General features: G+C 42.2%; 5 protein-coding genes across 9 annotated transcripts in view; 3 read left to right on the plus strand and 2 right to left on the minus strand.

Moving 5' to 3' along the window:
* Positions 1-4,170: 4,170 nt before the first annotated feature.
* MRPS33 (mitochondrial ribosomal protein S33) lies at positions 4,171-8,345 on the minus strand. Of its 4 annotated transcripts, XM_056482648.1 has the most exons (4): positions 8,213-8,276; positions 7,623-7,695; positions 6,127-6,382; positions 4,171-4,502 (listed from the first exon to the last, which is right to left on the minus strand). In XM_056482648.1, exons 3-4 carry the CDS (start codon positions 6,339-6,341, stop codon positions 4,397-4,399), a joined length of 321 nt encoding a protein of 106 aa, XP_056338623.1. In that variant the 5' UTR covers positions 6,342-6,382; positions 7,623-7,695; positions 8,213-8,276; the 3' UTR covers positions 4,171-4,396. The 4 variants fall into 4 exon arrangements, with proteins under 4 accessions (XP_056338623.1, XP_056338621.1, XP_056338620.1 ...); XM_056482646.1 differs by lacking the exon at positions 7,623-7,695 and having other exon boundaries at positions 8,269-8,345; XM_056482645.1 differs by lacking the exon at positions 7,623-7,695 and having other exon boundaries at positions 8,213-8,277.
* Positions 8,346-24,150: 15,805 nt separating this feature from the next.
* Positions 24,151-211,414, plus strand: TMEM178B (transmembrane protein 178B). The gene is made up of 4 exons (XM_056482649.1): positions 24,151-24,645; positions 76,311-76,424; positions 193,520-193,657; positions 211,164-211,414. The coding sequence occupies exons 1-4, from the start codon at positions 24,264-24,266 to the stop codon at positions 211,412-211,414; spliced, it is 885 nt and encodes a 294-aa protein (XP_056338624.1). The 5' UTR covers positions 24,151-24,263.
* Positions 211,415-241,225: 29,811 nt separating this feature from the next.
* On the plus strand, positions 241,226-273,560 carry AGK (acylglycerol kinase). Of its 2 annotated transcripts, XM_056482652.1 has the most exons (15): positions 241,226-241,379; positions 247,802-247,841; positions 251,388-251,467; positions 252,694-252,769; positions 254,134-254,226; positions 255,163-255,195; positions 257,157-257,251; positions 259,273-259,342; positions 260,094-260,173; positions 262,197-262,254; positions 264,597-264,738; positions 264,979-265,076; positions 267,257-267,327; positions 271,095-271,179; positions 273,084-273,560. In XM_056482652.1, exons 1-15 carry the CDS (start codon positions 241,279-241,281, stop codon positions 273,276-273,278), a joined length of 1,317 nt encoding a protein of 438 aa, XP_056338627.1. In that variant the 5' UTR covers positions 241,226-241,278; the 3' UTR covers positions 273,279-273,560. The 2 variants fall into 2 exon arrangements, with proteins under 2 accessions (XP_056338627.1, XP_056338629.1); XM_056482654.1 differs by lacking the exon at positions 254,134-254,226 and having other exon boundaries at positions 241,235-241,379.
* Positions 273,561-274,946: 1,386 nt separating this feature from the next.
* The window catches only part of DENND11 (DENN domain containing 11), a 15,319-nt gene continuing 1,907 nt past the window's right edge, over positions 274,947-288,358 (minus strand). The window contains exons 2-9 of the mRNA XM_056482651.1: positions 284,604-284,703; positions 283,426-283,584; positions 282,629-282,782; positions 282,250-282,388; positions 281,659-281,790; positions 281,318-281,468; positions 281,056-281,124; positions 274,947-279,975 (exon numbers count right to left, since the gene is read on the minus strand). Of these exons, the coding sequence (XP_056338626.1) occupies positions 279,780-279,975; positions 281,056-281,124; positions 281,318-281,468; positions 281,659-281,790; positions 282,250-282,388; positions 282,629-282,782; positions 283,426-283,584; positions 284,604-284,703 (1,100 nt within the window). The 3' untranslated portion in view covers positions 274,947-279,779. The remainder of the gene's footprint in view (positions 279,976-281,055; positions 281,125-281,317; positions 281,469-281,658; positions 281,791-282,249; positions 282,389-282,628; positions 282,783-283,425; positions 283,585-284,603; positions 284,704-288,358) is intronic.
* Positions 286,114-288,358, plus strand: part of WEE2 (WEE2 oocyte meiosis inhibiting kinase) — a 19,770-nt gene continuing 17,525 nt past the window's right edge. Inside the window, exon 1 of the mRNA XM_056482650.1 lies at positions 286,114-288,358. This exon is cut by the window's right edge and continues 1,078 nt beyond it. The gene's annotated coding sequence lies outside the window, so the exon portion shown is untranslated.

Consider the following 288,358-nt stretch of genomic DNA (forward strand, 5'->3'; position numbering starts at 1 on the left):
AAGTACTTTCAAGCAGAGACAGAAAACCTAATGGATATAAAAATCCTTTTTTAGCTCTTGGTGAGATTTGTTTTCAAAGACCCAGCTATGATATGAGAAAATGTATTAGGCCATCCAGTCTGCCTCCTCCTGTTCCAGGACAGAAGTGGTCCCAGTGCTATATTTTATAACACTTGGCTCAGCCCAGCTCTGCCTGACTCAGGCAACATAAACCAAACCCACTTATTGGGCATCTTCTCAGTATTTTTAAATATTTCACTTTGTGGAATTTTCCCCAGTATTCCAACCAGAACAATTCAATAGAGACTCTGATGTCATGATCATCACACTGCTGACTTCCTATTTATCCCCTTAGACAACCCTAAATAACTTCCCAGCCAGTGTGGTGGTGATACCCCTCTAACATCTGTCTAGACTTATGCTCCTCCCCATTTGAACACATTATTGCTATTGTATTCTGCTGTGACTGAGCCTTCACAAGAAATTCTTTCAGATGTTTTCCTGTCTGTTCCTTCCTCTTTGTATTCAAGACATCATCATCATGATTATTATTATTACACTTGAGGACAAGGAAAAGAAAAGTTAAAAGACAAACCCACATTTTTTCATGCTACCCCAGCTGTGCAGGCATAGAAAGATCCATTCTAAATAGCTGGCCTACACACAATTCAAGTTTTACCTCTAGGATTTATAATAAGGATGCTATTTTCATTTCTGCTTCCTCTTACTTGCCTCATACAGTCTTTTTTCCTCTTAAACTTTTATTAGAACTTTTGAGTTGTCCATTGTTTGGATCGTTTAGAAAAATGATGCTGCCCCTACAGGAGGCTAACCAAGAAGAATTCCTGCTCTTACACATCTCAATATCAAGATTATGAACAGAGAATGTCCCTTGAAGGACTTTCTTTACAGAATCTACTGCCAAGGGACTGCACAAGAAGTTCCACAATCACAGAGGGAAATTGATCAGAGATCCCCCCCAGCATTTGTTTTCCTTGCATATTACCCTTTCTGCTTTAAAAGAAAGTAAACACAAAATAGTCATTCCCTCATCAAAGCAGCCTTTCAAATTTGTCAATCTTTTCAAAAACAACCTTCATTGTTTGTTGTTTTTTAAAATTATCCTAAAATAGCCTTCAAACTCAAAGTGGTAGAGGATGTACACAAATGCATCAAATTTTCAAAAATATTTATAGATCAGGAAATAATGGTGATTTTTTTTTTTTTTTTTACTTTCTGACCAAATAAAGATTTTTTCAGCATTTGACATTTTAAACATCTAAAGCAGAACAGCAAACAAAGTAGCATACCACAGCTTATCTTATGTGTTAAAAATGTCCTCAGCTTTTGCATATAACCATCTCTCTAAAACACAGAGCTACAAGTCTTACCCCAGCCAGACTAAGCTGCCCTTCCCAGGGCTCTCCTGGGGTAAACTCCCATTCTGGAAGCAGCTTAACCTCATGACACTGTTCACTAAAGTCATCATTATTCTAATTTTACTCTTGGGGAAGCAAAGGCAAGAAAGACAAAGCATTTACCTAAAAACTTCGAGGTGCATTTCACTGAGCTGTGTAAACTCAGCATGCTGTTTTAATGAGAACAGACTCTTTCCACTTGAGGAGAAACTTTGTTCAAGTTATTACTTTTCTGAGCAGAGCACAGATATTTTAACACACTGGTAGCTCTACCAGAAAGCAAGACTGAGGATTTTTTCCTCCCCACTTCCACCATTACAAAGTACAGTCACATGCAAGTGAGCTTCTGCCTGTGTGCAGGGCTTGCAATAGTAAGAGGTTCTGGCAATAGCTGCACTCCCTATAGGATATATACAGCAACTGGGTCAGCCTGTTTACAAAATAGCTTGTGATTATCACAGCAGTGCTCAGCAGCTATGAATACATCATACCAGTCTAATTAAAGACAAGCATAGCTAAAGCACTGCAAAATAAACAGTGGCCATAAAGCTGCTCAGGACTGGGAAAAGGTTAATTTTTAGTCTCACTTAGCCCCTTGGAAGTCAGCTAACCACATTTATTCTGATCAAGAATTAAAACATACATCTTCTGAGGGCAGCCAGTTCACATCCTCAGGAAAAGGGAGAATTTTGTAACGAGACACAGCAGTTTCAATGGTGAACAAAATACTTTTAAGGGCAAAACAGAGAATAAAGAGCTTGTTAAACTTGGTGATTTGTACATAAAACACCATTATACCAATAGCTGTATAAAGCATAAGTGTTCCTGTCCTTGCCCTTCAGAATGTGGCTGCAACTCTCTTTCCTCTCCTAAATACATCTACTGCATTAATACCTTGTGTGATGCTTCAGGATTGACTCCCAATCTGTCTAGTCCCTGTGATTCACAAAAAGCAGTCTTCTTCAGGCCATGCCAACTCCTAAATGACAGAGCACAGGTTAGAAGGGAGGTAGGAGAGTGCCTATTTCTATCCCAGCTATGGAAAGGAGAAGGCTGTATTTTTCTGGAACAAAATAGTTATGCTAATGCTCCCAGCAAGCAATGGATTATACTAACACTAGGATAGCCAGTATTGGAGCATGAATCAGCATTATTTTAGGGTCAAGGGGAAAGGAAACAGCCATTTCTGGAAAGACCAAGTTCCAGCAAATGAGTACTACAGAAAAAAAAATAAGTCATTAAATAATTAGGCAGGACAACCCCTATTGTATATATACATTTTCAGAAAGCCATCCTTTTCTTCCATCCATTTGCTTTTGCAAATGCAGCACAAAAAATGGTAAAAAAAAAAATCAATGATTCAGTCAATTTGTCTCATGCCTACTTCACAGGCACTTCCATCAGTTTCATCATGTTGTACAAGTATTTTGTATATTGCTGTAAGTGTACTCATAGCCAAGTCTGCCCCCACACACAAAGTCTAAAGCCATTCATACTCACTTTACAGAACCACAAGTCCCTTTTTGATGCATGCACTTTTGGTCCCTTGCATGTTCACACTCTGAATGCTTTAAGTCTTTCACAGCACCCAAAGAGATGGTCTTGATTTTCATCTTAAATCGTAAGGAAAACATTTTTACCTACCTTGGATTTCACTTCAGAAGGCATCAAGAGCTGTGCAGAGCTGCTGCAGTGGCTCTGCTGAAGGCAATTCAGAATGGGTTTCTTTACACCAAAACAAGCAATAGATAATTCTCTTTCCTGACCAGTAGGAAAGAGCATGCTGCCCTTCTTCCCAAAAGGTGAATTCAAGGGAACCAGACCCTTCCCTTCAGCTGCATGCACATGTCCCAGAACCAAGAACTTCTTGGAGGACCATCACAGGCTCTGGGTACTTCACTACCCGACAGGTCACAACCCACAAACAATGCATGGAACACAAATGCCTTAAGCACAAATTCTAAGTTACTGAAAGGATTTTAAACTAGAATAAGAGAGAAACTTAACTTACCACTGCAGTACAGAGCAGTGCATATAAAATACGAACTTTTACAGCATCTCTTTGACTGTGGTAAGAACTCAGGTGCTTCTCCCACAACACTGCAGATTTCCCAACATCAGCTTCTTAGAGCTTCGAAAAACAGGTAACATGAAGTAAGGACACTGAACAACAAATAAGCAGCTCACCAGAAACACCTTTTAACACAAACAGCACCTCTTCAATTAATAATCTTAGTGAGGCAAAGCTGTTGAGGTGTTATAAATTTATCTAGATCCACTAGTGATAAAACCCTTACTGAAGGCAAATAAAAACATTCATCATCTTAGGTAGTGTTTCATACCAATTCCAGGCAATCATAGTAAGTTTACTGTAAAAAAATTACTTAAAATTTAATTATTGCATATAATAGTTCCATTATTATATGCATTTAGTTAATATTTCAGCCTCTTGTGTTGTAGTAACTAAGTTCAGTGTACAATGAGAGTGCTGTGGGCAGGCAGTGGTCTGGGAAGTATTGTCCAGTGAAAAAGAACAGTGTAACAGCAACTTAAACACTTGAAAAACACTTTGGAAAAAAAATAGTACTAGAGCTACCTGAAATTAATCGTAGCTGGTAAGACTGACAAGCAGCAGCAAAAGCAGGAATCCTTGCATTTTTGTGGCCACATGCAAAACAGTGTTGATAGTAAAACAAGACAATGAAAAGCAGACAATTTCCAGATGAAGAACAACTGAAACAGCTACAGGTGGTTTCAAGAAAAACACTGAGCACTTTTTTTATTACTGCAATAGACAGTATATTTGAAGTATAGAAACTCAAAACCAGTAAAACTTCGAAGACCCAAGTGCATTCCCAAGGTGGAGTCCACTATTCCACAGTGTGTTTCCTGCACCCCACAGGCAGTTCACATGCCAAGCCTTCTTCCAGCCCTTCCCCAGCATTTCCAGGGTAGTCAGTAACACTGTTCAAATAGTACTATTTCTTCTTGAGAGCCCTCTTTCCTTCCCCCTTCTTTGGTTTTTCCTTCCCACGGAGCTTTTTCAATCGCCTCATCTCATCCTTGAAATCCTGATGCTCATCCCTAGATGGGAAGAAAGAATAAAGTTGACTTTTTTCTTAGGATGCAGAGATATGAATAGTTCTTTGAATTAAATGCTAATGGAAAAAAACCCAAAAACCAAACCTTTTCTTGAACCATGAAGTCCATACTGAAGCTTGCAATGTATTTCATGTTATTGCTGGCAGTATCACTGAATAACATCATGAGATATTTCCTCTGACATTTTCAGAACTAACAGGATTGTCCTTTTCAGCAAAGGGTGTGTATGCACATATGTATCACTGCAATTGCATTTACTGATCCCCTTTGTTTAAATGAGCAGTAAAACACAAAAACCAGCAAGAGACAAGAATAAGATTTTCCCCCTTGTTACCCAGCCCAGCAGTGCAGCCACAGCACATTGTGTTCCTGTGTTCAGGTCATTAGCTCCCAGGGAAACAGGGCCATGCTGAGCAGTAATTACAGCACATGGCACTGCTCTCAGGTGACTTCAGCAATGAGTTATGAAGATGGCACCAGTATTGGTAGAATCTTAATAAGAGAATAAAACAGGAGGATGAAGGGGCTGGCAAAGAGAATTAATCCTCAATCATTTTCTAATAAGTTCTATTAATCTGTCCCTGTATTTTTTAGTGCAAAGTGATTTTCAAAAGTCATAACAGCATCCTATGTGGCCTAAGATTGCTGCACTGCTATTTTTGAACACAACTTCTCTAAATTGAAACAAAAAGCTTGTGATTTATTACTGGCCCCATTAGTCTGATTCTTCATTACACTTTTTCTTGTACCTACTATCTGTATACAGAGCAGCTAGAGAAGGAATTTAATAGTGGAAGGAAAAGAGTAAAGAACATTAGCATTACACTGAGGCTGTGTAGACAGCCAGTATACAAAGTGTTAGCATACTCACCTAAAACAAGAGCATCCTGGACACAATCCTAAATGGTTAGTATTGTCACACTATCAACAGGTCACCTGTCTTGACTATACTGAGGGTTTGCAGCCTCACTTTTAAAGATTTCTTTAGTGCTACCTGATGGAAGTAAAAGAACTGCATTTGACACCTGCTGATGTTCTTCAGCAGTACAATTCTCCCTGATACAGACTGTGGAAGTTAATTTAGAAATTAGACAACTGGTTTGGATTAAACTGAAAATACCAAGACTATTTAAAGTTAATTTAATTTATTTTGAAGAATAAAAAGGCCCTCTGGCCTAACAGACTTGATGTCTCTTCTAAATTTCACTTATTAGCTGTTGAATGACTGAGAAATATATGGTAAGCCTGGTGGTCACATAACCTGTTCATAGCACATTCACTTGCCATATTCAGAGCTACAGGCTCATCTCTTGTCTATCAGAAAGCTTTATTTTCCCCACAAAGCAAAAGCAGGAACTGTTTCTTAGGTAACTGCTTGTCCACAACTATACTCAAGTCTCCCACAAAAAAGTTCTAATTATGGTAGAAGTCAGATAGCAGTCTCTTTGCTCTCCGTGCCCTCAGTGCAACAATCAAGTGCCTATTTCCATATGTACCATATTCACAACTAAACATCTCTCCTCTTTCCCTTGAGGAGAAGAGCTGCAACAAGACTCCCACTGACCCCTTTCCCATCTCCAGCCCTGCTCCCAAGCTCAGGGAGTACCTGTAGAGGCCAAAGTAGCGGAGTTTCTTCATGAGGGCATAGTAGGTGTTGTGAGGGGGGTACCAGTTGTACACCTCCTCCCTCTTGGCCAGGGGCTGCTCGCTGAACAGCTTCACCACCTTCATGGATTTGGAGTCCGTGGGCCTGACAACATCCCCAAATATCTGAGCACTCAGCCGGGCCATGCGCAGGGCGTAGCTGGAAACGTTGGACATCTCCCCAGGAGGGGTGGGCACACACAGACTGGTGGAGCTTCCTGCAAAAGGAAACAGAAGGGCACAACTCTTCACACAGCTGAGTAGAACAAGCCATCCCAGAATTAAGGCAAACAAAGGTATCCTGCAGACACAATACAACTACAAAAGTACCTCCACTGCACCACAGTTTACCATGGCTAGCACAGTTTATTAGCAGAACCTACTCAGCCTGCTCAAGACAATGACAACCCTTAGCTCCAGCCACAGGAACAATTGCAGTGTGTGCTCTCCCAGAAAAAAAAAAAACAAACAAATCACACCCATGTGATACCACTGACTGCTACACAAGCACAAAGTAAAGCACCACTTGAATATACAAAGAAAACAACCTGAAGTTTCTCCTCATGAAAGTTTTTCACCCTATTTAAAACATGGTTACAATCCATTCAACAATGGGCTACCAAACAAATCATGTTTCTCAATATAAGTCACACAGATCTTTCCCATCTTAATTCCCTTCCCTTGGTCATCTCCATCAGCTTTTTCTCCATTCCCTTTACAGTTTCTCACAATACCTATTCTTTCTGAGATGAAACCAGTAGTTTTCCCCATGTCAGATTCTTTTTACCAATAAAATCTACCAGCAGCTTTCCATTCTTTCACCTAAAAACCTCTGCAACAAAAATGCCCTGATAACAAACACATTGGTCTTGGGCCACCAGACAACATCCACTCTGCTAAAGCAGCATGAGAAGGGTGTTCTCTCAGCTTTTCTAACCCTCCCCCATTTTAACTCTTCTTTACTCTTTCTTAGCAGAAAGAGTTGTAGTAGACAAGAACAAGAATCCCATAATCCTGTATTTGAAGCAGGATCTTGTTTGTATTTTGCCTTATTGAATGACTGATCACATAAGTCTTCAGACAAATTAAGCTGGTTCGTTCAAGAATGTAACACTGAGATTAAAGCTGAAAATTCTTGTTTTAAAAAAACCTCACAGCTGATTCCAGAATATGAGCATAACAAATTAAAGATCATGGATAAGAATAAGCATCAGGACAGCGTTAAGTCCACTTCAGTATGATTGCACAGAGCCTGTTGTTCAGTAACACAAATTTGAAGTATTCATAACATCACACACATACATCCGCCCATTGGAGGGCCTCCTCTAATTTACTCCTGTTAGCAAAGCACTCTAAAGGAAGCAGGAAATAAACCTCAAGCATGAAAACAGTACAAGTAATTTGAGAAGAGAGAATAATGGAAAAAAATAACAAAAGGGAAGGCAAAGCATCAGAGACCTTGAACTAAGGCAGTAGGTCTGGTGTGAGAAGACAGAAACTCTTAAATGCTTGCAGGACAGCACTTGAGCATCTGTGGCGGGAATAATCACTAAGTTTTGCTAAATCATGTTTCAGAACACCCAGTTCTAATCCCTACATTCAGAGACAAAGCAACAAATTGCCCCCCAAACTCTTCATCACACAACTCCAAAAGCGTCTTTATCACCAGACTCAAACACACAACTTGCTTAGTCTCTACTTACTGCAGCCTTAAAATGAAAGCACCTTTAGCTCCTGAACAATGCACACCTGGGGTCTGAGCAACCCGATCTGAATCGCTAAAGGATTTACAACAGCCTAAACTACGGCTGGGGACTCCATTAATCCTTGCCTAACTAAGAACACTTGGGAGAGAAGCAAAGCAAAGGCTGCAGACTCCCAGGAGCCAGAGCCATGCAAAGCCTGTTCCAGGGTGATCCTGTGAGATGAAAAAGTACTTTCGTTATTGTCACCTCCAGCAAGGACATCTTCAGGACGGCCCACTAGGAACCAGCACACCTAACCCAAACCCAGCGCTACCGCTCCACCTGCTCCCAAAGCCCACCCACCCAAAGCCGAGCCCGGCCCCGTTCAGCCCGGTTCGGCCCGGCTCGGCCCCGCTCACCCGCGGCCGGGGAAAGGCGGCGCGCACGGGTGACGCGAGCGGCGGGACGGGCGGCACGGCCGGGATCCGCCTCCTGCTCTTTCGCCCTCTGCTGTTCGCTCCCCTGTTGCAGTTATCTGGTGACGGACACTAGTGGCATCACCGCCAGTCTTTTATTAGAAAGCTTTTCATGCCTTTTTTAAGCTTCCTTTTCTTACAGACTCCTCTTCTTACAGGCAGCTCCACATAGCTCTGACTCCTTGTCTCCTTTCTGCATAACCAGCTAAACACCAACCTGTCCCTTACCCGGCTACCTAACTCTGTTTGCCTCTCACACAGCATCTTCTTACCTTGTCTATCACTTGCACAAGCCACACGTTCCTTACCCCCTCACAGCCAGCAGACTCCATCCCAAGCGACAGCACGCTCTGTGATGAACTAGCCCACTCTTTTATAACACCCAAACTCATTGGGCAGGCAAGGCTGTTCCCACTCCTCAGTAATCAGTACAGCTGTAATTTACTGGGAGTGATTGCCTTCTGTACTGCCCTTCCCCGCACTCAGTGGCGGCTCGTCGGGTGCTGTCCCCGCGGTCATGGAGTCACGGAATCACAGAACATCCTCAGTTGGAAGTGACCCGCAAGGACCATCACATCCAGCCCTCTGCACAGTACAACCCAAAATGTCACACACCATAACAGGGTCACACCCGCTTGCATCAAGAACGTTCTCGTTGTGACTCTTTGGTTTCCCTCCCTGTTGTAAGCAGCTTTGGAGTTACATGCTTAATCAAGTAATGAAATGAGAAAAGCGGTTATCCTCATTAAAAGCTGATGACAAGTCTGCATAGAGCCTTATTCTTTGGTGTGAAATGTCCACAATGACACGTCCAGTCAGCAGCCTCGCTCCATAAGAACTCCATGTGTTCAGGTTAATAAAACCGAGCTGGTTTACCCTTGGGAGAAGGCTTGAGTTTGCATAAAGAGCTGAAAGCCGGGTGTCTTCACTCATGGTCTTGACCAGGCTGCAAACTGGGACAAATGTCAAAATTTAGTTTTTGTGAAAGGAGATGAAAGGGAGAGTTTGGGAGCCACAAGTATTTGTTATTCACTGGTTTCCAAACCACTTTGAGAGATTGTTTCTTTACTCCTCAAATTCAGGGCGTGTCTCCTGTGCTCCTTGCCAGCCCTTACCCTCATAACTTTTGCTTCCCTCCTGCTGCTTCTTTTTAAAGATGGTTATCCAGCTGCATAAATATATCTGTCTGAGCAATCTCAGTCTTTCAGCACAGGTGTCCTCTTGGGCTCTCAGTACTGGTGAAGGTGATGAGTTGGCCACTCACCTTCCTGCCCCAAACCTGAAGTGGGGTGTGTGCCCAGGGGAGCCCCTGAGATGTGGGGATGGACACCTGACCCTGCTGTGCTTCCCCCGGCACCCTCTGGCCACTGCCAGTCTCACTAGACATGAGCTTTCCCAGCGCTTGATTTATGCTAATTTTTAATCAGTGCCAGGAGGTGCTAAATCAAACTCTGTGCAAACATCTGAGTAAATGACAATTATGTGATTGCATTTATATGCCAAACGTGTAATGCCATCGAAGGAGGAAATTGGGTTTGTCTGGCTCACCCTGTTTTCTAGAAGAGCAGATTCTGCCAAGCATTGAACAAATTGTTATTCTGTCGTCTTTCCTTGATTAATTTTCTGTCACCTTTTCCATGCCTTTCACAGGCAGAGCAGCCTCATGGCCTGGGCAACCCAGTCGCCTTTCTTGTCCTTTTTGAATATTGGCATGATCCTCTAATTTCTTTGTATTCCTGATCTAGTGGAAGGTGTCCCTGCCCACGGCAGGGACGGGTTGGAACTAGATGATATTGAAGGTCCCTTCTGACTCAAGCCTTAGTATGATTCTGTGATTATTAAGAATTAACATTCATGGAATTTCTTTAGCCAGTTATTTAAACACTGTCATATAAAAGTTCTCTAGATGTCCCTGTTTTAAAATGTTTGCTCTAGTAGATCTTGCCTACCATTTTCATCACTGACTAATGGATGGAAAAGTACTTCTTATTTCTTATTTTTTCTCCTGCAAGATAAGAAATGTCTCTTTCTTAATATTTCTAAGGAGGAAATGGAGGTTTTTAGCATTCCTGCCACTTCTGTGCTATTTTACCATCTCTAGACATACACATCTGCTTTGTTACACCCCTCATTTTACAGTCTGTGGTCACACTATTTATGCTTTTTCTGTAGTCTTCGTTGTTGTATTAATAGAACATTTTTTCCTATATTTTGCCTTTTGAAGCTGTTCTACACCATGCTTTTAACTTCTGAGTGTTTCCTTCACCCTGCTGCTGAGACAAAGTTGTACTTCAGCCAAAATTGGCCATTTTGTTAATTAAGCAATCATGACTTTATGGAGTAAGATCATAAGTATTCTCATTTACATTTCTATCTCTATTTTTGAATCGCAATTTTCTCGTCATTTCTCACATCTTGATGGAGAAGGTCTTTCTGAAGCGTCTGTGTGTGTGTGTGTGAGAGAGAGAGAGAGAGAGAGAGAGGGAGGGACAATTTCCCTGTCTGGGACTGTCCTTTGTCCTTGTTATAACAACTGTCCTTGCTATAACCAAATTATGATTGCTGGCTCCTAAACAACCACCCCTTTATTGTTCCATTATTAAGTTGTTTAAACATTATGAGTTCAAAAATATTTCTTCCATGCAGACTGGAATAACTTCCGTCATAGAAAATAAGTTTTTGGGAAGTGCAATGAGATGTGGCTATTGTGGCTTTTTCTTCACACAGCTTCAAACTGAGCACAATTCTGATACCTTGGAGGGATAAGCAGCCTGATTCTCTGCAGGCATCCCCACTCCATTCCACCTCTCCTCAACAGGGTTAGTTGGAACAAGTTACTGTCTCTGCATCCCTAAGATAATGATGGTGGTTTCATTTGCACTCTTACCTTCTCAATCTTCAAATTTCTTTGTTTATGTTAAAGAATTGGGGCAAAGTATTTTAATATTCCATTCTGGTAAATCATCCTGCTTGATTCAGTAATTACGTCAGTTCAATCTCATTCCTTTTCATCAATGAAAAATATTTAATTTACATGTGACCCACACTCTGAAAACTGGTGAAAACATCTTCCTCTTTACCTCAAAATATTTTTGCTGCCTGTATTAGCAGGCTCCAGCATGGCCTTTTTGATGTGATGGAAGCACAAATATGAAAAGGTCTGCATTAGTGACATTTTTCTGCTTTTGCTTAGTTGTTTGTCCTGCCAACCATTACTATTATTATTATTATTAAATCAAAGTAAAAATGTGCACTTACAAGAGCCTATTTATGTCACTGGAGCCCTGTTGTTGCTGTGGTTATGAGGAGAATTGCTTGCAGAGCACCCAGCCAGGGTTAGCGTGCCAGTGAGGCAGCATACAGACACTCAGGATGGAAAATCAGGGTCACATCAGTCAACAAAACAACAACTCAACACATCTGAAAATCTGCAGAGACAGACAAGGATCTGGTTTGCAATTCATGGACCCAAAAAGTCTTGCTTGCCTTATCTGGCACACTGTGTCTCCCTATATTCTGTCAGGGAATGTAAACTCAATATCCCCACTCTGAGGTCTTCACAGTCCAAATGAGACTTGGCATGCTAAGGGAATGGAAGGATGCAGCAGAGACTGACTGCAGGAATGGATGGGTCTGTGATGAGCTGAATTCCATGGACATGTTGTTAGATCCTTCTGAGCTTTTTATTGCAAGCAGAGCGAAGCGCTTGGATTTGTCAGCAGTTATTTACAAGAAAAGCAGTGGGAGATGGGTGAGTGGAAAAGCTGAAAACACTAGAAAGGTGTAGGAGAATAGTTTGCAGGTGTAGTACAGAAGGCAATTTTCCTCAATGAATTACAGCTGTACTGATTACCAAGGAGTGGAAACATCTGTGCCTGCCCAATGAGGATGGGTGCTATAAAAGAATGGACAGCTAGTTGAGAGTAATTTGGAGTTGGAGACTCAGGCTGTGCTGGAGTTGGAGTCTGCTGGCTGTGCTGTGAGGAGGAAGGGACAGGTGGTTGTGCAAGGGACAGACAAGGTAAGAAGATGCTGTGTGAGGGACAGACAGGGTTGGGGTTAGCTAGTCATGTAGAAGGAAACTTAGAGAGAGGAGTCAATACTGTGTGGAGCAGCTAATGAGGAAAGGAGTCAGAGTTGCTTGAGAGAAGACACAAAAAGTTTTTAATAAAGGGCTGGTGTTAGTCTAGTCTGTCTTGACACAATTACTATAGAAAGGAGTTAAATGAGAGTGAGTTGGCATGGGGTGGGAGGCAGCATGGGTATTCTCTGTACAGGGGCTTTGTGGAGGAAAGAAATGAAGAGAATGGAGAGACTGATATAACACGTACAAAGCAACTAAAAGAAAAGTAAGAGGCTTCATGGTAATGTGCAGTATAGATCTTTTAACAAATAGTTGACAGTAATTTTGTTGGGAGTTGTATTGTTTGATCAAGAGCAATCTGGAGTTTTTTATCTAGTTAATTAATCTTGTGTATGTGTTTTAGTTATAACTAAATGACAGCTTTAGGGCAAAATTTGGATGAAATGCAACATTTGATCCGTTCTTTGTCCTGAGAAGGCAAAGGTATACCCAGAAACAAAAAAAATCGTGGTGACAGTTTGCTCAATGGTTCTTGTGTGTTGATGTTTAGAGGAAAGAAGAGTCTGAACTTGTATCAGTTGATCTTGGAAATGTGGCATTTGAGCAGTACCTGTATGACAAACAATCAACTTCACTCCTAAATCTTATGCTTGGAGCTATTGTGCTGTAACATGGTCTCTACTATTTTCTTGTTATAAATACTGACATAAGGGAACAAAATAATCTAAGTAGAAGGACCCTCTGAGCTTCTGGTAAAACTGCATTGCCTACATATGTGTTTAGAAATCATTTGTTATTCATTATGTGTTTGTGATTAATTGGCAAACTTCAACTGTATTTTGTTGCACAGTGATTCGTGCTGAGCCATGGAGACATCTGAATTGCAAATCCCTCTGGAGAGAATGTGTAGTTTTAAGAGACTGACAGACTTTGGGTGGGCATTTGAAGGATATTTTGACTTTAAAGTAACTCATCAAGCTCATGCCAGAGTGGAATTCACAAAGATGTCACTATTAAGTACTGCTGCTCCAGCTATCTAACACTGGGAACACTTGGGAGGGAGATGCAGCATAAGAGGAAAGCAGAAATTATTTTTCAAAGCCATTTGGCATCTTGAGTTTATTGCTTTCCCCAACAGCTGAGTTGTTGAGGCAGCCTTCACTCCTCCTGGGAAAGAGAGCCAGTGCTGATTGTCTCTTGTGCAGTGCCCAAGTGATGTCTGAAATGATATTGGCAGTTGTGCAGGAGAACTGTGACATCCATTTTTAATGGCAGATCAGCTGTCCAGCTCAGCAGTGCTGCACAAAGCTGCACAGGCAAAGGATGCTGTGCATCTCCACACACCTCCATGTTTGTCATTTGCACTGACTGATTTGTAATTCAACAATGTCAGGATAAATGGTCAGTGATAACTTTCAATGAAGTACTTCAGACTGAAGAGAAGGGGTGTTTCTAAGTGGTTAGATGAAGAGTTTGGGATCTTGGGGGTTTTTGTTGTTTTGTTTTTTTGTAGCTCCTTTGCTAACTCACTGGATGACCTTAAGCAAGTTAATTAACCTATCTGCCATTTCATTCCCCTATAAACTGGGGAAAATAATGTCTGCTTCAGAAATGGGTTGTGAAGATGAATTGATTCTTAGAAAATGCTTCAGCTTTCCCTTGTGAAAAACATGCTACAGAAGTGTTGTTTTTACTTTACTAAGATGTGCATAAAACTTTTAAAGGCAACACTAGCAAAGTCACTTTTTTTTGGCTGGAACAGAGGATTGTGGAGGGGAGGAAAAAAATGAAACAATTGAAAATGACAATCAGCAAAAGAGAAGAAATAATGGAGACATCTGGCTCACTGCTGATAAAAGCTCTTGCAGTTTCTCTTCCATCATTCCTTGCAACACTCATCTGAAAGGACATCCACTAAGCCTTCAAATGGGGTCAAAAAGATGTTCATCCCTAATTCTGTTTGACCAAGTGTGAAAACAGAGTGAATAAAAATGTTCCAGCAATAGAATTTTCAGGGATACATCAGTCTCTTAAATATAAAATCCAAGGAGATTAGTTGGGTCAGTTTGAGTTCACATTTCTGTTTCTTCAAGCTCAACTTTTTTCAAGATACTGTCTTGGATCTAGACCTCTTGGGTTTGTGAGCTGCTGGTTCCCCTGAGTTTCAGCAGATTTTGATTTTGTATATCCCTTTTGACCTCTATGGTGCATTTCAATGCAGATTTTGCTCTGTGTTTTCCTGGCTTAAGTCCTTTGTTTTAGGGTCTCTTGACCAGTGCTGATCACAGGATACCTGGTTAGGACTCTGGGAGCACTCTGGATAGCCACTCTGGCTGCCTTGATTTGCAAAGTCAGCAGATTTTTCCAAGATCTGGCTGGATTCCCAGGTACCCATTCATTTCAGTAGTGCTCTTTGAAGACCTGAACATCATTGATCAATCTTTCCCTCTCACAGAGTCTTTTGAAGGCAAAGTTATGGAAACAGATAATAACTCTGGCTTTAGTTTGGAGTTCTTCACTGCAATCCTGGTGGATGACATGGAGCTGCTGTTAGTTTTGTAACCAGAGCTACTCTGTTTTTGAATTTGCCTGTCTAGAGACTCATAATCAATCCTGTATGCACTTCTCAGCCTCAGTTGCTTCAGCCTATAGAAGCATTCTGCAGAGGCTTTTTTTTTTTTTTTGGTTCAGCTCTTTTTCTCTCTGACCTTGCTAGTACCCAGGCTGAGTAGGTTGTGCCCCTATACATGGCTTCTGGATGTTGTTCCATTTTTCCTGAGAAAAATTCCTCCTTCAAATTTTGGTGGTTTTTTGTTTGTTTTTGGTCTTTGGGAAATTTTTTACCTTTGTCCTGGAAACATTATTTCCCTGAAAACGAGTACTTTCTTGCAGGCCAGTTTCTTTATCATGGGCAACCAAGGTGTGGTCACTGAAGCTTGGTACTCCCCATGGTTTCTTCTTTGGTGGGTACTTACTGGAGACCTTTGCAGCAAAGGGGTATAAATACTTGTCTTTCATGGCCCAGGAGTTCTCACTGGAACAACTTCAGAGTACAAAGTGTAATTGTAGTATCACAGTTCTAAAGCTTGAGGTAGGGAAATAAACTGCACAAATGCATGATCTCTGAATAACCAACTACTTTATTTTGATGCAAATATACTTGGGGATAAAAAATGATGAGAAGTAAATGGAAAACTGTGCTTATATCTAAATAGAGAATTTATCATCTTAGATGTCAGCTGGTTTTACAGCAGCATACAATATATTTTTATGCACCTTTTAAAAAAAATTATTTAAATGAATCTAGTCTGCTTGGGACTTCACTGCCAAATAGAATAGATGACAGCTTAAGTCTTGCTGCTGAGTCTTGTTCCATAACTGAGAATATAATTAGAGAATGTAGTTTTTTCCAAGCAGGTGCTGGCTTTTGTTTTGCTTACTGGTTTTCTCTCCAGTTGCTTCTATGATGGTTTCTTATGATGTATGAATTCTGATTTTTAATTAATCATTGTTTTTTCTTTTGTGACTAAAAGAAGCAATGAATTTAATTGGTAATTGAGAGCTAATCACAGATGTGATGCACTCACTATGAAACACCATGTTATCCATCTACAAAGGCTGTGGCACTGTCTTTCACTGGATTAGTTCACAAAACACTGCTGATAGAAACTATGTCTAAAAATGAGAATGAACAATGTATTCTGAAATGTGTCAGAAGTTTATGGGAGGTTGTTCAGTGTGTCTTGCTATGTCAGGCAAACTAACAGTACTGAAGATGCACTTTTTTTGAAGAAACAGAATTAATCAAGCTTTAATATATTGAAGATCAATGTGTTAGATGTAACTTTAAGAATAAAAGCCCCTTCTTATCAAAAATATGCTTTTTTTTTTTTTGGCAGACAGAGGTCTGAGTTTTTGCTCTCAGTCAGTATTCTTTGGCCCTAATATCTCATCTCTGCCATCCCGGATTCTTCTTGCTATTTCTATAAGAGTCACAAGATCTATGAATTTTAATGAAGTGATATCTCCTGTTTTCAGCTGAGCCCAATGGTGGTGATGCTGAGAGCCATCTTGCTTTGGTAGCTGGCTTTAGGCAGCAAGTGACCTTGCTGTGCAACTGCATTCAGAGCAATGTCACCTTCCTCACTGCAGCAGGCAATGGGTTTTTCCTGCGGCAGGATTTGGTCGGAGGCTGGGCTTGAAGTATCCAAAAAGTAAACAGCAGGAAGCAGAGATGGACTTGAATGAAACAGCAATCCTTATAGCAAGGCTTGTGTGGGAACAGGTCTGTTCATGTGGGAGCCTGTCCAGCTCAGAGGAGAAGCTGCAGGATATGGAGATGTTGACTACAAGCTGGCAAGGCAGTAAGCAGGACACAGTGGCTGCATATTGGAGCTGAATCTCTGCTTCTGGAAGATGGGGCTAACATCTGTTTTCTGTTGTAGGGAGATGAATTTGAAAGAGTCTTGAGGGCTAAATATTGTCCTTGTGCTGTAGCTCAGTTGTCTCCCAGCAGGACTTTCTTTCCATAGAGGTATATACCTGTGCAGCTTTGGCCTTTTCGTTTTCTTTAAAACTGTTTCTCCTCTGTTATTGGAAGCACCTGAGTATTCACCCAGGACTCCAGAGACAGGAATGGCTTTCCTGAGTATTTTAATTCAGAACTCAACATGTTAAATGTCACATTTAGATCATACCACATGGCTGAGAAAACTGAAGCTGTTTCAATGCCTTCAGAGGTGAAGCAATATCTCCCAAGTCCTGCAGTTTACCACAGTGCCCCTGGACCCTCAGGCTGTATGCAGGGGTTCAGGGATGATGTTTTCAGTAGGCTGAGTTTGCCTACCTGGCCTTGTTTTCTGTACCTTGCAGCTCTGCTAAGCTTCAACTGCTTGGGCTGAGATTTTCCAGTCATGATGTTCGCACTGGGAAGTTTAGGGAAAAGTTCTGGTTTTTTTTTTTTAAATGCTTCATACTTTTTTTTTGCCGGAGTTTAAAAGTTTTCCTGGAGATGCTCTCATGAGGAGCAGTGATTATCATGCATAGCCATGTCCACAGTGCAGCCTTAGGTTGTTAACAGTGATGTGGTTCTGACAGTTGACAGCTAAATAATGAAGAGTAAATTTTAATGGGAGGAAGCAATTTTAGTGAAAAACCAACAGCCTTTTGTTTTGTCTTTGGAAAAACAACACTATACTGTGGTTCATTTCATCTGTGTACTGTCTTTTACTAGTCTCTGTGTGAAGCTATTTAGTGTCAGCCATTCCCTCTGCTTTATTGAAAAATAAGGTATAGGACTTCTCACCTCCCTGTTCTCCTGCCCAGCAGTTCATTTTGCTTCCTCTAAAACCAAATCTGGTTTTTTTGATGCTATACTCCATCCAGCTCCTGACCCTTGATCAATTCTCCCTCAGCTCCTCTGTGTTTTCCCTGCTCATCACCACCTCAGGTCAGTAAATGAAGACTCTAAGAAAAACACCAGAATAAATATTGCCCATGGAGTGCCATTCACTTGTGACTTGTGGTCATGAGGTAAAATGTGTGATCACATCCTGCTCTCTGCCCAGGTTCTGTTTTCATTCACAGTAGATGACAGATGAACCAGGACTCTGCAGTCCTGAGATGGTGGCTGTTTGGAGGCTGAGTAGTGAGCCTAGCAGATGAGGACAGGTAGAACACTTGAATTGAAGTTGAAAATTGGATTTTGTTTTGCCCTTTGTGAAATTTACTGTTGTGAAGCTGAGTGACTCAAAAATAAGGCATTCTTCCCAACTTCTGTCTGTGGTCCCTGTTTTCTGTGTATCCAGTTACAGTCATCCATAACTAATTTGTGGCAATACTGCTGGCTGTGCCTAGAGCAAAAGGGGCTGTGAACTGTTCTCTGAGTGCTAAGGTGCTAAATACTCTGGAAGTTTAGTTTCTAAGTTGCTTTATTAGAGTCCCCAAAATACACTGACATGTTTGAAAATACTGCCTTTTATTTCTATCCCTCAGCAGGGAGCTGTGAAGATCTGTTCCTTGATGTTTACAAAAAAATCCCAGCCCTCCAACACCACAATTAGAGTACCACTATAGAAAAGCCCATGAGGAAATTAATCATTCTGTATGCAATGTGAGATCTGGATGCTCTGCAATAAATAGTACACACACCACACATTAAATGATAAGGATAGAAGAAAATTTGAATAGTGTTCATTAAGTGAGCAACATTCATCCTTTGCACTGTAAAAATTGAGAGACCCATGGAAACAAAAATCATGCTATTAAAGATTGTATCACAGTGTGTTTGCATGCTGGACAAATTAATGCCCTGTGGGTGATCTTAAATCTGGTGTGCACTAACTTGCTTAACTTTGTAATCCAAACACTTATTTTTGTTTTTTCTAATATTTTTTGTTAGAGAGAGCAAAACTAATCTCTTTGGAGAATTGCCAGCGAGGAGGGCAGAGGACATCCAGCTAGGTGCTGCTGTGTGCAGCTAGATATCAGAGTGTGCACAGCTCACATGAGTGTGTAGGCAGCTGTGTGCCTATTCTGTGTGTGTGGCCAGCCCATATTTATCCAGCTGGCTGATGCTTCCCTTTGGAAGGCTCCTTTTCTATTAAAAAATAATAAATAGAAGGCATCTTGACAACTGGTTAATGCCTGAGGTTTAGATTACAAACTTTATGGTGTTTTGTGATTTAGATCTTCCTTTTTAGAGCTTCTGCTTGGTTCTGAGTTGCCTGAACACCCAAAATCTGTTTGAATGATGGGTCAAGTGTTTGTGGGAGTTATCACAAGATGTTTTCATAGTAGCATCTTTTATTGCTGTGTTATTAGAAGGGCTGACATGCTGAGGATTCACAGAGACCAATATTCAAGGTGCACTGGAATGATAAAAAACATTAGTAGACATAATTTGTTATATCTATGTTTGGTTTGATTACTGTCTTGTGTTTGAAATCCTGTAATTAGGGCAGCAAACTGCCTCCAGAGCCAGTACAGCTTCAGGTAAAAGAACACTAGGACGAGTTCATTTGACTTCAGTAGGTGACTCTTTACAAAGAATGAAGGCTGGAGCCCTTGTGAATTAAACATCACCTCTGGGGAGCTGAAGATCACAGAGAGAGCAGGGAAATACTGAGGGTCATCTCTCCCTGTTAAATAACCAAATTAGAAGTATAGATCCCTGGGAATGGGCAGCACCTTGACGTGCTCGATCCCCTCCCCCACTAGATGGCACTGAATTCTTTATCTTTAAACGGAAAAAGAAAAAAAAGACGAAGGAAGGAAAATATGGTGGAGGTCATTTTGATGTAGAAAAGACACCAAAAAACCAAAACAAAAGACTTCCTCCCCCCACAAAAAAAAACACGATGAAGAAAAGCAAATTGCAATCGGTTGTGGATTTGCTGTGTCCATTTACTCTGCCCTTCCCCCTCCTAGCCCCAGACCCCACCTCTGTGTACCTTTGCACGGGCTCTCGCTTTGCTTTTGTGTCTGGAGCTCTCGGGAGAGGCGGTGGGCGATGGTGGCTGGAGGATGCTCGGGAGAGAGGAGCCTGGCCCTGGCTGGAGGGTATCCTGGCTGGAGGATGCTCCAGCAGCGCACGCCTCGTCCCCAGGAATTGGCTCCGAACACGCTCACCGGGCTGCGCTCCTCTGTCCCGTGCCTTCAGACATTTTTCCGTGTGCTCTGGCTTTGTCCCTGCATCACTGCAACCTGAAAAGAAAGCCTCGGCTTCCAATCCATCGCTGAAGCTGCATTTTCCCTCCCTGATTTATTTAAGACCCGTCAATTAGCTCCCTGTGCTGAGATGCCCTTAATTCACTGTTGGGAGCGGTTTCCATGTGTGCATCGAGGGGGTTGTGTTATTTTTCATTTTTTTAAATGTTTTTCTTCCAGCTTACATTCATCAGAAGATCGACAAGGATTGGCTTTTTTCCCCTTGTAGTGAGGTGGGAGGAAGAGAATTTAATAATGCTCTGTTTGTTCTGAGAAGGGGCTGTCTGTAATAATCCCGGTTAGAGACATAAGAAGGTTGCTAATGCCTGCAGCAAGTAATATTCCCCCCCACCCAAAAAAAAGGAAATAATGATGATGGAGAAAAATGTTCAATTCCCAGAGTTAAAGAGGGGCTAAAATCCAACAATTTCTCTTACAGTTATATGCTTAAGGTGACTTGCAGAAAGATACCAACTGTGTCTGATAAAGCTACAAAGGCAAGCAAAAAAGGAAAAAAAACATAGAAACTGCCACTGAAATGCTTTTTCAGAGAAAAAGATAAAACCTAGAACTGAATGTCAATTTTTGGCTTTCAAACCCATGCTTAAGAATGAGAAGAGGGAACAAGTCTGGCTTCTCCAGGTACAAAAGTCCTCCTGTCCCAAACTGTCCTGCTGTCTTGGAGAGTAATGGGAAAACCTGGCACCTGGACCTGCCTGGGTCCAACCAAATCTCAGCTCTTTGGAATGTAATCCTAATGTTTAACCAGAAATAAATGTAGGTGTGAATCCATTTATGATTTTCCCATCCTCTCACTTATCTTTTGGTCAGTGTCATGAGAAAAAACAGTTCTGGTAGCTGGGTCCTCTATCCTGCTCTTAGTCTGTCTTCCAGTTCTGTCTAAACTGGATGTTTAGACAAAAACCAGTTTTGATTTCCAGTTCCATCTAAGTAGAGAATAAACATAGCAGGCTCTTGCACTTAAACAGAAAATCCAACAATCAGCAAAAAAATATGGTTGGTAAAATTAGGCTTGTTCCCTGTTCTTGTCCTTCAGCTTGGGACTTGATGCTAAAAATTGACAAAGAAATCCAAGTGCACTTTCATTTCTGTGTAGGTGTGTTATGAGAAACCTGTTCATCATCATCTTATAGGAGCCAACAGCCACAAAACTCTGTATTTTATCTCTGAACAGACAACAAGTATGGCTGCTCCAGGCCCACTGTAACATCTAATTATTTTTATCTACTGACATGTAGTTACTTGAAAAATCCAGTTATAGAAATGGATCCATGTGTGCTGAGCTATTTTTAAAAAAAACCTGAGACCCTTAAATATTGGTGGTTATTATTAACAACAAAGGGAAGCTACTGCTAAAAAAATTGAACTAGTCCCTTTTGGCAGTAAAACTCTTAATTTTACCTAGAGCTTTCCAGTTAGAGCATTGAAATATTGCAGCTCTGATTCAGTAGATGCAGATGTCTTATGGTTTTTATGGTTTGGATGACTGACTTTTCCTTGCCAGTTTCATAATCCTGCAAGGTGCACCAAAAATGGTTTAATGACAGATACTCTTCCCTAGATGCAAATCCCAGTTGATATGGGCCCTGGTTTTGCTAGATAAAATGGGAGATATTTTGGTTTTTTTTTTTTTCTCTGATAATACAATTTGGCTTGGTGCCAAAAGTTATGATCAGCCATACAGATTAATTTTTTCCTGGTGCAGCTGTATTTCCCAAGACAGTCCAGGTATGTATTTCTGATATGCAGAGAATTATTACATCTGCTCTCCCCACTGGAGCAAATATAAATTGGGTGGCTCGTGTTAAAAGCCAGCAGAATCCCAGGACTCCCCTCTCGGGGCCAAGGACTGCCACCAGCCTCAGAGGCTGCTCTCATTGTCAATTCAAATGACACAGCTTGGGATTCAGGGGCCAGGAGTTGGTAGGATCCAGCCTGGGTGTAGATTTTTGCAGCCTACATCTGCAAAAATGGGGAGGCATTGGGCTGTGGACTCTGGTGCAGTAGGAACAACTACATTGTTTGCCTTTCATCCTGTGGAGTCAGTGGGAGCCAAATATTGGATGGGGATGACTTGGTTCCTCTGTCAACTCCAGGATGCTGTGGTACTTGCAGATCAGGATGTGCCAGCATCCAGCCCTTTTTGGTGCAAGGGAAATGACCAAATGACCATGTGGATTTCTTTTTTAAACAGTACAGTTCAGTCTGGAGGACTCAGCTTTCTGGATCACATAAGGTCTAGAATCCAGGGTTTCTTTCAAGCTTGTTCTCTCTATTATGTAGCAGGTTGGGATTTTTCTTTTTCTTTTTTTTTTTTTTTTTTTTTTTTTTTTTTTTTTGGTGCAGTGAGAAAAAGCTCTGCTTGTTTTGGATTTGGTTGACATAATGTAAAGGCTTGTGATCAAGAATGATCAGGATCCAGCTAAATCCAGGTTTTACGTTTTCCCCTCTTAAGAGAGTAAGGCTTCGACATTTCCTGCCTGGGAAGTGGTGCAGTTTATCTTTAAGGAGGATAGAGAAATAAGAAATGAGTCTCACGTTGCATGGGTGACATCACTGGCTTTTGGCTCAGCGCTCTGTATGCTCGGTCTGTAGGCTTCGGCCAAGGCTGCGGGGCTCGGTGTTTGAACACGGAAAGATTCCCAGGTGCACAGAAGATTGGATTTGCAATTATTTGGGTTAAAAACGGTGAAATGAGATTTCTAAAGCTTGGGGACTCCAGCTCGCCTTCTGTTGCATTTGATCTCTACAAGATGGGTGAGTTATTCCCATTAAAGAAAAAGGGAGTCAAAATTTAAGGAGGAAAAAAAGATGTCTGAATATATAACTATCGATGCCGGGGATACGATTCGTACGAAGCCGCTGAGCTAAAAAAATCTCAGCTCCGACAAGGAGACCGGTCCATATGGCAGAGAAATGGTGCAGCCCGCAAGCTGTTGACAACAGTTAGGGGCTGCTCTCCTCTCCCCGTGTAAGGTGTGTAGCCCCCCCCACCTCCGCCCCGGTTTGTTTTGGTTCGGTTTCCCCCGACCTCCCTCCCTCCTTCCCCTCCCCGTTCCTCAGCATCCTCTCCGCCAGCCGTAGCCCTGCCCGCCTTCATCTTGCAGATGGCTAACGTGCCGCCGTGTTAGGCAAGCTGTGCACAACACATCGCGGCGCCGGGGCCGGAGGGAGCGTTCCAGCTGCCGGCGGGAGGGGGGCAGCAGCGTGAGCGTGTGCGGCAGAAGGATGCCGGGGCCCGGGGCAGCCCCCCGCGCTGCCTAGCGGGCGGAGCGCGGCTCCTGCCGGGCTGCGGCTCTGCCCGGCCCGGGGCCGGAGCGCTGCCCGCGAGCAGCGCCACAGTTCCGCACCGAAGCGGCGGAGTGAATGGCGAGGCTGGCGGAGAGAAGCCGAGGTGCCTCCGAAGCCGAGATGCCAGCGGCTGCCAGCGGAGTCTGCTGAGGGAGAGACCCGTGCGTGCCCGCGCTCCCAGAGCCAGCCGAGGAGGGGATGCTGTAACCACGATTCCGAACAGCGGCAGCAAGAACAACAGATTGCTCCCTCCCTTTCGACCCCGCTTTAAACCCGAGCAAGTGACCGGCCGTCCAGACGACGATGCTCTTGCGGAGCCACTGAAAATGAAAGGACAAGTCACCCATTCCTGAAACCGGGACAACTGGCTGCTTGCGAGTGGGAGATGTCAGGCTGTTGAACTTTTGTCCTGTGATGCTGTAGTGAGCTTGCTGGTCTGAAAGCTATCTCTTCTGGATTTCTGAGCAGGCCAGATTGAGAAAGGTTAATGGACTCATCAGCCATCAGGTCTCTTCAGGGGGATTCATCCCTTCAGCCCCTGTCACTTGGGTGCTCGTGGTGAGGGGTCACTGGTGAAAGGCTGTATTTGTCCTCGACAGGTCTCCTCTGCAGAGGAGAAGAGGCAGATGAGACTCCAAGACTGCCTCCAGGGCAGAACTTTGTAGTGCTCTCAGCATCCCTCTGCAGTGTGGATGTGAGCCACGGGAGTTGGGGATGTTTGAGGCAGTCTGTGCCAAGTGACACCTAGCAGCTGCTCCGGTGGTTTTTCTGTGGTCTCACCCCCACGGCTTTGCCTGTTGTGAAGATGTCCATGGTGTTTCTGTGAAGCTGAGGCATGGCTGCTGGAAGGTTACTACTCTATGCTGGCCTCTCTTTAGCTCTGTGTGCCCTTGGCATGCTGGCTGTGGCAATCTGCTCTGACCATTGGTACGAAACTGATGCCAGGAAGCACAGAGAGAGGTGCAAGAGCATCACCACTAAGAGAAATGATCCTGGCTTCATTTATAACTCCAACAACAACCTGCCTCTCAGGGCCAGCAGGTCTAGGTTGGACCGCTGGGAAGGGAAACTCCTCTTGGCAAGAAACAGGAGGCAGATCTTTGCTATGAGCGCGGTTGACGAGTGCAACAGACAGTACAACTCCACCAACATGGGGCTCTGGAGGAAATGCCACCGGCAAGGATTCGACCAGGAGCTGGAGGAGCTGATTGCCAAAGGTAAGGGCTGGGGGTTTTTTTAATTTTTTTTTTTTTTTTTTCCCAGATGAACATGCCAAGCTCTCCTGAGATGAGCAGGGGCTGAGCAGAGCCATTTGGGCTCACAGATGGGAGCTGGCATCTCTAGCCAAGTACCTCTCCTTGCAATGGGTGAACTGGTCTGGCTGGGCATTGCTTCCAGAAGCACTGCCAGGGCAATTTCCCACAGGATCTCGCCTCCTGATACATGGGGTTTGGGAGCAAGAAGGCAATAGGGATGAGAACACACACAGAGCAGAATATCTTTTGCATGCCTCTCTCTCTAATCTTGCTGTAGTCTTCCCATCACCATGGTATCAGATTATTTCCACACACAAATACGTATTCATAAAGCAAACACTGGATTTTTTGTTTTAAATTTGTTTGACCCTGGTGGCTCAGGTAAAGTACATAGTATTTTATTGGAGGTTGCATATGTCTGTGCTTTATCACTGCCCTTCTGAATGCCCCATCCATCCTGAAATACACTGTTTTCAATGCTCACATGCAGGCTTTTTCTATCCTCAAATAGAGAGTAAACAAAGAAATGCTGAAGAGCAGGAGGAGACCCATCTTGCTGTTTACAGAGATATGCATTGGAATATTTTCAATATCTGCAAAACATTACATGAATTTATTAGGAAGGAATAATTTTCTCTTGGGGTGGAGATGCATCTGTTTGCCTGTAGCTTTTTTGTGCTATTTTTTTGCCTAGTCTTTTGGTCCTTTGTCTTAATTTTTCCCCAGGATAGTGGCTCACAGTGATGATCATTTTGCCCCAAATGTTTCTTAGATCTGAAGTGTAGGAAGAGGCCACATACATAAACCCCTCCCTAAACAGAAGATGCGTGTTTTTGGAGGATGATGAGGGTTTTGGTAAAGAATGACGGCATCTTTGCTACCCACAGCATGGTTCCTCTGTACTACAAAATAACATTTCCCTCCCATGGTTCTTGTGTTGCAATAGGAAGATTCCCCATTGGTTTATTTCCACTATAGTGAAATCATTGCTTCTCACACAGTGCCATCTTCCAAAAATATTCTCTGTCCCAAACTCTTTTAATAGCCTTCATTAATTCTCTCCTCAGACATTGCAAGTGGAATTATTGCTTAAAGCTACTTATTCAGGAGTGGTGATCTCTCATATGTTTGCCCATGTACACATTTTGTTCCATATATTTTATGAGTTAGCACTGGATGTGAGTAGAAATTTGTACCAAACTAGTCCAAACAGGTGATGTACCTGGACCACTATTTGGGATCCTGCCTCTGTTGCTAGGGATCCTTCATATCCAGCTGCCATTTAACATTTCCTAGGAAACAGATGGGTGTCTTCAGCCCATTTGTAAAGGACAAGTGGACATGTAAAAAGCTTGTCAGCACCCACCCTGCTGCTGGTTTCAGTGGCAAGGGAGTGATTGCTGTTTTCCATCTAGGTGAGGATGGTACGTGCTGGGCTGGCCGTGGTGAGCTGGATTGCTCTGCCACGTGTGCTCACTCTGCTCGGGGCATAAACAAAGCCAACCTTGACAGCGGGCAAGCATGTCACACAGAGCTCACCTTTGCAAATGGAATTGTGCTTATCAGAGAGGATTTTCATCCTGAAATAAGTGAGACTCTTTCCTCTTTCTCCACCTGCCGTGTCCTGGGATCAGGCGTGTCCATTTCTCCTGCCAGAAACAAAATGAGTGGTGCTGAGTTATGTGTAATGGCAGCTCTGCTAAGTGTTAACCATAGGGAAGATGTGATAATTAAGATGAGGTGGTTAAATGCAGAAGAAGGTGGTCTTTAAAAGATCTTGCTGCAGTCTGCTTGTGTTCATATACGTGTGAATAACTCTACATATACATCACCTGGCTGGTAGCCAGGGATTCCCTGGGCTCAGGTGCAGTGAGTGTCCCTGCACTCACACTCCTGGCTATGTGTGTCTGCAGGTGGCCAGAGAGCCACCTCACAAAGCCACTGCCCACAGGTCACAAGTGCAGCTTGTACACATAGAGGAGCTGTGTGCAAATATCTGGGTGTGTCACTCTTTGCCTGCTCTAAATGTTTTGATACACTTCTAACCAACTTCATTGTAGGATGAGGGAAATGTTAAAGAGGGAGACTCATAACATGGGGCAGCAGCATTTTAGGTCACTTGATGGCCTTTCTGGGTGAGGATCTGTCTGTACTACAGCTCTCAGCCAGGATGGAGAGTCACCCATCATTGCTGTAGAGGTGTGTTCCTTTGGCACCTCTACTCTGAAACACAGAAAAAGCAGGTTTAATGCTAATTCGATAAAATCAAGTGTTTGACTTGCTCAGAAATAAAAATGGAGATGTTTACTTTTTGATCCTCACTTATATGATGAAAGTGAACTAAGTGTTATTGCTGTCTAGTGTTGAGAAGAGCTGTGAGTTCAAAACAAGGCAGGTATTCCAGGTTCACACCAACAGGATCTGTCATGAAAGTAAAATCTAAAGGTAGTTTTCACTTCCATGACAGATAATTTTTTGGGAGTAGCAGGGATGGGTGTGAGGACAGAGTATGTCATGTGCAGGTATGAGGGGCTGCAGATATTCTCTATATGTAGTGTTCAAATAACCTGACTGGGGCACTTACCCTTGCACAGATTAAATCACTCTCATGGCATCCAAGGCAAATACCTTATAAAAGAGGATGTTATTGGGGCATAGAGCTTTAACTCTTTCCTCTGTTAATTTAATGTAATAGACCTCTTCCAGAAGTGGATAAACTAATGCAGATTCTGGCCACAGATATTGTGTGTAATGTTAAATATAATGGAATGTAAATTATTTTGTTTTTGTTTTTAAAGCTGGGCAGGATCTGTAATCCAGTCAGTTTAAAACAGATCCCACATTTTTCCTTAGGCAAAATTTTCAGTATTGAGAATGGTCTATTGAGATTTGTCTATCAAAGTATAACAAAAAATGGTCATTAAGAGCCTAACTAGCTTTGCAAATACCCTGCAGTTATTCTGCCTATGAACTCTGCTGAAATTAATATGAGCTATAGGCAATGGCTTGTGGCACGATCAAGAACTGTGGTACTTGGTAATATTCTCATGCAAGTGACTTTAAAAATTAGTTCTGTTCTTGAATAGGTTGGGTCACTTTTGTAATTCTATTCTGATTTTATTAATTTTTACTTTCTGGAAAATAAATCAAGGCCTTTATGTTGGGTTTTGCTAGAAAAACTGGAGATATGTTTCTTTATATATAGGTGTAATAGTAGCTCATATATAAAATAGTTGCTCCTGTTTTTATTTCTCCTATACTTCTTTTTGTATTTTCATAGAGCCCATGTGCATATTTCAAAATAATATAATTAGGTAAATAGTCAGTGAATTAAGAGATTGTAATTTCTGTTGTTCCTAATTTTATTTTTTTCATGATGACAAGGAAAAGAAATGAACCATCTAATTTTGTGGCAGCTTTAGACTACTCCTCAGGTCTCTGGTCTCATGCTTGTCTGCCACTCCCTGAGTATTCTTACTTGTAACAATCAGGAAAGAAATCATTGGAGCTGAATGTTCAAACTGAGGTTCTCAGTCTTGCTAACTTTTCCTCAGCTGAATAATCTATATTTCTGGGAATGGACTAGTTGGACTGAGGGAAAGCTCTCTGGTACAGAGGGACCAGTGAAAAAGGAAGAGCTAACAGAGCTCTCTGACTCTGCTTTCACATCTGATGAAGCCTTTTAGCATCTCAGGACCAGAGTTTCACTCCTGATCCCTAAAGCCTTGCAGAGTCAGGAAATACTGGCTCTGGGATTGCTCAGCATAATATTGTAAAATTCTTCAGATTCTCAGGTGTTTTTCTGGTCTCCTCCACCCACTGAACAGCCTTGCTGCTGGAGGCCCCTTGGAGCACAGTGTTCACCCTGTCCTATCAGATCCTGTGCTGGCATGGAGTTTCTAGCCAAGGCAGCAATCCCTCACCCAAGCAATAACTCTGACTGAGCCAAGCAGCTCCAGCACTGGGCAAGCAGAGAGCTGGAATGCAGGTGAGTGGCTGGGACAAGACAGAGTTTATGTCCTGCTTTGGCTACCAGCAGCTCACAACTCCTGTAGTGAGCCAGAAAAGCAAATGGGGAGCCACAGAGCCTGCCTGCATCCTATGGCAATGTTGCTCAGATGCTTTCCTGCAGTAATTGAGAGGAAAACAAGAAAGGAAAAGAGGGAATTACATCATTTAATTATAAAGGTACAATAAAGTAGATGAAGTTGCACAATAACCAGAGTCTGTTCCATTTTGACAATTACTACTCCGAGGACCTTTCATCTCACCTTTGGAAGGCTGCCAGTTAAACGTGGCTGGATGGGGCTTTGCTGCCTGCCATTGGAATCCAATTTTTATTTTAAAAACCTCCAGAATTTACAGTGACCTTATTATTTCAACCCTCCTTTTACCATATTTCTTCTCTTGAGATTTGTGGAAATCATAGTAAGTCCTATTTTTACAACATTTTATTGTGAGTATACTTAATCCATGCCACCACTAAAAAACCCCAAAAAACCCAAGTAATCCCTGTGCAGCCTACCTCCACCTGAAATAGTATGCAAGATTTCTGGGATGAAAGCATTCTCTGCTTTGGTTTGTCAGATGCATAGCTTAAGTGAGGAAGAAAGGTTTAACAGGACTACTCCAGCCGTCACTAGGGATTATTTATACACAAATGGAAAGGCTACTTGCAGCTACATCTAGGAGCAAAAAGATTTACTTTTGTAAAAATTCTTGCAATACCTTGCAGTGCTCTAGATTTGACTTTAAGTGCAATGGTTTTGACAGGTAAATTAGGACAGCTGGTTTTTTTCATGATCCTTATATGTTAAAGACTCAAATGGTTTGTTTAGAATATGTGCTTGAAGTCCCAACTGTTTTCCAAATGGACTCATTAAAAAAAAAAAGACTATATTGAAGTCATGATTCTGATCCTAGAGAAGTCAATAGTAAATGTTTTATTGAGCATGGTGATGCAGCAAGTTCAGGCCTTTGGTGTTTCCTTTGAGGTTAAAATTGTCCCTGGGTAGAAAGGCCAGTGCAAGGTCTGTGCTCCCTCCTGTCACAGCTGGAGCTCTGCTGGAGGCATCCACTGAAATCCAGGCAGTAGACAGCACTGGAGTTCAATCTCAGACTATCCAGGTATTCAGTTTTGGAGTTTTTGATGCTGAAATGATTTTTAGTCTGATGTAAAACTGGAAGTCAAACAACTAAGATACAGCAAAGCCATCCTCTGGTTCAGGGATTTTCTAAAATCCTTTAGTGGATGAAATCACTGGTTCATGTGTATGAGTTCCAGGAAGATTTGGCCCATCATATTGTGAATAAGCAATTTAATATTTTAATTGCATCAAATTTAAATAGCAATTCATTTTAAAGTTTCTTTGCCATGAGTAAGAAGAACCTGGCACATTCCTCTGACACATCTGAGGTAATTAGTTCGATAATATATCTGTTAAAAATGCTAACAACATATATGCAATTTAACAGAACAGCAACTGCTTTTAATAATGATTTTTTTAAAGGGCAAATTTCAATCAAGCTGTTGGCTTTCAAACAAATTTGCCAGTGAAGACTAATGGAAATTTTGCCTGAGTAAAAATGGCAGGATCATGCCCCTCTTATGAGAAACTGATATTTGCAGAGCTGCCTGCAGGACTGCATGCTTAATTCTAGTTCATTTAATTGAACATCTGAATCCTTGTGAGAAATGGCAGCATTTTTATCCTTTCTACTGCTAGAAATTTGTAAAAGCTGTGGTGGAAAGATTTAATATGAGTGCAGTTGTGTTCTATTCACTGTAAAAATAAAAATTTGGAAGATAGTTTTACTTTAATAGAGATTAAACGGTCTGAACTATTTTGTCATCTCCCACAGTAAAAATCCATATTAATATTGCTTTTTTCTCATTGAAATAGTATTTCTGTGCCTTTAGAAAAGCTTCAAGAAGGAAATGAGTTCATTAACCATTGCAGAACCAGTAGATAAGAAGCCTTAATGTTTTGTAGGTTTAGCAGAAATAATACTAGTCATTTATAATGTGAGTTACTTAATGACTCATTGCTCACAAACTGCTGCTCAAACTCTTAACTAAACATTCACTTCTTAAGTAGCAAAAGAAGGAAATGCAGTGGTGTTTTTAGTTCTTAAGGAATAAATAAATAATGTTGTTTCTGGAATCGAAGTTCCCCTAACAGATCATTTGGAATAGAATCCACTTAAAAGAATATGAACTAACATATTTTTCCCTGCAGGAGAGAAATCAGAGTTAAAAAATGGAAATTTGTCCATTTTCTTTCTCATTAGGCCTAATTCTTTTATAAATAAATATTCAGAACTGCCCAGCTGAGCCTGCTGGAATCATAATCCTTTGTAGATAAGTACTAAAATAGATGAAAGAGAGGTAGTACTGTAGTTAGGGCAGGAGCTTACAAAGCCAGAATTCAGTCCAAGCTCTGCCATAGTCTTTCTTCATGACCTGAGGCAAGGGGCTAAATCTCTCATACCTCAGCTCAGTAGCAGTATAATAGGGATTTCGTTCACTATTATTAATGCCAGTTAGTGTTCTACCCTCAGATTTACGAGCCTTAATCATGGATCAGAAATCACAGATCAGAAAAATGTCCCTGTCCTTTTGACATGTGGCTGCACTTTGAATGTTGGCAGGGAATGCAGCCCTATGAGAGAGACTACAAAGTAATTATGTTCAGTGTGAGTGCTAGTGGCTTTAGAACACCAGGAGGCAAACCACATTCCTGTGAGCACCACAAAATGTGGGGTTCCTACACTTGTAAAGAAGGACAATGAATAACAAGTGTGGAAGTTTACAGGATCGTCTTCCAAAAAAGACCAGAAAAATCATGTGTCATGTCTGCTTGAAATATTCATAAGTAGGTGATGGGGGTTGACCTCTTTGGTTGGCTGTAGGAAGAAGCTGACATTTCCTTGATGAAGACAAGTAGATCACACTAATGAGGTAGATATGGGGACAGCAGTCTACAGCTGCTAAGAGAAATGATGTGGTCAGAGTGATGTGTTAGGAAAATTATATTTCTAGCAGCATCCTCAGTGGATGCATAGAGGGCAAGTTCACATTTGTAAAGGTCAGAAAAAGAAATATTGTAGTAATAAAGGCATGGCGTGATGACAGCCTCCATGGTAAAAGAATATGTAAACCTCAGATGTCCCCTGGATCTATATACATAGCGAGAGATATGAGATCAAAGTTTTGCTCCAGTTCTTGACCAGAACAAGAAAAGTAATAGCATTGTCTATGGTGATCTAGAGGGGAATTACTGAAGAGGCCTTATAGTAAATAAGGAAGAAGACCATTAGGATCTCTGTTATCATTACAATAGGCTGAGTTTGTTATCTGCGTTTCCATTAAAAAATAGAGGTACTGTGGGTATGGACCTTGTGTTAGAGGACTGAGCCTGAAAATTGCTGCATGGAGATCAGAGTGGAATCTGTATTTGTGCTTGAAATTATCAGTGAGTGAAATACAGAAAGAGAAAAGCCCCATGAACCCCAGCAGATCTGGGAGAAGAAAAGAGGCTTCTGAAGGATATGCAAAAGGAGAAGATCCAAAGCTGGTGCAATAGAAGTAACACCACAGTAGCTGAAGAGAGACACTGCTTCAGGTTTAAAGAGCATAAGAGACTGCTGCAGCAGGTGAGAACAGAGCATTCAGACTGTGCTGAAGTTTGGCCAGTACATTTAGTAAAGATTTTAGTTGCAAAGGAGAGGAAGCTGCAGTGAACTAGTGGGGAGGACTCCAGGCAACGTTTGTAGCTGACATATTCAGAGAGGTTGGTGAGGAAGGGAGCAGAGGAAAAGACATGGTATTTATAGAGGAAATGTTTTGAGATGAAAGAGTGTTTTAAGATGAGAATATTCTAAGAGGAGATTGCATGATATTTGTGTTATGGGAGTAAAGAACAAGAGGGGTGTGAGAGGTCAAGATAGAGCAAGATCACAAGAGCAGCCATAAGGAAAGGCAGGAGTAGGGTAAGATTGGCTCAGTGGCAAATAAAAAAAGGAAGAGAGACACATAGCTTTTTTTCAGCTGTAGGAAAGAATGGGGAAGGAGCTGTAGGAGGGGAAGAGGAAGATCATAGTTTGTCATTTTCTCGTGAAAAAAACAGGTGAAATCTTATATGACAGCTGAAGTGGGAGCTGGAGGAAGCAGGAGGGGAAGAGGAATGAGCCAAATGTGGCAAAGAGGTGATTGTGAGTCTGAGATTTAACTGTACTGAGCTGGAGTAGCAAGTCTAGGAAAGAAGTAGAACTGAATTGGGGAAAAATGCATTTATAGAGGAGAAAGTTAGGCAGGCAGGAGGGTTCCCATCAGAGATGCCCTGCTATGTGAGACATAGCAGAGACCAAGAGGTATGGATCAGCTGGGATTTGGAGTACAGGGCAGGAATAGCTAGGGTAATGCAAGGCAAAAAGTCTGTGAGTGGAAGAATGCAGCATGGATAACATCTACAGGTGGGGAAAGGGAAGATAAAGAGGGTGACAAAAGAATAAGGGCAGGCAAGAAATCCTTAATGCTGATGATCTGAGGTGACAGAAAGGCCAGAAAAATTTGTGTGAAGAGGAGGCTGGTGCCTGTTGAAAGAGTCCAAGGGATTGTCCAGGTGATGGATGAGAAGGATGGGGGAAAACACAGGTTACAGTATGAAGCCCTGCCTTTTTTGTGGCTGAATCAGAGGCGTACATTGAACAGAGGAGACACTAAAACATAAGGCTTAAAGGGCACAGGAGTTACTACCACTGACTCTGCTATAACTTGCTCTTCCTTCTTGCTGTGAGTTTATCCTGTGTAACCTTAGAGGTCTAAGCATGGCTCCCCCAGCAGAGTTGAGCATGTTTGTCCAGTGCTTGGAACAGCCATGCTCCAGTCTCAGCATGAACCTTAAAGAAGATAAGTAAATATCCAGTATTAACTCAGGATATTTTTCACAAAGTGGTGTGTGTGTGTGTGGAGAATGATATTTGCATAGCTGGGGGCTTTTGAAGAAAAGGACTTCTAGGATGTCCCATATACAGCACTGTAGATTCTGTTAAGGTATCCCACCAGACTGAGTGAAAGGCACGCAGTCTCTCATTGCAGCCCTTATTTAATTCTGAGAGCTTTTGTTGGTTTTGAGTTTTAACAGCAGACATTTGATAAAAGCTGCCTACATGTATTTCTAGACTTTCTAATAGGATGAAAGTTATGCTAATTTTATTGGATAACAAAAGCTATTTGAAAAGATCTTTCTGCCTCAATATGAATGTATGATTCTTGTCTCTGTCTCTATTAATCAGTGCCTATCTTTAAATATGCAAAAGAGCCTTTATAGTGTAGATACTTTTCTTTCTGCCTAATGGCCATTTAATGACATAAATATTATAACAGAAACAAACAAAAGAAACAAAAACTTTTTCAGATGTTACAGGTGTAGATTAGGGTCACTAGACTGATTTTGAAGAGGTGGTGATTTATGGTAGCTGATGATCCAGTTACATTGCTTTGACTTAGGTACTTGAGTGGCCCTGACTGAGAGTATCCAATACTGTTCTTGATTTTTAAACACAAAGGAATTTGAAGAGTGCAATTATCCCTGTTTTACACAGAGGACAGTTGCTCAACAATGCAAAAGTTCTGCAGGACAACAATTTGCATTGGAAAGAAATTTGTCATTGTTGATTACTGATTACATATTTTATGTTAAATTTCATCCCCTTTCTATTTACCAACTCCCAAGACTATCTAATTTTGTTCATGTGATATTCTGTAATGGTTAAAGAGAAAGGGAGGAGTGATCAGAGAGACAAAGGAGCCAGCCAACAGGAACAGGGGAAATGGAAAAACTCAAATAACTTAATGGGCTCAAATTGGGAGGTTGGACAGTTTCCATCTCAGTCTTCTGAAAGATGTGACATTGCAAGTCCAGTAAAAAGGATTTTCAATAAATCTGTCTAATTAGGGTGGTACATTAGGAATGAAAAGTGGCAAATCTATATTTAAAGAAAGGAGAAAAAGTTGTCTGGGCCACAGTGGACCTTTTAGCTTGATCATAATAATACCAAACAGTGTTTAAAGTAAATTCTGAAGGAGGGATTAATTAAATGCACAGGGGAAGATGAAATAAACATGCAATGTATGTTTTCCTATTTGAAGTGTGCCAAACTACCCTGATATATTTTGCTAGGAAGATAACTGGGGTTTAAGATAAGGAAATGCCTTAGACCTAAATTATCAGGATTTTGGTAAAGGATTTTGTATTCTGCCCCTAAGGAAATGGTTTGTTAAAATGTTAAGGTGATTAGTACACAATTTACAGAGGTTTTAAGGAACTGACTGAGGGAAGGCAAAAAGTGCTGAGAGGGTAAGTACCAAAATGAAGTCAACAATAGAATTCCTGAAGTAGGGGATCAGTAGCATCTTTGCACTGAAGTTAGCAGGGCTCATTGGAAGAGCTGTGAGCTAGATTTGAAGGGGGAATGCAATAAAGTCAGGGTTGACAGAGATAAGCCTTAGGGTGGCAGGCTGATGTTTTAGGAACAGTGTGCTAGCAAGGCCCTTTGGTTTGCTGTTGCAGTGGAGGATGGAGATCCATGTGGCAGTAAAGACAACAGTTAGTGGTGTGTTGGAAGGAGAGACTGTGACCTTTGGAGAAAGAGGCAGGTAGCTCAGGAGCACTATAAGGATGTCATGAGGTTAGGCAGGAAGGAAATTAGAAGGGCCAAAGCCCAGCTAGAATGATTTGATGATCTTAAATGTTTCTATGATATGTTGCCTACTATGTAAGAAAAATGAGGAGAGTCCTTTCCAGTACTGTGTGCTTGTGAAATGTCCATAGGACTCTGAAGGATCAATTTACTATTACTGTTAATTCCTCTTTCTTATTTTTTTTCCCTCTGCAAGAGCTCTGTGTCAAGCTCTGTGTTGGAAGGAGAGTTTGTCACTGGGCTGCCTGACACCAGCCCCAGGTGTCTGGTGACAGGGAAGGGACCCAAGGCAAATCCAGCTGCACTATCCCAGCTTCTTTGTCTCTCAGATCTGAGCCAGGCTTTGTTTCATTCCTATGACACTCCACACATCCAGGAGGGACTAGAGATGAGGACTCTAAGCTCTTAAGGTGCATACTTCACCTTTCCTTGAAATAATGTGTTTAGTAGGTCTTTGTTTCCTGGCTGCCTCATCTGCTTTCATTTCAGATTGCTTTAGCTCAACAACAACAAAGGCCTATTAGATTCTCAGCTATTTATTTTCATAAGCCAGGAGAATGCAGAGCCTTCAGTTTCTTCATTAAAACAGTTGATGTAAAATAAAAGAGAATTTCCATACTATATTTAAATGTTCAGAATGGCTGGCAACAGCAGAATTAAACTCTTCTTTGCACATTTAAATTATCACAAGATGTATATTTTGTTTGTCAGACAATGTTATCTGAACTTCCAGACAGGAAGAGCACTTGTTTCACTCCATACTGATGCAATCATGCTCCCACGTTTCCTGGGAGCTGAACTATAGCCCCAAAGCACTATCCTAGATGATGTTTTCCTACCTTTTAGTGCTGTGGAGCCTTTATGTTCTCTGCAAGACCTTTCCCAAAAGCTTTTTTGAGTGTTATGGTCTCCTGCTTCACACACAAGTGAACAAGTCCTATAGTGAGTCCTTTAGCCTTCATAAGGTGGTGGATACTGGGCAAAAATCCATCCCACTATAAAGAAGCTCACCCAATGTCACCAGGCAAAAGGTTGAATATTTTGTATGTGTACACTGCTGAGGGTATGGAACAAGGGCAGAGATAAGTGGTTTTCTTGGCTCATTTGTGTAGACTTAAGCCATCCTTTTTCCATGAAATAATATTTAATGTCCAAGAGGAAAGAGGAATCCTTTCTACTCCATGTCCTGAGGAGCCTCCACTTTTCAGATGCTATTCCTTCTAACTCATTGATCCTGGTGGGAAGGATGGTCACAGCCTCCCAGGGCATCAACTCTGTGGGGAGAGGAGCAGGACCAAATCTCATTGACCCCTCCATAAGGTCCATGTTTATCAGTGATGAAGTAGCTGCAGAATGGGCCTATACAGTGTCTTGGCCCCTGCACCTGGGAAATTCCGTTTGGAGGAAGCATGGGCACTTGTTTCAAACATTTTTTTTTAAACAGAGGGTGTCATTGGGAAGAGCGTGGCAATTTGTTTAAGTGTCCTCCAGGGAAGGAGGGAGAGGCTACCTGACTGGTTGGAAGGAGAAAAGATAAATGTCAGTGTAAGATGTCCCTCACACTGGCAGTGGTGGCACTGCAGGGACAGCCTCTGCTTCTCCCCCAGTCTGTCTTGTCCCCTGCACTCCGTGGCACACCAGAACCTGTGGCACATCCTTCCCCTCTTGTTCATCAGTTATTGTTAGCATCCGGCCTGTGACACAGCACTAACTGCATTGTCAATACCATCAAATGAAGAAGCAGCAGGAGCAGATGAACTCTTCTGCACCTAAGTCCTCTTTGCCCATGTGTGACTCTAAGAATACAAGTACAGAGGGAGAGGAAGGGGAAAGAAGCAGGGCTTCCTTTAGTGGAAAGCTGCCCACAGTGCTGAGGTGTGAGCAAATCTTCAAACTCCAGCTCTGCTTCACCTGCTGCCAGCCTTGCTTCCATCTGAGGGTCTTGGTGTCCATTTGGTTGTGTCACCAGGGTGTAGTTTTGGGCTGGTGGCACTAGGATGAGTGGTAGGGCACAGCTTCTTTAAAGATTCTCTTTCCTTTGAATTTAATTGATGACATTTTGTGAGTTTCTGAACCTGAAATTTGAGGTGACCTGCACTCGATTGCTGTGGTTGGGCAGTACATTGTACCTGTCACCTAGAAAATTAAGTTGTTTGAATGTTCATCTTGGGCACTGAGTTAGGCACTGAAATACCTCCTCTGAGGACTAAGGCTCTTCAGGCTGCTTGTGATCATGTTTCATTGCATGTCTTTAGGATCTGTGTTTTGAAATGAGATCTGTTTAGCTCTCAGAAGGCACAAATTTCCCCGATTATATCTATCCTGGTGGCAATTTACACGAGGGTAGGACTTAATTCTAATACATGAAGTTCAAATATGAACATTCATTTCAATGCTTTCTTTCCAGGGTTTTGGTCTGTGCTTAAATGCAGTACTGTGCTCCTGAGTTAAAGTTTTAATTTGAGAAAATTTCACTCTCCATCAGAGATATGACAATGGTCTTCAAAGATGACATCATGGTTTAGGCATCTGGTACACACATACCTGAACCAAAAAACAGAGGCAACATGTAAAAAACTGGATGTGAGTAGAAGAAATAGGTCAGGAGTTCTCTGTATGGTCTTTAACTGTTTCTTTCACCATCAGGTTGTTCCTTTCCAAAGATAATACAGCAATTATTTTTCCTTTTTTCTAAGGGCCTGAGAGTGGAGAAGTGACTCCTGATATTTTAATATATCACTGTAGAAATATGGAGAAAGTTTTCACATGAAACATCTAAGAGCCAAAGTTTGCCCATCACAGATGCCAATCTGATTTCAAAGGATTTAAGGCTGTCTATTGTCTGCCACGCTGTTTTTTTTGTTTGATATTTTTCTGTTGATATATTGCCTTTGTAGCTTTTTCATCTGCTAATTTATGTATGCCTATATATGCTGGTCTCTCAGCTGTGCTCCAGCTTTATATTTGAAGCACTATTTTGTTTTTTCATTATTCTTATGGTTCTATTTAAAGGTATAGGAAGATAAGTCTGAAATAAATGTGTAGGTTTCATGGATTAAAGTAACTTCATTGAAGTGAACTAAGGGAAAGCAGAGATGCAGTGGGTGCCTGAGCCCTCAGGCAGCTTGGAAACATGACTTAGCAAAGTGATCCCAGTCATTTCACTGGAGCATCAGGTTTCAAGCCAGAAGGTGAAAAATTAAAATTTACTGATGAAGGTGAGGTCAGAGTGAGAATGCAACCACTGGGACTGAAAGCTTGGATTTGTGGAAAAAAGAAAAGGGTGGTAAAGTTAGAGAAAATTTATGCAAAGAGAGGAGAGAAAGAGTGTAAGAGAATGGAAGCAGCAGTAAGGAGAGACAGCAGTGGCTGCAAGGGGAGCAGGCCTTGTGTTGAGCATGAAGGTCAGGATCTGTCCTTGAACAAATATTGAAGTGACAAAAGGTACATAAAGACCATGTTTCCCCTTTGGCTGTTAGCAAACTGTTGTACTGATGGCATGTTTGTGGAATGTGTGGGAAGAGCCTGAACTCCAATCCTGAGATTTTTGTCAAAGATGCATTTGGGTCCTACTGTAGTTGGGCAGGACCAAGGTAAACCTGTGGCCATCTTTTTCATCCTGAAAGGTTAATTTTACCTGCCATTTCTGTCCTTGCAGAGCCTCCTTGGGGGCAATTCATCCAGCACAGAGCACTTTAGACCAAGTTTTCCTCCTGAAACTGGAGCAGGAACCAGAGTCCTTTGGAAAGCCCTGCATATAAATATCTTGTTTAGTTAGTCTAATAAAGGTATTACTAACAGTGCTGCTTGGAGGATTTATTGGGGGATTTCACTAAGACAGTGTTAGCAGTGGAATTATAGTCATTCTCTGGTAAGACCTTGTCAATGTGAGAGAAAATAGCATTGATCCAATCAGAGATTTTTTACAGGATCAATGTAATATTCCTTTGCATAATCACAACCAAAGGATTATGGGCCTGTGCTGGGAGTGATGAAGGATCACTTGACAGATCACAGCCTCATTTGTTCTCATCCTTATAACTGGTAAAGTACAGGCACTTTTTGAAAGTCTGCCTCTGTATCACTGTATCTTAAATACATCAGGGCTCCTTTGGTCCACAGACATTATATATGCAGTCTATTGCTTTTAAACAATATTTTTGGCTGCATTTTTCTTAGTTGAGCCATACTGAAGCATCTTGGTATGACCTTGAGAGGATTCCCCCGGCAATCAGGGAAACCAATGTACACAAAATGGGAAATGAGGCCCCTGAGGTGAGCAGGGAGGAGGAAAAGACAAATCAATATACAGCATGAGCCTTGTGACCAAAACATCATAAGGGACTCTCAATAAGTTTGCCTAATTGAGCTTTTGGATAGTGCAGCAATTCCTCCAAGGGGATATGAGCTTTGCAGATGGCAGTGAATGCAGGAGGCTCAAGAACATGCTGGGGTTTGCTGGGAATAACTTATCAAACAAGTCCTCCTCATTGTTTACATTGTTGTTTTTGCATTTTTTTCAAGATCCCAGGAGTGCTCTATTGCTTTAATGACAGCTTTGTATGCCTTGTGAAAACCCTAAATCCTTCTACTGGCTGCAGTTACCTAGATATCCCTCTAACTTTGGGCAGGCTTCTTCTGCTGTGGAAGAGAAGCAGTGTGTTTGATAGCTCCACCACATTTGATGGAATGGTTCCTTCGGATTTGCACGTACATCTCAGTAAAGGATGGAAAGGGAAAACAGTGGCTGAGGTGCAGAGCAGTGGCTCGGCTCACTGATAATATCAGGGACCATTCAAACTCCAATCCTGTGGTTTCAGATGACTTCAACTGCAGGGCTGCAAAAGTTATTTGGGGAAGAAAAACCAGCTATTACAAGTGACATTTAAAATTAGGTGGGCCATAGCTCTTGTGAAATACAGCAGGCATCAGCTTGTTTCCATCAGGACTAGGACAGATAACTGAACATGTCCCTTTTTCAGTCATGGGCAGAGTCTAGTCTGAATCAGAGCACACAGCTTTGCTAGGAAGCTGTGACTAACATGAAGCATGTGTACAGAGGAGTATGTGAGAGGATGCAGGAGCCTTTTGGAGTTAACCCTTTAAACAAGTTCTGTCCTGCCTGCAAGCCTTGGGACATTGCCATGGGTCTGGTGCTGTGGGTAGCACCACGCAGCAAAACAAACTCAGGTTGCTGGAATCATTAAGTGAGAGTGATTGTGGTGCCATTTTGTTTTTATTCCTTGCTACCTCGATAATCAGTGATCAGATTGGTTCTGCAAAATGCAGTGCCAGGAGGTAATTGGTGATAGTAATCATTCATTACATCAGCTCTGGCCACAGAGCTTCGGCCTTCACACAGTTTTTATATCCTTGCAATTCATGAGCACCTCTCATTTGTTCTGTCAGTGAGTCTGCAGAAAATCTGTACTAAAATGAGGTTAGGGGTTCACATTTAAACCCAGAAAAGCATGAAAAATCAGAGCAAATCCCTGCTGATAGACTGTACTTTGTTGGGTGAGTTCAGGATGGACCCTTATGTGAGATTTTCACTCTTCACTCACAGTATCCTGGTGCTGACAGTTAAGTTAGATCATGGATATTTCTGGACTGTGAATATTTTCATGTTAGTGGATCCATAGGCATATGATGAGCATGCCAGTGTAATTTGCATTTTAAAGTAGTCTTAAATAAGTTCTCATGTCTGCAGCTGGGCTTTGAGAAGATTGTGTTCCCTGGAGTTAGCCCAGGGCAATGTGCTGAAGATCACACATAGCTTTTACTCTGTTCTTGCTCAAGCAAAACTGCTTTTAAGTCCAGGGGAGCTAAGTCAGCCTTGCTGAAGTTGGAAGCAAACATGCCTTTGACTTCAGTGAGACACAGATTTTGCCCAGCATTAATTTTTGCTTGTGGAAAATCTTAAAGAAAAAAGGAGAAAGGCCTTCTAAACCAAACCTCCCAGGGACTTACTAATCACTCCTTCTTGCATAGGTTCACTGCCACGTGAGTCCCCTGAAATATTACTTTGAGTGGAGCAGGAGGTTTGCCTAGAGAAAATGATCTTTATACAAGACAAGTTCCCTGTAACACTTGCAGTTAACATTTTATTTGTTGGTATAATAAAAGCATGTCAACAACTCAGTCTTGCCAAATTCCATTTGCCTGTTTGGCCGGGATATGTTTTTGTTTTTGTTTTTTTGTTTTTTTTTTTCCAGAGGACAGGATAAAATTATGTTCATTTGTTTCTTTACTATGCTCCTGGCAAAGAAGAAGCTTTTGTGCCAGGGCTGATAAATATTTGAGTGAATTTTTTTGAGGTTGTTACTCTGAACAACTGCCCAAAAAAAGTTAAAGGAGAAGTAATCCAAGACTTTATACCAATTCATATAACTACTTCTACAAATAAAAATGTTAGGTCTTTAGTTGAATAATCCACTATACCTCTGAAATTATGGTTTCTTGTAGAACTCATTTCCTCCCTAAAAGCTGCAAATGTAAACGTTCCCTTTCAACCAGTTTCACTCACAAATTAATAACAGAGATCTTTCTTGACGCTCATTGTGTGGGTCAAACACTTTCCATTGTCTTAGGCTTGTTACATTTTCTTTTTTCCCAGAGAGATTTGCAATCATTGCGAGTCACTTTCTGTTTTGACTTGTAGCCCAAGCAATTGAACACAAGTGCAAGGCTTTGATAAAAGCTGCTCACTGCAGATAAGTGTGACCCCATTTATGAGCAGGTATGGTCAGGCCTTCCCATTTAACCTTTTAGGGGGGGATGCTGATCTTTCAGGCCATTACAGAGCATAGAGAAGCATACCATGACATCCATGTCACTGAAATTTTTATACCAGCCCATCACAGTAGCATCAAAACAGCAACATGCACAGCCCTGCTAGGAAATAACAGCTCAGAAACTGTCTGGAATAGATATGTTATGTATTATTAATTACCCAGCTGAAACAGCTGTAGTAATATTTGTACTATGAGCTCTGCAGTTCTATTTCCCCCCATCCTTTTAAGCACTTATTTGAATATTGTTATTTATTCTGGGCTGCCTGGTGCTGGCCAGGCTTGGGGAGCTGAGTTGTGCAGCAGGCAGGGGAACTTGGGCACTTGTGGGTGTGCGGTCCCTGCTGCATGCAGGCACGAGATGTGTGAATCAGGCAGTGCTGCAAGAAGAGCACTTAATTGAAGCTTTATCAAGAGCCTGCAGAGCTGACCTCCAGCAGCAGCTGAACCACAGTTGGGATGGGAGCGAGCCAGCAGCTTTCACTGATGACTAAGCCCGTGTGCTGGGAAAGGATTTGCTTAGAAAACTTTTCTGCTTTACCCATGGGTGGCAGAGCACTGCATAGCTTGGGTGACTTCAATCATTCTGCCTAACTCACTTAAATTGTTCCTTTCAGCACGGATCCAGAGCTTTGAGTACACTTTGATGACTGTGTAGTTGTGCTCAGGGGATTTAAGCTAAAGCCAGGCTGCTGAGTCTCAGGGTCAGCACGGTGCTAACAGCACAGGGGGTGTCAGGCCATATGGTGACATGATGGCAAATTTGGGTTTGTGAAGTCTTTCTGTGCTGGTCTGGTGTTGGAGGAGTGGATCCAGCACGTTTCCTTTCCCTTCTGCATGAGCATTTTCCTGCTCTGCATGTCTGCAGCTGTGTATGCAGAGACAGGTAAATATCCAGGAGTTGTAGATATTTGCCTGTTGAGAAATGGATCCCACTGAACTGCAAAGTGTGCTAAACAAAATGAAGCCCTGAAGGCTGAAAGCAGAAGGAGAAAGAAGTGTGTGAAATTTCACAAAGCTGAAAATAATGGAGGAGCAAATTAATTTGGAGATAAAATCTGAAAGATCTTGACAGGTAATTGGGAACTTATTGACAACATTCTATTACATGTCTGCAAAAAAACACAGTGCTACATCTGAGAGAGAAGACAGTATTGTTAAAAACTACAATAGTTTTGCTATGAGGGGAAGTAAAAATAGCAGGAAATAAAAATTTTGAATGGGCCTTTTCTCACTTACAGGAAGAGGAAAGGGCAACATACTGAAATATCTGGAAATTAAAATCTTAGAATGATAACAGCTGGGTAGAAGTACCAGAAGGAAAGCTACAGGTAGCTGTGTTGATACAGGAAGCAAAGCTCCAAAAGCTATTAAAACCCAGACACTTCAAGTAAATTATTATTATATGCTCTGTAATAGCAAAGCATATTAATGATAGAAATGCTAACAATAGTATTTGTCTTTTTCTAAATGGAAATGATTAAGAAAACCTGTGAAAGTCAAGGATATCTTTAATAATGTTTAATTCATAATTTTTATTTTTCTTTTGGCAAAATCCTAGATGAGATATTCTTGCCATGTGATGACAACAAAATACTTTCTTCTCCAGTAGTAATTTAGACTGACAGAACAGTTAATAAATTCAGTCATTTTAATTTAATTGATCTGAATAATTTGATTCCAAGCATTTTAAAAGACCTGGCTAAGGAAATGTCCAGGTTTAATTCATATAAATGTTGCTTCTTAGAATTTGAAAGAATACTTGTGAAATAGCAAAGATCTAGAAGAAAGCTGATATTATTCAAATTCTTTAAAAGTGTAAATATAACAATAGTAGGAAAAGTAATGTAGCAGCTAATGTAATTAATGAATAAATTAATAAAGAATTAAGTACAGATATGCTAACTAATGCTAATTGAACTGGATTTGTAACAATAGATCTCATTAAAGTAATTTTTGTTGATAAAGGCACTAGTGTTGATTGAATATTCCTTCTCTTTTTTTAGGCACTTGACAGGGTAGCAGATGACATTTTTATTAATAAACTAGAGAAATCAACATGATGCACATTAAATAGATTTAAAAGCTGGGTAAATTATGGAGTTTAAAATGAAATTTTCTATAGACATAAAACAGATTTCACAGGATGTTACAGGTAGCAGCTTTTTACATTAGGCTAGCTATCATTTTTATTAAAGAAGTAGGGAAAAACATGACAGAGTGATCCATAAAGTACACTAATAATAGTTTGGGGAGTGCTAAATAATCATGCAAACCAGGTAGCTCTGTGGAAATGGTTGAGGAGAGCACACTTGGTAATGCAAGGCTTATGGAGCTCAACCAGCCAAGCTTAACAAAGAGAGGATTGAAGGATGGCTTCATCATAGGCTATAAAGCTTCATATGGAAAGAGAACCTGCTCAGAGAGGACTCTGTATCTAGCAGACTCGTCACAGGTGGAAAGCTGAGGTTACACCAGCTGAATTTCAATGAAATATAAGGCCAGTGATGATCACTGCCTTCCCCAGTTAGTAGGGAAGATATTAACTCCAGGAACAGCTTCCTCTTGGAGGTGGCAAATTCTCCATTGAAAGCACTTTGAAAACTCAGATTGTATCTTCTGAACAGAAATGAATTCTGGACAGGTCCTGTGGCCTCTACGGGGCATGTGAGTGATCACAGAGCTGCCTTCTGCACCCATAATTCATGACTGAACATTGCATGGGACTCGTGGCTCTGGAAAATGGGTGCCTGACACCAAGAGTTCAAATTTTACCCGTCAGTCAAAGGGTTCCCTGGCTTTCCCAAATGCAAGACTTTGAGTATTTTATGTGTGTGAGTACACAAAGCCATAAATGTGCCCTCTTCAAAGCTCTGGGTAACTAGGTGGATCTGGTGCCATAGCAATCAGCCTAGGAGTGCTCTTAATGCAGGGCCACGTTCTGCTGCTGATCCAAGAGCAAGCCAAGAGGGTTTTATCAACATCAGCAGCATTTTACTGGAACATAACTCAGAACTGAGCTTGCCCAGGCTAGTCAGCACGGTCAGTCATCCCACAAGAAGGGATGTGGAGGGTGATGACAGGAGCAGGCAGTAAAAGAGGGAAAGAATACAAGGGAAAGTTAGAGAGGAAGGACTGATGCAGTAAAACCATTAGCAGCACAACAGAGGCTAGAAAGCAGAGAAATGGGAAAACTGCATTTTAAGCCATAATTTTGTTTACATAAGAAGGGACAGAAGTATTGTACAAACCAGGGAAATTTGGGAGTGAAGAGAAAGACCATGTACATAAAAGATGGAGAGAGAGAAAGGGAGAAGAAACAGAAACGTTTGTTAGTCTTTGTGACCTTCTGTTACAGTTACTGAATTATTTATTCTGGTATTTGCTGGTATCTTCCTGCCAGCCATTTTTTGTCACGATATAAATAAGAGCAGAACCCCATTACTGCTGTTCCTGGAGGGATTTTGATGTTGAATGGCAGCAGGCACCTCCCCCCTCCCCTGGCATCAGGCGATTATGAATTATGCCGAGTGCCTCTAATAACTAAAGGGAAAGGGCTGCTCAGCACATTTGGAATGTAAATCTCATTTTTTTCTCTTTTGTAGGTCATGAAACACAGCCCTTTTCTAAACCTCTGTTCTCAGATCACAAGCTACTGCTGCACACAAATTCCTCAGCCCATCCTCTGCAAGGGTGACATTTCCCCCAGCACTGAACCCCTCAGCATCCTGAGGGCTTGAGATAAGATTGTTATTATTGTTGTTTTAAACATGAACGTGCTGAATCATGTCACTTAAAAAGTGCTACGTAGATGTTATACCACATTGGAAAACAGACTATTTAAAAACCAGAGATTTGCTGTATTTCAATCAAAAAGCAAGAACTTAATTTATATCTTTTTCCATAGTCTGCAGGTAGTCATGGAGTACAATTTGCAGGGAATCTGCACTTGCTGGCCAAAACTTCACTGCCCAGCACCTCTCAAGCAACCCATAAAAGAGGACAAGCACTTTTGGGCACCATATTTAGTTCCTGAGCTCTCACATCTCCTGCCCTTGGCACCTCCTTTGTAGGAGCAGGTTTTGGGCTGCAGCTTGAGGAGCTGGTGGCCTCTGAAGAAGATGCATGGTTCTGCTTTGCAAGAAATGATAGGGAGGGAAGAATCACTTAAACACTGATAAGCTGAACTTTTTGGTTTATGATTGAAGTCCTTTAGTTATGATTCAGGTCATGGATGTCAGTTTTTGTTTATTGTACTGCCATTGTGCAACATGCAGTTCAGACCTTGTTTCATTTTGGAAGAGTAAACAAGTTATGTAAATAGTTAAAAGGAAGAGACACAGGTAAAAGGGAAAAAAGAAATTAAAATTACTTGGTGCTTCTTTTATTTTTGGGATAGGGAGTTTCTGTCTGTGGGGAGAATTTAACTTTTCTACACAACTTAAATCGCCCTTAAATCCTTAAAATAGAGCTCTGCAAGTGACTTGGCTCTGAGGCCTTGGTGCTGGCCAGTTTCACCTTATCATATTTGCTCAGAATATTTCCAGCCCAGCAGAGTTACTTTGCTGACAGCCCTGCACAAGCTCCAAGATATTTTCTTGCTTGCAAATTAAGTTTTCCCGGCAATCCACGCTGCTACTTCAGTTATCATCACTGGAGAACGGATGTCCTCAGGGACCCAAAAAGGACTATGAAGTCTCTCACCCATGGGTTTTAACTTGACCTTGCTCACATCACTGGTGACCAAAAGTCATTACCATAAGTGGCTTATGTGAAATGTATTGGTCTCAGTCAATTATAAGCAGACAGTTGTCTGCATGACTAAACCACCATCCCAAATGGTGCTTTTTTTGGGAAGTCCTAAGCATAGGCAGGGTCAGTACAGCTGGGCTGAAACCTCAGCAAAAGCACAAGGAAAACAGACTGAAAGTTTTGTGCTTATTCACTTCCAATAGAATGAAAATAACACAAGCTGTAAAATAGCTGTAAAAGGTCTTTCAGGTCTGCATAAATCAGAGCAGCCTCTGGAACTGCTCTGACTTACACATGGGACAGTCACACTCCCCAGACAGCCCCCATCTCCAGAAGATACCAAGGTGGCAGAAATCCCTTCTGGCAGCCTTTGCCCCCACCTCTGCTGAGGTAGAGCAGAGACCAGCTGTGCCCAACACATCAGTTTTTACCCAGTGTGCCAATGCAACACGCTCAGCCTTGTTCTGCACAGAATATCACACTGTGGACAAACAGGGATGCTGGCTGCCAGGCCTTTTTGAGCCACAGAGAACCATCAGAGTTGCTGTGACTACCCAGAGGTGCTCAGCTTAGCTGGGGTACAGATGGGGTGAGATGCAGAGCCAGAGCCATGGCCCAGGAGCAGAGAGAACAGTTGGTCCATTTTGCTTTAAGCTACAGGCAGCAGATTTTCAATCTGGGAAAGGCTTGCAAGAACTGATCCGGAAATTCAAAATAGCGGATTTTCCTCAGAACCGAAACGCCAAAGCAGACATTTAGTTTGAGTCAGCTGAAAGGCCCTGATTTAGTAACTGACATATTCAGTTTTGATTTTGCTTTATTTCTTAGTTTACCTTGGTAAGCACGTGTTGGCCACTGCCTGCTGCTAAGCCCCCAGGGCTTGCTCTGTTCCAGCACTCTGCTCTCCCCAAGCCGTGGCACTGAACCCTGCTCACAGTGTTCCTCTGCACAGGGAAACAGCTCTGGCAAGTGCTTCTTGGAGGCTGACTCTTTGCTGTTGCTCAATCTTGCCTTTCTGACTTTCCCTACTGTTGGAGTCTGAAAAACAGAGGCCTCTCTGAGTTCCTCAGAGAGAAATTGAAATGGAGAGTTGGAATTAAAATAGGTTTAGAAGAAATGCTTCAGATTCATGTTTTTAGCTCATTGAGTAATTTGTAAATAAGAATTCCTGTATTGGAGAGAGAGCTCTTTTGCTCTCTCTCTTCCTCCACCATCATCATCATCACTACCACCATATGAAGAAGAAAAAAAGGAAGAAGAAGAAAAGAACCAAAGGAAAAAAGGCAAGGGAGCATCTGCCTTTCAAGGCTCTGTACCAGGCTGGAGCCTCTGTCTCTGCTCAGAACTCTGAACTAGGCTGCAACTTCTTCCTTCTAGGGGCCTTGCAGCAAGAGCTGCTTCTACTTCTAATCAGGACTTTACTTCTATTTGGGACTCTATCTTGAAAGCTTTTAACTCTTAGAACTTTTTGTCTTTTGAGACTGATACACATTTACAATAAACAATAGCAAGTAATAATTCTCATCTCTTTTAAAGAAAACAACAATCCCAACACCTTACAGTGCAGGAAACTCTACTCTGTGCCTGCACTCGGGCTCCTTCTGCAGCTGTGGGTAGTCCTGCAGTCATGGGTACATTAAAATTCACCTCAAAACATTAAAACTGAGCCTCAGAATGAGATTTCTACCAAGGGGCCCAGCAGATTAAGAACTGTGTATCTGAGGTGACTGCTGTCCTGAGGAGAAAGACTGCCTCAAAGCATAAAATCTAAACAATGAAAGAATTACTGAGGTATTCAATTTTCCTTTTTTTTGCCAAGAAACTCAGGTGCTTTGTCTGCAATCTCACAAAAATCTGAGCTAGAGCTGGAAGTGTGTCCAAAATTCTTGACCCCTAGTCTTATGCCTTGGCTATAAAACATCCTTTCTTCCTGAATAGCTCTAGGGAACGAAGAGAAATGGAGACTCTTGCCTCCAGTATTATGGTTCTGAATAAAGCCTTGGGTCAATGTAATCAGACATATAGAAAAGAGAAGGATGATGTCTCTACGACATGGTTGAATTACTGGCATTCCAGAGCTGGTCCAATTTTTTCAGAAATGGTAAACTTATCAATGTGGGGAGAATCAAAGGGTTTTGTGAATTTTTGTCAAGCACAGTGATAAAATAATCACTGTAGTGTCAGAAGACAAGGAAAGGTCAAGGGAAACAAGGCAGTGAAAAAGTAATTTGTTTTCAGCATGACTGATAATTGTGGAAATTATGACAATTTCTAATATTCTAAAAATAGATTTCCATATTTTAGGGAATATTTCTCAAGGAAAAATTGGTTCGGTTAAAAATCAAAGCATTTTATTATTGCTTTGCCAAAACATTCTGAGTTGACCTAAAATGATTTTTTATCTTAACATTTCATTGAAAACCTTTAAAAATTTTATTTTTCTTGATTTAAATTTAATTTTTCCTGGTTTTTTTCTCATTTTTCCATCTGTTTCTGATGGATCTTTCTTTCCTAAAACAATGTGTTAACTTTTGCTAGCTTGATCTTGCACACTTGAATGTGTAAAAAGGCAAAAATAAGTTGAAAATTAAATGCATTAAATTTTCATAATGTGTAAGTTTCATATGGATATGTAAATATTTCATCCCCCCTTGGTTCCTTTAAAACATCCTCCAGCCCATTGACTCTAGTAATGGACCAGGTAAACATCTTGACCTTTATCTACTCAACTTAAAATCCCTATAAATAAATTTTATTGGTTTCTCTCCTCTGCAGCTATATGTAGTGTCACAGCTAAGAATGTCATTGCTCCAAACTGACAATTATGTTTTCCATTTTCTTATCTTTTGCTTTCTTTTTCTTCTTACATAGTTTATAAAGCACAAAGACAAGAAAAGTCAAAAGAAAGGTCTTTGTTCAAATAAAGGTAAAATTCTGCTGCAGTCACTGAAAAGTGACTTTGGAGAAAAACGACATCACCAGGCTCCATATTTATTCTCTTCACTGGCATCCAGATCAAATTTACTTGGTTTTCAAGGTGATGTTTCTAACCAGCCAGCCCTTAAACTCAAATTGGGATCTGAAAGTCAAACTGTGTCCTTTCTGACTCATGCATAATCATCCTTAATAAAGTTCCTATAGACAGGATTTAGCTGACAAGTTGGTGTTTATCATACACAAGACAAAAGAGATTAATCCAAGCCATTCATCCATAGCTAGGCTGACTTCATCATCAGCTGGTTAATGTGTGCTATCTGTACAGCAAGCCAGAACAGGATGATCCAAAGAGCAGATGTGATAATATGGAGTTTTTATGCAATGCTTTTCTCCACCACAAATGCATTTCATTTAAACAAAGTATTTCCCAGACAAATCCACTGGTGAGCCCCTGTGATAGGAGGCCTGGGAGAAATCCCTTTTGCCTTCCTTCCCTTCACCTTTGTGCCCATCTTCCAAAGCAAAATGTGTGTATGGGATTAAAAAGAGGGAGGGAGTGGGGGTGATGGGACAAGGTAGGAATATCTGGGGCTCTGCTCTGCAAAGGCATCACCTGGTCAATGGAAGATGAAGTCAGATTTGGGATTTCCAGCCCCTCATGGAGCATGACACATGATACTGAACACCCTCCTGAGCTCACTGACGTGCATTTGTGTGTTTGATGTACATGTGTGGCAGCCTGCTACATCTGTGACAGAAATCACCAGAGGTCTGTGCAGGAAGCTGCCATCTCACTTCTCTTTAGGTTGTGGTGATGATGCAGTTTGAGCTTGCTGTGAGATCTTCCCTCTTTTTAATATGTGTTAGGTCTTGTCTTAAATGTTATTTTAATGTTATTTTAATCCACTTGTCATGTACTCAGCATGCTGAGTAGTCAGGAAAGGAGGGGGGAGCTGGCTGAGTGCAGGGTAAGGTGTCTCTGCTTGGGAGGGCTCTGGTCCTTCCCCTTAACCACACCTACCTCATGTCTGAAGATGAATGCTTAAGGGAAGACTGGATGTCACCTGCCCTTTTTCCTCTCACCAGGGTAGCTGTAAGAAACCAGAGGAAACATAACCAGTTTGAAGAAGTGATGCCCTTCAAGCAGAGAAAGAGATCATGTTTAGGGGGCATTGCTTTGCAAGCAGCACAGTGGAGCAGAGGAGAGGTGGCCAGTGTCTGCTCCCTGATCTGTGCTAGACCAGTTTAGGAAACAACTTCATCCCTTGCACCTTAGACAGCTCACCTGTTAGTGGCGATGGAGATCCCTGCTTTGTAAGGCATTTGAAATCTGTTAGTAAAGAGTGTGCTATTAGAGAGAGGAATGTTACTGTCACAATGCTAATAGAATTACTCAGTTTCTGTCTGTGCAAAGATGAGATCTTTGTTGACTTCTCAAACAGATGGGTGGCCAGGTTTTGTCTCATCAGAAATGGCTGTTGGTTATTGCCTTCAAACACCAGCTCACCTACTAGGGGCTCAGTCTGGGGCCTGTTGTGTGTTAGAAATGCAGAGGTTGTCCCTTTGGAAGCTGCCAGGACTTCCTTTGGATCACATTTGTGTGTGACACAAAACTGCTCTTAAAGGCCTGATGCAGTCTGCTGCCCTGGGTTGTGACAGTCTGGGGCTGTCACAACCTTTCCTCTCAGCCTCCATACTACTGTTCTTCCTGCTCCTTTGATCCCTGCTCTTCTCTGCTCCCTTTCTTTCCATCCCTTTCCTTTGTCCCATTTTTTTATTAGTCTTGTCCTTTCAACTTGGCCTGTTATTTCTGGTCTTCATCTACTGCCTCTTTTGCATATATCCTGTGTCTTCCCATATGCAAATTGTCTAACTATCTTGGAAGACCCAGAGGTGGCCAGCAAGAAGCAATCATGGCCTCTCACAGCAGGAACTGTAAAAAGTTACACTTTTAAAAACAGGTAACTGTTTTTTCAGGGAGCCTCAGCCCAGTGAGTGGGCAGAAATCAGACCAGGTAAAAGAGGAGACTTGCACCTTGTCAATGAGGCAAAGTTGGGCTTCTTAGAGATATCTGGGGGATCCTCCTCTGTGAACTTATTCATTTGTCCCATGTATGAGTTGGGTGACTTTGAGTCCCTTTCTCCAGTTCTGTTTTTTCACTGTCTTCTGAATCTCCTGTCCATCTTTCAGCAAGATTTTATATCACGTCTTCTTGTGATCCTGTCAGTGAGCTTCCTTCACCATGCCAGTGCAGCTGCACATAATCCAAGGCTGTAAATTGTAAATAGTGATGGGTGATGGTCTGCAGTGGTGTCAGGATTGTGTGATTGTGGGATTTGGTGGATTTTTTCTACCCTAGAAGTAATCCCTGTATGCACAGAGACTAAACAAGAATTCACCCAAACCAATCCTTTCTCTAGGGCAAAATGTCATGGAGACTTTGAAAAATATGTTGAAGCCTTCTTTTCTGATTATTATATTCAGATTTTTCAGAACCTGTGTCTCTACTAATGGAAAAAACAAGATATGAAAATGATCTGGAACTCATTGTGGGAAGATAGGTTTGCAGGGATAGTGCAGAAGACAATCTTTCCCAATTAATTACAGCTGTACTGATTACTGAGAGGTGGAGGCAGCCTTGCCTGCCCAGTGAGGGTGGGTGTTATAAAAGAGTGGCTCAGCTAGTTGAGAGTGAGTTGGAGTTGAAGTTTGAGACTGGAAGTGTGCTGCAGTTGGGGATGGAGTCTGCTGGCTGTGCTGTGAGGAGCAAGGGACAGACAAGGTAAGAAGATGCTGTGTGAGGGACAGACAGGGTTAGGTCGCTGGGTTGAGGCATAGATAGTTGTTTAGCCAGTCATGCAGGAGGAAGAAGGAAACTTGCAGACAGGAGAGAAGGAGTCAGTGCTGTGTGGAGTAACTAATGAGGAAAGGAGTCAGAGTTGTTTAAGAGAAGCTCACTGAAAGGAGGCATGTAAAGCTTTTAATAAAGGACTGGTGATGATGCCAGTCCAGTCTCTCTCAACATAATTACTACAACTCATGACTCTCAAAAAGAATCAAAAGCTTGGAGATCAGCTCAGACTCAGGATAGGACATTCCATATTAATCTGCTGTCAGTGTTTGCACTGCATGTATAGGAGCATTATGTTGTAGTTCAATGTGGTAATAAATTAATTCTCTATACTTCTGATACATGTATATCTAATACTATCACATTAAACCTTGCACAAAACTTTAATAGCAGTGTCTTAACAAACTGAGAGGAGTTTGAAGAAAAGCAACAATAATTACCAGGATGGCTTCAGGATTGATTTAGGCTGAAAGATTAAGAGTGGTTGATGTGGGTAAGAGGTGCTGGTGGGCAGCACTGAGAGCAGAGGCGATGCCAGCTGTGGGCAATCAGGGCAATCACAGCCCTATTGGCTCCACCTGGGCCCACACCCATCCCGGGCCATTTCAGCTCACTGAGGGTGCTGGCACTGAGCTGTGCTCTGCTGGGAGGGGGTGGCTTGCACTTGGAGGGGTGCCACGGTCCTGGCTTGCTCATTCTGTGTTGGTGGATCCCATTACCAGCCCCTGCACTCCATCCTGTGGGTCTGTGCCCCTGTGAGGTTTTCCTGCCATTTGAACGAGGTACGTGCATGGCTGCTACAGGTGGGGCTGGTTTTGTGCACCTGGGCTCACCTGAGGGTGCTCAGAGCTGGTGCTGGGGTGTCCCTGTGGGTTGGGCACCAAGGTGCTGTGGCCCAAACCAGCAGGGTGGGCTTTGGTGGTCTCCTGGACTGGGTACAGCTCTTCTTGCAGGCAGATTGTGTGAGCAAGAGCTGGCTGAAGCCCCTTGTGTGCCCTGGAGTGGAGCTCTGTGCTGTGGAGGTGACAGGGGACAGGTGCTGCAGGTGCCTCCCCAGTGTCCTCATGGCTTGTGCAGCATGAGAAAAACAACTCCACATTAGTTGTGGGATTACCTGGAATCTTTTTCTTTCCTGGCTCTTCTCTTGGCCCAAGGAGACTTGGCTGTTGGTTTGGGGGATCATCACCTCTTAGGAGGAGCTGTGGGTGTTTGTTCCCTGAGCCACCTAAGGTAGTGACATCCACCTGGGGAGAGCCACTGCTAGGACTGGGTGGTGCAGGCTTGGCTTGTAGGACAGCTGTGTGTGATCCTGGTAACAAACCTGGCCTGTGAGGTTGTCCCCATGCAGGCTGGATGTTCAGCTTCTTTGTTTTTAATCGAAGGGAGCTGTAGCCTGACATCTACCTGTGCCTGGGAGCTTTCCCTGGAGCTGTTGCAGCCTGGCAGGAAAGGTTGGCTCTGTGCTCCTGGGTCTGAAGGGGATCAGGACTTGGTGTGAATGAGCAGTAAGGGAAAAGTACTTCATCTATGTTTGGTCTGTGTTTACTTAAGTGAAAACAGACTTAAACAGCAGAGCATTTATCAACACTTTGCCACAAAAGGTTCAGAGCCAAAGGGACCAGGAAAAATGGGTCAATTGAGTTAACAGGACTCTTCGTGTTCTTCAGCGTTGTGTTTTCAGTTTGAGGTTTTTGAATGTGTGGGGTTGGTGACTTGCAAGAGGGGATGGTTGTTAAAAGCTCCCAAGCTGCAGCCTGAGGTTGACACCCAGTGAATGCTGCTGTGAAGCTGAGCACCTGTGAGAAGTTTCCTTTCTTGCACTCACTCCCACTGGAGCAGCTGCTCACACAGGTCCCAGTGAGCTGGCACAGAGCCTTGGACAGGCCAGCCCCAGGAGTTTGTGCTTTGCTGCAGAGTGTGTAATTATTCACCTTATGACTCAGTCAGCAGTACTGGGTGTCAGCATGTAATTCTTCTCTGCCCTGAAGTAATGGTCTTCGACCAATGGCCCAGGAACTATTTCTATGGGTTTGTGAAAGATAATGAGAAAAGTGAAGCTATTGTCATTAGGCTTAAATTCATTATTCAGGAATCCATACCTCCATTTGGGATGCTTTATAGGTCCATGAGCTTCAATAGGCTGAAACCAGTGCTCTGACAGCTTTCTTACCTTCTGATGGTCCTTTACTTAGTGCACTATCAACACTTTTCTCCCCCCTAGAGTAACAAATAGGAAGAGTACTAGGTCACACTTCTGTAGAGCAAACTATTACCAGGAAGCTATAATGGTGGCAGTCTAATTGAGTTGACATTTTATGTATTATAAGTGATTATATTGAATGAATTTTATTATGATATGTATCACATTGTGTGAGATTTTAGGGGATAACTACTACTTTGTGCCAGATGTTGCTGAGAGGAAAATTATAAATTGCAAAAGTATTACAGAGGCTGTCTATTTCATGCAGGATTTATGTCTAAGATCTACATTTTAATGCTCTCATTGATATTTGAGTTTTGTTTTGTGCATTGTTTGACAACATCATTCCAAATGTGCAAAAAAAATCAATTTAGCTCTAAAAGAAATTTGATATTTATATGACATATGTGATTGACAAATATTAGCTTAATTTTAATTTTCTTCTGGTTATTGATCAACACCCAGATATTCAGGGTAGGTTTTCAGCTGTCCTCCACGAGTTTAGTTGCTATATTCTTGGAGCTGAGTCTTAACAGAAAAAATACTGTGGGAAGTGTTGGTAAAATACAAAAGGTTACTGCTCTGCAGTTGGCTCATAATGCAGAATTTGATGCTGCTCTTAGTAAGTGCTCTAGTCTTGTCTGAAAAGATTATTTGCCTGGGATACACTGCTAGAGATGGGGTTGGTGGGAGCATAATCTATACTGTGGGGGTTTTCTTCAGAAAACAGTCTAATAAATCCTTCTCTGAAGAGCTGCAGTAACTGCTTTTGGATTTCATATCTGTGTGACTCTCTTGTATCCAAAAGATATGAGGCCCATGTGCCTTTTCTGCTTTATTTTGTGTGTTTACATTTATCTTAAGTGGCACAGGCACAGTGATGGCAGATTGCACAGGGGTGTTTTTATTAGGAAAGCCCAGTAATATGGAGAGCTGTAAAATTTGTCTAGACAGAAGAATGGACTAAAATAGCAGTGGAACATGGGCAGGAAGGAAAGAAACCTGTGTGTGTATGTGTTGATGGGGGAAGTACACAGGGCTGTTTATACCTCCAGGGCAAATCATCAGGAACATGTTACCCCTGGTAAAGGAAAGTCTTGAGGACAGACTGAGTCCCAGGGGTGAGAGCTGTCTGAAAAATGAGAACATAGTTGTGGAAAGGTAGTACCAGACTTTTTAGATAGGCTTTTTTTTTTTTTTTTTTTTTTTTTTTTGTGTGTCTTTCAGCTCTTAAATTTCAGTGACCTCTTTAAAAGCTTTAAAGTTGTTATAATGAAATTCTTCTTTTCTAATTGTTATATTGATATTTTCAGTCGTGTTTTTGTAAAAGTACAGTAATGGAAGAAAAACCCAAAACAACATGGAGGACTTTGATTTTTTTTGGTTATGAAAAGTGTTTTTTTAGTTTAAGACCACTGCTCTGGGATCCAGTTCACCACTGCCCTATACAAATTGTCAAGAAATATTTCACACTTGAGTGCTAATGCCCTTATGGGGGGACCATGCTATTTCATTGTTTCATCCCTGGACACTGGGCAAGCTCTTGTTGTTGTTGGCAGAATCCTGTCTAAGAATTGCTCATTTTAGTTAAAAATAGGAGTTGTAACCTGTGTGAGACCAGAGCTTAAACTGACATGATTTTCACTTTCAGTGTGTTATAAGTGGGGCAAAGCATCAGAACTGTTGATAGCTATTGCCTGGCTACACAGAAATATTTCACTTTTCTATCAGAGTAATGCTGGGGGAAATCAAAGAACACTAAAAACTGGGACACTGGGATGATTGGCTCAGGAGTTAATTTTTTTTTTCTAAGCTGAATGAGTAGGGTCAGATTTCAGAGCTTTATTCATGTTCAGTAGTAGCCCCATTAAAGTCACCTTCCTTTTCCTGACTTAATACAAAATTAAAAGATTCTAAGAGACCTGTTAATGGTGTAGAAATCTGGCTTGTACCTTGGCACAGAAATGGGGGAAAGACAGGAGCTCATCACACTCTGTGGCTTTAGTAGGAGCAAAGTTTGGAGAAATGTACAGGAAAAAATGATTAATAATGAACTGAAATGTAAAATTTTAGTTCAGCTCAAGACAACAGAGTGTGGTGATAAACTGGAATTGGATTCTGAGGCAAATGGTTAACTTGGGTTGCCTGAAACTTTAAATTTGTTTGCAGAAGATGGCTTAAAGCAGTCCCTCAATGTTGTTTCATTTATTTAGTTTTTAACTCGTGGAGTGCAGCCCTGGGAAGAGAGGCAGAGGAGCACATGGCCTGAGTTAGTGTGACCCCAACCCTTGATGCAGAGCTCATGGGCACATCTCAAGGTATTAGGAGGAATGCAGTAGCTTCTTGCTAAATGTGCATTTCCCAAACCTTGCAGTACTGTAGAGTAGATTGTATAAATTGTCATTTTTTTCCTGAATTTTAAAAAAATCATGCTTAAATTGGAAGCCTTTTAATACTACTACTACAACAGCATAAGGATGTGTGGAAAAGCATTTATAGCTTGAAGGCTTGCCTTCTTCACTGAGTGTGGGCAAAGAAAGTGAGTTTCAAAGTGTGTTCTCAAGGAAAAGATTTGGTATTTGCAGCCTAAATCATATGGCACTATATATTTCCTGGGAGGGTGATTCCTCTAACCACCCAACTGTTAACTGGGAGTGTGCAATTAAAAATGTATGCTGTGTTTGTCAGCTCTTTAAACTGTTCAAGCTGGTTACATAAGGTGAAGAAATTCATTATATAAGTTACAGCATGAATTGCAAATTGTTTACTTAGTTGTGACAGCCATAGCTTAAGATATTTGTAGGCTGAGGGTTAGTCAGGGAAGATATTTATGAATCATTTTGAGTAATGCATAAATTTCAGATTTTATTTGCAGCCTGTTAGCAGACAATTAACAAGGAAAAAAGGATGGAACTTGTCAGAGTTGTATTTAAATGACTGTCTGCTCCAGATTACTGACTTATGCTGGGTAGCTGGGTTTGTACTGTTGACTAAATTTGGCAGTTCCTATCTTGCTGTCAAACTCCTGAGTCATCTAGGCTTTTGAATGTTTTTCTGCCTAACTGTATAATTACAGTGAGAAAATAGACTAAGTACATTAATAAGGCTTAATTAAACATGCATATGTACAAATACTCATGTATACAAATGAAAGTACCCAAATTTGTGTTCTTCTGATTGAGCATCAGACATAGCAGTACTCTGCAGTGCCAATTCTCTGTAAACTGTTTCAAGTCTTTTCTTCTACATGGTATAAAATTCAAACAGCCTAGTGATGTGCAATTTCTCTAATGATAAAAAATGTTGGTGTCTGAGTTTTATTTCAACTCCAGCTTTTCCAACAGAATAGCTTGTTCTTGTTCTGGAACAAAAATAAGCTATATTAGTATCAAGTGGTTTGCTTGTAATACAGTGTATTGGATTTTTTCAGGAAAAAAAAATCTTACCTTTATTACAAAAATAATGTCAAAAACCTTATTTTAATACAAGCTATCCTTTGAGTGTGTGTTCTGGGGTTCTGTTAACTCTAGTCAAGTCTTATAATCCAGGCTGTTCACTGAGAACTTTTTGTGGCAGGTGTGGGCAGTGACAGCCCCCTGCAGCCATGACAAAGGTCTCTGTCATCTTTTCCTGAGGTGTGAGTGACTCAACTAGCTGAGCTGTAAGCCTGTGATGCCATGGTCTGTGGGAAAATGTGGGATCTGGTTGTGCCCTTCCTTCCTCCCTCTGGCCCATGAGCTTTCCTTAGAGGTGCCTGAAGGTCACTTGTGCTGACAGTCTGTGCTCTGGCTCAGCTGCTGAGTTAGTTGGGCATTATCAGTTCATGGATGCCTGGATCTGCCCTTTCTTCTCTCAGCCAGAGCTTTTGGGATGATTGACAAATGCAGGGGTCCTGTTGCACAAAGTATTTCCTTGCAAGACAGGTAATTCTGGGGCTGGGATGGCTCACAGCAAGTTGGCTGTGTGGCAGCAGAGCAGCATGATGTTGACATGATATAAAATGGCCTCTAATTCTGACTGTGATCACCTATTTGATGTAGTTTTCATGTAGTTTTGTAGTGATTAATGAATGCTTATCATTCTGGAGATCTTCCTGTTTGAAAGCATTTCAATAAGTACACAAGAATGTTATTGCAATGCACTTCATTGCATAGCAGGAAAACATGTATTTAATTGTTTCTGTAATTGCTGGTGACAGGATGCCCAGCTTGGCAGGGGAATGGCTCCAGAACCTGACCCATGTCAAGACTGCTGCTGTGTGTGGGTGAGCTGTACCTGCCCTGCAAGGTAGAAGTAACCTCTGTTTCACTCTCAGTTCAGAGCCAGTGAACCAAGTCACCCTGTGAAAGAGGCAAAGGAAATTTGGAGAAATAAAGTAGTAGGTTTTCCTTTTCCACTGGGATTGTTCCCACTTTGACTGGCTTATTTTAGCAGGATAAGTGAAAATTTAATTTCCCTTAATGTTGATATTCCCTTCTCCATTGCTTTTGTAACATTTTGTGTAGCTTTTGTTGTGATAGAAGCAAATCTGTGAAACAAGACAATAAAAAAATTAAGGAAAGTACGTGAAGCAGGAATCAGTTTCAGTTCTCCAATGGTGTGAAAGATGCAGTTTGTTACCAGGCATAGTAATTTCAGAATATTTTTTTTACCCTTCAGAAGCAAACCCTAATTAAAGTATTCCCTGCTGCTCTGTTGTATGAAGCAGCATAGCTCTGCTGCTATTCAGAGAACTTTCAGTGGCTGTGCTTATGGATGGGTAATAGTGGGTAAAGTGGAATGGAGGCTAGAGGTGGTTTATTCTTAATAAAAATGTTAGCTGAGTAGAGAGTACTTCAAATATTGTAGTGAGGTCATAGTGGCAAAACTTCGAGAGGAGAATTAAAATATTTAATGACTCCTGTGTTTTTTCCCTGTTCAAGGAACACAGATAATTTTTCCTATCTTGTCCTGACACCTCTGTGCAGGACTAGGGAGCTCTGCTCAGTGCAGTCTTCTATTGCAAGCAACTGCTGTGTATAATCCCAGCCACAAATGTCTCAAGATACATATGAAGAAGTAAAATTTAGGCCCTTCTTTTTTGGGTGACTCCAAAATGTGGGACTGCACCTTTGGAGTTTTATTAGATTTGGCTTCAGTCTTAATCTCAGCCTTCCCACAGCTGATTATCTTGCTCTATTGATGTGGGTCTTCTTCATTGCAGCTCTTGCCATCAGCATGAGTTTTTTCATTGCCTTTCCACCTCATGTCAAAACTGAGAAGAGAATGTGGCATTTGTCAGTTCTTTAATACCTTTCCATACCTGCTGTTATCTATGTTTCTGCAGGGTATTTTGGGATTTAGCAGGGAGAGTGTGCTAGAGCCAAGTCAAGTTTGGCTACAGCTGCTGGAGTAGATCTTTCTTTGCTCCTAAAGAGCAAAGAGAAGCAATGGATGCACTTTAGGGGTTAAGTTGTCCATTCCTTTCAGGCATAACTCGTGTGCAAATATAGATGTTTAAATAGTAACAAGTCTTAGGAATCTGTTTCCTGTCGCTTTAAGAGGTGTTTGCTAACATCCCACATTTGGAGTGTGTTGTGAATTTGCCTGCTTTGAGATCCAGGTTAGTTGAATTTGGTTATCACAGTGGGACTTGCAGTCAGTACAGACAAACTCTGGTGAGGTCAAGCCTTGAGACAGAGCCTGTGCACCCATCCTACCCTGCCTGGGTCAAAGGCAAAACGCTCACATGATGACTGGGCACAAAACACAAAGGCCAAAATAGTTTGTCCATTGTTCCCCAGATATTTGCTTCAGTCTAGACTCCTGATTGAGAGTGTTTTGAGTGACCTGACAAATGTGTTTCTGGGGCAGTCAGAGTTCTTTCAATGTGTAATTTTTCTTTTCATGTTGCTCCTTCACTATTGTCACAACTTGCTCACTAGATGCCTCCAGCTGCAGCTCACTGGCATGGATCAAAATTGGGTGGTTTATAAGCTGAGAAAAATATAAGCAGTACACTCTCAAAATGATATTTGACAAGGAAGAGGGCTGAGAGACTCAGTAGTGGTGCTTGGAAATGTATGAAAAATCAGGCAGCCACCTTGAACAGAAATTTGTCATCTTGCCAGGGAGCCGCAGGGAGAGGAGCCATCACAAGCTGCATCCAGTCACCTGAACATCACTCAGCCATAGCTTAGTTGTGTGATAGCTTTGTGATACAACATTTTGGCTCCCTGTGGTCTGTAAACCATTCTATTTGGAGCTTTAATTCCCAGAAGATGGAATTTTTGACTTTGTGGTTGATGGTTACTTAAATACAGAGTTAGGCTTGGGCAAGGATGCTGGTCATGCTGGAGACTGGATATTGGAAATGGAGAGAAATGCAGAAGGGGGGAACCTTAGTGGTGCTGTGGTTTTTTTTGTTCTTAAACAAAATCCTTTGATCTCCAGATGAAGCAACTAGCACAACAGTTCATGTTAATTGATACCACTCAATCATCAATCCACTCAGCTTCTGCAAAGAACATTAGTTCAGCAGCACTGGCAGAGCATCAATGGAAGTTAATTTTAATGGTAATTTGGAGCCTGGCTTATTTCTCTTTTAAAAGGTTTTTATACATGAAATAAATTTTTATTGCTAATTCATTTCATTATCATCTGGTGTGGGTTCATGCTAAATTGTGCAGTTCACACTTCCTTTTCTGGAATAGGGAGAAGCCACTGTCCTTCCCTCAATACTTGAGTTGTGGTTGTTGTTTGTACTTCAGAGAGGTGAACTGCAGGGTAAAAGGACCAAAGGTTAAACCAATGAAAGGGATATTTATTTTTAATATTGAAAAGAGCTGCAGTTCTTCCGACCAGGTACTTCATGAACAGGAGTCTGGGCCAAGACACTATGGGCTCTGGCAGGACAGTGCTTCCACTTTGCTTCTGACTGATGGGAGCAGCATAGCCCTAACCCTAATAAAAGGTACTGTCAGAGCCTTCCATCGTGCTTTTGAGTGAGGTAGCAGAGCAATGCAGTTCACAATGCCTGACTGATCCCTGATGCAGCTCAGCTGTGAGTGTGCACAGTGCTGCAAGTGTGATGGTCCCCATTTCTGACAAGGCACTAGAGTGATTATCTCTGTCCTTTCTAACTCTGGGCTGAGGCTCCAGCAGGCACTAGCAATCTCCAGATACAGCTACGTAACTGGCTATATCTAGCATAGCTTAAAAATGGTTTTAAAATCTCCACATAAATACTCTACTAGTAGGAATATCTGTGGCAATGTGAGTCTGCTTTTCTCCTGGTAGAAGTGAGACTGGCATCCTTCAACTGCTGTGCACAACAGCCACGTTGTGTTTGTCAGATTGACTGTATAGGATTAGGAGCAATAGCTGAGGGAAATCCCGCTCAGCCTCGTGTCCCGGTCGGCATCCTCGGCTCCGCAGAGTCCTGGTGAGTGCGGAGCTGTCCAGTGCTGAAGCGATTCAAGCGCTGTTACTGCCACGGGGAACGAGCAGCTGTTTGAAGTAAACCTCTCTACTGGTTTTGTACCTCATGGCATGGAATCAGGGCTCCTGAATGATCAAGGCCTCAGGTTTAAGTTACCCTAATAAGGAGAAATCAGAAGAGCATGAGTTGAGGCTTAGAGGTTGCCACAGGCGATGGGCAGCTGATCTGGCTGTCCTGCTTCCTTGTGGGACCTCAAGAGTCTACATGTTCTTGCCTTTTGGGTACAAGATTCTGAGTCTCTTAAACAACCAGGACTATTTAAGACTGGGTTTTTTTTTTGTTGTTTGTTTGTTTTGTTTTTTGGCCCTGGTGTAATATGAATATAAAATTGCGGGCTTGGCCCCAAGTGACAACTCTTGTAGGTGACACGTAGCATCATGGGATCCTTCTCCTTGGTTGTGTCTTTTCTTGGATTCTGAATATTAGTAGTGTTTTTTAGCTCTTCCCCAGTACAGCTTATAGGTGTGATATGGAGACATGCAGAAGCACTTGGAATTTTTATAATATGGTGAAAAAATTGAGTTTAGGACAGTATTAATTTCACAATCACACAGTGTCTGAGCTCATGGGAACCTGGTCCAAGACTAACATTTCTATTCATTGCCACAGCACTGCTGGATTGCAAGAAATGTCACCAAGTCTATAGGAAATATAAACAGAGAACCAAGGTTTTGTTTTGTTTTTTTTTCCTCCCTCCTTTTCAAGGCAACCTAAGTGTTCTTAAATACCATGGTCTATATGTTGTGAGTACTTCATTTTCTTTAAAGAAAGTTATTGTCATGCAATTTTGTAGTAAAATCTGTATTGCATAGTTGAAAGTCTATAGAGTAACAGATGAATCATGTTATTTTTCATTTCTGAAGATAACTTGGCTATTTTCCAGTAGGAAAGATTTTTGCTGTAATATGGGAAATAAGACCTGGAAATGTCTATTTTCTGTAATTCTAGACCACTTGCTCTCATTTTGGAAAGATATTTATTAAGTCTCAGAAAAATAATAAAGCTCTGGAGCTGGAGGAGTTTCAAGACAGATTGGATGCAGCTTTGAGCAACCTGGTCCTAGTGAAAGGTGGTCCTACCTTTAGCAAGGGGGTTAGAATTGAGTGGTCTTTAGGGTCCTTTCCAGCTGAACCTATTCTATGATTATTTCCCAAGTAGTTGTTCTTTAGTCTATTATGAAATGTCAACATCCAGTCTTTGTGTGTGCTCCTGGCAAAGACTTTTGTGTTGATGAAATCACATTGCTGCATGTTGGAGAGCTGTTCACTTAGTGATATTCCAATTGATTACTTGAACTGTGACCCTGTGCTGAGAGTGGCTCTCTGTGTATCCTGCATCTGCTGTGGCAACATGCAGAAAAGCTGTTTAATTCTCAAAGTGTAAAATCTACCACATTTGCAAATGAGTTATACACACATATATAATAATGGTATCAACTCCAGAAACTGGGCTCTTTTGTCTTTTGTCACTCCTTTTAGAGCTCTGTGCTGCTAGCTCCTTTTTTCCTCTTTTTTTATGCCTGTTGCCCAGTTGTGTAGCTATGAAAGTAAACTCTGTAGCCCCTTTGGTTAACATCTAAACTTGGATGTTCTTTTTTTCTAGGCATGGTCAGGCTGCTCAGTTGCCTGAGGTGGACACATAGGTGTCACCTTTAGCTGATTCCAGCAATGTCATACAGCAGGCTTGGGTGTTCAGTTTGGGGTATTGACTGTCCTGCCAGTGAGTCTGGCACTTGTGCACCCTTCCTGTATTTCTACTGCAGTATGACATGGGCGTTTTGCTTCTCCTTCCTAAGTCTCCCTGTCATGGAAATGTCTCCTGAATCTGTTTGTGCCTGCCACCTCAATCTTTTGTTCCCTTTAAGGTAGGCTGTAACTGGAAATATTTTTGAAACTGATTGGCGTGTACAACTCACTGAGCTGGTGCTGCGTTTACCCCTTACCCCCGTGGGTGGAATCTCTGGCCAAGATCAGCTTGCAGCTGTATCCCTTTACTAGGATTTTTGTCACAATTGCTGCAATTATAGCAATATTGCAGAACCCTAGGAGATAAGAATATTAAGCTGCTGGCATATTTTCTTAAGAGTTTGGATGTTTCCCAATGAATATGTTTTCTGTTAGGCTGGCATGTTGTTTTCATCAGAGTGACTGATGATCCAGTGGAGGCATGTTTAGAATCATCCTGGATCTTCTTCACCTCATCCTACACTCAATGAACTGAAGCCTCATGCTCTTTTGTGAGGAGAATAGTACATAAATTAATGCTGGGCAGCAATATTGTTTTTAATAAGTGAGAAATAGTGTGCAAGGTAGTTTTAGAGTAGTAACTAAAATAGCAAGTCAAGTATTCTTAGACTACAACATATATAATAACACTTGGATTTAGAATTAATTGTAGAGATAAAAATGTGTCCAGAAGCACATAGGATGCTGAATCATGGAGTTTTTAATTTCTAAAGTCAAACATTGCAGTTCAAGACTTACCTTTACATATTATACAAAATTAACTATATGAGCAGGGGAGGTACTAAACAAGGATCAGCAAAAGTCTTTGAGGTTTTGTTCACTGTAATTGTACAGCTTTTATCCATTGGGTAATATCAGAGGCTACTGAGACACAAGCCTTTAATGAGGTTCAGACTAGGAGTGTAGAGTGAAAAAAGTAAATACTGAACTGACAGTGTCTGAATAAATCCCTGTTTCCATAGCCCCTTCTCTCTAAATCTGAATTTGACTGGTGTGGTGTTAAAGCCTGTTCTGCACCTTTCAAGTGGTGCTTGGAGGAGAGCTCTTCTTTGGTCCTATGTATGGTGATGGATCTCTTGGGATATGGTTGTCTCCTTCTCTGAGGATGAGGATCATAAAGCAGGCCCTTCAGTTGTAGGGGGCTGAATAACTCTTCAGGCCATAAACCCCAGTGGGATTCTGCTGGCATTTCAGGCATGGGGATGGTGGGATGCATTGGGTGGTGACAATGTGTTCAGATGTGCAGTGCTCACCTCTCAGACAGTACTTATTGCTGCCATCCATGGAGTTCTATTATCTAATGCTGCTCAGTGCACTTTGAATTGTCTTTCCTTCTAGGCATCTTTCTTGACAGGCAGCAGAAATATTTAGTCTAGCTTGTCCTGGTCAGAACATCTTACATTGCAGTGAGTGGGAGATCTTCAAGCTGAGACCATCTGATTGGATTTGACATTTCAGATGGGAAGGTACAAGAAGTGGTAGATGGCATTTATTGAAGGGCAAGAGGATATTATAGGCAAGGGAACATCATGTCACAATAGCCTCCCAAAGCAAGTTCCCATCTGCCCACCAATTTGTGCTGGCTCAGCAGTAGATAGGACAAGAAATTCTTATCCCACACCTTAATGTATTTAAGTATACACCAGCTAGGGGCCTAATCTAGGGTCACATGATTTTATAACAATCTAACTCGATTTGGCATGGAAAAAAATTAGCTTTTAGACCTATAGGGATTTTCCCTGCTTTTTTTCTGCTGCCCTGCTACATAAGTTGGGCTGGTTTCTGCTATTTTTTATTTCTGCATTGAAACACATCATATGCATGTCTTAAGAGAAATATAATGAATCCTTAGCTAAAGTGCTTGGATACTAAATGCCTTTGGGACTTGACAAGAATAACTGAATTCTTTGTTCAAGATCAGGATGGCAACAGGTCATCTTACTGCAAACTTTGCCATAGCTGGCAGCTATTGGCATACCCTGATTCTTGCAGCTTTGTACTGAGAATATGCAAAGGGAAGGTTGGGGCTGGAGACAAGTTGGTCCCTTCACAGTTTCTGGTTCCCTCTATCCTCATGAAGGTGCATTTATCCTTCCAGTATTTTCATCTGCTGTGAAACGTGTTGAGATTCTGGCCCTAAGTTGTTGACTGAAGTACATTTGAGTGCAGCAAGAACTTGATGCACCAGAAATGAATTATAGTAGCATTTGTGGAGAGGTGCTCAATGCCTGAGCCTTCTGTACTCAAGGGCATATGATGGTATTGCAAAACTCATCACTGGATAAGTAAGGGCACAGTCCAGTCAATTGGAAAAATATTTTTTTATCACATCCACCAACTTTTCTTATTTCAAATACTTCTTCAAGAATAATTTCCTTCTGGCAGGACAAACCACTTATGATTTCAGAGAGACTGACAATATCCATGGTTCATAGGCTATACAATGACCAAATTGTGCTTTTGCTCTTCTCGGATTTCACAGTACAGTTGTCTGATCTTCTAACCACCATCTTTATCTCCCTTTCCTTCTAGTTGTATTTCAGTTTGTTTGACTATTCAAGGACACCTTTTTAAACATCTACATAACATTCAATTTCTGAAGGCCTTTATTTGATTCAAGCCCTCGTAATAGTAAGTCCAGTTACAATAGTGCAGCAAACAGCCTTGCAAGAGAAGGGCAGTGAGCTGTGCGGCCTTTTGTCCCTCTGAATGCCTACTCCTTTACAAAGGAAGATGGAGTATCTTTGCAATTTAGTGATGGTGGTTCACCATTTAATAATTTGAACAAGGACAATGCAGGAGCGAAAAGAGGAGCATGGCCAAACATGAAGCTGTTTCTCACTTTGGAGAGACATTATACTGCCTGTATAATTTATCAGTCTCTTCTCATCAGGGGGAAAAAAAAATCAGTGTTTATTTCAAGGTAGTTTTAGTAGCTTTTATCCATCAGACTATATGATCTAAATAGTTATTCAGTTGGTGGAGTTTGAGTTGAGAGACATTATGGACTTGTAGGGAGGATCTTGTCTGATAGCTTGAATCTGCACATACATTTAATAACTGCTGGGGATCTTTGCCTCAGGAGTACTTTATACATAAAGTGATGTCTTGAAAATGTCTTTATTCCAACCACTGTACCCTAATTTTTTTCTTGAAATAACTAGAATAGGACAACATAAAAAAGATTAATTAATCTTTGAGAATCTAGAATATGTGGGTATATTTAAAAGTTGAATCTTTCTACCAAAGAGAGAATATGTCCAAAGTCTTCTGTTTGCACAATTTTAAAGTCTGAGACCTTCATGGATGGAGCTAGTCTGTCTCATCAGCACAGGATGTAGAGGGAACAGTTTATGGGAATAGCAGGGTGTCTTCTTTCTAGTCTATCCATGCTGTAGTCTGCTCATCAGGGGAAAAAGCCCAGCCTGGTTGCAAAGCTGATGCTGGTTTTCTTCCTTCTTTATTTCTCTGATAGGCTGTTTGCCTGCTGGTATTTCTGCCTTTGGAACTGAGAATTTCAAATACTGTGGTTTCTCCTAGTTACCTTTAATTTTCTTAAAGAGATTGCTGTAGTGCTGAATGTAAGTGTGAGATCCCCTGTAAGTGCCATCTTCTGGGACATTTGTTAGATCTCAGGCTTGTTTCCTTAATGTTGGATGCAAGCATCTGAATGATTGTGCTGTTTAAACATGGGGTTGAAGTGCTACAACAAAGCTGAATGCTTTCTCCAGCTCAGCTATTTGTGGTGCTTGCTGTAAACTAATGGGATACAGAGAAGTGCTCATCTTCCTCTCACTTTAAGAAGAGGACTAAATGTGTCTAGAAAGCCACATTAGCATTGCAAAGCAGCATGTAAAAGAGCTTTCCAAGGTAGAGCAATAGGCACCCTTAGACTTCAGTGCATGTCATCACAGATACTCAGCAGAATGAGTGATACCAGTGGCTCCACCCTCATCTTCTTCTTGGCAGTCTGTGACCCTGCTTCTTAGACATGGCTTTGAAGCTGGTTCATTTAACACCAAGCTTCATGGGAGCATCTTAGTATGAGAATCATAGGGTGTACATTTATATAGAAGACATGTCCATGGAATTCCTGACCATGGAACAGCCTTTGCTGTGCTTGTTCTTTGGCTTGACAGCAGTGCTGAGATATTGCTTTGTTCCATGAGCTATTGGGTCATCAGTGAGTTTTTACTGGTAATTGCTGTCTCACTGACTTTTTATTGATCATTTAATTTCTGCCTCCAAACATGTGGGAGCAAATATTTTTCAGCCCTTTTAACCTCCTTAACTTTTCATTTGTGCTCTGCTTCCCTCTCCCCTGTGGCCAGCCCAAAGCAAATAGGTGGACAAAAAGATTAATAGAAGCAAGGAGATGCCTTCCTCCTCTCAAGTGCCCTGTGGCTTGGAGACTGTTATTAATAGCTGAAGTAAAAAAGTGTTTCATAACCCTCTTCTTGCTCCTGCTTCCTTGCCAGCCCCCTTCCCTTGGTCCCTGGAGAGAAAGTGTGAGCTCATCACTTTCCAATGCAAATTCAGCTTTTGGTCTCATACTTGGATTCTTTTCTTAACATGGGTGGAATATTTATCTTCTGCCAGCTGGTGGCTTTAAGCAAGCTGCTATTGCTGGGCTATCCAGAGAGCATGTGAGGAACAGGCCTGGCAAAAGCTGCTCAAGCACTCTTATTTTTTCTCTACTCTGAAAATGTTGCTGTCTGCTCAGCTCATGTGCACATGTCTTCTGCACCTCTGTCTTTGCTCACACAGTGGTTGAAAAGAAAATCTAGACACTTTGGTGTTGAAACAGAAATTGAAATGTAGGTGTAAAAGTCTGAAATCTGTGTAATCTTGTCCCATAAAGCCCACACACAACAAAGCTGTTGTGTGTCTGGAGATTCATGATCTTCAGGGATGGCTTCCCTTCGTGTGTGCTCTGTATCTGATTTTTTTTTTTTTTTTTCTATATCTCTAGAGGTCTAGTGGGTCAGTACTGAAAGGGAGCTGGCATATTGCCATCCCAGATGACTTGGGAAGAATGGGAATGTCACAGTGTTGTCTATTACCCCATTTCTGTATGGATAGCACAGTATGTTGGATCCTTTCAACCATCTCCCTTGCTAAGTTTTTATAAGATTAATTTACCAGCTGAGCATTGCCTCACAAGTTTCACTAAGCTAGAGGCTCTGAGAGAGTCTTTATTTGGAAGTTAAGTGAGATGAGCTGTAGAAGAAAAATGGAAGGAAAAAAGAGCATCAGAGTTCTGCTTCTCACTCTGGAAAATGTTTGCTCACTTTCCTAATGAAAATCTTTAAGCTGTGCATTCTGCTAATGTATTTTCTGGGTATGTGCCATTTTGTGAACAAAATATTTGTTTTATCTCATCCTTTCAGTGGCTCTTAGCTCAGTGGATACAGGCAAGCTTTTTCTTCAGCTAAAACAGAGGATGCTGCTGTCTTCTGAGTACATTTTCCTGAAGGTCTGTGTTCATTGCATTTTTGGTGGTCAGTAAAGGCATCTACATCTAAAAAGTACATTGGAATAACACTGTATACTGAAATAGCCACTGGCCACCCAACAGGCTGCACTGCAGACTTTGTGCATTTTACCCCACAGGGACTCTACAGGTGCATAATGTGCTTGTAAATACCTTTATAGTCACACTTAAGTACAGTTAGGAAATTGTTGTTTGTTTTCACATGGAAAATTGTTTCTGAAGCAAAATGCATGCAAGGGAACAGAACCACTTGTGAAACTTAACCTAATGCTGCTGGTGGATTCAGCTGAAAAAAAACTATGAAATTTAGGAAAATGCTGTAGAATTTTCAGTGTGTTTTTTAGACTTTCAATTGAAATACAGTTTCTAAATTATTTTTTTAAAAGGCATCAAACTAAGTTATAGATTAATACAGTTTTGTGTCCATACCAAACTTTTCTGGTGACCTGAAATTTTGTTGTGTTTTTTTTTCCTTGTGTAGTAGGGTGGGGTTGAATTTAAAAGAAAAATTTGTGCTTAGGACCCAATGTTCACTTTGGGTTTTCATGGAATATTCACCAAACATGTTGATTAAGGTGCATATTCTTCTTAGGTTTTTAGCCCTTTACTCTGAGGTATTCTATTATTCAAAATAATCATGTGGCACCAAGGGAATTTCTGATTAGTTATTAGGAGTGGTCAGGCATTGGAATAGGTGCTCAAGGATGTGCACTTCCATTCTTGGAGGTATTTAAAACTTCATTGGACAAGGCTCTGAGCAATAAGAACTGTCTGGATCTGGTTTTAACTTTGAAGTTGTGCCTCTTTTGAGCAGGGCATTGGGCTGGTTGACATCTAGAGAACCCTTTTAACATGAATAATTCTACAGTTAATGTAGAAGAATAGTGTTCCTACATTTTTGGTATTAATCTGTTCATAGATCTGGAAAAAATACGTAATCAGTACTTTCATGGTTAGTATTATTCCAGAAGTAACAAAATAATCCTGTTAAAGGTGTTGCAATACTTTCTAATAAGTATCTGATTTCATTAAAGAAGTCATCCTGAGTTCATAAACTAGTCAGCATATCTGATTGCATGATTGCATCTGATTGCAATCTGATTGCAGTTATGTCATAGCAGCTGGTCAAAGTAGAACTTAATTTCTCCTTCTATTCTCCTCCAAGATTTAATTTGACCAGTTAATTCATGCTGAAATTGCAAGAGTCTTCCTATATTAAGATACCTCCAGATGAGTTTTGATGACTCATAAGGAATGATTAAATAACTGAGGGCAGCACATATATGAGGGTGACAATTCTGAAGTTGCACCAGCCTGAGTTGCCAGGGCTGGTTTGAAGGATGCAAAAAATGCTAACACAATAAACAATGAGGTTTTCCTGGTGAGAAGAGACTTATAAGACAGTAACAGAACCATATGCCACATGGAACAGCTTTTTGTACCCAAATCTTGGTCCTAACTATGATGATAGCCTCTGGAAGCCTTACTGAAATGTTATGCTAAGAAAAACAGCCCACTAAGAACTTCCTCTGCTCTACAGATTTTCTGAAGTTAATGTGAAACAATTAGAGGCTAAATGACCAATCTGCATCTCTTTGTTTGCCTTGGAGATAGTCACCCAATGAGGGAACAGTAACCAAACCACGGGATTAAGGCAATCTCTCATACTGAAGGCAGTTTCTCATAATGAAGAGCAAATATTATGTAGTGAGTGTAGTTTGTGAGCCAGAGGCTAAGATTCCTTTTACTAGGAAATGTTTGTGTAATAATTCTCAAACAGATTTGTGAAAATTAAAACTACACAAAGGGTGAATTTTGTGGAATTGCTTGTTAAAAAACAGTTCATCCAAAGGTATCTGCAACACAGAAGGAGGAAAAGCTGCCTGGAAGTAATGAGGGCTCAGAATATCCACACCAGTCTTTTCAGGCAAGCTCATAATATCAGAAGTTTTGACAGGAAATGTAGTAAAACAAATACTAGTTTTACAGCTGGATCCTTCCTAGAAACCAATATGCATAATAAAAAAAGAATGGGTACCCCCTGGTTCAGATCCCTGTGTGTTACAGAATGCAGACTGTCTGAGCTTGTGGAGTCTGGAATGGCTACACCATAGCTCATCCAGAGTGAGTGAGCTGCTGGCTCCCTGCATCTGGGATTGCTGATTGCACTAACCCAGGGGCTGCTGCAAAGAGTCTTAGTGTGGGAGAAACTTATCTCCATCTGCAAGTCCTTTAGCTACCAAAGGTAACTTATTCACAGGCATTGGGTTAATCTATAGTTGAACCTTTAAGGATGGTTCCACAATCTGCAGCCCTGAAAGCTGAGGCAGGGGTAAGAGTGAAATAGTCTAGTCCTCGAGAGAGGAGGGGAGTACTTGGATAACCCATGCAAATAACTCTGTGCCATCTTGGGCTGGATCTGCAGTATATTACTGTCACCTAACTGCTCTCCCAGGTTACCAGTTTGATGAAAGATCATGTCAAGGACTATCTTCTGTTTCCAGCTCTCAAATGGGTTGGTCTGCATTATGCAGAATACTAAGCTCTGTGATCACACTGACACTGTCAATTCATGAAACAGATATTGGAGCAAAGTGCAGAGCAAAGCTGCAGTTGCCTTTGGTCCAAGTTTGTGCTGGAGGCTGGAGATGCTCCATAAATTGCAGTAACCCTATTGAGGGTGTGGAAACTTGCCACCTAAGCAGAAGTCAAACTGACCAGAGAAAATGCCTCTGGGTGCTTCTGGGATCCAAAATTTAGGACAGAAGTAACTAATACCTTGGTGGCATTTTGAATTTCCGTTCTATTTAAGTTAACCATGGTAAAGAGTGTTGCTTGGAGTGGTTTGAAAGAGTTGAAATATTATGTTTAAGGGAGTGATGTGGGCACAATGGTAATGAAGAAATACTGGTCCCAAAGTTCTGAAAAAGTTGTGTATTTATCTACCAGACAAATCTGGCCACCAGCACTATGACCTTAATTGATCCCAGCCCTCTTCTGTATAGGGTGGGATAATGGTTCAGTAACTCCCTGCATTGCCAAGCACTTTTGAGTCCTCTACTGGGACAGTGTTTACAGCTCCAGTAATGCAGTGGTAGCTGACTTCTAGCAACTGAACATCAGGATGGTAAGGATAACAATCTGAAAATAGAACAAAAAAGAAAATTCATTGTTTTCAGGTGATATTTCTGCTGTTGCCTAGGTTAAAAGTTTTTTCCAATGGAGAGAAGAGGAAGTATTAGAGAATAAGGTGATAGTATGGAGCAATGATCAGCAGATATGGGAAGGAAACTGAGTAGCTAAGTGAGTCAGTAAGAGGAGGTGCATGTCTTTAGCTGCTCAGGATGAAGCTGTCTCTAGTTTCGTTATCTCAAATTTGTCATCTAACCTTTACAGGAACAGGGGGTTGCCAGCCACAATTAACAGCTGCTGAATCCCCTGAGCATCTGTGCTGGTGATGATGGTATGGCAGAGCTTTGCTCTATGTGGTTCCAGTTGCAATCCTTCTGCTGATCCTTTTCTTGGCATTCTATTGGAAGATGTCACTACTTTGCTTTAGGATTTTCAGCAAGCATTTCCCTTTGGTCAGAAAAACATAGGATATCTTGCATCTGCCCCAGAACAGCTTTGTGGTGGTTTTTGTGTTTCTTATGGCCAGCTATAACTCTTGCTAGGGTGGCTCATAGCTAAAAAAAAAACCCACTCACTGCTTTGCTCTATAAATACTGTTCCCAGATATTGGAGCAAAGTGCAGAGCAAAGCTGCAGTTGCCTTTGGTCTAAGTTTGTGTTGGAGGCTGGAGATGCTCCATAAATTGCAGTAACCCTATTGAGGGTGTGGAAGGGAAAGCTTTCACTGCTTCCTACCCCAAAGACTGGAGTGAGGATAGCCAGTAATTCTTCTGCAGGTAAGGGTTTGGTAGCATTTTTCTGAGAAGGCTTTCCAGCAGAGCAGTACTTCTGATCCTTGCTGCTTTTGTTCTCACAGGGAACTCCAGGACTTGGATTTTTGGGCATCTTGAACATTGTTCCCTTCTTGTGGAACAAGTAGGGAAACAACGGAAGTATGAAGTCATCACTGCCCATAAACTCATCTTTCTCCAAATTTTTATTGCCAGGTCCAGGCAATTGAAAGCCTTTTCCTTAAGTTCAGAAGATGCTTCTCACCTCTAGTTAGATATATGCTGATGTAGTTGACTCAGCACAGTCACCCTCCAGCACTTGGGAGAGTGGGTTTAATTAAGTAGTTCATGTTTAAATGCCAAGCAATCACGAGCATTGTCATTTTGGGCCATGAAAATCTCGAGTTTCTCAGTGACATGCTGCCTGCTGCTGCTGGGTGGACACCATTGCTGCCTGGTGGAGCTGGCAGGGCTTCAGTGCCCTCTGTGAACTGCCATGCCTGGGCTGTACCATGCCCTGTTTGCCCACCCTGGTTGGTAGTGGTCCCAAAGCTGGTTTTGTGTGCTGAAGTCTCATTTGAGCCATGGGAGGTAAGCATAAGCCCAAAATTATGGATATGGTCAAGTGATGGCCTGAATTCAGCCAGTAATCTTTCTGCTTTAGATTTTGGTGGTAAAAGTGATACTGAACAGCTTGCTGCATTGCCACCAAAATTCTTGGCAGAATTAGAAATGGACCTTACTAGAAATTAGCCATTTTGGTTCTGGAAAAGCTGCAAATAGAACAGGATTTTTTTTCCCTTCCTTCTGTAGGCTTTTATTTTGCATCTTGGCTCTGTAGCTCCTTTCTACTATTCTATATAAATCTCTTGTTTAGGCAGGTATCTGATAACTTCAAGATTAATTTCTGACAAATAAGCATTTGCTGTTTTCTTGCTGATGCTTCTAATCTATGAAAGCAACTGAGCAAAAGGAGATAGGAAAACCTATGAGAAGGCAAGGTTGTGATTTGGGGATTTTTTTTTTTTTTTTTTTTAAAGCTCTTTGCACACTAGCTGTCTTTTTATTTAAATACTATTCTTAGTTTGAAACTTTAATTCTGGGCGTACATTTTGTGCCCAGATGGTGCAGACTCACACAGAAGCCCATCACGCTGTCAGGGCAGGCGGATACATATGTAAATATTTTGCCTTTTCCCCCTGTAATATTTGACTTTGTCTAATCTAATTGCTGTCAAAGGCAGAATGTGAAGAATACTTAAGAGAAGCAAACAATGAGGACCTCAAGTGTTTATACTTCACTAACTCTGGAAGATGCTGGTAGACTGATGTAATTAACAACTTGGTTCACGAGTTTTTTCCTCATGCTGCAAATTCATGGTCCATGATCTAAGTTCATGCCAGGTAGTACCTTACAACCTTAGTAGAAACCTGTATTTGTAGTGGTTTAAAAGCATATTTTACCCTGTGGAACTGTCAATATAAGGCTAATGGGTCTGCCTTTTCAGTTCAGGCTGGCAGTAAGTGTCCTCTACCTGCCTCCTTGTGTATAGTGCTCTTTATTATTTATATAATTCATTGCTTCATTTAATTTATTCTATTGAGTGCTTGTCTTAATGTATTTTTAATACATAGAAGCATTTGCAGCATAGCTGCTTCTTTGACTAGTGGCAGCTAGTAACAAACAGCATGGCCAGCCACATTAAGGAAACCTATTTAGTTATCAAAGGCCTGAGCCAAAATAACATAATGTTAGTGGGAAAATGACTTCCATGAGCTTTGACTCTGACAGTTTAGTGAAAAGGTCTAATAAAGCCAGTGTTAGCTGAGAGTGCTGGCAAAAGCAAAAAAACCTGTCTGGCTTTCATCAATACATGAACAGTTTGTTACAGGTGTCTGATCAGATGTGAAATTTAGCTAGGCTATCATTCGTGGAAGGCATCAAACTAAACCAGCCCCTTTCTTCTAAGGACACTAACTATGCAGAGAGATTCCAGGAGATCAGATCCTGAAGGGGCAATTATTGTACAGGAAGGCAAGTATTTATGAAAGGAGATGTAATGATGTGACCAGAAGATATCAGAAGCAGCACATGGTGCTTTTTTTCCATGGAATATAGGTGAAATCCTGAGGAAAATAGAGGAAAAAAAGTTGCCCATTTCAACCACTGATGTTGCCATCTGAGCCTCATTGTTCAGGGATGCCAATGAATTGTCTCTGAACCTGCTGTAAAAGTGTCTGGGTGCCTTTGGGACAGTTTAGCCTGTCATGTGTCCCTGCGGGGTGGAGAGGGTCAGGAAATTGTTCACTATCTATATTATTTTTGTGGGTTTTTAAAATTATTTAAGGGAAGATCAAAGGTATTTGCTCTCTGTATTTTCTGAAGTATGGGCACTGAGTCATGACCATGACTGCACAAAAAGCTAAGACATGAATTTATAGTTTCTATACAGTAACTGCATGGCAGTTGCTAGCTCGTAGTTCAGAGAAGATGTGAAATAAGGGGTAATTTGCCACAAAGATATCTCATGGTGAAAGCAGGCACTGGCAGCTATTCCAGGGTCAGTCTGGAAAGTTCCTGGAATGTGTGAAAGAAACTTCCTGTATCACAAGTTTGCATCTGAGCTTACATGTCCCAGGCCAGAGCAGAGCGCTGGGTGTCGCAGCAGATGGCAGGGATCACTTTGCTTGTGGCTGTCAAACCCACCTGGCCTATGGCTGGCAGGAGATGTGACATTATTTAACCACTTTCTGCCTTTTGCCTTTGGCAGGAGCGATCGAGCGGTGCTCGTACATCAAGTACCACTACTCCTCAGCCACCATCCCCAAGAACCTCACCTACAACATCACCAGGACCATCCGCCAGGACGAGTGGCACGCCTTGCGTAAGTGCTGCTGCCTTTGGCACTTCTCTCTGCAGGTGGGAGGTGCTGCCTGAGGAATGAGAGCACAGGCTCTGAGTGACAGCCCACTCAGAGCCCTCATCTCATACACTTTGTCTCTGTAGCAGACACATCGATTTGTTCCTAGGACCTACATCTCTGTTTCTGCTGCCGACTGGAAATTCTGCTGAGGCATGAGAATGTGGCAGTGGGGGAAAGGCATTTGTATGCAGAGATTAATATGGAGTTAAATACAAAAATGAATAACAAAATCAATGCCCTATTTTTTAATTCAGTGGAATGCTCTGTACGTGAGCACATTCTCATGCCATTGCTGCTGCTGCTGAATTTCTTGCTTCCAGGAGAATTCATTGCTGGCTTTTATTGTAGAATATGTCCTACTGCCAGCAGCTCCTGTGTGAGTGTGGCATCGCTCTCCTTTGAAGATCTTGAAAGAGAGTTGCTGCACCCTTTAAGGCACAAGGAAGGAGCTTACCCCTCAGTGATAATTGTAGCCAGTGGTCACCAACTTGTAACGTTTGCTCAAGTGACAAGATCTGACATGGATGGAATTGCCTCGGGATGTATTGGCTGACCTTAAGTCTTGTCTCTCATCTTGGAGATGGAAAAGGGTTTTCACTGGTAAAATCCAAAAGGTAGCATTTCACAAGGAAGGATGCCACTGTGACTGCTCTTGTTACCACACAGTGGTGGGGACTGAATGTCCTGAGTGGCTCTGTTTTGGTGGAAGGAGATAAATCTCCATGAAGGTGGCAGGGGTTGAGGTAAGCCCTGATTGTGGTTGAGAACCTTGAAAGGTGATAGTGAGCTTCTACTCACTGAGAGCTGAGAGACCTCTAGTGTTCCCATGGCTTTCAGTATGTTTCACTCCTCCCTCGTGCACCTCTTGCTTTGAGGAGGAGAAGGTGCAATGTTATATTGATTTCCTGCATGGGTGAGGTCCAGCATGGTTTGAGAGTCATTATGGTCCTTCCTGGTTGACTCTCTTAAAGAATTAAGCACACTCTAGAGGGTCTTGTTAAATGCCTATTTTTTTTTTAAATGTGTCTATGTGGATAAATACAAATTTTTATTTTGACATGACAAAGAGAAGGAATAATTGAACTTATGCCTCTCAGCAGGTTGTAAGAGGCTGGTCTTGCAAAATACTGTGCTGTGCTGATTTGTCCCTGAAATCACAAGATTCAGGTTGCTTCAGGTTTTCCCCTCCCACCTGTCTTCTCTACTGCTGTTTGTTAATGTAAAATGTAACAATGCTCATCTGTGGGCAAAAGTGCACCCACCAGCAGCAAGGGGCTTTGGTTTATGCTTGTTGTGTATGAGTGGTTTTGCCACTGTTGTAACAATGACTTTTCTACTACTATCTGCTGGGAATATCACTGTTTAATGTAAGAATTTCCTAAAATTACTCTCTCAGCAATGGCTGAAATAATAATAGTGATGTAAGATTGTGTTCATCCTGTGGTAGGATCAGCAAGTTCCTGAGCTTCTTATGTTGGTAGGGCATTTCAGTCTCCAGAGGTGCAGCCTAGACACTGCTCAAACATTTACCTGTCTGGTGTGGCCTGAGGCACTCCCAGGGTGAGGCTGCTTGTCCCCTCCCTGTAGAGGGTACCTTGAGTGTGGGTGTGTATTTCTGACCCAAACTTTCTTGCCTGTTCTGAGAGTCAGATGAGTGTAGAGATAGAACTGACATCTGCATGTACCTATCTAAAGACAAAGGAGAAGATAAATACTTTTCTGAAGCTCTCTTCTCCTGAGCACTTGATGCAACAGGTGCTTTGGTATATGGGGTAATCTTGGTTTTGGAGGTCACTGCATTGAAGAATGAACTGGATCTGTATGACTGTTTGCTGTGCAGAAACAGTAACCTCTTTAAAAGATAAGGCCAATAACATCTCTGAAATTGTGATTTGCTTCTTGGGGGTTTTCTCCCTTTACATTGCAGTAGACCAAGTAGGGTAAGTGTCTTCAGAAAGTCCCTGTGGTTTTAGCCCCTGCCTTAGCAGCTGCTCTATGGCTCTAGACTTGTTTCATTAGTTTCACTAGTTTCACACAGGTACTTTATCTCAACACTGGTCAGTCTGATATTTCCAAGTCAACCTGACCATTATTTTCCTCTGAATATTTTCTTGTTCCTATCAGTGGATGTTGTGACAAATAGCAAAAGAAACAGGGCCTAGGCTTGCCTATCATCTTTTTCTTGCCATGGATTATTTTTCAGATCTGTAGTGTAAGAAAAAGAACCTATTTCATGAAGAAATATGGGGGAAAAATGGCATCTTTGAGAACTTATGGGGAACTGGAAAGGTGAAAGCAGAGTATTTGGAGTATTTGGTCACCCTAGTCAGCAAAAGTGCCTCTTCTGGGCTGAAGCCATTGTTATGATTTGGTGTATTTGTATTTCAGTTGTGTATTTTATTTATTTTGTCTATGGACAGCCAACTGCCTGTGAAAGAAATCTGTTGTTGTGCATGTTCAGTGGGTTGGGGATCAGAGGAGACAGGGCTCCCACAGTGGATTGCAAAATGGTTTTTTTTGGCCTGGTGGGCAGGACTGATGTTCCAGGAATTTCTCTTGAACTGCAGGAGTGGGTGAGGACAGTTAATTTGAGGCTGAGGGCCCCATGGCACCATTCAGCACACCAAGCAGACACTCCTCTAGCTGTGTTAGAAGAACCCAAGAGAGCAGCTGGTCCTAGAGGGATGGTTGGAGCTGACTTTACCATTTTTGATTTCATCTTTTTTTTTTTCTGTTTGACATTTTCAAGATGGAACCTTTTCTCTAAATTGATTGCCCATGGCAATATGAGCTGGGGAAACAGGTCTTTGTCTTCTCTGCAATTGCTTCCTCTCAGCTACCTCTGGTTAAACAGAGAGGGAAGGATGCTTGTAGTATTGCCAGCTCTTGCCTGTCAGGATATAAATGTTCATCTAATTAGACAAAACAGGTCTTTATATGATCTGGGAGGGGAAGAGAGAAGCAGAAGAAAGCAGTGTTCAACTTTGAGCACAAGTAATTGTCTTTATGAAGATGCTGGTGTAGTGATATGACTGAGTCACTATTAGGCATTTGTCTTGTCATTCTTTAGCCCTGGCCTTGACTGCAAAACTTGGTCCATAGTCTTGTTTTCTGAAAAATGAGACCAGAATCATTGATGGTCCTAAAAATGGAGGTGTATTATTGCAGTAAAAAGGCAAGAAAATATGGGCAGGTCTATATTTATTCACATACTGTTCCATGTATTTTATGCTGTTCCTGAAGGTTCACTTTTACTATGCTACAGATGTGTTCACAAAAAATGGGAATGTGCTCATGGCAGGGGTTTGAGCTGTAAAACATGGTGCAGGCATTGAGAATGTTGAGAAGTGTTTTTGGGTGACAGAATAAATACTTCAACTGGATGCTTGTGCTTTAAGGAGCCTGACAAACAAGGGAGGCCATGTTGATATCAATTTTTTTTTCTCCTTGTCCCAAAATCCTCAGGATACCTTTATCTGTTATATTATGGCAAAGCAGTTGAAAGGCTGTGTTTGTAATGAAAATGGCAGTACCTACAAGGCAATGAGGGCATGTGCTATATTCAGTTTAACATCTTCCAGGAGCCAACAGAACTGGTAGTTAAAGCCACTGAGGGATAAGGCACTGAAAGCCCAGGGAGTGTTCAGTCTGTTACTCTTTGGAGAACAACAAACATGTGTTGGGTTTATGCTTTTTTTGTTGTGGTGGTGTTTTTTTTTTTTTTTTTTTTTACTACCAGGAGGATTGTAGTAAGGTCATTTTGCTTTCATCTCTGTTTGGCTTTGTGTGGGTGTGTTTGTTTTCTTCTATATTTTTTAGTAGGCTATAGGCAACCCAGGCTCTATATTCATCTTATGCTGCACTCTGAGAATTTGCTGTTTCATGGGAAAGCCATCTTCTCTCCAAGGCAGATGAAGAAACTACTGTGGCTTCAAAGTGCTGCAAACAAGCAAGCTGCTGATGTGTGTTCTTGAAGAGTGAGATGTGGGTTTTTGTTTTTTTCTGAGAACAAGTGCCATGACTCCCTCTTCCCTCTCTCCTGCCTTGGTAGCTGAAAATGGGACAATTGCTGCATGGCACTCCCAGCCTCTGGCAGAGCTCCCAGTGGCTTGTGTTATAGTGCATGAAAGTCTCTACATCACAAGAGAAAAAAATTCTTCCTTGTCTCCTAAAGCTCTTGTTTTGCTGATTCACAGAGCCTGTTGTGTGAGTTAGATAGTTAGGTCTAGAATCCTTTTATTTTTCTGTCCTCCCTATATGACACAATTTGATTTTTGTACCTAGGATGTAACACTGCCACAAAAGAGGGAATTTGTCTGTTCTTCTCCAGCTTGCCATTGCCTCCTCAGCCTGCCTTCCACAGCAGCTGTGTTTTGTGTCCAGGAATGTGAAGAGTGCTGCATCTGGGCAGGAAGTGGCTAGAATTGCTATGGAAACTGATTTTATTTTTTTTTTCCCTTCACAGCTTAGATATTGTGTCACCAGACTGCTTTAGAGTGAACCAGGTAGCTGATGCCTCCTAAATGTTTAGAATTTCCTGGACTTATCAAAAATACTCCTTGCCTGGCACTGTAGGCTATCCTTTGCCTGTCTTCTACCACCATGATTCTATTGCAGGACCACAAGATATGTGCTCTGAATTTCAAGTATCAATGTGGAGAGCTGCATTGTCAGAACAACAGTCATAATGCTTTGTATTGGAATATAACATTCACCTGCACTCTGGAACTGCAGCACTCCTGTGTTTGTGGTGATCTAAAAGCCATTTGCATAAAAAATGAATTCTGAAGTCAAAAGTAATAGCCTGGCACATTCTGAGAATTGGAGTAAATGAATAATTTCTACAGGGTTTACAGTGTGGCAATATTTTAATTCATACAGCATCTATGTTGAAAGCTGAGTGAATTTTATTGGCCTTAATGCTCTGAATTTTGCAGGAGCCTACAAAGCACTCAAATATTTCCTTGTAATCAGTAAAACTACAGGAAAAATATCCAGCAACAATTAACACTCAGGGAAATCTCTGTACTTCAAGTTTCTGCAGCGTTGAGACTTTTTTAATTTCTACAGATTTCTCAATCCTTCATTCCATGGAACATGAAGTTGAGATTTGCACAGAAGCTCAGTTGATAGCCTGACAATGCCTTGGTAACACCAGCAGGTTTAAAGACGGCCCCATCTGCTATTATGAGCAATAAATATTAAATTGTTGTATCTTTTTAGTAAGAGCTGACACCAGAAAATCTTTGCTTTTGGTTTTTGGTTTTTTGTTTTTTTTTTTTTTTCATGGGTGCTACTGGAAACAGTGTTTGAAGTAAATAGGCAGCATCCCACTTTTCTTGCTCCTTTTTTTTTTTCACTCTCCTTTATTTTCTTGCCTCCTTTGATTGCTCTGTGACTGTCCAAGGAAACCCTGTTGGATTTTTAATCAGCTGCCTGGGCCCCCAGATGGAAGCACGCCCTGGAGCATGGCCTGTTCCTGCTGGTCAGTGCCATTTGGCTGGCAGGGTGATGTCATTGCTCAGTGCCTGGCTTCTGACAGCAGGCAGGGCAGCCATCCCAGAGGTTAGTCAGGCACCAGGTGCTCACATGCCTGGAGGTCTCCTGTTCTTGGATCTTCATTGTTCCCACAGCTAATGACCAGGTGGTAGTGACAGACCTTCTCATTTCCCTCTGTCTGCTGTAGGCTTTTCTTCATATCCTGTTATTTCAAGCTAAGATATAATTTAATTTTTTTTTTGCATTGAAGTTTAAGACCTATTTTGAAATCTACAAGGGATTTTTTGACTTCTGCTAGGCTTCATTTTAGGATCTACTAATATACCTGTGACCTTAATACCTACACTTTCCCAAATGCATATTACTTTTTATTTGCTTCTTAGAGGTGCAAGTATGGAGCAAGGAGGAGGTCAATAGACCCTCCAGTCCTGAGCTGGCAGGGGTTCCTGAATAGCAAATATGGACAAGATTTGGAGAGGGAGAAAGGGAGGACAAGGAAAGGGGTAGAACAGCGCTGGAGAGTTGGAGATGCGAGATGAGGAATTACTAAACATTGAAACTGGGAAAAAGGTCGGAGTGGATTGGAGCAACCTTGGAGAGAAGGTGCAAAAATGGTCAAATTCTGTGTTTGAGTGGAGTGAGGATCAAACAAGGAAGTCCAGGGTCCCCTCCAAAGCCCTGTTCAAAGTGCACAGGTCAGAGGTCTCACTGTACCTCCAGTGCTAACCCAGCTGTGAAACACTGGCAGAGGGGAGGTCTCATCCCTCAGCCAGCAGGTTCTTCCCCAGCTCACATAAAAATCAGGATTGTCTTATTCTGCTGATGACTCTTGCCACTCTCCTGAGTCAGTAAGAAACCCCACACTAGAATTTCTGGGTTTGCAGATTGTTTTCTTGAAGTTCACTTAAAACAAATGAGCATTTTTAAGGTTGCAAATACAAGCATGTGAAGAGATGACCCAGTTTGGGCTGCATGCTTGGCCTTAATTTATCTCCTCTAAGCACACTCATTATTGAGTCTTTTTAATAACTATAATTACATACTCCTGCCTTTTCCCATACATTTGGGGTATTCTGTTTCAATTCACTGATGCCTCTGTTTGGTTTCTTTTTCATTGCTGAATGTGTTGTTGTTGCCTTTTTAATTGCACATTACACAATTTCTGATCCTGTGATGGAGTTAACCACTTCATGGATTTTGTCATGTTTCTAGTCATTGTATTGAAGGGCATGTAAAGATAAATATTAATATCTAATAATCTCTTGTAGTTGGCTATGATTTTCATTTTAGGCCTGACAATCAAAGAGAACTTGTTTGGGTGTTTTGGGTGTCCTTTTGGATATAAAGAAAGCTTGAATTTTATATATTTGCAGAGCATAACTCCCACTGACTTTGATTAACTATAAGAGCTCCACACTATGTAATCAAACTCACACTGGGTCAGAGAAAATGAGGAAAACTCAGCCAGGGACTACCTCTAAAGAAATTTCCTGGACTGACCATCACTGAGGAGTTTTAGGGCACATGAAGAGCCAAGTGTTTGTGTGAGAGGGGAAGGAGATGTGGCCAGCTGACTGATCTCTGCTCTGATTCCTCTTTGCTGAGGAGTTTGTCTTCCCCCCTTTCACACTGACCCTTTCCAAGGGTCCCATTCCTGTATTTGATGGCTTTAGCATGCTTGGCTTGGTAGCCTTAATGTTGATAGGTTTTAGGATTTTTGGTTTTGTTTTGTTTGTTAGATTTCTAAGTGCAGACACTTAGATTCACTGTGGCTTGTGTGATGTTTTGTGTTGTCTCACACTGTTATACAGGAAAAAAGACATTTTTATGTTTACTGTTGAAGAGAGTCTTCAGGTCTTTACATAGCTGTTCTGAGTAAACGCTCGCCAGTCCCACCAGTGATTTTTTGCAAAAGAGACTTTTTGCCTGTTGCAGTGTGGAGATGTTGACAGGTAAAACATACCATTGCTAACACTTTCCAGTCATTCAGCCAGTCAAAATATAGCTTTATTAATATGCATACAGAGCTCTCTGTTTCCCTTCTCTCCCTCTTGAGAGACACAGGGGGAGAGATGGGCGTTCTTCTGTCTCTTGGCTAATCAAGAATGATGCCTTGTGCATTCTTAGGGTGAGAGAAGAGGAAAGAACAAACAGAAGGCTCTAATGGGCCTCATCCATCTGACTTCTATAATTTTTTGATTTATATACCAATTTAATGCCTGTTTTATGATGATTTATGTCCCAGTTTGTTTACACCCTGGTCCAATGGCTACCCTGCAATGTTAGTGAGATGAAATCCTGGCAGTTAAATATTTCAAGGTGATTACATGCCACATACAGAGTTACTAATGAGGAGTTAAGTGCTTCCTTACTTCAGTGCAAGAAGATAGACATAAGTGGAGCATTTTTGGAAATGAGCTTAGTGTGATTTGTTCACAAAACCCTGCACCATCCCCAAGGAAACACCATAGCAGCCAGCATGAGAGAGAGAGGGCAAGAGACTTGGAATCAAACAACCTGGCCCTGACCTGACAGGAGCTGCAGGCTGAAACATGAAGGTGGGTTTTAGAAGTCAGTAGCTACTAAGCAGTGGTTGCCTTTTGAATTACTGTTTTGCAGTGGTGCTCCTCATACATGAGGTTTGGGTTTATTCTGTGGTTCAGTGTCCAATCAGGACATCCTCCTGCTTTGGGAGAAAATATAAAATGTGTCAGTATTAATGTGCAGAAACAATAACACAGCTTTGTTTCCTCAGATTCTTAATGTTAACTGGGTCATTGTGATTTTGGCCCTGATGTCAGAGCTGAATGTAGTTCTGGCCCATGAAGACTTGGGTGAAGCTGAAGGGTTTGTCTAGGGGCCCATCCCAAGACTCCCTAATTGGCTGGGTGAATCACAGTTTAGCTGTTCAATTATTCCCCACCCACCTCCAGGAACTGATTGCACAGTTGGTGGGGGAATAAGAAATCAGGAATATAAATCAACTGCTGCTATCTCCTGTGGGAATTCAGAGTTCAGACTCACAAATCTCATCTGGCTGCTCTGGATGTAGGTTACACTTAATGGAGCTTGAGCCTGCCTGTCCCTCTGCATCACTGGAATTATGACAGCTAATTTGAGTCTGTCTGCCACTGGTGCATGCAATTGATCAATATCTCTTTCATAAATACAAACTCTCCCTCATCTCTGCCTTCATCAGCTTTGCCTTTTCTGGCTTGCCCTTTGCAGCCTTGTGTATTTTGTGGGTTTTTTTTCCCCCAAACTTGTTTCTCATATAGATATTCTCAGAGAAGAGAATCAATGAAAGAATATCAGTTCCTCACCTAAGAGGGGCTTCTTTGCCATGCATAACTAAGGTTATAAATAATTCAGTAGGGTCCCTGTCTTTTCTTTCCTCCCATAAGATTGGGTTTATTAAAATTTTATGGGAGAGGACATGGAGGTAGCTGAATTACTGGCTTAATCTGGTACAATCTTCAGCAATGCATTAGTTCAGTACCAGCTGCTCTTCACTCATCACAGGCAGACACTAAATCAGTCTTCCTTATAGAATCCATTTTGCTGCATGTTATAATCATGTATTTGAGCATGATGTAATACCATTCCTTATAACTTGCTCTCATGTCTGATGGTGTTGCCAAGGGAAGAAAAGTGTTAAAACTGCCAAGGCAAGGCCTCATCTTTTTTCCTCCACTGAGGAATTCAGTAGAGGCATGAATCCATATAGGGAAAGATCTAATCAGAGGGGAGTTTTAGGCTGGGGACTAAGAGTTGGGTCTGGCTTATATTCATAGCAAAATAATAATTCCACTGCAACAAGAACAGATATTCTAAGATGAAAATTGTGTGAAATCAACGTATTGGTGCTAAATACTCAAGATATATCAGGAAAAGAAGAGGGCTTTTTGGAATTTGAATGAAATGGACAGATCCCACAATTGGACTTTTAATGCTGCTGGTGTTTAGTGCACCTCCCATCCTAGAGTCTTGAAACACTAGGAAATGGTTTTCACTCAGTATCCCTTTAACAGGGTGCCATAGGAGGCATTACAACCTCCAGAGGAGGAGTCACAACACCCATTTCACACAAAGAGTTAGAGAAGTGAATTGACTTGTTAAATGTCATGTGGAGAGTGAGTGGGAGAGCCAGAAACAGAACTCAGGTCTTTGGACTCCCACTGCTCTAAGTGCTAGACAATGCTGTGTCCTGTAGTGCCAGGGATTATGCAGCCTATCTCCTAGAAAAGCCTTGCAAAACCAAATAGCAAGAGGGTTTTTTTTATATTAAAAAAAGAAAATTTTCAAATGGAAGTTTACTGGCCAAAACCAGAATCCAAACCAATGTATACTTTTTTGCCTAGAAGAATAGCAAAACCACGTTCAAAAGTTGCTAATGAATTAGGTTTAACCAAGTGGGGGATCCTCAAACCTGCTCAAACCCAGGTCCTTGGAGATGAGGGTGAGGAACAAAGATCCTTTACAGTATGTGTAGGTGCTGTGGATTTTCTGCCATCTGACTTGCACTATACACCAGTGTCCTTGCTGATTTTATGGCAACTGATACAGCACAAATAACCTACTGGTACTTGGTTTTGGCTGCAAGTCATCTTAACCATAATTTCATTTGAAAAATAACCAAATTAGTATATTTTGAGAAATAACAATCAATCCTATTACAGAGACAAAATCTGAAAGAAATGCACACTGAAAGGATAACTGTAGGCATATGATGTAAAAATGGCCTGGGCAGAACCTGTTATTTGTGACAGATTCTCTTTAGCTGGTAGATTGGCCTCAGCCAGCTCTGCTCCTCTTCCCAAAATGGCATGGGTCAGGAAAGGATTAATTGACAAGGGTAGTCCTGACCATAATTATGGCTGTGAACCATCTGCTGGAGGGTGCATTAGAGCTACCTATGATTTATTCCACATAAACCTAGGCTGGTCTTCAGCTTGTTTCAGGAATGTCTTCATCCCTCACAACACTCAGTGTACCAGGACCTATGTGTTGATTATTTCTGCTGTATTTTCATTGGTGTTTAGGTCTTTACATGAAAAAAGGATTTTTATTCCATAAATAAGCTCTGGCACTTAGCCCCTTGCTGGGACACCACTCCTCTGTACTGACTTCAGCTGATGAAGTAGTAAAGTCTGTGGTGTCATCACTTCCACAGAGGACCAGATATTCCATGTGGAAGTAATTGAGAATGAAAGTCTTTTGTAACAAGAAACCAGGCAGAGAAATGCAAGAAAAACCCTCTTGACATAGCAACAGGATTAGTATTTCAGAGTGTCTGCCCAGTTTTCCAGGAGGAATCAGTGGTTCTCTGAAAAGCTGAATTGACAGCTCTGCTAGGTGAAGCTTTTTGACAAGACAAAGGGTTGCACAGGCAGGAGCACTTTGAAAATCTGTGTGATGCATGGATGGATTAGATCATTTGATGTATCTCTGTCTGCGAGTTCATAGGATTCTCTGATTAATAGTTCTGGCATCAGCTTCCAATGGAAACCAATCCTCTATGCAAGTAAGAACAGTTCCAGAGGTAAATGAATCCTCACTTTTTGGCAGTCAGATGACAAGTGCAAGATAAGGATATTTGTGGATTTCTATCACATCTGGAGGAACCTCAGTATTTTACAATCCAGAGAAGAGAGGCTATTTGTCACTGGCTTGTTGGATTCATGATGAGTGTTTTGCTGTCCTTTCCTCAGAGCAGATGAGTTGATCTGTTACTGTACCAAAGCAGTGCTTAGACAAGGCATAGTAAATATTGTTGTAGGGCTCAGACCTGGAAGAAAGGTCTAGGAGGCTCCTAAACCTGCTGGTGCAGTCCTCAGAAGATGCATTATCTGAGAGAGGGACCATGGAGAGCCTATCTCCAGGCAGTGATGTCCTGTAGGAATTGCAAACCTGTCTGTGAAGTTGTCAGAAGGAACACCAGCCAAGGAGGACATGGAGAGGATGCTGGTGGGACCCCAAGTTATCTGCAGAGGGCTCTGGTCCACACAGCAATCTCAGTTTGGTGGGATTGAGGGGAGCTGGTTTGGGACAGAAAGCCATCTGCTTTAACAGCTGCCCTCATTTTGATGTTGATAGAAAGAGAAAAACATCTGGTGGTGGCTGTTTAGTGGTATGGTTGGCAGTTGGGAGGATACTGCTGCTTTCCAAGTTTTTTATTCCTGTGCTGTAGGCATGAGTAGAGAAAACATTCCCTGGTGTAGGAGCAGGCATCTTACAGCCTTGGGGAGTGGTGAGTGCAGAGAGGAACTCTTTGTATGCCTGGGAGGCTCTGTGTTTTCTGATTCCTTTTTCCAAGAGCTGAGAATGCAATTGCATGAGCTTTTAGTGGGGCCTTTAAGAATATGAATAAGGAAGCTAAGGTGGTGTGTGTAAACACCTGGGGAGAAGCTAAAAGAAAACAGAGCATAATGGAAAAGCTGCTGGGGGAAATAAAAATGTGATGCATAGATGCTCTTCTGTGTAGAGAGAACTTCTCTCCTCATCACTATTCAGTGATGTGGATGCATTAGATTTATGTGAAAAGCAAACAAATTCCTGACATTGCTGGCAGTGCTGAGACAATAACCAGAAGCTGTTGCCTCTGTCACTTTGCTTTTGCAGCAAAGTCTGATGGTAAATGAAACTGGCATGAGTTTGCTGTTGTTCACTCCTGACTTTTTGAAATTTACTTGTTTCTGTTTGTGTGTGTCAAGCTTTTGGCACAACTCTGATAAGCAACAGAAAGATGGAGCCTTTCCACAGATCAATAGAGATCAATCTCTTAATTTTGACTGAATGACAGAACAAAACCAGCTATTAAAAGTGTTTTTACTTCTTTTCTTAACACCTGCCAGCTGATAGCTAGCAGGCAGCTCCCAAAACCAAAATACCAAGGGATGCAGAGCAGAGCTCTTGTGTGTACATTATTTATTCTGACCCCATCAGAGGGTTGGGATCTGTCTGTACAGACTGGAGGATTATACAACAGGGAGCCTGGCTCCCTGACTTACAGAGAAGGCTGGGAAGTGGGATGATGATGAGTTCATTTGGGTGTCATTAGGACATTCAATCAAGCATTCAAGTATCAAAACAGAGGTCTTGGTGAGGTCTGTCAGTACATAGAATGATCAAGAAAATACTTGTTTTGGTAGTTATGGCTACTTAGACCACCAAATTTCAAATACTTTATTGTAGACACTGCTGTATATGCCCATCTTATAACCATCTGAATGTCAATGTCAGGGGTGGATATGAAACAAATGTCACAGGACAGCAAGTGCTGTGAAATACTGCTGCTAGTAATTATCAAGAGCTGGCAGCTGAATCCTGGTGGTTTTTGTTTTGTTTTGTTTTTTTTTTTTTTTTAATGAAGGAGCAGAAAACAGGTATTTCAGTTGTCCTGAGTTCACTGTATTTTGTTTCTCTTTCTGCAATGCTGGTCTCATCAGTAATTGTAAGAAAGATGTGTTTGGACATGGCTGCTCTGGTGGGCCTCTGGTGTGAACCAACAGGCAGAAAGAACAGAACATTGGCTCCTGCAAAGAGTTTTCTCTTTGTTTGGGGGTGTGTGTGGGGGAAGGCTGGAATGATGTATTGCTCATGAGAGCAAGAGGCCTGAGAGCAGCAGCTAAGCCCAGGCACACTGCAGGCAATTGCTGGGCGTGTTTCCCAGTTACAGCCACACCACTGTGCTTAATCACTCTGCACAAACTGTTGCTCTGGCAAGAGCTGATCCCTTGTTGGTGCAGGCTCTCTCTTGACTTTAGGCAGATGTGCTGCTGTGTCTCCAGCCTTCTCCTGCAGCACTGCCCTGCCCTTCCCAAAATGCTGCACTGTGGCAGCTGCACTGTGCAGTTTGGCTCCCAGGGCTGTGCTCAGGCTCAGAATCTCTTGTTCCAGGGCTGTGCTTTGCTGGAGGAGCTCAGCATTGCTAACTAAGGTATGAGTTCTACTCATGGCCTGTTCTTCAGGTTATCAGCTTTAGCCAGCTGCTGGTTTGGTGGCACAGAATCTGTGGGAGGCGTTTAAATGCTTCTCATCCTAGAGCTGTCTAAAAGCTCTTTGGCTCCTAATACAAATGTGTTGTATTTGGGCCTGACAGAGATGGTCCCAAGAACTTGTTGCACCAGATTTTACTAGAGAGCAAGAGCTTTGTGGAAGAGGTATTCAGTTTTGAAGAGGAAGAAATAGTTAGTATAGAGCCAATGGTTTTGGCTTTCTGTGAGCTGCAGTGCAGCTGCAGTGGTGCAGAGGAGCCTTTGGCCTTTTTCCAGCCCTGGGATGGGAATGCTGAGGTTTGAGGGCTGGCTGCATCCCTGTACTCCTCTTTTCCCTGATGGTTCCTCTGGGTGGGTCATTTTGGGGATTTTACCAAACCAGAAGCTGTGCCAGGGAGATGTACTACAGCTGAGAGGAGAGCAGAAGAGCTACAGAAAGGGGCAGCTCTGAAAGCTTCTGGAGAACATCACATGGAAACCAGAAGAGGTGGATATCTCTCACTGTAGCATGAAGTGAGACACAATCCCAGCTCCTCAGGCAAACAAGAACAGCACCTGAGTTGACAGAGCTGCTCTCCTGTGAAGCCTTATCCATTGTGGCTGTCCTGCTCTTCTAAAGCTGCTCAGAAATTATTGCCTCTCCTCCCTCTTTAGGGAAATCACAAGGACTGGGCTGTGGAAAAGGTGCCAGCAAGCAAGGGAAGAGAGAATAGAGAAAATTTGATGTTGAATGTATTCATCACCATCTATTTTAGGGTCAGTTACTGGGTTTTTTTCCTATGTTAATTGAGGTACTATTTTTAGATTTCCAAATCCATACATGGAAATTATTCTCAAGTGTTCCAGCTTTCATCCTGTATTAAAAAAAAAAACAAAACAGTGTCATCTTGATGGTGCATTAACTGCATTAATTCTATGCAATTTTTTTTTCTCTTTTTATTTCCTGCTCAAAAAAAATTATATCTGCTTGCTCCCCTACCTTACCTAACACTACTGGAAATGCAGCAAGAGAGCTATTTAATGCTCTCACTTGTTGCTTTTAGTGTTTTGTTGGAGTTATGGGGGAAGCACTGGTGGGTTACAAGTGGCTTAGCTGGCAGCCCACCCACTTCCTTGTGATTTTTCCTCAAAGAAGAGTCTGACAGAGGAAAGTTGTTCTGTTGCAGATTTGCTGAGTTCAAAGCAAGTGCCCTACAGATACAACTTTGTGATTACTCCTCAGAACTGGCACATAAAGCTTATGCTATGCTACTGCTACTAATGTTAATGGAAGTCAGGCAGCTTACTCACAGTGCACTGCTTTAAAGAGTAATAACTTACTCAGAAAAGTCCTGAGGCAAGAGAAGTGATATTCATTTATTAATTCTTTTGTAAATCCTTTTGTCTATGGCAGTGGCATTGCTTTGTCCATTTCTAAGTTGTTACATTTTGGTGAGCCTTGGGCCTTGGAGTGGGAAGAGAGCAGGGTGTCTTATTTTACCATGTCCTTGAGCTCTTCAGTGCAAGAGCTGCTGCATGTACTAGAATTCCAGGCTATATTTACAAAGAAGAGACCAAAACCTCATAAACATATTTTATACCCTCTGTTGCACATGCAGAATTAGCTGTAGAGGAGAATATGACCTTTAGGCAGCCATTGAAAAGCAAACAGAGAGAGCTGTGCCTCTCAACTTTCATAGAAAGCAGTTCTGGCTGAGCATAGCTGTGAATCCATGAGATAGTTACTTGTAGAAGCTTGGGCTTTTTCAGAGGGAAGTCAATTGGGGCACCTGATTTTGAGGTATCTGACATTAAGTGTTCTTGAAAGGGCCTGATGGCCAGTGGGAAGTGCCCAGCATTCCTCAGAGGCAGAGTGAGATTGTCAGCATCTGGCTGTGGTTATGTGCAGCATCACCTCCTAGTGTAGGCAGTTATTCAGCAAAGCTGTCTCTTTGGCAGATTTGGCTGTGTTTGGTATTTCTGTGCTAGTTAGGTCTGAGATTTCTAGTGAAGATGCTTTCTCAGTGAAGGAAATAATTTTGGCTGGGAACCAGCTCATGGAGAAGAGGCCATGTGCAAAATTGCACCATAGTACTGGCTATTTTTGGCTATGTGTGGAAAACTTCCTCCACACATACAGTGAATGGTGTTCCAAAAGCAAGAACTATAATTCTGAAATAAATTACCATACTGTGTTGATTTCTAAAAGCAATTGAGCTACTTGGGATCCCAAATGACCCTGAAAGCTACAAGTGAATCTTGAAAATTCTATGTTTTGTTCCCAGAGTAGATGGACTCATCCAATGGATGGATGCCAACTTTTGGGGCAATTCTGGTGGTGGAACTAGCTTTGGGAAAGTTATGGCAAATGGCAGCAGAAGTCAAAGGACCTCCTGAATGCACAGTTCACCGTGATGTCAGTCAAAATTACAGCTGCAGCTGTCTATTGCATTTCAAAAGCTTGAGTCCTTCAGGAATGCTATTTGAAATTATCATCTTGCAGCATGAGCCTGAGTATCAGTTTGGGACAGTGGGTCATTCATTAGTTAGAATTCCCTTTCTCTCCTGCCTTTCAAAAACTATTTTGAATTTTTTCTTCACCTTTCCTGCTTTTATCCCCCACGTCCTTCCCAAATGCATGAATGTTTTATTCTTTTTAACTTTAAATTATTGAGCTCTGCATATCCCTGTACTTTCTCTATGTGCCTATGGGATCATTTCCCAGCATTTTTTTTTCTGCCTGATTTTGGTTTTTTTTTTTTTGGTTTTTTTTGGGTTTTTTTGTTTTTTTTTTTGTTTTTTTTTTTTTTTTTTTGTTTTTTTTGTTTTTTTTTTTTGTAGCAATGGAGCTGATGCCAGGTATCTCTACATAAGAGAAATTGTTTATTTACACAATGCTATGTCAGGTTGAGGGTTCATTTCCTTGCCTTTGCCTGTGGTGCCTAAAAACAGATTGAGATTCCTTTGAGGTGAAGGAGATGAGAGTGGCAAAGGTGACTTCTCAGTGAGCTGAATGGGCCAAGAGTTCAACATAATTCTTGGTACAAATTATTTAAACTACCAGCTGCAGCTGGGCAGACCATGTTCAACCAGAAGCACTTAGACTCTTCTGTGTTTGCTTGCTAGAATGCTTTACAGAGGGACATGGGGACAGCCTGAAATAATGCATCCACTGTGTTGTAGTAGCCTGTGAGGAGACTGGGAGCAACATTTGGGGCCAGCAGCTGCTGCTGGAGTGTGTGACTGCTGCTCCAGGTAGCAGCCTGCCTGGCATCAGCTCTTAGCCACGACTCAGTTCTTCCTGTTGGGCTATGCAATATCATTTTTGTCCCCTTTCCCCATTTTCAGCCCTGAAACAGCCTCTTTCAGGTCACCACAGTTACTAGCAGAGGTCTGTTCCAAACTGAGTAGTAGAAAGCTCCAGTTTAGCTACAAATGGAACATGATTGTACTGCAGGCAAAGTCTTGTTTATTCAGGCAATGTAGACTTTACTGGCTTGAGTTTGCATGGATGTTTTATGTGCCCAGCAAAATGTTTGACACTGTCATTATCAAGTCACACCACTGTACAAAAATGTAATTCTTGAGTTTCATTTTTTCATGAGCATGTTAAAGAAATCTGGCATAAGCCAGAATTTTTAGAAAACGATGACTGCTTATTTTCAGAACTCCCTGTAGACCAAACACAGGAAAAACAGCTTGTCTTTCACAAGAAGATTGAGGATTGCAATTACACAAAATAGCATATACTTCCAATGAGTTGAATTTTCAAATTTATGCATTTACAAAGAAATCATATTCATCTGTTGTCTTTTCTCCAAGCCCTAGCATGAACTAGTACTCACTTTGTTTTTTCTATTGCTGACTTCTAATCCATAGCAATTAAAGAAACAGATTCCTCTGTAGCTCCTGAATAAGATTTAGAAGTTACCATGCAAAAGTCACAGCAGCTAGACTCTAAAATCCTTCCTTAAAAAAATCATTGTGGATGCTTCCTGTAGGAGACAATATAATTATTAAATTCTCACACTGCTTCCTGCCAGCCCTGTTCCTGTGCTTCATTGCCTTTATCACCCCTCTGTTATTTGGGTGTTGGGTGTTTATCCATCAGATATAAGGGTATTGTTCAACTGAAGAAATTCTCTCCTAAGGGACACAGGGTCAGCAATTTGCTACTAGAACAAGTAATAAGGCGTTTCTTTTGAGCTAAAATGTGGATGAAACATGTGTGCACACCTCATGTTTGCTCTGTCTCCCTCCTGTCCTCTCCCCATGCCCATTTCTGCTGTAGAAGGGCAAGCTAGACCTTGCTAATAACACCTGCAGCACCTGGGCTGGGGCGTTTTTCAGGAGGTTTGGTCAATGCATTTGCCCAACAGGAGCCCCTTACTTCCCTGGGAGGGAACAGGAGCCCTTTGGTCACTTGGGGTCAGCTGTCCTGTCTGTGTGCCCTCCCATTCTGTGCACCCTCAGCCCACCCACTGGGGAGGTGTAGTGAGGATTAAATGGAGCTGTTTAAGCACTCCAGGAACTCAAACATCCATGTTGTCAATGCTGTTTCCAGCACAAATCTGAAACAAAGCACCATAATAACTAATATGGAGAAAATTAACTCAATCCCAGGCAAAATCAGCAGAATTTGAGTTGTGTTTGTTTTTGGGTTTTTTTTGTTGGCTTTTTTTTTTTTTTTTTTTTAACAGCTGAGCTCCTGTGCAAGGTTTGTTCTTCAGCCATTTGATTAGATTTGGTTCAAAACCATCTCTTGATGTTGCACACAATGCAGTGCCAGCCCATCCCTTCTGTCAGGCTCAGGATCCTGAGGGCAGCAGTTGCTGCCTGGGCTGCTCAGGTGCTTCCTGTGCTGCTTTGGCAGCTCTGACTGACTGCACAACTCTATCTTTAGAGCTGCAGAAACTTCACCACTGCAGTGTCACCACAGAGCAGGTGGTACAGCTAGCCTGGGTTTGAATTTTAATTTTGGTCAAATTAATTCCTTAGTTAGGAAAATTTGTCTGAGTTCATGAATCACAGTTTTAGAGGTGTGTTAACTGTATGAGCTTTTGAAATGTGCTTGCTGCAGAACCTAGCAATGAGGGGGCTGTCTGAATTATGGAATTACTTGTGGTATTTTGATGCCATTTTCTTAACCTGGTGCTAGTTTTATCACAGGGATATCTTTTGTTACATTCTTCTTACAAAAGAGAAGAAAACTAGTTAGTTATTCTAGCCAAATCACAGAATAAAATTCAGACTAAGCTGTATAACAGTTCTAGTGTCTGAGGAATATCAGCATTATGAGCTGAATGTTATTAGCATATTTATTAACAGTGCATAGAATTTATTGTAATGCACAGATAATTCACTCTTTGTGTTTGCATTGCTGTTTTGATGCAGCTAATATTGGAAAAAGCTTGTGTTTTCAGTTTACATAAAAATATTGATGATAAAGATTGAGTTTGCTGTTACTCTGTGTGTCACCTCACACTCCCTCAGGGACAAATTTAAGGCTTCACTTTCTCAACATGCTTTAAGCATGTGGCAAGGTGGATGTTCTCTGCCAGTATTGATTATAGCTGCTGATTCTTGCAAATTTCAAAATACCTGCAGTATAAACATTAGATGTAAAATTTAAATCAACTTGTAAATGCTGAACCCAATGAAGACTTTTTCACCTTTATATTTTCAGTAACCAACATGCACTCCCTAGTGCAGAGCAAACAGCATGTACTGTGCTTGATAAATGTGCATCACAAACCCAAATTATTTTCATAATCACTGTGGATGCTTTTTACTGCCAGGATTATGACATAATGGCACAAGCTTTGCAAATACCCCTGGTTCCAGCTGTGGCTGCTCACAAATTAACCAGACTATTTTGGGCAGTAGCACAACCAAACTGATGGGTGGATGTGCTGATGCAGAATGTCTTTGGGAAGCCCTCAGCAGCAGTGAGCCATGCATCTCTGGTTGGGAAAAAACCCCATGTGTTTCCTTCTCCAGGGAGAGAAGCAGCTGCTCTCTTCCTCTGGGAATGCATCCTGCTCTGTCCCAGATAAGCTGAGATATTTGACTGGCAGCATGATTGCTCAGGATGCAGCACAATTCCCTTAATTGTTGACCAAGAGCATCTTGGTGATGTTATTCACTAAGTGCTGTGCTCTGTTCTTGTCAGGGATGTCTCTCCAGCATGGATGTGACTCTCTTGAAAGCTCTGTTCTGCAGTTTATGACATGCCTTTAACAAGAACAAGACAGATTGTCCGTCATCCAGAGTGTAGGAAAAGCTTGTGGCTGCTCTAACCTTGTGGTTATTGCCACCTCAAGGGTCTTAACTGGTATTTTCACATATGGAGAGGGGAGGGATGCTCTTCTTGGTTAGAAAGGACCATTGGAGAGAGCCTGTCCCAGCAATTTCACCTGTTGGGAATGCTGAAAAGGAAGTGTTTGTCAGAGAGGTTGAAAGGTTCTAGATGCTCTCCTGACCTCACACATAACTTCTAATATTTTGGGACAAGTATGTGTTTGGATCTTTTAAAACACTTCAATCTCACTTTCTAACCACTTCTTGCTGTTGTCCTATGAGGGCAGATTCAGCCCTCAAGAAAGCAGGAAAATCAGAAGGGAGTTGGTCAATTTTATGTCATGTCATATCTGCCACATGGGGCTGGAGTCAAGCTCTGGATGGCAGAAGAGAGATGGGGCAGTGCACACACACATTTGTTGGGGGTCAGTTGGAATTTTTCTTGCCTGATCCATTATACTAGAGGAGAAAAGGAATTTATGTGTACTAGTCTTGGCACTGGGGAGCTCCTTAGCTGGTTACTGCTAATGTAACTCTTGGGCTTTTTGTTAACCCTTTGGTAAAGGAAGACAGATCTTGTTTTACATTGACATTCCATGAAGAATGCATAAGCATAAAAACCAACAACTTGTAACCAGGGAGTGCCCAAGGGATTAATCTTGTAGTCTGGGGTTTCTTCAGGACACTTGATTTAAACAGATTGCTTGCACAAAATATCAAAGGTGTTTTATTTGGAATTAGTTAAGTGGCTAGAGATTAAATTTAGAAGTGTAGCTCCTTATCCACACATATCAGTTCAATTTTGGAAGTGTGTGTGGGGGTTGAGTGTTCTTAAAAAACAGTCTGGCTGAGGCATTTCTGGTCTATTCAGGCAGAAATTTTTAGTTACAAACTCAGGGGTTCTGGGCACAGGCTGATGTTACCTCTCTCACAGAGAAGAGCCTTAAAATATCTGGATAAACTCTTCTCCAGTTCCCAGTGATCTCCTAATGTTGCAGTTGTCTACCTTTTCCTATATAATGAATATTCTGCAGGAGAGCTCCTGGTTTTTTTCATTATTCTTCAGTACTCCATTTTCATCCTACAAGTATTTTCACGTGGTTTCTCACAGGGTAGTGAGACCAGAACCATACTGCTATCTAAGAATATTAACTTGGATTTTTCTGCTCACAGTTCACACTCCATCTTCCAGATGAGGGGTTTGTTTTTCCCAACTGAGCTGCCTTAAACTATTCCATGCAGAATGAGGCTCCCTCTCTTCTTGTGCTGTAGCAGATCCTCTTGAGTCCTAAATTCCCTCTATGACAGTGATGCCAACAGCATTTTGATGTTTGCTCCTCAGTCTCTGCTCAGTGCAGGACTGTGTTGTTGTAATTCTGTTGCTTCAAGCATGAACACAAAGGCAACAACTTTCCCCTTCCATGTGGTGTGATTGCCCAAGTTGAAGTGTAGATAATAAATGCTCCCCCTGCTCCAAGGGCTACAGCCTTGTTTTCATTCCTGATAGAACCTGTCTCTGCAGTGACCCATGCTTACTGTCTCCCTTACACCTGCAGCACACATGTGTATATAAATAGGACTGAGGGTAAACTCGTGTTGTTAATCCCATGCAGCAAGAGGTGAAGATAAACATTTGGTTGTTATCAATGCTGACTATAAACAGTTTTCTGCACTGAGCACTGGGGAACTCAATGCAAGTGGGTGATCTGAGAGTTGGGTGGTGTCTGTAACTTTGACCACTGCACAATTCTGCTGTGCCTGCTCAAGTTGTAGTGCCCTTAATGGGCACCTTGAGATTGAGATAGAAACACTGTTGGTGAGAACACTCTGAGTTTCACCCTGTGCTCAGACAGGAGGAGCAAGTGCCTCAGTGTGCAGACAGGCACTGTCCCTGCTCATTCTGTGAGCTTCACAAGCTTTCACACAGCTAAGAGAGGCCAAGAGCTGAATCCATCAGGAAACTGCTGGTCTCAGTCTGGCAGGTGAGCTCCCTCCTGCTCACAGCTGAGATGAGTTTTTGTTCATTTTAACTTGCAAGCTGCCACCCTGGGTGCTCTTTCTGCTGTGTAAATAAACTGGGGATTTCAGTACAGCAAATTTTCACCCATGCTAAACTATACAACAACAGTTCCTTGGCAATATTTTTTATCATCATCCTGTACTTCTGCAAGTATTTACACTGCTAGGAGAGGTTATCTGGATTCCACTGGCTTGAGAAAGGGGCAGAGTTTTAATAGAGAAGAGAATATGCTTGGGATAACTTTGCTTGAGCTAAACCCAGCACCTGGGCTCTGAAGAGGGTTCCTGAGCCTTTGCTTGAATTATAAAGAGCAGGCTTGAGCTGAATTTTTGTATAATGTTGCAGCTTTAGCCCTCTCATTAGCAGATCTCAGGAGGGAAAAGTGAATTTACAAAGTGTTTTTTTGCAAGCTGGGAAAGAGGACTGGTAATAAAACTGCACCCTCTGAGTGGCAGGTATGAGACACCTACATGTGTGGGCATATTAAAAATGTTTCATGAAAAGCAGATTTATTTTCCTTCCCTGCTCACTTTAAAGTCTCATAAAACACAGGTTGGTTGGTGGAAACAGGCAAGGGCATGCCTGTGCCATGCATATTGGATTTGGTCATGGGTACTTGGGTGCAGGATCCTGGAATGGCTGCACTTTTTGAGGCTTTTAAATTATGAGAAAGCAATACTGGAAGAACTACTTAAGGAATAAAATTGTGATGTCATGAAGGGCACAATCCATCTTTTTACTTGTTTGCAGCTAGAAAATGTCTCATCTGAAAGTTTTGGGTAGGTGCTCTGCTTAGTGCTTGTTGAAAAAGACATGTTCATGGGATTACTTTAAAAGATGAAATTATGTGCCTCATTCAAGCCTATTCATTGTAAACTGTTTCTGGGCCTTTACAATGACATGAGAGATCTTTCTGGCTGCTCACCAGTCTTCAGAAGCTGACAGCTCAGCCAGGAGGGGAGGAGAGCAGCACAGTGTGGTCTTGAGCTGCTCTGTGAGCCCTGCCTCACTCCCTGCCAGCTTGCTGAAGTTTCTCACAAGGAGGCAGAAAGGCCTTGCATTTGTCATGGTACAGATGAAGGTGTTTGTCACTGACATGACCTTTGTAGAGAAGGTGCCTCCAGTTTTGACACACAATGCTCTTTGGAGGAGGGTACCAGTTTCTGGTGTGTTACCATTTCCCTTGTAATTTCTTCATTATGAATATTTCTTTTCTTTCACATAAGTTTTTTTTTTTTTTTAACACAGAACTGCCTTCTTGCCTTCTGTGTTTCAGTGCTTCTTGCTGTGATTTCACAACCAAGCCAAGTTTGCATTTATTGACTGTCAATATATGTATGTAAAAGAGACAGAGAAGGTGAGTGTGGAATGCTGGATGAGCTGGTGGTAGTTTTGTTGTGAGGACTGATGGAAGTCAATATCTTCTCATGAAGGTTGTCAACTTCAGAGGATGCTACTATGCTTAAGAGTTCTTACAGAGAAACTTGGGCTCCTAGATGACCATACTATTTCTTCTGCTTGTTAGAGGTGTGAGCACCAGAAAGAGCAGCAGGACAGCTTTGGGATTTGTGAAGGGCAGAAACCTGGTGCCTCTATGTTCATAGGGGAAGCTGAGCCTCCAGGTAAATCAGGTCAAAAATTAATGAAAAACCTTTACAGTGTGATGCCTCTTTAAAGATTTGACATGCAAATATAGTTCACAGGAGGGAGATGTCCATAGCAAATCTTTGCTAGCAGCTGAGCAGAAAAGCTGGCACCACTGAACCTGCACAAACTCCAGTGCATTCCTGGCTGAGATGTGTGTGTGGGAAAGTGTTTGCTTCAATGGCTATTTCTGACCTATTTTGTGAATAAATAGGACTTGTGCCTCTAGAGCTTGCAATCTGGCAACTTCCAGAAGCACTGCATTAGCAAGGAGAAGAAAACAATTACTAATAAATACACTTCAATAGAAAACTTCTCCTGCCTCAGCTTTCTAAATTCCATATTTAAACTGATTTTGTGTGAAATGCACCTCTAAGATTACCTTTTTTAAACAAACCCTTATTATTCATAAAAAAATCTGATACCAGGGTTTTGTTCCTCAGTTCCATATAGGTTGTTAATGATAAGATAGGGGATGAAAGAGCTGTAAAGAGGGAATCTGTAGACAGAAAAGTACCTGTGGAAAGAGCAGCAGTGTTCTCTACCTGCTTAGATTTCCTATTGAATTTATTGAAAATACAGTCCAGCTGCAAAATCCTTTCAATCAAACCTTTGTTCTGAAATACAAGGTGGGTGTTTTTTGCAGGAAGAGATGAAGGAAAGTTATCAGAAATAGATTAGCTCATAGTTGCTTTGATGTGCAAGGCAGAATTCAGTTTATTCACTTTTGTGTTAGTGTAGTAGAACAGAATTTGTTTGCATGAATAAAATAAGTGGGTAGTATAAAATCATGTACAAGAGAAAGTATGAACTGGAGCTGCTTGTTTAAATGAATCAAGTTATGACTGCTCCAGCTATGAATAATAAGAGTGAGTGGAGAATATTTTTTCATTAAAAGTACTGACAAAAAAAAAAAAAAAAAAAAAAAGCTTGTTGGCGTTTCCCAGAAATACTTTTATAGTATTCAGGCAAAACTCTTTTGTGTCTTGCTCTTTTATAATTACAGATTCTCAAACCTCCCCAACTTCAGATAAATACTGAAAAGTCTTCAGCAATTTTTTCTCCAACAAAAACTTTTTTTTTTTCCTCAAGGAAAGAGAATGTTTTCCACATCTTTTTGTCAAAAATCTAATTATCTATTTTAAAAGATGTTTCAACGGAAATTATTTTATTATTTCTGAGTAATGTGGAGTTAAAAGGCTCCCCACTTGAAAACATAACTTTTTTTTGCATACTTTCCAGCAAGCTATAATAGAATGTATAAACAACCAGATGCTCTGAAGAGCTGGCAGGGGCTGCACAGATTTTGTTTCAGATTTATTTTGGTACCTTCTACTGGGATTTTGTTCTGAGGTGGTCAAGATAATCCAGCACTGTCCTGAATTCAGAATGGTGTGTGTGTTGTTTGGTGGGGCACAGTGTGGGATCTCCTGAGCAGCACAAATTCCATTCATGCACAGTGAAAGCCCAGGGGAAGTTTCCCCTTGCACCTGGGGCAGCAGGAGTTCCTCCTGAGGCACCTGCCAGCACTGAGGAGCTCCAAGCACTGGGAGCTGAGCAAATCTGTCCCCTGCTGCCTCCACCACCTCTGTGTGATGCTCCAGTGTTTCTATTTCTGAGTTTAATGGGGAGTTTCAGCTTCTCCCCAGCCCTGGGATGGATTTACCCTTAAGCCTTCTTCTCCAATTAGGCTGTTTCTAGATTGCCATATATCAGGCCTGTCAGAGCCTTTAAATCCCTCTTCTAGGTCACCTTCTTGCCTTTCCCCAGGGGAATATAGCAAACCATACCTCCCACTGAGCTTTCCTACACATATGCTAATAAGATGCTATTAGTGCCACCTTCTTCCCCAGAGAGCAGGATGAAATAATGATTTTGGGAAATAGGCATTTCTGGCTTCTTCCCTGGCTCTGACTTTCCTCTTCCAGTGGTTTTTACCAGCTCATTGCTATTTCTGGGTGTCTGTAATGCTAAAATTGAAATGATAACACTTCCCTACCTGACAGGCTGGAGGCAAGAAGTGGTTGTAAGGATTAGTTACCTAAGGGCTATAGCATGCCAAATGTTATTAATAATGCAAAGCAAGAAATGTTCTGGAAGAGAAATGAAATTCTTGCTTTTTGCTTCAAAGGAGAGGTTTACCAGAACACTGTAAAGACCCTGATTTCCAGTCAGGTGGATTAGCTGATGTCTTATGGTATTACAGATGTACATGAAAGAGTGGGAGAGTGGCAGGCCTGGAAGTGTCTCCCACATCTGGGTCACTCTGCAGTGCTCAGCACATTACTGAATGAGAGGAGGTGGCTCCTGCCAAAAGGGCCCGAGGTTGTTTTCTTCATTTGCTCAGATAATTACACACATCTTTCATTTTTAAGAGTATCTCCTAGAAGAGCCAGTAGAAGCATGAGAGGGGAAAAGACTTGTACTTCTGTGCAGTGTAGGGGTAGAGCAGAGATAAGAGGAGGGAAGGACAGCAAAGGGCAGAAAAGGAGCCAGTGACTATGGAGAGTGAGATAGAGGGGATAGGACAGATTTGGTAGCACAAGCTAAAAATAATCAGTGAAGGGAGTGAAAATTGGTTGCAAAGGATGGAGTGTCAAAGTGCAGGAGACAGCAAGGAAGAGTGAGTCAGGGAATAAAGAGGAGAGGAAGAAAATGCGTTTATTATCTCTTTTTATCTGACAGTGCTGAAAGTGGTGTAAAACAGCAATTACCCTGCTTCATGCAAGTCTCTGCTTAAAAAGTGGTGAGGAAATGAATATGATTTCTGAGGAGAGACAGTGCTCTGTTCTGCCATGGCTTCTCTGCTGGCTCTCCTCTCTCACAGCTGAGCTGCTAGCATGCCCATCACCTCCCTGCTAACAGCATGCAGTGATTAGAAGGGGTCTTATCCGTGCCAAAAAGGGCAGCACAGCAAGCACTGCAAGTGCTCATAGGAAGCACCTGGGAGAAGGTTGCCTGATTAATTGTTTCTGTTTATTTAAAAACCCCCAAAACCTACATGCTGCATATTACATCTCTGTTTAGTCAACATCTGGCAGCATAAGGGATTGTGTTTGTGCCTCTGAGCTACTTCCTTCAGCACTGACACCTGTGGACCTTGGGGGTTTTCTCTGGACAAAAGCTGGTTTTGCTGTGCTGCAGCCTGCTCGCTGTCAGGCTCATTAACACCCTGCAAGAGGTGCCAGGCACTGCCACCTCCCTGTGGGAGCTGCTGCAGCCATCTGTGGTCCTCGTGTTTGCCACGGCTGGAAGGGGGCAGTGCAGTGCCAGCGACCAGCTTCACTCCTCCCAAAGTCACTGGTGAGCTGGAAGAGTGCAGCACACAAGCTCCAACCAGGAGACAGCAGGGAAAATGACTGGATAGCCTGGCATGAGTTAGAGTAGTCCTAGGAGCTGCTCTGGGCTTATTTTCTCTCTTTCACCCCAGAAGCCACTTCTAGTGCAATTCCTTGTGTTCCTGGCCCATTCCTGGATGGGATTGGAAAGGGTTGGTTCCTCTGCCAACCCACTGGTTTAGCACTGGGAAGTCAGTCTCTGACTCCTTCATTTCTCTTCCATCACTCAGCAAAGCAGTGCAGCAATCTAAACATTCTGCAAGTGGGTGCCTGTTCCTTCTTTTCCAGCTGGATAGGCTTTGACCTTTGCTGGACACAGACAGTGGTGTAGTAGAAATATGGTGTGGCTATAGGGTCCAGCTGCTGATTCTATAATTTTATTTAATTTTCAAGCATGAGGAATTTTAGCTCCTGTTCAGCCCTGAGGTAATGGGTGTCAATCACTAGCACTTGATAAACTGGACAGATACTGTTGCTATCAGATCCACTCATTTTAAACCATGCTGATAACATACCTTGCTGACAACTAGGATACCAGGCAACCAGGATCATAAAAAAGAATTACCTTCCTAGAAATGAGCTGGAAGGAGAGGCAGTGTGCAGGCTTGATTTTAGTGTTGGGTTGCAGATTTCATCACTGCTGCCTGCCTGTGTGGCTGTGTGCAATCCATCAGCTGTTTTCTGCACAACTGGGATAGGTGCTGCTTCCCTGATTGATGTTATTACAAGGTACTGAAATACTATGTAAATGAAGGTCCTGTAAATAATGCACAAGTGTAGATGAGCAGAACTGGGGAAGGATGAGTAGAATGAAAAGAAGTTCAACCTGAAGCAAAACTCCAGTCTGCTGAGTGAATATATATGGGAAAGTCCATATATATGTATACATGTAGTTATTTTCTGAGTAGAGCTAGTTGATTAGACATAAATCTCTAGCACTAAATAATATTAAATGTTTATGAAGTTGGTTCTGTTTCATTTTCTGACATTTGAGTCGTTACTGAATAAATCTGTGTCTAGAAGCATGCCTTGGGTTCAAACCCTGTCCTGCTTCTGAATAGCAGTGACTGAGTTCTGCTGTCAGGTACATAAGCACAGCTCTCTAGGATGTTGATCAGAACTCGAGCTGGAGAGCTAAATTTGCTTGAAATATTGAAATAACTAAACAATTTGCTCTAAATTTGCTTAATATATTTTTCATAGTGGTAGACTTGTGAAAATAACATTTTAAAAGTGTGTTCTTATTTTGTTGAATACAAACAGTATTTGGTGATAATGCACAATTTTTCTGCTGAGGGAACTCAGACTGAAGAACTTGAACACTCTGTTGTTTCCAGGACTGCACAAACAAACACAGTCCATCATACAAAGGCAGCACATGAAGGGGGGAGCATCCTCTGTGAAAGCTTCCACTGGCACACCAAAGAGAAATCCAAGTTCTGCTGCTTTCATGTTTCACTGCAGGATCTGCCATTTCATTGAAAATTTCCCTAAAGGGAAGCTGGAAAAATCCAGCTGTGAATATTAAGGCAGAAGCAAGTGCTTAACCATGGGCAGTCCTGTGTGAGCTTGATCTGAGTATAATCTATGAACAGCACCCAAATACTCTTGATATGGTTATTTTAGGCATGATGGTTTCAGGATATAATTGCATCAATTCTTGCAAGAGATGATGTTTTTAGGAAGAGGTCATGTGTGTCCCTTGGGGAAGGGATTTGTGTGGCTGACTGCACCTTGGTGTTTCTGTCCATTGCTCTAACAAAAATCTGCATTTTTCCATCAAGGCTCTCATTGCTCTTCTGCTGTCACAGGTACTTCAGAAAGTGCCTGTGATAGTAATACTTATGTATGGCCATGGCAGAAACCAAACTGGAATTACACTGACATTTAAGGATTTGGAAGAACAGGCAAATAGAGCTGTGTTTATCAACTGTTCAATGGAGAAAAAAACAATAAAGGTAGCAATGCTGGTTTGTTGGGTTTTTTTGGGTTGTTTTTTTTTTTTTTTTTTCCCCACAAGTAACACAGTTGTGAAATAACAAAAATAAGAGTCAGTGTAATCCCAGTGGTAAACTGCTAGCATATTCTTCAGCCTTATTTCTTACCTAGATGAATGTAATAAACAGTGGTGGTAAAAATGCAACACTTGAGACTGAATTTTGGATTATGGCTGGACAGCTGGAGAGAAAAGCTCTAAAGTGCAGCTTTGTGGACTCTATGAAATTCTGGCTTTTGGATGGAAAGGGAACTTTGAAACACCTGTATAAATGACTGTGAAAGAGCTAATAAGTGGAGCCAGGTTTTTGGCATGAAAACAAAGATTTCACTTTGCTTTTTCCTCTGTTTTCTTTTAATATTTGCTGATATTTGTCAGCTTTCTTGAGGGGATATAAATAACATTCCCATCCTTTTCCATTAAGCCATGAAATACATGTAGGACAGAGACACATTATATGACTGTCACTTAAAATGTTTTTCCATAATTCTTTGTTTCCAATAGGTGTAAAATTAACATGACTTTAAATACCTTATTTGAAACACCTGCACTATGTTGGATAATGTCTCTTCTGCCCTGGGAATTGGTTTGCTTGCTTCTTTTTTTGTTTTTCAGTTAGCAGATGCTCCCTCTGCTTGTTTTGGAGCTGGAAAAGATAACACAACACAGGACCTACATAAACAGAGAAAATTACTCTTTCAACGTTTCTTGGCAGCAGTTGTAGATTAGATGCACATGAATGTCCCCTCACAGATGTAGAGGTGATATTAAACTGAGAAGTCATGTGATACCAATTAAATACATATGTCATCTGGCTTCTGTTCAGTAATTTATTTTTTCTGAGGGTACTCCACATCTTAAAAAAAATTAAATACTGACACTAAATAAAAAATAATCAGCTTGGCAGAGTAATGCTTCCTCTCCTACCATGAACTTTTTTTTTTTTCCTCCCAGGTAGTTAATGTGGCCTAGAATGGTCATCATTTTGTGCTTGATCCTTTGGACAAAATGATATGATGTGGTGAAAGTCAGGTAACTTGCAGCCATGCAAAGCATGAGATGGGAGTTGTGTGTGGGAAGTCACCCTCTTTTTCCTGTGGGAAAAACTCCTACAGCTTTCAGAGGGGCTGAGGTGACTTCAGAAATTTTTAGATATGAAAGCTATTTTTATGGGGTTTTTTATTTTCTTTTCCCCCTGGTGTTAACAGCTCCCTCTGTGGTTGGGGTAGTTATAACTAAGGCACCTGGTGCTTGTGCTGAAAAAAAAAAAAGAGTAACACAGTCCTAGCAGCACTTTAGAAAGCTCTTTGTATTGTTCTAAAAGGACCTTTTTTATTGTGGAGCACATAGAGAATATATGATAGTATAAGGTTTTGGCAGTAGGCTCTGAAGTCTGCCTGGTATGGACAGAGACAGTGCAGCTGGTGATGCTGTCACCTGAAGTGCTGTGGTGTTTCTGTGCTGCTTCCTGACACCTTCCCTTCCTCTCTGCATCTCCTCACTGCTGCCACACCAAACCTTGGCTGTCTGTACAGTCACCTGCATCAGGGAGAGGACCCACAGAGGGGGAAAAAAAAGAATCCTTATTGTTCTTCTAATCAGTTTCCCAGCCCAGATGGTTGGAGGGGCCCAGAGCCCCTGTGATGTGCAGTGGGCAGGGGTGTGACACCAGGGAAGTGGCTTTGCTGTGTCAAGGCAGGGCTGCTTGTACACCTGGGTCTCTGAATTGGTGCTGTTTTGCCATCTCTGCACACAGTTTTTCACTGGGATATCTAATCAGGTGAACAAGGGAAAAGGCATAAAGACCCACACCTGAATGTGGCAGTTTTAAATTAAATGAAATATTGAGCCCACATAATGGAACCACTTTCAGTAAAGGATTGCAGCCACTTACTCCCCCTAAACCAAGACATTTACTTTCATGCCTCTGAGCCAGTAGGACACAAAAAAAACCAGTTTAGCCTTCTGTGTAACCTCAGCCAGGCAGACAAATGAATTTAATCTTCTCCTTGAAGCAATGTCTGTTCCACACTTTCCTTTTTGACTATTAAATATGAAGGGGACATATTTACTTGAGGTGTTTTCCAGTCCATATCCTCCAACCTTCACAAGGGGTAAAGCCACAGAGCCTTTTAGGGCAAGGCACTGCCCTCACTCCAGCATCATGTCCATGAGCAAAAGGCTGGTGAAGGTTGCAGAACAGGAGCTCCACTCTGTAGATCTTGCACGTGGACAATCTGTGTCTTGTAGGTCACCAGGAGACTTGGTCCATAAATCTGAGTTGTGCTTAGGATAAACCCCTGACAAAACCTGTAGATATTCCATACTGCCTGTTTTCTGTTGGGAGTCATCTGAACTGTTTTTCTCTGGTGAGTGATGTTGAAAGAAGCTCTCGCTGATTTAACTTCGTGGTATTCTTGCTGTCTGCAGTGTTTCTCACTAAAGCTTTGCAATAATGTCAGCATTATGTATATATGTATCTATTAAATTTCTGTGTACATTTATGTATTGGTTAATATGGCACACATGTATGCAAATGTAAGAGGAGAGACAATGCAATAAATGTGCACCCAGAAGAGTAATGTGTGCAATGTAATGTACATCCAGAAGAGGATTTGCTCTATATTCTGTCCTTTATTGCACTCCATAGATTTTTAAGCTATTACTGAGAGGTGCTAGAGCCCTGAGCCTGATTTAGGCACCTTCTAAAAATGCTGCTCGTCCTCCCTTTGCCATTCTTTTTATAGCTTTGAGTGAGGAGGACAATAACTGTAATAAAAGTCATTACAGTGTCCTCTTCCTCCTCTTCTGGCTGCAAACCTGTTGAGGCTCAGAGGCTGTATGGATTTTATTTTTCTAGCCTGTTGCTGATTGTTTGCCCCTTGAAATACATGAGGCTTTGCATCTCTTCCCAGCAGAATTCCCACAAAATCCAGGGAATCCTTACCCTAGAAGTCTATTGTATGTGAGAGCTGGATTTTCCATCTGCTAAGTTCAAGATCAAATGGAGATCCCTCACACAGTGTGTGTGGGGGTGCAGGTGAGCTCTTGTATGCCTTGAGGGAATTTGGTCAATCACATTCCTCCATCCATTTTAAGATTCTTGCTCTCCTTCTCTTGTCTCTGCCTCTTTTATAAAAGGGTCAAAAAATGTATGGCTTCTTTAGGAGGTCCTTTAAGATGTTAGCTTGATTTTTCCTTTTTAGGCATACATGTGTGGTGCCTGTTATTTCATGTTTATTGTCTTTTTGAGTTTTATTCAAATCTGAGTTACCTGGATTTTTGACTGATGACTCTCTAACAATATCAATAAAAAGTTAAGAGTGAAGAATGGGGTGAAGAGACAACCAATGCACCTCTACAGCCTTTTGCAGAGTCAAGTGGGCTTGCTCTTCCTGTCCCTCAAGCTTGCTTGGAGCCATGTGTGGAGGGGAAATGGAGCCTCTAAGGCCATGTTAATTTGGGATTTAGTGCCATTCCAGTAGCTTAAAACATCAGAGCATAACCAAAGCATGTGTTGTACCCACTCATCAAGTGTTGATCTTGAGGAGGAAAAGTAGTTCTGAGAAATCTTTGGAACAACCAGTGTACCCTAAAACTACTTTTGCTGGGTGAAATTCAATAAGATGGACAAATCTGCTTCCTTTGGCTTTTGCATAGCTGTCTTTCTCTGTACTGATGAGCTATTTATACAGGAGCTCTTTGTTCCCTATTTGCTGTTGGCTTATATTAACTCCCTGGTTCTTAACAATCTCAGATAAGGAAGGTGTTTACCTTATTAAAAAAAAAAAAAAAAAAAAGGTTTCTCCACAGTATGTGTGCAGTTCTAGGGCTTTGGATTGTGCATGTGATCCTGGGCTTTAATCAGAACTGATTAGAGATGCCTTTAATGCTGTGCCACGCTGCAGCACAAGATTTTATGGCAGGTGGGCTGTGAGAAGAGCATCACTTCCTACCCGGGCTGAACACAGTCTGCCCTGTGCTGCCAGCTATTGCCACCTCCTGTCGCTGCCCAAATTGGTGTCATTTGTCCTGGTCCCTGGGGGGTCTCTGTGTTTGCTTGGGTGCATGTCTGGTGAATTGTCTCAACGGGAGGAGCAAGATCTTTTTCAAACCTCGAGCTCCAGAAAAGGTAACACAGCTTTTGGGAAAGGCAGGGGTTGTTCCTATTCACCCACACTGGCGTGCTGACTGCTCGGGTCCCAGTGACGAGCCCCATTCCGGTTTTTTGTTGATGAGCCTGTTTTTACCTGGCGTGAGCCGTTCCCCAGCACCACGAGATGGCAGTGCTCCTGCTGTGCTGCAGAAACCTCTTCCCAAGGGAGAATCCCTGCAGGGATTGCCCGTGTGCCCCGTGCCCACAGCACTGCTGCTTCACTGCAGTGAAAACCTGTCCTGGAGCTTCCCTGAGAGCTGGGGATGGATCTGCCCGGCAGGATTGTTGTGCTCTGTTATCCTGCCCAGGCACAGCTAGAGAGCTTTGCAGAGGGAAATTGAGGAGTGACAGCTTGCTGGGAATATTTGCTTCTTGTACTGCCTGGCTACAGAGAAGGTGCTCCCTTTCTTCAGCATTGTTTCTGCCAGGCTGCCCCAGCAGCACACAGACAGTGTCCTCTCAACAGATGTTTTGGAAAATTGTCTGCAGTCCCCTTTTGAAGGGGATTTGTGCTCCTCTCTTAGTGCTTGCAACCCTTTAATGATAACTTAAGTTGTTGTTTCCTTCTCTGCCCGTTTCTGACTGGCATTTCTAATTGTTACTTGTCTCTCTGAGTTTCTTTGCTGCTTCTGGTATTAATTGATTTTACTTTACAGTCTCTTTAGCAGGAACCATAACAAGGAGTCCCAGGGTGGCTTTTGATTTTCCCAGGCAAAGATGACTTTGCCAGTGGAGTGAACTGGGGCCAATGCCCATTCTGAATGCAACTTTGGAGCACCACAAATTTAACAGCAGAGCAGGGAGATGACCAAGTGGTGCCTTGCTGCTCTGCCATGTGTGTGCCCTGCCATGCCATCTGTTAGCACTACCTAGGGCTAATCTGTTTAATTTTCAGGCCATCTAATGGTATGACTGTATTAAGTCTGGGTAAAGTAGGTCCCTTGATTTTTAGTACAGGTCAACCTACTTTTGCAGTTCTGAAACAAGTTTAAAGCCAAGAGCTGACCTCCAGGTTCCTGGGAAACAAAAAGTTGAGTTTGGGCTCCCTTGTGAGGATAACAGGATTTTCTCTATTTTCTGCAAAGAATGCAAAGGTTGAGGTACAAAAGTTATGTGATGAGCTTGGGGCATCCAGAGAGCTAGTACTGAAACTGTGAATCCTTTTTGTCTTGTGTTAGTCCTTTAACACATGTATCCCTTTAAGGGGAGAATCATCTGTGTTAAAAATGACCTGCACACACTTCACAGATGCTCATGGTGAATGCACTGATACAGTAGGATGGCCACACTCTTACCTTCAGTTCAGGAGATCATTCCCCTTTTTGTTACTTTTTTTTTTCTCTTATTCTATGTTCCATCTCCTCATCACTTTATGGTTCCTTTGTCCTTCAACATCTGTCTGAAGTCTTCATCTTTGTATTCCTCCTCTTCTTCCACTCCTTATGTTCTCCCCTCATGAGGATGGTCACCAGGGCCATGAGCAGTGAGCACATCTCCCAGACTGGCTCACTTTGAGAGCATCTGCTTGCTCTCACCCTTTTCCTCTCTCTCCTCCTGTGTTGGTAATAGTAGCATGAACAGAAGTCTGAGGCTTCATCAGAGGGTAGCAGTTAGGGCTTAGGCTGCCATTGTATTCATGGGGTAAAGCTGGGGAAGCAGGCTGCAGAGTGACAGAAATTCCAAGTCCCAATGAAGAGAAACAGCTGCTGTATTTTGGGATACTCAGAAGGAAACTGAGTCCTCTATAGTTTAGACATTTTACACAATCTCATAAAACAAACCAATTGCAGAGCTTGAAGGAGCAGTTAAACTCTAATATGACAGCATGGCTGGTGCCAGCTACTCTGTGATAAGATAGCAGCTGATCCTTGGCCCCAGTTCTGGAATATGGCACTGATATTTCCTCTCTAGACACACAAAAAACTTGGAAGACCTTCTGGAAAAGTTACCTATCTTCTTTCTACTCCTCCTTGCCTTTTCATTTCTCACAGCAAGCTGTGTTTACATGTCTTTTTCTCAGGCAGGGTTTGCCTCACAGCACTGTTTGGCCAGGCTCAATCAGAGCAGTAAGTAGCTGCTTTCCAATAGTTCCTTGGAGTCCAGCTGCAGTTTGTTGCAGTTATTCTGTTTCAGGATGCTGTCCATTTATCTCCTGTGCTGTGGAGATGCCTCTGGTTTGGCATTCTTTCAGGATGTGTTCCTTCTTGAGCCCAGTGGTTGGAATTTCCCTGGCAGCCTGGACTTGGCATGGGGCCCACCCAGCACCATGGGGTGCTTTGCAGAGCATTTCCCTCAAAGCCAGAGCTTGAATCCATAGTGAACCAGGCTGTCCAGAGGTGACCCAGAGAGAGGACAGGCTGGCTGAGATGGCAGGAGGAGATTTGATGGTAGAAGTGGGTTGGAAGCAGGAGGTCAGGGGTCTAAAAAAAAGTGCTGTGTCCCAGAGGATGGGGATAGGGGAAGAGCAGAATGTACATAGATCAAGGGATTTCCTAAAACTCTTTTCTTCTCTCTTGGCCCCTTGTTTTACCATATCCAAAGAGTTTTCATCTCATCCCCAGCCCTCTTCACCCCTCTGGCATCCACTGCTTTTCACTCCCCAACCCCAAACTTTCTCAGCTGCTGCTCAAAATGTATATTTTGCCTACAAAGCCAAAAAGCTTTGAAGAAGTTCTGTCCTGTTGTTTATCCCAACATTATTCTTTCTATTTTGTGCTGCATGTCTGTGGTTCATCACAGAGATGTGATTTTTAGAGAGTTGTCATGGACTTGCTTCCTCTACTAAATGCTGAGCTGTGTGTAAGATCTCTGGTGTGGAAAGCAAGGTCATTAGAAAACTGCAGTTCAGAAAAGACATAGTTTATTTAAACTTGTGCCTTGCAAATGCCTAAGATTGTAATTCTAGGTAAGCAAGACAGATCCAAACCAAAAAGCTTCCTTTATTTGCTTTAAGGCTTGAGAAAGCACTTCCTGCATTGCAGACAAAATGCAGGTATTCATGAAGAGGCAATAATCAAGAGTTTGGAAAGTTGTGGCAGCCTAAATCCTATGTTGCAGCACAATCCTATGTTGTTTTTTTTTACCACTTGGTCAAGTTTTGTATCCAAAAATGTAATGTTTGTTATCCTGGGTGATATTAGCCTTTTGGCATCTCTGGATGCTGGCAGCACTGTGTCCTTGCTATGCAGTGCTGCTTTTTGACTGTCCTACAAACCTTTTGGTCTACTGTCAATAGAATGTTCAAGCTTGCCTGTGATAGTTCAAAGCAGGTCTGAAAAGATGAGAGATGTAACTTCTGCTCTTCTTGAAGGACACTGGGGCATGTCTCAAGTTCAGCCTGTGATTGTCAGATCAAGTACATGATCTGGTGGGCCAGCAGCAGGTTGTAACTGATTTATACAGCTGAAGATGCAGAATCTTTAAAAAATATTAATTACTCACCTTCAAATGCTGATATTACAAAGTAAGAAAATAAGCAATCGGCCTTCTTCACACAGCTGACCCCACACATCATAACTACAACTACCTAATTCCCCAAACTTTTTAACAGCCTGATTGCAATCTCATTCACTAAAGACTTTTAGTTTGCCTGGCTTTAGACTTATGATAAATACCCTTTCACACTTTCTCAAGTCATTATAGCATCTTCCACAAAGCAACCAGACTTCACATGTAAGAAATCAGCAGGAAAATACCTTGTAAAATGTAAATATGTTTTTTTAAAAAAAAGTCATAATTCATAAAACAGTAAAAACAGAGCTCTAAACTGAGGTGGTTATCCTTTACATGTTGTCTTCAGGGGTCTGAGCTGTGATGGAAGGTAATTTTTCCCCCTTAATGTGTTTATTCCATGGGCAGAATGCAGTTTATTAACTCCTTAGCTATTTATTTCCTGGGGCTTGAGTTGAACCAGATCATATTTGTTCTCCCGTTTCACACCCTTGATTTTTTCAAAGGAAATCATTGTTCTTCCTACCTTTGATGAAAATTATGCAAATGAGTCATCAGTTTCCACCTAAGTGTGAAGGGAGCTGTGCAGCCACAGCTTGTGGAGTGCCAGGAGGGGTCTGGGTGATGTGCAGCTCTGAGGGCTGGTGACTGAGATTTTCTTGGTAGCATCGTGAGTCTCTACAGTGCTGGTCAGCAGGTGCTGAAGGGGTGAACACACAGATGCTCTCTTGTCATTATTTTCTTTTCCTCTGTAATGAGGAGAGGAAACTCTTTGTTTCAACTGACATATCATGATCACCTGGCACCCCAGGGAGGAATATTCCTACACACAGCCAGCTTTAAATATTCCTTAATTTTGGTCCTGCTTCTGAAATTCTGCCATGCCATGCCTGGCAGAACAAGAGCTGCAAAATTTATGGGTGGTGTTCTGCTTTGTTGTGTTGAGTACATTAGTATTTAGTTCTAAGTTAGATTAATATTGTACCTTTTGACTGATGCCTGAGAGAATATCACTGCCTGTTTGTCCCAAGGTGTTATCCATATTTTACAAATGAATAAATACTTTGTTGTCATTTAGCAATGTTGAGTCAAAGTGTCTTTGTTGTATGATTTTACAAGCCTTTGAATATTTTATAAAGCATTTAATTTCATTTGTACACAAATAGAGAGTGAGGCTTTAAAAAATTAAATAATGATTCAGTTTAAGAATTGAGTCTTTCAGTCTAGACTAGTAATTTCTGTAAGGGACTTTACACCTGTAATGGCTTTGAAATTGTCACAAGAAAACCTTTTAGTGAAAGTGTATTTTATAAAAGATCCATTAGCTCAGTATCTTCTCCTTGGTCAAAAGAAGGGATTTGTGAGTGATAATAGCTCTCTAAAGTGTATATGCCTTTTTTACATCAGGTTCTGTTTTAGGGAATTAGGTTTTCAGACACTGGCAATTTGCTGAACATTTTGATGTTCCTCATCTTTGAAAAGTGCCTGTTACACTAGCAGGTGTCAAAATCTGCAGATTTTATTTATTGCCCTTTACAAAGCACTTATTACTATGATATTTGGAGACTTCACATGGAGTAAAAAACATCAGGAAAGCTTTCTTGAAGGGATTGGTGTCACTTGTTATGCTGGCATCTTACAATGTAAAGTGCTGTATAACTGTGGGAAATGAACAGAGGTAATAAAAATAAAATTTAAAAAAAAAATCCTTGCAGGAAAATGTAAAATATAGCTACTTAAAACTGAGCAACACAGGGCTGTAACCACACCTGATATTGCTGGGGCAGTACTCTTGCTGTGACTTGTGGCTCACCCTGTGGCTTAATTTCCTCTGGCCAAGTTGCTGTGTCCCTGGCAGGTGTCCCCCTGCTTTGCAGAGGTGAGCACACTAATACTGGATCTGCTTCTCCTGGGAGTGAAAGAACTGCTGGAATTGTCTCAGCATGGAGGGAAAGGGCTTGGCTTGTTTTCTGGGGAGGAACTGCTGGCTGGCCTGCAGAGAGACAACTGGGGGACTGGGCAATCACCAGTCAGATGAAGTTCTACAAGAAAAGGATATTTCTTGTATATATATATATTCTGCACATTCCTGGAGCAGAGTCCCCTCTGATGGTTGGCCCATGCAAAGGCTTTATGGGCAGGCAGCAGCTTTCCAGCAACTCAAGGTGCTGCTTCTGCCCACACCACAGCATTCTGCAGCTTATTTAGGAAAAAAAAACCTTCTAAAAACAAAATACAAAAAAAAAAAAAAAAAATCCTCCCCCTCAACCCCCCAAACCACCTCCAAAAGCAGATGCTTTGTAAGCCAATTAAGCAAGTTTAATTGCATCATATGTTCATGGAAACTCCTGTAAGCATTACTTTATAAATTAGAGGGGTTTTTCTTTTCCCCCCATAGAAATGTGGAGGAAAACTTAATTTCTAAATGAAAATTTCCTTTTAAATCTTTACATCTATTTTGGAATTATTTTAAGTGTTGTTGTTAAGAGTTATCAGTAAAATTAAAATTTAGCTTCCTCTAGTTTTAACAACACTAACTTCTGGGTACATTTGTAAGGCTTTAATGCAGGGAATGTCACATGTTGACCCTTCATAAACCTGAATCCAGTGCTTGAAATTCTTTCCAATTTATTATTTCTGAAATGAAAATAATCTTGACACTGATGTTATTTGGATGGGTGGTTAAGACATGGAATATTAGATTGCCTCTCTTAGCTCACCAAACCTTCTATTTTATTCCCACAGTAGAACCACAGTCCAGTCTGCTGCAGAAATACCAGGAGTGATATAATCCAGTATAATAGAAAGGTTCCCTGAAATAATGTCTACTTGAAATAGTTCCCTCCTTCCCTCTGGGTGAAGAGCAGGTGGGTGCTTAGACCCCACAGTCCTGGGTGGAACTGACTGTGATGGTGAAGTGGACCTTCATTCTGCATTGAAGGCTGATGCTAATTCCTCTTCCCCATTAAGAAACTGCCACCACAGAGCAAACTTATTTCCTGGTGTTTTGACAGAAGATGAACAATTGCATTTGCAGAGGCAATTTGGGAGAGTGTCAAAGCTGTCAGCACCACCAGAGGTGTCTTGCACTGTGTGTGTTCATGTACAGAAGCTTTGCATTTTGAGGGTATCAGCTTTTTCCTTTCCAAGTGTGTCCATATGATCTGGTATTTGTGAAGGGATGGACATGAACAGGACTGCAAGTCACTGGCCAGACTCCTTTTTTTTCTTTTTTTTCCTTTTTTTTTTTTTTTTTTTTTTCTGGCCTTAGAGGTGAGAGGATTCTCAGGCTGGCAGATTTATCTTCAGGGGGATGGCTGGGGGATAGATTCTGATCCCTTGCTGCCTTGTACCATCATCTGTGCTCCTGTACATCACTGCAGAAGGGAATTCACATTTTTGCAGGGCCCAGTGAATGGCTGCACATGGTGCCAGCCTGGTTCTGTTTTTAAATAAACTGCTTTGGTGTGGTGCTGTACAGGGAAGAGCTTCACTAGGACTGCTGGGGCCATTGGTTCACCTTGGTCTCCCTTCTGGTGAAGCTCCTATTTTTTCATGGCTCTGTGAGTCAGGCTGCTTGGATTCCACTCCTAATCCTGCATTTGTCCTCTGTGGCCACAACCTGCTTGTCCATCTTCATGATAAAAAGGGACTGCAGCTTTTTGCTGTATTGGGATGATGATAATAAAAGTCAAAAATTATTACAAGATCCCAAGCTGAAAACACTTATGTAAAAGTAAAATGTATTATTATGTTTTGTTGAAAAACAAAAACAAAATTGTTTTTAATTGTGTGTTGTTTGAGCAATCAGTTTCTCTCAGGAATACAGATAAAGATCACAGCTTTTCACATCACTTGAAAGAGGCAGTTGGTAGCAGTGTGACAACACATACTGTAAAAAATTCAAGCACAGTCATTGCCACAGAAAATACTTCAGATTTTGCCCTTTTATCTTTCCTTTTCAGTTCTGAGTTTCTTCCTGGCATGCCCTGCAGATAATATCCCTGCCTGAAGACATACCCCCCTTCCCAATACCCAAATTTTCATTTTCTCACATCAGTGGCTGTATATTAAAGAGTGGGTGGTAGAGGGAAGGCTATTATTTGACAGCTAATATTGTAAATTCTGTCTAATATGGTTTGTATATGGAAACAGCAATAGCTGCTGCTGCTGTGGTTTTGTTGCTGCAGGGAAAATGCAATAAATAGGACTTTGAGAGGAAGATCTGGCCATGAAGAAAGGCCTTGGAATTTCATTTGTTTCTCCTGTGCTACCACCAAATCTTCCTTCTCATGCTGCTAAAATAAAACATAGATCTAAACAGATCCTGGCATGTCATGGATGTACCACACAAAGACAATGTACAGGGATACTTGTTCCCATTCAAATTCATCTGCACCATCCTTTGTGGAAAACAGTGACAGTGCTGTATAATACCTTCCATTTCAAGTTCTCAAAGCACTCTCCGAAGACATGAGATTGCTCATCTTTATTCTTCCCTGTGGTGAGTTAGCATTATTGTTCTCCTTTAAAAGGTGAAGGAGATGGGATGCTCCACAACCCATTTGGAAAACAGTAGCAGAATGGAGAAGAATATTGCATTTCTGCCCTTGTTTGTTTTATCCATCAGGCTGTACTTCTGCCTTGCAACCTTAGCAGCATCTGCCACTGCACATCATTTATTGGTTCCCTTGCTCACAGCTCCATGTTTTCCTTTTTTGCTTTCATCAAGGCACTCAAGCATGTCAAAGACTGCAGAGCACTTATTAAGGAACAAGACTGTAAGGAATAAGATGCAGCTTCTTGGCTTATTAAAAATAAAGAAATGCATTTTTTGCATGCCCTGGCAGTAAAAGAAGGAAACAAGATGGAGCTCTTGCTCTCCTTCCTTTGCATATGTAAGCTGTGCTCCTCAGGATCCCTGGAGGAAGCTGCTCCCTGTTTTCCAAAGCTGCTTGAATACATGGTGTGGTAGCAGAACATAAATCCTGTATGTTATTACAACACCTTTTCCAGAATCACTGAATATCTGATTAGCCAGAAAGTCGTGTGACGTAGCCTGGAGATGTCATGAGTGTGTTTATGAGCTGGCTGTTTGCTGTTCTCTGCCTGTCCATTGCTGCATATTGAAGGTAGAGAGAGGGCAGTGGGCTTTCTCAGCTGGTTCAGAGCTCTTTGTGCTTGTCATGTGTCTCATTTTCCATTTGTGCAGTGCCAAGGTGCTTTTCAGTGAAGCATTTTTGGAGGTGCAGCAAAGGGTTGTTCCTGAAGCCTTAAAACTGTTCTGGTTCAGGCAGGGCTTAGCAGGATTTTTCCTTAATTGAGCTGGCCTGTTACTGCTGGAATGGACTGCACTATTTGCACATTTAAGGCCAGTTCACATCACGGATTAGATTTTCTAGAATTTTATGCCAGAACTCAATCTTTCTCTCCTCAATCCTGAATGTTACCTGTCTATTGTTTAGTCTTTCCATAGTCTCTTAACATGACCAATTCCATATTCTCAGTTGTGAATCTTTGCATAATCTGAGGAGTACAGTATCTCTGACTGCCTTCTCCATTTTCTTGAATCCAGTCATTGTGAAAATCTGAGTGACCAAATGTATTTGTTTTAGTAAACAAATCTTTCAACATCTCTGATCTCTCTAGCTGAGGTTTTCCTGATGACCACATCTATTAGCTGGGTGGTAACATGCTGCTCCTTCTGTGGCTACCTGAAGTGTGACCCTTCAGGACCTTTTAGGATTGGAAGATCAGTAGAATAAAATAAATAGAGAGAAGATGTGCCATAACCTAATTTCTGCCTAAGATAATCAAACCAAATTTTATTTCTCTGACTACACAGTTTTCAAAGCAACTTCAGAAGCCCCAAAGGTTTTTCTTTTTTCTGATGATCTCTGTCCAAGGAGGCCCATTTGCTCCCTTCACTCAGAGCTTTTCTTGTGAGGACTTCTGCTGCTTTCTATCTGCAGTGCACCATCTGGACACTGGCTCCTCTCCTTGCAGCATCTGAACCTGGGAAATCCTTCAGTAGAGGCAGCTGTGATCTGGCCAGTCCCCAGCTCTTGCTGATTCCGTCACTTTTGTTGGTTTTAAAAGTTTTACTCTCTGGAAAGGGTTGACTGACTTCACTGGCAAGTCTGAAAGATCATAACCACTGTTTTTAGTGTTGTGGCTGATCATTTTCACATGGCACCCTGTCCATCCTTGAATCATTTGCTCCTTCCCATGGCTGGGTTGAAGAGTGTCTAATTCAGCCAGGTGGTGCTGAGTGCACCTGTGTAAGGCTCTACAGCTCTGCCCCTTGTGCCTACTCCAGTTTATTGTCCATCCTAGTGTGTCCCTGCTCTCAGTGTGTGCTGGCTGCAGAAGGGTTAACTAGATGCAGGCTCAGTCTATTCATACATGAGATTCAGAGGCCCAGATGGTGTGCTTAATTACTCTGGCCAGCTCTGGCTCCATCCCACTCCTGAGGGAATTAAATGAGGAATGGTGTGTCAGAGACTGTTCCTTTCCTTTCTCCCCAGAGCACTTTAGTGTTACAAGCCCCACAACACATTAGGCCCAGCTCAAACATCCCCAAGACAAAGTGGCTTTGGGGTGCTGGCTGGCCCTTGGGTTCCCAGCTGGGCTTTGACACACTCTGTGTGCCAGCAGGGCTGCCTCCTTACAAGTGACTCCAGGACACCATTTTCTTTGCAGGAGCAGTCAAAGTCCAATCCATGAGCGTGGCTGTAATGCTCATGGAGCCTCAAATGCATGATCAGAGCTTTCTCTACAAGGTTTATTTCTAATCCTGTCTCCCTGTCCCTTGGTATCACATGCATGGAAACACACAATCTTGGCAGCATAGCTGTGTTTGGCCAGAACTTAGAGGGCTGGTCCCCATTTGCTGTCAGAAGGGAAACTTGACCCACATCCACAGGATGCAGAGACTCTGTTTTTGCTTCCTGTGTGTGTGTGCTGTGCTGAACATCAGAGGAGTGCAGATGCCCCCATGGCAAGGTAAAACCAACTGCAGATGGAGCAGCTCAGCCTTTCCAAGGAGTTCTGGCCTGGCTGCAGTGGTGGAGTCCCCAGCTGGGCTCTCCCTTGCAGTGCCAGGTCTGGGAACCAGCTGTTAGGAAACAGCTGGCTGTTCTTCATTTATCAGGGCAATGACTGACACACATCTTCCCTGATCTACTTCCCACATTCACTCTTCCCATATCCATATGAGTTATAAGTGACAGAAATGCCAGAGAATGGATATTTTTAGCTGGGACTGCTGCAGTTAGTATTGCATTAAAGATTATCAAGGTACTTGAAATTTTGAAATCCTATTTTCAGATTGAGCTTGGGAGGCATTTTGTATTTGGCAAAGATTTGTCATACTTGCTTTCTGGGCTGAAATAAAGCTTTTTCATTTTTTCTTTTCTTTCCTATCCCATCCTTTCAAATAACAGCAAAGTTAGTTATTTATTCCTGAGAAAAATAAAAGAGGAGGGTATGTCTTTTAGGTGGTGGTGGTTTTCTTAAGCTGTTTTTCAGCAGTAATGGCAGATATTTGAAAGTTGTGATTTAAGGCAGTAATGCTCCTCGCTGGAGAATGACGTGTGGCCTTTTTCCAAAGGAAATTGGGTTTGATTTTACCACACTATTAGTGCTGAAAATCACATACTGAGCCTGTACTGTGGAGTGTTTTTCCTGGGCTTAAGTGTGCATCTCAGAAATGAGGCACTGTACGTGAGCGAGTTAACTTCACTCTGCAGTCAACCGGGTGGCCTCAAAAGAGCTTTACAAGCACAGGCTGGTTTTTATGTGGCTTGAAAAACTTAAGGTAAGAAATGTGTGTCCCATAGTGCCTGCTGTTCCACCAGTCAAAATGCCCTTGTTGCCTGGGGAAATGCACTCAGCTCCAGAAGTCAAGAGGGCATGAATCCCATTTCCAGGTCTGTTCTTCACAACTCCTGTTTAGGTGCTGAGCAGGCTGGAGTTTGAGAGATGCAGTTTGTTATGGGAATAATTGCCACTGGGCACAGCCACAATGGTGGCTGATTTTTATTCGACCACTTTAAGGGGTTTTGAAAATCCCATGCTGGATGTGTAGAGCAGAGATTTTAGCAGGAGAATTAACACAGTTTCTTGGGATGACTGTGCCTTAGCTGAGGTCAGATACAGTCTCAAGTCCCCAATCTCACCCGAAACTGCCACTAACAAGTCTGCACACTTCTCAAACAAAATTTGGTGAGAGCACCATTCTGGTGTTTCCTCTATTTTTAGATGCTTTATGTCCCTGTGGCTTTGAGAGTATCTCTTTTGATTTTCTGCTTCTTCTCATAAAGAGCCCAGATATAGACACTGTAAAAAAGTAAATGGAGAAACCCATATTGCATTTGAGTGTGAATGCCAGTGCTGTCTTGAGCCATGCATGCATTCATCTCTTTGGTCCATGCCTGCCCTGGGGGTCTCCTGGTTGATTACAGGGATGAGAGAGGGATGGGACTGTCTGAACTGCAGGCACAATTTCAGGGTGTCAAAGGAGAAGGGGACATGTGTCACTTCAGGTTTCTGGCTGTGTCCTCTGCAGGCTGGTCAGCTGGATGCAGCTGCACCCTGGTGGGACAGGCAGGGTGGCTGTGAGGAGTGTGTGAAGCCAGCAGCCTCTTTCCCTGTCACACAGAGCCTGGGAGCTTCTGCAGGCAGCCCTGGAAGGCTGTAATCATGAGAGGGATAATGGCTTGTTTTGGGTTAATAGATCCTGACAGCCTAATTTCCCCTGGTGAAAATAAAAGAGAATAAATCTTACAAATACTGTAAAATCAATATCTAGCAGTGAAGGGGATGACAACAAGACCCTATATCCACAGCACATTTTTTTTGGTGAATTGTTCATTTCACTTTCATGTGGATGGGCTCCCTGTGGCTTTGCTAGAGCCATGTAATCCTCCATTCTCCTTTCTGTCATGCCTATCTCTTCAGTGCTTGTGTTTTACTTGCCTCTAAGTAAGGGTTCTTAAGCCTTGAGCTTGTTGGAGGGGAGTGCTCTCATATCTTGGAGGCTGCTCTTCCCTCTTCTCATTGGCATGCAGAGCTAACCTGGTTACAGGTCTTTATCTGTGAATAGTTAACCACATCCTGACCCTCCAAAATAACCCAGCCATGGCAGCCTTTGCTCACTGCACCTTGGCTGTGCTCTCCATTATTGACCTGAAATATTGACAGAGTTACCATTGGATTTTCTTTGTATTCCCAAGGTCAGGGTTTAGGATTTGTGCACTGAGCAGCCTGAAGCTTCTCCAGATAAATCTGCAAATCCACTGAGGATAGTCTGCAATGATTTGGGATTGGCAGCATTACAAAAATAGAAGATCATGAAATAGGAAGCAGTGAAACAGATCCTTGCTGGTACAGATTTCACAGGCAAAGGCACAAATGTCTCTCTCTGCACAGAGTAAGCTTGGGGAGGACCTCAAGCTCCAAACTTGAGGAACTCCTGGCTCCTTGGGCTGGCAGGGACATGGACTGAGCAGTCCCATAGCAATCTTGAGGAATAAGGCTTGGGATAGGGTGTTTTCTTGCTATTTGATTCCTTGTGAATGAAGATTAGTGGGATGAATGGTCTCTATTCTGTACTCTTGTGGACCCTACTTTAAAGACAAGGTGAAGAAACTACATTTTTCCCAATTTTCAAAGATTCTTTAGGTTGGTAAAAAACTGTGGGAAAAGGTTACTGTCCTCTTAGAGATAAGAATCACATAACAAGGATTTGAGAGAAGCCTGTGTGAGTGGTTAATCCAACCTCTCAATTATAGGGCTTTGGCTCTTTCCTGTCAAAGTATTTACTCTTGAGTTTTGCTTAAATTTCTGTCCTTCTTTGAAAGGAAAGAAAATTCTCACTTTCTTTTCCTTCTGGATGCAGCCATTTTTGGGCAGAGCCAGGTGAGCTCTTTCCCTCAGCCTGCTCCAATTTCCCACTCCCTCACTGCTGGAGGACACCCAGAGACAATCAGCTTCCCTTATGTCAGGGCACTGCCCAGCTGAGGGCTCTGCCTTGATCTCCAGCTCCTGCCTCTTCCTCAGGCTTCCTCTGAGATGTTGAACCTGTGATCTCTTAACTCCAGCATTCCCTCTGTCAGATGGCTCTTTCCTTCTGTTTCCCTTTTCTATCTCTTCATCATGTAGTTTTTAGCCTGCTCAGGCTCACTGTCATCACTCTCCATGTCTGGTGCCCATTCAGTGATCCTCTATTTTGCTGGCATTTGTTATTACAAGGAGAACAAAAGTGCTGGTGGGAGAAGCCTTGTGAGGGTTTTTCCACTGACAGTCGATGTTGCCTTTGAGATTTTCTTCCCTTCCACCTGTTCTGTGTTCTGCTATCCCCTCTCTTCCCCTGTGTATTTGCCATTTATAGTGCTGATGACTCGGTGCTGTGTGTTCTCCTCTCTTGTTGCTATCCAGGGGCTGTGGGGATACTTGGTATAAAGTAACTTAAACTGAAATGTGTTTTTAAGAGGCAGAGGTGTCACTCCTGGTGTTACATCATCCACACAGAGACTAAAATTGCTTTGAGAAAGAGCTGGTCATTTGCTACTTGCTGTGTGCTCTTCCTCCCCTCAGAACAAGGGGAATTAATGAATTAATTAATCACATTAAGGAATTTATGCATGGAAGTCTAATTTAAATTGTACTGGTAGTTATGTTTCCTCGTAGCACTTTTTGGTGGAAAAAAACCAAGAAATAGATGTATTAGGGTTTTACTTCTCAGTTGTGAAAGGTAAACAAAAATCAATATGCTGTAGGCAGTCTTTGTTTACAGACAAGAGCCAGATATCAGGCTGGGCAGAGAATCCCCTAGTGACTCCTAGTCACAGTACATATTTTCCTCTGTTGGAGTAACTGATGAAATAATCACAATATTTAACAATAATGATAATAGGTGGTTCACAAGCAGGTTTTTTCAGTCAAAGATTACAGTACTCCCTTCTTACTGATATATGTGCTAGAAGATACATAAGCCCATGACAGTAAAATACTTTTCAAGTGTCCTTCAACAAATAATCAGTGCCAGCCCTTGGAAATGGGATCACTAGTGATGCACTTAAGTGGTTACAGAGATGGTTTTGTGCAGGAAGGATTGACTGGGTGGGAAAATGAATCTGTAGTCATGAAGGTACAGAAGCACTTGGCATCCTTGGGAGAGCTGGGGCCTCTTTTTCCTGTGCAGAGCATGGAAAATGAAAATCCTTGTTATCCTTGTGCCGAGGGATTGTTCACGTCAGTGGAAGTGGCAGAAGGAAAAATAGAGGGACACAATTGGAAGTGGACCTCTTGTCTTTCCACATCTGTGAGATGTATGCAGGTGAACATTGATGATTGTCCACGAGCTGTGTTCCAGGAATAAACCTCTCTGGATGGATCTGGCTTTAATTCATGTAGAGGGAGCTGAAGTAGGTGCTTTTGATAAAACTGACTTGGAAACCTTCCCTTCTGCTTTGGGGCTCTGCACAGCAGGCTGGCATGCCAGGAGGGGCTGCTAAGCTGTAACCTGTGTGAGGTGTGAGGCACAGCAGAGGTCATGACTGTGCTGCAGATGTGTGAGGAGCTGGGACTGTGCAGGGACAGCTCGGGAGAAATGGGATAGTGTGAGTCTCACACTTGCTCTCTGGAACTTGGCAGATGTGTGGAAGTCATTTGTCTTGAGTCATTCAGCAGATCAGTGACAGAGTCAGAAATAGAATCCAGGTCTTCTGATTGCTGCAGCCACCATCATATCTCCAAAACCACATTGCCTCTCAAAAGTTACTTCAAAAGTAAGCAAAGCACCAAGGGATCTCTCACATTTCCACCCAGACAGCTCTTTGATGTGGCCAGGCAGGTGCTCTTGAATCATGGCTGTATATTCAAAAATCTGTGGCAGGTCCATTTTGAAAAGGAGTTAAAAATGAGTTTTTCATGTGATGAGGATCTTTTGCTATGCCAGGCAGAGGCAGGACTGTGATGCTAGAGATAAAATGAGTTATCTCTTTACACTACAGCTTTCAAGGTGACCTTCATGCTTAAAAAAAAACCCACCTTAAATGTAAATCAGGAAGCTTTATGTATTTATTTATGATTTAGGGGATGTAGTTTAAATATGTGCTTTACAGACATCTAAGAGAGAACCTCTAGGAACCTTCTGCAGGTGTTGTGACTCATACATTCTTCAACATAATGATGTAAAATCATGCAGACCTCACTGGTGGTGATCAGGCCTTGGGAGGATTTGTTAAGCAAGAACCTGGGCCTGAGTCCTCCGAATTCAATCCTCTGGGGTTTCATTCAGAGCCCATGTGCCTTTCTCCTGCTCCTCACCCCAGCACTGTGTTCCAGCTGCAGCTGTGACCTGTGTCTTGCTGTGGATCTCCAGCAGTTTGTTCAGCCTGTGTGTAACCAGATTCCTCTTCTGAGAAGGCTGCCTTCACAGAATGTTTTTTCTTTGGCATGATGCTTCTCTGTACAGCATCTTTCCCTCTTAGGCCTCCCATACATCCTCAAGGAAACCTGGCTGCAGTGCAAGGTGAGGCTGAATAATCAAGGTTACAATTTAAGGGTCTCATAGCTTTGCCATATTGATGAGTGCAACAGTGGAAAGTGGGCACCATGAGCCTGCCACTACAGGCAAAGCAATACAGAAAGTGTTGATTCTTCTTTCAGCAATGAATATTGTGCTCAGCAGTGTTTGCACATCAGCTGTGGGGTGTTCAGTGCTGCCTGGTATCCACTGCATCCATTGCAAGGTGGCAGAGATTGAGCCCAGCCTGCAGGTGCCCTCCTGCCATGCTGCATCATATCTGGGGCTGGTAGGGTGGGCAAAACCTGCCCAGGTCAGTGCTCCTCTGCTGCACCTGTGCATCCATGAAACACTGGGCTTTTAAGGATTTTGGCTTGGGATGACTTCTGTGCTATTTCTAAATCTCCTCAGGACTTGGGGAAGGTAAAATGCATTTTGTATATGTGCCATTCTATTACTATTTTATTTCCTAAATTTGGAGTTGGGGCTGCAATCAAAACAGAAACCATAAAGAAGTCCTAAAGTGCCAACAGAAGTTGAAACAATGCTTCTGGGATGGTACATCTGTTCTGGTGCTGTCAGGCCTGTGCACTCCCCTGAGTGGGATCTCATATCTCACCGGCTTGTGCAGACTTGAAACCTTTTTTTCTATTTACATCTTAAATGAATATTTGTCTTGGTTTGGCATTTATTGGCATTTATGCTTAATATTTGAACACAATAATTCCTGAAATGAAACCATTTTAATGTAAATATGTGGCTTCTAGTCTCAGCAAGGGCAGGCATCAGCAGTAAAAAGATAAAAAGCCCAGAGTAGGAACAGTGTTAGCATAAAAACCACAGTTCCCTGTCTCAGTGAGGATGCTGTGAGCTTGCTCTGCACTGGCAGCAGCAGGGCAAAGGCTCCTCTGGGAATGCAGTGCTTCACTCAGCCCTGGTGGCAGAGGGCTGGTTCCAGCCCTGGCACCAGCCCCTTGCCTAGGGCAGGCAGGATGATCCCTCTCACTCTGTTCCTGTCCCCTCTGCAGGGGGGTGGTAAAGGTGGTGGTGACATGGCCTCTTGCATGGCAGTTTTTGTCATTCACAGTCTCCTCACAGATTGCACTTTCTGACCTGACACTGTTTTGTTCAGCTCTCTCCAAGCTGTTATTTATCCATCACTGTCAGGAGCCAGCTCTCTGCTCTGCCTCCATCTGGGTGGCTTTTTCTGAGGTAAATTCTTGGAGCCCTCATGTTCTTCCTGCTGCAGGTGCTTCCAGCATAAAATTTCTAGCCTCTCACTCACCCTGCAAACATGGGCTTCCCAGAGAATTCTTTCATGCAGAAGTTCCTTCTCAATCTAGTTATAGTAATCCTGAGAAGGTTTAGAACAAAACAACAACAAAACCACAAAAAAAATTATGTAGAACTATTCTGCCTCTACTGTTAGTTCTGTGTCATGCAGATTTACTTAGTGGGGCATGAAAGATTCTTAAATTCAGTGTAAGCACCAGAGAACTCCTCTATATACATAAAGACATGGGAATGGCTTTCCTTCAGGGAGCAGCTCTGAGCTGCACTGCCACAGTGTACCCTGCTGCCTGCTCATCACCTTTGTGCTCCACTTGTGCCTTCCAATGTACTCAGAGAATTCAAGTGTCTGGTTGTGCATCTTAGGAATCAAGATGTGCAGTTTGGCCACCTTCAGGCCTCTGGGGTGCAGACAGAGAGCTCAATATAAAAATAATAGGATGTGGTCCCATTTATCTAAACAGTGGGAGTGGGAATTCTTCATGGCTGTTTGCAGTGAGAACTTTGTTGGTGTTCCAGCTGTCTGTCTGGGTAGGGCTTGAGCAGATGTCATTTCCTAACTTGTTCCTGTTTCCTTGGACTGTAACCCCAGGCAATGGGAGTGACAGGGCTGCAGTGGTTTCCCCACTTTAAGTGGACCCCAGGACTTGGAGGTGTGCTGCAGAATGCACCTTCCCTTCAGTGAAGAGGAAGCCAGAGACAACTAATTCAAATGTGGTTTTCTACCTTTTTTTAATAGCTACTAGGAAATATTTTAAGATCAACATGTGTCCTTGCTCAAATCCAGGGATGAGCATTTTCCACCTGGTGAATGCTTTCACTTCACAGAATCTATTGCTCCTCTTGGCTATTCGGTGGAGCCTAATAAGCCCTATCCTGAGAGCTATTTATCTGTGTCCTGGTGCTGGAAACACTGACAGCCACACTGGAGAGGGTGTGCTCTGCATGCTGAGCCATGTGCTAAAACAGCAGGCTGCAAAATATACATCCTATCATCTGTGCAGGCACACAGTGAGCCTACATGAAATAAAGGATGGGGAAAAGCCCACAGGATAATAATCAATTGTTTAGCAGCCAACACTCAAGAAACTCTGTGGCTTATCTAAGGGCAGAGAGTGAGAAACTCTCCTTGCTCTGAGAGAAACTGTGGTTATGATAATGGAAACGTTATTGGTGGTTAATGTTTCAGCAAGGAAACATCTATCAGTTTTGGAGTTCATTTGACTAAATACAAACCTTAAAATAAAGAAAATACTTGGAGGTTTTGGAGAAGTATAGATTATTAATTTGAAGCTAAATTTTAGAGATTCAAATCCCTGTGTATTTGGAAGGGTCTGGAACTGGAACAGAACCTTGTAGCTTTGAAGCACCTAACACATTTGTTGGGTTTTTTCCCTGTTCCCCATCAATTTTTTACTCCCTGTGATCCATCAGTGATCTCCAAAAGTCTAATCCAATTTTCTTTGGAGGCAATATAAACTTCTAGTTACGTCAAATATCATTGGTTAATCTTGTTAATGATTGCTGTGGATTTTTTTTTTGTATTTTTCCATTGTTTGGGCATTATGAAAAACCTGTCCTCTACCCTTGGTGTTTTGTATTAAATAGGAAATAGACCAGTTGCATACGTATACATTGTAAGCCTTAATATTGTTACAAGGAGTAGAATTTTTATGTTTTTAGTTGTGCCATTTAGAATTCTTTAACTTAAAAAAAAAATACTGATCTCTCTGTCAGTTATAACTGAGATATCTGGAAAGCCACATCCTGAAACTTGTAATGTCACAAGGCTTGCAGTGGCCATACATCTGTTTTTCACTCAAACCTACCAGGACTGGGGAATCTCTGGTGTGTATACTAATGAATGATTTGCATGGCAAATCTCTTTTGGTCATGGAAAGGCTGGACATGCAGGGAAAGAGGAAAAAAATGGAGCAAGGCTGGATTTTAGCATTCTTTGTCAATTGTGCCACCAGGGCTTTCTGGCTGCTTCTTTCATGGTTGAAGATGCCAAAACACCAGTGAGTGGCACCTCTTGTCCCACCCTCCTCTCTGTGGAGCTGTGATTTCAAACCCATTCCTCCACACAGTTTTCTGCACTGTCCCTTCCTTTGACTCCTCTGGCATGTGATCACTTCCAAGAGTCCTAGGTCTTTGGGGCCAGTCCTGGTCCTCCCAAAAAATACCATGTAAGCCCATCCCTTCCCAAGCCTTCAGCTTTATGATTGCTCCAGCTCATGGCTGATTGCCCTGAGACATTTGAAACACTTAATGTGCTGTGTGAGGGATTCCAAGTCAGTAATCTTTCAGCTTGCACATCACCAGACACATGATAAAATCAATAAAGTACTAAAAACATTTCTCTGCTTCAGCTTTTCCTTTCTGTTGGCATGTTCCTTGTGTTTGGTGTTCTCTTGGAAGACCAGGCTCCTTCCTGTTTTTCTGTACATGACCTTTCCTCTGTAGTGGAGTATCTGCAGCATCTTCTAAAAGGATGATGAGTAAAATTTGCCTTTAAAACTTGCTGTCCTACTTGACAGTAACATCTTGGCCAGCATGGTTGACTGATCACACTGCCTCACCAGCTTCTGTTTAATTACCAGCTTATCAAAGTGGATGTTTTTTCCTGATCTGACTGTCATTTTGGCTTGAATTGTTTCTTCTAGCAGAAAATTGTCAAGGTTTAATGGTTCTTTTTTTTTTTTTTTTTTTTTTTTTTTTTGTTTTTTTCAGTCCAGTTCTGCCAGCCTTACAATTTCATTTAAAGACCTCTAAGAGGAAAAAAGGCAAGCAAGCTTCTTGCACAAAAGCTTTTTGGAGTTTGAAAGCAAACCTCCAGTATCAAGCAGAGCTCTGAGACAGGGGGAGCAGATATCAGTGCTGCTGTTAATAAGATAAAAAAACCCATTCAGAATGGCCACAGCAGTCAGAATTAGTCTGGAGACCTGGGGGGAGTTGCTGTGTGAGATATTTTTTCTTTTTTACGGTCAGCTACAATGTGGGTTATGTTAGGGTAGTGGCAGATCAGAATGCCTTCCAGCATTATTCTCCTGTCCTATTTTATTGGAATTTTAGTCAGTGATGGCTAATGAAATTAAGCTCTGGCCCTCTTCTTTGCAGCAGTCCAACTGAGCATGCAGTGGTTAATGTGATAGGATGGAACAGGAGAAATAAATTCCCTAAATTTTGCTGATGGCTGCCAGAGTGCCCCAAGAACCTCGAGCCCAGTGTGTGGCTGGGTGCTCTAATTTCTTCAGCAACAGCTGTCTTCATTCATTGGCTGCTTTGTATCTGATGAAAGAAAGAGCTTCTCAAATAATGCACCTCAAATAGGCCATGAGATTTGAGGCAATTTTTTTTGCTTCAGGGCCACGAGGAGTCAAAAAATAACAGCGAGCAAGGTTAGTAGAACAGCTAACCTTTGTTCTACATTTTTAGGAGCAAAAAGAAGGTCATTGCCCTTAACCATATCTCCCATTCCTAGCCAGGGTTTTTTGTTAACTCTTAGCATTTTCACTGTGCATTTGCCACAGCTTTATCTTTCTCATGCTGCTTTTTTCCTCAGAGCCAGTGAAATATAAGAGAAAAAAGTTGCTTTAATTTCTAGCCAGAGGGGAAAGTGTTATCTCTAAGATGAGTGTGGAGAATGTAAAAATGTGAAATGAGCTAGCTTTGTAGGGGTGCTGGCTGCTTACAAATTGCTCTTTTGAGTTCTGGTGCTCTCTGACATATAAAGAGCTTTGCCCTAGAACTGTGTCTGTCCATCTTAATGCTAAGTCAGCAGGACCTGATGTTAGAGAGAAGCATTTTCTGCTCCTCCTTGGACTGCAGCTGTGGAAGGAACAAGGAGATAACTTCTCTTGCTGGTACCCTGCATTTCCACCATTTCTTGCCCTGTTTTATGGTGACTTTAGTATGGGCTTTACATTCCTGTGCAGTACTCTGAATGAGGACAGCAGAGGCAGCAGAAATGCACGTTTCTGCCTCCCACTAGAGCACCTGCATCCTTAGCTAGAATATAAAAGGTGAACAGTTAGTAGTTTGGTGTTCAGATCTGGTTTTATTATTGTGTGGTAGTGTTGGTGTGATATCAGTGCACTGTTTTCTGTTTGTGTATTGTATTATTTATTTTCTGTGGCTTTTCAGTCTGTTGTGAAACTGCTAACTCCTTTTTCACAGTTGACCAAAAAGTCATTAAAGAGAACAATTTTCATTTTACTTTCATTTTGTGTTGAGATTATTTGGATTCTTGCTGGTGACCCCAAATGAAAGGCTTACTGTCCCATTGCCACTGACCTGACCTGTGCAGCTGCTCATTCTTGTGTCACCTTCATGGCTGCATAAAGGTTCTCTGGGTAGAAGGTGATGCTGTGGATGCAGAACAGTTAGAGGGAGAGCACTGAAGGGATGCTCATCTTCTGTGGTGTATAAAATTGAAAAAAGACAAGTGGAAAAGTACTACAGAGACTATAAACTGAAAAAATGGGAATGAACAGGAAAGCCTGAAAATGGGCTTCAGGTAGTCCAGATCTTTCTGACAAAACAGATTTTGTTATGGACTTTTCTCTAGTGTTTTGTAAGAAGAAGCATTAATATCAGGACAACTGCAAGTATAAAGGGCTTGATAGCCACAAGTGTATTGTGAGCCACAAGTGTATTTTGAGTTCTGGGGACTGGATTTTTTCCTCTCTACCTTGTAGTACACTCTCATACCTGTTAAGCTCAGGGCAGTGTGTGTATAAAATGCCCTCAATCAGCATCCCCTATTTCTCCACTGCAGGTATTTTACAGTTGCCTTTGATATTCACAGTGTGTGAGTCCAAATCACTACACAAGGCAATCAAGCCCTGTGTGGCTTGAGAATTACTTCAGTAATTCACAGTTTATTTCAGCTGCATTTATGGTAGTGTACCGGTTTTTACTTAACACCTTAAGATCCTCTAATCAGAATGTGGATGAATTGCCTGACTTTAACCCCCAAATGCTGAGAGTTCACAGCCTTCTTTGGGGTTGTCTTTCAGCAAGAAAATGCCACAAAGTCTGCCTTCCTCTGTGAGAAAGGAAGGACTAAATTCCCCACACACTGTTACTCTTATCAGCCCCAAACATGCTGCACAGGACTGCAGCAGTTCAGTGGCACTTTGTACTGAGGAATTAAAACCTATGAAGTCAAGTCAGATTTTCCAGAAATGGTGCCTGCATGAAGAGAGCTTTGCTCCACATGAAGGAAAGGGATACACTTTGAACTCTCTGTCCCTTTGCTTGTGGAGCACTCATCCCCTCACACTGCCATTCCTCTGTGCTTCTGTGCAGAGCTTTTAAGCAGCTGTTGTCTGAGGTCCATGGAATGAAGGTGTTTGCTGGGGTGTCTGCAGCAGCCCAGAGGTGCACAGTGTGTAACAGGCAGAAAAGAAGCAGTTAATTAGCTTTTTTCAATGTCAATATGTTTCTATTATAATCACAGGTCTGTGCTGATACCCTCAGGTGCTTCGTTTACATGGGGTTTCTCATGTGCATTGAGCTTTAAACAACATCCCAGGTAGCCCAGGGAAAAAGGTTGTTGATGGCTTTTATACAAAAGATTGGAAATTGAGCCCCTGCTGGGACTGTGCTTTCAGCCATAGCACAGAAATATTAATTCCTGTCTTTCTTTCCCTGTTCATAAACAAATTCTTATCGCTGTTTTTGCCACCTAAACAAAAGAAATGGTCCAAAGCATTTAAGACATACCAAGCCAAGATGTGATATTCATAAAAAGAGCCAAGGCAGATAAAGAATGATTTATGATTCTCCTAGAGCACCTTTCAGGCAGCTGGGTCACATGACATTTACAAACTGACTGTATACACTGAGTGTCTATGTGTGTTGTGAGATAAATGAGAGAAGTGTAACTTTTTCCAGAAGTAAGTAAAAGTAACATGCACTACTACAACAATAGCTTAACAAATCTGCACATTAATTTCAAGGAGACAGAGAACAACCAAACAGCAGGAAAGATAAATGTACTGTGGCTGGGTGGGTCCTGAAGCAGCACTAAAACCTTTACTCCTGTGAGCAGTGATGTGTTCTGTTGGTAGTGATGAATGTCTGGCACTTGGGTGCACCCTGTGCTGAGTTTTGGCACCCAGAAGTCAGGGGAGCTGCATCAATTTATGCTGACCCAAGCATCTGGCCAATTCTGCATTAAGTTTATTTAGACTAAATGAATTCCTGAAAAACACAACCTATCACTGTTTTGGCAGGATAGGAGAGTTTCACTGGAGAGGATTCCTTTGGTGTCCTTTCTGTGCTCTGTTCATAAGACAACTTTCCTAGAAATTAATTCCTTTAACTCTTTCCTGCTGTGTCTTGTCTGCCTCATCTTAGTTCTCAAGATGTGATCCCAGCTTAAAGAATCAGCAGTTTCTGTTGTAAGGATCCTTGCCATGGAATGTTTTCACTTGAAACATGGTAAGCCTCCTTTACCAGGGACCCTCCACTCTGAATGGGGTGGTTAGAAATCCAAATATGATGGATGGACCTGCCATCACTTCTTCATGTTTCAATTTTCTTCTGGCACTGGAGAAGTGCCAGTCTCTGCTCCAAGCACTCTTCTTTCACCATGAATCAAGGATCATTCATCACTGTCTGTGGTAACAGCTCCTGCTGCTTTGACCCCTTGCCCTCTGCAGATCCTCCAGTTTCCTGACTCTGTGAGCTTCTTCCCCAGAGCACAACTTGCCTTTGGAAAGGGGTCTTCAAATTGTCCTTTTTGCTTTGTCATCCCTATGTTGCTGTTTTCCAGAGCCAGGACCCTTTATGGGTACAGAAGGCTGCAGGAGCTTTGACTTTTCTGTGCCATGGGCTGCATGTATGGGCTGCACTGTCTCTGTGCCTCCTCCTTGGGGTGAGAGGGCAGTAAGGTAACCTCTCATCTGCCTGAAGCTGGAAAGTTTAATGCCTTCAGCACGTGCAAGAGCCTTGTTCAGTTTCTCCTGTAAGCCAGACATGAGGTTTTCACATGCAGCTTGGCTGAGCTGGTTAACAATGCCTGCCATGCCTCGTGTGCTACAGCACATCCATTCCCTAAGTGACTGGGACAGAGCAAGGCTGCATAGTTTTCCCAAGTTGAATGGCAAGTAATTGCATAAAAAAGAAGAGGATCTGAGAATCCAGACTCTGTTCCTGTACCTGCCAGGCTGACTCGTGTTTGGAGTGATGTCAGGCAGTTTAGGAAGCACCAGTGTTTGATGAATACTTTCTGGTCAAATAATCCAGCTAAAGAACTCAGTTTACCAGAGGACCTACAATAAAAAGCAGTGAAGCATGGGTTGAGCATCATTCACAGACAACTGTGGCTTCATTCAAATCCTGGGTGTTTGTAGCAAACAATGCAAATGCATCTATTTCTGTGCAGCAACTGAATGCTGTAGAAATTAAAAGATGAAGAAGCTTACAAGGATCCTGTGATTGTTAATACTGATACAGTCCAGAGGAACAGCTGATACATCTGCTTTTTTTGGTAAGGTATTTGAAAGAACTGTCTTTATTTTGCCTTAAGAGATATAATCCTGAAAGAATTAAAGGTGACAGATGATCAGGTGATCTGTTGACCTGTTAATTGATCAAACTATTGCATGAATGCTTATATGTCCTTAAACATCAAGTGTGCAAACTTTTGCTAAGGCATTAAGAGTGAAATAATATTAAAAATAATTTTTCCCAATCCACAGGCTGTGCATGTTACATGCATATGTATCTGTGTATTGCAGCAGGTGAAACACTGCTTGCAATTCCACAGAGAGACAGGCAGTAACAAGGATGTGGTTTGTGTTCAGCTCTAAGTGTGGCCAGACCTGCACTTTTAACAAATGTGTGAGTGATGGCTCTGGTGTGCAGAAGTTGCATCCTGTGAGCCTCCTGCTGCTACTCAGTGGTGTAATTGTGTAGGTGTGGTGCTGTTATCTTGGAGATTACAGTGAGGTCCCTTGAGTAGCTACTGTCAGTACTGTGAAAAAAAAAGCTTCAGCTGAGGACAGAGAAATTGAAATGGTCTCAAATTTAATGAGGAGTCTCCAATGTGTACATTGACCTGATATAGCTACTAATAAGTAAGCAGGTTCATTTTACATGCACTGAAGCTTATTCTAATGATGGCTGGATAACTAAACACCACTAATTGTCACAGCCTGTGAAGGTTTTGGCTGGGGTAGAGTTAATTTACTTCCCAGTGGTTGGTATGGGGCTGTGCTTTGGATTTGTGCTGCAGGGCTGATAATACAGAGATGCTCTGGGTTTTGCTGAGCAGTGCTTACCCAGAGCCAAGACCTTTCCTGCTTTTCTTAGGGTCACACTGGTGAGGAAGTTGGAGGCTGGGAGGCAACACAGCTGGGACAGCTCTCAGAAGAAATTCAGAAATTTGTTTGGGGAGTACCTTTGATACATCATCTAGAAAGCTGTAATAGAAACTTTTGACCTTAGATTTCCCACAATTTCTGGATCTCCAAATAGTTTTTGTTGCATTATCTCCCAGAGAGAATCCCTCAAAAATACACAGAATTTCAGGCTAAAGAGAGGAATGGGTTCTGTCAAAACAAGGATGGAATTTCCTTATAAACAGAGAAGTTAGAAGGGTCTGATCAGGGAAAAATCATGGGGCTGCTATTACACCACAGAGTTGTTCCAGCAAATAATTTGTCTCTGTATTTAAAAGTAATAATGAAACAAATGTACTTACTTTGGTACTTAAAATAACCTTAGGAGATTAAAACTGAAGATTAAAATGATAGTTTTAATTTGTCAGGATTCATATTTTTGACCACTATGCAAGTTTCCTCTGTTAATGATGTGTTAGTGGTTTTCATTTTTGCCTATATAGTAATTTTCTGCTCAGTTTCAATTTTAGATTTTATGCCCCAACACAGAGATGCAATCACCAGAGCAGACTGTTAGTTTGTATTTAAAATTCCTCTGCTGTTCAGTTCCTCTTTTAAATTTACATATAGCCCTATGGAAACAATTCTGTTTGGCTTGAGCATTGTAAAAACCCTTCAAAATGAAATTGCAGCAGTGTGACATCCACTATTCTATTAATCTGGGAAATTATTTGTTTCCTAATGAGCTCCAGTACTGTCAGTACACAAAACCACTGCAAGTCTAGATGCAAACTTAAGTTTTTCTTTGCATGTTGAAAATTTATGAAGCATCCATTTTGATACATTTATCAAAACTTTTATTCAAGGCATTAAAAGGTTCTGGGCAGTTTTGAGATCCATGCAGAAAATTGCACAGGTACTTGAGAAGCCACCACTGCTTGCAGCTAGAGGGAGCAGATTGGAATCAAGGAGTGACTAATAGACTTCAACTTTCCTTGACCCCAAATATTTCCAGGCATTGGGAACAATACTTTATGGATGAACTCTAGTTTAGACCATGCATATATATATTTCAGAATCCATTAATGACTTAAGTACATTTTGCAATATTGGAATATTGAGTGCAGTGTAACAGATGTGAGCCATGAATGCCAAATCTATCCCAATTTATACTGAAGCAGAGGTTGTTGCTTATTCCTCTCATCTTGGGAAAAAAAATTGTATGTTAGACAAATAAATATTATAATCTGATTATCAGGATTGCACTGGCTTTCAGGAGTGATGAATATGTGGAAAAAATATCTTTTGTGTATGAGAATAAGTGCAGAATGAAAACCTTGTTGCCTTTCTATTGGAATAAATTAAAAATAGCTGCACGGATATCACAGGAGTCTCATGCTTCCTATGTTAATGTGAGACAAAGATAAAACTCATTGTTTCAAACACAAAAAAAATACATTTAGCAAATAGGATGTGCTAAAGGGAGTTTTAAAGAAAGAAGGAACATTTTCCTGCAATTCTGGTTTTACCATACAGGCTTCTACAGGATTTTTAAGGCATATGTCTGAGTCATTACACATTCAACAGCAGGGGGATAAAATGGCATAGATGGGTTGATCCATACTTAATTCTAGAATATCCATTAACTGCCTACTCTTTGCTAAAAATCTCCAGAATTAATGTGGTTTAATTAATATGTACAGGTAAGGAAAAGAAGTCAAGAGTTGTTAAAAGAACTGGAGGAGGTATAGACATTGATAATTTGGGAGCAATCAAGACTGAAAGATTTACAAACAGAAGGTGTGAACAGTAGGGTACATGGCTGTAGATGTTGAAATCTGCTTGAGAAGCTGGTGCCCCAGGGAAGTGCTAAAATGATGAACCATTTTATCCCTATGTGGAAGAGGTGCCAAAATGGCCTATCTAATGCATACAATTTTGGGAAGAGATGGGTAGAAAAATTACCTAGCAAGAGGCTTTTTGATGTGAAATTTAATTTTGGCCTAAATTATGCTTTTGTTTTTGTTTTCAGCATTTTCTTACAAGAATATATCTCTGTTTCCAAATCATTAGCCAAAACCTAGAACACCTAGACAAGCATTTGATCCAAACCTAAATTTTTAAAGTTTTATTTTCTCAGAGAAGTTTGCATTACTCATAGAAGTATTTGATGAGAAGAATCTAAATGTTTTGTAGTTAGAAGTGTCCAGAGGAAAGAAGCCTAAGCATATTTCAGCCTCCTGCAATGTTGAAGAGCTTGGAGGCTACAGAAGAGCTTTGCCTTGACCTGGGCAATGTGTCTGTGGGCATCATGGTTTTGGGAGCTTCTGAGGGCTGGATGTGTGGAGGAGCAGCCCAGGCTGTGTCAGTAGACTGTGTGCATGTGCTGTTGAGCTCTGAAAAATAAAATCAATGTCTTCTCAAGATGCCATTTCAAACCTTCTGCATCACTGACACGCCAGTCTGGGCAGCAGACTCTGGGGAAATGTGCATCAATATTCCCACTTGGACTTCATCATGGGAACCAAGACATTGAAAGACACCAAGAGAAGATGCTGAGGTCTTCATCCCCTTTGCTGTCTTCCTTTTTGCTTTTTTTCCTAGAACAGAGTTGGTAGGATTAACCAACAGTGTCAGGCCAGGATATGGGGATTTTGTGTGGTTGCCATCAAGGAGAGAGAGCCTCTCAACTCAGCACATTCTCAGATTTAAAAGTCTGGAACCAGACCCAACTAAGACTTGTTTAGAAGCTCAAGATACAGAGGCTTTTAACACTATTCAATGTTCTCTGTTTGATCCTTGGAGCTTGCAAGGACTGAGCTGGGCATATGGAGCTCATGTTACCCTCATCCCTTCCCACAGGTTTTCAGGATCAAGAGTGCTTGGCAGGCAGAGAAGGGCTGGTTTGAAACTTCGTCTCCCAAGGTCTTGGGACTGAACTTCAGCCCAAAGGAATGTTCTCTATATCCATTAGGTTGTCTCTATTGGTGTGTGTGAGTATTATTCTATGAGGTTTTGCAAAACTTTGTTTTCACAGTGCCATTTCTCTGTTGAGTGTGCAGCTGGGAGCAGCAGAGAGAAAAGACACAGTGCAGTTACAATCATAACCCACCTCTGTGAGCTGTGCTTTGAATTTAGGTAGATTTCTGTGTCTTGTGAGTGTTTTCTGCACGCACACCCCTCTGACAGTGTGGGTTCTGCAGACCTGGGCATGAACTCAGAGCTTCATGCCTGGTTTGATGTGCTTGCAGTTTCTGCCAGCAGTCCGTGGTGAACCATGATAGTGCTGTGAATAAACCCAGCACAGAGGCCTGTCCTCTCCTATATCCATCACTTTCTGCTTTCCAATATGCTATGGCTGCCTGACACAATCCCCAGGTGAAGGGAGCCCTCCTGCACCTGTGACATTCAGGGACTGCACCAGATGAACAAAGTCCATCTGCAGAGCTGCTTGCTGCTGTTGGGCTGCTCTGGTTCCAGGCACCTCCAGCCTGCTCAGAGCAGTAAATCATTGCTAATGACAGGCACATGTAATGAGGGTTGGTAGTTGACACCCAGGCCCATTCCCATCAGTTTTCTCACCAGAGCTGTTAAGGAGTAACCAAGGCTGACAAGGAATTAGCTTTCTGTCAGAAGTTAGCCGTGCTGCCAAGGGCACAGGCACAAGCCATGCTGGTGAAGACTTCACAGACTGGTTTGAGGATGAAGAAAATAATCCTGCCAACTGCTGAACATCTTTCAGGAAAGCTCATCTCTCATCTTCTGTTCATGGCTCTGAGAGGGCCCAAGTGTTTTCAGGAGACACTTAGCAGCTTGTGGAATGAGGCACAGAAGAAGGCTGTCTGTCAATCTGGTCCTCTCCTCAAGCCACAAAATAGTTTGAGAACAATAGACTGTGTCTGATTTTTCTTGTTTCTATTTGTAGATATAAATATATGTATGTTTAAATGATTTTATGAGTCTGATTGTGAGTGGCAGATGAGAAAGGCTCAGATGCTTGGATTTTAATACTGTTACTTCATCAGGAGAGTGAAAGAAGTAATGAAGCCTGTTAAAAGGGAATATCTTGGCTGCTTATTTTGCTTCATACATATTCATGAGCACCCCCTCTCCTTTCTTTGCCCTTTGACTGCTTCTATTAACTGGGAGCCATTAGCTGTGGATGAGGCTTGAACCTCATAAAACATTTTGTGGTCATCAGGCACATTATTGGAAGAATTTGCAGACACAGATACTCTTGACATTCACATCTGTTCCATCTAATTATTCCTCAATTGAAATTGTAAGCCTGTCTTTGTGACAATGCAATATATTTCTGTGGAGTTGATTGCATTATTAGAAGCAGTGGTTTGCAACTTCAGCCAGGGAACGAGTGAGACAGATGAAATTTCAGTTTTTCTTTACAGTATTCCTAGCAATATCAAAAAAACTTTAGAGAGTATGTATGATGTACATGCAATCCTATGTATCACATAAAACCACATTTTTTAAATACGAATATTTTATTTAGAAGGTCAGAAGACATTAGTAGAGAGCTCACTCATTGCTTGAATAAGGAGTAAATACTCCAATAGAAAGGATTGGTAGTAGAAAAAAAAATCTTCTGTCAGGATTGAGAAGAAACTCCAAATTGGTGGTGAATGTTTTCTTAAAAGGCACATTATTTTAGTATGGTCTCAATTTCTTTGCATTAATTCTTTGCTTCATGCCCAGGCTGTGGGATGGACCTTCAAAATGGGACATGCCATCCCATAATGTTGAGAATAGGTGTTGCTCTTTGTTATGGCAGATTGGTTTGGGGATTTAAGGATGAAGGAATAAAATGACCAGCTGCTTGCTTGAAAGAAAGATGCAGTCCCTACCACCTCATTAACAAAAAAATTAAAAATTTGTTTATTTATTGCAATTATTTACAGACTGCCAATTCACTGCCACGTTTTAATTTTTATTCTCTACGCACACAGCCGCCCACCCCACTGCAAATATGTTATAGAAAAGCTGCAAATTACAGGATGTCTAATTAGAAAGCTTTGAGGAAAAGATGACAAAGAATCATTCACCATGGAGACAGAACTTGCTTGCTGGTTTATAGCCAGCTAAACAATGCTGGAGACTCTGATAAGCTATTCCTGGGGAGAGTAGGAGTTAGCCTGTGTGAAAAGCAGGGAGCTGGTATGGAAGAGCAAAGCCCTCTTCTCTTCTAGAGGGGCCAGAGACAAGGATATATGAACACAGAGTGGTGAATGTGCTGGCTGCACCTTAAATCTGTTCCATAAGCTGATGTAGTGCCTGATTCAGACCTCTTCATACAGCAAACCCCCCACTCTGCTTTCAGTGGCTGTTGTTAGGTCACAAGCAAAGCAAATCTGTGGTTTCTCTCTAGAACTTGTCATTAAAGGTGATCTGGAGACCACAGGGCTGAATGTAGCTTATAAGGGTAACAGATTTATACAGTGCACAGATTAGGAGGATTTTTAACTTCAGCTGCAGAATCCAAATGTTTGTTCCTAATTTGTATTCTGTCAGCCCTGTGGAATTGGCCAGAAAAATGATATTTAGTTCAGGGCTATTTTTATATGCGAGATGTTTGTCAGTAGCAGCAAATTTGGCATGATAGGCAGGCTGTGTGCAGGGCTGTCTGGGGACAGGAATAGCAGAAAGCACAGCAGATGAAGAGTGAGGTGCACTGTCAAGAGTGATCTGTTGTTACGTGCACAGAAATTGCATGGTGCATGACTGCATCCAGCACCTGACATAAGCTGCTCTCTCCATCCCACTGATATGCTGTTCTGAAGGTTTCAGACTGGTTTGAGCAGAAGAGCTTCCAAATTCTTTCATGTTCCTTGCATTTCAGGAGCTCTGTAGTGACTCCTCTTCAGAGCTTTGTGAGCTGTGGGCATGGATGTTGCTGTCATCATGGGATGTCACATCAAAACAAAAAATAAAAACAAAACAACAACAACAAAAAACCAACCAAAAAAAAAAATTTCAAACTTTATTGAGAATATACCTGCATTATTGAGAGAGGGAGCAAATTTGTCAGCAAATCTGACAAAAGCTCCTACTGTGAAAACATTTGAGGTCTAAATTTATACCTGCTACTTTAGAAGTATGTTTTGATTTGCATCTGGAAGTGATCACCAAGCTTTAACTGAGATCTGAAGTCACTGAGGGTTAGTTCAAAGGGCTCCTCTGAGAACAAGATGGAATTTGGGCTCTGCTTCAAATAAGGGATTGTGGTGGATTAACACCAGCCGGAAATTAAACTCTAAATAAGCCACTCCTCTTCCCCCCACCTCCTTTGGCAAGAGAGGGACAAGGACACAGGCTATGGGTTGAGATAACAATTTCCAGAAAGACAGCAGCAATGGGATAAGAAATGCACAGTAGAAACAGCAATGTTAATAACAAAAATATACATAAGCAGAAGCTGCTTCACCCACACCTTGATCACTTGGACCTCCTCATGAAAATGTGAGAGAATTTACTCTTTACATATTTTCCAAGAAAACTTTTTTGACATGTACCATGCAGGGAAAAATGGACATCTTCTCTTAACACACTAACTTAACTACAAAGTTGACTTTGCTTCTGGCTTTTGATTTCATCAAGAGCTGCAATTTCATCTGGCCATCAAAGGAAAGCAGTTGGCAGAGGTCACTAGGAACTTCTCAGCAGCATAAGCAAAATGGGATATTTCCATTCCCACATAAGTGAACATGAGATAATTTATATCTGTGTGCACTTATGAGTTTTCTTAAGGTTTGGAGCTTTTGGATATTCAGAAATCAAAGTCTGCAAAAGTATGTTGAACTGTGTTTGTGGAGGCTCCTACAAGTGTTCTCCCTGCAGTCCATACCTGGTTCCCACCACACCTTCAGAGTGTGATTCACTGAGCTATTGCAATTTAGAGCAGGCAGCATGGGATAAGTGATCAAAGAACCTGCTCTTGAAATTAAAACTCTCCAGTTGGGCTGCTTGCTCATAAGGAGACTGCAGAAGGGCTGAACCAACCCATGGTTGCTGGTGGTAGTCTCTAGGTTTGCATCTTGAGTGTGGGAGGGCAGGCATTGCATTTGTCAAGGATGCCACATTTGACAAATGGCAGCATGTAGAGGCTGAGATGGAAGATAAAAACAAAGAGAAAATGAGGGTTTAAATATTAAAAAAAAAAAAAAAAATGTCAAGCAGAACTACAGTCTAAAATTTGTGAGGAAAAAATGGTGGATTTCTTGTGTGTGATTAGGTGGGGACATCAGCATGGGTCCTGGATGTTTGAAACTGCAGGGCAGTAGTGGGTGATACACAACTCTGCCAGTGCTTTCTGGTCAAGAAGTCCCTCCAGGATAAGTGGTCATACCATCAAATCAATGACAACAGTGATCTGCTGAGCTGATTAAGATATGAGTTTTCTTTTCAGCACCTCTTCCCTCCCTGAAAATGCTTCAGGTGTTGGCAAGGCAGAACCTGGTCCAGCTGTGTGGGCAGGATGCTGCTCCCTCCTTCAGCCAAACCCAAACTCACCCCAGGAGGGGTGGACACTGTCAGAGGAGAGTGCCTAGGCTGAAATTTCTCCCTCCCCAAGCTCACAACAGATTAAAAATTTTTTTTTTGTCCATGTTCTTGGCTGGATGTGCAGTATTCTCTAGAAGAAAAACACTTGAGCCAGTAATTAAACATGTCAGCTCTTTATCCAGGAGAGTATTATATTAAATTATGTACAGTAAATATTTTTGGAAGGTAGAATTCTAAAGAGAACTTATTGATTGATGGCAAAGGGCCAGGCTGCTGATGGGTTTGGCAGACGTGCTCAGCATCCAGGGCCAGCCTGGGGATGCTGTGTGCTGGGAGCCAGGCACAGGGGGAGGCAGCTCTGTGCTCTGCAGCTCAGACTGTGAGCACCCCCAGCTCTCTGAATGCCTGTTGAATCGATAATGGCGATTCAGGAATGCTTTATCAGCACTACTGTCTCAGCTGCTCTTGGAAATGGCAGCATTAGCAGGACTGCCCAGCCACAGCAGCGAGGGGGCAGGGAGGGGAGGGTGGAGGGAAGTGTCAGCAGTATGGATGGCCTTGCCATGCTGTCAAGGACTGGAGGTGATAAACAGGCAGCCAGAGATGTCATTTCAGCTCCCCAGGGAGGCCAGGGTGAGACATTCATCATAGTTCTTTATTCTGGGGGGAAATGCTTCATGTGAGACAATACATGCTGTACTTGTGTATGTTCCTTCTGTGAGGACTGATACACTGTGCACTTGGCTTTGTGATGTGTTTGGGCTCCCAGTGCTCCTCAGAAATGCTTTGCACCTCTGTGTAGACTCAGATGTGCCTTTGTCATCTACAATGTAAATAGGAAGTGATCTCAAGGGAGTTATGCTATACTAGCAGAGAAGGGGTTGGGTAACCTGAAGAGATTTCTTATTTTTAATGCCTTTCTTTAATTCCCTGGGGATTATTTGCACGTGCATGTTTTAGCAAAGGGTGCAGGACCCCTGCATGGCACTTCAGGAATGCAGTGTGGCTGTGGCACACACAGCATGATGCTGACTCACAGCTATGGGGTCACAACAGTGTCCTACAGGTGTGTGCATGGGGGATAGGCAGGAGTGGAAATGCATTACTGAATAAACACAGTGAGCATTTGCCCTCATTCTTTACTGCTTGTTAAAGTAAGGTGTGTGTTTCAGAAGTGGGAATGCATGTTAGATACACCCAAATCTCTGCTTGTAGATACCTGACTTATAGGCAAAAATTTGTGTGTAAAATTTGCATATTTACACTATGCTTTGTGTATCTTCGTGTATTCCTCTTTTTCAACTGTAAGAATATTGTGGCTTTATTGAAGAAATTATGCATACAGGTGTATTTTTATTGTAAAATATAGAGGAATCTAAGTGTAGTTTCCTAAAGTAATTTTCTTTTCTGCTGGGAAGTTGATAATGCTTGTGATAGTTCCTCAAAGGAAGAGAAAGATCCGGTGTAGTGCAGGGAATGGCATTATGTTCTCTGCAGGGAGCCATCAGTTCATTAGTTAAAGATGGCTCTTCATTTTTCAGTATAAGGTCATTCCACATCTGAGTGATGAAAGTCCATTTCACTCATAAAAATTTTAATTTAAAGTGCCCAGTGCCTCTCCTCAGCTGGAAAAGAACTATCACTGGATCTTTCTGCAGCTATCACAAGGAAAAAAATTAACCAGGGCAAGGAAAGTGTTTTATATACTGCACCTTTTGTGGTTATCATGTGTCTCCAAGGGTGCTCTTCACCTGAAATGTTCAGAGATTTTGTGCAGCATCCTGTTGGTTTTTGCAATATTTTTTAATTTTGCTGTAGTTAAGGTGAAGTTTGACAAAGACAATGCTTTTGAGGAGTTTGTTAGTATCACCTGCTTGTGGTTGAAAAGAAAAAGAACAATAGCAAACTAAGCTGGAAAGGTAATGAATGCAAATTTGTAGCATGATAATACACAATGGCTGAATATGCAATCAGTCCAAAGTTTGGATGCCCAAGTACCAGTCTGCAGCAATAGAAACATGCATGAAAATTCTGCAGTTTGGAGCATAGCATGAAATTTTCATCTCATGAAGTCTGAGCTGCTGCCTTGCAGAGCATGTCCTGTTCTCCCATCTCAGTGTGTGGCTTACTGAGCATCCTTTTCCAAAATAACTGCTGAAATCCTTTCTGCAGTTTGATTGAACACTCTTGGATGCTGCCAACCAACCCAGACAAGATTTGCATTTCCAGTCTTGCACAGCACAGTAGGTGAATGAGTCTTGAGGTTGTGTTTAATCTGCTGACTTGACTGGAGTCATGCCAGGTTAGGCCAGCTGTGAAAATTTGGCCCCAGGTCACTAATGAGAGCTCTATCTCTGGAGCTCCAACCTTGCAGTGGTCTTCTGGACACTGCTGGCACTTCTCTAATGCAAAATAACATATGAAAAATTTTGGTTATAATGCAGTTAAACCCTCGTTAATTTGAAAGTGATTATAATCAGTGGAGAAAATCCTGTTAATTAGGCAATTATGTACTCCACTTCTCTTCCAGTCTCTCTCTTTCTTCACTCTCCACCTTGTTTTCTACTCTGAAAATCAGCAGAACAGATATATAATTCTTGGCTTCTAATTCTAAATTCGTCTCCAGGGTGAACCTCATTCCAGTCAGTGCACCTCTCCCTTCAGCAGCAGGATGATTTAAAACCTCCACCATTCCACTGTGATTATTTAAAAGCAAGAGGTGACAGTGTGTGTGTTTGTGTGCATTCCTGTCTTTCAGTACACCCTCTCAGGACATCTCAAGTGTCTCCTACAATAAAACCTCCCCAGGTAAATTGACATCTGTTTCCATTATAGCTTGAGGATGCCTATGAGTGAAAGCTTTACTGATCAAACATCCAAGGCTCTGCTGTTCTGAGGTTATTAACTGGTGTGCTGGATGTCAGTCAACATCCACAGATGTGGAAAGGTGTACCTCAGTGGAGCTGTACAGGGAAGGAATAAGGTCCTGTCAGCTCATCACAATCCTTCTTATCCTTTGTGTTCCCTTCCATCCCACCTTGGCTTTGTTTGATATTGGTTATCTTGAGGAAACAAAGCTGTGTTTTACTTTCTCTGGCAGCACCACAGTGCTTCCCCACACCTGAAAACCCCTGCTAGCTCTGGGGTTGTCTGTCTTTAATGCTGTAAAGGTAACCCTAGGGCTTCATGCAGTGACCTCTGGGCTAAGGAAATATTGGCTTTTTTAAAGCTTTTCCAAAATATTCTCAGAGTCTCTGCCACGAGGGTTGCTTGTGAAACAGAGACCGGATGGGTAATCAAAATTAGTAATGTTTTTTAGGCCATCAGGGAAGTACTGAAGGGGAGATGGAAGTTTATCATCAATATAAATAGGTGCAAGGTTGGGAAGGGAGTGGGGGGAGTCTGGAATAATTCAGCATCAAGGCTGTCAACCCTTCCCCATGCCAGGAGTGGGATGATGCACAGAAGTGGAACAGGAGTGGGTCGAGTGGAAAGGAAGCAAGGGGGAGGCAGGTGGATGAAGAAGACTGCATGGGACCTGTGGAAGTAAGAGTAGGAGTGGTTGTGACATGTGAAAACAAGTCTGGGAGCAGTGGAATGAGTGGGGATGGAGCAAGAGCAGGAAGGGCCCACAGCCACCTAAAGACCACATTTGTACTTGTGGCAGTTTTCTTCTCTTTCTGGTGTTGGAGAGCAGTGTCCTGTCTGAGGCACATCTGAAGGTGATGAGAGGATGGAGAGAGGCAGCTGGTGGCACCTCCCAGCTGGAGAGAGGACAGAAGGCATTTCAGAAGCATTTCAATGCTTTGCTCTCCAGCAAGGAACCAGAGCCCAGGATCCTGTCAGCTACCACAGCTCTTGGCAGCACAGCATCACAGTGTTAAAAATGTTTGTCTCTCAGTTTTTAGTCCCCCCTGCCACCCAGAGGTGGTTCCCCATCATGCAGATGGTGACACTTGCTTGGCCTGAAGTGCTCCTGACTCCCAGCAGCAACACCAGCTCCTCCTGCCCACCCCTGCAATGGAAGCAAGGACTGAGGGTGGGACAGCAAACAGCTTGGCCTTGGAGCCAAGGCAGACCTAGACATGTCTCCTGGTGCTAGCCCAGCCTAAAATTTGTGGTAGGGACTGAGAGGGCTGGTGAGTTTATAAAAAACAAAGTGAGAAGGAAGGGGTGGAGAAGCCAGGGTGCAGTTTAGCCACCCTCCTCTCCTCCAGGACTCTTTCAGATGTTGAACACCACTCAGCACAGGGTGATGTGTTTTGCATGTAGGGCTAATGTTGTTCCTTTGCATTTATATTCCTGAGTCTCCTGTTGTTCAGAAAATACTGAGCCATTTAACAATTTATCTTAGTGTCTTTGTAACTGTACACAAAGCTTATTGTCAAACCCAAAGAAATCAGAAAAATAATTGGGAGAATTTTTAGCTCCAGATAAAATATTCAGTGAAAATGGTTCACTTGTGTCTGCAAACTGATTCTGATTTTGGCTAACGTTTTCTTTCTGAGTATTGTCCAAGTAAGGTTGGACTTTTTGCTCAATGAAAGTCTCTGGTCTCTGCTGCACACCTGATTTGTCCATGGAGTAGTTTTTCTGGTGGTCCTTTTGCTCTTTAACCAGGTATCTGAAACATTTTAAATAGAAGAAATACAGACGGAGAGTAGAGAGCAACAAATTTCTCTTGTCCATTTGGATGATGTCAGTTGAGCTCCCTGGGTTTTCAAACCAGACATTTAAGGAACAAGGCAACAAACAACAATGCAGCAATTATGAATGGTTCAGCAGTGCAGCCCCTGCTTTTGTTCATCACTGCAGGGTGGGGCTGCTTGGGCACATCACAGTGTGCCCAACCATCTGGGCTGGAGCCTCTGTCCCAGCCTGGTTTCTGTGTCCCAGGCAGCCCCACTCACATGCAGTTTGGCTGATCAGGCTGGCTGGAGAGAGGGCTGAAAAGAAAACACATTTCCTTCTGTTGTTTTCTGAGGAAAAACAAGTGTGACAGGTTAGCCCCCACCCCAGTACACAAAAGAGAAAAAAAAACAACCACAAAAGAGGCTGGCAGTGGCAGGGAAGGAAGACAGCACATTTTCTTGCTTCCTTGAAAGCCAGGCTGCTTCTGACCCCTGGTTGAATTCATCTGTGTTGGAGGCAGGAGAAGGATGCTGGGCTGCTGTTGCCATGGAGACCAGCAGAGACAAGAGAGGCAAAAGACTGCCAGAGACGACTTCTGAATTAAAAACAGGGTATTCCTGCTCTGCATGCTCCAGTATCCCAATCCCCACTGGTTTCTGCTCTTCATGGGCTGTGGGTGTAGTAGCTTTGATGGAAAGGGGGAAGCAGCTCTTTACTTATCTCACAGAATAGCTATTTTCACACCTTTCACAACCCAACGAAACAAATAAAGCAAGCTTTTTTTTTTTTTGTCTCACACTTGGTCCAATTAAAAAAAAAAAAAAAAAAGAAGAAAGAAAAAAAAAAAGGTAAAAATAAAGAAAAGACTATGTAAAATTGCTCTTCCCACCCCCAAAACTCTCCACTCCCCTGGAGACTAAAAGGGAAATATCATTTTAATTTGAACTATCATTTTCAGCTCCAGTGGGTGGGTGGAGGTGGGTGAGAACTGAATTTCTAATTTCCCTCCATCAAAAATGAGCGTGTGGCTCAGGAACTGACAATGTCTGTTACCTGTGTCTTCTTGTCAGATGTGTTTGGGGAAAGAGGAGGGAAGGAGGCAGAACAGGTTCATCCTTTTCTTTAGATTTCCAACTAGAAATTTTCTAGAAATGTTCAGTTTGTTTTGAGTTGTTTGGGTTGGGGTTTTTTTTAACCACTTGTAGGAGGAACTAAGAGTTGTAAAAACAACACAAAAATGGGCAAAGTGGTTTTTCAGTGTTCTGTAAAAAGGTGAGGTTTTTTTTATTTTTCCATTTAGGCTTTACTCCATTCTGTTTACTCCTTTGCCACAGAATCCTCCAGGTTTTCTCTTGGTGCTTGAATGCCACAGTGGGTGTAGAGACCCAGTTACTGGATTGTGACCAGGGTCCCTCCAAATGCCACACTCATTTCTGCAGCATCCCACAGAAAAGGATTTCTGGTCTCAACCTTCAGCCCTCCTGAAGCTGCACTCTGCTGACAGTCAGGCCCAGACTCAAATGACTCTTAACTTTCCTCTTTCACCAGTTTTGATGGGACTGGCTCCAGCCCTAGCAAAATTTGGGTTGAGGAAAGATTTCCCTGATCTGTTTGAGATCACCATTTTTTCATTCCCATTCTGCCTTTTCCTACCCATCCCCAGGAATTCCAGTCCCAAGCTTCTCTCAGAAGCTCTGTGGCAGTTGGTGGTGGGGAGATAATCAGGACTAGTGACATTTGGTGTCTGATCCCCCCCAAAGCCTTCCTCTGAGCCTCACTGTCCAGTAGCAGTGGAGAACATTTGTTGTCTCTTGGGGCTCAAGCAGGAAATAAGTAATTTTTAAAAAACAGACATGAATTTGTTGTTGACATCTGTTCTTGTTTTAATGAGGAGAATTAGAAAGAAAGAAGACTGGTTTGAGATGGAATTAAGTTTGCCTTTTCTCCAGCTGCAGACCCCATTACAAGTCCTTTCAAAAACACCAATGAGCCTTTAGTAAAGTAAAAGGAGATTATTGATACATCAATAAAACCCCAAAGAGCAGTTAAATACTGGTCCCTTTGTCACCCCAATCTCCTGCCTCTCCTTCTGTCTAGGTTAGTCAGTAATTCCTCCTGACTGAAATGAGCAGTTTTCTTCTCTGGTGAGTCACAGATATAATTCTTCCACCTTGACTCACTCAGTCCTTTGAAATGCAGGTCTTTCTCTGCCTTCTTCACAGAGGTCCTTCTATAAGTGTTTCCATGTAATAAAGACTGACTGAGGAGGAGATTGATGTCTGAAGTGCAAATTCAATCTCTGGCCTTCGATGATCTATTAACCCAGCCTGAGATGTCTCCTCATCTGCCTCTTGCTGGAAAGAGCCCTTGCAGCAGTGGAATTGCTTGCTGCCTCCATTAGTTTGTAAATAACCTGTGCATTTGGAGGTCAGTTTGGCATGATGGTCTCTGCCTCAGCAGGTGTCCTGCACCATTGAGCTCGTTTGATTTTTGATTTTTGATTTTTGAAGGCTCTAAGTCACAAAGAATGATCGATAGAAGACTTAAAAAAAAAAAAAAAAAAAAAAAAAGAAGTTTATTTCCACTTTTTTGTCCTTCCAAATGGGAAGAGTGGCAGTGAAACGAGTCCCTGCTCTATCTTGCACCTTCATTGCCTTTTTTGCTGTTTCTGTTGTACAATTCCTTTGTCTAGAGTAAAGCTTTTTTTTTTTTTTTTAAATGTGAAAAACTGTCAGTGTTCTGTGCTGACTTTTCCCCCTTTCCTTTATTTCAGTGGCACGTTCACTCCAGTCTTCTATTCTAAGAGAAGTTTGGAGTCAGCTTTGCAGTTGGTGGGTGTCATTTGGGGTCTGTCAGCAGTGTCAGGAGAGTTATTCTGCATGGAGAAGTTGTGGATCCAGCTGGTTTTAGAAGCTCCAGACCCACTGGGGCTCCACATGCAGCCAACATTTGGAATAACCCAACCTGTCTCCCACTACTTCTGACAGCAGAACAGGGACTGTAGTTTGATTTCCATGAGGGTGCATGGACATTAAGTGTCCTCACCACCAGTTAGGGGTGACAGGCTTTTCTTCCATGGCAAGTACATCACAACTGTATTTAGTTCTCATAAAATCAGCACAGGAACAGAGCTGATGCCACTGATTTCTGCCATGTGGTAGAGAGATGAAAGGCCCTATTGCAAATATATTAGATCTCCCAAGCAATTTTACTTAAAGTAACTGCTTCTGTGCTCCACTCCTAGATCTTGAGGAGAAGTTGTCATTCACATTGGATAAGGATGTGTGTTTGTGAAATGTATTGGGAGGTTTTTGTGGCTGAGAATTAAATTATCAAACTCACTGTTCTCAGTTAAAGTGAATTCAGGTTCCCAGAGGCCAGTGTCCTGACTCATAGGGCACATCTCTTTTCTGTAAACAGCTGTTGATGAAAATTCCACACTAAAATCTGTCTTCAAAGAAATATAGTTCTCAACTTGTACTGATACATTTAACTTGTCAAGTAAATAGGTTGTTTTGAATGAAAAATACTCAGAGGCTGTTTTTTAGTGGCTCTGTTGTGCCATGAGAAATAACTTCCTTTCTGCTTGTGATGTCTCCTGAAAAACTACCAGAAATATGGAAACCCCCATGGTATCAATCCTGAAGATCTGAAAATGGCTGAACTGCAAAAGGAAAATGGCAAACTTTTGGGATTCTCCATGTAGTTCAAAAAGCCCTTTGCCTGTACAGTATTGGGTTTATTTAGTCTTTCTGCACAAAACTTTGACAAGATTAATTTTAAAACTACACATTATAGATTTGTATCAGTATATATAGGACAGAATTTGCTCTGCTATTTCTCCCACCCTCCTGCTTTCACCATTAGGTTGCCAATTAGGGCTAATTATACAGGGCTGACTCACTGCTTCATTCTGGCTCAGGTTTGTGCCACTGTAGCTGCCACTGGAATGAATCAGTCTGTGTGGCTGCATCAGCCTTGCCCTTTTCCTCCTGCCTCCTACCCAGCTCTTTTTTTTCATCTTTAGATGCCACATGCCTTCCTTTGCTCCTTCCACCTGAGTCACCTGCCACGTTCAGCTCTCTTCCCATGGTCTTCTCTGTTTGCCTTCTTTTTGCAAATCCCTTTTCCCTGTTGGTGTTGCCCACCACACCTTGCAGGAATTCAGCATTTCACTGCTTCATCTGAGTTGCAGTTATTTGTCATTATTTTGGCAAGGCTATCTTAAAGACCATTCTTCAGGCTCTAGGAGAGAGCTGTGCAGGTGATAGGATGGAAATTACCCAGCTTGGGTCAGTCCCTACTGAGCCTCCATCACAGGGCAAAACAGAGAAGTCTCACAGTGGGAAGCTGAAAACTTTTCTTATTTCACCCTCAGTCTTTCAGCATATTTTCAAAGAGCCTTGCCTTGCATAGCATCCTCTCATGTTTCCTTTTGATATTCTCACTTCCCACCTCATATTTTATTCTGCCTTCATATCAAGGCTGTGTGTGGTGTCAGCTCATTCTGAGTAGCTGGAGAGCTGACACCACAGCCAATGATTGCTGTTTGGATTGTGGATTTTAGTCACAGAGGTATGTTAATAGTATGGGGTTACAGGCCTGCTGCTGTTCTGAGGTGTAGAACCTTAAGGGAACTTCTCAGGTGGGACCAGGGTGGCAGGACACACTGCCTCTCTGCCTTGGCTCTTTTGGGGGCTCATTCTTGGGGTTGCAAGATGAGTGTGCAAGGTGGAGCTGCTCGTGGTTTCTTTGGCACAGTCAAAACAGGAAAACATTTTATTTCAGTTATATAAACACAAGGCAAGAGGAGAGCACAGAAAGCAGCATGAAAGTGACTCTGTATCACCTACCTACCACCGCAGAAAGGACCCAGTGTTCTATTCTCATCCAGACACTCAAATTAGAGTAGAGATGGCATTCAGCCTTCTGTAATACACATCCTGTTGTAGCCCACTTCAGCTGGACTACCACAGGACTTGTTATTTGTCTTGGACAAGGTGTAATTCATAATATCAACCCCTTTTCAGCTACTGCACTACAGGTCTTTACAGCCTCCTTCACAACTGCAAGCCACATCTTAGCATAAGAAGAGTTGCTTGTGCACTTCTCCATCCAATTTGCCATCCTACACAAACACTTCCAGATGTTGAAAAGCCACATTATTTCCCTGTGACAGCAGTGGCAACTGCCTACTGAGGGAAAAAGTCATTTTAAAGGGGTATGTAATGTATTTTTAGGTGGGGAGCCATGATCAGGCAGTTCTTTGCAAACAAACAGCTGATGCTCAGCAAGGCACACACGGTTTGTGGCACGTCCCTGGAGAACCTGTGTGCTGGAGTTTGCCACCCTGTACAGTGGTGTCACAGCTGGAGTTCAGTGGTTTTGGGAGACTCACTGAAAAGCCAGAAACAGAAGCAATATTCACTCCAGCACTGAGAAGTGGAGCACTGCAGTGCAAAAGGGGTCCCCAGGCCAGAGTCAGAAATGCAATGACTGCTGTTCTTAACCACTTAAACTCAGCAAGATCCAAGGACCAGGCTTCAAGAGAAATCCCTGCACTGAAGGCTCTGATTCTCTTTTGTATTTTATTGGTCTGGCCTGAAAAAGAACCAGCTGTTTTGAGATGGATGCAGCTAAAATAATCATGAGAAGAGTACTGAATCCTTGCTCTTCTAACTGCACTGATGTATCAATGTATAAATAAATGTATAATGAAAACTCCCTGGTACTTCATTTAACAATAATTCCAGGTATGGAAAACCATAGAGCAATATTAGTTTTCACTCTCAAAAGCAAACCTGCTACAGATCTAGCTTGGGTGCTTTGCCCAAGATTGTTGGTCTGTCCTGCCCCTGTTACTCAAGGATGAGCCAGTACCTGGAGCTGCACAGACAGGAAGATGCTTGGTGGATATCCCACCCCTGGGCAGGACTTCCCAGAACAGCTGGGCTGGAAGAGTGGCCTGGAAAGGACATAGTGAGTCTTGGGAAGGCAGTTAATACTGGTCTCATCCAGCAGGGTGACCATCTATTGCTTTTTGGACTTAATTGATTATTAATTTTTATCTATAGTACACTGAGTGCTACTGCACTTCTAGGTAACAAGCTAGAAAAGAATGGTGATGTATCTTGCTTGTTACAAGGTCTTTTATGGCTTGATTGTTTGACAGCACAGGAAGTTCAAAATTCCCTGTTTTCAGGTTTCCAACAAGCACCTGTGCTTAAACATTTCTTGGCTGCTCCAGCAGCAGACATGTGTTCTGCATGGAAAAGGAGGGTCCCCTACACACCTTGCTTTGAGCTGAGTACATGACAAATGGATGCTGAGCACACACAGAGGTTCTTGGTCTGGAAGCAGGACCATGTGTTTGGGCTCTGGTTGCCCCTCCTGCCTGGATCTGTATAGAGCTAGACAGAACTCACATCTCTGTGCTGCTGTCTGGTTTATCCACAAACCCATGGTCTGCTTGCAGGTAATTAAAGGGGAGGGGCTGGAACTCCTGCCCCAGTTGTACAGTGTGGTTAGGGCATTTCCATAGCATTGGTTCCTTCTGTAAGCAGGGAACACTGGCTGGACCAGGGATGCTGACATTCATGCATGAAGGTGAGGCAATTCCTATTCTTTGCAAAAAATTAATGACAGCATGTGTGGGTATAATATATGGCTATTCAGCAGCTGAAAAATTGCTGATTTATAACTTACTTTCTTGCAGTTGTGCATGAGAACAATTTCAGTTTGCATTTTAGGTAGTTTACAAACAACCACTTATATACTGTCTTCTTCCCTGAGCAAGTCACTGTAACTAACCAGATTATAATTTTTGATAAAAGGTATTTACATAAGTGGGAAACAAGGTAGCTAATGTAAGGTAAATGTGTTAATGTTTTATGAGAGCTAGGACATGCTGGATCTTTTCAGTATTATCTAAAGAAAACCACAATGTGATCTTTGGAGTTTGGTTCATCCTAATAAGATACAGCAGGATGACTTCAATGAGACTTTTGAGAGCAATTTCACAATCAGAGGCTTCAGTCTCTGAAGACCTGAACTGAAATGATAAAAGCAATTGTTTTAATGCCCCCACAGGGTGTGATGCTGTTATGCTAATTTGCACCACAACACCAAAGACCCTGCTTTAGTAACAGTAATGTCTTCATTAGCCCAGTGGCTTAGTAGCTGCCTTTTAGGATACAGTGGATGAATGAGGGATTTGGGAGCAAGTAAAGCAAATTAGCTTGGTCAGCCTATCCTTGAATGGTTACCACTTCTCTTTGTACTTACAGCTGCAGAGGTGGGGGAACTTGGAAGAGGAGAAATAGTCAAAAAGGAAAATTGAGTGCTACTTATCTCCTTTACAAACTCCTTTTGTCATCCTGTCAGTGGCAGAAGACTGATTTATTCCCTCATCTGTTTAACTCCAGGCAATATAATCATCACTGTAGTCATGATGTGTCAATGCCATCTTTATTTTTCATCATTGACAGCAAGGAGACCATTGTCACTGACACCCACATCTTTCTGTTTTTCTCCTGCTTCTCCCAACACATTGTGTTCAGGAGGCAGAAGGTAGTGTCTGGAAACCAGAGGAATTTGGGCTAGAGATCACAGAGATTATTCCACTCTATTCTGGGAGCATTGAGTCCCAGTGGCAGAGATTATGGCAAAACAGATGAAAACCAGTAGCATTTTTTTAGTTTGTTGAGACTGGTGTAGCTTTTCTGGAATCAAATGGGAACTCTAACAAATTGGCTTTTTTGGTGTCCTCCTGATTTTATTCCATTGCATACTGCACAATGCATGGGTAGGTGTATCCAGTTTTTTCCACTGTCCAATCTCCAACTACTTCTGTAGAGGATGGGCCAGCAGGTTTTTATACCAAGCAAATAACTAGGCTAAATTTAAGTTGCTGGCTTGGAGGTACTTCCACCTAATATTTTAGACACAAAGGATGTAATCAAAAGGGAAGGATTATGGTCCATAGCCACCAAGTGCAGCTCAGAGCTATCTGGAGTAGCCAGGCTTATGATAAAGCTACAGACATATTTGGAGAAGTTCACTGCAAGTTTCTCAGCTGTGCACCCTCAGGAGCCTGGGTGCCCTTTAATTCTCCTTTATTACATCATGAGCTGGTTTTTGGCCTCTTTGATAGACATGTCTGGACCAGGTCTTTAAAGCACAGAAAGGCATGGAGCACTGCAGTGTGGAGGTTGTTTATTTAGATTTTTGGAAGGGATTTATTTTACTTCTGGTTTGTTTCAGTCTTTTTCAAATGATCACTTGAACTACCTTGCAGTAGTTGATCTCAGTTCATTTGCAAATAGACTGATGCTAGCAACACGAAAGTGCAAATTGCACTGAGCAGCATTTCTGCTGGCACTGTGGGCAGTGCAACCATCCACTGAATGGCATGAGCAGGGAGAGAGCCCATAAACGTTGGTGTGGGCATCACCAGTCGAGAGTAAAGCACACTGGCAATGCCAAGGCTGTAATGCTGACATCTGAGAGTCCCTGGAAAAAGGCCTGAATCCCATCTCTGCTGGCCAGGCAGGACTGCCCTGTGTGGAGGCAGAACCAAACACACTCACACCTGTTCTGCCAGATGTTTGTTGTGCCCTGGAAGCTCTGCAGTCAGCCTAGACTGTCTGCTCCCATGGTGAGCCTCCACTGGAGACAGTTTCCCAAGGTCTAACCTGTATCTTGCTCAGCACAATCAATTTAAACTTGTTTCTTGTTCCCTGTGAGCAAGGAGTACTGCTTATTGCTTGCCTTCCCACAGTTTCCTTTCATACATCTCAAGATTGCTGTACCTCTTTTCAGCTTCCTGGAGACTAAATGCCCTGAATTCCCCTCGAATTCTGACCCCCCTGGTCAGATTTGTCAGATGTTTGATCACTGCTGCTGCTTTCCTGTCTTACTTGTCTGTTCACATGGTGGATTTGTATCTCTAAGGCTGTGAGCACAGTGCTTCTTTTAACAGCATTATCTCATTTGAAATAAAAGATGTGAGGAAAGCAACAGCCTGACCCACAGCATCTGTCTCCTTCTGTTGAAGGTGTGAGGGTCATTACTGTCACTTAATGAATATTGGTTTTAACCCAGATTGCATCAGTCCCTCCTTGCTCACAGTGTTAATCATCAGAACAGAAGATAAACACAGTCTTAAGTGAATTCTTGGCTCTGTTTATATGGACTCCTGGGAGATGATGATTTACCTTCTATATGATACTGAGAACTGGGATCTGCAAAAGATGAAATAACATGAACAACAAAAGGATGCATTTGTAATTGCATAGTTGCCCCTTCCTGTATAAGTGCATTTGGGAATACTGAGCCAGGTGGTCAGAAGAAAGGAAATCTTAGTAGTAGGGCCACTAGGTATATAAAGCTAATTAGTTTATAAAGGAGAGTGAAGGCTTCAAAACCAGAAGCCAGAATAAAAGTGGGGATTTGGACCTTAACTAGGCTGCTGTTTTTTTCCTTTGTCTCCTTGGCAAATGTTTCCTGTTATTTGAGGTTGTGACTCCATAGCTTAATGCAAACAGCAGTGTTAATAAAAGCTGCTCAAATGTTTCTTTGCAGAGAATAAGCCTTTGCTGGAATTTGTCTGAGTGTGACCTATGGCTGGCTGTCCCTTGTCAGCCATATGGTACAGTTAGGAAGTGCTGTTATTTTTGAACTACCTAGGGAAAAGCTACATGAAAGCTACATGATTTAGGACAAGAGAATAGTGTTAGGGTAAAAGCTGGAGTAGGAATTCACTTAGAATTCAGGTTGCTTTAACAAAATGTTGCTTTCATACAGAAGGATGCTGTGCATGTGTGGAAGCAGGGAGCAAGAGCTTGACTCATGGAGAGAAAGAAACAGAGGAGGAAATGAGGGAATTGGCACTCAGTGCCAGTTGTATTTCTGCTGCAGCCTTCTGTTTTGCACTCAGAGGATTTTACAGTAGACAGAAATGTGGCCCACATGACACACAATAGCCACTGATGGGGAAAAAAAGGCAGGTTGAAAGGAAGAGAGAAAAGAAGAAAGACTTGTTTTCCATTGGGGAAAGTGGGAATGATAAACTTTGCTTCTCAGAAAGGGATCCAGTCTGTGAAACAGTTCATTTGCAGGACAGATTTTATCCTTTACATGCATGGATGATTTCTGCCCCCTCATTAACCTGCTCCACATGTTCCATTGACCATATGTGTTGTGTTGGTGATAATGGTTGCATCCCAGGAAGCTGCAGGTTTTTTAGGGAGGGGTACTCTGTGCTCACATGTGAAGTTTTTACAGCCCAGGAAGCTCATCCTTACCTGGTGTGAGCTCAGTGCTTTTCATCATGGGCTCAGCTCTGGTTTGTGAGCTGGGAGCTGCCAGCATCCAGTTCAAAAAGCACTATGGCAGTGAGCTCTGGTAGTGCCCACGTTGCTGCCCTGACAAATTTGCTCACATTTTCTGCTGCTCTGGGAGGAAACACAAGTGGCTTAGAGGCAGAATCCCTTGGGTGAGCATGGGTAGATTCAATCTAATCCATTTTTATGTGTGGAAGTGCTAGCAGATCAATGCAGGGCACCTGAGGCCAAGCTCCTCCATCATTGAAGTGTGAAGGACCTCTGGTTTCCTGGACATGCACACCTGAGTGCTGTAGCTGTCTCCCCTGACCTTCACCTTCCCAGAAGAACCTTCATCCTGACAGATGCAAGGAAGGGCAAAGCATTATTCTAATTTTGTTTCTATTTTCTTTATCTTTTTCACCCCTTCTCTCCCCCAGGGTTACAAAGAGAACAGAGGACATCTAATAGATGGCTACTAACTAATTTGTGTAGGGTATTTTGTTCCTAAAATCCCTCCCTATTTCCTGGCTTGATTACTTATTACTCAAGGGGGCGTTTTCCATTACTTAACAGCTTTGCCTTGAAGAGAGCTCACAGAAGCCTTACTCAGTTTGTCTAGCCTGGAAATAAATTGAAGTGACCCACCAAATAAGTTTTGAAACAAAATAATATTTTAAAATAAAATGTTTGCTAGCTCCTTTCTTCTGGTGCTTTCTTTCTATCTTATTCATCAATTCTTGATACCATCTCTTCTGAAATCTCTGATTTTCTGTAGGCATGTGAGAGAGCCCCATCTAACCAGGGTTTTTATTTTCATTTGAAGGCCTCTATAAAATTGCATGTTACAATATATGGTGTTGTGCTTGTGGAGCTGTTTATAACCTACTTTATGGACCTTAACACCATCCAGTCCTCTTGTTCCCTTTAGCTAGATGTTGAAATTAAACTGCCTGCAAAGGGTTCTTAATTTTTGAAGCTTTTTAGGGGAGAGCTTATTTATTTTTTTGCATTTGCCCAATTTTTGTTTTGCTATTTCTTTTCCTCCATGTTTTGGTGGTGTAAACCAATTTCTATTGCTCCATGTGTCCAGCTTTCAGTCACATTTGTGGGGAAGTGGAACAGAGGGGGACAGCAGGTTCAGTCAGAGGAGAGTGTGTGATTCTTGCTTTGTTTGTACAGCAAGGAATCATCCCTGAAAGCCCCAGACTCACTGGGAATGATGTGCCAGCTCCTCACTGCATGAGACAGCTCCTGTCACCCTGTTCAGGTGTTTTTAAGGATCTGCAATGAATGGGAGTGAACTCTGCTTAACTCCTGAGCTCCTGGGAATGTCCCTAATCCTGTTGTTGCCTGTTGTCTTTTGAGCTGATTTGCATCATGTGGGTCTAGAAGTGTTGCTGTTGTTCTTGCTGCTGCTTGGGCTGGGAAAACTTTGCAATCAAAACAGGAGGCAATACCTTCAAAGTCCTTTAAAAATGCACTCCTTTTTCTCTTCAGGACCCTAATTAGGTATGAGAGGCTCCAGTGGTTTTTACTAGGTTTTTCTTTCCTCAAATACATCTGTAGGGAGGCTTTATTTAAAAATAGGAAGGGGTTTTTTTTTCTGAATTCTGAGTTTAGACAAGAGCTTGCTTGGATGTGGAAACACTGGGCTAAGAGTAAGAGAGTTGGATTTTGCTCCAGACTTTGCTCATGTTTTGTTCTTAAATGCATCATTTGCCCTTTTTACAGGCCCAGCTCAGCACTGTATGTAACAGGAATTTAGCTGTGTTGAATACTCACTTATACTGCAGCCAGGTTTAGTGCTGCCTTGTAGTTTTCTGATCTGCCAGCTAGGGATAAGAGTACTTGCCCATTAATGGAGAAATGCTCCAATTTACCAGCCCAAGAATTAGAAATCAGAAGCCAGCCATGCAATAAGAGAATTTACTTAAGAAGCAAGACTTGTTTTTCCCCTCAAGTGGAAACTTTTTCAATTACTTTCAGACTTCTGAATCATAACACTTGGTTTTTGCCAGCTGCTGCTGCCCAATTATACAGCTATGGATCTTGAACATCATTTGACTTCTGAAAGTTAGAGCTTCACATAAAATGGAGCAGGACAAGGAAAGAGACTTATGATAAAATCAAGAGAGGTGATAACCCTGATGTTACAGAGACAGAGTTTCATTTGTTAGTGTTTGTAAAGTGTTTCTCAGGCCTTGGATGGCACGAGCTGTAGAAAGAAGCTTTCCTGTGCCATGTGCAGCACAAATGATGTCTCTTCAAAGTGTGTGTGAAGTGAGGGCGTGGGACAGGGAAGGTTTTCCCTCTCCATTCACTAATGATCCCTGAGCAGATGCTTGTCTTCTAGGCTGCACACACTCTGCTTTGTTGACAGAGTAACTCTGTGTTCTGCTGTGTTTTTTTAATTCTGTAAATGCAACAATACATAAGATTTCTTTAAAAAAATAAAAAAAAAAAATTAAAAAAAAGGATAAATGTGTCAGAAATAAATAGTCTTTTCTGCTGTTTCAAGTATTATATTAATATTTGAATCCAAGATGTGCAACAGTGATTTTCAGCATTGTAGCACTCCAAAGGTGCAGATTGTAACCTGGGACATATCTCCCCAGCTTCCACTACCACCAGTGAGATTTACAGAATTAAAACTGAGTGTTCCCTGACCTGCAAGATCTGAATCTTCTTTTCACTCATGGTGATGCTATTTCCTGTGGAAAAACTTCCTGAGATGTTTTGCCTATTTCATGACTGAAGAGTATGAGCTCACAGCTGCTGTATTTGAATTTCATGAGTGTCAGAGGGAAACCTATCAGCTATTTGCTGAGCAAAAGGATATGTGGAAGAGCAATGAGCAACAGGCTCCAAAGGCTTTAGGTCAGGCCTTTCTTCTAGGCTGACACTGCTGCAGTTCAGACAATTGTGGCCCTGCTGGTTTAAAAGAGCCAGGTGGGTTCTTAGCACAGCATCTGCCTGGACATCAGTGTGAGCTGCAGAGCTCAGCCAAGAGGCTGAGTCAACCTTTTGTAGTTAACCTGCACTGAACCTCTGTAGGTAGCTGCTAGCATTACTCATTAGCTATACCCGCACAGATACAGATACACCAGCCTGTTAAGGAAGGAAATTGGCCTGTGTTGATGTGCACAGGTGGCTTCTGATAATGCCTTATATGACTGTACATTGGAATGTGGTATCAGCAGAGGAGATAAATCTCTCTTCCTTCATTCTTTTAAATGAGGAGCTCCAGGCAGTTCCCCCTCCCCTGTAGTACTCTTCTCCTCTGTTCATTTTCGTGCCAGGTCATTTCTTGCCAAAAATCCCATCTGCTCATCAGTGGCATTCCAGAGCAGGAGGTGCTCTGGGGACTCAATGCTGATTAATAGCATCATTCATGAGCCTGTGCATGAAAGGAGGAGGAGAGGGAGATGGAGCCAGCCAGAGTTGAACTAGCAAGAGCTTGAAGGTGCAGTGATCACCTCATGTCCCTTCCCTAGATAATACATTTCACTATTGTCTCCTCAAATACAGTCTTCAGTCAAGTTTAAATGTGAAAGAAAGGGAGCTTTTGCCTGGGTCAGTCAGTCTTCAGAATCAGAGCAGCTTCCATGGAAATCACTCTGTTATTATCCTAATTTTCATCCCATTGTTCCTAAATATTTGCTTAAGTACACATGGTAGAAAAAAAAATCATGCAGATAGATGTGCACTCACGTGTTTCTCATCTGGAAAATTTCTCTTGCCCTCCAGCACTGATTGCTGGCATTTTGCACTCCCTATGAGCTTTCTGGGTGGGCACTTTGAATGTGGAGCATTTTGAGGTCTGTGTCTCACAATCACAGAGTCACAGAATGGTTTGGGCTGGAGGGAACCTTAAAAATCAACTAGTTCCAGCACCTCTGCTGTGGCACAGACACCTTTGGCTAGAGCAGGTTGCTGAGGCCCCCAGCCAACCTCTGAGCACTTCCAGGGATGAGGCATCCACAACTTTTATGGACCACACATTTCAGTGCCTCCTCACCCTCATAATAAAAAACTTCTTCCTGATAATCTAATCTAAATATCCCCTCTTTTAGTTTAACCATAATAATGGTATTGTGCAGTGGGCTCCAGGACTAGTGTCTTATTAACACTGAATTAAAAGAAAGAAATGCCAGATGAATCTTCCAAAATGTTAGCAGTTACATGTAAGGTAACATGTTTATTTTATAGATTATAGAGCAGAGGAATCCATGACTCTCAAACAGTGTAATTGTTTTGTTTTCTAAACCCTCTCCAGTGCAAATCCTTTTATGGCAGGAAAAAATGTGAGAAGATAATAGTCACAGGATGAGACTAATATACAATTACAGAGAAGTCATATGTCTTTGATCATGAAGGCTAAGGTAGGAATAACATACAGTTCTAGTGGAAACTACCTTCTCATTAGGGTAAAATCAGATTTCCAGAATTCCTTATAAATCATATAAGTGACTGCTCTTCAAATTCAGGTTGGCCAGGCCCAATGAAGAAACTCCAGGGCTGAGGGTCTGTTGTTAGGATGTCCTAATCTCAAAACTCATCATGATCTCACCTGTCAGAGACCAGTGAAAAGGCAGCATAGCATGGGAACCAAACCAGAAGCATTCCTGGACAAAGGGCCCTATTGATTTATTAACTCACAGGCTATTCTGAAGCTGCTTTACACAAGTGAAATAAAATCTAAAAAAATCCACAAAAAACAGAAAACAAACAAAAAACCAAAAGCCATAAAAAAATCCAGAAAAGTAAGAAAGTACTCTATAGTATAGATTCCATTTTATATCTTTTTCTGTCTATGAAAGCATTCTGGAAATTGCTTTCTTTTCATTCTGTAGATAAATTTTTTACTTCACAAGAGGTTTGATTCTTAACATCCCAGGTACTGTGCAGCAAATACTCTGCAGATCAAAGCAGCTGAAGGAGTTTCCTCCATTGACCTCCCCTCCCAGCCATCCTCAAGCTCCTCCAAGATCCTCAAGGATCTGGAGTTTTGGAGCTGTAGGCCCCAAATATTTTGTGCATATCCAGAAGTCTTGGAACAGTCAGCATGCAGTTCTGCTGTTTCTAAGTTAGAGCCAACATTTTTAACAACACATTACTTTTGTAGTGTATTCCAAAAAACAAGTGAAGATCCTGCATGCTGGTTGGGGACTAAGCCATCTATAAAACTCACCAATTTTGCCATGGTTTGGGATGTCCTGTGCATAGAAAGTTTTGATTATTCACAGAATTATTATTAGCCTATGCTGCAGGTTTATGTTTGCCTCTTCCTTTCTTAATTTCATTGAAATTTCCACTTTCACCCTCTCTCCTACATGCTCCTTGTGTACCCTGCCCTGCAGAGAAAGGTTAGACAAGGTCTGCTGGTCCGCTGGTTAGACAAGACAATTATTGGAGTAGGTCAGTCAGATTCTTGAATTAGGTTCCCAAAGATGCTGAACCCTTGCTTCCAGAGGTGCTGGTTTTTATTCTGGTTCCTTCTGTCTGTGCAAGCTGAAATTACCAGCCTACAGAATAGGCTGTGGGGCTGACTGGCTTGGTTTCTAAACAGGTTTGGCTGACTCTTCTTATGGCTCTGTGGCTGCAGAACTTACCTAGAACATTATTTTCTGGGTGCAAGAGAATGGGACAGGTAGAGGGAGTAAGCAAAACTGGCAAAATAGGAAAATAAGGAAAAAGGAAAAGAAGGAAAACATAGAATGGGAAAATCAGGGGAAAGAGGCAGGATGGAAGTAGGGGAAAAGAATAATAAAGAAAAATAAGGAAGGTAGGAGTAAGGTGAAAGTGGGATACAACTGGGGAAAAGGATGAGGATGGCAGATGGAGGGAATATATGAGGGAGACTGAAAGAGAGTGAGAATAGGAACCTGGCAGAGTACAAGAGAAATGCATATTAAGAGTTAATTTTCTTCCCACTGCAACAGTCCTGTTAGGAAAAAAACAGTTATCTAACAGACAGCATGTCAGCAAAAAAATTAATATGACACTGCATATGATTTGTAAAACTCCATCCCCTGGGGAACATATTCTGATGAAAACAAACTTTGGGTGTGTCAGAATGAGACTTTCTGTTTGATGGTAAATTGTCCTGTCTTTGCATCATCACCTGGCAGTGGTTCACAAGCTGACAAGAGCTCACACTGGGAAGAAGGAGAGGTGAGAGGTCTTCTCTGTGACCATCCTTGTGTGGAGGGGCAGGGGTACAGTGAGGGAATTTGTGCAGAGTAATGCTTCTAAGAGAAACATTATAAGGGATGGTAAGAATAGAAGAAAGTGCATGAGAGAGAATAAGACATGAGATGGAGAAGTATAACCAGTGAGCAGGGAGGGAAACGTTCTCTTCCTGTCTTTTAACCTGTGAATTCCTTTCTGATGTTTGTTATTTTCCTTCTCTGGCATTTCATTATGTTCAGCTCCTTCTGTACTTTTCTTTTGCCTCTGTTTCCCCATGTTCTACTTCAGCCAAAAGTCCTTTCCAAACCCTTTTTCCTTACATATCCTCCCTGCCTTTTCCTAGGCTCTCTGACACATAACCAGTGTTTCCCTTTCCCCTTACTCCCTTTTTGTCTTTCACACTTCTCTTTCTTACCCATTTGTGGGGTTTTTGTGGACTTTACATCCTTGTCCAAAAATCAGAGGTTCTTGCTCTGGTGTCTTACATCACCAGTGTCCTACTGTTATTTACTGTTACTGTATATTTATTTATATGTACACACTGACAATAACATAAATGTGCATATATATGTCCATACATTTGTGTATATATATGTACACACAATATTCTAAGCCAGAACTAGTTAATATGGTCATAAGACAAAGCCTGGATGTTATTCTTACTGTAAGCATTTACAGTTCTCTGCTGCCTCTTGGGCCACTGTATTTTTGGGGGGTTTAGTACAGGTATGAAGTGTGACTGTAAGTACTCAATTTTTTCTACTCTAGTTTTCTAAAGAAACTGTTTACATACTAACACTGAGAGAGAAACAGAAGTTAGAGCTACTTCTTCCTCTTAATTCAGTCTGAACCTTTTTGGCCAAATCAGTTAGAGAAGCCCTGCAGGAATGTCTCCTTGGACATCAGCAGGTCTGTTTGGGAAAGTTGCTCTGAGATGCACAGCCACAGCTGGCCAGGGTCCATTAGCTCCTCTAGACCTGGGACTATGCCTGACATCCTGCTGAGCCCTCCTCTTCTCCTGGTTCCCACTGAACAGCACCTTTCCAAATGCCAGAGAGCTGGGAGGGCACAGGCTCACTCATGGCAGTAGCATCCTTCTGGGCCTTCCCACTCTGCTCCTTTCTTGCCCAAAACAAAACAACCAAACCCAAGATCTGTTATTATATGGCAAGGAAGCTCAGTTTACTTCAGCCCTGAGCCATGGCAAGTTACTGAGGGTCAGGATTTGCACAGAAGCAGTAGATATTTTTTGGAAGCCCAGAAAGAGACCTGCAGTGATTTGCAGGTAGCATCCTTGCTGAGATCAAGAATGCAGCAGTTTATAGCACAGTCAACAAACTGTGGGGAAAAAGTTTCCATCTTCTGGGTGTGAAAATGTCTGCTATTTGCTTTTTTTGTGTTGCTACCCTTTTGGTTCATTCCTTTTGCAAAGCCAAAGACCTTAAGGCCAGAAGATACAAGACATTGTAATGGTGGGACCTTTTATAGAACACAGGCTGTTTAATTTCATTGACTTCCATTTGTATGGAAGCTGATAGTTTCTATTTGGTGAAAGCACATTTTCCAAAAAGGCATCAACCCTTGATGTGAGGAGTCTGAGAGATGGAGAAGTTACTGCTTCACTTGGTAGTTTGTTCCAGTAGTTAAACACTTGCAGCATAATTTGTGCTTCATTTCTCATTTGAAGGTGTTTCACTTTACAGGCTTGCATTCACCCATTTTTCTATAGAACCTTAATCTTCCTCAAGGTCCCTGCTTTCCAGATATCATCTGCATTCCTTAGTCCTTAACATATTACTCTCTATTTGGCTGAATTAAAATGTATTCAGTTTGAACAGGTATAATTTAGAAGGGATCTACTTTATTCAATATTTCTGCTTCTCTACCAGTCTTTGCAAAGTTCACCTCAAGTATTCTGCATTTATTTCTACACTGGTAATGAGATGTAAAATCACATTCTGTTTACTCATGATATATGCAGAACCTCACACCAAATCCTCCCACTGAATGATGATTCTGTTCTTTGTTCCTCTTTGAAATTCTCAGATAGTCCTCAATTCATTGAATAGGTACTTTACTGTCAAGGTATAATGCAATTTAAATCACACTGCTATGAGATAATAAGTCACAAACTCTACAAAAGCCAAAATTTCTCTAGGATAATCACTTACCTTTGTCAATGGAGTTTGTAATTTAATTAGAGTATGAAACTCTATTGCTTTAAAAATACTTTGTCTCCATAATCCTGTGTTTCTTGGCATGAATTTTATTGATACTGTTTTATATATTTAACACTGACTCAGCATTTCTGTGATCTTTCCTCTGAGTATTGGCAGGCTGAGAACCCTCCCTTCTTTCCAACGCCCCTTTGGATTGTTGACTCAATATTAAGATTCTCCCAGTCCTACCAAATTCCTCAACCTTCAGCAGCATATTAAAAATTAACATTACAGTGCTGAGGGATGCTTATAAGCCAATTTTTCAAGAACTGTGGGCATTGGCTGTTTGGCCTGTAGAACTTGTCCTTGGTTCCCAATAGGTTTGGAATTAATTATTGCCAACTCAGTAAATATTAAATATATACATAGTGTGTTAAAAAGCAGGACCAAGGAATAGTGGGGCCAGCCTCTTCTCCCTTACAGCTAGTGACACAACAAGAGACACAGCTTCAAATTACACCCAGGAATTTTTAGATGGGACATCATGAAGAAGTTTTCACTGGTAGGGTGATTAGGCATTGGAATAGCTGCCCAGGGAGGTGGTGGAGTCACCAGAAACTGGACTTAGTGCCATGGTGTGGTTGGTATGGTGGGGCTCAGTCAAGGCTTGCAGTCAATGACCTTGGAGGTCTTTTCCAACCTTAATGGTTCTATGATTTTGTTATTCTTAACTCTGTCAGCCAGGCATTTTTCCTTCATTTCTTCAGCTCTCCTCAGCAATTACTTACACCCCATACAATTTTCATTTGTATTGATTGCCACCTGTAGCTGCTGCCTTACATTTTACCATATGTTGCTTTAATTTCTAATTACTGCTTTATTTGCCATCAAACCAAGCACTGTTTTCTTATCCAATGTGGTACCAGCATTTTGACTGGTCAATTAACTCTTCTTACATAAAGCACTTCCACTTTTCAGTCATGTTACCTCTCTAATTTTTGGTCCCTTCTAAGTTTCACTCAAGTTTTCTTCAAATACCTTCTCTTGAAGCCTAAAGAGCATTTGTTGGTACCTGTGTGCTTTGTATGCCTGTGGGTGTGGGTATGTAAGTATTCCTTGCAGATGCTGAACTTTTGTTGCCCTTATTGATTGCAACCTGGCCATGATATTTGGTTTCCAGGCAACTGTCATTTTTCAATCCAATGATTAATTTATCTTCTCATAGGAAAAAGAGAGGAATAGAATCTTTTAATTTTTTTCACCATTTCTTGTTTTCATGCAATTCTGAGCAGACATTATAGTCTTTTTTCCCCTCAGTGTTTCCAGACTTGTAGCAGTTGCTCTTTCTGTAACTGACTCCCCTGATTTATTTTTTTTTTTGCTTCTGGTCATACTCTTCCAATTTTTAAACTAAATTATTTTCCTACATGGATATCATAGATTACTATGAAGAAACAATAATATTTCAATATTCTTCTTTTCTCTCTTTTTTTTTCCATACAGCTTGATATTTAATTTGTCCTGAAGATTGCTTTTGTCACACACTGAACTGTCCATGGAGTTCATAAATAATTTAAAAGTCAGTAATGTGGTCAATGAGTCCAAGTCATTCCTTCTGATACCTTACATTTATCAGCACCAAGTTTCATTTCTTGTCTTTGTGCCCATTCACAGGTTCAGCAGGTTGAGCTGAAAGTCTTCATCAACTTCTTCAATCTTGATCAAAATAAATAAATGGCATTGTTCAGAGGTTTAATCCTCCTTTTTCATTTTCATAGATGCCTTCTAAACATATATCAGAAATCTCAGATCTTTTGCCACACAATTTTCCTGCTACTTCAAAGACAGAGGAGAATGTTTTGAAGAACCCAAAGGTTTTTTGAGTGTAAAATGTTTTTTAAAATCCAGAGTCAGGAACCATTCTGGTGACCTGCTGTTACCTGTCTGGGTAGTGTTGAAATCCCCTTCTCAGCCACCTAAAGCTTCTTTCTTCTGCTTAAGTTCCTCATCTCTCCCAACAGTTAATTTTGGAGCAGTTTTGATAACAATGGAATAAACAGTGTCAGGTCAACTAAGAGCAGTTTCCTGTTAATAAACTGAACAGACACCCTCACAAGAGGTCAGCAAAGATTGATTTGTCATTATGGACAACACAAACCAAGTTCAGCTCACAGTTGCCTGACTTCAGTGAAGCTGCATTAAGATAATGGGACTAGAATTTCAATAAAGGTGCAGTTTTTATTTTTGCTTTTGGCTATCTTCAGCTAAGTGATAAGTAAGAAGCCTACATGAAAAAAAATCCTGATTATTCATGGTTTCAAGTACTCTTCCCTGCCCTGCTCATCCCTTATTACTGTGGCTGTGGTGATCAGCTAAGTGGTGGTAAAATGATGGATGTAATCTTCTGCTGGGAGCAGAAATTGTCATTCAGACAGGAAAGCACTTGGTTTTCATTCTTTCCTTGCTTGGATTTATGTGGGCAATCATCAGCAGGACACTTTTTGGATCTGAAATTGGGTCTGCAGACAACTTTCTCTGCTGAAATCTGTGATGTGTATTCAATCACTGCTATAAACAAAGGACATCTATATAAGCTAGATATTTGCTATATTAGCTCAGTATAATGGACAATAAAAGCAGCTTCCAGAATGTTTAATTGGGGGGGAGTTTGCTGTTTGTTGGAATGAAACCTGAATGCAAATTAATGCTTCCTGGAGTATCACTACTGTTTGCTCTCCACACTGGATGGAGAAAGATAAGGAGAGGAAAGTGGGAAAATTACCCCCTGGCACATCTCTGCCAGCTTTTGGTTTCAGCCAGGCAGTAAGTCCATGCATGCATCAGTTCTGATGAGCTGATAAACAAATCTATCAAATTTGCCAAGTCTGTGGGAATCCCAGGCTGTCTAATGGTAGATGGAGGTAGGGGTTACAGCAGGATGGAGTTTACTATAGCTGCAAGCTGAAACACAATAATAATATAGTCATAAATATATTGCTGCTCCAGCAGAGAGAGCAGAACTTCTGGGGCTGTGTGAAATTTGGGTATAAAAGTGGCAGCAGTGGGAGACCTGGAGGATATTTAGCACAAGGCAGCAGGAGATATCCAGGGGCTTAGGAGATGTGGCAAGTGGAGGAGGTTGCAGTCTGTGAAGCACAGTAGTCCAAAACTCAGATCATTCATTGTATATAAAATGAAAATTATACACATTTTAGATAATGTTATAATTTTATCATGGTGTTTAGTAACTGGGTGAAATAATTAGTTTCTCTGTGGACTAATACCCTCTTTAATTTACTGCATGCTGAACATACAAGGATGCACACACATGTTTTACCAACCATTCTCTTGTTGCTTCCAAAGGGAATTCATTTTGAGTCAGGGACATTTTAGGTGATATTGTATCACCTTAACATTTTGGTAAGATGTGCTTTGAGTTATGAATTATCAGTGCACCCAGTCTGTGTGGCAAAACCTGAACTGACAAGCTTATCTGTGTGGGAACTAAAATCACATCATACACAGGCCAGGGTGAGGATCTTCAGTTCAATTAGTGGATGAGGCAAAGGCAGTGGATTGACTTTAGCTGAAGCCTTGAATCACTTCCCACAACATTCTCCTGAGAAACTGGCTGCTCATGGCTTGGTCAGGTGCACTTTTCCAGGGATAAAAAGTGTCTGGATGATCAGGCTGAGGCTTGTGGTGAAAGGTGTTGCATCCTCCTGGCAGCTGGTCACTAGTGGTGCTCCCCAGGGCTCAGCCCTGTGTAATGCCATGATCAGTTATCTGGATGAGTGCTCTCTGACAGCAAGGATGGGTGTGTTGACCTGCTGGAGGGTAGGAAGGCTTTGCAGAAAGATCTGGACAGGCTGAATCAATGGGCTGAGTCCAAAGGTGGGAAGATCATGGGAGACCTTATTGCTGCCACTGCCTGAAAGAATGCAGAGCCCAGGCTCTTCTCCCAAGGAGCAAGTGATGGGACAAGAGGAAATGGCCTCGACTCGTTCCAGGGAAGGTTTTAGATTGGCTATAAGAAAAATGTCTTTATCAAAATGGTTGTCAGACATTGGAACAGGCTGCCTAGGGAAGTGATGAGTCGCCATTCCTGGAGCTATGCAAAGGTGGCTCTTAAGGACATGGTTTAATGGTGAGGCTGATGGTGCTAGCCTAAGAGCTGGGCTCAATGATCCTAGAGGTCTTTTCAACCTAAACTATTCCATTCTAAGAGCATTTGGCACCAAAGTTGGTTTTGACCTTCTCTCTAAATACATATTAACTTAAAGACAGGCACAAAGAGCTGAGCTTTGAACGCTCAGTAATTCTGCCAGGAGGGATCAGCAGCAGCTCCTGTGCAGGCAGAATTGCAGAGACAATTTCACTGATACATACAAACTCTTTTTGATTACTTGGGTGAGAAGACAGAGAAAGAGAGGAAGGGACAAAGTGACATTTCAATTAAATCAGTGCTTAAGAAAAATATTTAAGGAAGTAGATGGAAGAAAGATAGGGAAAACATAAACAAAACAAACAGAAGTCCCCAGGAGCTCTGTGGTGTTAATCTAACCTTCAGCATGACTGAAAACTGCACAGGCAGGTAAGCAGCATTATTGATGTTTGAAGTAATTACTTCAGCAGGCACTGCTATCAAAATTCATAGTGATTGATTTCCCACTAGTCAGCTTATCTGTCTGGGAATAAGTTCACTGGAAAGCAGCTTATAACCCCTTCCTAATAAGCCATGGCACAGCACTGGAGGAAATGGCATCAGGCTCGTTTTGTTTTGCATTCACTGCTATTAAAGGTTGAATCATTCAACATTTTAAGACACCAGGCAGTTTTCTTCTCCAGACAGCCTAGGAATCCAGAGATCTGCACTTCCAAGCAACCTGTCCTTGTCCTCCTAGGTACAAAGTCAACTGAAGGAGACTTTCAAACTGAATTTCTTTCTGTAACAACAGGGGAAAGTCATATCTGAACACACACACCACACAAATTTTAAAGGTGGTTTTCAAATACAGAATATTTTCTATATGCTGACTGAGAGCTGGTTAAACCAGAACAGTGGAGGATATAATTGAGGTGCCTTAGGCCACAACAGTAATGTTGCTGTATGTGCATTTGTCAGCATCAGGTTGAATCCATGTTCCCTCAAGGTCCAGATTCGGGTCTGAATCTGAGGTGAAGTCTTTAAGGTCAGGTTGGATGAAGATACAGGTGGCTCTGGGGCTGTTTTCCCTGAAGGCTTAGAAGACATGATCCATGTCATCACAGCCTCAGTAAAGAACCACAGTGTTGTGACAAGAACATGACTGAACATCTCTCATGTCCCAAATATCCTGATTGAAGTTAGCAAACAAGGAATTACTGTCCGTGACTTTGCAACAATTATCCAGGCAAATGCAACCTCCATCCCACCTCTGGACAGGGGCCATGACTTCTGGAGAAAGCCTACCAAGCTGGAGTGGGAAGGGCTTTCTCTTTCCCCATCCATTTTTTTAAAAACAGACATGGGCTTGAAAACAGCAGCAAGACCTGGATCTCTAACACTAGGTCAGCATCTGTAAGAGTTTGGACCTTTATTTCACTCCAACCTGTGTTGTCTGGCAGTCATCTATTCCCACAGATCAAAGCACAGGAAAAAAATGAAATGAAGGACAAGTGCAAGAGGCTTAACCAGCAGCCTCCTGGATTTGTGTCAGTCTGTGTCAGGAGGCACATCATCTGCAAGTGTTTTTCCTTTTCCTTTTGGCTGTTTCCTGTGCACAGAGAGCCAGAATGCTTCCTTGTGCAGATAGTTGTTTCCCCCTGCCATCTGGCAGGGTGCACAACACAAGAGGCAATGGTGCTGTTTGTCAGGAGGGAAAAAATTGCTGGATCAGTTTTATGGAGGAAAAGAAAGGGGAGAAGAGGGTGCAGGAAAACCATTTAGTACAGCTGACAGGGGAAGGAGAGGAGCTGAGTGAAATAATTTCTCAGGGCAGAGACAGGCTGCTCCTTCCAGGACCCAACATCTGCCTGCCTTGAGTCTGTGCATGAGAGAGGGAGGCAAAGGCAGGAGGGGAGTTCAGACCTAAACTTTCACAGAGGATTCAAAGACAACTTTTTAGAGTTGTGGGAAGATGTGTACAGAAGTGTCCAGGGCTCCTTTGCTGCCCATATACGCTGTTCAGACAAGCAGGTGAGGAGGAAAAGTTCTGTAAGCCCCTTTGCCAGGAAAGTGCTCAGCAGGTGGCAGTCCCAGCAGGGCAGCTCTGGGTGGTGCAAACAACACAGGCCAGCAGTCCCAGCTGGGCTGGGACTCTTCAGATGGTGTGACAGAGTGGCAGGCATGGCAACCCTCTCTTCTCTCTGCTGTACCCAGCAGGCTGGAGACATCAGAGGCTCCACATGCTGTCACCATGGTCTGCAAGACAATATGCCAGCCCTGGGCTTTGGCCCACATTACCAAGAGGCTTCTGTGCTCTTTTTATCCTTCTGTGTTTCCAGTGCACTGAGCTACAGCATGACCCAAATTTTTGCATCACCCTTCTGGCTTGTAACACTGTGCTTCTATTTCAGTGCCTGACTCCCTGGTCAGCACGGTGATCCTCTTGTTCCATGGAGTCTGGCAAGGATGGGGAGCAGATGGTCACAATAACACAGTGAGGTTATATGGAAACTGGCTCTGCTGGGGGCACGTTTGTCTCAGATGCTCAGGGATGGCTGCATCTTGTCACAGCTAAAGAGGAAGGTAGATGAGGATACAGCTGGAAAGCCTCTCTCCTTCTCTAATTGTTTCTGACACTTCACCTGACACATCCTGAGTGAGCACATCACCCCTGATTCTGGGGGTGATAAAATGTTTGGATCTCTGAATGTGTAGCTGTGTTCTTTGTTGACAAGAGATCAAAGATGTCAGAATTCTGGGGGGGAAAAAAATCCCACAAAAAAGAGAGAGGCTGAAAAACGAAATAAATGACAGAGATGGAGAAGAAAGTCAAGTAGAAATAGGAACAATTGCCTAGAGACAGGTGGACAGATGCCTAGCAAATCAGAGAGACAGACGGCTGTGGTGGAAAGACGGCATGCTCCTTGCTGTTCTTGGGCTGTAATTATCAGCTGTTTAGGCACTAAGCCCAGGCAAACCAGTTATTATCAGTATTCAACAGCTCGGAGGTGAAGCCCAAAGCAATTAATGCCCTTTGAGATCTCGGGACTAACTACAATGAGCACTGATTTAAGCAGAGTGTTTGTGGGGAAGGAGGGATTAGAACTTTTTCATTACATAAGGAAGAGGGGAGGGGGAATCTCTTGATGAGCAAAACAAGGATGAACTGAAAGAGAGCTAGAACCTGCACACAGGGAGTGACTATTGAGCACATCTTCTCTGCAAGCAACCCTTATTCTTAAAATGAGAAATTGCTGTCCAAGCTCATCGAGTTCTTCTGAGAAAGCAGGAGGGCTGAGAAATACATCACGAGGAGAGCAGAAAAAAGCCTGGTCTGTGAAGGGCAGGAGCACCTCACCCCTGTTGTTTTCATTTGGTCTGATGCAGCTGTAGCATCTGAAAAGGTGATAAGACTCATGCTATGGGATGGAGGGAAGGAAAGAAGAAGGGATGTGCACTTTTCTGGGTGGAGGGCTGAAGTCCAGAAGCAGGACTCTCCTTTCCTTGGTATTCATATTTTGCCATGACTAAAAAACCATCCTCCTCCTCCTGATCTGGTCCTGTAGTGATAAAAGGCACTTGGTGTGGCATTACAGTGTTTTTCAAGGAAATACAGAAGAGTATCCTAAAGGAAACCTTCCAAAGGAACTTTCAAAGACTGTGTAGTGTACATATTTCAGCATTAACAGCCATATGTGTGCAATTGCCATATATACACACACAGATGTAGGTGGTGGCTCAACAGCTGGTGCTGGGCATTCCTGAGTCAGAAACTTTGAGAAAACATGAAGTGCCAGGCACAAGAAATTCTGTTTGTCAAGGCAACTGGAAGCTTAGATTTCCTCCTGACCCTGGGCAGCCACTCACTGCTCTCTGGCTCAGAAAATGGAGTGTGAGTAACTGAGAACTTGGTGGAATTATGTTGGGATATTTTCCCCTAGGTGTTAAACATGTTTGGGGATGAACAGCAGAGCCAGCAGTTTATGACTAAGGATGCACAAATTAATAGTGTATTTTGATGCTTCTAATTAGCCCCTCAAGCACAGCACAGAACCTGCTTGGAAAACCCAAGCTGTAAACTGCTGCTTTGCTCTGAAGCTTGTTGAATAGTGAGAAGAAAGTGTTTTGAAGAAGGCACATATGTGAAATAGCTGTCAATCCTCCTTAGAACCAACATGTTTTTTTTGTTATGTGTTCCTGGAAAACACCTTCCTTTATACTTTGAGCTGTATTTCTTATATAAACTTGCTCTTCAAAAATTTCAAGTACAGGAACAGCTGGCACACAGTGAGAGTGGCAAGAGAGAAAATCCATTTCCCTGGGCTCTGAAAAGATTGAGAAATGAGAAAAGCTGGTTGAGTGAAAGGGAGCTGGTAGCCACAGCTGTGGTGGAGGCTCTTTCATCCCACAGAGGTGAAGCTGTGCAGGGTAGGGCCTTGTGACAGCAGGTGTCATGGGGCAAAAAGCAGCAAGGAAAATATTTCTTTCACCAGTGCAAATTTCAAAAGTTCTTCCATCACTGCAAGCAAAGCAGCCATGACCAGTAGGTTGATTGATGCTTTGAGTGGGTCATGGAGACACCCACATGCCTAAGAAGGGTAATTAAAGCACATATTTGCATTCTCTGATCCACTTATTTATTTGTTCAACCTGCAGCTTTTCTTGAGGGCTCACAGTTCTGAAGCAGAGCTTTAGAGCTGACTCAGGAAATGATGCTGAGAATTTTTTTTCCTTGTGGATCTAAGAGCATCACTAAGTGAACCCAAGTGAACAGTGGGGAGCAGTGGAGGTACCATGTTCCTTCCACCAGGCAAAGATCAGAGCTGCTCTCTGTGCTGTACAGCCACTTTTCAGAAAACCCACAGGGTTCTTGTTCCACAAATGGTAGGAGACACTTGAAAATGGAGTGTTTTCTCTCACTGCTTTAATCTTTATTTTATTTTTATTTTTTTTTACCAAGTCCATTGCTTTCTTCTAGGTATTTTGAACACAGCTAGAAATTCGTAGGGCTTGATTGCTTATTTTCTCTTTTGCTTTAGATCCTGGCATGGCATCAGTATACCAATTGAGATTTATTAGGTTCATGCTGTTGCCTGACCAGTGATACAGCCCAGGATGTTTGCTTGAGACTATTCTTCCCTTAAACAGAGCCCTTGCACCCAGCAGGTGTATATGGGTGCCTTTGAAGCCTTTGCTTGTCATTTGTGAGGAAGATGGCACAACAAGGTGGCAGTTGGCTTTTTCTGATATAATAGTTTCTGTAATCACCACATTGGGTTTCAGTCTGGTGATGAGAGAACTTTTTTAAAAAAATACACATTTAAATATCAGAGAAGACCTATGTAAGATGTTTGGAAATGTCACGTCCCCTGGATGTCTTACTAGGCTTTCATAAACAGAGGTGAGGCTTTTCTGGGTTAATTCCATGTAGCTTTGTACAGTCTGCTATGTGAGGAGATGGGATTTGGAAAGTTTATTCCAATGCTTATGTGGTACAGACATGATAAATGAAGATGGTAGATTGTGCTTCTCCTGTCAAATTTGTGTCTTGATTTATAGAGCTTTCAGTGTTTCAGGACTCCACAGCACTATAATTCCAGAGCATGCAGGGTTTGCCTACTTTGGGACTTGATCCAAAACTCTTTCATGTTTACTGAAAATCTTGATATCTTTTGGAGCAGATATTCTTATTGTTTCATTCTTCTGCAAGAAAATGGAGTGAAATGTGTTGCTGCAAAAAAAACCCCAAATAAACCAAAAAAGCCCACAAAAGAGCCTCCAACAAAATCCCAAAACACGAAAGAAAAGCAAGTTAGGAATGTGTCTTTATTCAGTGGGCTGGGTAATGATTTTAGGTGCTGACTCTGCTGGCAGTTTGGCATAATTTTTTCCCCAGCCTGCCCTTCTCCAGCTTTGTTTGGAGGGAGGGAATGGAGGCTCCCAGTAGCATCCCTTGGAGCTCCAATCTGCTCCCCATCCCTGCCCACCTCCCTCCCTTCATCCCTCTACCTCCTCCTCTCTCACTCTGCCTCTTTGTGCTGCATGTTCCCTTTTCAAAAAGTAATTTCATGGCTCATGCACTTAAGATTCCATCAGAAAGTCGAGTCTTTGATCAGGCAGACAGACGCCCTGCTGGGATTTCATTGGCAAATCACAATTCCCTTAATTAAGACTATGTGTCTTTATATCACTAAACTGATTCCAGCTGGGCCCCTGCTCGTTTTACATCCAGATTTACCTAGACTGTGGATTCTCACCCCCTGTGACTCTAGAGGAACAAAAACCATTTAAAGACTTTTCGTTCCCAGCCTCTTTTCCCAGCTGCTTCTCCCCACTGGTACAGCAGTCAGTGTGGGCTGGCAACTAAACCTCTCCCTCAGCCTTGTTTGCACTCTCTTCCCAATCAGGAGAAATGGTTTTTCAGGGATTTGCTGTTTCTTCCCAGTGCTTGGAAGCTGGGAATCAGTAGTAGAAAGGGAATTGAACTTGCCTGGTGCTTCTAATTTTTTTTTTTTTTTTTCCAGAAGACATGTTTTTACCAAGAGTCAGAAAGATGCTAAAATTCAGCATAATTCTCTCCTCTTTCCCATCTTTCCTTAGCTATCCATTAAAGGTGCAGCAGGTTAAGAATACTCATTTATGGTAATCACAGGTCCTGTGTGGGAGACGCTTTGGTGACATTTCTGCTATGCTGGGTTTGCTTGTTGTATTAGTCATGCCAAGGGGAGCATTTTTCTGAGACAAAATACACAAAAAATACAAGCCCTGCCTACAAAGTGTGAGGTCTGCCCTGGCCAAGGAGATGATGCTCTGGGGGGGAGTTTCAACAGACAGTGTTTTTCCACCAGTCATCTGCATTTTCCCTTCCTCCTCTTTAATTCCCTGTCTCCCCTGAGTGGTGCCCTGACACCTTCTCCAGGGAGAGGAAACTTCCCTAGCAACCTGCTAATGGCCCTGATTACAGGGATGGCAGCTGGCATGGCTGCAGCCAGCCTCTGGCCCCAGAGCCTGTCTGGGGAGATTAAAGGAGGCTCAGGGTTGGGGCTGCTCAGTGCACCCAGAAGTACAACTGTGTTTGCCCTGTGCCAGAGAGAAGAGTCTGGCTCCTCTGCAGCAAATCATTTAGGCTTTTCCAGAATCATCAGCAGGGGCAGGGGATGGACTAAAAAACATGCCCACAGCTTGAGAAATGTCCCCATAAATGTATCTGCAGGTGGGTGCAGTCACACTCTGCCCTAACGTGGGGAATGGCTGTGCCTGGGTGGGATGTCACTCTGAGCATCTCTGTGGCCAGCAAACCTCAGCAGTGGCACGTGGGAGGCTGTTGGCTGCAGTCATGTTTAAAATTAACAGCCAGCAAACAGGGCAGCTTTAGTGGCCAGCAAAGCCTGGCCTGGCAATTCCAAAGCTGAGTCTCAACTCAGGACACATCCTCTTCCACTGATACATCTTCTGGTTTATCATCTGGAATTCTTGGCTTGAAAATGTCTCCTTAATGATGTGCCTGCAGGGCTTCAAACCCTGTCCTGGGAATAGAGTGACTTTGTTTTGGCCAGAGCAGAGCTTGTCTTTAAAGGAGCTCCATTTTAAGGGCATGGCATATTTCCTGCTGCTACTCCCAGCAAGATGACTCTTCAGTTCAGTCAAGCTTCTGCCTCAGCTAAACCTTCTTTTGCTCTGTACATGGTAATAAAAATGTTCACTGAAAACATTAATAGGACTTTGCACTTAGATGGGTTTTTGATTTGAGGGTTCCAAAGCTCTTTTTAGTAAGGTTGCTGATTATGCTCCATGGTAAAAACAGATTAGATCAAAAGAGGTTGAGAATCCCTGTTTTGTTTGAGAGACAGAACAAACCTATCCCAAATGTACAGATAGTACATTCTGTGAGTAGAAAATGAATTTTACGAGCTTTATAAATAACTTGATAATTAATTTTTTTGTTAAAATTAATTAAAAATCTCATACTTTATAGAATGTTAACATCTATGTTTATCTTTGTCTTGTCCCAGATCATCTTAATGGAATAATAGAGACACATTAAACTTATATATAGTTAAAATTAATTGAAGTCTTGCTCATAGGCTCTTTGTAAAGAAATTAGGATGTAATTAAGCTAAGTTGTTAATGATGTCTAGCTGCTGTGGTGATTGGGGTCTGTGCCAGACTTGGGTCACTTGTAAAAAAGCACAGTAAAAAATTGCAAAGCATCCTGTTACAGTTAAGAGTACCAGTAACTTATCAATAAAAATAGTAGAGTACAATATCTAACTGCACAAATTCCAGATATTCATAGCTGACTTCATATATAACTGCATTGAGATAAGAAATGCAGAGATAAGGTACCCAAACTCTCTCACCTTAGCCCTGATGAGATACCACAAGGGGAGGAAGTGGAAAATCAATGATGATGCATTTTACAAACAATTTAAATCCCATCTGGGACCAAAAGACTGATGTCATTCTTGTCCACACTGAACCATAATCATTGCATCCGTCCACTGACGTCCCTAATATTTTCTTTTGACCTGATAAGGAATCTAATACCTGACTACAGCTTTTCACATGTCTTGAAAGTCACAGGGAGGGTGTTAAGATGTGTCAGCCTTGTGAGAGAGAGAAAGGAGATGGGAGGAAATTATAGGGGGATGTTAGGGTGGAAAAGGAGGGGTGTGGGTGTGTTAAGAAAGGAAAAGTGAAAGACAATGCAAAATAAGACAAGCAGAGAAGGGCAGGTTGAGAAAAGCAGGGATTTGCACCAGGGATGGGTTAGAGGGACAGATGGAAGGGAAGGTGGGAGATGGCTGGAGGAGCAGGTCAGAAGCTGAAGAGGGAAGGGTTGTTATATTTTCCTAAAATACAGATACTGGCATGCATTGGACTTGTGTCTTGGCTTTCTAGACAGGTCTCAGTTAAAGGAAAAGGGAATGGGGTTCTGGACCCTGATAAAATGCATCTCATCTGCTGGTGCCTGAGCATTTGGCAGAACAGGCTCTGTTAATGTGCAGGTCGTTGCTGTCTGAGGCACGACTGTCTGCCTTGTGCTGTGGTGCTAATTACCAGGGAAAAGGGAGATAAACCCTGCCTGTGGCCTGGTGGAGAGAGAAGTAAATCCTGGCCCCAGTGTGCAAAGCTTCCTGGAACAGTTTGAGTTTTCTGAGGTTTTTTTCTGACTGCACATACACAAGCACTACACAACCAGGAAGAAAGCTCTTCCTCCCCAGTCAAAAGCTGTTTATTCCATCTCTCACATGTGTGTTTATTACATCTGTCTGCTGCTCTGTACCAGGTTGTTTTGATGTGCAAATGTAGCAGAGCTGTCTGCAATCTTCTTTCCCTTTCAGCATCTCATACTGCGGGATGAGATGAAAGAGGTTAAGTGAATTAGGGATCTCCTAAGCACAGCTTTTGGAAATGTGTGACTGTTAGCAATGCACAGTGGGCCCTTCCCTCCCTTTGTTCCCCCTCCTTCACATATGTGCCCACACAGTTTCAAATGCTGTCTCAGATCTAGGGAGACCCATTAGGAAATGAGCAAACCAGCCAATGCAGATGAACCAAGACGCTTCTCAAAAGTGAGAAAATGTGCTACAAGGATCTCAGATCCCAAATCAATTGAGTCACTCGTGTGGAGGCACAAAAATGGAACCATATGTCATCTCAAAAACAAAATATTTGAGAATCAATTCTGGTTTTACCACTGCTGTCCAAGCTTGGCTTCCCAGTTTAGCATTCTCATTCTTGCCAGGGATATTATTAGCCCTCTGCCACTGCTCAGGTGCTGCACTGATGGACAGGGCTGTTGGAATAAAAGGGCTTTCTGGCTGGAAAGGCAAAGTGAATAAAACAGCATGGTGGCAGGGCTGCAGGTGGCTTTTACAAGTTTTTCAGCAAAATGAACAACAGTTTATTTTGGAGCAGCCAGTAGAGTTTTTGGCTGAATTGAGGTGCTTTGATTGGCTTAACGCTTTTAAATCTTTTTTTCTTTTAAATATAAGTGCAATTTTTAAAAAGGCTGTTTGAAATGAAAAGTCAGAAGCTTTGTTATAAGAAAATGCCCATGTGAGACTTTTTGGATTTTTTCTATGGAATATATCAACATTTTTAAGAGATACTTTCCCTCTTTTGTAACACCTCCAAAACAGTAGAAAGGCAGAATAAAGCAGATAACTGCACAGACATGTGTTGCTGGTTTTGGGGTGCTCTGCTGACAAGGAGGTGTGGGCAGTGTCAGGAAATTGCCAGGGTAGTTTTCCAGCCACTTCCACCTCGTGTTAAAAATCTCTGATCTACATCAGTATCACAGACTTGGCCTTTAAGGTGAATTTCTGAGGCAAGTCATGATGAATTTCTGACTTTGGAGTGCAGCTACCAGACCCTCATCTAGTGAAAAAATCAGGGCTACCCTCCAAAAAAAGAGTTTCTGAGATGGACATGTTGCAATGCCATGCATCCTACATTGGTCTTTCTAACTCAGCAGCTTACTGAGGCTCTCTTCTGGGGAATAGAAATGAAATGTGGTTTATGGAGCAGGCTTTTGTCACTTACCTATCTGGTCATTTCAATATGGTTTTGAGTAATTAAAATTTATAGTGGAGCTCTTTGGAATGGCTCTAGGTTTCCACTAAGGAATATTTCTCTTTTTCACAATAAAATTAGAAACTCTGTCTCATGGCATGTTCTTCTAGTTCACTGGATGGTTTTGTGAAACTGCTGTCAAACATGGTATTTATTAGGGTTGTGCACAAATACCTAACACAGTGAACACACTGCATACATACATTAATGTCACATTCAGGTGGCAAAACATTTATAACTGTCACCATTTTCCCTGTCTCTCTTCTTGCCTGTCTCCAAACACATAATCAGCCCTGCTCCTGCTGATTGATGAGGCAGGTGGAGGATGGTCACATTTGTCCTCCCATTGCTGTGAATTCTGCAGATCTCAGAGACAGAGGTGCACAGGGACTCTTGGTTTCAGGAGTGTTGAGCATATGACAAAAACAATAATCCACCATTGGGGATGATAGTTGGAAAATACATGGTGTGAAGGAACACCATCATGGTCTGGTGGTGGTGTTGTGGGGGAATTTTGTGTTTGGCTCAGGTGCCCTTAGATAATTTGCTGGAATATGTACTGGTATCCTCAGGAATTTGGGCCCTGCCATCCTGTTTGCTGTGCAAATATCAGTCCCCTCTGTTCTCCTTAGCAAAGATCAAGGAGTGCTTTCCAAGGAAAGGTACCAGATCCTGGGAGACCACACACAGCTCCAAGATTGTTCCATCTCCTGCCCTGTCAGTCAGTGCATGGAGGCTGCTTAGCCTGGACAATTCCCATTAGCATGAGGTCATTTCTCAGAAGATCTCCCACAGTTGCCCTGGTTTGGTGTGGGCTTGTGAAATTATATCAGCAGCAGGACATGAGGCAAAGAAAAATCTGCTTCTGCTGCTGCTGCCATCAGGGAAGCCTGTGCAAGGACAGGTGTTTCCCAAAAAAGCAGGAATAGCAGCATGGGAAGTCAGGGAAGGAAATGGAGCCCTCTGGGGAGTGGGTGCTGGGACAGGGAGGCCCTCTGCAGAACTGAAAACTGATTTTAACTGAAAACTGAAAGCTGCTTGAGGAGAGAGCTTTGGCTGAGCACCTACAGGCTGCTCTGTGTCAGTAGCATTGCCAGAACAAGGTAAGGGTTCACTCTGTCCCATGCCATGGCTGGAAACCCTTCCTGCTTGCAGTGCTGTGGCCAAATAATGACTAAGTTCCCACTTTTTTTTTACTTGATGAGGTCAGATAGTCTCACATGCCAAGTTGGATCCTACAGCTATTTTAGGTGAAGGAATGTGTTGCCACAATCGGTCAGAGCTGTGTATACTGGCTTTGGGAGCAGCTTCCTGCTGTTTCCTGAAGTCTGTCAGGTAAATGGCTTCAAACCAAGCTCACCATAGTGAAATCCAGCATGCTCTCTGTCACAACTGCTGGACACTCTGCACTTCTGACCTCCACATCCTCCCAATTCCATCAGGTGTAACCCCAAACAAATGTCACACTGGGAGCAGTCACCTGCATCCTGCAGTGGCATCAAACACCCCCCTGTGCTCCAGCCCTGGCCACAGTCCCCTGCCTCAAGTGACATTCCTTCTGAAAGGTCTCAGAGTTCACAGTCCCCTGAGCATGGCTAATACAGTGGTCCAGCAGCTGCCCTGCAGTTATTTCTTCAACACAAAAACGCTTCAGGGAAGATGTTTTGGGGAGAGTGTGTCTGACATTTTCATCAGGCTTGCTGTCCTCAGCCTGTGCAAACTCAGCTTTCTGAAGCTGTGCTTTCAGTGTCAGCCCTCTCCATCACCAGTGCTGGCCAGTGGATCCCACTGCTTAGAGTTTGGTGTTTGAGGCTCCTCTGGGAGCTCCATGTTTGGCTCTGTTTCTGAATGTGGGAAGAACATGCTCCATTGCCTCCAGTTGCAAGCTGCATTATGCTTATACAGAACCTCTGTGGTGCCTCTCTATCTGGTGTTCCAAGAAGACCCACATTGTCCTAAAGAAAATTCAATCAACCATCATCTTTAAGTAGCAATTTTGCATCTCTGGTTAGCCTTGCACATCAGTTATACCATTATAACATGTGACTATTTGCACACACAAACACAGCAAACACACCTTCACATTTTCCACCAAGGTGTCAGTGTACCATCAGAAAACCCATAGTCTTCTAATTACAGGAGAAAAATTACTTCACTGTTGCTTAAATGGGAATCAGAAGGAAGGGGACTGATCACAGCACCATTTTTTCCCCCCAGAAACTCCCTGGCAGCAGAAACTGGACCTATTCAGCTGAAAGAATAGATTGCCTCTCCAAACTGGGGCTTAATTAACCACCTGAACAAACTGCTATGTGCAGCATTCTTCTTTTATTCATCTTGATTGGATCTCTTCCTGGAAGTTGTTTTTTAATCCAAGTATTATGAGATTCAAAACATGTAATTTGAAGAAGATGGGGTGTGATACAGGCACCAAGTAGCTGAGTCTATCTGTGAACAGTCAGTGATGTTTTGTGCAGTGATACTTTGAAAATTAAATTGAAAGACAGCCCACAAAACAGTGTTAGAAAATATTTTTTTCCCTGCAGATGATCACATTGATGGACATATTGAAGATTCCTTGTTAGAGCAGCTCCTGAGTCCTGTGAATCTGCTGTCCCATTTCTCTTCTGCTAGAAAAGACTTCTAAATTTGCCACATGAGAAGAATTTATTGGGAGGCATCTCAAGCTAGACTGGGCTTAATAGGTGCCTAGGGCTTTTTTCCAAGCACATATTTGCTGGGTACTCCAGCTGTGGATGTGCTTTTCCTTTTTGCTGTGTGCAACATCTGTGCAGTGGGCTTTGCTTTGACTCTTTGGCAGTTTCCTTCTCCTTCCCCCAAGCTGCTTTGGCTGCTCACCCAGCTTTTTACCAAATTGCAAATTTATTTTCCTTCTGCTTTTGGCAGGCCCATATGTGGAACTGTCAAAATGTCACTGGCATCAATTGTGAAAGGTTAGTGCCACATTATAGTCAGTGAGTTTATTAACACAGAAATGATTGGGGTTTGGAGAGGGGCAGGGAAGGACATGTGGGAATCCATTTTTTCCAGGCACCTGCTTTTTCTGCTACCCATTTCTTCTTGTCACATATATATTTTCAGAAAGTGGTTGCCATCTGCATAGGAGAAAAATCAGATGGAGATCCCATGAAGAATGAGGCTGTTCTTTGTGAGATTCCAGCAAGCTGGGAGTGGGAGATGGAGAGGCAATGGGGACAAGTCAGCCAAATTCATTTGAGTGTTGAATGACAACAGATGTTTATTTTCACCAATCCAGTGACTAGAGACAAGACCACACTGCAGAAATTTGGTCTGTTGGAAACCCAGTGTCAAAGTGGGAAATTGTGGGTTCTTTGTTCCATGAAACCAGCTTGGCCCCATAAGAGTGATAATTTCCAATTGCTTTCCCCAAGTTTATAGAATTTAGGTGAGAGCTAATGTTTTGCTTATTTACATCTCTGCTTTTTTTTGGATTTAATCAGAATGAATTCCAAGTCAGCACTGAAAAAATTCCATCCTGCAGTTTTTATCTGTCCAAGGCCTTTTTGGGGCTACCACTGCAGAGAACCTAGCTGGCAGTCTTTAACATATTAACCTTCAAAATTACCTAGAGAGGTGAGATGTTTTTCCAGTTTGTGAGAACTTTCTGTGGTTTTTGAGGAGGTGTGTGTCCCTGGTTTCTAGATGGTGTCCTGCAGCCACAGAAGTGTCTAACAAAACTGCAGAAAGTTTGATCCTCCAGCTGGGAATGGAGGCTGCAGGCTCCAGCAGCCCTCCTGGAGAAAATCTGAGCTCAGAATCAGGAGTTTGGTCAATCAGGAAACAAACCATCCCCCACTTCTTCCTTGTGCCAAGCAGAATTTTAATGTACTTACAATATCTCTTTTTAGCACACACAAAGAGAAAAGAAAAAAATTAATAATCATCTATAAGAGAAGTTCTTTTCAGACAAATGGGAAAGCATTCAATGCTGATATATATTTTTTCCCACATTTAAATGGTATCTATTTAAATGCAGATTTTCTGGTTTCATATGTGGAGCTTGGAAGAAACGCCTTTCAATTTAAATGTTAATAGAAGAGTAAACTTCAAAATCAAAATTTCTCCATAAGGGACAGTGTTTTTTCACAGCTCTAAATGTCTTTCTCTACTTCTTCCCTCCTTCTCCTCCATCCTCCTTCCTTTCTTCCTACACCTCAGCCAACCTCACTTGCATTAAATAGTCTTTTTAAAAACAAGAATACATCTTTCAGAGTTCCTGAATGAAAATGTTTAATGCTGGGATCTGTGGAATGAATGTGTTTGAGCAGAGTGCTGGGGCACTGATAAAGCAGAGATCCCATCCCTCCATTTATCAAACTGGCCATTTATCAAACGTGCCTCTCTGAATGTTTTGTGTTGGGATTGTGCACTGGCTGGGGCAGGGGGTGAAAAGGAAGGAAAACCTTTAGCATCATCTTTTAGTTGCTCCTGATTGTGAGCAAAGCTTTGGTGCTGGGACAGGAGGGAAGTCAGATGCAGAGGGAAGAAGAAAGAACAAAGGTGCTATTACCAAATCTCTTATTCTGTATTTCCCCTCCTGCTCCTCCTCTGCTGCAAGTCTCCAATTATCTGTGGGAGAAGCTTAGGGTAAATCTGCTTTCTACAAAAGACACTTAACACTGTCTGATACTGGAGTTCTGCATACAACTATGTTTTTTTGCTTCTTGCCACACTCCATTTCTCAGCTTTAAGCTATTCTTTAATTTTTCTCATCACTCTCTTCAATTATCCATCTGTTTTTGTCCACTCTTCTTTCCTCACTGAAAGAGGAAAGAAAAAAAGTGGTTCTGGTTTTTCTTCTGCTTCCTTCTGGCCCTGATGAGCCTTATCCACCTTTGCAAGAAGTGGTTCAAGAGATAATAATTGAAGATTAAATCTTAATAAAAATCCATGTGATTATGTAGCTACTGTGATGGTGACCAGCATCTAAAAAGCAGAGTGTAACAGGGCAGAGCCTGCTTGCAGCAGGAGGGACATTCTGTAAACTAAATTGTAATGTAACTCATATATAGAATAGGTTAGAGGGCTTTCTTTGTCCAGATTATTTTCATACAAATATTCCTGTATGTCATTATAGCACCTGACATCCTCCAGGAAGGATCCCTCTGCTCAGCCTAACGTGATGCTGAGGGACTGTGCTGTCCTTCCTCCCCATCACCATCATACTTGTGCTGTGATGGCTCCAGCCAGAGGTCATTTCCAACACAAGATGGCCAGCATAAAGAAGTGTGTGTTAGCTGAGCTTTTCAAAAGTACAGGAAGGAAGAAAAATGAAAGAGGCACAGCTTTGATGTTGTAAGTCCCAAAGTCCTCATTGAAATTGAGCAGAAGCCATTTTCTTTCAAATGCCTCAGATTTTTCAACACCTTCATAATCCATAGAAGCTGTGTAATAAAAAGCCTCTTAACTTGGTCACAACTGAGAAATGTTTGTGTAGCCTCACCTAGCAGGAGCAGGAAGGATTAAAGTTGTGAATATGAAGAGTGGCCAAAATTGCCTCAGACATCCCTGTTTCTGAGGAGAGAGGGAAAAGAGGGATGAAAGGGTTGACTGGGCAAATTGCAAGTGTACTCTGCTGGGACCAAAGATGAACATATATTGCAGTGCTGAAACCATGGATAGTAAATCTGGAGAGAGAAAGTTTCTCTAAGATCAGCTTTTGAACATTGCTGGAGAAATAGAAATGATCAGCTTCAGGTACTTTCCAATAAAATCTTCTCACCAGAACCAGAGCAGGAGGGGGAATGGTGTGGAGTAGGTAAAATAGAATAGGGCATGACAGAGTAGAGTAGAGTAAATGAGTTGAATGATGCTTTGGCATAGGCTCAGCTACTCTGGCCCACTAGACCAGGGGTTTCAAGGGCAAAGCTTTTCTTTTCTTCCTACCCTGCTGCCACTCAGAGCTGAGTAGCAACACAAGAGGTACCAAAAATATCCTTTTTGTTCTCTGGCCAAAGTTTCTTTTTGACTGTAAGGAAAGTGGGATTGGAGCAAAAGGCTTAGCCCTTCTAGGGGGCTTTCTCCCAGGACATAAGTCTTGCACCTTCTACAGTGGAACTGCTTCAGATGTGTTAAATTCCTGCTGTACAAATGTCCCTTTTATGCACTGAACTCTCTAATATTCATATCATAAAGTCTCTTGAGGACAAATCCATCTTTTCACTCTCATGAGACACTTTTTCCTCCCCCTTTTCTGCCCTGGACTTAAACAAGCCTTGTTTCCTTCCTTCTCTAGTGCCTCCTTTATTGTCTAGAGGTTTTCTTTTGCTTCTTCTCTTCTCTTCTCTTCTCTTCTCTTCTCTTCTCTTCTCTTCTCTTCTCTTCTCTTCTCTTCTCTTCTCTTCTCTTCTCTTCTCTTCTCTTCTCTTCTCTTCTCTTCTTTCTCTTCTCTTCTCGAGGAAAAGGCAAGAATAAAATCAGAACTTGTTCTTTGAGCTCCAGATAGTGCTTTCAGCCACTGCAGAATTTCTTAGCCCCCTGTAATTTTCCTCAAATAGTGGAGGAATTGCTGTAACCAGTAACAGCAGTATGTGACCTGGTCTGGGAGATCCCCTTTCCTCTGGTGCTTTATGACAGAGATAAGAAATTGCAGTGTCCTTTGGGATTTGCTGTTTGCCAGCATGAACCTCTGAATGTACCAGCCTTTGTAGAACTTCATTCCTCTCTTGATGAAATTTTGGGGTTTCTTATGAAGGAAGGCAGACTGAAGTGCCAGCAGTAACAGAGCTGGCACCTGGCACCTTCCTCTTGTGATTGTTTCTGTTTTAAATAACTGTAAGATCACTTTAGAGCTCTGATGGAGGAAATCCATATAGGTTGCCTGTCCTGGCAAGAATAAATCAATCTCATGCTGTCCACTCTCCATCCACTTTATCCTGAGGGATTTGTTCCCTAGCACAGACCACAGCCAGCTTCTCCACATGGGTGGGTTCAGACATTGCTGGCAATCAAACACTTAACAATTTGCCCACAAATAACAATCTCTAGTCAATGGAAGGTGCTAAGATTTTAGGATAAATTATGCATGTGTTTTATAGAGGCCATTGTGCCTCTTGAGATATGAAGGCTCACCTCACCCTTGATGGAGCTGGTTTCCCTTCTGGAAAGAGCTGGTGAGGGTCTTGTTCTGTTCTTCCTCTCAGCTTTGAGAGAGCTGTGTTTAATGAATGTTTGTGTCATGTGTATTTCTGAGTCTCTCTGGTGCAGATACTTACATGTAAATATAATCTACTGTTCCTTTGGCTGAAGTGGGTTGCACTCACTGAGATTGCATTAGAGTAATTTTTAAACTGGAGTCTGGGTTGCCACATGACTCAGTGAAAGGCACTCAGACATTTTAACAGTCTCAGGTAGACTAATACATATTTCTTTTCTTATCTCTTCATACCTGAAGCACAAAGATTAAAAACCCTCACCCTCTATTTGCCAGCCTCATCCAAAATAGAGTTTTAAGCTCTGCAGAGAGAATAGTGAGAGCCAGAACACACCACTCAAAATCACCTTAACACTCACTTGTTCATTGTGCCTGGGAGCTGCTGGGGCTGGCATTCAATAAAAGACATTCTGTTCAATTCTCTCTGCCCCCCCTGAAGTTTTGGGGTGAGATAAGAGAAGGGATTATGCCAGAGAAAGATACTTCTGTGCTGCTGATTCTTTATAAGAGAAGTAATTTAAACAAAGCTCAGTGAAATCCAGTAAATTGTGCTCTAGGGCTGTGTGCAGTTCTTGAACAATTTCCAATACATATATTTGTCTGGAAAAGGAAGAAAAATGAGTGATTTGACTCTTTTCAAGTACAAATGTTCTCAATCCCTGGTAAAGACAAAGCAGAGGGAATTTAGTACAGGAGGGGATAGATCACAGTGACCTGCAATGAAGGATCATGCTAAAGAATTTTGCCATCCCTGTCCATTTCTACTTGTGACATTACTATATCCTGACATCTGTTCCTAGAAATCCTGTGATTTCCTTTTCCATTTTCTCATTTGTTGGGACACCTCAGGAAAGAGCTGTGTTGTACCCAGAATGTTTTCTAAGCTGTTGTAGATATTCTGGATACAGACTTTGGGTACTTGGTCCCTGCAGACCTTCCACTGTTAGGAGAAGGAAGGAGGCACGTGTAGGATGGACTATCTGAAATGCAATTTGCAGCAATATTGCACTTTCTGAGGGTCTGGTAGCAAGCACTGTAGTTTGATTTGTCAGCAAACACTTGAACAAGCAGTTCTGAAAGCAAAAGCAGTGCTGTGTGGTTCAAGGGCTGTCCAGAAATCCTGCTAATACAGATTTAATTACACACCCTCCACAAAGTTTTCATGGAGCTGGGGGCATGTTGACTATTCTTGACTTTGTTTCCCAATCTTTCAGAACACTCTCTCCTTCCTCTATGTGTTTTGAGATAAGAAATCTCTAGTTTTTTGGAGGTATTGTTAAATTCTGTGGAAAGGAATGTAGATATCAACAGGAAGACTCAGCCCTTGCTTTAGAAAGATGACTTGCAATTTCAAGGAAGAGAATGGAACATGAGAAGTCAAAAAGGCATATCAAAATTTTTGAAATACAAAGCTGAATCAGAGCATGTTCTGTTTGCAGCTGCTGGGGTGTGAAACTTCTTCCATAATGTGATAACCAGCATGAATTACTTTATTGCTCATTACAGATACAGATATCAGAGGGAAAGAAAGGGCAGGAGCATTTGCAAACTGACAGAGAGAACCTTCCATCACCTGTTGCTTGGAAATAAATTACTCTTAATCAGCTTTTCTGCCTTTCTTTGCCTTCAGGAAACCTATAGAGTTAAGAAAACTAAAATGCTTTTAGGAAATGCATGTTGGTTTATGAGAATCTTTCTGTATTTTAAGGATGTTGTCTAAAATACTAATGTTTCTCTTTTCACAAAACTTGCGGCTTTCAAATTTATCATTTCAGCTTCCATCATGGGACTTGGATTCCTCCATTCTTTGTCCCTTCTCCAGTGTTTTCAGTCAAGAAGTTTGTTGTTTCCAACCTACAACATGACACCTGTATTCCTTACTTGGTGATCCTCATTGCTTTAGAGTCAGGATTTAGTTTCCTGCCTTTTACATGCAGCAGCAGCTGTAGGAGTGCTAGATATGAAAAGAAGATACACACTCATAGCTTTCAGTCAACATCAAAAAGAAAAAGGGATGAAGAAGGAGTTTCTAAAAAATTTGTGGAAGGGTAATATTGTATTTTCACCCACAAGTGATGTTGGTATCTCTGTCCCCATAGTAAATCATTGAAACTGGTAGTCATACAGGCAAAGCATTAAAAATTGACTTCTATATTATAAGTCATAGAATAAGCAATGCAATACATGCCTTACTTTCACCTCATAGCTACATTTCTAAAGGTTTGGTTTGCTAGGTGGTGGAGAAGGGGAATTCAGTGTCCCTGCAATCTGTGCACTGTGTTACAGTGTGAGGACCTGGGATGGGAACCCAGGAGAGGAACAGCTAAGCAGTGCACAAGAATGCACTGAGATGGGTTTGTCTGCTGCTGCAGCTCCCATTTGGCTGTATAAAATTCAACAATGCATTTTGCTGGCATAGTCACTCCTTCAGTTGCTTGGTGCTGTTGTGCCATGACCCTGAGATCCTGTTACTCACAGAGGTTTTCAAAAAGTGAAAGAATGTAGAGAACTATTAATTTCATAGTCTAAAAATAAATAAAAGCAATTTCAGGAAAATGAACCAAGCTCAAACATCATAAAGTGGTGTTTCATGACAGCATGACCCTTTTTACCTTTGCAGGATGCACTCGGGAAGGGTCTTAGCAGTGCCAATCAAACTCAGACAAAACCCCATCAATTTGCACTGATGAGCTATTGTTTATTTATATGTCATCCCTCCACCCTAAATTAGCAGAACAAATTTAGATATTGCCTTGAATACACAATGCAAATCTTTGCTTTTCTTCTGTCCTTCCCATGTCAAGCACCACACCAACAAACAGCAATCATAAAAAAACCCATTAATAGGGATTGAGTCTAGGGAATATGGGCTCCTATTCCTCTAAATAGCCTGGGGGTGATGATTCATTTTCATCCATTGAGTGCTTTTCCACAAAAGAATCACTTTGAATAGACTTGGTCCCAGCCAGCTTCATGTGGGCTCTGCCAGGTGAGGAGTGCCAGGAATTTGCTGTTGGATAAGTGCAGGCTGTTATTGAAACCAACTTTACAACCCCCTTTCCTTGCTGTTTGCAAGGACTCCCTTCAAGAAACGTTATGGAAGGACAAAAGACAAATAGATTTAAATAGACAAGAAAATTTATATTTTTGTTTGTTTCAGATAATCCCTAGTGGATGGACTTGTGAGGAGCAGATTTACAACTGGCCTAAGCAGTGGCAATCTTAAACTAAGCTCATTGAATTTGAGAGAACTAAGAGTTCATGAAGAAGTTCAGTTTGGATGTTGCTGTGTTAGAAAGGGAATTTCAGGCTCTATCAGCAAAAGAGGTTGAGGGAAACAAATATAAAAATCTGGCCTAGAAATCTTGGTCCTGCTTCTGTAAGTCTTCTGCTTATTGGCAAAATTCACACAGATTTTAGCAGGATAAACACCATTCCTGTGTTCCCCATACATGATGTGGGGATGCTTGTGGTCCATTCTGGGGCCTTTGAAAATTGAAAAATCCATCAGCCAAGCATTGGGGTAGATGTGAGGGTTCTGGACATCTGGCAGCTGAATGAAGCAATTGAAGCTGAGCTCATCAGAAGCAGGTTGTTAGGGTATGTTTCCACTAGGACAGGCAAATAGTCTTACTTGGAGTCAGCAGCCACAAGTTAAATTGCAGGGGGTTTGTAGGGCTGACACAAAGAGCTGTGCAGCACCTTGGAGAGGTGGGCTGTGCTGCTATGGAAGATGATATAGAAAACAGCAAATAGTTTATGTTCTCATTTCCAAACTGAGCCCAGGCCCTCATGGACTGAAAAAGTAGGAAGACATTTAGCCATCAAAGATGCTTACTAACACTTGCTGCTTGTTTTGGAAAGCACTCTGAGAAATTCCCAAGGAACAGAGACATTGCCTGGGGGGAGTAGTATAAGTTTCTGCAGAAATGCTTTTTTCCTCTGTACTAGAGCTCCTTGAACATACTCAAATGTGGTGGGACAGTCACAAAACCTAAGATAAAAGTACTTATTTTAAGATGTGTGTCTTGTTAAAGGGGCCTGGTTACTGGTTATATTTATGTTGTCAGAAAAACCCCTTGGAAAATCAGTGGCAATCCACAGAAAGGAGTTGCAGCTTCAAGGGAGGGGTTGTGTTCTGCAACTTGTTCTTGCATACAAGATGCTAAAATTAACATGGACCTGAGTAAAATGCCTTCAAGTCACTCTGTCCCAGCAAACCTACAGGCTGTGTGGACATTTAGCATCCTGGATATGCTTTTATAAACCTCTGATGATGGTGATTTATCACTCTTCACAAAATTCATTGAATCTGCACTGTGGGTATTGCTGGTCTTTTATCCACAGTGGGAAAAGCATAAAAAAATAACAGAAACTGAGAAACAGTCAAAGGCCAGCCAAGGAGAAAAGCTGCCACAGAGACTGGTGGATGATTCACAGTTTTCAAATCTCTCTCCTCTGTCATAAGCATTCTGTTTGCTGGGAAAAAAAAAAAAAAAAAAAAAAAAAAGTAAAATCATTGCTGTGCAAAAAAAAAAAGAGGGTTTCAAAAAGGAAACAAATGTTTAGAGAGTTGACTTGGCTGGAATTTTCTCTGTACATATACTCTTGACATATCAGTGCTTAAACTTTTTATGCATGCATTAAGGGGGGACAGGGAATAATCAAATGTTAGTGAAGATGCCCCCATCTGTTTCATTATCTGAGGGTGTGAAGATGCTCTTTGGATCACATAGTCCTTGCTCTTTCAGTTGCCAGGTGGTCTCACTGCCCAGACTTCACATCCAAACCAACTGTGAAGGATTTTTTTTTTCCCCAGCACATGCAGGAACAGGGTTCCTATCCTTTTTGCAGAAGGCAAATATGCAACATAGCTGGGTCTTTATTTAAGGATTCCCATCATAAGGACTTGGGGACCCTTTTCCTTTATTTATGAAATTAATTCAGGTCAGTCCCTGTCACCCACATCAGATGTACTCAGCCCCCACTTGAAGAGTAAAAATGTTTTGCTCCAGTGCCCTGCCCTCCTCGTACTCTTAGTGCTCAAGTGGAAAAAGTCCTCACCAAAAATCATCTGTAAGGTGACCATGTAGGTACAGGAGAGGACAGTGATGTGTATCTGAGTGCCTTTGATGGTGTCTGACACCAGAGCATCCTGCAGGTGTCCTGCCTGCTCTGGAGGAGCAGTGTTTCACTGCTGCCTCCTCTGGATGCCCAACTTACACCTGGGGCTGTGGCCCAGAGGGGCTCAGGGACCTGCCCAAGGTCACACAGAGGGGCAGAGCTGAGGTGAATCCTCTGTCATGTCTGTGCTGGCACAAAGCAGAGAAACTGCTTGGCTGATCAGTTGGAGCAGGGACATCCTTTGGATGCTGGGAAGTAATGGACAAAGATGGGGAAGCAGGATGTGAAGGTGCTGTGCTAGTGCCCAGGGACTGGAGTTTTTGGCACAGCCTTGCACTGAGGCCATTTCACAGCTTCCAGCTCTGAGCAGGCTGTCACAAGTCACTTGAGTGCATCTGCTCTGAGCTTCATTGTGTGTAGAACAGTCACCTGCTCTCCCTTCCCCAGCCCAGGCTAGTGACTTAATTTATGGTTTGTCCTCGCTCTGGATCACCCTTCCTTAAATCATCCCATCCACCACCCACTGCAGTCCTTGCACATCAGCAGCCTTTGGATTTAGAGTGTTCTGACCCCCTGCTGGTGCTGGTTTGTCCCTGCTCCCTCTGATGGTGTTTCTGTCTCCTCCCCACTGCAGATCTGCGCAGGATGACAGCTGGTTTCATGGGCATGGCTGTGGCCATCATCCTCTTTGGATGGATCATTGGCGTGCTGGGGTGCTGCTGGGATCGAGGCCTTATGCAGTATGTGGCAGGGCTTCTCTTCCTCATGGGAGGTAAGGATGGTGCTTTTGGAATAAATGCATTTTTCTCCTTGTTAGAGTTTTCCCCCTTTCCTCACTTTCCTTTTCTAAGTCGCTGAAAATGTGTTTTCAGAGTTGTTTTACTTGATCTGGACTTGGTTTCGTGCTGAGCTCTTTCTGGTGCACAGCAAGGATCACCCAGCCATAGTTACATGTAACTTCCATCACAAAACTTGTCTGGAGTGTCTGTAACTCATGGTGGTAGAAGGGTAACCTGAATTTTTTAATACAGTACTCCCTCGTTGGAAGAATCCAAAGATTATGCAGATGTTATTCCCACCACTATCCTATTTCACAGAAGGGCACTTTGATATCTAGAAACTGTGCTGAGAGTTATAATCTATATTTATTACTCATCAGTTGTTCTTGAGTAGAATGTAACCTTTGGTTTATATTTCTCTTTGCTGTACCTATGAAGAGCATTCTCTGTTTTCCATTTCCCACTCCACATATACTTTCTTATAGACTTCTCTCTGTAGGAACAACTCAATCCAGCAGCCCTTTCTGCTTGTACTTGCCTTTCTCAAATATGGATGAGAAGGACCATTCCTTAACAAGGTCTAATCAATGCCTTCTATAAGTGGTGTGATGGTTTCCCTCCCCTGCTGGTAATGCCTTGCCTGAAGCATTTTGTGGTTGTATTTGCTTTTTTTCATGCTGCATCCCACTGGAGATGTGCCCACAGCCATCCTGCAGTTGGGTGAGACATGCAGACCTTTCTCCACCTTTGTACTTTCCTGCTGATGCTCTCCCAATTTACAGCAAAGGTTTTGTTTAGTATTCCCCAGGTACATGCCCTGACACTCTGTGCTTTTGAACTTCTTCCCATTCCTGCTACACCAGCCCTCAAGGTCATCCAAAATTTCCCATGTCGTGTACCAGCCTTCCTTACTACAGATGCCATCCAAATTTCTGGTGGCAGCAAATTTCAAGGCACAGTTACTTGAAATGAAGGGTGTGAGAGTCAAGTCCCAAACACAGTGCTGGGTGAATATCTCAAAGTGAACACCACTACAATTCTTTTTTTTCTTTGCTGGTGATTTCTGTTTAGCTGGGCTTTTGCCCTACAGGCAGACCATTGCTTCAGTGCATTTTATCATCTGTTTATCTATACTGTGGTGTGACACAGAGCAGTGTGTGACATAGAGGAAAGGTTCTTAGTCCCAGAAGAGGAGTTAAGTGCTGGAGTAACAAGTATTTTTGTTCTAGTGATGTTGTGCTGGTGACATTAGACACATCAGTTCTCTCTGTCCCCACAAACACATTTGAAATCTGCTAGGACCTTGTGCAAGCACAACTGGTCTTAGTGGGGATGTCTGTAAATGGTTTGTTGTGGGTGTCAAAACATTGTAAGTGATGGCTTGCCAGATGAGCTTGGTGTTTTCTTACTTATTTAAAAGCTTAGTTTGCACAGGGGCCAGTTGGCTCTGATCTGCTCAGATATCTGCATGATATTTAACTTACTACAGCAGATTAAAACATGTAGAGTATACTAAATAAATACAGAAAACTTAAATTTATTAGAAACTAGCTATGTCTTGTTTACTATCCAGAAGTTATCATTATTTATGTCTTGGTTTCCAGTGCAGCTGCAGAGATTACCTTTTGGCTCAGTGTTATTTGTGAGTGATTTGAAAGATGACTGATAAAATTTTCAAGTGAAAAGAGATTCAGTTGTAAGCATGTGTAGTGGAATGGGTCACTGACAGCTTGCAAAGCCATCTTTTGGTGTGCTCAAACACATTTCAGTGGAGGTAGAGCCAAGGTCAGGAACTGGGAGCATCCCCATGGAACAAGCTGCTCCCTCTCAGAGAGCAGTGGCTCTGAAAAGGTCTCTGGAATCGAGGATGCTGAGATCATCCAGCTGCACAGGAGCTCTCAGTGCAGTGCAGCTGCTGAGTGTGTTATTTTTTATGGAATATGCAATGAGACTGTGAGGTGGGGTTATCTCTAGGCTAAGCAAAGCTATTTCTGGACTTCCTAATCAGGTGTCAGTGCTAAAGGAGGATGTGGAAAGAATGGAAGAGGTTTGAGGAAGGGCTATAAAAATGACTTGTGGTTTGAAAAACAAGAAAAAGACAGCATGCCACAAAAAGCCAATTGTTTGAAACTGTTTAACAGAAGGTTTATAATTGACTTGAACACAGAGTGGAAGTACCTATGCAGTGAGAAGCCATCTGATAGTAACATGCTATTTGCATAGACAAAATAATAACCAGATCCAGCAGTTGGAACCCAAAACTAATTGAAATGAGAGGCACCAGATTATTTTATCTGCCAAATTCTGTCAAGATGTGTAATATTATAAATAAAGATGTGCTGGGAGGAGATCAAACTTATTTTCTGCTTCAGTGCAGACACGTGGATCAGTATTACCCAAAGGTTACTCTCTCTCTTGTTCTGCACAAGTCAATAACAACTGCTATACTGATTTCTTTAAACAGCAAATGGGCATAAAGTAACATCTACAAACTGAAGCAGTCAGTTAATAAAATACACAACTAGAGCCATCTAATCTACAAGTCAGTAGCTATCAATGTTTTCAGACTGTCATGTGTTACACAGTCATTTCTTTTACAGCCAATGAGTCTTAATTTAAACTTCTTATGGCTGGACAGTGTTTGAATACAAAACTGTCTCTTCTGTCATGCCATAAATGCTGTCAGCATATTACTGTACTGTTTCTTAAAAAGCATGGAGCCAGAGTGACTCTTAGTTTTGCCTAACTCTTTATCAGGTCCAGTAATCAGAAAACTGCTTTGGAAATCTAACCTTCCTTTCCATTTCCAACACCATTTGTCTTGGCTATGTTTGCAGCATTTGTTCAGGTTTTTATTTCTAGACAAATAGCTCTTTTGCAATGCATAAACATTGCCAGTTTAACACATCCATGGGGTTTATCCCTTATTGCTCCCAGTTCTTTGAACAGGAAATCTCAGCAGAGCACTGAGAAGTGTGCTGTAATAATCTAATAAGACCAGACGTGGTTTGCTTGGACCTCTGGTTCTTTATTATATTTACCAAACAGTCCTCTTGCTAACCCATGTGGCAGTGCCTCATAAGAACTTGCTTTACTTTGCATGATCTAATTTCTCAAGCAAATTGCTGAAAAAAAGTCATTTACGAAATGCAGGCCACTGTTTGCTCTTTAGCTCATCCGGAATCCAGGACATGTAAACTGTGATTTAGAGTCTGATTTACACTGCTATTCTGCATGTTTTGTAACAAGCTAAAATTTATTAATAATTCATCTTTTCTGTTTTGTCCAAGTGTATCTGTATCAACAGCAATCACAGCTCCCTTATGGCTTCCATAGCTCTTTTCCATAATTTTTAGTAATTTTTTACAATTTATACTTGGATTCCTTATCTTGAACAACAGTATTTCCCTGACTACAGTAGGATATTTTTTAGTCCCTCATCTTCTACAGAGCCAGATGGATATTGTAAATTATGTTTGGGACTTTTTATCTCATTTTGCTTGATGCTACTGTTGCACAGCCTCCTGTACCCGGAATTACACTATCTGTTGTCACTACATTCCAAGTATTGTCAATATCATTTTACCCTGCAAGGTGGGAGAGTTTCCCTTTTTGAGAGTTTCTCCATCTGGAATTGTGCTCTTAAATTTCACTGTGATTAGTTCATTTTATTCATCTTACTTAAGACTGTTTAATTCTATTACAGAAGTGGGTCACACTCAAATTATACATGACTCCAAGCACATCCTCTTGCAGGTTCTTGTGTTTTCTCTTCATGCAAATTACCAAAAATCTGTGCACCAGTAAAAGCTCCAACCAGTGATTTTTTTAATTTCATAACAATTTCTGGAACCTTAGGAGCATCTGTAACACTATTTCCAAATGTCAGAGTCCTGTGGCAAGCTTGATATTTTCATGCTCATAAATTACCTAGTCTAACAGGAATTCAGCTAAAAATCTACTTGAGGAAATGAATGTGGAATATTTTATAAATTGTGTTTTGACCAAAGCAAATGTATTTGCACCAAAGCCATGCCTTTGCTTTTTCAAGTCTGGATGTGGCCACCTCACAGTTCCCAGGAAACTGTGCTCACATATTCTGGCTTTGAGCAGTCCTTTTGAATGTATTCAAATCCTTGACTTGCCTGGGTTTATTATCACAGCAAACCTGTCAACTCTTTTGGTTGGTGCCTTCACTCTGTCAACATCTAATTTAGCCAATATTGTCAAGGTCAAATGGCAGTTTTAGTTCCAGCTCCAAAGAGCTGAGATGATACCAAGTGGCAAACTGGTAACTCTGCCAGGGCAAATTCCATTTTGGATTCTCCAGGAATCCCTCCTTCCAGTTCTCTGTCAAGTTGTGAATATTTCCTGTATCATGATCAGTGAACAGGTTTCTCTACATGCTCTCCAGCACATTCATCCATAGGATTTTCTTGTTTCAGCCTCTCAGATTCTGCATGACTGCAAACCCAAGCTCACCACATTTTCTCTTACTGTTCTTGCTGTATAAAATCATCTTATAAAGACAATCTCTGATAGCCTGATGCTTTCCCAGGTCAGCTGATTTCAGTCAGCTGTTTTGAAGCATCATGTGGCTTGCATTATTTCTAATTTGAGGGCAGGGCTGACTTCATACCTAAATGCTTCAAAGCCCTTTTCCTCCTCATCAGTGCCTGCTGTTGGGAAGGTGGGGTGGCTGCCTCCTGGTGGCATGATCCAGTGTCTTGGCAGTGATTTCACCCTCCCCTCCCTGCCTCCTGCACCTCCCTGCTGAACTGCTGTCTGTTGTCCCAGCTGGAAATACAAAATGGCACTTCCAATATCATCTTCTGGTACTCACTTCAGCACACAATTATCCCTGGCCAAAGCTACATCACTTGCCTTTGTAAATGTATTAAAAGGCTGACAAAGAATGACGTTTTATCACCCTTATCAGAGCTCTGTCCTTCAGCTGCACATCCATGTATTTTCCTCTTGCAAGTCTGTAATTTGTTCTGAGAACACATTTCAGTGAAATAGTTAGGGGTTTTTACTCCATGCCTAACAAGGCAGCCCTTCAGGGAGAGACTTCTGCATTGTCTTATTTTGTTCCAAATTCACTGCAAATGAATGCAATAAATCATCTCTGCACTTGTTTACTGTTTCACCTGTTCTCCTCACTCTTATCAGGGCTCTGCCAGTTTTGTCTTGTGACACACACTTGAGGATGACTTTAGGGTTTTTTCCCTATTTGCTAACAATTTCCTTAGAGAAGCATGTAATTTTACTAGCCTTGCAAATATCCATTATTCTTTGCAAAGTTAAGTGAGTTTCTTGCTGTAACCTTGCTTTGAGCCAATTAGAAATTTTACCATTAATAATTCAGTCTCTAATTAGTCTATTTGGAAATTATTCCAGCTGTTAAATGCCCTCATATGTGATTTAGCTTCACCATGCAGATCTGTAATAAAATGATCTGGAGTCTCATATAGCAGCTCATTTCTTGTCTTTGCCTAGTGATATTTTTTCATGAGGTACTGGGCTTGGAGCTTTTTTGGGAGTCTGAAACTTGCTTTTCTACTGGCACTGAAAGGCCTGGAAGTCATGTTGTCACATATAGTAGTAGTATGGAGTTCTTCTGGCCTGATTTTTTGTTCTGGCATTTCCTTTCAAAAGCATCAGGAATTTCTTTCATCCTCTGCTCCTCTCTCCTTGCCAGTGATGATCTGCCATTCTGGGGGTTTCAAGTGCCATTTGCCAGTTCCACTTTTGCCACTGATTTGGGTTTCTTCTGCCTCCTCTAGGAGTGCTGCAGAGACATTACTCTTTGTAGCCCATCCATACTCAGAGGACCTAGGTCAGGGGTAGAAAAGCTTCAAATCTCTCCTACAGCAGAGGTGATCACCTATCCTTTCCAATTCTGGCTGCTGCTGAATAGATAAGCAGGCAGGAAATATGTGTGAGAGGGAATAAAAAATTAAGTTATGCAGGTGTGCTGGCATAATGTAATGCTTTATTTCAGATATGCAAGAGAGAATGTTTATTAAAGAAATAAAGAAAACCCCACTTATGTATAAGTGTGTTCTCTTTTTTTCAGTTTTAAACTAGGGAGAAATAGCTTTTAATAAGTAATTTCCAGGCTTCTCAGAAATACTTTCAAAATGGGAGGCATCTGTGTATTTGCAACCATGGATCCTTACCAGCTGTTGAGTCATTTGAGTCTCAAATTTAACTCACTGTACTTTGAAAATAGCACGTAACAATAGAAAATAAGTGTTTATTCTACACAGCTGTGGTCCTGCCATCTCAAAATAATCATTCCACTGCTGAATAATTTAAGAAAAATGCAGCAAGTGTAAGGCAAAGCTCTGATATCTCCTAGGCAGTTATGAAGTACCTTCATAGTGGCTGCCAAGGGGAAGCAAAGAGAAAGATAAACAAAAGGAGAAAGTAAGAGCCATTCTTCAGAATTCATTGGGAAATATGATATGTCCCACAGGGCACCTAGGATTTCTATTTTTCATTAATAATCAAGGTCTCTACCCATTCTTCAAAATGTTTACTTGTGGTGACATGATCAACCACAACACTGAATATGAAAGGTATTTCCTGTGATCATATCTATATTTTTCATTTATACAACATTTTTCTTTGGAAGTTCAGTTTCTTGTGCTTCTTCCAAAGAAAAGGAATAGTTTTATAAAGTTTGTATGAATTATTTTTTCCCTATGGAAAAGCAAGTGTAAATGCACTCATGTTTGCACAAGCATGTGATCTTTAGAAGAACCAAGATCTGCAGCAAGTTACTGAAATGTGAACTGTGAAGCTTGGGATAAATACAGTTTTCACATTTTGGCCACTTTGAAGAGTATTTATAATTCGAAAAAAGTTGGAAGACTGGAAAAAAAAGATATACCAATCATGTTTTACTCCTCTGGGAGGTACTACATTAATGATGACTGCAGAGGAGCTTAAAAATAGGAAAAACTCCCTACAGACCACTGTGAGAACTTATTTATGTGGATTGACCTCCAGATGGAGACAAAGGCTGGTTTGTATAAAGAGATGCCATAAATGGGTTGTGAAAATCTTGGAGACAACTTCAGCACAACAAAATTATTCCCCCTCTGCCTCCCCCACCACACACGTGGACACTCCAGCTCCTGCTTGGCTTTTGGTTAAATTTTGCATTATGCTCTAAAGTGATTTAAGGCTTTGAGTTGGAACAAGCTGGAGTTAATGTACAGCATTAATAGGCTTTAAATGTTTAAACCTCTCAAAGGCTCTTGATTGTTTAAAACCCTCATGCACAAGAGAAAGGGGTTGTGGAAGGCAGAAAAGGAGCTGATGAGGGTCTTTGTGGACCTGTGAGGAGAAGCAGAGGCTTTGTGCACATCAGGAATGTAACAAGGTCAGGAGCATTCATATTCAGCAAACAAGAGTCAAGCTGTTTCTAAAAATGTCCTTTTTCAGCACTCTTAAGGATTTGTCCCTCTTTATGGGGAGTGGCCAAGGAAACTGGGGTTCTTCACTCAGGCTTTATTCTACAACTCCCTAACAGGAAATTGTAGCTGTGAAGGGTTTGTCTCTTCTCCAAGTAACAAGAGATACAACAAGAGGAAATGGCCTCAAATTGTGCCAGGGAAGCTTTAGATTGGATGATAGGAAAATCCTCTGCACCAAAGGGTGGTCAAGCATTGGAGCAGGCTGCCCAGAGAAGGGGTCACCATCCCTGGAGGCATTCAAGAGATGTGTGGATGGGGCACTTAGGAACATGGTTTAGTGCTGGATTTGGCAGTGCTGGGTTGGTAGCTGGGGCTTAATGATCTTAGAGATCTTTTCCAACCCAAGTAATCCTGTGATTCCTTTAAAGCATCTCTCCCTGCACAGTTTATGGTCTCTGGCAGGCCAGGTTGAAGGTCATGTTCCTTGGTCCCATTTTAGGCCAGGATTCTGGAGCTTTTCTTTCCTTATGTCTTTCAAAACCAGGATACTGTAGGTACATGTCCAGACACTTATGTATGGATATGGGTTCCCTGTACACAGACATGTCTGATATGGGGGTAGAGCTGGAAGAGCTCCTTCATCCAGACCACTGAACCATTAGGAATCAGCCTTTAGCAGCTGCTACCACTTGCCTTTTGAATGCTATCTAATTTCCTGCTTTCACTCTAAAAATAAATATTTAGGAAAGCACCCAGGCAGACATACATCCCCTTTGTCATCTTTTGGGGTTAATACAATGCCAAGATGGCCTGTTGAGCATTTCCCAGCTGGAAAGAAGTTGCTCAGCTCAAAAGGCAGAGCTGGGGGTCTGTTACATCTTTACTTCCAGTGCTGCTCTCTGGTGCACCAACAACACATTTTGCATTTATTCATTTATGCTGGCACTCATTTTGAAAAGGAAATAGGAGACTCTCTGGAAATATGAAGGATCACCCACTTTCACAATACAGACATCTGTGTGTCACTGCATATCAGGAACTGAAATACTCTTTTATAATTTCTTGTTATAATACTTCTCAAGGGGAATCATAACTCTCATTTGCAGCATAAGTTCAAATGCAGAGTTATATCTTTTGTCTCACAGAATATTATTTTTCACTAGATGCAATTTTTTTCAGTACCTTGGGAATATATCTGATTCTCTAGGTGAATACTGGCACACATGGCATTGAAATGTTAAGACCTAAGAGTTAACATCTCCTTAAGAAGACAGGGGGGGGATATTGATGTGTTTTTTTGCAAGTCAATAACACAACTGTAGTGCAGAGTGTAATCATTTAGAAGTATTGTTCTTTGGGGCTTTTTTTCCTCCTGGAAGGAAAGGCTCAACAAGAGAATTCATTGTCAACTCCATAGCATTTGATCTCCATGGAAACATTATCAGCTGACTTCAAAGTCAACCTTCAAATGTGTTGTGGGTTGGTTTTTTTTTTTTTCTGTGGCTTGTTTCTGATGCTCCTGGATGTGCATTTGCAGGCTGTGGGGGAAGAAATCCCAACACAATTCCACCAGCCTTGTACCTGATCATGGCAGGGCACTGGCACTTAGGAGAGGAAGAGAAAAAGCTTCTTTAATGAGTTGCAGAGATCTTATAGTCTGGAGCAAAAGACAGGGCAAGCAGTGTATGCACACCTCTAAACTCATTGTTTTCCTGTCCTAGCTCAAATCTGTCTCCCTGAACTTGGTGTGCAGTAAATTAAGGAGTCAGCTCTGTCTGGCTTTTCATCAAGAAGAACTGTTGATATTCCTCTGTGTGTTCATTTTAAGTCAGCTACACTGACTTGTAATTTCTCCCTCACCAGGATGGGAGGTACTGGCAGAAGCATCAGTACCTTCTAAAGTTACCAAAACAGACAACTTGGTGCAGTCTGTGAAGGACATGCAATCAAGTTGCTTCTCAGGGATGTCAGTAGGTCTTTGTGGGGCTGACAGAAGGAAAAATAAGTAGAAATAAACCAGAGGAGACAGAGTCTGTAGAAATACAAAAGACTTTCCCACCCACAGCCCTGGAAAACAAGTTCTGTGAGTTTTAAAATTCAGAGTTTGTCCCATATCCTTTAGTAATGTCACTAGGTCTTTGATCTCTTGCTGGCTTCTGAATTCCAATGGCAAGATGCACCAAAGCCAAAGGAAGACAAGGAAAACAAAACTGGCATTTATTATTGGCTTGGTATTCTTAAAAGGAAATTTTTCTGAGTTGTTTGCATGCCTGGCATAAAAGAGGAAAGACTGCTCACACAACAGAAGGAAGATTAATACTGGCATGATTTGCTAGACAGAAAGAAAACCTCACAGAGGGAATGGGGAAGAAATTTCTGTATGGAAGATCTTTTTGTTTGTTAAATGCAGAGGCTGAAGCAAGATTTAGATTCACTTTCTTGGCTCCTCAGGTTGTCGTCTTAGAAAACAACATTCCCCTTGGGCAAGTCACTGCCACACTTTCTTGGTCTAATCTGCCTGAACAGAGTCCAACTGGACACTGGAACTGCATTTAAAAAGCACCTAGACTTGGAAGAAACTATAAATGAGTAGGGCCTTCCTAATTTCTGCCCAATCTGGCTCTTCCAGGGCATAGAGATCAGTCATGCCCATGTTCTTGTGTGGGCTACAGAGGATGACCAGGTATTTCCCCTGCAACAGGAAAGGAGATTTCAGCATGACCCTTTAGGGCTGTACAGGGTCAGTCTAGTTTGTTGCCTGCAAGAATTTATGTGGATGATGTAAACTTCATAGGAGTGCCCTGCACTGGGTGGTTCTTGTTGGCCAGACAAAATTGCATTTTATCTTGGTTTCTGACTTTTCTATCTCAGTAACTGGATCAGGACATTTAGAAATGATTTTTCTGTTCCTAACAGGTCAACTCAGGGAAACAGTAGTAGAGCCCAGAGACTTTTGCAGTAAAGATCCTGAAAGTTGCACAAGTGAAGAGTCCTTTGGTCACTGGACAGAAACAAATGGGTTGGCTTTTCTTCAGCACCTAAAGGGGGAAATATCCAAATCAGGCAGCTGCCACCATCACCCCAAGCTCCCAATGGCTTCTTTTAGTACTGCCTTCAGCAAACAAAAGGATTAAAAAGGCATGTGACTAGCTATCCTTTTAGACCTGAAAGTATTCTCTCTGGAAGTATTTATAGTGGCACACAGCAGGCAATATGGAAGAAGGCTGTGTTGAATTTACTTGTGCTGTCCCTGTTCTCCATTCTCACTTTTCTTGAAGAACATCTATCATTGGACATTTCAGCAAGTTAGGATTTCCTGGAAAAGAAAGATTACATGAATCCTCTGAGATTCTTTCTGAGAGATGTCCAATTTTTTGACTGGAAGAAAATGGTCTTCCATACTTAGAGGTGTAATGACCTCACTACTAAAAGACCAGATGCAGTGTGGTGCTCAGATCCCTCATGCCACAGAACATGTCCTGTGACAAGGCAAACCCAACCTGACTCCACAAGTTTCCCTTTAGCTCTGACAAATGCCCAGGGGGGGAAGCACCTGCCTAAGGTACAGCTTGGTACTAAATTATGTGTCATCATCTGAGGTGTGATGGAGTCTCTTGAGTGTGTTCAGACCTCCAGTGTCTCTTTCTGTTTAATCTTTTGGCCCCTGCCTGGGTCATGCTGTGAGCTCCACACCTGCCAGAAGCCTCTGCATGTTGCCAAGTAGGGTGTTTGCCAGCACATGGATGGCATAATTTTTCTAACCTTGAATTAGAATTTTTCTTCATTTTGACACTGAGGTCCTTTCTTTCCTTTCTGCTCCAGTAAAATCAGAACAACACCACAGTACTACAAGTGGTGCAGTTTTTGCTGTGTCCTGTGTTGTGGCTGCAAGTTCATGACCCATTATGTTTGCTTAATGGCTGTAATCAGCCCACTTTATTATTGCTGGGTTATTTGGTTGGGTCATAGGAATCACCATTGCTGAAGTGCTCAGTTTATTCACTGAGGCTTTGATCTGAAAGCTTTCTTCTCTCCCTAGTCCATCAGACCATTGTGCTTTCAGCCAAGCAGTGCTGCTTTTGCCTTACTTGCCAACTCAGAGCTTCAGAGTGGTTGCTCATTGCTGCAGCTCACAGCTGTGGCTGTGCACAGCAGGGGCTCCCTCCCTGTGCAGCCCCAAGCCCCGAGGGAAATGGAAATGTCACCATCAAATCTGCCCTGTGGAACATGGACTGACACTATGGACAGCACAGCAAACTGGAGTTCAGCTGCTCTAACATCTCCCCTGTATATGAAATGCTGATTTACACAGGTCTAAGCATTAAGTGTTTGGGGCTGTGGCTGAGGACACATAATCCTGTGGTGCCAGGAGACATTACAGCTTGTGCAGCAGCAGTCCCTGGGCAGGCACTCAGGGCAGGGGACACAGCAGGCTCACAGCTCTGGTGAGCACTGGGCACCTCTGGCACCTTGGGAGGCAGCAGGTCAAAGGCCAAATGCAAACCACGTTCTCAGAGTGGCTGTAATGCAGTATCACAACAGATCCTGCAGTTTATCTGGTCCATGGAATAAGATAAAAATGCATTAAGCCCCAAGCCAGGTGGGGATGTAATCTTACAAGGACACCTCAGTAAATCTCCATCACCCAGTCAGATTTATCCTTCCATCTCTGCTTTTTTCATAAGGGCAATTTTCCAGTAAACCCCTCTCTATTCTGCAGCCTGCTGGTGATGCTGCAAGCTGCTTCTGCTGGAACAGCACATAATTAAGCAATAATTTATATTCTGTGCGTGTGTGCACAGAGCAATAAAGTGTTCTCAAGAACTGCTGCTGCTGAGGCATTTAATCCATGCACAGAAGGAGTTTACTGCAAAGCTGCTCCCTCCCTCCAAAAGGCTTTTGTCATCCCTGTGCTGGGAGGGAATTCTCTGTATTCTTTAATAATTTCATTTGATTGGGGTATAATTTAAATAGTTAATGCCACACACTCCACTTTAGAATCAGCCATAATTTTATTTGTTTGTTTGATGTACCTTGAAAATAGTAAAAGCTAGTAGGGCAGAGAGAAAGTAAAGATAATGTTTCATTTGTGAGATTTTTTTTTCCCTCCCATAGCCCTGTAATAAAAGAAAGTGATGATAATTAAGTAAACAGCTCTCCTTTCAAAGACATCAGTGGCCACAAAAAGCTACTAGAAATACTTTAAAAGGCAGAGATTTACATTTATTTGAAAACTGCATGGTTTCAAAGGGCATCTTAAAATCCATACCTTTGCTGTTCTCTTTTTATCTACTAATTTGTAAGTAATACTTGACATTTTTATGTGTTTTAAAAAATAACAGAAGGCAAGAAGAAACAGTTTTTGGGCTTGTTTACTTTGTACATCTGACAGCACAGTTTGTGAGAAATTTCTATCTGCTGTGGGGGAAAGGGAGGGAACATCATTCTGTCAGATGCCAAGGAAGTGATTTCCACATCATGAGACAAATGATATGTAAGAGGAGGGTCTCAGAGGTGGGCTTGGTGCCCAGATCATTTTAATTACTGGCTTTTTGGATTTCCCTTGCCTTCAAATTTGTAATGTCTCCTTCAGGTTCCAGTCAGACACCTCATCCCTGATAATAAGGACAAGGGTGTTTAGATGAAGCTCCCACCAGCAAGGTCTGTTTCTGCTCTAGCACCACAAAAGTTCCCCTTCATCTGCAGTGCATCTAAGAAAGGCACCAGCTCTTGTCACAAACCACCACAGGCCCTGGGAAATCCCTCAAGCTCTATCACTCTGGAAGTCCAGCCAGGTCTGTGGGTGAAGGATGTGGCTGCTGACATGGTTCAAGGGGATACTAGCATCAGGGAAAATTCAAACAGATTTGTTATGGATGATTTGAGCCTGTTTGTGTTGAAATCAGTTCACTCACAAGCAGTTTTGGTCTCCCCTGGAGGTGAGGTTTAAAAACTGTGGAGACATTGCAGACCCTCACACAGCTGGGCTGATTGGAAAGAAAGGGACATTTACAAAAAAATGAAAAGATTAATTCCTTGCAGCAGAGGCCCATGGCACTGCTTGATATAATCATGCTTGAAAACAGCTACAGCAAAAGGCTCTGACTCATAACCCACATGCTATTAGGCTTTGACCAACACTGATATTACCTTTCCCTGCCATCCCTCTTCAGATGATGCCCCTGCAGCAAGGATGGTAGGACCAGTCTTATATACATGTACAGCAAATAAGTTCATCTCTGTCCTAAAGAACCTTCTAATCTAAATGAAAGGGACACTCAGTGCAGTGTTTAATGTTATTCTGTAATATATAAGAAAGACAGGCACAAGATAACCAAGAGGTATAAATAGCTCAGGTTCTCAAACCAGTGATGATCACCAAGCCATTAGCAGGACAGGCACTGTCAGAACCAGGCCAAGATGAAAGGAGTGCTGACAAGGAGCCAGGATGGAGGTTTGACTGCATGTCAAACAGCATTTCTGTGGCACAGACACAGCTTTACATTAAATTCATCTCTCACCTGATTGAAGCATTTTGCAGTGACACATGAATTACCTGTCAAAAATCCCACTGTTGCCTTGCCTCATTCATTAGGTTTCACTTAGGAGGATGATGTGTAAATCCCAGCACCAAGAGCTTTGGTGAGTTCTGCTCCCCCAGCTGCTGAAGGAGATGTCTTTTATCTCCCTGTGCAGCCCAGGTGCCAGAGAGCTCTTACTGCCACCTGTCATTCACATTTAGTGCATCAGGGCCATGGCTGGACCACCAGCCTTCAGGTCTGGTCATCTGCTTGGACCACAGCTGTGGGGAGTGTTTTGCACAAAGAAATTCAAGTTTGCATCAGTGCAGTTTCCAGGGGATCTGGGGCATTAGTGTACATGCAGGATACTTCACTGACAGCAAAAACTTGAGAGGAAACTGCAAAGGAGTTCAGTTTGACTTCTGGGGAGAAAAATGCTCATAGGGTTGGAAATGTTCATGACTTCCTGCAGTGCTGCAGCCTCTGAAGCACCATGTCTGTAATACAGAGTGTCATGGGCAAGAGCCACAGCCTCCCTCCTCCTGCCACCTCAGCTCCATGGCTCACCTGGACTAGCAGAGGCCTCATTTCCAGAGTAACTTCAGGTTCTGCATCCCTTTTATCCATGACTCTTTCACTACAATAGCCAACAATTGTGGAATTTGCAAGGACGTTCTTTTTTGTTATGAGGTAGGAACCTTACTCAGTTTCCATCAGTAGCTTTCCTGGTGAGAGGCCAGATTAACCATAGGTGGGAACTGAACACAAGCAACACATAGGACTCATAAAATGGTCATAAAGATTTTTCTAGGTGGCACAAAATGGCATTTTTTTGAACAGTGCTAGAGAGACAGATAACTCTGTGCTGTACAAGACACCCTGCAGAAGCACAGGGGTGACAGGCTGAGGGTTGTACTCTGCCCTGTGACATTGTACATGGCAGTCATTATTTGTCATCATGGCTTAGCACATTCTCCAGAAGGGGGAAAGGCTTTTTTTAGAGAAGTCTCATGCTTGTGATTTGTTTAGCTCTCCAGTGTTGCTACTTGCTCTTCTTTGTTGTTCCTTTGTTAAGGGGCAGAATACCCCTGGCAAGGTGGAGTGCCAATATATTGGGCACTGTTCAAACACAAAGAGTAAGCAACACTCGTTGCATTGAAGAGCTTGTGATCAAAACAGCCAAGACAAAGCCTGAAAGCACAGGGAGTATTTGAAATCCAAAGTTATTTCCTTCCCTTTTGTACTTAGCAAATGCAGCTTCAGTCTGGCCACACAGATTTTTCCCACCCACCTCTCTTAACAATCTTATATTTTGAGAGAGCTGAAATTACCATGTTCTTACTAGCAAAAAAATGCCTTCCTTGTCATTTTCTAACCACAACCATTTGAAATGAGCCACAGAGCTCAGTTCAGAGCACAGAGCCTCTGAGACATCTTATTTTTTTCCCCTGATCCCACAATGTGCTAGTCATTCTGACATAGAACCCAGGAACAACTGCATTCTGGTCAAATGTCTTCATATGACTGAATAACCTAAATTACATAATAATAACCTGATTTTTGACTAATGGATTGTGGGAGGGAGATCTCCTCTTTTATCCTACTCTGTGCTTTGAAGTGGTACAGGACATCATCAAAGACAGCTCCAGAGCCTGGATCTCATGAGGCTTTTGCAAGAATCCAGATCACTGATTGCAGACTGGTGGGGTGCTGGAGGGAGGCAAGAAGGCTGTTTTGAGTGAAACAGGCATAATGCCTACTGCAGCATCTCTCTGGTCCTCGCTGGTACCCAGTGCCACTCTCATAAAATGAGTATTCATTAATATCCTGGGCCATCTGGCAGCTGTGCATGGCATTAGGGGGAGCATCTGACCTTTACAGCAGAGACTATCTACAGGTGACATTGCAAAGTGGAGAAAGGAGAAACAGACACAGCAGTGATCAGAAGAGGGAACAGAAAGAGAACCATGGCAGTGACCTCACAGCAGGCTCATGACAGAGATTTGCCTATAGATTCAATGCCTATGTGATGTTCCTACTAAGTAAAGGCAGGGGGTGTAGTGGAAAGTCCACACATTTTGGTGATGTGTGTATGTTCCTGCAAATGCTCCCAGTTTCTGAACCAAATTCCATGAGAATTTGACAAGTAATCTTACCTCTGTGTTCAGAATGGGCAGTATCAAATTAATTTATTCAATACAACTGCAACTAAAAAGATCAAAGCAGCAGAGACACAACAGCAGAAGTGTTGCAGAAGAGAAGCAGAGCCAGGGACAGGAAGGAGCAGGAAGCAAGGGCACCAGAAACAGGATCCTTCCATGGAACTAGGCTGACTGTGGCTGTTTGGAATTGTGCTGCTTTAGGGATGGGATCAGGAAGAAGAGGTTCCTCAGCAGCAGCTGTAAGAGAACAGATGCAGGATGTGCTGTGCAGCACACATCACACATTGCTGATCCATGCATGGGCAGAGGGACACAGTACTGAGTGTGTGTTTCCTGTAGCACGAGCCCTGTGGGCTGCCTTCTGTGCCCAGGGCTCTCCAGGCATTCAGAGAGGCCCACAGAGGAAAAATAAAGTGCCAACTTCATGCTGACTTGAGTCATTATGTCTTGTGGCAGGTGTGTAGCATCTGTATCTCTCCATTATTTGATGTGTGGGTGGCAATTGTGACATTTCAGGAGCTCAGAGTTTAGCTTTAGATGAAGCTGGAGGCCAAAGATCAAAATTAGACTCATCTGGGTGGAATAGGGTTCAGCCCCACCTGATATGTGTGTCTTTCCATAACACCTCCTGACAGTTATGAAGTTTGTCCTCACAGTGTTCTCAGGAAGAAATAAGAAATTAAATATTGCTGCAGAGATGGAAAACAAGACCAGGATATTTTGAAGATGTCAGCAACATGGCAGAGGGCATCTAGATTGAGACTGGAGTCATGCAGAGAGCAGAATCTGAGTTTTGTGAAGGATTTAAAGATTTTTTAAAGTTATATTTAAAATGAGACTGTATAATGAAAACTTCTGTGTTTTGATATAAGAAAAGCATGAAGAAAATCTCCCACATAAGTTCAAACATTTCAACAGAGCCAGAATATGTCAAGTATACTGTAATATTATATAAAGCCTATCACTGAAAAATCAGAATGAAACAAAAAAATTCAAGGTTATTTTCTCTCCCAAAAATATCAAAACAAAATTATTCACTCTGTATTTGTCTAAAGCAAAGTTTCAGAAAAATCAGTGGTTCCATGGTGTTGCTGTGTTCTCTCACCGCTCCGTAACCCTTCATACAGCAACACCTTGGAGCATTCTGATTCCCAAGGGAGTGCTCATAATGAAAAAGTGTTCCTGGTGAAGTTCCTCCACACAGCTCTGTTCAGCAGCAGATCAATATTCCAGGCTCTGGTGGCACTCAGTTCTTTCCTCCAGACTAAGCCACACCAACCCCATCCCTCAGGCTCTTGCACCAGCTTGCACAGGGCTATCTCCATCACTCCTCTAACTTCTCTGTGTTTGTTTTTCCTCCTTCCTCCTCCCCTCCCCGCTCTCCTGCAGGAACCTTCTGCATCATTTCACTGTGCACGTGCGTGGCTGGGATCAACTTCGAGCTGTCGCGGTACCCGCGCTACCTGTACGGACTGCCCGACGACATCAGCCACGGCTACGGCTGGTCCATGTTCTGTGCGTGGGGCGGCCTGGGGCTCACCCTCATCTCTGGCTTCTTCTGCACCCTGGCCCCCTCTGTGCAACCTGTCCCCAGGACCAACTGCCCCAAAACTAGACCTGAGAACGGGACAGTGTGCTAAAGCAAACAGAAAACGGATACACACAGAATATATATATATATATATATATATGTGCCTATGTATGCCTATACATGCATATATGTGTATATATATCTATATGTAAAATCTCAAATTAATGCCAGTGCCAAGGTAGAGCTGAGTCCAACATGGCACTCACATCTCCACTGGACTCTGTGTTGCTTCATTCTTTCTCAGAGTGATGGGAAAGCTTTTCTCTCACGTGGCTCTTCCATCCAACTCGTTACTTCAGCATCATACCTTAGAGATCAAATGAACCTAGAGTTGCACCTACCTACTGCCATTTGGGAGGGGGAACAGGGGATCCATGTGGGGAATCTGGAACCAGAATCTGTACAGGACATGGTGGGGGCAGAGGCGTGGGGGGATGACACAAAAATCGTGTCCACTGCAGCCAGAAGGGAAAATGCAAGCAGCAAGCAAAGGAACAAATGGAGCATTTGAGCCACTTCAACAAAGTACCTCCTCAAGGCCATTATCAGAAACCCACCTACGTCCCTTTTTTTTCTGAAAACAAAATGACAGAAGCCTGTCGTGTCATTGGTTTTGGGGTTTTGTTGGGTTTTTTCCCTCCTTAAAACGAAGAAAACAAAATGTACAGAACGTGTGAGGAAAAGTAGAAAAGCATTTTCTCTTTGCCTGCCAAGCTCTAGAGAGAAGCAAACAAGTGAAAAGAATAATAATAAATAATAATAATAATAATAAACATCTAAGAAAATAAACCCAGAAAACAATAAAAATCTCCAAGAGGACATCTCAGCGGACTTTCCAACAATGCGGTTTTAATCTTCCAGCTGCCTTACATCCAGGCTTACAACTGAGGCTGAACTGCCATGTCAATGCAGCAGAAGGCCTTTTGAAAATGCTGTGATACATGTGTGTATTACCTTTTCTTCCCTCTTACTTTAATTGTTTTTTTTTTAACAAAAAGAAAAGTTCCAAACCTTGCAGTGTGATCGTCCACTCAACCATCCATGCTGTGTTTGTGGCCCCAGACTGAGGCACCGCCACGGCAGAGGCGTGAGGAAAAAGCTGTCAGGGCAGAGACGTCTTCTCTGGTGGATTTCAGCAGGTTGTTTGGTTTTTTTCTGAGAGTTCAGGATGGTGGATCCAGGGGAAGACTGACCAAGGAGAAGGGAGGTGGGGAGAAGCCTGGTAGCTGGTTTTTTTTCCCAGGCGTTTGCTGGAATTGGGATTTCATCAAGTTTCCAGTTTGGATGTTTGAGACAAGTGAGCAAAAGCCATTGTGGAGGAGGAAAAGGGAGCTAATTTCTGTAGAAGAGAAGTAAGAGATGCCTCTCATTGTGTTCATGTATGCCAAATAAGACCTTCCCACATCTTGTCTTTGGACACTGCCCCGGTTCGCTGGACATCTCCTCTCTCCATCTGGGAGAACTGTGTACAGATGGATGTGAAAGGGTCAGAGAACAGAGATCCATTTCCCATGAGCTTAAGCATTGTATGATATAACTGTGAATCTGCAAATGGAACTCTCTCTCTTTTTTTGGTCTTTCTCTTTTTCCTGCTACTCCTCTTCCTATTGTCTCCTTTTTCCTTCCCTCTGCTCTTCCCATTATTCAGGTCATAGGTCCCAGAAGATAAGTTTGGAGAGCTGGGTGAATGCCATTAGAGGAAGAAAAGCATTTTGGCTGTGAGGACAGTGGGTCCTTGCAGGGTGCCAGTGGCTGTGGGGAAGGTGGGGAGAAGAGCCAAGGGTGTAGCCAAAGGGACTCTGAAGAAGGATGACTGAATTGCCATGTGTAAGAGTGAGGGCACCACTGATAAATATGCAGGCAAAGGGAGACAGGGCAAAGAAAAAAGGTCTCCCCAAAACCAATCCAACCCAACATGCTCTTAATTCAGGGACAGTGCCAGCAATCCTTTCTTAGGTGATAGCTGCATGGTATCAGTCCCCATTAGTCAATAAGAAGTCATCCTCTCCATCTAATATCTCCCCAGGAGAAGGAGCCTGTGCCTGCTGCACAGAAATGCAGGCATTAATTTCCAGGTCATGCCATTTACACAGCTGGCAAGAAAGAGTATAGCTTGGTTTAAAAATATCCAGCTAACAAATAATTCTTGCACATGTATTAACCGTGCTCAAAGAAATGAAGTTTCTGGAGGGCATGTTGGAGTAGAGTGGATTTGGGTTTCTTCCTTCCTTGCTCAACTCCCTAGTTTTGTTTTCTGTTGTCTACAGATTCCCCAAACATGCCAATGCCAGCTGCTAAGTCAGTGTGTTTCCACTGAAGTGCCATCCGTGTCAACTGAAGTTTCAAATTCCATTTTCCATTAGATGTGACCAGAGAAATTACTTATTTATTCGAGTTGAAAATACAAGCCTTTAGAAGAAGCTTCCTTTTTAAACAGATTGGTTTATTTATTTTTTTCTGGGAAGGTTTTCAAATAGAGTGGTTTTGAAAAGTTTTGAAATAATTTGACTGTGCAAGTGCCTACTTGGTAAAGAGGTTGATGAATTACCATTGAACAGAAGAGGAAATTTAAAACAAAAACAGCCTCAGAGAGCTAAATGAAAACTGAATGCAGAAAACCAATAACTGGAAACCAAAAAAGATCTATAAGAATTGGTCATTTCTTCAAAGCATGAAAAATTTTGAAAAAAAAACCAACTTCTTGGTAAGAAATTATTAGGAAAATTACAGTTGTTTAATCCAAACAGCTTTGAATGCAAACTTTCTTCCTCCTCTGCAGTGCTGAATATGATAGGAAAGGTGTTTCATGTAAATACAGATATCTGGAGTGACACAGGTAAACCAGAGTCACAGAGGTACCTATCTGGAATCCTGTGGCAGGCAGAGCAGCACAGCAGCTCCTGTGATGATGTATCCTTGTGTGGTCCATGAGTATTCACAGATTTGAAAGAGGTATAGCAGTAAGATCTTAAAAAATGAAAGTATTTTTGCTGTTTGATGGGTTTTCAAAGGTTTCCTTTTTTCTGCAGCTGGCATAAAACCAGTTTTGCCTTGATGAAGTATTCTCTGATGGTGTTGGTTTACAAGCTGTATATAAGCCTGTGTGTCTGTCTGTGTGTGGCAGTGATGGAAGAGGGTTATGGTTATTTTTATTTACAATAGAAAAGTGTTGATTCTGAATCTTTGGGCCAGTTCTGTGATTTTCCACTTGCTGGAGAATAGGTTCTGTAAGGCCAGTGTGGCTGTGAAGCATCTATGAGAATGTCTGAAGCAGCAGGTGATCATGTCACCTTAATCTCCAGCTGGGTCCCCAAAAGGACCATTTGCCCAAACACCAGTTCTCTCATCATTGCTTTAAGGGTAGAATCCCTTTGGGAGATTGTGAATTTCCCTCTGTGCTTCTCAAAGAGCTGGGAGGAGTCCCATGTGCTTCCATGGCCCTGGGCAGGGGGCACAGCCCCAGCACACCTTCTGTGTGCTCAGACCTGTCTTTAGAGCAGGCTTGATCCAGAATACATCCACATGCAAATCTGGGATGCTCAGTGCCTCCATCTCTCCTGAGTTGAAGCACACTCACAGCTACTCTGAGTTTCTGCATTTTGGGGGAGGCTTTGAAGTGTCTTTCTGAACGGAGATTGAAGCTTTTTGACTAGTGAGTGGTTGGAAGAGCAGCTAATTAGAAATCTGTTGTCAGTGATCCCAGCATTAAGGGGCTTGACCCTGTCCCTCAGACCTGCTCTGGCCAAATGCCCAAGCATGTGCTTTACTTGGAGCATCTGACTAATCCCCTCAACTTTGGTTGACTATTCATATGCCTAAAGTCAAGAATGTGCTTTCCTGGATGACTTCCTGCAGAGTCCAGCCCACTCTCTTCTTTTCCCATCCTTCCCCTGAAATAAGGTGACACTCTGTCCTAGCCTGAGCAGCCAGTATGTTCCTGGTCTCCCTTTCTGTGAGGTGGAAATGAAGGATCCCTATTTGGCAGGCTCTTTCCCACATGTAGCCTTTCACATTGTGGGACAGCACATGTCAGTATTCCAGAGAGCCACTGGAGTGCAGTGAGCACAGATATCCTAAAACTCCCACCCTAGGGATGCAGGATGGATTGGCCCAAGCCAGTGCAATCTGCAGGCTGAGGTTTTGTGTGCAGTGACTCGTTTGTGTTGCCCTTGGGCCTCTGCTGCCCATCCCTGCTGGGACACTGTAGATGTGAAGGGGCTAAATGGCAGGAGCACATGTGCCCTGTACCCTATGTACCCTACAGGACACTCCTTCAAGCTAAAGCTGTTTGTTGTTAGATTTCCTGACCCATATTAGCTGCCTGTATATATCATCAATCCCTTCTTCCTCTCTGCAAACACACAACTGATCTTTCCTCATCTAAATTGTACAGTCCCTCCAGTTATTTTTCTAGTTGGGCTTTTTTTTTCTTCTACCCCAGGGACAGTCACAAGTGGATCACAAACCACCAGTGACCAGATAAATTTCTTTGAAATATTGCTTTTGAAAAATTGTCATTACTTTTTTAAATGTTATTCCAGCTGCAATAACAAATGAAAGGGAAAAAAGTCCTCTAAACAGAGGATCCTCATCCTCCCAGGAGTGAATTGTGAGAGTGCAGGTATTCTGCTTTCCTGTGGATGCAAGTCATTTGGGACCATTTTTAGCTGTGTTATGTTAGCTGTGCAGTTCAGTGGATGGTGAATAAAGCAAAGTTGGTGAAGGAAGGGATTGATGTGCAGGAGCTATCTCAGATTCCCAAGCACTCCTGGAAGACTGTGTCTCCATGGCTGTCCATTTACCCACCTCTGAATCAGGCTCATCCCTGGAGCCCCACTGATAAGCAGAGCTCAGAAGAAAATCACTGTAATCTGTCTTTAATTCTTGAGTGCCACACTAACTGCTGGCAGAGAAATGGAGGGAAAATAATATGTTACCAAGTATAGCTCAAATAAAGACATGCATTGTGTGTCTCCACACAGGCCTAGGAGGGCTGCAGGAGTGCTCAGGCACATTTGCACAAACCACCACTGCATTTTCTTGCCCCCAGATTTCCCTCTCCTTCATGGTCCACACCGCTGTGCTCATCCAGCCAGCAAGGAAAGAGCCAAGGTGAAAAACTGAGACAGCTCTGAATGATTGCCAGGTACCAACAGCAGACAAAGAGTAAAATAATGGGCATGAAACACAAAAAGATTAGCAGCAGATGAATTTCCAAGGGGAGGAACCAGAGTTCAAAAAAGCCTAAAGTTTGATTGCTAACTCCAGGCAAAAAAAAAAAAAATCTTGATTCTGTCAGTCTAAGGTGAAAACTCAAAAACCAGGCCTTAGCTCAAAACTGATAGTCCACTGTTTCCAGTCATAGCCAGGAATATAATGCAACTCTTCCATAATCTGTTGAGGTTCATAGAAAGCTCAGGTGCCTTAGAAAATATTTCAGTGCTGTCTTGGTTAACACTGAAAATGCAATGTGTGCTTACACACTCATGGTATCTCTTTTGGCTTTAGAAAGTCATCAGATGCTACCTCCCCTCCCTCCCTGCCACCCCCCCAGTTCAACTCAAGGTTTCCATCCTGTATGCCTCACTAAAACCCCAATCATACTTCAGATTATGACCTTCTTCAGAGCCATAATTAGAGATTGCAACATTTTGATAACAAATGCTGCTGGTGCCAGGGGGCTCTGACAAGCTCATTGCTGACATCACTTGGAGAGCTGGAGCCTGATACAGTGCTGTCAATTTAATTGCAGTTTGCCTTGCACAAGTTTAGGATTTAACTTGAGAAAGAGTCTGGATGACTGCCTCAATACAGGCCACCAGAGGGAAATTAAATTCTGGTCACCCTAGTAAAGCACTAGGATTACAGATCAATTGTCCTTCCCTTGCTCAGGGAAGACTTACAGTGAAAATATCAGTCTCAGGTTATCTCCAGGGGAAAGTGGGAGAGTGAATAAAAAGAGACCCAATAGCAGTTGGTAGAATTCTGTGAGGATAAACCCTCAGCATCAGGAATTGTCAGTCCCTTCTAGGGCTGCACCTTCATGTTCTTCCTTCACTGATTAGCACTCCTGCACAGTGGCAAAAAGTGACTTCCAAAGTTTTCTTGCATAGAGTGTGTGCACATGGGCACCCTCACTCCCTTCCTTCCTTAAAAACACACATGTGCACATCCCACGTGATGTGGATGCCAGGAACCTTTAAAAGTGTCCTAAGTAGAGAGAAAACACATAGCAAAATGCAGCATAGTTGTTCTCCATTCTTTTATCCTTGACTCAGGAGCTGCAGTGCAATTCAGATGCCATCCCTGTCCCTGTTTGTGTGTGCAGATCACATGCAAACTCTGCTGGAGATGCATGAGGAAGCACAACTGGGATAAATTTGGTATTTTCCATCAAAAAGTATTTGGATATTTAAGGAAGAGGTGCCAATGTATCCCCTCCAAATCAGAGATGTTCAAAAACCTGTGGGTTTTGCCCCAGTTTCAAAATGAGGAGCGTGAATCAGTCATGGTTTATTCTCCTGGGGCCAGATAGACAAAACAGCTCCAGCATCTAATTCCTCCTTAGAATAAAAAACTAAATGCTTTTGGTGCCTGCATAATTTTTTTAAAGAGCTTACATGCTCCTAATTTGCTTAAGATCTCATGATGTTTTATCTCTAGAAGAGTTTTCTTCTGCCTGTAGAGCATAAGGCTGTATTTTTATTTTTTTTACAAAGAGTTATTCATTAACAATATAGATCATAAGAAAAAGGTTTGAGTAATCAGAACAAAAAAAGTGCAGCCTTAGACTGTTCAGTTAGAATCTACTGAATTATTTATAACTCCTGGGCACCAGCAGCAATCACAGATATCTAATTTAAACTGTTACTATTTTTACTTGGCAATTTCCATCACTTAGAGTGTTTATATCTATGTATTTGTGGTTTGATCTTTTGCAGGACAAAATTTCTCCTACTTACACAGAAAAGCATATTTAGGAACTTTTGAAGGTATTTTTCTGCAGTAACTTTATTTTAAAGCATTTTGAGGCCTAGTATGACAGACTTTACAACTTTCAAAACTGTAAACTGTATGTAAAAGGGACTTGAACTTTCAGTTCTTTCTCAAGTAAAATTCTCTTTTATTACAGGTCATTGGGATCAAGGAAAAATTTGTTTCTTTAGCAGATGTAAGACTGGGTCCTATTTATGTGTCATCAGGAGACTTAGGTAAGGGGGCTGCACTTCTATGTCACCCACTTAAGGATTTTTTGCATAGATGTTGGAAAAGTCACTGCTAAGTCACTCCAACTTTCTACCAATCTCTTTTTGTAAAAAAACAACCATTATACTTGTGTGTGGCTGGAATAAATCATTACTAAACCTTGCCCATAGGCTGACACACATATACTTGTATAGATGTGTATATTTGTATATATATTTGTAAATTTATGAAAAATGTCCCTATCTTCATGTTTGCCTGAAATAACCTGAGGTTGATGTACAGAATTTCAGGCAAAGGACTGTTTGTTTTTTTTTCACAATCCTCATGTATCTCAGATTTAAACCAAAACAAACTAAAAAGTACTATTTCCCAGGAAAATCCTCATTGTGCCATTGCACAAGTTGAGGAGGGGTACCACACTTAGGTCAGAGGCAAGCACATCCACGCACATCCAGTCAAAGGACTGGGTCTCAAGGGCTTCTTTAAGGAAAAGGAATGGACTGAAAAGGCAATGGTAGAGTTCCTTTCAGCATTAGCCCTCTCAATTGATTCTCTTGTCCTTTATCAGGAGGCCCTTTGTGCAGGTGCTGTTCTCTTTAGGTGTACTTTGGGAGGAGCAGCTTTGTGGATGACACTGAGCCACCAAAAAGCCAGGATTTTCTGACCTGCCTTTGTCCCCATTAACCTTAAACACTTAACTGAGTTCATGATGTTAATGGGCTCATCTCCCTTGGCTTCTTGTAGAGAGGCTGTTGCTTACCTAGCAAAACTGACCTCCAAGCTTTAAGAGCTCCTTCTTGCTTCCTGCAATGACCACTCACCTGTATTGAGTGATCCCAAGATCTTAAAAGATCTGGAATCCTGGTGAGGTGAATCAGGTACCTGGTGCAGAAGAGCATCCATGTGGAGATCACTGTGTCTGTGTGCTTTGGGTGCATGGCCTGGGCTCCCCTGTGAAACACAGGTTTTAATTGTGAAAGCCTGTTGGAACAAAAGGAGATGTTCCCCTCCCACACTGCAACCTGACTGCAAAGAATAGGGTTTGTCCCAGCCCCTGGAAATAGCATTTGAGGTGAGTGCCTTGTGGTGGCCTCCAGGCACAGACCACTGTGCTGGAGGTCAGAGGTCTTTGGTCTGAACTCTTCACCTTTCTCTGCCAGTCCTGGGCATTGCTGAAGCAGTTCAAAGAGTGAATTTACATCTTAAGCATGTGAACAGCTGAGCTGTTCGAGGGTTACTTTTCATGCTTTATCCCCAAACTGGCCTGGAAAAGTCTGGTAGTGATAATCAAAAATTCTCCTCCAAGATACAGTCTGGGTAGTTTCATATTCTTTTTTCAATGTTAATAACTGCTTTACAAACAGCTTACATGGAGATTAAAGAGATTGCAATTTCATCCCTTTTTGTTGGGATTATAGTTGTCCTCAGAAAAACCAAACTGAGAACTCAACATGAGGATGAACTGTGGCTGTATTATTCAGAAATCTGCTCTGACAAGGCTGAATGTACGTCTCCATCTCATGGTCAGAGTCTCTCAGAGACAAAATTTGGAATTGCATATTGTTAGTGAGTCTATCTAGAAGGACCAGCAATTTAATCTAGTATTAGAACTTGGGAACTCTTGTATAGTCCCACATGTTACCTGGATAAAACAAACACAGTCAGAGGAGTGGGAAAACCAAACTGATTCCTGAAAAGTTTAAGGCTAAGTCAGTTTTGGATCTTGTGCCAATGTATGGTCACTACTATTTGCTTCTACAGCTAAATGTAAGTGACTTGTGATTTAAGTGACTAAATGATTTTTAGTGACTTGACAATCTTCACCCATCTCTCAGAGCAACTTTATTTTTAAAAATACTGTTAAGGTTTTGATAAGAGGGACTTCAGCTGACCTGCAGGGAACTGTAAAATGAAGATTCAATACTGTATACTAGTACTTAAGGAAAGACTCTAGTTAGAAAGTGGAAGATAAAGCTGAGTTCCAGGGATCAAATGTTATTTTTCAGCATGGTACTACCTTGCCCAAGCTCTAGGGTATCATCCTGACATTCTTCTCCTGTTCCCCCTTAACCCTTTTTTAGGAGTAAGATGTATATCTCTGTCTCACTCTCTTCCTTTTCCTCCCTGTGTGTGAGAATACAGACATGCTTCCTGTAAAGACATTTTTTTCTAAATTTCATTCCATACCAGCTCTTGCTTATGTGACTGTTTTGTTATTTGAGATGTCTGTGAAAAAGAAATAAAGGCTTTAAGAGTGAACTCTGGAAATGAGGAGGAGCTTGAGAATATATCGGATTTAAGGATGCAGCACCATTTTCTGCAAGATTTTTCAGAATGTTCCTAAACTCTCATCATCACTCTCCTGCTCTCCCTCTCTGTGAGAGGGATGAGGAAGGTACTGGGATGTGGGACTCTGTCCCACAAGGATTTTGCAGGTTTTTCAGAGTTTTAGTGTCAAAGAAAACCTCCTTTTAAGAGGTGATGAAGTCAATGCACAATATCATATGGGAGGAGGTTCTGAGGGGTGGTTCCATACCAGCTTGTCTTTGTTTCCCATTCTTTTCATCAGTCCTGCTTGTCCAGCCAAGAGGGGCCTGCCTGACCTCTCACCCCCATGATGCACTTGGATAATCATCTTGGATAACTTCCCACTTTGTCTCAAAAAACCCATCTCACCTGCTAATGAAAGCCATAACCTCTGCTGTGACCCTGATGCAGGGAGTGAGTGCCCAGGCTCCATGGGACAGAGCAATGGAAAGAGAGTGGCTGCAGCTCTCAGGCCATCAGAGCTCCAGTGTCACCTTCCCCTGCAAGCTGCCCTGCTGCTCATGAACCTCTCAGCCAGTTCAGCACCTGGCTCTGGCTCTGGCTGTCCCACCTGTGCCCATGGAAATGTGTGTGGATGTGCAAACCACCCCTGAGTGGGGGCACGAGCGTTGGGTACGAGGGGCAGGGAGAAACTGGACTGGACTCCCCACCAGCCACTGTAGACATTTGCTCTTCAGGATTTCTTCTGCCCCAAGTAATATTCAGCCCAACCACACACTACCACACTGGCCAAAAGGTTTTGGAGGGTTTCCCTTTCTTGATTTTCTCATTGGTCCTTTTTCTTTTATGTTTTTTTTTTCCTTGCTCAGAAGAAATGAAGCAATTCCCATAATCATCCTTTGATGGTGATGAAAGTTGCAGTCATCACTGTTTCTAATTGACAGTTTGGGAGGCTTAGGATAATAATTCACTTAAATGCCTGCAAATTGAAGTATGTCAGCACTTTCCTAGGACATTCCCAAGTAAAATAATATGACTGGTACAGGACATTTGTCATGTGAGTACATCTTGGCCAGCTGTTTATGTTTCCTCTAAGTGCAGTAAGTACACACACATCAAAGCTGGATTAAGGAAGACCTAGAATGCCACAACACTCAGGCATATTCAGAGAAATGCAGCAATACATCACATTTATCTGGCATACTTTCTCTGTAGAAAATTTGACAAGTATGAGTCCCATCAGATCTGTCTGAGGCAGGCAGGTATTATAGCCATTGTGGAGATGGGAAGCCAAAAGCCTGGGGAAAGACCTTCTACTTAGTGGTGTGATGCCCCCTCACAAATTCTACCAGCTGCAGGTGGAGCCTTCTCTTTTCAGCACTTTTGAAAATCCAGACAGTAGCTGGGTTTACTGAAATCTGCAGTGGCTATAAATATGAAATCTGGGATTAGGACACTCAGGATCCTGATTTCTTCAGAGCACTGCTACAGAGCTTTGATCCCACAAAGCACTTGCCTAATTTCAAGCATAAATTTCCCATTAAGGATGCTACTGTCATGCTTAAAGCTAGGCACATGCCTAAGTGCTTTGCTAGACTGGGAATTACACTGAAATAGATATGAAAAGTCCAAAACCATGTCCATTTCTGATTATGATTTGGGCACTCTAAGGGATATTTGAACATGCAGCTGCTCAGCCAAGTGGACTACTTTTTTAGCCAATACACACAGAGTTTTAGGACTTTGGGGTAGCACCATCCAGTTGTCAGAAGTAATAGAGAATGACATGTCCTGTGAGGCTGGGACCTCTGTGCTGCTGTAAGAGGCAAAGTGGCTCCTGTGGCCATCGGTGCTAACAATACATCAACAACCACTGACTGTTTTGTTAGGTTGTTCTGCTGAGATGTGAGTGTGGTGGCTGACTTCACAAGTAATGTGACATCAAGTGTGTTGTACTTTTCCATTTCTTCCTGTGATCTGTTGCAGCAGAGGTGAACAGAATTTGTTTAAACATGAAACACCCCCAGTTTTCTTGTTGTGTTAATCCAAGGTGCTAATCTGCAGACACATGGTGTTTGTGCACAGGCATCAGTGTTTGCAGCTTGTGGCCCTGAAGGAACATTTCAGTGGCAGGGTTGAGATCAGGGAACTAACAGGGAGAATGAACAAACCCCTATAACTTTGAAAGACAAGAGTTGCAGAAAGCATCACGGGACTTTGCCAAAAAACTGGCTACATCTTAATTTCCCTTTTGTTTTGATTTGTTTTGGTTTTATTCAGATTGGCACAGAATACTGTATTTCCATCGATTAAAATCTTGTCTGGTAAATAACTAAACAACTTGTTCATGGAAAATTAAAAAATAAATAAGTAAACTGTCAGTTGTGGAATGTAAACTGATTAAACAAATAAAAAAAATCATGTTGTGTGTTTTAAGAGGTGGTGCCTGTTGTGTCAGGAGGGTGACTGGAAACCTCTCACCTCACAGAAGGATGGAGGACAAAGAGCAAAACTGGGAGGTGGGTGGTCTCTGAGTTATGGGGTACTGGAAATGCTCTTTGAAAACTAACAGGAATAAAGATTAGCTGGCTTCTGATCAGAATCACTGTACAAAACATTACAAACACAAGCAGGATCTCAACGTGACTGTTTACAGGGAGGTTTTCTGTCTGTCACAGAAGGGATGGATTCCTGCTGGAGCCTTGATATTAGAGTACTGCATGTCCTCTAACACCATTAATCTCTTTTTGGAGACAATGTGTTGAAGTCTGTGATTTGATTGAAATGCATAGAGATATCAGAGTAGTTTAGCTCCCACCTCCCCCCAGCAAATAAACAACTAAAACTGAATATGGATGGGAGCCTGACAGGTTTCCAGTGCTCAGCTGTAAGGGCTTCAGGAAACCTGGCAGGCACCATGCTGCACTGATATTAGTGCTTCTTCCCTGCCCTTGTACCCTCAGGCTGACAGCAATGCAGCAGACAACCCAGCAATGCAGCAGACAGGCAATCCTGCAGCACACACACATATTTTCTGCAGGGCTTGGATTGTGCAGCCAGAGTTGGGCTGCAGGGGTCCCAGGCAGTGTTCAGGGTATTCACAAGTGGAAAGGTATCAAAACTACCTCAAATGTATAAAAAAGAAATTAAAAGAAGTATACAAAAGTGCTTACCACTGTCCTTGCAGAAGAAAAGCAGGAGTGGACCAAAGAAAGAAGCACAGATATTATTTTTTTTAATTATTGAGTTTTAAATTAATTAATCTAGAATTAAACTGTTAAAAATGATGGCAAGGTATTTTTAAACATAATTATTTTGTTGGTTACGGTGTTACATATCAAAATTGTCTGTGTTGATTATTTTTGCCTGATTTAGGTATTGTACCTATAAAGACCTGACAATCAAAAATTAGGAGGCACCTGATGGTTCTTCCCAAGCTGACTGTTTTTTTTGTGACAGACTTTGGGGTGTAGCAAAACAGAGTCTCCTGCAGCTTTCAGGATGGAGCCCCTCCTGCCTCTAAAGAAGCCCTGTCTAAAACACCAGCAGTAGTAAGGAACCAAATGAAGAATCAGAATGGAGAAATGTAAAAAACAATTCTCTGTCAAAAACCCCCTCAGTACTGGCATAAATTTATTGACTTCTTCCCTGGCACTAATGGCTGAGGAAGGGAGAAATCTTGGTGATATATTGAACACAGAACTCCAAGAATGTGCCTGGTTTTGCCACGTTTCAAGGGAACTTGTATTGCCAGTGGGGCAATAAAAATAAAATCTGTGGGATGAAGCAGAGAGCAGGAGCAGGGAAGAGCTGGCTGGGGGTACAGAATTTGGCAACCCCCCAAAGCAAATGATGGGAGCAGAGGTTTTATAGTGGCATATCCAGCACCAGGAGGTGTCAAAACCTTTTGGATGAGGTTTCTCCTCTCCTTGCCCACTGCTGCCTGTGCCCCCAAGCACAGCACCCAGCCATCCTCATCCTCATGCATTTTAGAAAGTGTCCTGACTTCAAGAAGATTTATGCCTAAAAGTCCAGGTTTGCACTGGCTGAAGGTAAAGCAAACCTTTGGTTGTTGCTCCCTGCAGCAGCCAGCCCTGCTCCTGCCAGCTCTGTGCTGATTTCCAGGCTGCTGCTCACATCTTGGGGTCCCTGGCACAAGAGGATGGAATACACCAGGAATACACCACAGGGTCACACAGAAGCCTCCAATGCAGCTAGACAAAGCAGACAGCAAGAGAAGGGAAAACTCATTAACTGTAGCTCACCACAGAGGGATTTCCATAACCAAATATCACACTCTGGAACTAGAGACTAGACAGAGCAAAAGGAATAAAATAGGTATTTATTGAAAGGACCCACCTTGGGCAGTGCAAGAGCCCTGCTGGGGCTACACCCAAATCAAATCCAAGGTGGATCCCAGTCACGAGTTTTTACACTTTCATAAGTTTTTTTCATCTACCTATTGGGGTCAATTATCCAACCACAGCCCCAGGCTGTGAAATCTCAGGCCCTGGCTTCCCCCTTTCCCTCACCATTGTTTCTGCTTTTTGGGTACCAGTTGTCCTTGATTCTCTAGCTAGAAAGGAATTGTATTGTCTAACTACCCTGTGAAGAGAACTTACTAACACCTAATATGAAGTTTCAGAGTTACACACAAAGAGCAGAGATTCTGAAAAATATAAGAGCTAAAACCCAAGGCATCAAAGCCACCCATGGAGGAGCAGGGGTTTGCTGTGCTTTGTCTCAGTCAGGAAGGCAAATGCTGAGGCTGTTTTACACAGACACTGTCCCCCCACACACAATTCTGGGCACCTGGACTTGACAGCTCAGTTTGGGAAGTGCAGCAGGAGTGCTCAGCTCTTGTGGTCCAACTCCTATTTTGAATTAGCACCTTCTAGTCAAGATTCCAGCTGGCCACGAGAGGAAAAAAACTACTGAATTAGGAAGGAAAATAATGCAAATTTTGAGAATTAGGTTTAGGAGAATGAAATCTACTTGTCATTTCGTCTCCAACACAGTGGGATCTCAGCAGATTGAACAGAGCAAAACAGGCAGCAAAAACTCCTGTTCTTCAGAGCAGAGAAATGGCCTGCTGTGTCCCTGAGGATCACCCCAAAGCTCAGCTCTCCCATTGCTTCAATATCTGCTCATGTTTTGTGCCCACCCAGGAGTGAGGACCCCCTCACTGGAATGCAAGTGCTCTGTCTCAGAGGCAGGATAATCTCAGGGTGACCTTTCTTGTCAGACACACATGATAACTGCAGCAGGCTGGGGCTGCATGGGGTGAGGATGCTGGTAATGAAATGCTTTCCTGGCTCGACACTCATTATTCTGTTACATTATCGGGCTCTTCCCCAGGGGCTCTCTAAAGAGTCATGGCTGAGCTCTTTTCCTGCAGAGACCAAAACCAGACCACCTAACAAGCTACATTCACTAAAATTTTTGCTCTCTCCCTGCTCAGAGGGAGCATGCTCTTGTTCATTTGCATGAGTCACAAGTGGAAGAACTATGCCAGCTCAGCTCTGGTTTGATCAGCCTGCTAATCCAAGCAAAGCAGTGAGCCTGTGGCCAGCCAGGGGTGACAGATGCTGCTGCCATCCCAGAGCTCCCCATCCCAGCATCCCAGCATCCCAGCATCCCCAGCATCCCCAGCATGCCTCAAACACAGTTTCTGCTACTCTCCATCTGCTACTGACTTGCAAAGACTGAACACTGACCACTTCTTTGTAAGAACCTGCACTTTTCCTCTGGCTGTTTAATTCCCTGCTATTTCTTCCCATCCTGATAAACCCTTGGCCTTCTCAGCTCTGAAATTCAAAGCAGACCTCAGCAGGAGCAGGCTGCATTGCCTGTGATAGCAAAGCCCTCTGACAGAGCTCAGCTGTGTACCAGGAAATGAGCTGGTGGCCCAAGGGCATGGCCAGCAGCAGGAGAGCTCTGCTGCCAGCAGATACAGCTGGAGAGAGGTCAGAGTCCAAGCTTTGGGCCATCATCTCTCCCCTGCCCAGTTCCCCAGAGACAGCCCTTTCAGTCAGAGGTGGTGGTGGGTATTTCAGGAGGTATTAAACAGGAGAAATGAAGGCATTAGGTATCCTGTTTTGGCTTTTGTTAACCATTCACAGCAATACTCAAAATGCATGCCAGGAACATAAAGGGAGAAATCATAAACCCTGCCATAAGGAGCATGTTATTTGGAAAAGCAGAGGCAGGCAGAGGGTGAGAGAAGGAAATAAAACACAAAGGCAAAATCTTCATAGCAGCAGCTGGCACTTGGAGCTGGCCATATATATTTGAAACCACTATGCACAGAAAGGCACTTGGTACTTCAATGCCTTCTAATGGCTAAATAAAGTGAGCACAGGTACACAAGGCAGGTAGACAAGGCCCTCAGTGGGTAAAATATGAAACATTAAACAACCCCAAATATCACCTTCACAGTGATGCAGATTTCCTTCTGTTATGTTTTCTTACAAGCTTCTTGCAAACCTGTCAGAGCAAAGGAGGCTGAGGAAAACATTGCCCTGTGAAGTGAATAAAGCTTCAAGTTCTCAGTTTCACATTTGGGATGTTTCTGACAGGCTGCAGTTTCTACTCCACTTAACTTAGCTCATTCCTTTTGGGAATTCTCTACCCACCATATTTGCAGCAAGAAATACCATGTGCTGAGGTTTGTAAAGAGCTTTCAGACAGAATGGGTGACTGCTGAGTTCTCTCTTCCTTGCCCTCTGTCACACAGAGATTCATGCATTACCTTGCACTTCTTGTCTCTTTCTAGCTACTGATTTTCACAAATAGAAATCTAAATATTTCTGAAACTTCCCATGCTCCATCAAACTTGTTTGCAAATAACCAGTGGATCCAAAGTTTGATGGGGACAGATGGGAACACATGAAGTGACAGAACCTTCATTTCCTCAGGAAACCAGTCTAAAAATACAATGTTCAGAGCTCAGCTTTTTCCATAAAGATGTGCAGCTTCCCAGGAGGCTCAGCCACGTCGGGGGACGCAGGTGGCAGCAGCAGCTCTGTGTCCTGGGTGACACCTTTGCCCATCACAGCTGTCACTGCTGCTGCTGCCAAAGGTGTGTGACATCAGTTCTTCCTTTCATCTGGGAGGCTCTGTCATGCTTGAGATCTCTGCTCTGGGACTGAGTCCCAAAGAGGAGCCCACCAGGGAGGATGATAAGGGAACACTTGTGGTTGAACAGAGATCCACCTTGTCTGAGGCAGGATCTGAATGCTCCCAAGGTACACCTGGCAAGCTGAAACACATCTGCAGAGATGGGAAGGTGCCCTGAGGGAAGCTGTATCTCAGGACAGGCAGCCAGCCAGGCTTTCCTCCCTCCTCCAGCTGTAGCAGCACCATCCAGAACAGCCTTGCAGAAAACCTTACAACCCACCTGCCAGCCTTGCTTTGCCCAGGAGAAGCAGGGATGGAGGATAACACCTGCAAGAGCTTATTGTGAAACCTGAGGTAGTGCTACTCAAATGCTGCCAGGTGGCACAGTCCCAGCCTGTATAAAACAGTCCCTTTTTTTGCCATTTTGCCAGTAACAAATTAATTTTCACCAGCCCCACACTTCTCCACAGAGCAAGATTCAAGCAGCACATTTATCAGGAGCATGTTCATCTGTTCCTGAAGAGAGTGTGCTCCTGCAGCCCAGGGGCTGGCAGGACCTGCTAGTGGGAATGCAGGAGGTTGTGCACTGCCTGTAGGGAGGGGACAGGGGAGAAGGGGAAGGAGAAGAGAAGCAGAGCTCTCCCTTCAGGCAGTGCTGAGGTACCTGCCAGCAGCTGGCCCCTGGAAGTGTTCCCAGCTGGCACAGTGGATGGCTCTTGACTGCCCTGTCACACCTTTGCTGACAAGTACTTAAATTGAGCGAGTTCATCCCATAAAATTTAAGGAAGAAGTGAAAGGACAGAAGAATGAAAAGCAGTGTATTTTTCTTTTAGCACCTCTCTTTTTCTCATTTTCTCCTGAGGTGTCAGCACCTTAAATAAAAGGCCTTTTACTGCCTCTGCTGTCTGCATCCAGCCACAAATAGCAGCACTGGTGCAAACAGACCAAGGTCTCAGCTTGCCAGCTCTGCCCTCAAGGGTGTCACCTCTGTGCAGAGCCCTTCATTCTCCTCCTCTCTCATTTCTCCTTTGCTGTCACATTCCCTCCTGCCAGCTCAGACAACACACACCCTCTGCTTGCAGAGAGCCAAGGAGGTTGAGGGCAAACTCAGTTCCCAGCTCAGCTTCCATCCACCATGAGAATGGCCAGGAGGAGCCATGTTACTGATTTCCAGCTGCTCACGAGTCATTTCCCAATTTGCAAACCCCAGTGAGAGCTGACAGAGTATTGCTCTGTCCTGGGTCCCTCCTGCAGCCCAGGAGGGCTGGCTGGAAAGGGATCTCCTACAAATTCTGCATCCTGAGGAGCCCACACTAAACTGTGTGAGGGTGTTGGAGACCAGGAGCTCCTCCCTCAGCAGCTCCAGACAGAGGAGACAGGAGGATGAAACTGGGTCCTGAGAGAAACCTCCAGCCAGGCAGAGCACTGGGCTGGCAGATGGCTCCCAACACATACTGGGAACACACATCACTTTTTTCCTTAAAGCTGACTGCATTTTTGCATAGTGGGAGCCCCTGGGATCTGCCTCATTCCTCCTAAAACTGGCTGCATGCATCACCTGGGATGTATTTCTCTACAGGAGTACAGTCATAGGCAAGCACAGCCCAGACAGGAGGGGTGTACAACACAAACAGGAAAAGCACAAGAGATTTACCATCATTCTATCAGGGTGTGATTTACAAGAGATTTACCATCACACTATCAGGGTATGATTTACAAGATATTTACCATCATACCATACCATCAGGGGTGGGACATTGTGCTCCAACTTCCCATTTTATTCTTTCTTTATGGGTCTGGAAAAGTTTTGTGTTTTTAAAAACTCTTATTTATTATGTCTTTGCCCATTTTGCTAAACAATGTACTTGGGCATAGCTGTATGTCTATTATATTTGTTGTAGTGGTACTGAATTATTGAGGTAAATGCAAGCTTGCACATTAAAACAAAAAAGGATTTTAATTATTTGGAGGAATACAAGCTAGGAAGGCACTGGGCCAGCACAAAAAGGCAATGACCAGTAAGCTCTCCTGAGTCCAAACCAAATCCAGGCATCTCTCTCTGCCTTGGCCCTCTCCCACACAGCAATTTGCAAATGCACATAAGCATATATCACACTATCCCCTCATTGAATTAATGGGACACACTGTACTTCAGAGGCTGGATTTCTTCTATGACCATTTGGAACAGCATATCAAAGTGGTCACAAACTCATCTGTGATGCTCAGGAAAAAAAACCAAACAAAAATCCAGGCCAGAATGAACATAAAATAAAAGAGTAGAGTTGATAAAAACAGTGAAGTTGGCTGGGGATATTTCTGATGTACCCAGAGAAGAAGCAGTCATAAATGTTTCCATCAGGTGTGCAATGTACCCATAAAATGTTCCAAATATATTTTCATGCATTTGCAGATGGAAAAATCACTCCTATTCCTCAGCAGTTATTTTACCAGTGAGACAAATGATGATCTGTTGTTGGACCAGAGTACAGATCACAGCTAGGGACAGGAATTGTTTTGATACATGTTCAAGTGGCTCCATGCAGGTGTAACAGACCTAAATATAAACTGGCACAGCTGATAGGCAAGAGCAGCTTGAAAATCTACCCATCTGCACTTCATGAATGCACTTCCATTTACTGCCCTGAGCTGAGGATCAAGCCCCAGATCTTTTAAATACAGATGGCTCAGAACAAATCCGTGGTTTTGCTTTGCTCAGTGGCACATCAGGAGCCACTGCACGTCAGGAAGGAAGTGATGGCTTCCCAGCCCCAAGCAGGCTCTCTCAGGATGTCACCTGGAAGCACCTGACATACCCAGGAGGTGTCACTGTCACAGAGGTTACCTGGCCTGGGCAGGGACTGGTGTTTGCCATGGGAACCCAGTAATGTTGTCTCCCTGCTCACAAGGGGAAGCTTCTGCAACCAATTCTGGTCCTAACTGTGCCATTTTGTGGTCACATAAAATGGCCAGACTCTAGAAGAGAATCTTGTAATTTTAAATTTTTGAGCTATTTAAACCCTTTTAAAAATAATAGGGAAAAATCTTTGAGAACAATCTGATCCAGAATTATCCATCACTCAGTGTGAGATTCAAACCTAATTTGATTGCTATTACTTCATGTATTTTTATTGTTCTCCATTTGCTTAATGAATGTTGCAGTTGTAGTAATAAGATTATTGGTAATGTGAAACAGATTTGCAGAATGATGAGGAGATAATTAGATGATACCTTTAGGGTGATTTCTGTTTAAGACACAGTAACTATGTCATGGAGTAAATAAACTTGGTGAGGGAAGATATCAATGGCTATTAACCTAAGATACAATTATTCCCAAATTACCAGGACACACATTTTGTTACAGTGAGATTACCAGTGGCTGATGCTTGGTCCAGGCTCTCCCATCCACTCGTGAGGCTGTAGGACACCCACCCCTGCTCAGGGTGTGAATGGACAAGCAGCTGTGGCTCTCCAGAGCTGGGGGAGGTGGGAGCCAGCAGACCTCCCATGAATACACTGAGATGTGAACAATGAGGCCCAAGTGATCAAACTGTGCCTGGTTTTGAGAGCTGTGCCTCACATCTTGCCTAGACCCCACTGCTCGTGTGTGATGGCCACGACAGCACAGCATGGCAGGGAGGCTTGGCCATCAAATTGTAACCTTAAAGCCACACATTCCTTTCTAAACTGATGCTTGGTGACATTTCAGGATCAGTCTTAGTGCAAGGAATCTGCTGCTTCTTGGATCTGCAAGGCTGACTGGGGACAAAGCATCCACATATCCATGAACCTGCAGAATTTTGCCAGGTTCCTTTAATGGTCTGTGGAATATTTTCCTAGCTCTTCACTTAAATTTTTCAGTCTCTTAAGGACTTTCACAGATCCATTTTGTTCCTAACTAATAAGAGTTTCTACAGAATTTTAATAGCAATTCTGCTCAAAACATTTGTTTTCTCTATAGTCTCTCAGTGATATCTCTGGCAATCTCAGTCTGTCTTCTGTTCAAGGTTGGGCAAAACTTTGGGTAGTAGGTTTGTCATTTTTCAAAGTCAGATCATGACACACAACATGTAATTCTAAGATGTACCAATTGCATTTTCACACAGGTAGCTGCAGGCCCCCAAAATGCCTGCCAGCTGTGTATTTAACTGCAAGCAGAAATTCCCAGGGTGAATTGGCTTGGCACTCTCAGTAGTGTGACATGGCCAATTTCAGCAGACACTGTTTTCTGTGAAAAAACCCAAAATCTCTTTATTTACTAGAACACACCAATATCACATTTCATTGGCATCTGTGGCACAGAAGTCACTGTTTTCCAGCTTTGAGCAAAGCTCTGCAGGACCACTAATAGTGTCCTTGGAGGAACTAATGCATAGCTTAACTCCTGTGCTGTGAAGCATTGGAATAGAGCTCCCTAATAAACTCCTTCAGTTTCTCAGATCCTGTATTAATATTGACACTGCACATCCATTAAACATCAGAGAGCAGCAGTGCTCCAGGTGGTTGCTGCAAGCATCCAGATTAGGGCAAATGTTAGCAGCCTGCCCAATGAACCTTTACATATTTTCCTCATCTATGAGGACAGGCTCTCCCTCGTCATCTCACCCATAAAACTCATTGCAGTTTTTATGTTATGTTCTTTATTCCAGCATTTTTTTGCATTATCTGGAATTTTCTGGGGGTTTTTTTTGCTAAGCTTTGTCCCAGTACTAGAAGAAATTGTGCTTTGTTCCCACAAAAAATTAATGTGGTGGTTCTAACATCCTCCATTCAGTGATCCTTCCAACATCCTCTCTGCCTCTGATTTAAGAGTCTCTTTCCTGAAGATAAGAACTGCAGGGAGCATCCAACATGATGCTAAGGGAGTTGAGATCTTTTCTGGGTCAATGTTACAAATTATGCCTTTTCCACTATATTGCCCATTTATTTTCCAGTTTTGTTCACATACTTCCTTGTGCTTAATGAGCTTGTCACTGTCCATTCTGTTTCCATATTTACTTTCTGCTACGTGTGGCTCTCCTACAAGTATCTTCCAAAAGTATTTCTGGCAACACATATGCTTCTGTATAACAGTTAAAAAAAAAATAAATGTCTTATTTATTTCCAGTTAGATAATTTCATCTTTGGCTGCTATCTTGTACATTTTCACTGTGTATAATTTTCATCTAAGCATGTGGTGCTGTCCTTGTTTTCATTACTATATATTCCTTCTGCTGGCATTCACATGTTTTTGTGAAGCAAAGTCAAGTCTGCTATTCCTTGCCTTTTTCATCATGGAATGGACATTATCCCAACTTATGTTGCTTGCTACACTGTTTTACATGTTGGACTTCTTGAATCTCTTCTTTTCTATGACCTGGGATCCTCCCTGCATTAGTAATAGCAGAGCCCTGCCCATTCTCTGCAGGATTCACTCTGTGAAGTGATTGCTGCTTCTTGGCAAGGCTTTCTTCTCTGTTAATTCTTAATTGTAAATCTCCTGTTAGTGGTTTAACACTTCATTCTCTCACTTATGGTATTTCCTTAATTTACTTTACTCCAGGTACCTTCTGGTATTCGGTATTTAAATTACTCTTCCCATCTGTTCTTAGCAAGGGAAAGCAAGAAAACAAAGCAAGCAAAGAATGTCATATAAATGGAGTCAATAATTCCTGTGCATTTGGAGAGGGTGGATAACAAGTATTGGCTCATTACTGTGGTTCAAACCACTTTTATTTAATGTAAAATACATGGCTGTTCTAATCTAGCCTAGTCAAGTCCCAGAGTCTCACTCTGCCCTCAGCAACCTCTTATCATAGATCCTTAAAGCAGCATGTTAAGTGAAAGGAATGTCTAAACAGCTTGAAAAGCAAAGCCAGTCTTTGAACTGACACCAGATCACAATGTGATAGGATTTCAAAGAATATGCACAGGGTAAGAAACAACATGGGACTTAAAGGCAATGCCTGTGTCAGTCAGAATTAGCATGTCAATTAAGAACATGAAAACAACAAAACAATTTATAAAACCATATCACTTAGTAACTTTCTGGAAGAAAAAAGCAATGTGAAACTGTTCCAAACCAAACTGGCCACAGAGTTTGTTGAAGTACATTTGCTGAAAATGCTGCTGGGTTTGTAAAGAAAATGTTTGGAAGAACTCTCTAGTGTCTTCCCAAACCTAAGGAAGCAGAATATACCACAGAATCTGTAATTCCAACAACTTTTTTTTTTTCTCACAGGAAAAGTGATTACCTTTAAATAGCTATAAGAAAGCAGAATATCAGATTTTATTCTAATTTAGCTGATTTACTGAGAGAAAAGAAAAAGACAAAATACAATGATGTGTTCATCAACACCTGAAGACATCAAGACAGCTACTTCACAGACTGATGTTACAACTTGTGAGCAAAGGTCCTTGTCAGTATAAGATTAATAGAATATATATTTTGGCAGGGGCTGGACTAGACCAATTTACAGTAACTAAGTGGGATGATACTTTTTCTAAGTGATCATATTTTGCACTCCAGCATCCAAGACAAATTAATCTCCTACCTTCTACAGCAGCAAAAGTATTTGGTTGGTGAAAAGGAATGAGAGTGGTTCATCATTACAATGAAGGATTTTCTCAGCCTGCTTTTGCCTGCAACTCCTTCTGTTGATCCCCAAACCCCACCTAAGGACAAGGATAAAGCAAGTCATTGTCACAGAGCATTGCCACTGACTTTGGAAGGAGTGAAACTTTGAGCAAACACAGTAATGTGCTGGCTGTGTGATCTAAGATGTCAGCCAGATGTGTTCAGTGGGCCATGGTGATGCACACAATTGAATCAAAAGAAAATGAAAATAGAAGCATTTAATAGAAAACCAACAGGGAATCTCTTTCCTTCAAACTATGGCTGTTGCTCTTTGATTACAATTGCCCAAGGCCCCACTCCATCTGGTCCATAGATTAGGATGTCACTGCCTCAGTGAAAAATGAGCCATTGCTGCAGATATATTAGTAGTTTTCAGGAGCTCTTCTGAATACAAGATCATCTGGCTATGGGATATAAGCCATGGTATACAGCAGCAGCTGGATTTTGGGGTAGGCAGTGTCTCAGTGTGAATATAGTTAAGTATATTTAATATTTGTGGATGCACTCAAATCAAGTAACAATGTAAAATACTTAATTTCCTGCTCTCTCTCAACCAGCTGTACATCAGGGATAAAAGTAGAGAATAAGACTTGTTTCTTTTGTTAAACCATGAGCATTAATTCCTACCAAAAGCAAAATGCCTGAGTGAGGAGTCCCATGGGCTGCATCCCTCACTCAGATTCAGTGCAGAAGTGATAATTCCTGCTGCAGATGTAAGGCAGGAGAGGTTTGGTGCTGCCAGCCTGCAGGGTGGAAGCTACATCCTTCCAAATAGGTGCTTAGAGGGGAATGCCCATCCTGCAGGCAGGTCTGCTCTGTGCATTCAGGATCTCTCCTTCTCTCTCTCTGCTATCCCACTGTTTTCCATGCTGAGCCCTCTAATATCTATCAGCACCATAGTAACAGCTCATGAGCTCAGAGAGGAGTGACCTTAGCCTCAGCAGGGCTTTCTTGAGGGTAGGAACCTGTACCAGCAACAAAATTGATGTCTTTGATGTCGCTGTCTCTGAGACCTTCACTGAGAAGCAGAGTGCAGAATTAGCACAGGAGCTGCTGGACATTTCTGTTCATCAGCTGGTGCTGCTGGGTGAGTGGATAGATCCCAGCCCCAGGGCACTGGCCTTGTTCCTCCATTTGGAGCACACCCAGAGGAGATCTAACTACACTCTAAGTTTAGGGTCCAGGCCTGCTCACACCAAATGCCTCAGTGGCACTTGCATTTACTGACTCCAAATGGATTGGGAGTGAGTGTTGAGCCTTGTGAAACGTGTCTCTGCTAAAGGAACAAGTTCCTGACAAGATTGCCACAGAGCAATTTAATGGGTTTCTGCTGCTGCTGAAAAGCTGTGAATATCTCTATTCATCCCCTTGGAAAAAAAGGTTAATAAACTCAGAGAATCAGGGAATATTTCTGTGTAATAGCTCAGATGTGGGAAGAGGGGGCAGGGTGTAAAGGTAGTGGGTTTTGCCATATAAATATGTTTGGCATGCTCCTGAATTCCCTTTTAGGGAAGGTGAAGTTCAGGTCATGTTCTGCTTACAGAAGAGCCAAGGAAGAGAAATGAGGGGGAAGAAGGGAGGGATTATTCCTGTGCAGAGTTTCTCTGAGTTACCCAACCAAAAACCCTGCCAATGTGATTCAGTTCTTTCTCCAAACCAGTGGAGCAGGCACTGACTGCAGACATGACTGCCCCAGGGAATCACACCTCCAGGCAGAGCTGGAAATGAGGGCAAGAGAATCCATCATGAACTTTCTCTGCTCTCACAGGCAGCAACTTTCTCTGGTTAGCTTCAGCAGCTGCAGTGCTCCTCTCTTACATAAATCATTGGCCAGGGTAGAATGGAGTGGGACCTGGGACATACTGGGGAGGAGGAGCTTCAAATAAAATAAAATCAGGAGAACACAAGCAGAGAAACACAGACTGGGGAGCCCACCAGAGACTTCAGCTAGCCCAGGGACCCTCCTGGACAGCAAGGGAAGGAGCTCTGCCTGCAGCCAAGCCTGTGCCTGTAGCTTGTGGTTGAGAAAAGTCAGAGGTGGATGTGTCTGAAAGGCTGGAGCTCCCATCCCACAGCTGATCTGGAGAAGGATCCAGCTAGCTGCTCACGTCCACCAAGGAAAAGAGCTCTCTCTCTGTTTAAACTGTGCTTGGTGTCCAGGTGTTGTAGAATTAAAACAAAGCAAATTATAATCTGCCTTGCTGGGTCAGTGACATGGAAATATTTAGATTCTGTTTTTCTCCTCATCGGCTGCACAAAAGCCTGGAGGTTGTGTGAGGATGCTTTTCCCTGTCACTCTGGCCACAGGGATGTTCCTCATGTGAAAAACAGGGGGTGTGGGCAGGCTCTGACGGGTAAGGCTGCCTCGGTCTGGCAGGAACACGGACTTGCATCTCTGCAGCAAACACACAGCCCCTGCAGAGCAGGCAACTGGGGCTCTCTGCAACACAAGTGGCTATTTGCATTTTACTTGTAAGAGAGCACCTGAAGAGACAGAATTACCGTGGTGCACGGGATGCACTGACAGCTCTGCTGCTCCATGTCCTCAGACCAGTGATAAATGAGTCTCAAACGCCAGAATAAGCAGCAGGCTGAGGGCTCCCAATTCTCCATTGCTGTAAGGATGACAGAAGGACTACACTGGACTGGGAGATCCCTTTTTCATGCAAACATAGGCACAGATTGTGCTGGAGAAAAATGGACACTAAATGATTTTCTGTCCTTATCAATTGTAGGGCACTGCCAAGCAGTAGACAAAAACCTCTCTGCTGTCTTCTTTACATTCTGTGGCTGAGCACTGAGATGACTGAGGATGTGACTTTTCCAAAATAACAAGTATGTGCCTGAAGCACATGTATCTGTAGCTTCTCCTGCTAACCAGCTTGGAACTGATGGTAGAGACAGGATGATAAAAAAAATTACTCATCACAAAAGGGTCAGACATGAGTAACCAGGATGAGGTGTTCACCTGTCTTCATACACAACTTGTGAGATAATTTTAGGTGACACATGCCCAGTCAAGTATTAAGAGTTACAGAGCAGCAGCTTTTTTAATTAGTCTGTTTTTTACAAAAAACACCTAGCAATCATAAGAAAACAAAATCACACATCCCAGTCTCCTCTGAACAGTGTTATGAAAAAGAGAGCAGGAATTTTACTTGGCCTAAAAAATTACTACAGTGCATAATCTGGAGGATGCTCAAGATCAGCCCTTTATCCTCTCATTTTCCATTGCTCACATTCTAATACCTGCTTCTATTGATCTGACATGCAGAAAACTAGGACAGCTAAAAGAGAAGTACCTGGTACATGCAGCAGCATGGCAGGTGTGATGTACCTTGGGGGTGATCAGACAGCCACAGCCAAAAACTAGGACATACATGTTTGCCAGGAGGAATTTCGGAATGGACACTGCATTCTAAGTACAGTCAAGCAAAAAGACAAGTGCACAATCTGTCATTGCTGTCTGCACTGTCTCTTTCTGCTCTCTTCAAAAAGCCCCACATCAAAAATCACCAACACAAAATCTGAGCTAGTGTCACACAGTCCCAGAAGGGGAGATGGGGTGGGACCTCTGGACCTCACCCTGCCCAAAGCAGGGTCAAGTCCCTCTGCTATGCATGCTGAAGACAACTAGCAACTGAGGTAAAATTTCTCACTTGTATTCTGATGTGTTTTCATGGTTATGAACATAGGAAAATTGCCATTCAACCATCTTAGAGAAACTCATGTCAATCATACATTTAAGCATTTTTTTTTTTACTGCTCTGAACATGTATTAGAATATTAAAGAGGCTTTATTTTAAAAATTCAAGCTTGTTTTGGAAACATTGTTAATGAATAACTGTACTCGGCAGACTTGGTTGCAAAATAAGAAGTTATAGATGTTTGCAATTTATTTGTGGCACCACATGAGAATTATGAATTTGAAAACCATTTATCAGCACACAGTCTTTCCATAAGTGAAGAAAAGGATGAGAATACTAATATCTGTGGCTATCATTGCTGTTAAAAGTTGGCCATACCACCTGAATCCTCTAACAAAATAGGACAAACACCAAAAGAAAAGTAGGACATTTAATCACTCCACACCAGCTGGAACATTCAGCACTGCATCAAGTGCATGTACTCAGCACACTGAGGTGCACTGGACACATGAACCTGCAATATTTAAATGGGAAGCAATGGCTACTGTATGAGGTTATACCTGAAATATTCATCAGGAGAAGATAATTTAATGTTTTTTTACTGAAAGGAAAAAAAAAAATCACAGATCTTCTGCTCTACAAAAGGGAAAAGAAAACCCAAAACATAGTAGGGAAACTAATCCATAGGGTTTAATCAGTTTTTCTTACCACTAACAACAGAGTGTCCCTGCCCCTGCCAGACTGGTTATGATGGGCTGCTCCTCCCAGAGAGATTAGGGTGCAGAACCTCAAGGGTTGCTTGAGGTCATTGAGGCTAATTTGAGGTCATTGGAGTGCCTGGTAGGGGTTGCTTGAGTTCATTTGAGGTTACTTATGGTCATTGGAGCCCCTGGTATGGGTCACTTGAGGTCATTTGAGTGCCTGGTGTGGGTTTCTCAAGGTCATTTGGGCTGACTTGAGGTCATTGGAGTGGCTGGTAGGGGTTCCTTGAGGTTATTGAGTGCCTGGTAGGGGTTATTTGAGGTCATTTGAGCAGACTTGAGGTCATAGGAGTGCCTGGCAGGGGTTCAGTGCCTGGCAGGGGTTTCTTGAGGTCATTTGGGCTGGCTTGAGGTCATAGGAGTGCCTGGCAGGGGTTTCTTGAGGTCATTTGGGGTTCCTTGAAGAGGAAGCAGCAGTTATCACAGACACTGCCTTTGGACTGTGCTGCTCTGACACCCACCCAGGACTGCAGAGACAGAGCCAGGACAGCTGGACATGGGTGCAGCCATCACACTCGGGTCAAGGTCCCTAAAGCCCTGCAGATTTGGCCTTCTCAACTGGAAGAAAAGGATGGGAGACCTCAGCTGTCAGTAGCCATGGACAAGGAGCTCTGGTGATCAATGGGTAATCATGAACTGTCATTGTCTATTTTTTATCTAGGTTTACTCACCATGCCTGGTGCAGGGACCAGATGTGCAAATGTCAAGTGTTCCAGGTTGTTAAAAAGGGTTAAGTTTATAATAACTAGGGTTTGTAAGGAAAAATTACAAAACAAGAAGAGGAGGGATTGAGAGAAATGCTAATGGCTTTGCAAACAATTTGATGGGTGAAGATACAGGTGTTAACTCATCTTTGAAATGGATTTTAAGTTCTCTGCTGACTTTGAGCAGCAGGTATATAAGAGATATGAAAGAAGGGATGAAGAAAAGGTGAAGGTACAGCCAAGGATAATTGCTCAGTTTTTTCAACCCACAACAGGAAAAACTGCAGGGAGCCTCAGGACCAGAGGGAAGGGAGCAGCCACCAGGGCAGTGACTGGGAAGGAACCGAGGTGCCATTTGTAAAAAGGAGATTTAGAAATGCATTGGGAAGGATGTCAGGATCTGCTTTGTACAGAGGGCTCACCTCACTGGAACCATTGCTGAACCACAGTGTGATTCCTAGTGGACACAGGAACTTCTCTAATTTGAATTTTATGCCAAAGGGGAACAATTGTTCAAATGTTCTTTTGGTAGGTAGGAAAGATGAGCAGCTGCATTTTATTCAGCCACAATTGGTCAATGTAGGTGTGACCATGCAAATTTATAGCTGCCTTTGCCCATTCCCTTCAAATATTTATGTTCTGTAATCTTTTTGGTTTGTTGTTTGTGATTTTGTTTTACTTCTGAGTTTTGTTTTGTTTTTGGGTTTTTTTTGTTTTTTTTTGTTTTTTTTTTTTTTTTTTGAGAGTTTATTTTTGTTGTGTTTTGGTTGGTTGGTTTGGATTTGGTGTTTTGGCAGGTTTCGGGTTTTCTTAGGGGTACTTATGGGTTTTTTTGGTTGTGTGATAATTGATAAATGATTCGTGTTAATCATACAAGTTTTGGAGTTTGTATAAACCAGAATACTTAAAATAAGAAAAGAACATGGACCTAGATAAAGGGAAATATATGATTAAACCCACTCTGTTTAAATCCCCCTGCTATGAATATTGTGTATACCAGTTTGTAAAAGAGGCAAAAAAAAAGGGGTTATCCATAGCCTGAAAGGTTTTTTTGCAGAATCAGATTTCCTGCCTTTGTGCGATCAATCACAAACTATCTGCTAAAGATCAGACTTCCCACTTCTGCTTTTTATCTGCCAAGACCAGATGGTTACATGGCCAATTGTCCCAAGAGCTGTCCCACGGAACTTTGGAAGTTTCTTTGACCACCACTGCTTACCTTGTAGAATTACTACAACAAAACAATAACAATTCTTGATTCCTACAAGGAAAACCAGACTATAAAAAGGGAGCTGCAGACCCAGTTGGGTGGAAGCGTGGAGCGGGCGGTGACCCCTCACGTTTTCCCCAGCGCTGCTCGCTCTGTCTATATAAAATAAACCAACCTAAATTTTGCTGACTACCTTTTGTTTCTCATTTATAACATCCGACATGCATTGATAGCACGGGGGGCTCGGGGGTTTATTTCTGTGCGTGTCCGTGGGGCAGGCGCGGCCCGGCCGGAGCGCGGAACGCCGCGCCCGCGCAGCCGTTTCCAGCCGGGCCGCGCCGGGCGGGCACCGCAGCGGCCGCGGGGAGGGGGGGGCGGCCGCGCGATGGCGAACGCGCTGGCAACCCTGCGGCACCACTGGAAGAAATCCACGTTCGGAGCCTGCCTGCTGGGCTGGGGCGGCCACTGGCTCTATGGGAAGCACTGGTAATGGCGGCTGGCAGGGATGGAGGGAGGGGGAGCGGCGGAGATGGGGCCGCCTCTGGCCGGGCCGCAGAGGGGATGGTTCTGCCGCCCGCTCCCTCAGCAGCTGTGGGCGTGGGAGGCTCGGTGCCTTCTGCCTTCCCTCTCTGCGTGTTGTAGGATGGGGCGGGATCGAGCGGGAGGTTTAAACATGAGCCCTGCTGGGGCCTCTCGGAGCCGAGGAGGTTTTCTAACCGAAAAAAGAATGTCTGAGCCGCACGCGTGCCCTCAGCTCGCCGGCTTCTAGCCCGTGTTGGAAGGGGGTTATAAATGAGAAACAAAAGACATTCAGCAAAATTTCGATTGGTTTATTTTATATAGACAGCAAGCAGCGCTGGGGAAAACGTGAGGGGTCACCGCCCGCTCCACGCTTCCACCCAACTGGGTTTGCAGCTCCCTTTTTATAGTCTGGTTTTCCTTGTAGGAATCAAGAATTGTTATTGTTTTGTTGTAGTAATTCTGCAAGGTAAGCAGTGGTGGTCAAAGAAACTTCCAAAGTTCCGTGGGACAGCTCTTGGGACAACTGGCCATGTAACCATCTGGTCTTGGCAGATAAAAAGCAGAAGTGGGAAGTCTGATCTTTAGCAGATAGTTTGTGATTGATCACACAAAGGCAGGAAATCTGATTCTGCAAAAAAAAACTTTCAGACTATGGATAACCCCCCTTTTTTTTTTCCTCTTTTACAAACTGGTATACACAATATTCATAGCAGGGGGATTTAAACAGAGTGGGTTTAATCCTATATTTCCCTTTATCTAGGGCCATGTTCTTTTCTTATTTTAAGTATTCTGGTTTATACAAACTCCAAAACTTGTATGATTAACACGAATCATATATCAATTATCACAAGGGTGATGACTGGAACCAGACCTGCAGGATGTGCTGAGCATGGCCCATCCCACCGTGGTGGGTTTTCCCTGTGGGTTTTCCCACCTCCTTTCTGCCCTAGCACAAGTCCTTGTCTCTCCCTTGAGGCCCTGGTGTGGTCTTTGGAAGGAGCCTGCTCCTCCCACAGGTTATACCCAGTGGTGTCATGCTTACCTGTGGACTGTATGTCCCTTACAGTAAGTAAAATCCTTTTTAAAAAAGCTGAGTTTATCTTTTAATCTTTGTCCTTCAAGATTATGGTAGATGCATTTGACTGAAAAGCAGGTGTAGCCAAATTGTTTTTAAGAGCTGTTACTTTTTTGCTCTTTATTGTCACTGTCTTAATAATTTTTAGTTGTTTTGTCAGGTTTTTAACAGTGCTCTTTTCTGCTTACATTGCAAGTTAGGAAAATAAATCTATTTTTGTTGTTTTTATACTTTTTCTTCACATCCTTTTGCCTAGGGACTTGGGCATTAAATCAGCCTTTTTGTCAGTTGTGTCTGGGAGTTCTTGTGCTGTTGGTTTCAGATGTTCATTCACTTCTTGTGTGGTAGCAGTGAAATTGTGTTTGGGGCGTGCCACAGGTGATGTGGTGGGGAATAAGGAGGAAAATAGGAAAGGCAAACAACCAAAAAGGGAATCTTTGGTATCTAAATTTTGATGTGTGTGGGTTGTTTGTGGAGGCATGGTGCTTTAACTCAGATGATGTACTGGGGACAGAAAAAAAATTTACATATCCCATTCTCCAATCTCCTGATTATCTGTAAAGGAAAATGCAGCATTTCCTTAGGAGACACTGGAAATGCAAGGTAGGAAATCCTGTTGGATGGTTCAGTGAGACTTTGATGTAGGCCATAGCTGCTGCTTTCAGAGTTTTAAACACTGTTTGGAAACTGACAACTGCTTAGCAATTTCTGGGCCATTCTCTGTGGAGAGTTGTTTTATCCAGGTTACAAAAAAACGAGGAATGACAAGAGCTTGATGGCAAGAGTGTAAAAAGTAATTCCAAGGTGGTCTGACAGGGGTGTCAGTCAGGAGGTGGCAAAGGTTTTTCATGTCAGATGATTGGAGTTATGTCTGGTTGAGCTACTGTTAATTAGAACCCCATTACCATCCTTGAAATAATGTGTCTTAAAATTATTTTTATTCTCATAAAAGAGTATGTTTTAAAAATCCATGGTCTTGCATTTAGCAAGTACTCTTGTGCTGTCTGAGAATTAGGAGGATAACTCAGTTTTGCTGCATGTGAGGTTGTCTTTAATTTCTCTGGATTGCATGAATTTATATGTTAGGCTCATTTTAATCTATAGCATTTCATGCTACAGGTGCAAGAGATACTTAATTTAATATCCTAGATCAAAGCTTGCAGGATATGCCCATTGTCAGTGTGTGCTCACAGACAGTAACATACTTCTGCTTAACATACACAGGTGAGGTTGATTACAAATAAAGATTGTTCTTTACCTTATGGTTCTTCTAAAATTTTCACCAAGTTTGTAATCCCTTTTTAACTTTATCTGCTGGGTCACCTTTCCTGAATTGAGCTGCTGCTGTTCTTTGTATCCCCAAGGGGTGCAGTGAGTTACCAGCCCTGTCAAATCAGCAGAAATGGAATCTCCAGCATGATGGACAGCAGCTGAACTGATTGTCAGATTTGACCAGACTTTGAGTGATGTCACTGCATAAATAATCATCACCATGTCAGGATGGAGACCTTGGATTCTACTGAGGCAGTGGACTCATCACAGACTTAGTTTTACTCTCTATGTGTTAAAGCATTGACATTCTCAGTAGAAAATGCTGGCAAAGCACCTGAACCTTTGACTGCCTGCCAGTAATCCTGAGTGGTGCTGTTATCTACAGTTTGAATGTTAGTCTCTGTGTGTTTGCCAGCTGATAACTCACTTTGTCACCTTTCTGCATATACTTCCTGAGTAGCTGACTTTATTTCATCATAACTTTGTCAAAAAAACAGAGTATAAATTCTGAGTCTTAGGTAAAGCTGATGGAACTGAAGATTTGTCTTTCATGCCCTTCCAAGGCCAAGATGGAAGTAAATTCTAATATCCAGCAAAGAGGATTCTGTGCTTTTGCTGTATTAGAAGCAGCCAAAAAAGCTCTCTGCTAAGATAAAATCTTTTTCAGGAGCTCTGATATAGCTCCTGAGGACTGATCCTGTATGCACAGCTTTGGTCAAGTTTCTCCTCACAAAACTTTGTTTTGGTGCAGACACTGAACTTTGAACATTTTTAGGCTTCTTCATATTTGAGTATATTTAATAGTCTTAGATTTAATGCTGATAACCCATTTTGGAATGAGATCCTGAGCTTCTTGTTACACTTGTAGCGTGATCACTTTTAGGGGAGTTGCTTTGGTTGGATCTAAGACAGACCCTTGCTGCAGCTGAGAGCCTCAAACAGCTTCAGTTCAACTTTATTGTCTTCTTGTTGCATTCATTGCTGCTCTGGGTGAGGGAACTGTCCTTTCCACCCTGGCTTGAGCTGACACTTGGGCACAGGTCTCAGTCTCAACTTGAGGAGCATCCTTATTAAACTGTAAGCCTTGAGGCTTTGCAGGGAATGTTCTGGCTGTGGGTTCAGCCCAGGACAGCTCCTTTCTTCCATACCCTGCTGCCACTGTTTGTTCCTCTCCGTTTCCCAAATTTTTACTGCTTAAGCAAGTTGGCCCAGCTGTAAGCTGTGTGATGCTTAATTCTCACAGCAGGAAGACAGCCCTGAGTTGGCCAGCAGATGCAACACTGCTTGTCTGTTTGGCTTTAAGGCCAAATTGTGTAGATAAGGCCTTAGGGAAAACATAAAGTAAAAATTGATTTTTAGTTTTCTGAGGCTATGGTGCAAGTCAGAAGAAATCTCTGTGTGTTCTTTAAGGCCATGGAGCAATTTCCCTCAACCTCCACCTGCTCATGTTGGAGCATTGTTGAAAAGGCTTTGTTGCTATCTAATAGTAGACAATACAGTGCAAAACAATCAGCAATATCTTATGTTTATTAAAGAGTCTCATCTTCTCTGGGAGCTGGTAAGCACTCATATTTTGAGAATGAATGCATGCCGAGGCAGAAAGCTTTAAGAAGTTACCTTTTAGCTGGTTTTCACATTTTTCTAGCTCTATTTTTTCATTGTTGTGACCTGCAGAGAACTTGGAGACCCTCTTGGGATACCTTAGGTGAGCCATGTGAGGTGAGTAAATGGAGCAGGTGAGGTGCAGGAGGAGGACTGTTCTTACAGATGCACCCTGTGAGTACACTTGTGCTGTTTTTTCTAGAGTTTGAAGCTAGTTAAGTGTTGACATAAAATTTTAAGGAAATTAAAAAAATTCCTGTTACATGGCATCTTTACACCAAACTTGGGATATCCTTGACAAACTCAGATGACTTTGAAATGTCTCAGTTGAATTTAGTGGAAATGCTATGAGTATGGCTGGGATAATATGGGATTCTGAGTGCTGTGCTGCTGGAGAAGTGAGACAAATCACCTGGAAATTGCTGGATGGTAAATGATTCTTCTGATCTCAGAATCTAAACTTCTCTTTTGACACCAACATGGTAAGTGTTGAAGTAGGCTTCTTCTGTCTCTTTAAGAGCTTCAATGCAGGGGAAAATCAGTATAAATGTTGACATCTAAACTGTCAAGCTTAATTATTATGGGTAAGACTCACTGAGGTGAATCCTTGACAGTTTTGAGGATCATTGAGGTTGAGAAAGAGAGCACAGTATCTTCTGCTTGCACTTGGAAAATGTTGCTGGACTTAATTTTAAAGGTAATTAACACTGGCATAAAGCTGAGGGCACCAGGAAAACAGACTGGCCAACAGTGTGACAGAGCTTGACTTCTGAAAAAATAGCATCAATGTGAAGTAAACAGATAATGTGGATTTGGCTGGATTTGTTCAGAAGGTTAGGAGAGCCATTCTCAAAGACATCAACTGTGCAGCCATCATTTGATAGTGAGGGCTCCTTGATATCCCATAATATTTCAACTTCATTGAGTCTTGATTGAGCTGGAATGAGCTGTGACACTGCTGTTGCACAGCTTGGAACACCAGCCTTTGCAGAGTTATTTTAACTGGTGCATTTCCATCACATTACTGCAATCAAACCCAAGGCTGCTCTAAGTGACATTGCAGGTGCTTTATACAAATTATCTACTCCTTTGGTTTTAAGGAGCAAATATGACAGCATGCCTCTGAGGAATTTTTTTGCAGACATTCCAGTTACTTGTTATCCTGATGAGATATTATTCACATATTTTCTTTTTCCATGCTTGAACTCTTGCTTTGTCTTTTCATTATTACCAGGAATAAATCTGTGGCTTTTATGTTGTAGTTATTTTCTCAGAACCCAATTTTATATCTCACCTGAAGTCACCTTACTGTTTTGTGATTTTGCAGCATCTCTTGGTGATGCCAAAATGAGCAGCTTTATAGTTCCAGTGACAGATAAATACTGTAAACCAATGGAATCAAATAGATGGCACTTGGAAGAGAAGTCTTCTGCCATTTCCATGGCAGGGTTTGGCTGAGGAGCCACACTTTGGGGCAGACACCTGCTGTTCACCCAGTCACCTGTTTTTGTCTGGTTGGCCTTAAATCCTTCTGGTTCATTTTGATATGCTGACTGTAAGTGGGGTTTTTTGTATGTGATATTTGGAGACAATATATTGTCTTGCCAGGTATTGGATGGAAAGTGTTGGTACCTAGAGAATGACAAGACTCTGTGCTCAGCAGAGCAGTACTTGCTATTTTGTCTGCAAGGGGAAATAGGGCATTTTTGGGGCTGGGGCAGGAACAGACTTTCATTCCTCACTCAGTGGCTGTGCCTCCAGTGCTTACCATCTATATGCCCTGCTTGCCAGTGACTAGTGAAGAATGTATTTCTGAAAAGACTATCTGTGATATACCAAATACTGATGATCTCTCTCTTGTTTTTACACTTCACTTAAGGAGATGAGTGTTTTTCACCTCTCTGAGTTACTGCTTTGGGCTGTGCTCAGACCTAGGTGGGTGGGAGGTGCTGCATTAATGTGTGTTTGACTTGCAAACTGGTGGAGAGGGAAGATCACAGTTGTAATGCACAAAGACTTAAGTCCTCTCTAGAACCCTTCTGCACTACCAGAATAGTAAATACCTTCAGTGTAAACACCAGGCAGCAAGAACATTGGAAAAACCCACACCTGAGCTCTGGAGTGCAGTTATGTAGCAATTTAACAAATAAATCAGAGTTACAGTGTGCCAGAGCTTATGTAATCTCAGCACACTTGGCATCCTGGTCTTTGTTTTCTGCTTTTCTGTAGAAAAAAGGTTTATGTGCACATGAAGAAAAAGAACATGCATGTGTGCATAAGTGGGGGTGTTTTATCCTTAAAATGTTTTTGTTTTTTTTCTGTTTCAGTGTTGTCAGACTATGTGTAAAAAGGGTATATACCTATATTTTTTAAATGAGAAAATTGTTTTGAACTTACACAACATAATGTCCCCTCTCTTTTCTGTCTTACCTGATAGTGATGACCTGGTACGAAGAGCTGCATGCCAGGAAGCCCAGGTAATACTGTTTAAAGTAATTAAATTAGATTAAAATCTCTCTCTTATCTTGGTTCTGCAGGGCTCCTGACATTTTCCCAGCAGGCCTTTGCTACGTGACAAGCCTTGCAATGATGCCATCTGTGTTCTTTCCCTCAGTGCCCAGGGATGGATGGGTACTGCCCCTTGTGTGTCCTGGCACTGCTGCAGGGGAGTGCAGCCTTATCCTTGGGGTGATCTTAGTCACTGCTGGAGCTACCCAGACCTCCATTGCTGCACATGCAGTTGCTCTGTGCCTGGAAACTTCTTGCAGGAAGATGATTTGTTAATTTGCATGGGCAAACAGCAATCAACAAACTCCCATACTGTAATATTCCCACAGAAAAATCTTGTCCTTAATAAGCAGTCTTTTGGAGGTGTAAGTGCTGCTGCCTATGGATGACATCACTTCTGTAGGATTTTAAGAGCTTTTACCTCCCACAAGCAAAGTTTATTCTAAACCTGCTTCTTTCATGACAGATCTTTGATGTTTTGCTGGGTGTAACACTTCTCCCATCATTGCTACATACTGAGTATGTATGTATGTATGGGGCCTGAGTAGAATGGTGAAAATTATTTTTCTGAGTAGAGAAGTGTTGTGCACCTGAATTATCCCAATTTAAGCCTGTCTGCTGTTGAAAGATTTTCACAGCAACTTGTCTTGTGCAGTGGATTTTCCTGCCAGAATACATGTAAGGGAACTCACTGCTCATGAAAAAACAAGGAAAACCTTTCTCTGAAAATATTGCTTTCATAAACCATACTTGTAATTTTAGAGTCTTATGTTTTCAATATTCATTTTTACTGCATAATAACAAAGTGATAGAAGTGTTTTGTATCACAAAAAATAGCCATTAATACCTCAGAATTTGAAGCATGCTGACCAAATTAAACCAATTCTTTAAAAGGCACCAGTGAAATGGTTTGTGTATTTGTGGTATTACCATAAAGGTGTAAGTGCTAAGGAAAGGACTGGTATCAGCAGATAGTTCAGTTGTGGAAATCCTGAATTTCCTATTTCTGAAATCCAGTTATTAAGTCACAGGTTCTATTCTATTATGGCTTATTCTTACTAATGAAAATACATAAGTACTGTCAGTAGAGCTTCCTGCAATTTTAGTGGTTAAAGACTGGGAAAATGTACTGCAGAAGACTGCTGCAATAGAAAAGAATGAACCAGAAAGCCTAATAATCAATTTTTGCAGTAATTTCCATTCTTACTGATATGTCAGTGCCAAATAGTGCTTGAAAACACCCAGCAATACTGCATTAAGGCATTAAGTGTCTGGTATGTTCTTCAGAATAACAGCAATCTAAAATAGTTTGAAAAATGCTACTTGCTTTTATAATGCTGTATAGAAGTCTTGGAAAAAATAGAGGCAAACTCACCAAAGAAGAAGTTTAGTCTGAATGAAATGTGTGTGAAGTTCTTACCATTTTTACATTGGATTTTTAGGTTTTTAAGCCTATTACATTATCAGATTGGTAAGGAAGCTGCCTTCCTGAGAGAGTGTCCACAACAGCAGTACATCCTGCAAGGGTTCTGCCACATGTCTGAATTTAAATACCAGTTTATGATGACAGCCTTGGTGTGGCAAATGACTGTGGAAAGATTCTATAATAAAGAACCCATTAATCATATTTATAACATTTTACACCTGTGTCTCTGGAATAAGTCAGTGTCAGCTGACTTGGACTTCCTTGGCAAATGAGTCTTGCTGATTGACCTTGTTGTTGCTGAGGTCATGTTAAAGAGGTGCTGTTTAGCTGGCAAAAAATTCACTCAAGGATAGTTTTCTGTAAAAGAATGTAGTTTATTTTCTGGTATTCATAAAGCACTATAAAAGCTTTGTGTAAAGGATTTTTCATAGTTGTAAAATAGTGGTTGTCATTTTATAAATCCAGAAATACAATACCTGGAAGTGGGCATTTGACAAGAAACTGAAAAAGGCACTGACTTACCTAAATTATACCTTTTATTTTATTAATATTATAATTTAATAACCATATTTATTGTATGATTTTAAGTTGTCTTTACTTATGTTCTGCTCTGAAAGACTTCTAGAATATTGCATTATTACTTTTTTATTTCTTGTCTTACAAATAAGCATTTGCTTTAGAAATGCCCCTGTATGTAACATAAATGTCTAAGTATATTACATAAAGAAGCAATTATGTCATTACTAATAAAATCTTTATGAGCCTTGTTGGGTTGTTTAGAGCCTTGTTAGATTGTTTGGAGCATGCAAATACATGACATTGTGCCCCCCAAGCAAATAATTAGTTGTTTCTAACAGCTGTAACATGCTAGAGGTCCCCTATTCCCCAATTCCCATCCAACAATTGCAATATAATAAGTTGGTCTGTTTTCCAGCTGGTCTTTGAGTACAGCTTAAGAGCTATTGATTTGTTTCACTTTCTTTGAAGATTTCTTTACTCTCAGCAACTTCTCTGATCCTTTTTCTTTCCTAAAAAAGAAATCCAGGTGTTTTAAGCAGCCCAGCCAGCTGGACCCTTCTTTAAATTGAGGTTTCCTGAGCAAAGTTTGCAGGTGTGATTAATAATAAGTTTGAACAGCTAACAAACAGTAAAATTTACTGTTCTGTGTGTACAGTATCACCTCCTTCAGTATAAAAATCTCTGCTAGGGGGTTAGCTTTCAAGGTAAAGGGGGAAAAAAGCCAGGGACAGTTGACTGGGTCATGTAGTCTTGGGTTCCTGCTCTTTCTGGGGCTTCTGGATGGTATTGCTGAATACCTTGTATTCCCTGTGTTCAAATCCACTTTGATTTGGTGTGTTAGTGAGGGTGCCTTTAAGTGACCTTCTAGAAACTTACAGAGCAGGATGCAACATGCATGGAAGTTTTGCTTTTCCCTGCCTGTGCTGAACAGCTTTGGAGATAGGTACAAAGTGCAAAAGGCTTGGTGGAGGAACTCTCAAAGAATTTAAAATTGAGACCCCTCTTCAGAATTGGATTAAAAGTTGAAGAGGAATTGAATGATTTTTATAGAGAGAGATTAGCTTTAAAAAAAAGTGTAAGAAACAGTGGACTTGCTTATAGGTCAAGGCAGATCCTCTTGTAATTATCTTTCCTGTCGTCAAAAACTGAAGTGTAGAAAATACTAAAATGAGTAGAAGAGATAGAGGAATTAAAGTTCAGAAGTTTTAAAGAATGCAGAAAGGTGGCAGGCAGGTGGATGAGAATTACATAAGGAAAGAAAATCCAGTAACCTTGGAGTCAAGGAGAGCTCCCTGGATCTCTGCCCATTGCAGAAAACCAGAGGTTGACAAAAACGAAATGGTGGTGGAATTGTAAAAATGAGCTAAAGAGTACTTGTGACAGTGATGGGAGCTGCTGCTAAGAGTGCAGGTCTTTGAGTAAGAGACCTGTGCAATGGCTGAAGATGGAAGTCATTTGAATGTCATGAGGCTTGAAAGCCCATTGACATTTGCAGAGATGCATTATTTTGAACTGTTTCAGCAGTGTACTTAAAAGATAAACTGAGCTGTGCTCTTTTTCTCTTTCTTAGGCTTTTGGCAACCAGCTGATTCGTGCCACTGTGCCACTGAAGAAAGCAACAGTCTTCCTCAACCCAGCAGCTTGCAAAGGGTAAAATTCCCCCTTCCCAGCACTCTCATTTGAGGCACTCTGTCTGCATTTTTGCTCTGCTATCCACTGTAGAAGCCAGCCAGATTTTTGAGCTCATTTTTGCCACCCTCTGGTGCCAAGCTGGTGCTATGTAACTATGCCAAATTTTATTTCACCAAAAATATTGGGATGAGAAATAGAATTAATTGCTTGAGGTGGAAGAATGATTTCTAAACATATATATTTTTTTCTTTTTTATTTTTCTTTAATCCTGTGTTTTGGCCTTTGTCATTCTTTCATATATAAAATTCCTTTGTATTCCTTCCAAACTTTTGCATGTGATACATTTCCATCCTCAAAAACTGTAGAAATAAGGGATGACCTTGATTGCTTCAAGACTTGAAGTTGGCAAGAAGTGTTCTTACTTCTGTGGGAACCTGCCCTTGAAAGGGATGTGCCCACAAACTGAGGGACTAAATATGGGCTTGGAGCAAGACTCCTGGAAGAGGTCTGCTATTTTTACATGCTCATTAGCAGAAAAACTGTAATTTTGGATGTGATGTGTATCTGTTTCTGCTGATCAGTTAAGCTTTGGAATAGTAGCATTTTGTGGAGGGGCAGAGAGTTGTTACTACCAATATGTGTGGAATATTATAGCTGACATGGAGGTGCTTGGACTCACATGCTTTTGTGAGTCTGGAAAATGCACAGTATTAATCAATCTCATGTTTCTACTTGGAAACAATTTATAGTTAGTGATATAATTATTTTATTATGCTATGACAGGCATAAAATTATCAGTCCTATAACAAAAAAGGTCAGAGTTTTGTTAATAATATGTAGTGATAAATAATTGGGATTTTAAAAGTATTTCTTAAAGCCTACATTTTTTGTCCTAAAGGTTGGTGCTTTGCAAGTCATTCATTTTCTAATACATTTCTTTCTGGAGATCTTAGCTTGTTTTAATGGGTTTTTTAAATTATTTTTGGCAAAAGTTAGATAGCATCTTGTACATTTATTAAAACTGCAATAAAACCCTGACATCTGAGATACAAGACTAGAAATGTAACATATTTGAGCCCCATGAAATCTCATCTTTTCTGACTGTCAGGTTGAGTGACTGATTGTGGAGATTGAATGCTCGGTTTTAAGTAGATTTCTTCTTGCTACTCATTTGTTTCTTTCATCTTAATTTTTTTTTTTCAGCCACAAGACTCATTAAACAGTTTTTATTCTGTTATTTCTAGCAAAGCTGTGAACCTTTTTGAAAAGAATGCTGCACCAATTCTGCACTTATCTGGCATGGATGTAACTGTGGTTAGGGTAAGAACTTATAGGTTCTGCTAATATAAAAAGATTGACTGCTCTTCTTTCTCCTCTTGTAGAATTGAAATTCAAATCTGTATGCATTTGAAATTCTCAGTTGGCCTGTAGACATCTTATAGGAAGAAATAAATACTGAGATATTCAGCCAATACCTAATCTTTTTAATTCACAGTTAGTTTTCAAACAGTGTAGTGAGATTTTAATTTTCAGCTGAAGCTGTACATATGCTTGTTTGTCTGTCTAAAGCAGCTCTTCTATAATTCATTTTTGAGAGAAAACTCTCTAAATATTTGGATGCTGGCTAGTGGTGCATGCCCATTGCTGTTGAATTTGTCATTTCTGCCTGAACTTGAAGAATTGACAAGTGAGGAATTTTGACATGCAGTTGAACTGTTCAGATTAATTAAAAATAACCTGTTATCTTTACACTGAAATTATTTCTGTGTCTCTCCAAATAATTAAACGCTCCCACCATGAAAGCAGAGCACTGAGCTCTAAATGGTGTGAATTAACAAACAGGTTTTCTTTGGAAAGAGAAGAACAAGGAAACACTGAAGGGATTCTGATCTCTTCTCATTCTGGAGTTTTTGGGTTTTTTTGAGACTGTGATATGTGGATTGCTTAATAGTCAGTGTGTCCTAACAGCAAAGTACTCTGATATCCATCTTTCTGCCTTGGAATATTTTCCACAAGATTTAGTATTAAAATGCTGTTTTATTCATCCCTTTTTCTGATCATTAAAAATACCTAGTCCCACCCTAAAAAAAAGAAATTTTTTTGCAAGACTTAAAACATGCTTGGTGGCATCAGACCTGATAAGTTGACAAAACAGGGCAAGGAAGTGAGGCTGAGATGGTTCTGTAAAAGAGTTTGATTTTGTAGAAAACAGTGTTGATGGTTTAAAACGTCAGTACTCTTTACTGCTAAATCCAGTGTCAGTGGCTGGCAGGCAGTGGCCTTTTATGTAGTTGGTGCTGTGTTTCAGGAGATGCACTTGAGCACTTTGGCTGTTAAAGATAGTGGGAGTTTTTCTGAAAGTGGCTGGCTTCTGGGTTTGTTTCAATGTAATATTACCTGGAAATAAGATGATTGCTGTGGTGTTCTAGATCTGTTGAGTAAGATTTGCTCTGATATTTCATTTAACCTCTGTGTGTGTGTGTATTTACTTGCACTTATTATATTATGCATCAAACTGGTTTTATAAGTTGAAAAGAAAACCCTTGAATGTAAGTAATATACAGTACTGTGTGCTTATATGAAAATAACTATTAGCCAGATGGATAGATGATTCTTTTTTCTATAAAAGGGATATATTAAAAATAATCATTTGAGTCCTCATGTTTAGATCTCTGTTTCTTCAGACTGATTATGAGGGACAAGCAAAAAGGCTTATGGAATTAATGGAAAGCACGGATGTGATCATTATTGCAGGAGGAGATGGCACAGTCCAAGAGGTACTGCAGGAGCCTGGTTTGTTGAGAATCATGGTTGGGCTGAGGGCAAGAAGATTGAGTCTGTGCAATGTAGCAGCATCATAACAAGTGTTCTTAGAGATCTGTCCAGTTTAGTATCTGTGTTTTCTGTAAATGTTATAATATTCTGGGGACAGAACACTCTGCTTGTTGGTATTAGTCTTAAAGTTAAGATGGGAATGGGGTCAAAAAGAGTGTGTGACATAACTGTCTTCCAGAACTTTACCCTAGAATGAGCAAACTCTTCGGAGGGACATAGTTCTAACTTTTTCTTTCTGTGTAATGTAGTTGTAATGGTTTGATTTTCAAATTCCTTCCTTTCTATAAACTCCCCAAGAGGAATGCGTATTTTACTAAGTAGAATCAGATAACTTAAAAATTATGTGGGAATGATAACAAAGCATGGAAGGTGTTTAATAAATGCCTATTGTCAAGATGATTAATGGCAGGAGTGGAACTGGGGGATACTCTCTTTTTCAAGACTGTATTTTATTCAAACAGTTCCTGGTTTCTAACTTCTGATTTCATAAGACAATGGCTAAATGAATGCAATGACCTTAAGAGAAAGTGATCAGAATACACCTGCATGTTCATTCTGGCCTTTAGTTAATTGCATTGACCAGTGCTGGTTCTGCATTGTGCAGAGCATCATTCAGTGTTAAAACATTTACACTGGCATTGGTTGTGGTGCCAGCATGTACTCAGGCACACTCATAAACCTGCTGTTTCAAACATGTTTGCAGGCTGAGCATTCCTCCTTTCCCATGTAAAAAACTGTAGCACCTTCCATAAAAGAGTAGCTGCTCCTTAAACCTCAAAGAGTAAACGTGGTTTAGAATTTCACAGGTTTAGAATTTAAATTTTTACTGTAATGGAAAAATAAAATTCTTAGAGCTGATCATTTCCCATGTTTTTCAGGTCATAACTGGACTTCTCCGTAGAGCAGATGAGGTGAGAAGGTGTCATTTTAAAAATTGTGTTTATTTCTTGGAGTGTCTTGTGCATCCAATGTGATCTCTTGGCCTCAGCTGGCTTCAGCAGATATGTTGCTTACTCCTCTGGAGCCAGCTTGCTGTGCAGCAATCCAGCTGGGCTACTGTCCTGCAATGCTGCCTGGTTGTTCTTTGTTCCCTTTCTGAGGGACTGCAGTGACTCCCAAGCCATGGCTTTGGGAAGTTTCCAGCATCAGAGCAGGGATTGTGGAGAAGCCAAATGCTCAATTTTCCAAGACCCATGGACCAGCTGTGCATGCCACTTTGTTTGGCAGAAGCATTGGGCAAAAGTACACATTTTTCTTGTATTTGTACATGCCTGAAACCGAATTCAGTTATGGTCACACTCCTACTGCTTTGGGATTGCTTTGCTGTTTCTTCAAGCAGTGCATACCTACCTATGCAGATGGCTGTACTAAGCAAATCTTAACCTCTCAAGGTGGATCACTCTGAATGGAAATGAGAAGAGATTTTTCTTTTTAAAGTGGGAGGACAGTGTTATTGAAGAAAGGAGGGAATCATTGTTCCCAAAACCTTCTGGCAGGAGCTGGCAGAAACTCAATTAAATGATCCAGACAAGATTATGATGATACCCTTGGCAGCTAGAATTGTATCTGTTTAGGCATTTGCTTTGGCTGAATGTGACAAGGGGGACTCTGCAACAAAGTCAATATTTTTAAAGGAAGGCTGCTTATTTCAATTCTGAGGCATCATTGTTTTAAATCTAATATTATTATAGTTGGATCCTGAGATTTTTATAATCTGATGATAGTGGAAGAAAAGTCTAGAGGCTTTACTAGCTAGTTTCTCTTTATTTTTTTTATTTTTTTATTTATTTTTCTTATCTTGATGTAGCTTGGATCATTTTGCAGTAGTGTTGGAAATTCTGCATCCAGCACAATTATGGGTGGAATACTGCATTGTAGTATTGCCACTGTGCCACTTCATGGCTTTGGCCAAGGAATTCTTGTCCTTCATGTCACTCTGTCCTAGGAGCAGAGATCTGCACTCAAGCTGCCTCTCTCTCTGTGCCCTGCTTCCCTTTTCCCTCAGGGTATCACACCACTGTTGCCTGCATAAGAGTTTGCCAGGTATTCCAAAGCCCTGTTCCTGGCAGCCAGGGAAGCAGAGCTTGACTGCAGGAGCTGCAAACAGCCTCTCATCTGCACACTGTAAAGCAGCACTGAGGGAAATGAGAGCAGGCTGTTTGAGAGTGTTAAAACTTGCAGGTGACACGGGCACAGCAGGGGAGAGCACTGGGTGTGTGGTGAGATGGGAATTGAGTCCCTGTGGATTGGCTGTGGCCCAGTGCTGCTGGCAGCATCTCCCAGCAGGGGATGGTGCACTGGGATAGGGGGTGGTTTACACTGGTTTGCTGACACGCTTCAAGGAGCAAGGTTTAAGATGAGGTACAGGGTAATAACCTACTCCTTCAACAAGCCCTTTTGCTGAGCAGTGGAACAGAAAAATAACATGGTCAGTGACTTCCAAAAATGAGACCTTCTGCTGCTTCACGATTTGGATGGCAGAGGAATCAATTAATTTCCTTTCCTTAAGTGAGAAAATGTCTTTGCTGTGCAAGGTTACTCTGTCAGGGGGGGATTTCTGCTGTGGCAAATGGGATTCAGAGCCTGTGATGCCACCATCAGTATTAAGAAAGATGGCAGATTGCTGATAGAATCTGTGCATTAGTTGGGATGTGGCTGCCAAAATGCATGTAACAATGCTCTTAATGATTACAGAGAGCTCCTTTGTACCCAGCTGGCAGTGGTGGCTTCACAGATTTGGGTGCCATGTTCTGAGTCATTGTGTGAGGAAGTGCCTGGCTGCTCAGTGCCAAAGGGGTGATGCCAGACACAGCTGTGATCTGCACACAGGAAGCTTCATGCAAATGTTAATTTACTCTCCTTATGTGTCCAGGCTGCCTTCAGTAAGATTCCCATAGGATTCATACCCCTTGGAAAAACTTGCAATTTGAGCCACACACTGTACCCTGAGAGCACAAGTCAAGTCCAGTAAGTATGACACATTTCTGAAACATGGTTGTTTGTTTTCAAGGAGCAGTGCTTCTTGGTAGCTTGATGCTTTTCTTTTTCTTCTGTGTTACATAGAAGTTGGCAGTCTCTGGGCAGAGCCTGATGATTCTCTGGACTTGTCTGAGTTAATGACTTCCAAAAACTGACTAAAAATTAAAAGAAGGAAATGTATGTATTATTAGAAATCATTTGCTGTGGCTAATTTCTCTGTGATCGTGTGATGCTCAGAGTTTAAAAAGAAAAAGGGATTAAAAGGATCAGCCTCTTAGGAATAGCAGAAAGGATATGACAAGGATATAGCAAGGATATGACAAAATAAGCCAAAAATAAATCCTCTTTTTGACCCTTCTCCAGTCTAAGAATTTTAGAAACCAGTCCACATATAGCCTGGTTAGGACCTGCAAAGTAAGGTATACAACAATAGGGGCAAGGTTGGATCCCATTACTGACTTTTGCAGGGAAGTACTGACTTTTCCCTGTGGTGGGACTGATGCTGGCAGTAATCCAACAACCCAGTTATTATCTTCAGCATCCTGGATATGATCCAGTCTGGATGGTGTTTGTTGCAGGATTGTTTTGTCCACTTACAAAGAGAAAAGGGAGTCAAATAGTCTTTCTTTTCCCCACACTTCATTTTTCAATTCACTTTTCAATCTTTCCCTTTCTCTCCTCTCATAATAATAAAAAATATATTTCTTCTTGGTCCTGAAATCTTTTTACTCTCACTCTCCCAGTAACTCATTAACATTGTTCTTTGTGGAATCCTTGCTGGTATCCATCATACATAAAACCCAAGAGTCAACTGGCAAAACATCCTTCATTAAAACTACCAGAGTGCTTTGAAGCTCAGGAAGGTGGACAAAGCTGTAATCAGCAGCCAAGATTAAAATAATAATTTATGTTTGGGTTCTAAAGAAGCTGTTTGAAATGGATGATCTCCTTGTCCCAAGGTAATGAACTGTGCAGGTGGGACTGCAGCACACTGGTGAAGTTGCAGGTAATTTGGTCAACAGGCTGCTTAACAGCCCCAGTAACAGAACCTGAGTTAAGAAGTGCAGAAGTGATACTTTTCAAAGAAATATTTGGGCTGTGGTTTCTTCAGCCTTCTCTTACTTTGAAGTGTAGGAACTGTAAAGGTCTTAGAGAAAGGTAAGAGCTGGGAGAGAAGATGGGCTGTGGGAAGAACATCTTCCTTATGTGTCTCAGTATTGTAATCCTAATGAAGCCAAGGGCAGTTTCTCCCACTGATTCACATGAATATTGGGCTGGATCTGAAAACTGCATTTTTTCCTTGTCCAGGTGAGACACTGGAAACGTGTGCAGTGTGGAAACTAAGTATTACCCAACTTGGAAAACAGGGAAGGGGTTTCAATCAAGTATATGCTTCAAGGTTTCAACATAGACTATTTAGTGGATTTAGACACTTTGGTTACAAAATCTTTACAGCTTGAAATGACAAAGTGCCCTGGCTACTGTCCACAGCTTAATGGAGACCTGAATGATATGAGCACTGCTGATGGGTAGATTTATGTTGATTAAAAACTTCAGAATAAATTAGCACATACTAATGCAGTTCAATCTCAGACATGTGAGTTGAGACCAGTCATGCTGTTCCGTTCTCTCCCAGACTGTAATACTTGCTACTACTTAAATAAAAAACATGATTTGGGTTCTTAGTGTGTTAAATATCTGGAACAGTTGGCCTCTGACCTGCCAGGTTAGCTGAAAAAGGAGGAATATCTCAGAAGCTTAGGCTGATTATTTCCTTTTGCTTTTTGTGCACTTTGCTGTTTGTTAGGTCTTGTCATGTGTTGCCACCACCCATTTCACTTTCTGATTTCAGTTAAGTGCAGCATGTTTCCCTGGGGTTTTTACTTTTGCTGAAAAAAAGCCCTAACTGGACATGAGTGGAATTTGCTGAAAAAAAAAAGTAATTTTTAAGCTTACTTATTTCCTTTCGCCTGCTTGTGTTTTTTAGCTTTTTTCTGTTTGTTTTGCAGACATATTACTAATGCTGCCTTGGCCATTTTGAAAGGAGAGACAGTTCCACTTGATGTCTTGCAGATCAAGGTGAAAGCATCTACTTATTTGGACCCCAGCATTCCCAAAACTTTCCTGTTCTCATGTTTTTATGTTTACACGGGCTGGTTTTCTTCTGTGTATTGCTGTTAGAAATTTTAGGTTATGATATCAGCAGTTCTGCTGGCAGTCATTTCTCCACCATGTGCTATGGCATCAGACAGGAGAAAAAACTAGAATGCCTCAACATCACCTTTCTTTGAGACTCAGAGAGTATTGATGAATCCAAAACTTAGTACAGTGATATTTCTGTATCAATGGTGAGAGATGGCAGTAGCTGTCTGCTGACTTGATGCATTTGTGTGTATTGTGAAGTTTGACAAACTGAAATATACAAAATCTGACTATGCCCCATATGGTTTGTGAATATTATTTTTCTGTTCAGGTGTAGAATGGATGTTTCTGCAGCGAGAGCATTGTGTTGCTGCGCAGAGCTCCTTGCTTTTGGCTAACAGTCAAATCCACAAGATGAAATTGCCATTGCTAGGTGTGCAGTCAAACTCAGGCTACCTGTTCAAAACTTTACCTCTTATATTCCTTCCTGGAGCAGGTGGATTGTACAATGCTTAAATTCTGCTAAGCTTTATTACTGTTAGCTCTTTGTCATACCTCTTCTGTGAAACTTCTGTGTAGAAATTTAACAGAAGTTTTTGTGTAGAAATGCTATTTTTCCAACTTCAGAAAATAAAGTTGGAAACAAGATAAGAGAAAGCAATTTTGCAGTGTTTATATTTTTTTACAGGGAGAAAAGGAACAGCCTGTGTTTGCAGTCTCTGGTTTAAGATGGGGAGCTTACAGAGATGCAGGAGTTAAAGTTAGCAAGTAAGAAAACACAATTCTTTGAAACTGTACCCTTTTTAGCATCTGTTGCCTAAAAAGACACACCCCCCTCTCTCAAGTGAGTCTTGTTTTTGAGTGTAGGCATCTGACAGGCAGAGGCACCCACTCTTGCTAGGTCTTGCATTACACACATGGGAGTGTAAGATGTGTCAGAATTCTTGTAATTTGCAATAGACATGTATTTGGTGCTGACCTGTTTTTTTAAGTATTTACTTTCTTTTTGCCTTGTGGTATCTGCTTCTGGAACTTTACTCATATTGTAACAGGGGGAAAGATCTCTCCCTTGAGTAAAGTCTAAGTAAAGTAATTGGTCATTGTTTTTCATCATCTGCCAATGAAAAGCTGCGTGTGTACTCTGAAACTCAATTCCATCAAGGGACATCAGATGCAGCAGAAATGCTGCTCAGGTTCCTGCCAGAAATGGCATGGGCTGTGCTATCTGATGACTGTTCTCTGAATGCTAAACTCATAATTATTGGGCTTTCTCCAAATGGACATTTAGCATGTCACTGTCTGTATATCAAATGACAGGCATTATCTGCTGAAGAAGCAGCAAAGCCAAAGCAGCTCACTCCCCAAACCCTTATGGAGGGAATGCAGCTGTAAGAAAATACCAAGTGCTTTGTGAATGAGCTGTCTGTCAGTAAGGAAGAGGTAGCAGACCTCTGGAGTTGTTTGAGTAGGTTTGAGAGGTGGTGTGGGATGGGGGAGATGCAGTAGGTGGTCAGGTTGTTTGTCCCTGGGAGGCCAGGGACATTCTCAGTAGGCTGTGTAGGTGCTGACTTGGCTGTGCTGCAGGCTCTCCTGCTAATTGCAGCCCCCAGCTCAAGGAAGTGCACTTCTCTCTGCTCTGCACTCCTGCTGGGCTTCCTGCCCATGCCCTGGTTTTCTCCTGGTGTCAGCCTTCACATCTTTCCCTGCAGCATTTCCCTTTTGTAAAAGTCCTTCAGACTGAGCGCTAGAGGCATGACAGCACCCTTTGTTCGTGAGGCACACGAACATCCTCAAGCCTTGCTTCCTTCCATAAATGTTTTTGAATGCAGAGAAACCTGTCCAGCTTGGAAAGCACTTCAGCAACAAGGTGCTCAGAGTCTGCTTGGAACAAAATCCTCAAGTGCTTGTCCTATTTTTATACTTCCCCACTTTTGCTCCCTGTGGGAGAAGGGTTATTGGATTAAAAACATTTGGTGTGTCCCAGTGCAGCTGATCTTAAACTGAAAAGAACTCAAAGGGAATTCAGCCATAAGACACAGTTCCAGTCTGACTATCCCTCTGCTAAGGACTGTGCTGCTGAAAACCTAGTGCTGTTTTATGTTACTGTTTTACAGACAATTTCATGGCTTGAGGGGAGTGGTGGCACAGTTGCATGCCTTAATGGTTAATGAGATCCTTAGATCTGCAGTACTCTTGAGCTGGTGGTGTTTAATGTGCTTTGTTGACCCTCTTTGGTGAAAGACATTGATCAAAATGTGTGCCAAGCCTGCCTTAATACAGTCACATTTTTAGATTCTATACAGTGCTCTGTGGCTGGCAGGATTTTTATTGTGTAAAACCCTGATTTCGATGTGAGAATCCTTTGGGACTAATGAATGTTTTACTGATTCTTTTGTCACTGAAGCTTTTGGTTTTTTGTCTGTTTCCTCCAACCTTTGGAAATATGCTGTATTGCATGTTGTGGAGATGCACACTACCAGCTGTTAGACCACAGACCTTTAAATCATCCCCAGTTGTCTCAAATAACAAAATTCTGATAGTGAGATGTTCTGCTGCCTGTAGTGAAGATTATACACTGCGTTTTGGTGATGTGTAACTCAGGATAGGGATGTCACTGCTAGGCTGCTGGTGATGTGTAGAAGCTATCTTACAGTATCAAAAAACTCAAGGTTGTCAGGGAGCAATAACTCAGTGGCAAATTAGTCTGTGTGCTCTGACTTCATCAAGGTTTCTCCCTTTCCCACTATTGACCCTGGATATCTAAGTAGTTCTATTTCTGTTCTTTTTTCAGCTACTGGTACCTTGGGCCTCTGAAAACCCAAGCAGCTCATCTTTTCAGTACCTTTAAGGTAAACATTAGCTGTGAGGAAACTGTTTTTGTTTGGGAAATGAACAGACTGACTTTGCTCTGTATAATCTCTATTTGCAAGATTTTGTGACGAATTCTGGTAACAATATAAAATGGGACTAAAACTCAACTTGTTAAAAAGCCTACTGATTGATAGACTTACTTCTGAAGAGAGGAAGGGGAAGAGAAATACTTCTAAAAATTTTTTAATTTTTTTTTTGTTGCAAGATCACCAGGGAACTGCAATAACCTGCTGTAAAACTGGTGAAAAGCAGTGGTGAAGTGCTAAAGTGTTCAGCCACCTTTTCTCAACAGTCTTTGTAATAACATTTCACTCTGATTTAGTCTTTTGGCAGAAGGGTCTATAATTAGACTGCTCATGCACATTGATAATCAGGCTTCCTTGTGTAGTAAAATGAACATGAAGATGAATAGCTTTTATCTTGCCTTAAACTTTTCTGTTGCTTAAAATTGATCCTGGAAAGATTCAAATTTGACCTGCATGAAAGGTAAGGCACTTTCATTCACGTGGTTTTCCTGTTCTCTGAATATATAAGGAACCTCATGAAAGGCACTGAAAATACCCAGGAGCTGGTACAGTAGATCAAATATTGCAGTCTAGCCATGCTGTCTGTGACAGTGCCAGTGCTTCCTTTCTAGGAAACTCCTGTAAAGGGACACTTAATGGTGATTTATCCAGGAAAGTTGGGGTGGGTTCCTCTCCCAGTCCCCAGGAATTTGGTGTTATGCTTCTGTGTTCTGGCCTTCTAGGTAGAAACCTATTCTTCATTTCTGTCCACCTCCTTTCTCACTTCTTCTGAGTCCTTAGGCTCAGCTGGGGGTGGTGATAGTGGATTGCTCTAATGAGCTATTAATTGTACATTAAAAAGATCTGTTTAACCTGCTGAAGGTTAAACAGAAGTGCCCACTTCAGCCATTTAGATAGAAAACTTTCTACCTGATCTCACCTAATTGTGGTATTCATTGCTTTATGTGCCTCTTATATTATCCTTTCATTAATTTCTACAAGAAGTGGCTGTAGCCTATTGAGTGTAATCTCTTCCTGGTTTGTGTTTGCTGCTCCACACTTCATATTTTCTGGTTTTACTGTGGGTGTCTTTTGAAACAGGATGACCTGTAGCTGAAAAAAAGTGTAATGGGAAATACCACCTCAGATACTGGTAGAGGCATTGTTATGAGTGTTCTTCTAAACATCTCCTCTAACATACACAGGCTTAAATTATCACAGCACTGCTGCTTTTCCATTTAATCATTTAATATTTATTGTTTGTGTACTGCCCTGCTGACACAACCTCTGTTTGTCCTGCTTATTCTGTAAGTATGAGAGTGGAGTCTTTACTTGCTCTCAGAGGTGTGAGGTGAATTAGTTTTAACAACCTGTGCTATAAGATCCAAAACTACTTCTGAAGTTTTGTACATAGAAAAACAATTGTACTGAATTAATGTGGGCTCTTGGCTATGTTATTTTAGTATATAGATATAAAAATCAATCAAATGATTCCCTCCCTAAGTCCTATATTTGAAGCATTTTGGAAATTCTTTTCAAAGCAATGACAGGAAATAAACTTTGTCAGTCTGGAGATATTTCAAAAGCTAAGGTTCTTCTATAGCCCTGGTACTGGAACCTAAAATATCACCAAGAATAATGTGTTAGTACTTTTTCTTTTTCTCTTTTTTTTTTTTTTTTTTTTTTTTAAGATGCTTTATAAAGCTCATGTGACTTGCCTTAAGAGCTTGTGTTGCTGTTTAGAAACACCTGACTGTCAGGTCAGGTCTGGATTGTTTGGGTTGCTGGAGAACAAGGGCCTGTCAGGTTTTAGTGCCCTTGGCACTGTAGTCTCTGTCTGTTTGCACTGATCCCACTGAGCAGTTGCTCTTTGAGGTTTCCTTTGTGCCATGCAGAAACCAGCTGTGCTTTCAGACATTACTGCTGGCCTGGCTGCTTTGGGTTGTTCTCTCCAGCCAGAAGCAGCTGTGTCACCCTGCCACAGATCAGGAGTAGAGGAGACATCCCTTCACTTTCTGTTCATAGTGGGGAAAATGCTCTCACTTCTGTGCAGGGAAGAGTTAGATTAGTGGATTTGGGAATTGTGAGTAATCTTTTTGAAACTGCAAAAATGTCATCTCACCAATGAACCTGGAGACTGGTGAGCCATAAAGTAGGCTGAGGCAGTGGGGGGGGCAGGTCTGAGTAGCTCTGCAGGACTGCATGTGAGTACACAATAAACAGGCTACAGGACTAAACAGAATAAACAGGTAATGCCCTAATGCTAAACAAAATGCCCTTTTATCTTCTGTCTTTCCTTTCCATGTCAACCCAAGGAGTGGCCTCAGAAGCATCGAGCTGCTCTCATGTACCTGGGTCCAACGGAGAGACCTCCAGAAGAGCCAGAGGGGACGTGCAGGCCTCATTTCTTTGTGAGGCTTTACAGGCGAATTCGGTCGTGCTGCTTCCCTCCAAAAGGTGGGCTGGGTGTGTTCTGGCACAAACTCACATGCAGGCTCTACTGTGCTTGTCTGTCTTTTCTGCTTCTCTCTAAATGCTGATGGTATTTTTTGTTTTCCTCAGTATTCCCAAGCTCCCTTTTAATTTTTGAAGGTTTTGACATCTTAGAGAAACAAAACTAGTCTGGCATCTGCTTCATAGTGCTCTGTGTAATTAAATTCCACTTAATGATTGATACCTTCTCTTCCTGATGTGCAGAAGCCTGTGAGGAGGTAGCCCCTGAGGACTGGGAAGAACTGAACTTGTCCACCATTGAGCTTTCCATTGCAACTCAGAACAGGCAGCTTGATCTAACAGTAAGTCCATAACATAATTGGATTCCAAATGGTGCCTGCCCACCCTTTGCCTGTCCTGCTAAACTCCCATTCTTGTGTCTATATAAGTAACATTTACTGCCTCATTCAAGAAGAGGTCTGTGATTGAATCCAGGAATGGGAGTTTCAGAGCCAGTGTAAAAGCACTGGGGACCAATGTAAATCTGGGATTCAGTGGGATCAGAAAGAATTTGTACAAGGTTTCAGTAGCCAAACAGGAGTTTTAGGATTGCCCATGAATAAACAAAGCACCAAGAAGCATTCATTTTGCTCTTCACCTATGCAAGAGTGATTCTCTTTTATCAACTTCTGCTAGAAGGAAGCTGAGCCTGAGTGTCGGGCTGGAATTTTTGATTCTCTCATTTTAAAACAGAGTGGAGTTAAAAATAATTGGTACTAGGGAAAAGACAGAGGCTACACTGATTTGAAGAAAAGGAAGTGCAGGTGGTTGAAAGAATAGAACCAAGGCAGCAAAGGAACTGTTGCTGTCATAACCTTCTCAGCATGTTCATGCTGTTCATTCACTGGTTTAGAACTTCTCTTTGGCTTATGCCTGTGTTTTGCTGCAATTTTACTGCTGTGAAAGCTATTTGGATACATGTCAGTCTTTAATTTTACAGGAAAATGCTAACAGTGATCCTATTCTCATGAGCTTCCCTTCATTTCCTCCTCAAGGCTCCAGGAAACCCTTGCCACTATAGCTAGGTTAATAGGAGGTGTTGAACTTACTGCACCAAATTTCTTCCTTAGAATTCAGGGTCTTTAAAACATGAAAACCTGAATTATATTGATATGTTATCTTGTAGGATCAGACCAAAAAAACCCAAACAGGCCAATACAATTTTTTAAATGTTCTCCTGCTTTCTCCTGAGAATATACCACATGAACTTCAGTTTCTTCTTTGTTGTGGTTTATAATTTGGACTGTCAGTGTCCTAGTAATGATAAAAGCTAGACAGAGACTAGTATTTGGGTATTTTTTTGTGGTTTCTAGGTGGCACTTGGACACAAGAGTTTTGGTTGTTGAACTGGGTTGGAGCCAGTGATGTAAAGTAAAAACAGAATTTCCAGGAACAGAAAAAGAAAGTGACTGCCACAAACTAGCCCTTATGCTCTTTCTGTTGTTTGGTTTGTTTTGTCTCCCTTAGGCCTTCAAGATGCACTTTAATATTGGTTTTGAAAAGAAGGAAGTGATGGAGAGTTCTCAGGTCTCTTGCATAGCCTAGAAAAATAGACAAGTTCATGTTAGGCCAGTTGTGCTTTCCTCTTTCTAGAGTTGGAAGTATTTTGATATTGCATCTCTTTTTCTACAAGTATAGATCCCTTATTGTGCCAAAGTCCCTATCTTGAAACCATTGTCCATGTAGCCTCAAAGCTGAACAGCAGCTCTCTGGAAGCAATACCAGGCCATACCTGCTGCCTGCTGCCAGCCACTGCTGTCTGTCTCACCTCAGATTCATGCAGAGACTGCCCCATGGAAGAGAAGCTGATAAAGCCATGCAGGTGCAGCTCAGGCAATGCCTTTGCAGAAGAGAATAAAACAAATTACACTAATAGATGCATTTATTTTTACTTCTGTCATTTTGATTGCATCTGCACTAGGACTTTTGCCAGGACAGAAATATTAAAATAAGTAAAAAAATAACTTGCATCTTAATCAAAGTTGCTTTTCTGGAAAAAGCTGCACTGTATACTCAGTTCAAGGGCAGGCTGTAAATAGGAGAGAAGCTAAGTAAGGAGTTTAAAGGATTGTTACCAAGGACACTTTGATTCCAATTTGTATTGTTTAAAATTCTCTTACTGTGATGTTTGATGGCCAAATGTTGTATCATTGTACTATTGCTTAAATTCATGAAAGACACATGGAATGGAAATTAAGTAAACCTAAGAGGTCTGTTATTGTCTTTAATTGTAACAAGAAGCCAAACGTGTGACTCATTATTTTGCTTCTTGTGGTATTTATTGAATTAATGGGAAAAGACTGACTGTAATTACTAATTCAAATCCCAAACTGAGATTTGAATAAAGCATGACATGCAGAAATGCATCTTCTGCCTCCTTTTGTGGGACAAAGGACTGGCTGTTGTGTGAACAGATTGCAGTGTCATGGGTGTGGCATTTTCAGATGTTAACTGCTTGATTTCTGAATCCTGTTTTGCACAGCGCACTGAGGACTTCATGAATATTTGCATTGAAACAGACAATCTCAGCAAACAGCAGTTTGTTCAGAGAGGGTGAGTATGGGAAGGCTGCAAAAAGGGGACAGGATCTCTGAAAAGTCTGCTGGTTTTCTTTCATGCTGTGCTGCAAAATTCAGAAGCACACCAGTCAGTAACAGCTTCACAGGGACTAACTAATACTTCTGTTCTTTAAAATTCTTACTCTTCTTCTGTTTCTGTAAACAAGGCAGAACTCCAGAACCTGGACTGTCATTATTCAGATCCTGGAGTTCTTCCTAGCTTCTGTTTGCTGTACTTTTCATCTTTTCCCCTGTTGCTATAAGTCAGTGCTGCTTGCATATTACTGTCATTACTGAGTTTTACAGGCAGCTGTGCAGACTTACCTCAGAATCTTTTAGCCCTTTCTGCTCGGTGGATTGAGAGGTGGGTCACAGAGCTGGTATGTTTGTACCAGTGGTACCTGAGAATTCTTGAACTGTGATTAGACAGGCTCTCTTCTAAGGAAAGAGCTTCCTTGCCTCAATAGCTCTTGTGAGGAATTAGGTCTGAGCTGGAAGAACTTTGGAAGATGTGAATTTAAACAGGGACTTTAAGCAAATGTATTGGCCCTGCTTGTATGTGGAATAAGAAGGCTGCAGGTATGAAGAAGCAGCATGTGGAGAAAGTGAATGTTATTGCTTCCTTTGTGCTTGGGATGTTGTCTTGTAGTGTGCTTGTTCCTCCTGCTCTCACAAGACACAAATCAGAGCTGCCTTTTCCAGCTCCTTACAGTCCCACTCACAAATACATTGTGTCTTCAGTGCAGGTTTTACCAGCAACAGATTTTCCTGCTAGATCCAAGGGAGCTCCTCTCCATATTGCCCTTTAATTTGCTGTTTTCTCAGTCTTTGAGCTCCCTCTAGTGAAATCAGTGGGAGAATTTCAGTGCAGTTTTTTTACCTCCTTGTCATCACCCTAATTTTTCCTGCAAGATACTTGTTTATGACTCTAATGGCAACTCAGACCCATTATTTGAGCCTCCCAGGATCCTCAGTGGGAATAGAATCTTCTGACCTATGCATACACTGTAAGTCAGGTTACCACCTGCAGCAGCTTTTAAATTGCATGAGCATGTGGACCATGGTTGGTTTGGACTGGTTTGTTTGCTTTGAAGGCTGCAGAGGGAAAGGAGGAAGTGGTTTTCATATTAGAAGCAAGAGGAATCTGGTCTCCTAAAGGAGAGAGATAAAAATGTTAGTCTGAGTTCTCAAACACTTTGCTAGCAGAAAAATGTAGATGAGCTTGTGTGACTTGAGGGAGGCATATTCAAGTTATTCCCAGTGTAAATAATACCTCCTGTGCTGACTGGACATGCTTCCTGCAGTCGTGTGGCACATTTCTGACTGCAGTTACAGTGTGTGCAGAAAAAGCCTCTGAGGAGCATTACCACTGCCCTGCTGTTGAGAGCTAATTAGAGGCAGTACTGAAAGCTTTGAGCTGTTCAAGCAAAGTTCAGAGAAACAAGCTCTTTTGATTAAATAGTGCCAAAAAGCCTGTAGGTAACAAAGAAAGACAAAGGGGGGTGGGGGAGCAGTGGGAGGGGATGGTTAGTTGTACAGAGAGAAGTCACAGCAGAAAAAAGGTGCCTTGTTTTTTCAAGGCAGAATCAGGGTGTGTTCAGAGGTCCCACAGTGCCTTTGCCACCTGGATTTGAGTTAAACCCATTATCAAAGGCCCCCCCATTGCCTAGCACCAACAGGGTTTGTCTTTGGAAATGTGTGAAACAGCTCTTTCTTTTTTCTTCTTTTTTAGTGCACAGTTTAAATACCAGAATTTGGGGGGTTGAAAAAAGGTATTTCCCCTAAAAACCTATCAGTGCAGATATCAAGGGGTTTTTATATTGGTGAGGGCACTGACATGAGATGATGAGAACTGATGGGTCACTCACACAGAGAAAACCACACATCCAGCAGGAAACTACCATGGAGGCTCAGGCAGTGTGTGTGTGTGTGTGTGTCTGTGTCTGGGGAGATGTGGGGGTGCATCAGTATGCTGGAGGGCAGCTGCTGTTGCATTTCCAAGAAAGGAGGAGGACATCCCAGGTGTATAAAAGTGCCCTCTGGCTGTGGATCAGATTTGTGTGAACAAGAGCTTCCACAGCAGCCACAGAGCTGATGTTTAGATAAACTGGGGGAAGAAGAGTTGTTTACAGTGAAGTGCTGCAAGGAAGGAGAGCAGGCATGGAAAATGTGGCATCAGTCATCCACATCCTGGTAGCCAGTTCAGATTCTGTATATGAAAGTATGGAGAGCTATCACTCCAGGGATGAGTACAGTTATCATCTACAGTGCAGAAAGCTGGGCTTTCTTGTTAGAGGTCTTACTCTGAACCATTTAACATTGGCAGCTTCTGGATATGTGAAAACAAGGTTCCAGTTTTGTGTTATGTGCAGAAGGTGTCGCGGTTCTCTCTGTATTTTTGTGGTACAGCATACAGTGGGATGCAACATGGATTCCATTTCCATGCAATGGAAACTTGCTGTTAGACTTCTGGTCTTGTTCCTATTGCACACTGCTGTCTGGTCTTGAGTGACGAGCAGAGTCTAAGGGAAATGAATTCTATTTTTTTTTTTTTTTTATGCTAGACCACTAGAGGGGCAATCACTGCAAGTGGAGTTGTGTCTTACTTGCTTCTACCAGTGTTCTCCTTTGATTGATCTATAATTCCATATCTTGGCTCTTTTGAGTTTACCTTGACCCTACAAATACATCTCTATAAAGCTTCATGTGCCTTCATTGACCAAAAAAAATCTGCTTGCTCACCAGAGTATGCCTTGTATGTATCTAGTATCTAGGACCTTGTATGATAAACTCCAAGCAAGTTAAACTTTTAAGTGGGGAATCTTGCTGCTTGTTTGTACAGCACTATATAAACCGACAGTATTGCATGCCATCAATGATTTATAATTTATATTGCTGGAGGATGTTTAATTCCCTCACAGTCACTCATCAATCTTTTAGTGTATACATATTTGATTAAAACCAAACTTTCCACAGTTAATATTGCTTCCGTCCTTCTCTGCCCTTTCCTTAGCTTTTCTTCCTTTGTCTTTGATTTTCATCTTCTGTTTCAACCCTCTCTTCTCATGTTCCTTCTCTGGGATTTTCTGTGACTTTAGAGGCACTGCTTTCCTCAGGGCATGGAAGATTTGGTGTACAGGGAGATTCTGACATGCTTTTGTGAGTTCTTTTCCTAGGCAATATTTAAATACACCCTTCTATCATATCAGCCCAGAGATGGAAATTTGGAGACAGCAGGCATTGCCTGTCAGAGAAATATCTGTGATAATTCTGCCATGCTTGAGAGTTGTGGTGTATTAACACTGTAATTCTGTGCTGTCATCTTTGCTATTTGTTACATGATAGTAATTTAATGGTTCAATGTAACTATAATTCTATCCTTTTTTGGCTTAGGCTGTTTAGGTTGCTGGTAAGTTTAGGTGCATGAGATACCAGGGGATGGTAGTCACTGCAGGAAGTGCACAGTTCAGCAGGAAGTGAACAGCACAAAACTGAGCTCAATGTTCTAATATATTCAGTGAGACTCAGAGCAGAAGTTAGTTGGAGGCTGTCAGTGCATTCTGATGTGCACTGATGCAGCAGAAAAGGGAAGGACTCTTCTATTTTTTCATAGTTAAACAAATATTTGTATATATATATATATATGTATAACCTCTACGTTTACCAAATGCATAATGATTGCCACAACAAAATGTCATCTCTGAAGAAGGCTGTTTCTGAGAGAAGCATATTCTTACCTTACCTCTCTTTTGGTTTGGACAGAAGTCAAAAGATGAGTGATCCACACATGTGCCCTGAAGGGAGTCAGCACATCCAAGCCAGCAGATGCATCTTGCAACTTCCAGAGGTGAGAAGATGAGACAGCTGAAAAACTCTTTCACTTTGTTTCTTGTGCCTTTTGATGCTGCACATTTAAGAAATTTCTACTCTAAATCTGGGAGACTGATTGCACTGCAAGTGAGACACTCAGTTCCACAGTGCAGCCAGAGTCCCTTGCCAGGACATACATACTGCAGTTCCCCAAGTGGTCTGTAAACCTGAAGGGGGAGCTTTGTTCTGCCAGGAAATAGTGGCAGATCTTTTATGAAGACAGTCATGGTGCTTAAAGGGTCTCTTACTTGAGTGTATTGCTATTATACAAACGGGAAGTTCCACCTGAACATGAGGAAGAACTTCTTTACTGTGCAGGTAACCAGGCACTGGAATAGACTGCACAGGGGAGTTGTGGAGTCTCCCTCACTGGAGATACTTAAGAACCACCTGGACACAATCCTGTGCCATGTGCTCTGGGATGACCCTGCTTGAACAGGGAGGTTGGACCAGATGATCCACTGTTAATTCCAACATACCCCTTCTGTGGTGCTGTGGTATGCAGATCTTCTCCTTAGCATTGAAGATATGAACATTTTGCCCTATAAGGTATTGTGCTGTAGAGAAGAAGATAAGTATTAGAGACAAAGGAGGGTAAGACAGAGCAGGGGAGCTTAGATCAGCATACAGGAAGTGCCTCAAGACTTTGAAATGATGAAGCTGAGAAAGAAGACGAAGCTGTGCCTGCCTGAGTAATTTAGATTCATCTTTTGCTACCTCTGAGCTGTTATTGCAGCCCTGAGAGGACAGTTTCTTGTTTTCATAAGGACATGAAATCAGTCTCACAGATAATTTCTGTTTTCAAGTGGTCTATCATTTGGCAAAATAATTCCATATTAAGGGAGAAGGAATGTGTTGAAAGGCAAAATAATCTTTGCTACCAAGTAAAAATCATGAATTATGATGTCATGATTAAGCAGCATCCTAATACTTCCACTGGATTTAGATCATGGCAGATTTGTGATTCTGAAAGAATACTCTGCAGTGCTGGTCTAAGTAAGGGTTGTGGTATGAAATGAGCTGTTCATACTGCAGCTGCTGCTAAGATCTTCAGAACATGGGTGCATGGTACAGAGCAGTGCTGTTTGACTCCATGGCCCAGCTCCAGGGAAGGAACTGGAGGCAGCCCAGATGTGTCTCACTAGCTTGTGCTGATGGAGGTGTGGACTGCTTTGCTGTACCTCTGACTGCCAGAACTTGTACCAGTTCCTCTAGTCCGTGCTGCCCTGGTGTCCCAGTTCCCTTGGAGCTGGTTTGAGTGCCCACATAGCACAGCCCTCCCATGAGTCAAGGGCACACAAAGCAGTCACTGAAGTTGTTTCTAGGTAAATTCAGCCTGCCATTTTGATGAATGGTTTTAATCACATGGTGACTTTATCAGCATTAAATACTTGAGAAAATTCTACCGCTGAGTAATTCCTGGCCAGTAAAATACTTTGCATCTCATGTTTCAGATCAATATAGTAACACAATGCTGAAAGGGGTTTTGTAACATGGGTTTAATAGAAGTTACTTAACAGGCATTTCTGCAGATTAGTTTGTCACCACTGGCAGACCCAAGATCTAAGTGCACATAATTATAGTTCCAATAGCAAAGAATCCTTCAGTATAAACAATGTGGGTCATTAGAGCTTCCTAGTGTTTAATTATCACTAATTAGTAACTAAGTGAGGTAACATCTTAAGCACTGGATTCTTAATACATTCTGTACGGTGAAGAACAGGTCTCCCTGTGATGTGGAGAGCAAATGGGCTGGAAGGCAGAGGCAGGGGGTCATCTTGGTTGAGACTGAGCTAAGTATGCAACTGTATTTTATTAGTAAAATCAGCATTACAGCCTTGCTGAATTGATGCTTGAGGTTGAACTGTTCTGTGCACACAGGGCACTGAGGGATCCTTTGGCATTGATAACGAGGAGTATGAAGCTATGCCTGTGGAGGTGAAGCTCTTACCCCGCAAACTCCAGTTCTTCTGTGACCCCAGAGTGAGAGAGCAGATGCTGCAGGCAGCAGAAGAAGGAGAATGCCAGGCAGAGGGGCAGGGCTCACCACCAGCGTGTTGTCATCAAGACTCATGAGACCAAACTAACCAATTAACCCCACTAGACTAATAAGCCTTTTGGCTGTTTTATGTGCGAGCTACTTCCATCGGAAGTGTATGATTTGACTGGTCTTAAAGGGGTTAAAAATGCAAATTAAAATTCTGAAAAATACATCTTAACTTGATGGCATCTTTTTCTTCCCCTCCCCTAAGAAGTCATCATTGTTCCATTTACAACACTAGAGGGTGAGTGCTATGTTCCAGATGCTACTGCTGTAATGCAATTGTATATTCAAGTAAAATTTAAGTATATTTGCCATTGTGTTCTAAGAGTTTAGGTTTACTTTACCCATGCAAAAATCTTGCAAAACCTGGGATCTTGGAAAAAAAAAAATTTGGCAGGGAGTAATGCTAAGGAATTTTCTGAAACATTGGAATTGCCACATTAAAACAGGTAGTTGGTTATCTGCTCTGTCACAAAATAAACTGAAGATTGGTGATATAGAACTTGAAAGCAAGTTTAAAAATTCCCTGTACATATCTGGATAAGGTATTTATTTTAATTTTTTTCATCTTGCCAGATTCAACAGCACAGAGTTCCAGTAATTGTCTAGTAGAAATGTATTCCTTTGGTCAGTTTAGGTCTATTGCACAGAAGCAAATTGGAAAACATCATTGACCAAAAGCTCTATGAAGTACACTTGGAAAGACTCTTTAACAAGCTGAGTGAGTCTTTTTTTTTAAGTATTTATTTTATTCCTGCAGTAGTATAATGCCAGTAAGGACATCCAAATAACATTTATAGTTTATTGTGATTGCTCTTCTCTCTAATGTAAACATTCATGTAAATGCTCACCACTCCATATGCAGCCTCCATCCCCTGGAGCCTCAGTGCCATAATTAGTTTTGTTGCTTTTATGAACTTTTGTTTATAGCTTTAATTGCTGAAAGGAAGTATTACTGATTTAGGCAAGCTTATCTGTTGCCCTTATTCTAACTTAGAAATTCACATGATTCTGCCTTGCTTAATGGAAGAAGGAAAATTGTCCTTATTTTTCTGGTGTGATTGTCTGTAGTCAACGTGTTACGCTGTGCTCTTGTCTGAGTTCACTTGTTGACTCTCTGCTGTTACCAAAATACAGACATAAGTGAGTTTGCTTCCAGCAGTTCTGTCAAGGCCTGAATCCTGGCAGCCTGTGCTCCAACAGCATCCTCTGCTGGAAAATCTTAAAGGAAAAATGCCTCAAAAGGGGAAGCAGGGTTGGGTTTCTGCATCATGCTGAAACCAAACTGCATGTTCTTCTTCCCTGGACTACACTGTGGAGGGACAAATTACCTAAACTAGGTGATCTTTCAAGTCCCTTCCAGCCCTAGCTATTATATAACTCTTGATTGAGACTGAAGGGGGTAGAAGCCTGCTAGTTCCTTTTCTCAGTTATGCTGGTGATAGGACCTGGTTTGTGCTTTTGGTTTGCAGAAATGGAGAGTGCCCATTGGAGCCCTGGGTCTTTCCAAGGGACATGGTGGTTGTGCTTTGCTCTTTTTGCTTGCCACAGAGACACCTGGGACATTGTTCTGCAGCCCCTGGCTCATTCAGAGTCAAACACAGTTCTCACCACTGGAGTTTTTCCTCAAGTTGATGTTTCTGTAATAAAATTAGCAATGTGTTTTTTCTTCAGTGGCAGGAAAGACAAGGCAGCAGCCATTTCAAAAAGGTAAGCTTTAATTGTATTAAAAAATACCCGTGTTTTTAGTAAGCATTTCTCTACAGAGCCACAGGCCTATGGGAGCAACCACACATCTGCAAGATGCAAACAACATCAGAGCTGTTAGAATTACACCCAGCCTGCTGCAAGGGGTGAGATGGTGAGAACAGGCTCCTTGTTCTTCTGTACCATTATACAGGGAAAATGACTAATTCTCTTCCACAGCTCCCACTGCAATGTGATTCCTTGCTAGAGGGTAACCAAGAGGTCCTTTCAGAATTGGTATTGGTGATGCTGTTCTGATGTTGTGTGCCAATGATCATCTGAGACACAGGCTAGTATTTAAATACTCTTATCAGCATAAGTTAGCTTGGATAAATACCATTCAAGTAATTTTTCTTCTTCATCTCAGCTCAGAGTTCTTCCAGTATAGGGTAATTCTAGACTTCTGAATTGCAACATTCAGAGGGGGGGTGTGAGATAGACAGTACATAAAATAGGCAGGGGCTGAACCCACTGTTTACAGTGCTGAGGAAAGGACTCAGTTCTCAGGTTTCTGTCTGACAGCAACAGAAAAAAACTTTTCTTGTACAAACTCCAAGACAGGAAGGAGGAGTAGCATCCTAGGTCCCACTCCTGAAAACACTAATCCTGGCTTCAACTTACAGTCCATTCTAGAAGGGCTTAAAATACTGTAACATAAATAAAAAGGAAGGATAACAGTGTAGTGATGGACCAGCTCAAGGCACCTGTTTATTTTGACCACATTTAAACATTCCCATTTGAATGGTATGTTGCATTAACCAAGATCTAAAATCCTGGTTCACAGGCATTTAGTACCCTCTGTTTTAGAGAGATCACACTGTTAAGTCAGTACATTCCAGTCCCTTGTAAAAGACATTTATGTTGTCTTTTCCCATAATTTCTACACCACTGGTTTTGGGAAGGTTGGAAGAAGACAGCAACTAACTTAGAAGTAATGGTTAGGATGAGAGTGTGGCTTAGTGAGCATGCTTTTTACCTAGAATTTTGCTTTAGGATAGAGTGCCCTTGCCCTACTATTCCAGGAGCCACGGTCTTTCCACCTCCCAGAGAAAAGCATGGCTGTCCTTTGCATAGTCTGTGGCCAAGAGGGTCACAGCTACTGCCAGCCTTTTACTCATTAACTTTGACAGGTGTTAAAATGAGCTATTACCATAACCCTGCTTTATTCAATAACCTGTACAGGGAGCTACTTCCTCTTGAAAAGGTGATGGAATTTTCTTCTGCCATAAGAATGGTGGACAGTCAAGCACAGCTCCTGGGACAGCCATGACCACTGGCTGTAAGACAGACTGCAGTAAGTACCTCATGTATGCTAGTAAAGAAGGTAGTAGCATCTCTGTAAGACAAATCTGAATTATGATTCCATAAAGTGCCTTTCTTCTAGTAGTTCTTTATTGTACCTGGCTCTATGCAGCTCAGCCTAACCTTGCAGTGAGAAGACTTTTGGATGATTTCACTATCTGGTATAGTGTTGCTTGTTCAGATTGAAAACTTAGCTTTTATGTCTCTCATAAGCTTTACCCTTCAATGCAGATAGTACAAGTAGTAATAGCTCATTGCTTGATTATATATTTCTAGTGCAGTTTGAATTAAGATGCAGTTAGGAAGCTCTTGTTCTCCTGGTTCAAGTCAATCAGGTACCAGCTGAGAACCTGCACTGGCTGTCCAATGCCTTGAGTTTTGAGGACACACTGGGGCACAGCATAGACCTGGTTACTGTAACCACCATTCAAACCTGGGCTCTGATCACAGCAACTGACCAGAGACATTACACCCAAGAAACTGAAGGCACCACTGTAAAGGCAAAGTACTTCAAAGGGAAAAGAGAAATCAGCAATATCCTATCTTATGCCACACTTCCCTCCCTCTTTTGATTGAAAACACACAGTAGATGTCTCCCAGCTGCTAGTATGCAACAAAGCACCGAGTGCCCAGGAGGGGATTTTAAATATCTGTACATAAGTTTTACTTTGAATTATGTTATTTTCCTGAAAAGATAAGACTCAGTTAAACTGCTTCCACAGAATAGTCCTTCATGTTCCAAGCTATAACAATTTGTTTCTATTATGTACCCATTACCCATTTCTCGAGAACTTTCCACATGTGGCAAAAATAAAAGCAGTGTCTTTTGGAAAAGGAGTGCAGGTGAAAGCACTTTTGCAGCTTATCAAACAAGGAAGGGTTAGGAGAGAGAAGTCTTATTCTGTTTTCTGCTGGAAAACTTCCTGACTTTTGTAGCAGTTGCCTGCCAAGAGAGACTTGGTAGAGAAGCAAAATTACAAGGAAGAACAAAATAGGCTGCAGTCATCCAACTGGATGTAGCACATGGATGCCACTACAGTAATCTTCACTTTGATGCTTCTGCACCCATACATACTACTGCTAACAACTGAGGACCTAATTTCTGCAAAGCAGAGGCTTAATAAATGTCAGAGAGGAATTTCAGGAGCTTCTGCTCAGTGGGCTCTGGCAGTGCTGTCTACTGGACCTCATGTTCCAACAGCTTGTAAACAGTGCTCTAATGCAGGGTGTTAGCCTCTGACTGCAGTGCAATTTCAACATCCAATCAAAGGTTTGTTTCTGTTCAGTTTAGCAAAAGAACGACTGACAAAGAGAATAGAAAGTCATTAACAACTGACCACAGCTAAACTGTGTAACAAACCTGCAAGAAAGTGAGAAGTTTGCTAGAGACTAGTTTCAGTTTCCTTTTTTTTTCCTTTTGATGTCTGAAGAAGTGACAGCAATACAAGGGCAGCTCAGCTGCACTTCCTCAGGAATTGTCACTGCAGACAGCATGTTAGAACAAGTGGAAGTTAGAGAAAAAAAGTATGGAGGTTGTAGGCCACTTTTATACTTCAGGTGTCAATTTAAAAACAAAGCCATTTAAGGAAGAGAGACTGGTCTTTCCATTAAATGATACTCAGGTGTATATACCTCTTTCTACATTTTTTTCCCCAACCTTCTAAGGATGATTATGTTACAGTTGTTGTGAGAAATTGACATTGAACAACAGCATATTTTCTTCTGTACAGAAACATCCAAAGCCTTCAAAAAGCAGCCAGGGGAGTGACCGCTCAGAGACAGGCAAATTGCAGGAACAACTGCCTCCTCCTTTTCAGAGGGAGACAATCCACAGAGAGTATGCTTGGAGAACATTGGCCTCACCTGTGTTCAAAAACGTGCTGACCTGCTTTAAAGTGAGTGAGATCTCATTGGTTCAGGCTCTGTCTCATCCTATAAAATGCTAGGACAAGTGGATACATCAGCTACAGTTTGCATTCCTTCAGTGCACAGAAAGCCTCCAAGGGTGCTGAAATATGTAACAATAGAAGCAGCAACTAATCAGCTATGGCCACAGTTCAGGAAGAACAGTCAGCTTAAAGCTGATATTGCTACTGGCTGAAGGATTTAGAGCAAAGCTGCGTGTCACACCTAGAACCCACAGTACCATTCTTGGATTTTGCATGGCAAAGGGATTACTCTTTACTGGGATAACCTTCCTGGAAGTAATGACTAGTCCTTCAGGAATTGAATCCTGTTCTTTCCACGGCATAAGAAAACATCTGTTTCATGTGGTTCTACAGCTCTGCCCAGGAAAAAAGACAGACTTGCTTTTAAACATTGTTCTTAGCAGCTGGGCCACATAAGAATACCAAACTCCAAGGGAACCTCCTGCAAACTTCAGTTGTTCCAGCTGAAAGGTCTGTTCTCTGTCTCACAAGGAAAGCCAGGGATAGCAGCAGGGAGTGCTGAAGGATCAATAAAAGGAGGATTAGCAGACAATTAGTGTTAAAGCAAAGGAGCAACAAGTCCCATCAGTTGCAAAGGAAGGGCTAGTGACATTAGTTAAAGCATACTTCTATACCCCAACCAGTCCAGCACCCTCTAAGCTGAGGCTGGAGAACAAAGTGACTGCAAAGTGGCTCAGTGGTGTTGGTCCCTGTTAAATGGGAGACCATCTTGCTGGTTTGAAGATTTTAAACCAAAGCAGCAGGTGTGATACAACTAAAAACCAAAGGAGGTGGTGGGATGGATTGAGGAGAGAGGGTGCTCTTCTCCAGCTGTGAGATAGATAGGTGTAGTCTCTGCCAGTTTAGAGCACCTCAGATGCTGGAAGTGCTGCTCCAGTAAGCAAAGTCATAAGGTCCTGTAGCATCCCCAATTCCAAACTTGCTTCTGCCATTTACAAGGAAAGGTGGCTTTACTTCAATTCTCCTTAAAGTTGGGTGAGAAGTGTTTAAAGGAGTCCTGGTTCTTATCACTGGTTTAATTGTCCCCACCAATAAACTTTGTAGGAGTTATTTATGAGACTGGGCCATTAACAGCTTGTGCTGAAGCCCATTTCAGTCCCCAAGTGGAAGTGGGTGTTGATAGGAGGATTTTCCAGCCAAGTCTGAAAGCTCAGCTATAGCATTTCACATTGGTTGTCATCAAACAAAGTGCTTTCCTGAAGTCTTCAGCCCTCAGGTATCCAGGCTAGGCCAAAACCTAGCTATCACTGGCAACAGTGAAGTTTGGTGCAAAGGTGCCACTGGTCCTAGCTAGACAAAACAAAAAAACACAAATGAAAGGGAAAGGGAGACAAAACCAAAAGGAACCCTACAGCAGGTACTCACTGGGAAGTTGAGTGTGAGAAAATAAAATCACATTTTGTTTTAAAATTATAAATACTCTCCATATAAAGTTATTAAATAACTGTGGCTGTGGTGAGTTCCAGTGATCCTCCTAAGCAAGGCCTGGTAGTCTTTAAAAAGTGATCTTTGCTCCTCATCTCTCTTGCCCTCTGTTTAAGTGCAGCAGGGGTTGTCAATGACTAGCATAACATCAATGCCATACACTTCCAGGAGGTCCATAAGGAAACTTCTGTCCCCTTGGGGATCCAGGCCCATGCCTCGTGCGTGGTCAGCTGTCAGTGTCTTGTCCTGGCTGGCTGACACCTCCATCAGCGTCTGGAATATGCGGTTGTTCTGCTCCATGAAAAACCTACAGGGTAAAGTCAGTGCAAGTGACACATTGGACCTCCAAAAAGTGTATTTGCCAGAGCCCCAGAACTGCATTAACCCCCTTCAGCCAGAGATCCCACCTTGTTAGGTGGCACTGTATTACTTTTCCATTTGCTCTACGGGTGACCCAGAATAAACAAAGATAAAGCAGTAACTTTGAACTGACAGCAGTACTCCCATCTGTGGGTGGATTTCCCTCAGAAGAAGCCACCTTATCAGCTAAAGTGTGTTCTGTAGTCACCAAGCAGGTATATCACACCTACCACTGCCCTAGTGTAAAGGAGGAAACAGTGTTGTCACCCATCTGATAAGCCAGTGGGTAAATAAATCCTTCACTATTGGTGCAGAACACACCAGTGAGAGCTACTTCTTACCTGTTGCTTTCCTGGAAACACACAAAGCTATTCAGAAAGAGCTCTGGCTACACCTGTGAAGCTCAACAACCAGAGCTCTGCCCCGACAGCCCTTCACACAGTTTCATCCCATTACTTCTCACCTGCTGCAGAGTGTGAACAGCAACAGGCAGTGAAGGCCTTCAGAGGTGGTAGACATATGGTTTTTATCTAATTTTATCTAACTCCCACTCTACATCCAGTTCTGGTTCCTCTGCTTGCCAGGTATGAAGTCAGCCACACCAGTGGGCCAATCCTCCACATGCAGGTCTTGCCTCCACACTGTACCAACCCCCAGCATGGTACAGTGCCTGCTCCCCACAAACATTGTCCTTTCCAGAGCCAAATGTTCTGGCAAGAAAAATCCTATAGTGCTTATGTTTGCAAGGCCATTCTTACATCTCTAATTGTGTTTTAAAAATTCATTTCTCTGTCTCAGCACATAAGCAACCCCAGTGGATACTTCATTTTGGCTTCTCAAAAGAAAAGGAAGGTGATCTGAAGAGGAAGAGCCAGTCTGTTTTTAGAATCCTAGAGGAAGAAAGCTAACTAAGGAATTATGTCAAACATGCTGTCTCATAATATGCCAAACAATGCAACACAAAATCAGTGCAAGAGGCTCCCTAAAACTAGCAGTGTCCAACAAAGTATTAGAGGTAGCCACTCACAAGATGAAAAGGTCCTCTTCACAGGAGCTGCAATCCTCACCCACTTCTTGAGAATACATTAACATCTGCCTGAGAGAAGGGAGACAGGTTAATTGCACATACCTACTGTGAACCTGAAAGCTTTATGAGACAACCAGAATCTTCAAGAGATGAGCTGAACCACTGGGATGTTTTGAAAATACTACAAGGAGGAAAGCACAAAGGAGCAGTGTCCCCTGTATTCCACATCTGCTGTCAGGACCACCCAGATGTCTGTGATTACCTTTGGTCATTGAGCCGTCTGTACTTCTCCTTGTCAGCATTGTTAATTTTCAGGAGTGGTTGCAGATGTTCGTGATGCGTCTTCACATTCTGGTTGTCCACGTAGACATCGTAGAGATCCCGTTTCTGCTCAAAGATCTTTTCTGTCGTACCTGCCAAAAGCAGAGAAGATTTTCAGAGCAGCCTGTTGATTTCCCAGCAGACCAACTGTTCTCTCCTGCTTGCATAGTTAGTCATTCCGTGCACAACCTATTTCTCATCAGTTCTATTCCAGAGTCTGGTGTCTCAAGACATTTTGCAGCCTGAAGCTAAAAACAATCATGCCTAATCCATCATACTTACAGGCCACGTATGATACTTCTGTCTCCAGCATTTCTATGTCTGCCACATTCACATAGAAGAAAGGTTTGGACTCTGGGACAGTTCCTCCAAGACCAGGAAGAGAAACATTTGCAAGGCAACAGCAGCAATACACTGTGGACAAAAGAAGTACATCCTGAGATGCTTTTGGTTTCCCTCAAGGGCACTCTGAGCCCCACTTGCCCAGTTCTCCCACAGGCCTCTCTGAAAACAATGGTCAGAGCTCTGAAATGCCCTTGAACATCAGAACTTCTCAAGTGATGACATCCTGTTTTGCATAGGAAATAATCAGGTCTCCCACAGGAATCCCACAGTCTAGAATCCAGTCAGTGCTCTTCTAGTCCTGTGCTGACAGGAACTCAGTTTGACAGTGCCAGCTGTGTCCTTACTCACGAAGCCTGAAGAAAAGCATTTGGTAGGAAGCGTGTAAATGCAGACTAAATGGTATCTTCATAGGCATGGTCACAATGCATTTTGAAGCCCTGCACGAGTCTGTCCCCTCAGTACTCACAAGCATTTCTGCAGTGCATTAGCCTACTAGATCAGAGCTCTGCAGTGTCCCTGGAAACATACCTCTATAGCAGACAACTCCAACTGGGGGCGGTGAAAATATCAGTATGCGCTTGCGCAGCAGGGCAAACTTCCAGAGGACGAGGATCTGCTCACCGAAGAATTTGATGAACTGAGACATACAGCCAGCAGGGTGTGTGATCTGCAGGTGGAGAAGAAGGGAAGAAAACAGCTCAGAGGTGAATCAGGGACACATGCACAGATGCTAAGTCTAAATGTGGGAGCAAGACCAGCACACAGCTTGCAACAGTCCAAGTAACAAAATCTTATCTAAAGCAGCCTATGAAGTGCAGGAGTGACTGCTTACATAAAGGAGTATGAGGCACCAGCAAGGAGCAGCAGCTCTCTGCCCATTCCTGCAGGCCTCAGGCACCTGCCTCACCTTCATCTCTGGGTACATGTATCTGTGGATGGAAGGCAGCCAGTGCACAGGTTGCTGAGAGCTTGGGGTGCCCTTGCTGTCAGGGAGAACTCCTTTCTTGTCATCGTAGAATGCCTCTAGATGGGAGTAGTGCCCTGGCATCTCCAGCTGGTGTCTGGAAAAGAAAAGAGAAAAGGGGAGATCTGAAGTGTGTCCAGACTATTTGTTTGGTGCCTTGCCCCCAGCAAACATCTGCTCTCCCAGCTAAAAGGGATCCTGGGTGCCTCAGTTGCACAGACTCATCCAGGAGGGCTGAAGAAACACCAGGATTACCACATTATGCACAGGATGGCACAGGCAGCAAGCTGGGGTGTGCATAGGACTGGTCCTGTTTTAAATACACTCAGGCAGGAACAGCTGTCTTTGCTACCATCACCATTTTTGCTGCTAGATCCACTCAACACAACTGAAGCCCACAGCTAGCCAGGATCACCATTAGATAATTAGAAGCCTTTTGTAAGCCCCTAGAAGGCAAGAAGGAGAACTTCTTGTTCTCTCAGCTCTCCTTGTGACACTGATGTCTGCCTACAACAACTAGGGTTTGACTAGCATTTGACTGGCCTGTTAGGAAGGAACAGACTGCTGCTAATCAGTTCCTTGTCTCCTTCACACTGTGAACCTGTAACACTTTCTGGAGAAACAGCCAGTCAAGGAAATCACAGCAGGGCATTGTCACTGAATCCTCACTTGCTCTCCATAGAAGGAACATTACCTCTCCCAGGTGGGGAATAGCCAGGCTCATTCCCAAGGGATCTTACCTGACCTGGTTCTCCAGGAAGTGCATGTACCTATAGAGCAGAGTGTAGGAAGGGGAGAGGATGCCCACGGACTTCATGCGGGCACCGCGCTCCAACTCGCTCTCCACAGGCATGTTGGCAAAGCAGGCCAGGCCAAAACACAGCCCTTTCCTGAAATAGCTGGGGACAAAGCGTGACAGAAGGGTTAACATTCAAAAGAGGAAGAAAGAAAGGTAACTGAGTGCTAAAATTACTGATTTGTGAAGGTATTTTCTCCTGAAATGCCACTCTGCTAGCTGAAGGGCTGAGAACAGCCCAGTCTTCTCAGCAGCAAGACAAAATACTTAAGGCAAGAGTTTCCAAGAGTTCCCACTAAAGTCACGTCACAGGCTGATAAGGAATGCAAGTAAATAAATAACTTGTAAGGCAGACCAACAGAATGCATGATTCAGTCAGTGCAGAGCCCTTCCTCCAAGGAGGAAGCCTGCAGTGAATGCAGTGCTGAGCACAGTTCAGCTACCTGGTCATATTTTGGGTGTGCCAGCACACTGAAGCACACTGATTATCAGACTGCAAGGGTTCAGTTCACATGCCTTTAAGACAGTAACTGTTATTCTTGACCAAAAGGAATTGTGACACTGCAGTTCATTGCAAAATGTTGCTGCATTGCAACATTGGGTTAGCAGCATGCAGAAAATTCCTCTCTTAAGTGTATCCACTGAAGGAGCTAGCAAAGAAGAAAGTGAGCAAGACCTGTTTGTAACAACACTTAAAGGAAACAAAAGCCCTGCCAGAATTAAGAACATTTTTCTAAGTCCTGTTCCTGCAAAATCCTTCCCATTTCAGTCCTGCCATTGCTTGCCCTTCACCCTGGGCCTCTGCTGACAGTCTCAACAGTGGCAGGGCAGATCATTTGCCCAGTAAAATTAAAATTAAAATTTGCACACCAGTAAGAAGCTGGCCTGCCCCAGTTGGCCTCCACAGGCAAAGAGCAGATCCCTGCAGCTAGCTGGTTTTTAATAAGACACTGAAAGTGTCTGAAAAGTATCTTTGGCTCAGGTAGAAACAGTTTAGCAAGCAGGTTTCTGCAGGAGCCTAACTTCCTAGATAGTATTTTTCTTGCAGGTTCTGAATTAATAGCTGGTGGTGTAGATGCACAATTAAGAAAGGAAGAAGCAATACAGCTCAGATGTACTCACATGAAATCTGACTGGATTTTGTGGGACCCGCTTGCCATGGATTTGAATTCCACACCTTCCAAATCTATATCTTGGGGTAAACACCATTCCACCATGTTGCCTGCAGAGAAGCAAATTAATTTGGGTAAGTTTGGATGCAGTACTCATTTCTGAAATGCATACATTGTCAATAGGAAGTTGTTGCTTTTCTAACCCTGTAACAGTGCCCAAACACAGCTCCTGAACTCCTAAACTGTCACAGACAGCAGGTGACTTACAATATGCCACACAACTCTTGCAAATGTTACTTCTTGTAGCACAACATTTGGGGACACTTCTGAAGCTAGTGCTATTTTATGGGTTTATCCTTGATAAGATTAATCACAGAGCAGCTATGATTTTACCTGATGGTGGATAAGCTTTGGTCTACACAAGTGTCCATCCCATACAGAAAGAACAAAAGGACAGACTATTGCTCTTTAGGATGAGTTTCTGGGATAGTTCACACCATCACCAGTATTGTTCTTTGCCTGTGCTTGGCAGATCTGGTCAAACAGAAACCCCTAAGCCATCATCCAAGTCATCACTTCTTCCCTGAAATCTCTCCTATTTTCTTTAGGATAGGAGGAGTTAGCTGCAGCTTTATATGGAGGCTGAGGTGATCCAAGCACTGCAATGTATTTGTGTATGCTAGAATAACCAACAAAAAAGTACATAAATTACAAGATCAAGATCAGCAAACATCTGTCACCTGCCAACCCAGCCAGAAAGCATGTTCTTTTTCAGGGGAAAAGGCCACCTGAGGAGCCAGCCTGATCCTGGAGCAGATACTATCAGAGAAGTCATAAAATGTCCCTAAAGCAAATGAAGTCCAACAAGTTTACCATGGCCTAAAAAAGGGGTGACTTCTCACACCTTCCCATGCCAGCACTTCAGAGCCCAGCCTGCTCACCTGGACATTCCCACTGCACTGATGATGAGATGTGCTCCAGATTTACCCACTGAGCTTCTGTTCTGTCAGTCTGCCCACAGCATTTGAAGTCATGTGGCTTAGTTTTAAAAAAAAGGCAAACAAACCAAAATTCTTCAGGATAATGCAATGGCAGATGCAGCACAAAGGTTCTTCCCACTGGTTCGCTCCTTTCCCTGCCCTTTGGGGTGAGCATTCCAGCTGTGCTTGTACATTTGGAAGGGCCTTACACTCAGCCAAGATTCTTGGAGATATTTAAATCTGAGCCCTCATTTCTTAAGCCTGTCTTTTGTCTCATTACTCATACTGCACAAGTATATGCCTGCACAGGAATAGGCCTTAGCTACTGACATTTAAATAGGCTATTTTTCTTCTCACATAGATGCTGTATTCAGCAGACCTCCCCCAGCCCTGCCTGGCAAGGACTTCAAAAACACCAGCAGCGTTAGGCATGGCAACAGGAGAAGCTGTGCATGCAAGTGCCCACTTGCTGTGCACCAGCAGAGCTCTCCCACAGAGCTGGGCTGGCCAGGAGCAGCAGCAGCCTCGTGACCCCGAGCACAGCCCTGTGCAGTCACACACAAAACCACAGAGCTCTGCTGTGCAGTGCCTTGGCCTCTGAGGCGTGTGAAAGGCTGGCAGAGAGAGCACTGACATCATAGCAGCCCGCACACTCCCCTGGGGGGCTGGCACAATATATATAGATGGTGGCTTTTGTTGTTCAGGGTTTGTGTGTGCCTGTTTGGCTTGCCTTTTAAAAGTGCAAGACCCTTCCTTGAAAGCATGAGGAAGTCAACCTTGAGACTGTTGCCTCATAACCACGAAATTGTGGTTAAGGCCAGATGTGCTTTTAAGCCTTGCCCCACAGAGGATCCCTCATTGGTCATTACCTGCAGATTAACAGATCCATAGGCAAGAGTGCCAGCAAGAGCAAAGGAAGATTGGCTTTGCTCACTTTACTCACAAACACTATCAGCTGGTGTTGAGGTGGATGTGGCTCCCCTTCTACAGCAGCAATAAGGAAAGGATGCCGTGAAACAGATCTGTACCCTGCAGGTGACCTCAAAACCAGCTCTCTTATCATGCAGCTTTTTTTTTTTTTTTTTTTTTTTTTTTACTGGGATCTGTCAGGAGCAACCTGCACCTGTGCTCCTGGCTGTTCCTCACGCCACCCTGCCCTATGAACACGCGAGCGACGTGGCAGTTGCAGAACAAACGCGGAGATTACAAAGTAGGAAAGTCAGTCTGGCCAAACAGGAGAACAAACAAAGGAGAGACTTCACCCAGATGTGACACGACTGCCAGCCTGACCAAGAAACCAGAGGAGGGAGGAGGGAGCAATGCTGTACAAAAACAGGAAGCATTGCCCTTCCCTGTGGAGAAAGCAGCTCTCGTGCCTACAGGAAACTTTCCAAGTGAGAGTCACCCAGCCTTAGAGAGCAGGCCAGTGATTTTGCTAAGAGTCAGATCTGCAGATCTGATCTCCTGGAAGCTGTCTCCCATCTTCAAGTTAGGTCTGGGCCAGCACTCGTTTTCTAGTGTGCAAAGTTAAGGATGTTCTTCCTCTTGTGTTTTCTTTCCACTGGATTTTCACATCCTCACAAAGAAGATACTGGCACCAGCATTTGGGGGCATCACCTGGCCCTCCTCACTATTAGATGTTTCCCACGGCTTTTAGGGTCCTCAGCTGTGCAATGCTGCCATGTTGTGCCAGGACAGGGGAAGTATAAAGTGCAACCTAAACATCACACTCACTCCACTTCCTGCATGGAAGAAATGCGGGACAGAAAAACAGAATATTTGCATGTTCACTGGTGCAAAACACATTACTCCTCTCTCTTCCCTCCTTGTCTCTCTCCATTACAGACTGTGTGGGACCTCCACAAGGGTGACTGTTATCAGCTGCCCCACAGCAGCAGTGAAGAGAGCTCCTTCTCAAGTGCCACAAGCAGGTGAGGCCAGCACTGATCCAGAAGCTGCCTCTGGCTCTTATGTCAGTCACTCACACGAACTGACAGCCACAGGGACACCAGAACTGTGACAGTGACCTGGCAACCTCATAACCTACCTTTGGAAACTCATCACATGCAACTGCTATACACTGAGCTTGTCTGCTTCAAGCCCTTCTAAATTTAGGAGGGAAGCTGTTATGTTCTTTATCAGCATGGTCACCACTTCATGCTTCTACAGTAAAACCTCTCTTGCCCACCTATTTGCCTGTAGTTGAGCAGACACTACCTGGCAAAACCACCTGCACAGCCACCACCAGAAGTTCAGCTGTTCCTGTTCCTCAGCAAGCTGCCAGAGGTGCTCTGCTGTGCTTTTCCTGGGCAGGATCAAGCAGGTTTCCAGCTCATACACCAACTGGATGATTTCCTTTAAGTCACACACAATACAAACATTACAGAAGTCCTTCACACTATCTGATGTGATTCCCATATTCTCTTTTTGACCCTAGCAAGTTCACACCACTGCAACTTCATGATCTTTTTCCAAGTCCACACCCTCAGCAGGGCACTTTGCTCCCAGCTGTACAGCTGACATTTGCTGGTATATTGCTCACAGTCCTATCATCCAAGCTGGGTAGCAGCAGGAGGCTGAATCTTCCTGGACTTGACAGACTACTCCAAGGCTGATGACACCCAGCATTAACTGCACATCAGATGTGAGAAGAGCTGTTGCCCAACTTTCTCTGGACTTCATTCAAAGCAACAGCTGGTTCAGAAAAACTCCTAAGAAAGCTCAGCTTTCTGCCAGCTCTCAAGAAAATCTCACTACTTCATAGAAGGCATATGCTGTTGGATTG

This window comes from Oenanthe melanoleuca, chromosome 1A (assembly GCF_029582105.1).
Source record: "Oenanthe melanoleuca isolate GR-GAL-2019-014 chromosome 1A, OMel1.0, whole genome shotgun sequence".
Taxonomy (NCBI): Eukaryota; Metazoa; Chordata; class Aves; order Passeriformes; family Muscicapidae; genus Oenanthe; species Oenanthe melanoleuca.

Coding starts and splice junctions, on each gene's coding strand:
- MRPS33 (XM_056482646.1), bottom strand. CDS start 6,341: ATGTCCAACGTTTCCAGCTACGCCCTGCGCATGGCCCGGCTGAGTGCT. Junction 4,503..6,126: donor CGCTACTTTGGCCTCTACAG/GTACTCCCTGAG, acceptor CTTCCCATCTAG/GGATGAGCATCAGGATTTCA.
- TMEM178B (XM_056482649.1), top strand. CDS start 24,264: ATGGCTGCTGGAAGGTTACTACTCTATGCTGGCCTCTCTTTAGCTCTG. Junction 76,425..193,519: donor GGACGAGTGGCACGCCTTGC/GTAAGTGCTGCT, acceptor TCCCCACTGCAG/ATCTGCGCAGGATGACAGCT. Junction 193,658..211,163: donor GCTTCTCTTCCTCATGGGAG/GTAAGGATGGTG, acceptor GCTCTCCTGCAG/GAACCTTCTGCATCATTTCA.
- AGK (XM_056482652.1), top strand. CDS start 241,279: ATGGCGAACGCGCTGGCAACCCTGCGGCACCACTGGAAGAAATCCACG. Junction 251,468..252,693: donor AACCCAGCAGCTTGCAAAGG/GTAAAATTCCCC, acceptor TGTTATTTCTAG/CAAAGCTGTGAACCTTTTTG. Junction 259,343..260,093: donor TTGATGTCTTGCAGATCAAG/GTGAAAGCATCT, acceptor ATTTTTTTACAG/GGAGAAAAGGAACAGCCTGT.